Here is a 276,378-nt window from a genome sequence, read left to right on the forward strand (position 1 = left end):
TTGATGGGGACCCAGGGACCTAAGAGCTGTTGCGGCTGCATCATTCAATGGTTATGTCCCATGGTTCCTCCTGGTGACCATCCTTGGGCTCTGTGGGGTTCTCTACTAGGAGTCCTGCAACTGACCTAGTTCTAGTTTTTTCCAAGACCGGGTTGCTCAACTTTTCTTTCAGTTTCCTTCCAATAAATGTCTGTTTCTTACTTAAGGTGGGTCTTTGTTGCTTTCTGCCAAATGCTCTGATGCAGTAACTCAACATGCCTACTTTTCAGTGAACCATATCTTATTCATTTATTCACTCAATAAAATGACTGCCTGCCACATTTTGGTAAAGTTTTACATGTATTGGATTTTTCTTATCATAAAGGCAATATACATATATAAAATTTGAACAATAGAGCAATACACCAAGTAGAATGCACATGTGTCCAGGAAACCCACCTCCCATAAAGAGTAGTCACTGCATGATACAGGTTGATGTACATTTATCCAAAGTTTTCTTAAAATGAGGTCATACTATAAATACTGTTGTGATACTCATTGTTTCCTTTTAACAATATAATAATGATATCTTTCTACGTCAGTGTCCATAGATCTACATCAGCCTCTTTAATAGTTTCATATTATTTTATTTCATAGATTGTTTTAAGGTAGGGATGTGGGACGGCAGGAACTTTCGTTCATTGCTGGTGGGAATGCAAAAAGGCACAGCCACTTTGGAAGACAGTATGGTGGTTACTTATAGAACTAAACATATCCTTACCATACAGTCTAGAAGTTGTGCTCCTTGGCATTCATCCAAAGGAGCTGAAAACATATGTCCATACAAAAATCTTCACATAGACATTTATAGCAGGTTTATTCATAACTGCCAAAACTTGAGAGTAACCAACATGTTCTTCAGTAGGTAAATGGATAATAAACAGTATACATCCAGGCAATGGAATATTATCCAGTGCTAAAAAGAAATGAATTATCAAGCCATGAAGAGACATGGAGGAAACTTAAATATATATTACTAAGCAAAAGAAGCTAATTTGAGGGGTGTTTGGGTGGCACAATGGGTTGAGTGTCACTCTTGGTTTTGGTTCAGGTCATATCCCAGGGTCATGAGATTAAGCCCCACGTTGGGCTCCACACTCAGCAGGGAATCTGCTTGGGGTTCTCTCTCCCTCTGCCGGTCCCATTCCTCCTATTTCTCTATCTATCTATCTATCTATCTATCTATCTATCTATCTATCTATCTATCATCTATCTATCTCAAGTAAATAAAACCTTTAAAAAAGAAACTAATTTGGAATAGCTACATACTAAATGATTCCAGTTGTATGACTTCTGGAAAAAGTAAAACTATGGAAACAATAAAAAGATCCATGGTTGTCACAAGTTAGCAAGGACTGAAGAGGAATGAAGAGGCATAGTAGAGAGTTTTTAGGGCAGTGAAAATACTCTGTATGATACTATAATGGTGGGTACATATCATTACACATTTGTCAAAATTAATGGAATGTACAACACCAAGAATGACCCCTAATGTAAACCATGGGTATACAGTCCTGGTCATAATGATGTGTCCATGTAGGTTCATCAACAGTAGCAAATGTACCACTCTAGTAGGGGATGTTGATAGTAGGAGGAAGGAAAGAAGAGAGGAAGAGAGGGAGGGAAGGAAGGAGGGAGGAAAGAAAGATAGAAGGAAAGAAGGAAGGAAGGAAGGAAGGAGAAGGAAGGGGAAAAGCCAGACAACCAGGAGCCTGGTGGAGGTGGGAATGAGAGGGCAGATGGCATTAGGAAGGCTTTGGTCATGTGTGCTCCCAGCTGTGTGGGCCTGCTAGTCTTTTCACAACTGCTGGCCAGTGCCTTCCCTCAGCCTCATCTTGGGAATGTGATCCCTTTCATATGTACTCAGTGAGTGCACTAGATATGACCCCTTGATTGGATGTGCTGAGATCTCTGAAAACAACCTAGGGAAAGATCAGACACAGCCAGCCTTGGATAATGCTGTTTTCTAGCGCTTGCCATTAGCTCAGTCTAAACTGACTCCATGTGGAGGAGTTGGCTCCTGTGCTCTAGGGAAAGTGCCTCGAGTCCTGCTACTATTTGATATTTGGGCTCCAGAGTCTCTGGGTCTGGTCCTAACATTTGGTTTGTATTACATATGTGTGGCACAGATCTGTTTGAGGGAATTATACTCTTCCTTTTAGGGTGGGCTCACTGAGAAGGCAGAGAGGGGTCAAAAGACGAATCACTATTTGAACTCAAATATGGCCAATTGGTTGTTGACATAGCAGATAATACCTTAGAACCTGGTGACGTGGTCACCTTAGAGTGCATGAACCAAGGGAGGGGATGCTGGGAATAGTCTGGCATGGAAAGCAGAAGTCCGACCCTCAGACAAGACAGGTAAAATATCGTGGTCAGAAATTCTAAAGAGGAGCATGGTTCCAGAATAATTTAAATATAATTCTAATAATATAATCCCAAACTATCCTTGACGACTTTAGTGGGGCCAGGACAGATCATTTGTGTGTGGTTTACTTAGCTGACGTTTATTGAATTCTTAATGTATGCCAGGAAGCATGCAAAACCCATTATAAATATTTTATCACTCAATCCTTAGATGACTATATTTATTAGGTAAAGCTGTTATGCCCATTTCACAGATGAGAAAATCAAAGTTCACATGGTTATATAAATTGGCCAAGGTCATACAACCAGTAGGTTTCCCAAATCTGGATTTGAATCTAGAGAGTCTGACCCCAGAGCTCTGCTCTTAACCATTATCGACGCGAAAGACAGGCATAGACCTGAAAGGATACTACCAGGATGCATAAGGCCCAAATTAAGCCCAAATTAGGTTATGAAATTACTAACTTTTTAACAATTTATATTCAAAGCAGTTCGAAGAAGGCAAGAATAGGCCCACGTGGGGGAGGAAGCAAATTATGCAGCTCAGGTTTCCAATTCCAGATGACAGACTGAGATTACCTGGAATATGGTATCAAAAAGGTTTCTGAGGCAGTGTCCAGGCTGAGCTGGAAAGAGTGCTGACATTGATACCAATATTTGCCAAGGATGTGGGGATTGGGGAGGAGTAGCACATGTGCTACATATTCATCATTCCCAACAGAGCCCACAGGGTCAAAGGAGAGAGAGAGAGAGAGAGAGAGAGCAGAACTCCTTCAAGGAGATAGACAAAGGTTGAAATAGATTTGTGGCCCACATTAGAGAGATCTAACCATGAAAAAACACGTCTGTCCCAGGAGGCAGGCTGCACGGGGCACAAGGGTAACTGGTAAAGGTGGAATTCCTTTTCCAGAAGAACAAGATCTTGGAAGAAACTAGCAGTGACTCAGTGACTTGGGTTGTGGTCTCAAAGAGGAAAGCAAGAGCCAGAGGCATGGTCCCTAAACAAGTTGGAGCGAGGTTGGCAACCTGGCTGAGTAACACTGTTCTACAGATGGGTCGCTTGTCTGTAGGCGTCTCTCCATCCAGGGTCTGAAATTGTTCTAGAATATAAAGAGGGACAACTGGTTTATTAAGGGACCGTGTTTATTTGTAAAGCTTGAGAGAGGACAGGGCAAGAAAGCAGTACGCCCTTATACCCATTCGATGGAGAGAAACGGAGGCAAACTGGTTTGGCAACCAGTCAAGGAGAAAAGGCCTGGAGGCTTTCAGTTGACCACTTAATTAAACCGAAGCAACAACTAACATGACCTGTATTCGAAGCTAATGCCATCTGCACCAGCCCTCTTTTTGGAATTGCGGCATCCAGATTAAGGGGGGAATAATCTATATTTTGCATTTATAAAAGCACAGCTGGGGAACTGTGGCCAGGTCTGGACACTTCACACTCAGGAGGTCAGGGCTATAAGGTACAGTTGAAGTCACCAAAGCTGTGTACTGTTTTTGTTTTCTGGTCAAGGGCAGACCTTTGAGGAACATGGCAGCTTCTTCTAGACAAAGGGCTGGCCTTTGGAGGAAGGATTTGATTTATTCATAGTAATTCCTGAGGGAAGAATTGAAAACAGCAGCTGACAGTTACAGGGAGGCTGATTTCTCTTCAGTAAATGAAAAAAATTTCTAACCATTAGGACAGATTTCCCTCAGATTATTTCCCCACAGACGACTCTTCCATTGAATGTTATTAGCAGGCACCATGGGGGCAAATTCAGGAAACCCTGGGTTAGATGAAATTAAACGGGTTTCTTCGTGGCTGGACTCCTCAAATGCTTTACTGTATTAGAGTTAATATGCTTACAATTTCTCCAAGAAGAATATTTCCCAAACTGAATCGACCACCAAATCAAACTCAATCTTATTTATTAATTCACTTTTCAGGACTCATCTGTTACTATCTCCTGAAGCAAGTACTCTGTAAAATACTTTTGGGAATGCTGGATGAAAGCTATCAACAAGGAAATTGGTTGCTTAATGAAGAAAGTTAGCAGCCTGTCAGCATTCAAGCAGATATTCTTCAAATTCTGGGAAAAGGGTCGTAGAGGGAATTACTTCACAGAGAAGCAGTTGGGATTTGATGACTCTAGGGTATATGGTCCTATGATACCACTGCCTGCTTTAAAGACATTTGTCCCACAAACAAATGTTTTCAAAGATGGCTGAATTAATTGCAACCTTAACAGATCCCTAAAACAATATAGGGGTCGCCACAGGAAATACTCAGCCAGTGGTACCTCATGGGATTTTGTAGGTCTTGCAAGAGCATGCTGTTGGCAAATTCAGGTTTGTAAAACTTTATGAGGCTGATGCCACCCCCACAAAATGCCTTATTTTTTAATTTTAATTATTTTTTATTAGAGTTTGATTTGCCAACATATAACACCCAGTGCTCATCCCGTCAAGTGCCTCCCTCAGTGCCTGTCACCCAGTCACCTCATCCCCCTGCCCACCTCCCCTTCCACTACCCATTGTTCGTTTCCCAGAGTTAGGAGTCTCTCATGTTCTGTTACCCTCTCTGATATTTCCCACTCATTTTCTTTCCTTTCCCCTTTATTCGCTTTCACTATTTTTTATATTCCCTGTATGAGTGAAACCATATAATGATTGTCCTTCTCCGATTGACTTACTTCACTCAGCCTAATACCCTCCAGTTCTACCCATGTTGAAGCAAATGGTGAGTACTTGTCATTTCTAATGGCTGAGGAATATTCCAGTGTATACATAGACCACATCTTCTTTATCCATTCATCTTTCGATGGACACCGAGGCTCCTTCCACAGTTTGGCTATTTTGGACATTGCTGCTAGAAACATTGGGGTGCAGGTGTCCTGCCATTTCACTGCATCTCTATCTTTGGGGTAAATCCCCAGAAGTGCAATTGCTGGGTCATAGGGTAGCTCTATTTTTAAGCTGTGATCATCAAGACAGTGTGGTATTGGCACAAAAACAGACAGATAGATCAATGAACAGAATAGAGAACCCAGAAATGGGCCCTCAACTCTATGGTCAACTAATATTAAACAAAGCAGGAAAGACTATCCACTGGAAGAAGGACAGTCTCTTCAATAAATGGTGCTGGGAAAATTGGACAGTCACGTGCAGAAGAATGAAACTAGACCATTCTCTTACACCAGACACAAAGATAAACTCAAAATGGATGAAGGACCTAAATGTGAGGCAAAAATCCATCAAAATCCCAGAGCAGAACGCAGGCAACACCCTTTTTGAACTTGGCCACAGCAACTTCTTGCAAGATACATCCATGAAGGCAAGGGAAACAGAAGCAAAATGAACTATTGGGACTTAATCAAGATAAAAAGCTTCTGCACAGCAAAAGAAACAGTCCACAAAACTACAAGACAACCCACAGCATGGGAGAAGATATTTGCAAATGACATATCAGATAAAGAAAGGGCCAGTATCCAAGATCTGTAAAGAACTTATTAAACTCAACAGCAGGGATCCCTGGGTGGCTCAGCGGTTTAGCGCCTGCCTTTGGCCCAGGGCGTGATCCTGGAGACCCAGGATCGAATCCCACGTCAGGCTCCCTGCATGGAGCCGCTTCTCCCTCTCCCTCTGCCTGTGTCTCTGCCGCTTGCTCTCTCTCTCTGTCTCTCATGAATGAATAAATAAATAAAAATCTTTAAAAAAAAAAATAAACTCAACAGCAAAGAAACAAACAATCCAATCATGAAATGAGCGAAAGACATGAACAGAAATCTCACAGAGGAAGACATAGACATGGCCAACAAGCACGTGAGAAAATGCTCCACATCACTGGCCATCAGGGAAATACACATCAAAACCACAATGAGATCCCACCTCACACCAGTGAGAATGGGGAAAATTAACAAGACAGGAAACAACAAATGTTGGAGAGAATATGGAGAAAGGGGAACAACCCTCCTGCACTGTTGGTGGGAATGTGAACTGGAACAGCCCCTCTGGAAAACTGTGTGGAGGTTCCTCACAAAATGCCTTATTGAACTTGTGGAACATTCCAGCAGTCTTGTACTGTCATCTCAAGTTGAGCTCTGAAAGCTTTTTCCGGTTCTTGCTCAAATCTTGCAGAGTAGCTTTTTAATGATATACCCATGACATCCCCTAAAAGTGATTCTGCTCCTCAAACATTCATACCATCATTAAGTCCTTTTAGAATGAGAAGACGGTATATACACTTTAAATAATTTAGCTTAAGAGTGTGTGTCCTGTCATAAGCATAACACATGGTGGCATAACTAGTTTTTTTTTTTTAAAGGTGTTGGCAAATTGAACACCAATAAAAAATAAATTAAAAAAAAAAGGTGGGTCTGGGGGCACCTGGGTTGAGAGTCTGCCTTCCACTCAGGTCATGAACTTGTGAGTTGGAGCCCCACATCAGGCTCCCCGCAGGTTCAATGGGCGGTCTGTTTCTCTCTCTCTCTGTTTCTCTCTCTCTCTCTCTCTCTCTCTCTCTCTCCCTCTCTCTCCAAAATAAATAGATAAATCTTTACAGGAAAAAAAAAAAAAAGGTGGGCCTGGTATAAAATCTAACTTCCTTGGGTTGAACAAACAAGACCCCCACCATTTTCCTTTCAAGCAAGGGGTTTAATTACACAAGGTGAGGTTCTAGGGATTTCCATAAACATCCTGAACAACCAAGCCTATCATCTGTCCAGCTGGTTAGTAGCCAAGCCTGGCAAGAGGTCACTGCATTGGGTGCCCCCCTCTGAGGACATGGGTTGTTGCATACACAGCCCTAGCCTCAGCACCCCTGGAGGAGACACAGAAGTGGCTCTTACCTATTTTTCTCACTCCTGTGCATGGCCACCTGCTGGGAGGGGAGAAAGAACAATTCCTCATTGCACCCCGAGGCCTCTTGTGATCTGGTCCTTATCCACCCTTGTAACCTCACCTCCCAATCCTCTCACTTTGCTCACGTCCAAGCTAGTTCTTGCCTCCGGGCCTTTGCATGTGCCCTTCCCTCTACCTGAAATTCTCTTCCCCCAGCCTTTTGCTTATTTTACTCTCTCACTTATTTTGTCTCTGCTTAAATGTCACTTCCTCAGAGGATTCTTCCCAGATTACCCCCAAGTAGCCCCCGGTCCTTCACTGTGATCCCCTTACCCTGCTTGATGCTATAATAGCAATTGACTACCTAACGTTTTGTGGATTTGTTGCCTTTGTTTTCTTCAGGCAGGTCAAAAAGTCTAGTCCTCGAGGGAGATGACATGCCTGGAGAATGGACCCTGAGGAACTAGGCTTTGATCCCCTCAACTGCAGCAAGCTGTTCCAAACAGCTGAGGTGATTCTCTGTCACCTGTTTCTGGTTGACAGACAGGCATCAGTTACAGCCAGTTGTATGGGTGGTCCTAGAGGACAGAAAACCCTCATGAGAATGGCAAAAAAGACCCTTTCCTGGCACCTTTGTGTCTAATCAGTTCACATGGCGATCCTCAGCTGCTGGGGGTCCTCCCAGGGCCCAAAGCTCAGGAATACTGCCCCTCTGGCTTGAGTCCCACCATCTCTGCAGGGGTGTCTGCATGCGGTGCGTTGCATCTCTTACATGGAGAGAACCCAGATTTTGGCATCTTTCCATCTCTCACTGTCCCATTTGGACGAGTGAATAGAATGGAAACTTCCGTCTTGCTCTCAGCGCAAAAACAGTATACATAATAGGCCCTCAACGGTATACATAATAGGTCCTCAATACCTAATAGGCCCTCTTCATGAAGAAGAGCAATGGGAGACGCTCTAAGAGTGAGGGGAGAAAGGTGTAAGGTCAACAGGGAGGACGAGAGGTCAGCCTTTTCCTCTGGAGGAGAATGACTCCAGAGGTGTGCTTAATTTTGTGACAGTAGTCTCTGGCGCTGGCCAACAGCCTCTTACCTGGACATGCTACCCAGCCTTGAGGGGTCAATGGCCCAATTAGGGGGTTGCCCCGGTGACTCGGTTGAGATTCTTCCCTGATAATAAAATCCTCTGAAATTTACATGATTAGAAGACATGCCCTTGGGGCACGTGGGTGGCTCAGTGGTTAAGTGTCTGACTTTGGCTCAGGTCATGACCCTGGGGTTCTGGGATCAAGTCCTGCATTGGGCTCCCTATGGGAGCCTGCTTCTCCCTCTGCCTATGTCTCTGCTTCTCTCTCTGTGTCTCACGAATAAGTAAATAAAATCTTTAAAACAAGAAGAAGAAGACATCCTCTTGTTGTTCAGGAAAACGTTAAACCCCTCGCTCCAGATCTGAGCCCAATCTCCCTCTAATTGGGACCTTCAGGACTAGCCATCAACCTATGACCTTGAACTTGCCCCCACTGAATCTAAGCTATGACTTCCATCCTCTGCCAAGGCTCACACCCATTTCCTGGCCCAGCTCTGCTCCCGGGGCTTATCTCTGGCTACTCTTCTGGGCTCTTCCTTGTCGCCCATGAATGGGAACTGGGCATGCACCTCCACAGAGTGTAGACACCATGTTGGGAAACAAGACCATCTCCAGAAAGTCAGGAAGGGCTCCAGGGGAAGCAGGCTGATCATGGGGAACTGACCAGGTTAAAAACGAATACTTGAGAATCAGACGTAGAGGTAAGGAAGTTGAACTCCAAAAGCTGTAAGTTATAACCCTTCGATCAATACAGAAAACAGGAAAGACTTCTATTTGCCGCAAGTTAGCTTGTGTTTAAGAGACGCCATTTGAAACCACACTCCATTAAGGAGGGTTTGTGTAGGTGGGTTGCTCTGAGACAAATCCTGCCTCTCACTATGCTTTCAAGGAAGGATAATGAAGCAAACAGAATGGACAAGCTGACCTTCCCTAAACAGGTCAGCAGACAAGAGTTTTTTTAAGCCCAAGTGAATTTATTTTTTTAAATAGATTTTATTTATTTATTCATGAGAAACACAGAGAGAGAGAGGCAGAGACACAGGCAGAGGGAGAATCAGGCTCCCTGCGGGAAGCCCAATGTGGGACTCGATCCCAGGGCCACAGGATCACGCCCTGAGCCGAAGGCATTTACTCAACCACTAAGCCACCCAGGCGTCCCCCAAGTGAATTTAAACACAGATTGAAGAGATGCAAAAATGTCATAGAGCAAAGAAGGGCACTTCATGAGCTTCCCCACTGCCCTTGTACCTGGAGTCCCTCGGTGTCTGAGGGCACCTGGTGCCGGTCTGCCCTATTCTCCTCGGGGCTCTGGGTGTGTGTCCTTGATCTGGAGGGACATCGGGGTCACTTGGTTCTGATCTGCCCCATGGTGGCTCAAAGTCACCAGGCCTATACCGGAGTCCACCATCCAGGGATGGTGGCAGGGCATGTGTGCACACCCACATGTGCACACCACGAAGGGCAGCAAGATAGCGATTCCTTCAAGGGAGGGGAGACTCTTGACAAAAATCTCCAGAGGGGAGATGGTATCAGTATCTGGTTTTAAAAAGCTTGCTCAACGTGCTTCTGGTTTACTCATACAAATTGCGGGAAGTGAAGCTTCACAGCAATCTCTGCCCTGCTCTGCGTTAGCAGACAGCAGAGTGGGTGAGAAGCCTGTAGGAAACCACCAGGCTTTAAAAAAAAAATCATCAAGAACCACCCCTTGAGTTTGTGCCTGTCCTTGGTGAGGGTGTCAGAGATGGAGACAGCAAGGCAGGGGTGTCCCAGGGCCTTCTGTCCGCAAATAGCATGAAAGCCTCTGTGTTTGGAGGGAAAAAAACTCTGACCCCTTAGCAATGGAGGCCACAGGCAAATCTGCTTGCAGCCACCAGCTGGTACTAGAAAGGTTTGCCTCTGCCTCCGACAGATGATTGCACCCACAGATGTCTGATCTCCACCTAGAAGGGATTTCTGAGCAAACAGCAGATTTGCCTCAGACAGCAGCTTAGTGAGTCATCACTGATGTCAGGCCTCGCACCAGCTGAAAACGTCGGAGGAAATGGAGCTGGATGGGCGCCGGCTGTGGACTCTGGGAATGTGGCATCCGGACGGGGAGGCCGAGCACTGGAATCCGTGTGATCGGAATTTTAATACATTGAGATTTTCTGCAAGAATTGTAGGGTGTCGGGGCTCGTTAACTGCCAATCAGAGCATTGATTTCAGAGCTGAGAAAAATTCTTCCACTTAAAAAAAATAAAGGCACTGAGGGCCCAGACTGGCTTTACTTGGCAGGAGCATAAAGTTTTTTTGTGTGTGTTGGGTTTTTTTTTTTTGTTGTTGTTGTTGTTGTTGTTAAGTGAAACTGTCGAGAGGGAAAGGGACCTCAGAAATGATACAGTGTAGGCAATGGAGAGGTCAACTTCTACAGCCTCCAGAGAGACTGCATTTGAGTAAAAGAAGTTCAAGGGCTATTCTGTTTAAACACTGGGAAAAAGATGTATTGAATATATTCCAAACCATCCTAATACACACACACACACACACACACACACACACACGTGCTTACACACTTCCATACGTGGACCACATACTTGGACTCTTCGAATCTTTGTCTACAGCAGCCTTACTGCTGATTAACTTGATCTCGGCAACTTCTGAAAATCCTGACACTTAATCCCTGCTCCAGATCAATTAAGTTAAAAAGCTCTGGGAATGGGACCCAGACATCAGTATGTTTTAAAATCCCTCCTGGGAGATTCCAATGCGTAGTCAAGGCGATGAACTGCTGCTTTGGAGAGTAGATTCATTATTCATTCATTGAACAAACATTTACTTAACATTTAGTGTGTAGAAGGCACTGTACTAGATGCTGGCAATTCAGGCACTGTTGGTTTTTTTTTTTTTTTTTTTTTTTTTTTTGAGAGAGAGAGTTGAGAGAGACAGAGAGAGAGCATGAGCCAGGGTGGGGGAAGAGGGAAAGGGAGAAGCAGACTCCTCGCTGAGCAGGGAGCCCGATGCAGGCCTCGATCTCTGGACCCCAGGATGGTGACTGGAGCTGAAAGCAGACATTCAACCGACTGAGCCACCCAGACACTGTTTCATTCTACGAGGTTGTGGAGTTTCTCTATAGGCAATTCGACAAGGTCCTGCACTCAAGGAATTCCCAAGTCTAATTAAGGAGATAATGAAGAAGAAATGAGCCCAGAGCAGTGACTACTAGGACAACACCCCAGCAAAGGTTGCCACGGGGCTCTAGGCCCCTCACACAGGTGACCGTGTCCATTCTTTCACCAAACAGTTGTTCAGCATCTACCGTGTCTGTGTGCCAGGAACCTGGGGATCGGGGAGCATCAAGAAAGAACATGGCCCAGGCCCTCTGAGATCTCAGAGCCTGAAGATGCCAAGATCTGGGCCTCGATTTCATCTCTCTAGTAGCTGGATTTGGTATAACCTTATGGAGCCCCTGTTTGCCTGTCAGGTGGAAATAATAATAGTATCCACCGCTCACTTCATTATGGGAACTGAATAAGAAAGTGTATATGCTTGTTACCATTTTTGACACATAGTAGGTGCTCGAATCTTTCTTTCTTTCTTTTTTTTCATTGTCTTTATGTGTATGTGTAATTAAAACCAAGGATTTCTCTTCATCTGGGCCTTAGTACGTTGGCCTGAAATAAAATGGCGGAGTGGAAAGTTCTCGAGAGAGTGAGAATGGGACAAGATGTCTGGGTGTGACTCAGCTTTGGGCTCTAGGTCCTCAGCACCGTGAACATAATGTTCTGTCCCCACATGTGCATTTCCATTTGACTCACTGGGGAGATTTCTTTAGGGACACAATTTTTAAAATTATTTTTAGTCGTAGCCAGGAAAATATCAGAATCTAAATCTTAGTATCTGTTTAAAAAAAAAAAAAGTCCCAGCCACCCCAGAAAGCTAGAGGTGTTTTTCCACATAAGATGGATGTGGGGACCAGTTTTTTCAAGAGACAAATCAGGGCACATCTGATAGTGTGGCCGTACCACACCAAAAATCAAAACAATATGATAAATAATAATCATTACACACACATGATTACCAAATTAACATCAAAGGATGAAAACAGGCATTAATTTGAAATTCTGTATTATTCTATATTGTCTGCCTTTCTGTCATAGAAATGCTATTATTTTTTTAAAAAAATAGGACTAGTTAACAGTGTGAATTGCTAGCAACTGATAGTAGGACTAACTAAACAAAAAATACGTGTAGGAAAAAATAGAACAATATTCTCATAGTGTTTCTTCCAATACCGCAATTTAATTTTAACTCATCATTGGATACTTAAATTTTATGCTGCATTATTGCATATGCTTAAGCTATATAAATTTCTTATAAATAAAAAGAGCATAACCACAACAGGACTAACTAAACCATTATCAATATTAAAAAAAATAACAATGACGTGTTTCTTTCTGTCTCATGATGCAGTAGGGAATTTTACTCTGTGTTTCCATTTCCAATAATACTTCGCCGGCCTGCCTGCCACCTTTCTACCCTTCTTTTCTTTCTGTAGTGATAAACTGAATACAGTGGAATTCACTTTGACCTGCAGCTTTGCTCTTACCAGACTCACATTATACTGAGTCCTGGTGTCAGTCCAGTGTGCTAACCTCTAGCTCCATATCCCCACAACGAATGTCTTTGAACTTGGAACCCTTAGAATTTTATGTTTTAGTGACCACAGGGTTTGAGACTTCTAGGAACTCATTTCCAATTCTGCGAACACGTCCACCCACTTTGTATCTACAGGCTCATTTTGATAGACCAGCTTTAGTCTTTCCGGCCCTTTGCATCTATAAATTCATCCCACAGACTACCAATGTCTAAAATGTCCATCATTTGTAAATGCTACAAATCCCACTGTATGTCCTTGTAGGTCAAACATCTCCTTCTTGGGGAAGGTAGTTTTAAAGTGCAAGAGGTGGTTTGAGCTTGTAAAGGAGAGAGGCTAGATTCCAAATAAATTGTAGTTTTAGTAAAGATACTGAGAAAATCCTGTTGAACTTGGCTGTCCTTTGCTGGTAACATTTTTTTTTTTTTAAGTTTTAAAGCAAAATTCCAAAAACGGAATCATTTCTTAAAACTCTGAGTTTGGGGCATCTGGGTGGCTGAATCGGTTAAGTGCCTGAGTCTTGATTTTGGCTCAAGTGATGATCTCAGAGTCATGAGATGGGGCCCCGTGTCAGGCTCTGCACTCAGCGGGGAGTCTGCTTGAGGATTCTCTCTCTCTCTCTCCCTCTCCCTCTCTCTCTGCCCCATCTCCACTCGTGTTCTTTCTCTTTCTAAAATAAATAAAGAAACCTTAAGAAAAAACAACTATGAGTTTTTATCACCACCAACCCATAACATCAAGCACCTCAGATACAGTCAGTTTATCTTCTAGGCTCTTTGGATTCCTCAGAGACAAACTTGCTGTGGAGAAACAGTGTGTAGGTTTCTCTTTTATTGTACTCTTTGTCTCCACTCTTAGCCCTCATGCTTTTCCAAACTATAGAACATTCTTCCACCATACTTTGAAAATGTGATTTTATAGCAGGTCAACATTTTAATATCTTTTCAATGGCCAGCACCTGTGATAGCAAACCTGTAGGTACATATCTAAGGACATCTTTGATTTCTGTAAAGTCAAAAATCTCATTAAGTGCTTTGGTGCATTTTGCAGAAACTAAAAATCGACCAACAATTTTCATTATGAAAGTTTCAGTATCACAGATAAGCAAACCTTCCCCCTTTTTTGGAATTTTTTTCTTTAATTTTGAAGATGTAATTGGATTTATTAAACCATTCATATATTGGGTGACATCCCATCTTGCAGGTAAAGAAATGCTCTCTTTAGCAGTGTTGTATGCAAGGCATGCGGGATCTTTTCAGTATGTAAAACAGTTTGATTTTATTTGGTAAGAAGTTTATAGACTGAATGGAATTTGCCAAGACTCACATCTGCACTGTCTCCTGAATGCATGTGGAGGAACCAAGTCTAGTTTTTATTTGGATATCGAGAATCTTAGTGGTGCTTTCTGCAGTTTCATTAAAGTCTTCATAGAAATCAAGAACATGACTTGGAACTCCATTTTTCAAATCAAAGGACCTAAAAACTAGGGACAACACACTTGTTTGATGCTGTGATTTGATGCATCACTTGCTATACTATAGACAGCATGATGGGTGGTAGGATCTGACCAAATCAGCCGTACACTGCAAGATACCAACACATTTGTTATCAAGATGTCTTATTTTGCTCACCCAAAGGATATTTTCATCACAATCTCTGAATCAGAAAATATGTCTTTACAAAGTTTCATAGAACAACCAAGAGAATGCTGGATAATGCATGTTAGTGTGATGTGCAAGCTAATTTAGTGACCACTATTTTGGGCTGAAAATTGATGTCATTTGGGGATATGAAAAACTTCTGATTAAGTTAAAAGCTAAAGTTGTGAGTTTTGATATCTCTATGTGCTTTCAATTCTCCTTTTCTACCATTCTCAGCTACAAATTCTTTTCTGCACATTATGTAGATTGTTCTCTTTGAATCACTTACGTCCCTTGTCCAGTTTTATGTGTCCTTCCATCAATCAATCATAGGAAGAACACAGTCGGTCATATCTGGGTCATGCTGGTGTTGAATCACCATTGTTCTCATTTTTATCGTCTGAACATTCAGCAAATATGGTCACCATATTCACAGTGTGAAAACTTCAGCAGTTGATACAAAGCATGACAGTTAATCCACAAGCAAAGCCAAAGGTGAGCTGTTAACACTCACGACGACAATGTCCCTGAGCTGTACGCTTAAAGTGGCATGACTCAGGGATGCAACGAGGGGTGATCCTTTAGTGAGAACTGGAAATCATGCTTGTCAATACCACAGTCTGGGGGAAAAAAGAGAGTGACTTTGGACAGTGACTTAATCTTTTGACACCAGATCAGTATCGCTTTCAGATCCCATTTTTGGGGGCTACTATATAGCTTTTGTTCCTCCCACCCTCAACCTTTCACACCCATCACCAAACTTTAGGACTTTTCCCATCCTGAAAGTGGTTTCCTGGGAAGCAGGACTTTCAATGCTAAAACCAGGCCAGTGCTGGGCAAAGAAGGACTGTTGATCACCCTGTAAGATTGGTCCTGTCAGTGACTTAATGGTGATGCCAGAGCATGTCACCACAACACTGAACAGTAGGATATGTCTGGGTTCTAGACTCCAAGCTGGAAGTAACTCTTGTTTTACTTTGGTGACGTAAGATGTTAAATGTTTAAGAAACATTTTAGATTCCATTATCATTACAATGATTATTAAATTTAAAGATGAAAACAAAGTAAAAGTTTTTTTATTATCAGATATAATGAAATATAAAATTTATATTGGCACTACATTTCCTTGACAGATGAATCATGATCAAACATTCCCTATATAAGGGTGTGGCTACTAGCCCGTAATTTTATTTTTTGCTAATGAGTTAAAAATAATTTAAACAAAAGAAAAAAAATAAAAATAAAAATAAAAAATAAAAAATTTAAACATTTTATAAGATGAAAGGAGCATCGATTGTAACTGGAATAAATATTTAATAATACAATTTGATAACATAGATTTTAACTACTAATTTTGTAAAAGAAATCATATAAAAGTTTTATCTATGGGTTTTAGCTAATGTATCCTGAAAAAGCTTCCTGTTACCGTTAAAAGAATTAATGCCACTCCCTATATTGTTCTACAGAGTTGACTTGCCTCCCAGCTAGCTATAGACTGAGGAAGCAGGTATTCTTTTGAAAATGGCTGGGAAAAAAAATTGACATTTAAATGTCTTAAGAAATCTATGTTAAACATTTAGTATTTCTTACTGATGGTCTCTGCTTCACTTTGACAAATCAGGGAATGCAAGGGGCAAAACTATTAAGCAAATGGTCTCTTCTCCTGCCACTCCAGTCTACCACATATCTGCATCAGAATTCCTAGCACAGAGAATGCAACCCTCCACCTTCAGACAAAAACAGGAGTAAAGCCAGGAAAGAGGGCACCTGGGTGGCTCAGTGGTTGAGCGGCTGCCTTTGGCTCAGGTCCTGATCCCAGGGTCGTGGGATCAAGTCCTGCATGAGGCTCCCTTCAGGGAGCCTGCTTCTCTCTCTTGCTTATGTCTCTGCTTCGTGAATAAATAAATAAATAAATCTTTAAAATACATAAATAAAACCAAGAAAGACAGAAAAACGTGAGTAAAACCAGGAAATCCTAGGGTTCACAGTGACTTTTTATCATCAAAGGAAGCCCTCCTTTGGCTTGGCATCTAGAAGTTTTTATATCCCAGGGCAATGTGCCCATAGTGAGGTTTAAAATGGGTGAAGAATATGAAGAGCTTTTGTGAACACAGCTGTGTTCTCTAGGAAAGAATATCTCAGAGAGGAATTGAGTATCTGGAAATTGATTTCCTTAAAACTCTACACTGTATATCCTTAAAAAAAAAGGAAAGAAAGCTTTTTTTCAACACCAGAGATGCACATACCACAGTTTGAAGAGCAGAGTTTAGTTTTGCAGCAAATCATACCTAGATCCCAATCCGAGCAATGTCATTACTAGTTGTGTGATCTTAGGCAGGTTGTTTAGTCTCCCTGAGTCTGTTTTCTTACCAGTAAAATGGGCATAACGGATACATATCATAAAGTTACAGTGACAATTAGATAAGATGATGTATGTGAAGCTACTAATACACTACCTAGTTAATACAATGGGGCCTGGAATAAATAGTTTCTATTATCACTATCATCATTTTGATTTTGGTGCCAAAGTTACTCTTACTATCCCTCTGCAGGTGGTGTAGGATTAAAAGAATTAAATGGGCACCAAAAGAGATCTGTAACGAAGCTAGTCAATTTTCCTAAAGGCCATGATGACCTATTGTTTTATAGTTGACAGTGGACAGGAATTAGTGACTCGAATCAGAATCTGTTCTTTAGACATTTGGTATCATTTTTAGTGCAGAGAATTGTTTTGTCATTCACGATAATCCTATTAAAGTCATTGTAAAATCCCTTGTTTAAAAACCCCTTTAGGATTTTACTTCATTATTATAATCAAGGTGCTTGTGCTCATGGAGTGTACAATTGGGTAAGTAGAACACTTTACAAAAATTACTCCCTACTAAGATACAGACCAGAGACCATTCTTTTAGCCTATGAGTTTGGGAAGCAGATTCACCAGGGTCTAGGTCTCAGGACCATCCTGGTTGCCATTTTTACCAGCTAAGATGCTTGATTGATTCAACTTTTTCCTAATTTGTAAGGAGAGATAGTAAAACTTTACAGAGTTAATAAAGAAGAGATGTGTAAAGGGGCACCTGGGTGATGTAGCCAGTTAAGCACTGGACTCTTCATTTTGGCTCAGGTCATGATCTTAGGGTTGTGAGATCCAGACCCACGTAGGGCTCTGTGCTGAGCATAGAGCCTGCTTAAGATTCTCTCCCTCTCCCTGTGCCACACTCCTCCCCACCCCCCAGCTCACCCACATGCACACGCACTCTCTCTCTCTCTTAAACAAAAGAGAGACGGGGCAGCCCCGGTGGCTTAGCAGGTTAGCACCATCTTCAGCCTGGGGCGTGATCCTGGAGACCCGGGATCGAGTCCCCTGTCGGGCTCCCTGCATGGAGCCTGCTTCTCCCTCTGCCTGTGTCTCTGCCTCTCTCTCTCTCTCTCTCTCTTTCTGTCTCTAATAAATAAATAAAATCTTCAAAAAAAAAAAAGAGAGAGAGATGTGTAAAGCATGTAACAAAAAACCTGGTATGTGGTAGATGTTCAACAGATGTGAAAGTAGTGTTATTAAAGAAGACAAAAGAAAAACCTTGGCAAATTATCATACCAAGTAGAGAGTAAAGATTTTATTTTTTAAAGATTTTATTATTTTTAAAGATTTTATTATTTATTCATGAGAGACACACAGAGAGAGGCAGAGACAGGGGCAAAGGGAGAAGCAGCCTCCCCTTGGGAAGCCCGATGTGGAACTTGATCCCAGGACCCCAGGATCCCGACCTGAGCCAAAGGCAGACTCTTACCCAGTGAGCCACCCAGGTGCCTCAAGTAGAGAGTTAAATACCATGAAAAGCAGTCAAGGGGCTGGGATGGTTCCAAGAAGAGAGAAGGACAGTTTTTATTCTGGAAAGGGGAAATGGGGAGGCTGCCTGAAAGAGGTGGCATTCGAGATGGCCAACTCCAGATGCAGTTGGATGAGTGAGTTGAGCAGAAGAGACATCATGGTGAAGGGATAGGATGAGAAAAGGCAGAGATGGAAGATTCTATGGACAGATTCAAGAAATGAGTAATTTAATGTGTTTAGGTAGCTGATGAGAAGTGCAGTTAGTGCCTTGTCTATTTCCTTTCCCACCTCCAACCTCAGGTGGTAAACTGGAGCAGTGGTTTGGAGTCATATGTTGGAGAATCTGGAATGCTGGATCTAGGAGCTGTGGGAGGGAGAGCCGGAGTCAGAACTGGGGGAGATCTCGGGTTGGGTGAGTGCAGGCCCTTATCCACAACACGGAGGCTTTCTCTTCCTCAGCCATGCCTCACCTGAGTTGGATCATGTAGGGACAGATTTCAGAATACAGTTTGGAAATGTACTTTGGCCAGTATTTCTCAAACCATCTTTCAGGCACACAGAAAACTCCCAGAGTTAACACAGACACACCACAAAATAGTCCACTATAATCACACAAATTTAGGGAACTCAGATGTTGTGTCCCTCTTTGCAAGTTGCTCTGTGAATTAACGTAATAAAGATCCTAAGAGGTCCTGAAGCAAATGAAATGATGTCCTTAATTTAACTCAGCATTTTCCATATTGCTTACAGCAGAGCACACTGTCGGCTTCACAGCGGAGGTATTAAAAGCCCATGGAACAGGGTTCTGCAAGGACCTACTTTGGGAAATGTATCTCAGGCCAGACCTAATTAGGTGCCTGCTTGATAGTTTGGGTTGGGAGGAGCAGGGTGAGGGGGGTGGGAGCCCAGGAGGCTGCAGGGAGAGAATGACCCACCGTGTGTAAACCAGGCGGATTGACCCAAGGGTCACATAGATAAGCTACACTGTAGAAGATTAATGACCAGACAAAAGAATTTGATCATCCTGAAATTTGGCAATAGTGACTAACACTTTCTTCCTTAAACTCTAATTCTTGTACGTTTTGAAACTAACTCTTCAAATTCCGTTTGCCGGCTCTTTTAAGAGAACTCCAGACTGCTTTCTCCTGGTTTTGAAGGACAGTTCTGTAGCCTGTCCCAACTTGGGTGTGTAATGGTTAAATAGTAAAATCCAAGATCTCTGAAGTCAGAGGGATTTTTAATAACCTTGCTCCTGGCATTTCTGACTTCTTCCTGATTTTGAGGGCCTTTTCAGTTCAGATTGGAGCTACACACATTTCTTCCCACCAAAAATCCAGAGGCTATAAAACAAGTCTCCCCAGGTCCCATCACTTTGCCTTCCCCTTCTTCTACTTGGCAGCCTGTTAAAGGCATTTAAACAGGCAGCAGTTAAAAAGCATTTAGAGAGAAAGAAAATTGGCAAATGACAATAATACAGAGAGATGCCCCATTTGAGTAATATGTATCCAGGAACAGACACTTTTCCAACAGTATTAAAAGATAGGCAACTCCTCTAAACTGCCATTAATATGTCTTCAGTACTTAAAATCTGAACCTTGAGCCACTGCCAAAAATAGAAACTAAAAATTCTCTATTGATAAGATAGGGTCCTAAATATAAAAACAGTATAAGCCATAAACAAAAGCATCTGTAGAACCTGGCCCAGAAGGAGCAAACTATATCAGAACACAGACTACTCTCCTAGACACACCCAAACAAAGATTATTATAATTTCCACCATGGAGGATTTTGAGATTAATTATTTGAACCACAGTAGATGGTTTATATGGTTTGTTGTAGATAATTATGTTTGGTTGAGTTTATCATAAGGCAAACTATACACAGCTAATTCATATGCAAATTTAGTCATTCTGAATTAATGTTGTCTGCTGTGTTTATAAAGTCTATAGTTAAATAATCTCCTTAAAGAAGTACATTGATACACATATCTATAGTAAGTAGAATTTCATTGACAATTGCAGATAAGATTTTGGTTTTTAGAATGAAGAACAGATAAGCAACATGCCTTGCAATGGGCTAGCTTAGCCAGGCTTACTGTGATCTACTGTACCACATTTATTGGTGGTGTGGCTTTCTCCAAATGCCTATGACAGTATGCTAGCAACTCCAAAACTGAGCATTAGCTGGGCTTGGCTGAAATGAAACTCTAAAGGCAGCACCCTGAATCTCCTCCTAGATGCATTCATGCTCTGATCTGAAGGGCATTCAGGCCTTATTATTCTCCTTCTGCTGTTAAAAGTATATGTCACAAGACTGGTTTTGATTTTGAAAAGTAACACCGCCATGCGATGCCCACTCTCCCTCATAAAAGAGGAACTATTGATATACCTATTGATATACTCACCAATCCCCCAGAGCTGATGGCGGTTTCAAGAAAATATCAATAAGAGCCAGCAAGATGCTCTACAGCTATGAAGTATTAAGAGGATGTCCAAGTAGGAAACGGTACCACCAACCACTACTCAAGGTCTCAGCATGCTACAGACCCCACATGACACAAATTTCATCTCAGAGAAGACGGGTCAGAAGTAATGAGAGTTACCCAGAGGCTCATGACAATTCTGGGCCATGGGTGGCAAAAAGAAAGCTCTTTTCTCCCAACTCATTGTGCCATCCTTGCAGCCTCACACTTCTCACATAGTATTTTCTTTCCAGCTTGTTCATTTTGCTCAGAGAATGCAAGGAAAAGACATTCACCACAATTGAAAAGCATTTTCGAGGAGTGATTGCCCATTCTTGCTTTCAACAGCTTCTACTCATCAGGAGCAGAGAAGGGGGAAAAAGAATCCACAAAAATCCAAAACTGGGATCAAGGCACGCATACTTTGAATGACCTATGCTGAGGGGAGGAAAGTGTCTCCTAGAGCAGTGATTCCTCAAGGAGAAACTGGTGTTGGAAAGAAGGCTTACTGCCCTGGATGTACACCAGAAGCATCTGGCAAAGGAGGGGAACGTGTTTTACTGTAAGACTTTCCTCCCACTCTGGGAGAATTTGATATACCCTCATGGGGGCTTACTCGACATTCTCTATTCACTCGTGTTGAGATTCGTTGTACTGGGGAGACGCTATTACTGCTGATGTTGTGCAAAGCCTTCAGCTATGCTGAATCAACAAGAATGGACCGTGAACCACTGCGGTAGAGGCTCTTCACCTCAAATAAGTTGGACTTTTTGCTGAAGGAAAGAGCTAAAGCTTTGCTGGGAGAGCTGTGTCTAATAAAAACAGCTGAGTAGTGTCCAAGGTCAGGAGCATCTAAACCAGACCATGAAGGACACTGAAGGATCTGGTTGCCAGGTGGAGGGAGAGCTCAGAGAACACAGAGCAATAAATAGGCAACAAGGTCAGCAACGCAATGAGTGGTTAGGGTCCCGTCATGGAATTAAGCTCAGAACAATGGCCAGAGTCAGGGTAGGGAGCTGGAAGACAGTGGGTCGAGAGTCTGAGCTAGGGTAGAGCTCAGCCGAGCAGGACCAGGGGCCAAGGGCCAGCTGACAGGAGTATTAGATGGATATAAATCCATCTGGCCTGGCTGCCTCACTGGGGAGTCTCCCTCCTGAAGAGGGCCTTCTGCTTCTCTCACAATCTGCTGACCCAAACAGGTTCATGCTTTGGGGGGCAGATCTGCTGACGGGTATTACCTAATTAATTACCCATGGAAAAAAAAAATACCCATGGGCCCCAGGTGCCACTCAACATCCTTACAAATACCCTTTTACTTAAAGAAAGAAGGCACATTTTTCTTTTGTTTGGTTTTGGTCTTCATATGAAATCATGACAATATTTGTCTTGTTAAGGGCCAAATTTTACAGCAAAATATTCAGCCTTTCCCTGTGTAAGATTTAACCCCATGTTTAAAGAACTTTGGCTTGTTGATGTAGAAATTGTGTTCATATCCACAGCTCCTTATTAGCGTCTTCCTGTGAATCAAAAGTAGAAGATGGCTAAGCACCCATTTTCTTCCTGTTCCCTGACCCGGCAAATCTCATTCCTTTCCTGCTCTTTAGCTCTGCGTGGATGTAAATGATGGCAAGACGACATGCCTGTTTGACAAGCACTACCAGACACATGAGAGAGCTGACTGGACGTCTGACGGTCAGAGCTTAATTTTGTGATAAGCCTAAGGAGTGGCAAGATTCAAGAAGGGATGTTTGGCTCATGTTTTTGCAATGCTATATTGTAAGAACCACCACGGTGTTGTGCTATGTGTCTCAGTTCCCACTGATATCTCGCGCCACAAGGCACATTTAAGATAGAAACGCTTCTGACTCCAAGTCTCTTGGTGTTTTCTTGTTCAGCTACGTTGGATTTGGACCATTGCTTCTGAGACTCCATTTACGTATTTGAACACACTTCATCAAATGAACTAAATCTAAACTTCCAAAGTCTTCTAAAAGGAGGTGAGATCCATTTTACTTTTAAATCAGCAGGGGTCAAGCCTTTGATTGGAGAAAGCAGGAAAAAAATGTGTGTGATTAAATCAAGTGGTAATGGGTGTTCGAGCAAGATTTTTGCCATAGATTTGGCCTCCATCCTGAACTGCAGCAATAAACACCTTTAGCATCCTTAAGTATAACATATCTAAACTAGTAAATTCCTATAAACATGAGGAAATCAGCCCCCTTGCTTTCTTTACTGAACAAAACGTATTTTCTCATTAAATTATCAAGATATCACTGAAGCTCAGTGTTCATTGTAATAAATTTACTATGAAGTATCTTGGTAGATAAAATGATTCTTTCTTCTTACCACAATAATTATTATTAAAATAAAATGCAGTAAATGCATTATAACCTATCAACAGAAAGAAGTCACCAGTTTTATATTGGGATTATCAACTTCCAAATAACTGGACTATAATAAAATGTGTACAAAAATTGTGCTGACTATAATTTGGTCTTTTTGATTATGTAAAAGGTACTTTAGAATTGTCATTATAAACATTCATTGAGCTGGGGTTGGGTCAAAGTACCATTTAGAAAGTGCTCTTGAATTCAGTTTGTTCTAATACTACAATTTACTGCAATTGAAGAATAGAAGTTATATATCTAGAAATAAAATATATCAGCTTGGTCTCCAGTGCCACCTAAGTCACAGCCCCAACAATCTTTTCTCAAATACCTCTAAGATGCCTGATAATATATTTAAAAAGACAAAATCTCACATTACCACCTAAAACTGTAACTCTGTCATACTTTTGCAAATATCTTAGAGGTATTTTTATTAGTAAAACTGATGAAGAGCAATTTACAAAACAATCAGCCTCTCATATTTACTTTGCTGCTGAAAACATAGCAAACCTGTCAATCTGAAAAAAGGGAGGAAGATGATTTATGGCTTTTCTGACTGCTAACTCCAGTTTGAAGTGGCAAATTCTGGACTAACGAGAAAATTAGGTAGAAAAATCCAGGGGTAAAAGGTTAGGGTTTTAGAACATGGTGGGTCAAGCCATGGGGGCAGATTATCAGAGTAGTGGCTGATTAGACACAGTCCAGTCATTACATAATGCTCTTTAGAAACATAGTCAAAAAAAAAAAAAAAAGAAAGAAAAAAAAAAAGAAACATAGTCAAAATTTACCAGAATACCCAAGATTTTTATTTATTTATATATTTTTTAAAGATTTTATTTATTCATTCATAGCAGACACACACACAGAGAGGCAGAGACACAGGCAGAGGGAGAAGCAGGCTCCACGCAGGGAACCTGATGTGGAATTCGATCCTGGGACTCCAGGATCATGCCCTGGGCTGAAGGCAGGTGCTAAACTGCTGAGCCACCCAGAGATCCTTCCCTAAGATTTTTAGATTGTGACTACCAAAAAGCAGGGATTTTGTTTCTAGTTCACTATAACATCCTCAGCATCTGGCACACGGAACATGCTTAATATAAAATGAAAGACAAGAAAAAAGGAAGGAAAGAGGAAAAAAGAAAGAAAGAAAAGAGAAAGAGACAGAGAGAGAAAGGAAGGAATGAAGGAAGGAAGAAAGAAAGAAGAGGGAAAGAGCAAAAGAAAGAGAGAGAGAAAGGGGAGAGGGAGGAGGGAGGGAGGAGAGAGAGGAAAAGAGAAGGGAGGAAGAGAGGAAGAGCTGGTATAGACCTGCTTACATCCAAAGTCGGATCCTAACACCTCTTTGGAGACAAACTTCTATTATATCTACACAACAGCATACCTAACATGTGGTGTGGTGCTAGCTGCACACCCACACAACACACTATAAATTTATATTTGAAAAATATGTCCTTGTCCTATGCCATATTATCCTGCTGGGATTCTTGTATCTACTCAAAATATAATCAGTAGGCAAGGCCACTCCAAGCTGCTATCTCCTCTTTTCAGGGCTATCAGGAACAAAGTAAAAAAAAAAAAAAAAAAAACTCCCTGGCTCCTCCCTACTCCACTCCACCTGCAACCCAGTTTTAAGGGGAGAAATTCAAGAATGCAAGAGATATCATGTCAAGCATTGAGCCATTCATGCCAGAGAGACCAAATAGAGGCATTTGCTGCTCATGTGAAGACGTCTGTAAGGAAAAGGAAGTAAATGAACCTTTAGTATAATAAGGCCAGGACTATTATTTTATCAGAAGTAGTCAGAAGTAGGGTCAAAATCATGCAGAAGAAAGTCAGCAACTAAGTAAAATTAGTTCTCTCCATGGTGCAGTATGACTGTTCTTGGGTAATTTAAGAGAAATTGGCCATGGTTCTTGCTGCTGGAGAGAAACTGGGATGGTGTTGGCTCACCTAGGGAGCTGACCTAGCACTTCCCCACCCCAAGCCCACCCCCAGCCACATTTGGCTGAGAAGAAACCTGACTTCCATCACACACACCCCCCCTCCTCAGGGTCCACAGAAACCTGTGGGAAGATTTTACTGTCTCTGACTGAAGCCTGAGGCAGATGTATCTATGAGCCTCAGAGGGATTGGGGCTTGGATACTTAACTTGTGGGGAGGTATAGTGTACCCACAGGAAGAAAGGGGTCCTTACAGAGGACCTTCCTTCCTCACGGGGGAGGGACACATGGACGATCAGGGAGACAGAGTTGGGAGTGACAGACAACTCAATGAGGCCAGCACTGCCCTCTGTTCACCCTGCCTCATCCATCCCTGTACATGATAAGGCACCAAGTTAACTAAACAAACTCATTGCTCCTGAGCCTCTGTAATGCTTTGGGACACTCTGTTCAGCCCTTTGTTCATGTTTCAGTGTGTGAATTTGGTCTCAGGAGGATGAAAAAGGCAATGCCGAGGACTCCTATTCAGTCACCTCCAGAAGACTGCACACCCCTACCTTTCAGTTTGCCAGCCTCAGTGTCTCTCAGGAGGAGAGTCTATGGACTAGTGAGTGTGTCTAGTCAGGCATGAGGGTCAGACAGGGTCTGCTAGAAATCTTTTCCCATGGGAAAAAGGAAGGGGAGTTCCCCACAAGACAGAAAGGAAGCACCCCCAGAAACTCTTCAACACAGCTTCCTGTGCTGCTTTACTACACATAAGGGAGGGATGAAATGGGATAGCTTACCCTTCTTACATCTTAAGACGTAGTATGTTAACTCCTACTGTTCAAGGAAAGATGTTGGTATGGTCACCTGTGGGGAGTTACAACCAACAGCAAATCCTTCCAACTTCTTGTGTCAAAAGGTAGTACATTTTCCTACTCCCTAAATCTGGATTGGCCTGGTGACCAGCTTTGACTAATAGAATGTTGTAGAAATGACATTCCATGAATTTGAACATAGGCCTCCAGAGGCCTTACGGCTTCTACTCTTCACCTCCTGGAACGTGATGCTATGGGAACAAGCCTAAAGTAGCTTCCTTGATGATGAGGAACCATGTGGAGAGAGACGCTACAGGCATGAGGGAGCCAGCTCATATCATGTGGAGCAGAGATGACCCATATGGTTTTAAAGCAAGTCGGGAAATCCTTTGATACTTCTCTTGTAACATGGTGGAGTTTAATTCCCTCCCCCCTTGAAAATGGGTTGGCCTTAGTGACTCCCTTGTAATGAATATAATGTAATTCAAGTGGGACTGTGACGTCTGAGATTGGGTTAGAAGAAAACAACGCAATGCCCACTAGACTCCCTGTGTTCAGACACACACCATGGGTGTGTCGAGCCAACATTTAAGAGAAGTGGCTACCCTGGAGCCACCATGCTGGAGAGAATATATGTAAAAAATGCAAGGACTCCAAGCGCCCCAGCTGTTTTGAGCCTGCTCAGCATCAGCCACCAGACATGGGTGAGTGAGCAAAACTTCAGAGGATGCTCACTTCAGATGAACCCTGAACTTTGAGACATTCTATGCTGATGCCAGGTAAAGCAGAGATAAGCTGTTCCTGACAAGTTGAGCCTGAATTACACATTTGTGAGCAGAATAAATGTGGTTATTCTCAGCCACTCAGCCCTAGGATGATGTATTAACTAACAAGATATAATAAATACGATATTGCATTTTCTTCATCTGGTCTGTCATAATTTGGTGAGTTCTGGTTAGGGTATGCTTAAGTCTCTGCAGCATGAGTCAGTGAGGAAGAAAGTAGAACAAGAAGAGGGATGAAGGCTAGAGATACCTACCTTGGGTGCAGAGGTTGCTGAGGGGTCCAACATATGATGTTTAAAGGGCGGGGGTACTCAAGGGAAGCGGGGTGGAGAGGAAACAATCTAGCAAGTGTTAAGTACACATTTTCAGGTAGGCAAGCAGAGACCGCCTGGTAGTCATCCAATTCTTTATCCCAGGGGGACTTTCTTTTCTCTTTTATTACCCAATCAGAAAGACAAAAGTAGCACACTTGAAACTTTTAGAAGGATGAGTAAGCACTCAGTTACTTGGACTATGTGTTCAGAGAACAGAAAAGTTAGACATGAAAATTACCTTCACATAATACTATTCATATTCATTCACCTATCACTAGCTGATCTCACATTAGGTAGAAAGTACTGGACTAAAGATGAGTCACAGGTATATTCTATGGCCAGAAAATGGTACCAGCCTATTTCCTAGAAATGAATGAAAGGGATTTGTGAAAATAAAGCACTACTCTTCAGAAAGAGAAGGGTGTAGACAATGCCATAGTTAGAATATGACAGTGAAATCTCTAACAGCCCAAATCTCACATTCCCTCCCAGCAGTGGTTTTGAAAAATCCATTGTACACTCTTGTCTTCGTGGACTCGTCACTCAAGCAACAGCATCATATTTTTGTATAGGTTGTGCTGAACCTCTAACCATGAGAGAATCTTGTGTTCTGATCAGCAGGGATGGAAAGCAATAATGGAACTGAAGCCATATGTACTGAATATTTGTCAGAGACGGAAGGGTAATGTGTCGTGTGTCTGTGACTATCTGAAATAATCTCATATTCTCACTGTGGAATGTTACTACAGATTTTCTACCAATTTGCCAAGAAGAATATGGAGAAAGACAGTAGTGTCAGAGAACTGTGTTCAAAATAATCTGTTGCTGTTGGTTACTAAGACTTGGAATAAATTGAACTATAGGAATCTATGCTTCTTTTTGATTTTCAGATGGTTGAAACTTTCAGAAAAGGGACTTAGTTTATTTTTGGGTTTTATGGTTCAAATATTTCTCAGAAGGTCAGTAGGCCTTGGGAAGGTTTATATCCCATATTTAGATTACTAGAGCTACGTTTTAAATAAGAATGTTTGGGACTTATCAAAAAAACTGCACTTACAAAAAAGAACTCTGAGATAAATAGGACTTCAACTACCAAGCCAACCACTTACACATGTCCATTCAGGGGCATCATCACACATTATTTCACTTCATGGAAGCTATTGCTCACACTCCATAGAACTTTCCAGTATCCTCCTATAATTTGTTTGGGTTTTTTTCTCTCCATCCTCACTCTCTGCTTACCCTTTGGACTTGACAAAGGAATTTGGCTAACTCAGTGTATACATTGGGATTTTTGCAGTTGCAAGTAACAGACTATTAAACCAAACTGGCCTAAAACAAAAAGGGAATGTATTGGCTCATGTAACTGGAACTTTCAGAAGTTCAGGCACATCTTGTTGCAGGGGCTTAAATGACATCACTAGGACCCGTTTTTTTTTTTTTTGTTTTTTTTGTTTTTTTCTCTGTCCCATGACTCAACTTCTTCTGTATTGATTCCATTCTCTCCTTATAGTCCCCAGATGGCTGGCTGTCACCCACTCTGGGAACAACTTCCTTCTAGGTTCAAATGTGGTAGAAATAATCTGGTATAAAGCCAAGAGATCCACACCCATTAGACCAGTCTAGATCTCATCCCTACTCTTGTATCAAGAGAATAGGATGCACTAATTGGTTTGGGCCTCAATCTAGTTTCTACTAGATCTACTAGATGTACCTGTGCCGGATCCCCACCTAGACTACAACAAATAAAATGCAGAAGGAATGGATTCCAAAAAGAAAATAGGGGCTGTTGACAGAAACAGAAGGTGGGATACCGGGAAGACAACAAACACCCAGGACATAGGGTTTTGACCATTAACTCTGCCTACATTCAGGTCATACTCAGTAGTCCAGCTGTACTGTGCTCTTTACCTCCTGACTTGCTGTATTTTCTTTCTTTTTCTGCCTTCCTGCATGCTGGGGTCCATGGAATGGAGTCGGGCCACACCTGCCTATCATGAAAAAGTGTAAATGAACTGTAGGACACAGATACGTAGTTAAGGTCTTGGTCCCGGTCCAATGAAACAACCTAGTAACAATAGGTTTGCTACAGACCTATAGAAATGAGTATTAGTGCTCCCAAAGTGTATTGATCATGTAAGCTGAAGCCCATCTGATTTTAAACATCTATCCTAAGAAGAAAGACAACAAAACATCTGCAGCGGATATGTAGGACCCAGAAGCCCTTAACAAGCCCTCAAATCCTGGGAATGCTTTAATCTTTTTTGTCTTAAAAATATGGAAGACTTCTCCTCCAAGCAATAATCCCTTTAAAAGTACTAGGCACCTGATATGGTCATCCACCCTACAGAAAAGAAGTCCAACTTCTGATATATGAAAGACTGTGAGCTGAGTAATCAAGTAAAAGAAATAGACTTATTTAGGTTTTTGTTTTTAAGTATATGAAGAGAGCTGAAAAAAAAATAGCACATCTTATTCAACATGCCTGCGTTTATGAAAGTCTGCTAAGGGCCAGAGCTGGGTCTATAACATTGGAATGACATAAGTAAGATCCCTGCCCTCAAGGTTAATACACATTGACACACACATTCATACATGCATTAATAAATGCCCCCTAGGGCAACAATAACCCTGGTTGAGACCCACTGCACCCTTCCCCCCTCTCTCTCAACATTCCCACCTGGAAAGAAGGTGAACAGGCCTGGGCTTTGCAACATTCCAGGTCCTGCTTGGCATCTTCCAGCTGATGACTCCTCCTTCCCTATTTTTGTCCTTCCCATTAAATCCCTCTGTGTCGAGGCCATCATGGCACTTTTCTGCTGCTTTCCCTACTGTTGTGAAAGGGCTGTGAACTGGAGGAAGGCTCACTGAATAATTTAAAGACATCTTCTCACTTCCAGAAGCAGTGCTCCAGTTACCTAAGATAGCATCAGGCCACCCAGCTCTCTGCCTATGTCTGAGGCAGGTGTGCGCTGGTGATGGCTTCAGCTACGCCAGCCAGTGAATCAGCAGAGGTGACAACTACCCCCAAATGTTCATGAATTATCGACTTCACTCTAAATTGAGGGATGATGTTGTGTGTGGAAGAGGAGCTGGTTAGGTTAGTTGGTCAGCAGCAGGAGAGCAGGCAAAAAGGATCACCTCCCGGTGCTATGACAACAAGTCATGATTGTGTTAAAAAAACAAAATTCAAGTGAGTACATTTGAAGACCTTGTTGGCTTTATTAAATGATTCATGAATAGGGCAGCATCCCACCTAGCAAGTAGGGAGATGCAGAGGAGTCATACAAGATGGAAGGAGGGTGGAGCAAGTAAATTATAAGCAAAAGAAAAGAAAGGATTTGTGGGGCACCTGGGTGGTGTAGTCACTTGAGCATCCAACTCTTGGTTTTGGCTCAGGTCAATCTTGGGGCTGTAAGATCATCAAGCCCCATATGGGGCTCTGTGCTCAGCATGGAGTCTGCTTAAGATTCACTCTCCCTCTCCTTCTGCTCCTCCCACTTGTGTTCTCTCTCTCTGTCTCTCTCAAATAAATGAATAGATCTTTTAAAAAGTTTTTGGTAAAAGAAAGGATTGTTCCAGGGAAGATCACTTTCCCTTAGGGGCAAGGGCAAGGGGTCTCATTATGCAGATTACAGGACCTTCCTTTGGGGGATAGATTCCATCATTGGTGCTCACTGGAAAATTCTCTATTGGTAGGTTAGGACTTAGATTTCTAGGATGAGTTGAAGCTGCAGTTAGGTTAGGTACTAAGCCCCGGTTTGGTGATTTGGGCTGGCCCAACTAATACCTATTTTGAGCTGGCAGTTTTCTTTTTAACGATTGTTTACATTTTTAAAACCAAGTATGGAAGTTTTGCCTACTTCCTTCTTACTGCCACCAGGGTTCTCTGTCATTTCAGTAAGCTCATTCTACATTCACCAGGGAATCAGAGAATCACAAGCCACTAATGCATTTTGAGTCCTAAATGTGAAGTAAGACTCCTTCTGTGAAGAAGACAAAATGCAGGAATATTTATAACTCCCAAACTAGCCTTGTTAATTCAAATCTCTGACAAAAATTTGTTTTAAACTTTGCTTAAATTATGATTGCACTCGCAAGATTTCTAGGTGTGATGGTTGAAATGTAGTGATTCATTTTTTTAAGTTTTTAATTTTAATTCTAGTATAGTTAACATATACTGTTATCTTAGTTTGGGTGTACAATGTAGTGATTCAACAATTGTAGACATTGTTCCGTGCTCATCATGATAAGTATACTCTTAACCTCCCTCACCTATTTCACCCATCCATCCACCCACCTCCCCTCTGATAAGCATCAATTTGTTCTCTGTAGTTAAGAGTCTGTTTCTCGGCTTCTCTCTCTCTCTTTTGTCTTTTGCTTGTTTTGTTTCTTAAAGTCCACATATGAATGAGATCATATGGTATATGTCTTTGACTGACTTATTTTGTTAGTGTAATGCTAGCATTACACTCTCTAGCTCCATCCAAGTTGTCGCAAATGGCAAGGTGTCATTCTTTTTCATGGCTAAATAATATTCCATTGAATATACCATATCTTCTTTATCCATCCATCAGTCAATGGACACTTGGGCTGCTTCCACATCTTGGCTATTATAACTAATGATGCAATAAGCATAGAGGTTCATCCATATTTTTGAATGATTATTTTTGTGTTTGGAGGGTAAATACCCACTAGTGTGATTACTAGATTTTTTTTTAAAAAAAAGAAATGTAATGATTTAGTCAATACTGAATAGAAGCTAAGTTTTTTTTTAAGATTTTATGTATTTATTCATGAGAGACAGAGAGAGAGAGAGGCAGAGGGAGAAGCAGACTCCCTGCAGGAGTCTGCAGGAAGCCCAATGTGGAACTTGATACTGGGACTCCAGGATCATGCCCTGAGCCCCAAGGCAGATGCTTGACCACTGAGCCACCCAGGCATCCCAGAAGCTAAGATTGAAGGAAAAATGGAAACAAATCCAAAACACAAGGTCCTCTTTATATCCACCCTGTGAAGGTTGCTTTTATTAATTTAATTAAGTTCCTGGATTAATTTAGATAAGCCCCTCTTGACTCATTCCTAAATCATGCAGGGAGCCCAGCATAAGCCTAAGCTGGGTTCACTCTAAGACTCAGACAAGTCAGGGCATGTTGCAAGGATAGATGGACGTGGGAATGGGGCAGTGTTCAACAGTATTTACTTAGATGAGGGATAGAGGAAGCTTCTGGAAAAGATCTTTTTAAGAAGGAGATCTTTAAGACAAATATGTTCGATACAGGATAGAGGTCCAGAATGAGATGGGTAAAACAGCACAAGGAGTGAAGCAGGGGGCCTCTGAGAGGTTGAGGGTTGAGGGAGCTCCAGACGCATGGTTTTAAGACTCCCGAAATATTACAATGCTAAGAAATACCAATACTGGGTTATACAAGCAGGCACATTTTTTACAAATTCCCATTGACAATTTAAATTTACATTTGCATTTAATATGTCAAAAAATTTTAACACCAAACCAAAAGCACATAACAAATAATTGCGCCATTCTCAAGATAAAGAAAGGATTTATAAACATTCCTAATTCCGGGGATCCCTGGGTGGCGCAGCGGTTTAGCGCCTGCCTTTGGCCCAGGGCGCGATCCTGGGGCCCCGGGATCGAATCCCACGTCGGGCTCCCGGTGCATGGAGCCTGCTTCTCCCTCTGCCTATGTCTCTGCCTCTCTCTCTCTCTCTCTCTCTCTCTCTATCATAAATAAATAAAAAATTTTAAAAAATTAAAAAAAATAAACATTCCTAATTCCTAATTCTGTACAGGCAAGGGGACCAAGCACAGGAGCACCAGGGAAAGGCTGGCTGGTAAATGTTGTGTGGCTTCAGTTCTGACAGCATCTATGAGATAGTATGAACAACCTGGTTTGGAGTCACCCCCATGACTGGCCCACACGGGTGGCTGCATCAGTCCCTCAGAGGACTCGTCCATCTGTCCTCAGTGACCAGCCTAAAGCTTATGCCTCAGATGCTACAGGAAAAAGGCAAATGGAAACCACAGGAGCTCTTTGTCCATGAACTCTGAGAGATGCTGAGCTCACAAACCTCTGGCGCCGACAACCTCTTTGGCAACTTTGCTGACTTTGGCAGCCACAGGAGTCCTCAGACTTTATGGCCTCAGCCAGGCATCAGCAGCTTTGGCACAGGTGTGGCTGGGCCATCACAGCAGGGGGAGTGCCCACTACTGACACCAGCGGTGGCTCCCTCCTCCGGGCATAGTGACAACAGGGCTGTCACTTTCAGTATTGGTTATAAGAAGGATCACCAGTGAGAGCCAGTTCACCAGTGGCTGAAGCCCTGGGGTAACCAGAAGAATCTCTCTCCATCACTTAATCCTTCTGTGTCCTCTCCTGTTGGGTCAGCCTCCCCCAGAGAGCACACAGTCTGTTATCCCGTGGCTGATTTTCAAGGAGCAGACCATGTGGGGAATCACTGCCTATGACAGGGTGGTAAGTCTATTTAATTCGGGGATTTCCTCTTTAGAAACCTACTGGTCCACAGATAAAAGGTCCATTCTTCAATATAAGCTTTACTTAGACATTTTTTGGATGTTATAACTTTGATTCTACATGCTGGCTCTTTTGTCTTATTTCTAGATGGGTTCAGAACTTAGGAAAGAGGGGGGCCTGGGCGGTGCAGTCAGTTGAGCATTGAGCCTTGGTTTTGGCTCAGGTCATGATCTCAGGGTGGTGAGATCAAGCCCTGAGATGGACTCCTCACTCAGCTTGGAGTCTGCTTGGCTTCCTCTCTCCCTTTGCCCCTCTCTCCTGCTTGCTCGAGCTCTCTCACTCTCAAATAAATAAATAAATAAATAAATAAATAAATAAATAAATCTCTTTTTTTAAAAAAAAAGAACTCAGGAAAGGAAATGCTATTAATTGGGCCTCCCAAACACTCCCGAGAACCATCATCATCATTAGTGTATTCTCAGGGTTTGTGTATTATTTGGCCCTGGCAGACACATAAAAATATATTTGAGATAATGAATGAATGAGAACATATGTAAAATACTCACCCAGGGGCAAGAGCAGAAATATCTGGTTGGAATTTGAAGGGTGTGTCATGAGTGGGAAGAAGGCAGATCCAGAGAAAAATTGTTGTTTGCTGCAGTGACTCAATTTTTTTTTCCCTAAAGCTACTATACCCCAGGAAGCATAGCTTGGCTCATTTATTGATTTGTAATTTCAAGAAATATCTTTTAGCAATTGACATGCACCAGAGAAAGAGAATTCTCACCTTTAAGCGTTCATATTCTCATTGGGTACACAGACCTGGGTGCAAGTAACTGGGTTTCAGAATGATTTACCAACAAGGTAAACCAGTTACTACAGTGGCCTAGAGAAGGTGACGCTTCTGCCTGTCAAGAGAGTTAGGAAAGTCTTAAAAAGTTGAGGACCGGGGAGCTCCTGAGTGGCTCAATGGTTGAGTGTCTGCCTTCAGCTCAGGTTGTGATCCTGGGGTCCTGGGATCAAGTCCTTCATCAGGCTCCCTGCAGGGAGCCTGCTTCTCCCTTTGTCTTTGTCTCTGCCTCTCTCTCTGTGTCTCTCATGAATAAATAAATAAAACCTTAAAAAGAAAAATAAAAGCTGAGTACCAAAAAATATCAACTAAATTTATGGACTCACAATATGGAAAAGAAAGAAATGTTGAGCAAACCACCACGTAACCGGCAATTCTTTGTGAAGCAGCAAATGGCACATACCTCAGTTCGAATGAGCCAGGAGCTCATTCATTTCATGAGTATTAGTTGAGGGGCTACTATGTATAAAGAGCCACCCGGGCCTCTGGCAGATGCAAGTATGACAGACAAAAGACCAAGACGCTTGGAACTACACGTGAAAGGGGAATGGGGACCTTCTCTGGCTGTTGTCTCAGGACTGAGTTCTCAGTCCCAGGCTCTGCACAGGCCAGAAGCTTCCTTCCTACAGGGATTCCTACAACACGCATGGGTGGGTATCAAGTATTTGGGCTTTGATCCATACTCAAATCTATGACCCTGGACATCTTAATGAAGAGGTTCCAGTCAAGGAAAATCTCTTATCAAACTTCTGAGCAGTTTTCCGTGTTATAGGCAGTGGAAAAGATAATTACCTTCAGATAAGGATTCCTTTGCTCCAGAAACTTCAATTGTCATGGAAATGGCCACTTAGATTCTGATATCAATTCTGATGTGGTTTTTTTTTTTTTTCCCCACCACACCAGCAAGCAAGTCTCAGAGGCCAGCTGGGTGTTTTACGATTTCAGCTCAAGTCTGACACCACCTGAAGTGAGCATCAGATTCCATGGGTTAAGGGTCTAGTCCTATAAGACTCTCCCCCTTCCCTATCTGTCCCCCTTCAGAGGCCAATGGCCAGTTCATCTTATTATCTGTGCTTCTGATGGGCCAGCTATAGATAAGAAGTTCCAATAACCCCCTCCTTTGGCTTGATTAACTTACTAAAGCAGCTCCCAGAACTCTGAGAAGCATTTTACTTATAGGATAACTAGTTAATTATGAAAGGATATAACTCAGGAACAGCCAAATGGAAAAGATGCATGAGGCAACATATGGAACTTCCATACCCTCTCCTCTAATGGCGAATGCCTCTCTCCCCACATCTCCAGGTGTTTGCCAACCGGGAAGCTCTCCAAACGGTGTCCTTTTGGGTTTGGATGGAGGCTTCATTATATACGTATAATTGATTAAATTATTGGTTATTGGTGATTGATTCAATCCCCAGCTCCTCTCCCCTCCATGGAGGTCAGGGGGATGGGATTGAATGTTCCAATCCTATAATCCTGTGGTTGGTTCTTTGGGCAATTTGCCCCTATCGTTAGGTGCCATCCAAAAGTCACCTCATTAACAAAACAAAGGACAACTTTATTGCTCTTATTCACTTCGGAAATGCCAAGGGTTTTGGAAGCCCTGTGCTAGGAACAGTGGATGAAGACCAAATACCTGTTTTTTTACTATAACTCACAATATCCCACCACTCAACCCACAAGGTAGATAATGGCAGAGACTTTTATATCACATGGGCCCTGTCTCCCTGGCCCTGCCTAAGATGGTCCATCTTAGATTAGTAAGATAAAGGGTGACCATCTAAGATGGACCATCCTGTCTCTAAAACTAAAACTGGGGCAGGAGATAGTTGCAGACTGTATATGGCTACCTGAATTGGAATAATATGAACTTGGACACTGTGCTGAATTGAATAATACAAACTGAATTGAAATGCCATAATAACATTATAAACTTGGACACTGTATTTCCACTTGTGTATGCAGAAGCAGGGGCCAGTGTAAGAGAGGAGAGTGAGGCACAGTGAGGAAGAGCCAGGAGGAGCCTTGCTGCCTATAGCTTAAGTCCATTTTTGCATAAGTTAGTTTACTGGAATCTTCTTTGCTACCAAGAGTCTGAGGCAGAAAGAAAGAAAGAAAGAAAAAGAAAGAAAGAAAGAAAGAAAGAAAGAAAGAAAGAAAGAAAGAAAGAAAGAAAGAAAGAAAAGTAGAGCGGAGACCCTCTTCTGGGACATATGGTTTGTCATTGTAACTTACCAGCTGCAAAAGTTTCAGTTGAGTTACATGGTCCTATAAAGTGTATGCAAGTGTGTGGAGATTGCTAAATAGGACCTTGGACCCATCATCCTACAAAGTATTGCTTGCTTTGGGGACATGCAGTTGCTTGGGTAGACGGGCTGCAGAGCCCCCAACACACTGGCAAGGATGGCAGGCATGGATGTTACCTCCAACAGAAGGAAAAAAAAGGAAAACAAATTGGGCTGAGTTTAGCAACGTCGCTGTGACTGCGCTGATCATGCCCTTAGGTGGCGCTCTTCTAACCCAGCTGTGATAATAAACACGGGAGCTCTACTCAGCTGTGGGATTGGTGCAGGAGAAGGAAAGTGCATGGGACTGAGATGGTCCCTGGGTCATGTCGCTTGTTTTCAGGTTCTGGGATTGGTTTGTTGGTTTCCCTTTCATTAGAACCGGGAAAAATACCAAGTGCCCCAGCGCCCCAGCCACTTGTGGCAGCTGTGGGTCTGCTCCCTGAGCAGGCAAGGTCCTCTTTGGGGGTGTGGGGGGGTTCCTGGCCTCACTCCTTCTCTGTCCCCTTTCCAAAACTGACCACATCCCACTTCAGGTGGGGCCACCCCCATTGGTGGCTGGACTGGTGGGGAGGGTGCTGCACAGTGCTGGGGCCAGCCCCAAAATGCTCCACCAGTAGTCTCATTAGGTTCACAGCATCAATTATTTTTTTTAAAGATTTTATTTATTTATTCATAGAGACAGAGAGAGAGAGAGAGAGAGAGAGAGGCAGAGACACAGGCAGAGGGAGAAGCAGGCATCATACAAGAGAGCCTGACGTGGGACTCGATCCAGGGTCTCCAGGATCACGCCCTGGGCTGCAGGCGGCGCTAAATCTCTGCACCACCGGGGCTGCCCCACAGCATCAATTATTGCTGTGTTTTTAGAAAATTTAAGTGAACTGTTTCAAAGCAAAAAAAACCCAAAAAAACAAAAACCAAAAAACCAAAAAACAACCTAAATCATTATTTTCTAAAGAGACTGTGTTTCTGAGGATAGAGGCTACCTTCTAGGGCCTGGGGGTTGCACATTTTTCTAAAAGGAATGGTAATTTCTGGAACCTGTCACATGAGGATGGGATGACCCAGAGGCAGACAGAAAAGATGCAGAAGGCGGAGAACCTTTTACCTCTGAGGGATTGGGGGACAATGAGGCTTATGGCTCAACAGAGGGGGGCAGTGTGAGGCCTTTCCTTCGTGGGGTGGGCAGGAAGAAGGCTGTCCTCCACGCCAGTGAGGCAGGCCAGAGACATACCAGCTTCAGCAGGTGAGCTCTGACAACAGTTGTATCTCCACTCATTTTAGGTTTCTTTGCCTTGTCATTTCCCTCTGTGATATTAAAGCCTTCAGTAAAGTTTTGTTGTTACAGTCTGACCTTGGCCTAATTCGAATTAAGGGAAGGGTCTGTGTGGAGTAAGTAGTAAAAGGGAAAACAGACTCTCCTCATCTTGATGTCAGCTTCATGATAGCAGTATTGATGGAAGAGAGAAGGTTCTGGAACTGCAGGAAGTGGCCATCAGGAAAGTGAATGATGGCCCATGGTGGAGTGGAGTTCAATAGTCCAGAATAGTGCAAAGCAGAGACATGGGGGTGGCAGGATTGGCCGGAAACCGAGATGGAACAGCCTTCCCTCACCCACCTCCTCCCAACATGCTAGAGGGAAGCAACAATCATGGCAGAGACTGGCTAGGTAGTACACAGTAACATTTCCCCCTCTTGAGCACACCGGAGACTACATCTTCCAGGCCCCCTTGCAGTAGCTAAAGAACATGACCAGAAGTGACGTAAGCCACTTTCAGGCCTGGACCGTAAAATCTCCACGACACCCTCTACTCGGTCTCTCCATGCTCGCTGCTCAGCTCAATTCAGATGCCACACAGAGGACTCAGGAGGATGGGAGAGGACAGCAAACCCCAAAGATGGAAGGAGGACGAATCCCCGAGTCATCACTTGGAGAAGAGCTGCCAGACTTATTTTGAGTTGCAATGTGAGCAAAGAATAAACATTTACTTGGTTAAACCGCTGAGATTTTGAGGTTGTTTTGTTCCTACAGCCCACATTAATCACTCTAACTAATATAACAACATAAAGAGAAGTCCTGTTATTACTCAGACAAGGCCCTTTGAGCCATCAGAGATTTGGGTTGCAGAAACACAAATCAGACATAGATCCTTCCTCCAAAGAGCTAGCACTCCACTAAGAGGGTAAGACAAAAAGTGACAATAGAAGGATAAACAGAAGCCTAATAAATGACTTTGCGATGAGGCACAAAGCCATGAGGAAATGTTTAAGCAAATATTCTTATAGTACCATTCCCTTGTCAGAATTGCCAAGAGTTTCACAAGTGGTGAAGTCATGGAGATCCTACCCATTTTTCTCTCTGATGAGCTCATAGGTCTTTGTTTATAACCTTTATTTCTTCATTGCCATGGTTTTATCTTTTACTTCCCCATGGCTATTGAAAACAAAACAAATTAGAGAGATAGTCTACTAAGTCAGTTCTTACTGAACCAAGAAGGAAGCTTTACTCACACAATGCCCTGTAAGTGTGCAGAAATGCAAGCCAAAGTAAGACTAAAACTTTTTTTAAGACCTTTTTTGACCTGGTATCCCTAGAGGAAAAGCTGTTCACATGGGGTATATAGACTTTATTTCTTTTAATCCTTTCCCACTTCCCTTGGGACCTGAATAAGGCACCGAATCAGAGGTTTGCGATGGCAGTTCTTGCTCTCTTGGACTGTCAGGTGAAACTGGGTGAAAGAAGAAATCAGGCCAGGTAAGGTGGGTTGGTGACTTTGTCCCCTCAATTTTTTTTTAATCAAAAGTAACTAATGATACCTACTAAACACAGATGAACCTAGAAGACACGAAGCCAAATGAAAGAAGCCAGGCACACATAAAAATACATACTGTACAATTTCATTTATATGAAATATCCAGAATAGGCAAATCCAGAGAGATGGAAGCAGATTACTAGTTGCCAGGGATTTGGGGGTGGACAGGAGGGAGGAAGAGAGAGGGATAGAGGAGTCACTGTAGCTTAATGGGTATAGAGTTGCCTTTTGGGATGATAAAACTGTTCCAGGACTAGAATACGATGATGCTTGCACAACAGTGTGAACGTACAACACGCCAATGATTTACACACTTGAAAATGATGATAATGGTGACTCTTATGTTAAACGAATTTTACCTCAGTTAAAAATATTCTGGCTTTTTTTTTTTTAAGTAACTTCATATTATCTGTCGCCTTCCTTGCCCCACATCCTTCTACTCTGTCTCCTACTCATCCTTCCTGAAATTATGGTATTAATAATGGTAACATTAATAACGGTAGAAATTAAATGCAACTCACTGAGACCAGACTGGTAAAGGCACAAAACCCAACTTTAGGGGAATCGACTGTCCACCAAATCAATGGAAACTCTGAAAGGGGAAATCACATGCTCTCTAGTCAAGTCCCAGGGGAGACTGTGCTTCCCACTCGGAGCAGACGTACAGCTGTAGGTTCCTGGATGGGAGATTAATAAACAAAGAGTAAAGGAGCCTACCTGGGTCCTTTCTGATTCTCTCCCAAATGCATGTTAGTGTTATTTATGGTTCGATCATGTTTACAATCTTCTTCCCTTCCAGAATTGGTTTCTGTGGCAAACCAGACTTAGTCAGTGAAGTAGAACAGAGTGACTCAAGGACAGAAAAGGAGCTGAGGTTGGGTTGTGATTGTCACACTGATGTCTGGAGAGCCACCCTGTCCCTGTCACTGATGCTGTGCTCAGCTGGGTAGGAAGCCAGGAGGCTTGAAGAAAAGAGACTAGAGACACTTGATTTAACCTCCTGCCCTCCTCTCCCATCTCAGTCACACCTTCTCCTCAGTGAGAGGGCTTAGTGCCTCCGCTTGAGCTGGGAGATAAAGGGCAGGTTGGCAGGAGGCTGTGTCACTTCAGAGAGGGGCCCATCTCCTTCACAGAGGCCGTGGTCTGTTCTGTTAGATGGTTTCCAGGCATCTCAGAATATATAGCTAGCATGGTGTCAGCTGACTTTCTGTGGTCCAGCACAACAGAAAGTGGAAGCCGTGTGGTGATTTTGATTATTTAATTCTACACCCTAGCCCTGCTTTGAAGAAGGTAGGAAGGGAATAAAGCTAGGTCACTGCCAACCCCAAAGATAGAGGTGAATGGAGCTGGCTTGGCTCGGGAGAGCAATCATGACATTTGGGAGGAATTTTGCAAGCCAGTTCTTAAAACTATTATTTTAAAAATTATACTACAGCTGAGTGAAGTCAGTCAGTCGGAGAAGGACAAACATTATATGTTCTCATTCATGTGGGGAATATAAATAATAGTGAAAGGGAATATAAGGGAAGGGAGAAGAAACGTGTGGGAAATATCAGAAAGGGAGACAGAACGTAAAGACTGCTAACTCTGGGAAACGAACTAGGGGTGGTGGAAGGGGAGGAGGGCGGGGGGTGGGAGTGAATGGGTGACGGGCACTGGGGGTTATTCTGTATGTTGGTAAATTGAACACCAATAAAAAATAAATTAAAAAAAATTATACTACAAATATAACCAGAACTGAAAGAGCTCTCGTTTTAATGGTTATAATTCGTATAAAGGTGATAAACGCTAGACAAACTGTAGATGACATCGCAAATGAAATGACAAGAGGTGCCTGGGTGGCTCAGTTGGTTAAGCATCTGCCTTTAGCTCAGGTCATGTTCCCTGGGTCCTGGGATCCAGAGCCAGGTGGGGGCTCCCTCCTCAGCAGAGAGCCTGCTTCTCCCTCTCCCTCCAGCTTTTGTTCTCTCTCTCTCTCTCTCTCTCTCTGTCTCAAATGAGTAAATAAAATATTTTTTTTAAATGTGGGGCGGGATCCCTGGGTGGCGCAGCGGTTTAGCGCCTGCCTTTGGCCCAGGGCGCAATCCTGGAGACCCGGGATCGAATCCCACGTCAGGCTCCCGGTGCATGGAGCCTGTTTCTCTCTCTGCCTCTCTCTCTCTCTCTCTCTGTGTGTGACTATCATAAATAAATAAAAAAATTTTTTTTTAAATGTGGGGCACCTGGGTGGCTCAGGTCATGATCTTGGGGTCCTGGGATCTTGGGGTCCTTCTCCCTCTGCCTGCATTTCTGCCTCTGTGTGTCTCTCATGAATAAATAAATAAAATCTTTTTTTTTAATGTGTAATGACAATAAACGCTGGAAAAAGATTTAGCAGGTTGGGCTGCAACCCCATTTGTCACACAATAGTTAAACTGCAACTGTAGGTTGGCTATAGATACATGAATGCAGCAAAAATCAACAAAAGCATTTTGTAAAAGTCAATTGGCTATATGGGATTTACAGTAAAGCATGTTGCACACTGCATTATCATTGGTAAATCATATGCCACACTCCCTTTGTATCAGTGAAATTCATAATAAACTCATACACTCATTTTTTGGGAGCCAGTTGTTAAACATTATCAACACACCACTGTCTAAGGGCCTATAATCCTAGGAGACCTGAATCAGGTCGTGGAATGAAGTGAAAGAAAGAAAGAAAGAAAGAAAGAAAGAAAGAAAGAAAGAAAGAAAGAAAGAAAGAAAGAAAAAGGAAAAGGAAAAGGAAAAGGAAAAGGAAAAGGAAAAGGAAAAGGAAAAGGAAAAGGAAAAGGAAAGGAAGAAAAGGAATGGTGACAGGGAGGCAGGCAGGGAGAAGAAGGATCATCCTTCTCCTTGCATTGCAAATCTAAGGTAGGAAAAAGGACAGATAGGAAAAATACAGGGCTCTCTTTGCAAAAGTAGAATAGGTGTCCTCCTATCTGATATGATTTGAGAGGGACTCCAACACCTGCCAGCCCAGGGATATCTAGCCCTGCGGCTTGCTCGATCCTGCTTCTCGAAATTCACAGGATGTGAATGTCCTTTCCCTGGCTGAGTGTGGTCCCCTACAGCTTTCTCTTGCCTCTAATATCACTCATTAGCACCTTGCCCACATCTGTGTATAAATAACTAGATATGACCTTGAAAAGCACTGAACTTCTTCCCAGGGAGATGAGACATAATTAAAAGTTCTGATGTGGGGAAAGAGCTGGAAAAATCCCAGGGATTGCACTTGTCTCGGCAGTATGGGCCACAGAAAGGGGAATCACGGACAGCCTTGGGTGTGGACACTGAAGGCGCATGGGCCAGCATAAGGGCTTTGCAAAGGCGAATAGAGATGCTCTGGAGGCCACTTCACCTGCGGGCCAACTTGATGTGGACGCTGGTACTGAGCTTGCTCATGGGACCCCGCACGAAAAATTATAAGGTTAGAGTGACTCCTAATATAAACTATGGACTTTGGGTGATAAAAACATGTCCATGTAGGTTCATTGATGGCAGCCAGTGGACAGCTCTAGAAGGCCATGCTGAGAGTGGGGAGAGGCTGTGTGTGTATGGGAACAGGGATGTATGGAGAACTCTGTACTTTCCACTCAATTTGGCTGGGAACCTAAACCTGCTCTAAAAAATTAAGGTCTATTTAAAAAAATAACAGAGTTAGGATCCATAGTGGTTACCTTGTTTACTCTTCTAGTCTGTAGCTGCCCACCCAGAAGCGTTCTTTCCCTGCCCCTCACCATTTCACGATCCTAAAGTGTCCCATTCTGTGCTGGCAATGTTTCCAAGGATTACCTTGGAAAGACATAATCACAGCTTAATAAATAAGCAGGTATAAATGTGTGCATTTATACATGCAAAGTGGTGGGAAAGATGAGAGAAAGCATGTCCTCTGCAGCCCCAGCAATCACATAACAGGGCTAATAAATACTCTTCATGTTTTACTCTCTTAGAGCCATCACCTCTTTACCCTTCGGACCAAATATTGTGACTCCCCCAGTCTTTCAAATATATAGCTCCATCTCTTTGCAGATGTAAATTTTACTTTGTTTACTGTGAACACCCTGGTTTTCAAAATATACATGTGAATCTATTTTCAAAGGTTTTTTTTTTTTCTTTTATTTCTATTACTCCTCCTCTTTACAAAATGAATACTTGGCTTAGTCTTCAAAACTGTTATCAGACCTTCAAGGTTGTTTTACTTGTGACCCAAAGGGCTTCTTCCCTTGTATATTCCTGGAAGGCCAGAGGGTACAGAGGATATTAATTAGGTGTAAAATAGACCCTAAAACTGACGTCAGAATAGCCTGGCTGTTCTTCACTCCCTTTATCTCTTCCTGCATATATGGGAAGGATATGTGTTTTTAAAACGGGTTAGGGGGCACCTGGGTGGTTCAGTCAGTTAAGCATCTGCCTTTGGTTCAGGTCATGATCTCCAGGTCCTGGGATCAAGTCCCACATTGAGCTCCCTTGGTGTCCCTTGGTGTTAGGGATGAATCACCGAGGCCACACAGGGCAAGGTTAGCTTTTAGGGATGACCACAAATACCAGGGTCGCTGGTGCCAGGGTGAAGTTGCTTCAGGAGGGTGGTTCACACTCCCCCTATGCTGGGCCTCACCTGTCCTGCTTGCCACAGTGCCATCATAGTGAAGAGTCAACCTTCCTCTCTGGGTCTGCTCCAGCCCAAGACAGCTCCAGGATGGCTCCTGGCCATCCAGATCACTCTTCCACACCTGGATCTCAGTCAACAGCTGTTCCCTCACCCACCAACTTTGCAAAAATGCAACCAAGGAGTCTAAGGAAAATATATTTTAAAAGACATCCCTGTGTCTTTTCTCACATAGGCTATTGGCTCTCAAGCATTGGCATCCATGGGTACTTGCACTCCATATTCAAAGATGGGATCACGGGGCACGTTGCACGTGACTCCAGACTGCCTCTACTTCTCCACGATGTCACCTTTCAGAAGTCATTCCTCCACATTTCAGTCTAAGTGGGAGTCTTTGTCCTTAATGCCTTCAACTCTCGAACAGACCCACAGGATGGCTCTATCTTCCCAGGGTCAGCTCACAGATGAGTGATTTCTGTCTGTGTCACCAAATTATAGAGGAAGAAACAGACAATTGGGAAACTGAGTTCAACTTTTGACACATGTGAAGGCTGCCTACATAGCTACAGGCTAGCAGGGCCGATGACTTGGGCGAAGCGTTCTTAGTTAATGAAAAGAAGTCAAAACCACGATGACATAATGATTACCAGTGTATCTCCTGCTGTGTGTACGCACTCTGGTGTCTCTGGGAGGCTTCCTGGGAATAGCAGCCCTATAATTGCCAAATAGAAGAATTGCAGGGGGCAGGTGACCAGCTCCTTAACTGACTGGCTCCACTCCTCGTCTAGATGTGAAGAGAGTAGATGAGACCAGGCATGGGGTCATGTGCTTTCATGCCCTGTAGCTGTTTCTGTGCACAGGCTCATCTTTTGCTCAGCCCGTTGGCAAAGCTGATGCGATCTGTCAGGCAGCACACGTGGGAGCCCCAAACAGCAGGTGCATCTCCCTGGAGCAGAGCTCCCCACAGCAGGAGTGTTAGAGGGCCGTGGCCCACAATGATCCTTGCTGAGGTGTGGCTTCTGGGCTGTGGGGAGAGCCCAGCAGCAGAAGCTAACCCACCAGAGAGGAAACACAGAGGCTGGAGGCTACTTCGTGGTCCCATTAGTTCCCGTAATGCATTCTCTCTCCTGAGCCCTGCCCTCCCGGCAGAGCCTGCAGACGACTAAGAAATAAAAATAAAATAGAAAATGGCATGTGCCTGTTTGCCTCCGTGGTTTTTATCTCTGTTCCCGCAGAAAGGGCTGCGATCCCTCAGAGCTGCAAATAGCCGGGCTTGCCAAGGCCACACTGGGGCCACTCCAGGCCATCAAGCATCACTCCTGCCGGAGCACCTTCCAATGCGAGAAGTTCACCCACTAAGGAAGGCAGGAAGGAATATGGGCTCAGTCCCTACTTCCAAGGCTTCTTGTCTTTGACCTTGTTTTTCTAACCCAAACTCTGGACATGTGGTCTGAAAAGGGATTTTTGCGCTCCCAGGGGCATGAGTCAGTGGGGAGAAACGCGGTTTAGAAGTACAGATGTTGGAATTTCTGGTACATTTTAAGAGCAGCAAGAAACAACAGTAGTTCTCAAGTCAAAGGGATGTGATGAAAAATTATATCTGCACTACTTAAAACCTGCAACCTTGGACAAAGTATTTTACTGTGACACAGTTTTCTCTCCCGTAAAAGGGAGGAATAATACCCATCTGGTACAGCTGTCCTAAATGTTGAGATAATATATAACATAAGAGAGAGGAGAAAAAGCATCACTCTAAATTACCAGAGTTGCTTTCTAAGGAATAGGAATCCTACGGACGGTCCTTTGTTCTTCTGAGCGTCTTCATGGGTATGCTGGCTTTTCTTAGTAAAGAAACAAGAATTTGGACTTTGGGAATAGTCCAGGAGTGATTCCCTGAGGAAGGGGATGGAAGCAGGGAAAGAAATTAGAATCTGGTGAGATGGTGTGGGGTTGGGGGAGGAGGACCTAACCTTTAGAGACCTTAAGGCTTGATAGACCAGAGTTCAAATCCGGCATCTAATACTTAGTAACTGTGGAGCTTTGGGAAGTCATTGGCCTTTGCTTAGTTCCATTTTTCCCCACAGAGAAAATTGGGATCATAATTCTTCCCTTTGGGGCTCTCGTGAGGAGTTGATTAGGTAATTATTGTGAAGGATCTATTGTTGCTATTGTTGTGAATGGCACTGAGACTATATGGTCTGATCCCCACTGCTGGAGACAGCTTGGCAGAGGCACATTCCTTGCTCGTTCAGCTAAGAATGGGCACATTCCTGGACCACTTCTGCAGAGTCCAGTGTCACATGGGATACAGCTGGGAGAGCCCCAGGGAACACCTCCACATTCTGGCAGGAGCTGCCACAGCCAAACTCCACCTAAATCTCAGGCCCATCTCCTTCACATTCTCCCCTTAATTTTTTTTTTAATCCAGGAAAGCTACATTTGCCTTCTCGAATGGGATGACAAATGTAAAAGACCCAGATTTATGTAAATAAACTAATGTATGTGAAAGTATTTTACAAACAAACTCAGGAATGTTATGCAAAAGTAAGGCCTTGGAATTATTATTACCAGAAGTAAAAGGCTTAATGCATACAAGGCTGGATATTCCTTTCTTTATGTCAAGTATGGTTCTCTTCATCTAGGCATTAAGGAGTTAAAAATAAATCCTCTCTGGAGCTCCACATAGTTCTCCGGGGTAGCTGAAAATGAGCACCATTTCTATACATGGCACAGCTGTCTGGCTTGTGCCCTAGTGGACCCACCTGCTATAACCTGGAAGCTGTGTTTACTTCCTGTGCCCCCCAGAGAACCAGGAACCTCCAACCCAGTGGCAGAGCGTACCTGCTGGGCCCATGACACAATAGTGAATAAAAAAAACAACAAAACAGAAACAAAAACAAAACAGAACATACAAGTATATACAAATATCATTCAATTCAATGTCTAAACACATGTGTGCTGAAAAACAAGAGTTAAAAAATATATCAAAAGATGAGATTAGAGAAGATTTGCTTACAATGTGTGCTTACTATCTTTAGAATAGATAAAAAAAAAAAAACTAGAAGAGAAATCAAGCTGTCTCTGGCTTATTAATTAGTATCTGGTGACAAATATGATTTCTTTACCTGTTCTCTTCCTCCATCTAGATTTGAGTACCTTGAGACTAGAGATGCTCCCTGCTGTTTCTTTTTGTTTACTGCCTGATGGTACTGGGCTTTTTGCACACGAAAGCAGTTGACCACTAAGTCTAAGAAGAACAGCTGATATCACCATTTCTGTAAAGCCCTATGATTAATCTGTCAACAAAACGACTAGCAGCTCCCTAGGTGAAATCCTGCAGCATTGAAGGTGACAAAATTCCCAGCGCAGAGGAATAGCCAAAAAAAAAAAAAAAAAAAAAAGGGTCAAGCACACGTGAGTTCCAATCCCGACTTTGCCAGTTAATAGTCAAGCAAGCTGACTTGGCCAAACTTGATCAATAATAATACCACTCCTCGAGGTGATTATAAGAATTAAAGGAGGTACAGTGCCTGGCAAGTTGTTGGTAGTTTCTCTTCCCCTTCTTGAAAGCATGGATCATTTTACTATGAAAAAGATATTGTGAATAATTAAAATTGTCACCAGCTCCCACGGTTCATTAAATATCTTCTTTGGAGGAACTCAAAGGATTTAAAATTAAATTTTAAATGGTATCTGTGTGGACAGAATCCACCCACATCTGGAAAACTAGAGGTTGAGCCTTTGTTCTTGCTGCCAGCAATCAGGTTGTTCAGTGTTTCTCTGAAAACCTCTTGCTGTTTCATCAAATCTGATTGGGGAGGGACACTCGATTCCCCAGGGTCTGGGGTTAAGCGTTAGATATGAAAGTCACATAGAGACCAGAAGAGATGAATAATATGCCTCAGCTCATTTATTTTCAAAAGCTTTTTGAGGCAGCAGAAGAGGCGGAGGGGAGGAACTTTGAAAGAGTAACCAGTTTTATGAGGCGAAAGGATAGCATTTTCATAATTTAATACTGGAAAGCAGGATTATCTTTGAAGAAATAGATATTAGAACAGGAGTAAATGTCATTTCTTTTGTTTCTCTCTTACAGTACAAGGACATTGCAATGACTGTCTAGGGCCATATGAAAGTTTATTTTGTATCCCACCCCATCTCTCCCAATCATCCCTTGAGCTGTGACTCTTTGGTTAAGCAGTGATATTTTTTTTAAAGTATTTTTCTTAGTGATCTACTACATATTTTTTTCATATTATCAAAACAATTCTATATTCTTTCATTTTGACCTATGAAAACTGAACCTTTGCATTGCCCCTGTTTTGAAGGTGGTAGCAATAATTTATTTGGTCTATTGGTGCATTTAGCAAACCAGTCATATTGGCAAAGAAAAATTATAGCAATAATGATTGGATTTTGGTGTGCATTATTCAATGTTATTTAATGCTAATCTGCATAAATTCCACTTAAATGACGCCATTCCCCCACCACACTTTGGGAAACACTGCTTCTGTCCTTCTATCATCCATGTTCCAGGATCCTTGATCTTTATACTATCGAATCCTTAGATTATGGTTTTTGTACTCATAGTCTCAAGATGGCTCCTCTATGTCCACAAGATAAGACATCTTCATTCAAGAGGAGGGAAAGGTCAAGGACCAACAGAGTAAGTGTTCCAGCTAGTTTTTTATTTTTCATAAGGAAACAATAGTTTTCCTAGCATTTCTACCCAGTAGAATGCAACTTGTGTCTTACTGGCCAGAATGATGTTACAGGTTCATTCCCAACTACAAAGGAAGCCGGGGTGGGGGGGTCATCCTCATGAGATGTATTTCCTGTGTAAATGTATCAGGTATCCCCAGATCCATTTTCATCCTTGGTGACAGCCCTCCTGGTGTGCTCTTTTGCTTGCCTCCAACCTGCACAGGATATGTTCTAGGCTTGACGCTCAGCCAGAAACATAGGACACTTCCATTTCTTCCATCCTGGGAGTTTCATTCCTCTAATGCAAGATCCTTTGTTTCTTGGATGCTTAGTTCTTGGTTTGCCCTTTCTCTCTCTCTCTCTCTCTCTCACTCTCTCTCTCTCTTTCTCTCTTTTAAGGTCCACATCATTCAGTAGCTTTCTAAAAGGGAGAAGTAAATTTTGGAGAACTTACATGTCTGAAAATATCTTTTATCTAGTTCTAGTGTCGTATTTGAATGATAGCTTGGATGAGTAGAATTCCAGATTGAATATATAGATGTGTGTGTTTGTGTGTGTGTGTGTTGCTTTTGAAGTCTTTGCTTCATTGTCATCTAATTTTCAATGATGTGATTCAGAAGTCTGATTCCATTCTTATTCCAGAACTTGTTGGTATGTTCTACTTTTTCTCTCTGGGGGTTTTCAGCATGCTGTCTCACGGTGTTCTAAAAGTCGGCTTGGTTCCTTATTTATTGCGTTGGGTACTTGTGAGCCTTTTAGTCTGGAGGTGAATGTCCTTCAAGCCTAGGAACAGTTCTCATACTTTTTCTTTGATCATTTCCTTCTCTCCATTTTCTCTGTTCTCTTTTTCTGGAATGACTGTTAATGGCATATTGCATCTCCTGAATTGCTCATTTTATTTTCTCGCTTCTGTTGTCTCTCATGAACCATTGCTTTTACTTAGAAAAAAGATTTTATTTATTTATTCATGAGAGAGAGGCAGAGACATAGGCAGAGGGAGAAGCAGGCTCCCTGTGGGGAGCCCAATGTGGGACTCGATTCCCAGGACCTTGGGATCACACCCTGAGCCAGAGACAGATGCTCAACCACTGAGCCACCCAAGTGCCCTTGTTTTTACTTTTTATTCTTCTTTCTTATGATTAGTGTTTGCATAATACATCTTTTTTCATCACTTAACTTTTAACCTGTGTCTTTCTTCTCAGAGTACATCTCTTGTTGTGGGGAGAGGAGCACCTGGCTATCTCAGTCGGTGGAGTGTGTGACTCTTGATCTCAGGGTCATCACTTTGAGCTCCACATTCGGCAGAGAGCTTACATTTCTTTTTCAAAGTAAAAGAACAAAAATAAAGTATATCTTTTGTAAACAAATATAGTAGGATATTGCTTTTTATGCAGTCTGACAATTTTTTGCAGATTTGGAATTCTACTTTGACTGGCTGTCCAGAGACTTGAAATATAAGCTTGTAGAAAAATGATTCCCAAATTAGGAATAGAGAGCAGACTGCCAGAGTAGATATGCATAGAGGTGAGTATAATTCCAACACTTTGCTAAGTGAAATAATTTGTTGAACCCAGAAAGCTTCAACAGATCATGAAAAGCAATGTTTAAGATAAAAGGCAACCTACTCAAAGGCTAACATGGGCTGTGGATAGAAGCAGCAGCTGGGGCTCCTTTTCCAACAGCTGCAGAGCCTCGCGAGTTTGTACGTCTTTGATGCAGAAGATTATCACCATACTCCTCATACTCCCCCATATTCTGCCGCTGTCTTTCTCAGGTGTTGAGAAACCAGCCTAAACATCTCTTCCCCAAGGATCACTTCCCTGACCTAAACTAGGTTCAAATTCCCCTGCAGTAGGATCCCCTAAATACCTGTGCTCCCTCCCCATACAACATGCATCACAAATAAAATAATTTGTCTAATTAATCTGTGTTCTTTGGTAGATCAGGGAAACTTCCCGAGGGCAGGGATCATGTCCAGAGTTTCCAGGACCCAAACCTGATCTTAGCGAGATGCTCAATAAACCGCTGTTGACTTGAGTTGTTAATTTTAGTGGTGATGCACACACACGTATGTATGTTGGGAGCATGTTGGTATTTGAGGACTCAGTGTGGAGAAGTGAGATGGCTGGGTGGAAGCTTAGGTGGGGTCCAGCTGCAAGATATTCTTACGGCGTATCTTTTTACGAAAAACCAGGCACTGAGGGAGTCAGATGGAAGAGTAGAAACAGAAGGTTTCAGAGCTGAGCAGTGAGGTACTTGGTCTATGACATTCCTTATGTCACCCTTGTTGAATAGAAGACAGGACAGAAAAGTCAGTGTCACAGAGCAATCTCTGCTTGTCTGTGGTTGGTACAAAAAGATGGAAACTGAAAGTCTTTGAATCCTGGCCATCATACAGTCTAGCCAGGACCAAATAAGTCATTTTACATGCTCAGTGCTTCGCTTTCCTCTTGGTGAAAATGAAAAGGCAGAAAGTGTGTTTATGGCAGTGATAGCTGTTATCTTATTTTCCCCAGAGAGTGAAAGTTTATCGTTTATCTTTAGGTGTAAGAGAACCAAACCAAACACAAGAACACACTGTCTTGATTTAAAAAAAAAAAAAAAAAAAAAAAAAAAGGTTCTCAACATGGGGGGAGAGGACTACGCAGCAGTGACATTTGGTTTGAAAAATTTGGACAGTTTTTCAGAATTCTTCAAAAAATTAGATACACATGAAAGAGAGGGAGTTTGCTGATTTTTCTCTATGTACTCTGTGTGTGTCTAAAAAATACAAAAATGAAATGGGTATGGAAAATGTTCTTAATTGGTGAATTTAGGTGAAGGGTAGATGTGGGTGTTTCTTTTAGTATTCTCTGATTTTTCTCTATGTTTGAAATTTTGCAATTAAAAATATCATCATAATTAATAAAGGCAAAGCTGTGTATTTTTAAAATATTATATTTACTCCATCCAGGGAGCTTGTTAGAAACATTATTTGCCTAACTCCACATTCCTCTCCCCAAATTCTATCTCCCTACTCACCTAGAATACATAAGAATCTCTGCTGGTGTGACATGGCCAAACCCTCCCCCTAGACATCTAGTTAGTCAACTAAGAGCCACTGCTCCAAAGGCAGTGACATTGGAGCCACCTACCAAAGCAGGTTATGTGCCATCATTCTCCTGGAGTTTTACAGGCTTTGAAGTTTTAGCTATAATCTTCCTTAGAGGCAAATGGTTGAAGCAGATAAGCCTCTCAAGGTCCTTTGATTATAAATGTGTCTGAATGCTGAGGGGTAAGGCTTTAGAGTCTCTGGAGTAAGTATTACAACTCTCTTTCTTCTCCCTTGTGATTTGACCACTTGGATTTTTGAAGCTGGCACATACCTTTTGTTTTGCTCTGCTTTGTTTGCTTTTCTGCCTCCTGAAAGAGCTATGATCCGATCTGCCCCGCAAAGTTGCTAGTGGCAGCATTCCCAGAAGCTCCCACCTCCAGATGATGTCAGACTTCATGTGACCCAACCACCACACATCCAGAAACATTACATCATTCCAGGATGTGATTCCTTCTAATGCAGAGCTTGTCACCGTGCTGCTGTTGCTGCTGTGACCACTAGGAGCAATAAGCCATAACCTCAAGTGGAGTCAGCTGTGTCCAGGTCAGCAGTCAAGGCTAGAGCAACAATAGACTCACCTGAAGGTCATATTGCCCTCACCAAGACATGGTGACTTCTGGGGCAGACCACACAACACGTAAACATCTATAAGACATTCTACAATTGACAATCAAAAATGAGAGGAAGGTGGCGTTTTCCTGGCCAGATGTGGTAGCACATGGTTGATGTTCTGTGGAGTCAGGTATTTTGGTCTGTCAGGGATGGGCAAATTATGTGGGCAAATGTTAGAATGAATCATCACTGTTGACTGTCCAAAGGGGACTGACTCTGAGTCTAAAACTCACATATGGACAGGAACAGTACAAGAGGCCCTTAAAGGCTGGAGGGTATTATGCTGAGTGAAGTAAGTCAGTCGGAGAAGGACAAACATTATATGTTCTCATTCATGTGGGGAATATAAATAGTGAAAGGGAATATAAGGGAAGGGAGAAGAAATGTGTGGGAAATATCAGAAAGGGAGACAGAACGTAAAGACTGCTAACTCTGGGAAACGAACTAGGGGTGGTAGAAGGGGAGGAGGGCGGGGGGTGGGAATGAATGGGTGACGGGCACTGGGGGTTATTCTGTATGTTGGTAAATTGAACACCAATAAAAAAAAAAAAAAAGAGGCCCTTAAAGGGCATTAAAAGACAAGATCTACTTTAAAGATATTTGTCAGCCACAGTCACCTCAAAATAATTAGAGGCAAAGTCTGGGGATAGAGGGAGAAGATAGTCAATACCCATCTGTCAAGCTAAGTATAACCAGTACAATAGACCTTGAGCTTTTCCCATGTGCCAGGTGCTATGTCAAGCACATAACCAGGTAAGGAGGTCACCCTTTGCCTTACAGTGGTCTTAACCTTATGTCCTAGGGGGTTCCCATCAGAGTCCAATTTATCACTGCTCCCCACCTACTAACACTGAGCGCTACTGGCTCAGCTTCCTGCCATCTGGAGCAATTCAAATACATCTGCATTTGGATCAGCTCGAGTGCTTCCCAGAGGCAAGCTCAGGCCAAGGAAGGATGGCCTCAGTCACATGGATCCCAGGAACCTGCAAGCATTTGGCCGCCATGTCAGATCTGAGGAAAGCGGGGGACTATTAGTCCCACACCAGTTCACCAGGAACTGCAATCCAAATGTCTCCTTCTGCCATTATTTCCTCTGAGCAACAAGCCTTTGGTTTCTTTGCCATCTCTACAGCCTCGTGTAATTTCTCTCATGTGCTGCCTCATCTTGCATCTCTGCCTCTTATCTGATCTGGAGAACTGAGAAAGCTCTTCCCCAACCCACCCCCAGTTGTACTTTGACTCAGTTTCTAGAAACTAGATCAAGAGTCCAAGAGGGATTTGCCTCCCTACTTCCTCACGAGGCTGTGTTCCCTGGTCTAGCTTCCCCAGTGAGCTGAGGCCCCTTGATGGCTGCCTGCTGCCTCAGCTCTGGTCTCCTAGCAACCCTCAGCCTTCACAGTTTGGGACGCGGAGGTGTCACAGGGAGCCAGGGTGGCAGAGGTGAGAATATGACGAAAGCTCTGGCTCCCAGGCCCTGAAGTAAAGAACTGCTGCCTCACAATCATTGATATTACAGAAGGGATTGGCTTTCCCTGGCATATTTAAGAATCAGCCCTAAGGGTAGCAAATCATTCGCCAAGGAGTGCAGGGCTGTGCTTTGGTGCCAGAAGCAGAGACTTCTATTTGAAAGATGCTTAATGATTCCTTACTTAGTCTGCCCTAAGGACTGATGAAAAAACAGTAGGGCCGAACACGATATCCTTTTGGTACAAGGACAGTTAGACTGACTTGTCCTTCATCAAAGATGTACTTCACTTGTTCTTTGGGAATAATGCCATTTTAAAGCTAGACGATATCTTAGGACCATGTCACTCAAGTAGAGTATTTTTTATAATCTGGTAAAACGAAGCCCAAAAAAGTTAAATTACTCACTTGGGGGCTCTCCCAATAAGGAAAAGTTGGAGTTTAATAGAACGCTATCACCTGAGCAGCTGAAGGAGCAGCCCAGCGCTCCTTCTATGACCTCACGCTCCCTTCCAGAGACAGTGTAGATGTGCTCTGAGCCACACTGGTTCACAACATGGTCAAGGGCATGAGTTGCAAAACAGCTGGATGTTTTCAGGGGTAAGTCTTATGTTATAGACAAAACAGGACTAATTGAACCATGTGACCCATGTGCTTTGCCTCACTAACAACATGTGCTTCCTGGTTGAGCTAACCGGGACAGAAAACAGTGAGGGAGTATTTTAAAAATGTTAAGACTAGACTAATCACTATCCACCCATGAGTCTGGTTTTGAAAGATGGACCTCTGGCTTGATGTTGAGTTTGGAAGTCAGAGGAATGGTGTTATTACCGTACACCAAGTTTGAACTGTCTCTGTGCTAGTCAAAATTCTTCACTGTGACAAAAATGTAACCAAACTACCTTTAAATAACAAAAAAGCAGGAATAGGCTCATGTAGGTAGGGTAACTCAGGGAACCTGTGAATCTGTAGGAGCCAGGGCTGAAGGACTAAAACTGGGATTTGTTACTCCCTATGGCTTTCATCTCTGGGTCTATGCTTAACTCTCTTAATCTCCTCTGGTAGCAAGTCTTCTCTATTTGACTAGAGGGATGTCCACGGTCATCCAACTTTGTATTCTTCTGGCACCATGCCCCCTGAGACATGACAGTTATTCCTTTGATTTCAAACTCCTAAAGACATGGGTAGGACCCTAATAGACCCAGCTGGATTTCATATCCTCTCTTGAATCATCACTGCATCTGGGAGGAACATGAAGCTGTGATTAGCCAGACCTGGGTTATTGACCCACAACAGGCGAGGGATGGAAAGGGTAGTTATAAGCCTCATATGTAACAGAAAGCTTGCCCTCTTATGTAACAGAAAGACAATAGCTAGCACCAACCATCCACTACATCTTGTTTTTTCTAACTGCTGGCATTCAACACGGTTGCCATTATGTCATGCTACTCCTCCCTCCAGCCCACAAGCATAGATATGGACCATTAATAAACTTGGATAATGATGCTGGCAGTCCAAGGAATTCTTGGCGAGCTAATCAGCCTTGTCAAAATTGATCTATCTCAGTGGACCCTGCAAGAATCCTCCAAGGACGTATGGGCAGGAGACAGTGTGCTGCAATGAAGAATGCTAGAAGGGAAAACAAGGGATCTGGGTTTTGTCACTGACCAACTCTGTAATCTTAGGCAAGTCCCTTCTTCTCTCTATTTGCTTATAAAACTGGAAGAGTTGGCACAGGAGATCACCAAGACCTACCTAGCCCTCATACTCTACAGGTACATTTCCGGTGCCCCAACAGAGCAGGTCACTGCCCCCTCTAGTGGTTAAGTTAAAGTAGGAAAAGAGGTCAAGTGTATTGAAGAAAGGAACAACTTCCTCCACAGTTTGATGGGCACATTCCCTAGGAATAAGGTCAAAATGCAAACTTCTGGGTGCAGGAGGACATCATTGCTTTGTCAGATGAAGCCCTTGAGAAGTGCAAAAAGAGAGCCCTCTCTCCTGCCTGGCAACGTTGTAGCCACTCCACCATCCATTCATTCACCATGACACTATGTGTCCAACCAGTAGGTGTTGGGAAAAGGAAACTGATCATAGAGAGAAGAGTGAGGGGGAAAAAAACTGGGTTATAAGTAATAGCTTATTAAACTCAGTAAGAGTAAATATCTCTGTAGACAGAGAATGAGAGGGAGAGAGGTTAGCCTCACAAATGCTATTGATCAAAACTCATTTATTCCAGAAATGTTAATTGAACATTCACTGTGTTCTAGGCATTAATTGTTATTTATAGCACTGAAGATAAGAGGAGTCACAATTTCAGCCCTCCTGGAGTTTATATTCTAATATATAACACAAACATTATATAAATATTGATATAATAAGTTCCAGAAAGTAGAAACCTAGTGTGTTCTCTGTGCTCATATCAGAGGACACAGTCCTTGACTTTGGTATCAGAGGTCTTCCTGAGGAAGTGATCTTTAAGCTTAGTTTTGGGAGTACTACCCCTGTGATTTATAATAAGAAATATATACATTGGTTTCTTCCCCCAGTTCCTGACACAAGATTCCTGAAACTCTTGTAACATCCTGGGCGATAAAGGCATCTTTTTTTTCAAATAAACGACTCTGGCTGGGCTCCTAGATGGCTCTTGGATGAGGACTGGTCACTGGAAAGACCAAGTTATGATTGGAGGTTGGCATTTTCAGCCCTACCCCACACTCTGTTGAGATGGAAGAGGGGCTGAAAATAGAGTTAATAATCTATCACGCCTATGTGAGGATGCCTCCATAAAATCCCAATAGTATGGGGCTCAGAGAGCCATGTCTATTTTACCACAATTATTTTTTTAAAAAAATACTACTACTACTCTACTATTTATACAGCAGTGGCCAAAATTCTCAACTACCTTGGTGTGTATCTTGCCCAGAGTGTGAGAATATTTAGTAAGAAAAGATAAGTCAGAAAAATTATGGCACACAACCCACAACATAGAAGTCCTTGCTCTTGGGTGAGAAAAGGAAGGGGCTCTTTTTCCATTAAGCTAAGCAATTTATCTACTTCTGTATATGTCTATTCCTATTTCCTATAACTTCAGGAATTCTATTTTATTCTATCTAGGATCATAAGCCCGATCTAGGATATAGAGAATAAGATTTTCAACATAATTAATCATAGTATTCGGTGAAAAGTTAAATCCAGCTTTTGTCTTTATTAAAACAAAAAAAAAATTAGCAGGGTTTTCCTGGGTGGTTCAGTTGGTTGAGCGTCTGACATTTGGTTTCAGTTCAGGTCACCATCTCATGAATCATGAGATGGGAAACACTCGATGGCCTCCATGCTCAGTGAGGTCTGCTTGAGATTCTCTCTCTGCCCCTCCCTCCACTTGCTCTCTCTCTCTCTGTCTCTCTAAGGTATATGAATGAATTTGTAAAAAATTTTTAAAGATAAAAAGATTATATTAGCCAATGAGTTGGCCCAACCCATAATTCTCAGAAACATTTAACACAAGGAATAAAAGCAAATGTAATTCACTAGTACCACTTGAAAGTGCCTGGTAGTAACTGTAATTTGCAACATGCCCTACAGTCTACAAAAAGCTGTAACCTACTGCACATTATTTTATTTGACCCTCATAATAACCCTACAAGGGAGTTAAACAAGTATCATTGCTCCTATGTTAAAGGTGAAAATGAAGTCTCACTTAGGATAAATTACATATCCAGGGTTAAATAAAGAATAAAAGGAAGGGCAAAGACTCAAACCCAGAAGGCAAAAATCCATTTTCTTCAACTGTGTTATGAGGCGTCCCTTAGCACTTAGAGCAAACTGCTTAATACAAAAAGCAGGCCAAGGACTCTATCCCTTTTAAATATATGCACTGATTTCATTCGCATTCAGATTTTCATGCTTTGCACTTTCACTATATTTTTTTTCTTCAAAATGGAAAAAAAAACCTCGAAGCTTTATTCTGAATAAAAGTCAAATTTGAATCGTAAAAAAAGAAAGACTAAGAGAGTTCTGTTTCCTGCTGGAAGGAGGACTAAAAGTATCTAACAATCTTTCAGCTTTTCATCTCAAAATGCTGGGTAAAATATAACAAATCCTCTGTTAAGTCATAGTTGAGGGGGCATGAAAACAAAAGGAAAATTGCTTGGGCTGGGAATGAAAGGGAAGCTGACCACAGAGAAAGGAGCTTGCTGGCTCTGCGGGGACAGCAGGCAGTGTCAATCAGCCCCAGTTAATCAGGGGGATTTCAGCGTCCACCTGGAAAATGATTATGCCTTGGGCTTGTTCAGTAGGGGGCTTGGCTCAGAGATTGTCCTAAGATCTTAGGACACTAAGGAAACTAAGATTTTATTATCTATCTATCTATCTATCTATCTATCTATCTATCTATCTATCTATCTATATCTATCTATCTATCTATCTATCTATCTATCTATCTATCTATCTACCTATCATCTTAAAGATTTTATTTATTTGAGGGAGAGTGTGCAAGAGCCAAAGGAGAAGGGAGGAAGGGCAGAGAGAGAGGGAGAAGCAGGCTCCCCTCTGAGCAGGGAGCCCAACATGGAGCTGGATCCCAGGATCCTGACCTAAGCCAAAGGCAGACACTTAACCAACTGAGCCACCCAGGCACTCCTTCCCCCTTTTGAAAGATTTTATTTATTTATTTGAGAAAGAGAGAGAGAGTCTAAAACTAAGATTTTAAACGGAGTGCCCTCTTAGCAAGGAAGTAGTTTGAAAACAAATGCACCTTCCAGCATAGAGATTTAGCAAGAGAGCTTATCTGAGTAGACTTGGCTCTATGTGGAAGAAATCCTCCCCCCAAATTTACCACCACCCCGGGATCAAGGTTGGGAACTACTATTTATTGTGACCTACTGTGTGCCAGACACAGTGTCAGGACCTTTTTTCTTAAACCCTGTCACGTAAGCAGTTTGAACAACACTCAGTGGGCACTGAGGGACACTCAGAAGCAAGGCAGTGCAGTGACACAATTATCGAGAGTGGAAGAATGACACAAATTCATTTGTCTTCAGCCTTCCTTTCAATGCACAAAGTGGTAACATCTGGGAAATTACCGAATGCTAGAAATGTCAAACAGTAGGGGGTAGAACCACCTAAAGCTGAGGACCGTCTATATTTACTCCAAGCTTCACATTTTCTGAGGGCCCTCCAAAGAAGCTAACTGCCATGTACTCCTTTGTTTCCTTGGATAAATGCAATACCATTCCTGGAAAGTTTACCGACTAGTTAAGAAATACTGTAATTGGAGAGATCCCTGGGTGGCCCAGCGGTTTGGCGCCTGCCTTTGGCCCAGGGTGTGATCCTGGAGACCTGGGATCGAATCCCACATCAGGCTCCTGGTACATGGAGCCTGCTTCTCCCTCTGCCTGTGTCTCTGCCTCTCTCTCTCTCTGTGTCTCTCTCTGTGACTATCATAAATAAATAAAGAAATTAAAAAAAAAAAAAAAGAAATACTGTAATTGGAGGTGGCTGATTCTGGAGCCCAACCCAGGTAACTCTAGTAGCATTTCTACATACAGCATGTCCTTTGACAAATGGGATGGTATCTTAAAATACAAGATGCCCTGGGGTGGGAAATTCTAAAGAATAGCAAGAATTTTCTGCTTTTTCTCCATCATCATCAACATTATCATCATATCTTCACATTTTATATGTATATACATAAAATATATGTATATATAATACTATACTATATTATATACATAATATTATACTACAGAGATTATATCACTCCTCCCCACCGTCTTAATATCAGTTTATCGAGTTACCTAACATTGAGCCATAGACATATACATCTCTTCAAGAGAAGCAGCTCAGGGACACCTGGATGGCTCAGCGGTTGAGTGCCAGCCTTCGGCCCGGGTGTGATCCTGGAGTCCTGGGATCGAGTCCTGCATCAGGCTCCCTGCATGGAGCCTGCTTCTCTCTCTGCCTGTGTGTCTCTGCCTCCTTCTGTCTCTCACAAATAAATAAATTTTCAAAAAATCTAAAAAAAAAAAAAAAAAAAAGGAGAAACACCTCAGAACATTTGATAAAGTAAGTGTTGCTTTTTAGATTTTTGATTATTTACAATTACAGAATTGTTAGTAGTTGTGTTAAGGAATGAGTGGAGTTTTTTTATGTGTAACTACTATGATTTAGGATTATGCAAACTTTAAGAACCATTTATATGAAAATAGAATAAACCTGTGTTTAGGTGTTTGCTTTATAAAAATAATCTCAGAAGGACTTATTTCAAATAATGAGATCCTTTAAATGCAATCTTTATAGTGGTTCTGTCTCAGAAAGTCTGAGACCAGATAAAGTATTCACTGTATATATGTGTACATACATATATATACATATATATCCATACACACATATGACGAAGTGCTTGTATCCAGAATATAAAGAACTCTTCACAACTCAATAAGAAAGTAACCCAATTGGAAAATGTGTAAAAGCCTTAAGCAAACACTTCACAAAGGAAGATGCATGGATGGCTTATCAGCCCATAAAAATACACTCAACTTCATTAGTTATCAGGAAAAAAGCAAATTAAAATCATGACGAGATATCGCTACAGAATCATGAAAACAGCTAAAATTAAAATGACTGACAATACCAAGTGTTCATGATAATGTGTAACAACTGGAACTCTCAGGTGTTCTTGGTAAGAGTGTAAAATGGTATAACCATCTGTCTCTAAATGTAATAATACAACTATCTTCTGATATGGCAATGCCAGTTTTAGGTGTTTACCTAAAAGATATAAAAAATATATGTCTACACAAAGGCTTGTACATGAATGTTCAAAAAAAGTTTTGTTTGTGATAGACCCAAACTGAAAACAACCTCAAGTCCATTAACAGGTGAGTGAATAAACAGATTGGATATAACCAAATGGATATAAAAATGAACAAATTTCTGATATATACAACAATATTGATAAATCTCACAGAGATTTAGTTGAGTGAAAGAGGTCAGACACAAAAGAGTGTATACTTTTTTATTCCATTTATAGGAAGTTCTAGAACAGCCAAAACTACCTTATTACTATAGAAGTCAGTGCTGTTCTGGGCCAGGGCTTGGATTAGTGCAGGCCAGGATTGACAGCAAAGCAGCAAAATGAAACTCTCTAAGATGATGGAAATGTTCTCTCTATATATATTATACATTTTAAAGTAATCTCTATGCCCAATATGGGGCTCAAACTCACGACTGTGAGATCAAAACTCACAAGCTCCATGGACTGAGCCAGCCAGGCACCCTGGAAACATTCTGTATCTCGACTGGGCCAAGGCAACATGGATGTACATATTTGTTAAAACTCATCAAACTGTACAATTAAAATCTATGTAATATACATTTCAATAAAGTTGATTTTACAGGAATAATCATTATAGATTACTAGCCACTTTCTGTTATAGTAAAGGACTTTTGATACTTTATGTTATGATTCCTAACTTCCTTCCAGAAAACATATTACTGTAAAATCAGTGGTTCTCAACAAGGGATGATTTTGTTTCCTAGGGGTCATTTGGCAATATTTGGAGATATATTTAGTCATCACAATGTGGGACAGGAACAGGAACAGTTCCTGGCATGTAGCATACAAAAGTCAGGATATTTCCTCTTAACTATAGGGAGAAACTGAGAGTTGCTGGAGGGGAAGTGGGTGGGGAAATGGGATAACTGGGTGATGGGTATTAAGGAGGGCATGGGATGTGATGAGCACTGGGTATTATATGCAACTGATGAGTTACTGAACTCTACATTTGAAACTAATGATGTATTCTATGTTGGCCATTGAATTTAGAGAAAAAAAAAAAAAAGGCCAGGATATTTCTAAGTATCCTACAGTATACAGGACAGGGCAGTCTCCACAACAAGGAGTTATCAGGGCCAAAATGTCAAAAGTGCCCTGCCAGAAAACACTTTCTAAAATTATATTCTTCTGTGCACACAAAGGTTTGTGAGGTTAAGAGACTTAACTCGTTGAATGTGAGCATGTGTGCAGTATCACTAACGTGCAGTGCATTGATCAGAGGGACAGTTTGCAGTTGGCAGCCCTAATAAACTCTTCATCCTACAGGATAATGTCAAATTATTAAAAATGCACTGCTTAAGGCTGAAGTAGTAAAAATAAAATTCGTATTTTAAAAAATCCATCTGGAAAAAAAAATCCATCTGGGACACCTGGGTGGCTCAGCAGTTGAGCGTCTGCCTTCGGCCTAGGGCATGATCATGGAGTGCTGAGATCGAGTCCCACATCGGGCTCCCTGAATTGAGCCTGCCTCTCCTTCTGCCTGTGTCTCTGCCTCTCTGCGTCTCTCATGAATAAATAAATAAATAAAATCTTTTTAAAAAATTCTTTAAAAATCTCTGAAGACAACATTTCAGGGACAAAAATGTAATATAAAGAGAGGCTATAAGCTCATTGAAATAGCAATGAGCCTCTTAATATTTGTGTTCAGAATTCACCCCGACAATCTATTTTAAGTAAAAACAACAAAATCAGATTTAGAGGATGATAAATACATACCTTTGCCTTTGAATGTCTTATACTATTATGGAGTTCATTTATTAAAACACCTGTAAAGTGTCCTTTTCATATTCATTACTGACTTTTGTTAAATATTTTATCTACAGATCCATGACTAGTAATATTAAATAGTTTAAGTTGTAACATATAAAACATTCAAAGAATTTCACTTACTAAGATATTAACATGCATTAACCAGGACTCCATTCAGCACTGAAATATTTATTAATACATTAGTGAATTATTTATTCCCTTGTTTTATTCATTGCTTAACATCTCAGCACTTTCGAAATTTAATTTCTTTAGGAAAAAAAAATCTCAAAATGGATTTTGTCAGGTTTACAGAGCTTAATGTCATACCTTACAAAATATATTGTTCTCCAAAGGGTAAGTATTTTTTAGGAAATATAATTTAGCAAGAATGGCTGCATATACTACAGAGTCATGCACTCAGAGAGTACACAGTGTATGAAGATGCAGTGATGATGGAAGATGGAGAGAGAAACAGAATAGATAAAGGGAAATAGAATGACAGCAGATGCTCAAGGATTCATGGTACATGGCTAAATTAGTAAAATGCAAGATGAGATTACACCTGTTTTTAAAAAATAAAATGCAGGTGGCTCATTTCCACACATAAAATCTATATTCATTTCATAGCAACATAAATGATAGTAATTTTAATAATTGACACTTATGACACATACCACACAGAGTCTACTTTCGGATTAAACGAGGGTTGGCAAATAGTTTCCTTATCTTCATGGTGAAAGCACATATGATGTGTGAGACTCCTAGAGTTACACAAAGCATAAATTCCATAAGAAACACTCCTTGCTTTTACTCCTTTTCTATATAAATCATCACTCATCAAGTATTCGGTAGGAATAGCAAAACTGTTTTGTAGCTATGTTTTAAAAATTACTAGCTGCAAAGGAAATTACTGGACAATCTAAAAGTCATAGCGTTGATTTTTCAAATTCTATAACAACAAATGATTTATTTTCCTGCTCACAAGTGATTATCCAGCTCTTTGTCTTTTCAAACATAACATTTATTCAGAATAAGTGGTTTTCAAAATGGATTCAACACTGCAGTTTGCTTTGATGTTTGATCTTTTAAAAACCAGTGCTTGTTATCTCCTAGCATTTTTGCCATTTACATCGTCACCATAAATTATCTGCTGGCCATTTGTATTTTGAGTTTAGTGAATGAGTAATTTATACACTCCCTGATCATTGGTTTCCTACAATGTCACAATTAAGTTTCGCCCTGTTAAGTAGCAGGTAGATATATCAATACAATGGCTTTTTTCTGATAAGATATAAATAACCTAACTGGCAAGAGAGACAACCATATATGTAGTTCCATGTTACTGTTTTTCTGTTAAGAACAGAGAACTTATCATGGCTCACATAGAAAGTTTTAAAATGTGCTTCAGTTTCATTAACCTTTAAGTTCAGAAGCAACTCAGCAGGAGAGGAAGGGCATGATTATTAAGAAATAAATCATTAGTGGGGCCCCTGGGTGGTGCAATTGGTTGCGCGTCAGACTCTTGGTTTCAGCTCAGGTCTTGATCTCAGGGTCCTGAGATCAAGTCCCCTGTCGGGCTCTGAGCTCAGTGAGGAGTCTGCTAAAATTTCTCCCTCCCTCTTCCTCTACCCCTCCCTATGCACTCGTGCTCTCTCTCTCTCAAATAAATATACCTTTTAAAAAAAGAAATCAGTAATAAACATGTTATAATTTTTATATAAATTGACTAGCAGACTGAAGTATAGATGCAAGTGTTATTGTCAAGAAATTAATTCATTTAAAATACTATTGACAATATCATAGAAAAGTATGAGGCTAGCTGCATTTTTTTAAAAGAAAATGTGTGCATTATTCCAAAAGATTAGAAACAAACTAAGAGTGTAACAGTATTTAGGTAAGAAGGTAATCAAATAATTCCAAAAAGATCTCTTTTGTATTGATTCAGTCCAAAATCCCCCAGACTACGATTTCCACAATAGACAGAGCCTACTGAGGAAATTTCTTTGTCTCATGTTCTAATTGTAGAAAATATGTGAGACCTCATTGTCATATATCATTGATTCTAAGATATATTTTTCCACATTTTAATACCTTTGAAAGGGAAATACACTTTACCAAAAAAAAAAAAAAGGTTATGTTATAGTCTAACTGACAATGTTTCTTATTCTTTGTGATGTATAAAATAATTGTCCAGCTTTTAAGCAACAACATCTTAGATTCAGTGAAATATAGTCTAACAAGTGGTTTTGGTAGAGGTAGAAAAAGTAAATCCCAATTTGTAGGGTTTGCTGATTTCTCTGGTGTACAAATTCTCATTGTGGCAGATTTTAAGACACTAAGCTGAAAGCAATGGTTTACAAATTTCTTCCAAGTTTACTCTAATCAGCTCTGGCTCGCTAGTAGAAAGCAGCTTGAGTACAACACACCACTGTTAGTAAATGTTAACTAATGATTAAAAAAATTTGGGGGGCGGGCAGCCCGGGTGGCTCAGCGGTTTAGCGCCACCTTCAATCCAGGGCATGATCCTGGAGACCCGGGATCCAGTCCCGTATTGGGCTCCCTGCATGGAGCCTGCTTCTCCCTCTGCCTGTCTTTGACTCTCTCTCTCTCTGTGTCTCTCATGAATAAATAAATAAAAATCTTAAAAAAAATTTATCTCATGATCATATCTTATAAAATTTTATTTTCAGTATTAATTCAAATGGACTTGGGCAGGAGGATTTAAAACTGCTAAAATTATTATAAAGCAATATATAACAGTATGGCTAGCCTGCTTAAGAGAAGGATGTGCAGGGAAATAATAAATCTGGTCAGTATATTTGTCTACAAGTACATTTTGAAATTCTACAGTGAACTCACACTTTTAAGTCACAGTCTATAAATAAAAAGCATGAATGTGATGGGCAAAATTTAAGGATTTTCTGAGAGGAGGAGGAAAAATGCTCAATAAGAAAATTTAAGGATTATTCTAAATTTGGGAGTGTTGCAAACAATAGCAAAGACTGAAAAAGAATGCTGAAATTTTTTAAAGCTTAACAGAAAAGAAATGAGGAGAAAATAAGTTTTAATTTCATAACATATAAACCATTACATTGACAGAAAATTACTTCCTGCACTAAAATTGGGGAAAAAAATCAAAGATATCCAATTGTGATATGCAAGCTGTAACTGGAATGCGTTTATAAGACAACAGGCAAAAATGCCAGCACAGCTAATAGAAGACTTAGCCAGGATAGTAGAAGTTAAATTCCATTACACGGGCTCAAGAAACTATCCACAGACTTGTTGCTCTAGAATTTTCTTGGTTAATTATTGCTTCAAATTTGTAGGGTATTGGTTGCTTTTGTAAAGCAAAATTGATCCTTTTTGGAAAATGGTTTTATTTTAGTTGAACAATTAACACTGAACATATTTTGTATTTCTGTACTGTTTTTTTTTTTTTTTTTTTTTTCAGAACATACATCCATACTAAAGAGTATATTCACTTTGGGTCAAGTGTATGAACATGAGTCTCTTGGGCTCTGATTCCATGAACAGGTCTTTCTAGACAGAGTCTCGTGCTCTATGCAGTCAGATCTCTCTAGCAAACATGCTGATGTTCTCAAAACACCTCTTCATTAAACAGAAGTTGATAGGAAGAGGAACCAAGAATAGTTTAAAAGGGATTCTCTTCCTCCTTCACCTTACCTCTCACCTCCATGAAGTAAAATGTCAAAATCTGTTTTTTCATTTCTTCCTGCTTAAACCATACTTATCTTACAGATGTAGTTCAGACCTCATCCTCTTGATGCAGGCTTCCCTGACAAGTCCTGGTGACAGCAATCTCTCCAGAGTTAACCATGTTTGCCTGCATTGCTCTCTTTTGGTATTCAATCAAAGGGGCCCGTTTTTATTTACATATTTTGACAGATATGTCTTGTCTCTCAATAGCCCTGAGGGCAGACAGGATCTGCATTTCATGTCATTTATATACCACCCACTGGAGTGCTGAGCCATTCCTTCTTTCTCTCTTCCACAGATGTTTATTAGCCAGCTACTTATTAGTCAAGTACTTTGCGAGGCACTGGAGAAAGAAACAAATTTTAATAAACTGTAGTACCTATCTTTGAGTCTGTTATGATATTGCCTCCTTTACATCTCCAGCTTTGACATTTTCCTCTTAGCTCTAGACAGGCTACAGGATATTCAATCTCAGCATACACTATGTCTTCTCCTCTTGGGTTTTGAGCTATTTCCTGTGTGCCTCGGAATACTTTGCCCTCCTTGTTCCCATCCTATCCTCCATCCACTTTATATCTAACACCTACTCAATCTTTCTGACCTCAGTTTAGAGGATACTTCCTCCAGGAAGCCTTCTCTGATTCTTAAAGTGAGGTGCCCTTTTTATGTGCTCCTCTGTATGTTCAACATTGCATTTTCAAAACGGAGTTATAATTGCCTGTTTATTTACCTCTCATTGGAGTCTATTATCTACTAGCATAGACATGTCTCTGTTGTGTACTGAGTATGAGTTGTGTGTGTGTGTTTAGCTCCTGATACCTAGTAGGTACTTTTTTAAATGTATTGAATGAGTGAATAAATGAATGTCACAAAGGTAAACAGGTCATAATCCCTGTCCTTGAGGACATCACCATCTAGTGGGGGAGACAGAAATGCAAACAGTTAACCATATAATGCAATGTGCTACGCTTTATAATAGATAGGCAGATAAAAAGCTATGGGGTTCAAAGAGACTGATTTTTGCCTGAGGAAATCAGGTCTTTCACCAAGGAGGTGAGAACTGAGCTGAGTTTTAAAGGATTTCAAAGTGTACCGGGTAAAGGAGCAGCATATAGCAGGTGTTCAGTAATTAACTACTTTAGAATGTTCCAGCATACTTCTATGCAGGTCTATAGTCCTGAATGGCCTCAAATCTTCCAGGTGCCATTTCGTGTAAGCAAGAGAAGAATGGAGCATGGCTGAGATCAAAATACTCAACTAATTAGGATAGTGGTAAGGATTGGATTTGTAAAAAGATTTGAAAGATGCAAGTATCAATCAAATCAGTGGCTGCTGGAAGGATGCTTCTCACTGACAACACCTAATGGAACAAAACTACATCAAGAAGAATGAGACACTGGGTCTCCTAATGCCAGTAAATGTAAGGAGGAGAAATAGAAGGACCTGAAAGAGGGGAATGCTTCACTGAACACGTAAGGGGAAGTTCCTCAACCATGAACTCTAGTAGTTTGGGAAAGCTTTACCAACGAGGAACAGAAAGCCAACATACAACACAAATCTAGCTTCTAGTGGGAATCGTCAAGCAGGTCAGGTGGAGCTAGGCCGGATTAACACATTGTGATTCCCAACCTACAAAATCCTCTCCCCTCCCTGCAGCCCTTTAGACTGCAGACAAGATGTGAAAAGTGGTATTCATGAAGATAAACAAAAGGAGACCTTTCTCACCTTTAAGTGAACTAAGCAATATTGATTAGCCCTGAATTTCTGGAGGAAATGAAATCTGTGGACATTTAAGTTCACACAGTCCACCTCTCTGGATTTGCCTCTGACCATGGTGTCACACTTCACCTTCTAGAAACAGCTTCTTGTGTTTCTCTGTACACACACGTCATTGCTGCTCCCAAGCCTTTGGTGATGTTTCCTTTGCTCAGGTTACTTCCTCCCTTCTCCCTTTCCACCATCATCAGCCAGCTAAAACCTATTTTGCTCTTAAGACTCAGCTCAGATGTTACCTACAAATATACTTTTCCAAATCCCAAAGCTGTGGTATCATCTCCGGCTGTGCACCTTTGTCGCATTTTTACCTGTTTATGTCTTGGTAAGCCACCATCTCCACCAGCACTGGGTCTTCTTTATATTTATGTCCACAGGGCCTCCAGTTACTCCTAGTACCTAATGAGCACCTATAAGATGGCCCTTAAATGAACACATTAAACAAGTGACACTGTATCAAAGATTTACAGAAGTCACACTGTCAGGAAGATAATTCTGGCAGCAATGTGTAGAATGATTGGGGAGGGAAGGCACCAGAATCAGAAGGAAGAGGAATCAGAGGGCTATGAAAACAGTTCAGGCAAGTGGCCATGAAGGTCTGGATTCCGGAGATGGAGATGAGGATGGAAACAAGAGGGCTCAATCTGAGAGAAATTTTGGACCCTAAATCAGTAGAATTTGGTGACTGGCTGATGAACAAGGGGAGAAAAAATATTTTAATTTAATTTATTAATTAATTAGATAATTTGAGAGAGAACGTGTTGTGTAAGAGGGGAAGGGGCAGAGGAAGAGAGAAAGAGACTCTCCAGCAGACATGTTGCTGAGCAAGGAGCCCAATGTGGGGCTTGATCTAATGACCTTGAGATCATGACCTGAGCAAACCAAGAGTCGGACGCTTAACCCACTGAACCATCCAGGCGCTCTGATTTAATTTTTTAATTTTGAAAGCCTTTTATGTATTAAGTAATCTCTACCTCCCACGTCGGGCTTGAGCTCTACTGACTGAGCCAGCCAGGCGCCCCAAGGATATTTTTAGTCTTTTTGTTATTAAATGATCCACCAACAGAAGAAGAAATACTATTAACAGAAAGAAAGGGGCCTGGAATAACAGCAACTTTGAAGAAGGAACTGGAGCAGAGGAGAAAGCTAAGAAGAAGCTAGTAAAATATCTAGTTACAAAGTGATCAAAGGGGAGGGAAGGGGCCGGGAGGATGCTGCTTCATTGAACCTAAGATTTGGGAAACCTGTAAGGAAAGGGTGAGTCAGGGTTGGGAAAGTCCAGTGAAGAAAGATGTCAGTCTCAGCTGAGTTCATAAATCCCAATGTGATGGCTTTCTGGGTTTGGGGTCCCAGGTCCCTGGACTTAGGGTACCAGGTCCTTCCTACGATTTGTCCTTTTGTTGACCCGCTCTTGTTTTTCCCTTATGAAAATCACTGGTTGGAACTTTTAACTCAGCTACTCAATAACCCTGGGGATATTTCTTTATTTCATAGAACCTTTTAAGGAATTGTTTCAGTTGTGCCTAAAAAAAAAAAAAATACAAGAAATATTTGGTCATCTAAGATATATTTTTCATGCCCAAATGAAACCAAGAGTATTTAAACAACTCAAAATGTCCAGGTAGTCGGTCTAATGTCTTCTGAACTCTTCTAGAGAAAGAGTCTCAGAGAAATGAAAATGTTTTTATTTAAATAAGGCATATGGGACAGAACAAGCTTCCTTCATGAAGAGTTCCTCTTGGTTATTTAGGTCGTACTGTGTCAAAATTAGGTTCTGCTACAATAATAGAAAACCCAAAATAACGTAGCTGAAACACATAAAGATTTATTTTCTCATGTAAAAGAAATCCAGATGTGGCTGTTTAAGCATGACACAGCGGCTTCACAAAACAGAGACCCAAGATCCTATCCTCATGCTCAGCCATAGTTGAGGTCTCTTCATTTGTCTGAAATTGGTGCTGGAGTTACAGCCATAATGTCACATCCTATGAAAGAAACAGAAAAGGAGAAGGAAAGACCAAAAGGGGTTTTCTTAGCTGTTTGTTCCTCTTTCAGGTAAACTTTCTGGAATTTCCTTCCAACAATTTGTGCTCCATCTCATTGGCCAGAATTCAGTCATATGGATACATTCAGAGTCCAGAGAGATTGGGGAGTCTGAGGACCAGACTGAGGAACCAGAGAGATTTGTTTTTAAATCTCGGCACTTAGTTGCTCCAATAATAGTTCTCTCAGAAAAGAGAAAAAAGGAAATGGATAATCTTTTCCACAAATGCCCATTCTCATTGTTTTAAAGATGGTGGCAGGACGCCTGCATGGCTCAGCAGTTGAGCACCTGCCTTCAGCTCAGGGCGTGATCATGTAGTCCTGGGACTGACTGAGTCCCACATCGGTCTCCCCGCATGGAGCCTGCTTCTCTCTCTGCCTATGTCTCTGCCTCTCTCTCTGCGTCTCATGAATAAATAAATAAAACCTTAAAAAAAAATAAAGATGGTCGCTTATTTAGCAGGCAAGTCCTAAATGCATTAGGGTCAAGAAGATGGAAACTTATAGATGGAATTAAAACAAAAACAAAATCAAGCTCACAGAGAGATAACAGATTGGTGGCTGCCAGAGATGGGAGGTGTGTGGGGTGTGAGCGAAATGGGTGAAAAGGTCAAAAAGTAAAACTTCTGTTCATAAAATAAGTAAGTCAGGGGAATGTAATACACAGCATCATGACTATAGTTAATAATACTGTGTTGCTTATTTGAATGTTGATAAGGGAGTAGATCTTAAAAGTTCTTATCACAAGAAAAAAACTATGTATCATGACAGATATGAACTAGACTTGAAATGATCATTGTGAAAAAAATAAAAGAATAAAAAAAGAAATGATCATTGTGCAACATACACAAATATTGAGTCACCCTATTGTACACCTGAAACTAACATTATATGCCAATTTTATCTTTAAAAAGTTATGAATGATACACACACATGAAGAGCGAGATTTAAAAACATTATGGTACCTACATTTTTAAAAAAGACTTTATTTATTCATGAGAGACAGAGAGAGAGAGAGAGAAAGTGAGAGATAGAGAGTCAGAGACATAAGCAGAGGTAGAAGTAGGCTCCCTGCAGGGAGCCTGATGTGGGACTTGATCCCAGGACCCTGGGATCATGACCTGAGCAGAAGGCAGACGCTCAACCACTGAGCCACCCAGGTGCACCAGTACCTACCTTTTTTAGCTAACTATGTTAATATCTTCTCTTATGCCATTATAAGGTAGATTTTGGCCCAATGTAAATATTGGAAAATACTGAAAACAGAAGTATCTTTCCTTACATTCAAACAAGCAATAGAACACTTAAAGCTTAGTGAAGTTGGTTCTTCTTTCCATAATTGTTAAATCCCAGTAAAAAGAAAGCTGCTTTTTCTCTATAAAAAGTTTCTCCTTTAGCCAGAGTTAGAGACAAAGAGATGAAGTAACTAAGCCCCTGTGGCTGTTAGAAAAATAAGCTACCTCTGAAGTTGGTAATCTCTGCCAAGGAAACAGAGTTTGCTGTTCTATAAGCTGGATAATCACTGGTGACTTCCTACCCCCTAAATGCAATCACCTCTTCTTAGCTTTCACTCCCTTCAAATTCTTTATTGAACTCAACACAATAAAATCATCTGGTCACGAAATTTTCTTCTGCCTCCCTTAGCCTCTGTGACATAGTCCTACTATATATGGTTTACTTCTTTGTTTTTTCCAGTCTGCTTTACTAGAGCTCTTCCTCTATTGCCCTTTAAAAAGCAGCTCTTCTAGGTTGTTTCCTGGGCTACCAATCTTTCTCTCCCCGTGGAGTCCAGTGGCACTTTTAATCCCTGTCCTTCAGTTTAACTTCTGCAGATGGCTTCCATTGGTAGGTCTATCTCAGGACTCTCTAATCCTGTATTTCTAACTTCTGCTTATTTAAAAAAAACAAAACAAAACAAACAAAAAAAACCACACAAAAAAAAACACTTTTTTTTTTTTAAACATAGCTCTTCCATAGGCACTACAAATTTAACAATCCAATACTGCATTCATCCAATTCCTGTTGGCCCCCAAATCCATTCCTAGGAGGTTCTCCTTTGGTGGCTGACATGCCACTGCCATCTCCATAGTTCTTTACACAATGTACTTTAAAAAAAAAAAAAAGATTTTATTTATTTATAAGAGACACACACAGACACAGGCAGAGTGAGAAGCAGGCTCCATGCAGGGAACCTGATGTGGGATTCGATCCCAGGACTCCAGGATCACATCCTGAGCTGAAGGCAGACCCTTAAAGACTGAGCCACCCAGGCTGCCCAAACAATACGCTTGAACATCAGTCATTTTGCCTCTCATCTTCCCTCCCTACTCCCTGTATCTAATCATATACTAAAAATCCACTGATTTGGCCTCTAGAGCTGAATTGACTTTCCACTGTCACTATTTCTCATTTAGAATATTTTAATGCGATCTTGAGGTGGTTTCTCTCTTTAACCATGCCACATACTGCTACTCATCATGTCCTACCTCTTCTAAAAATATCTTCAATTGGCTACCCCTTGTATATAGAATAAAATTCAGATTGTAGTATGGGGACATTGAGATTCCCCATAATCTGGAACAATCTGTTTATCAGCTTTCATACCTCTTCCTCACCACTCCGTTTCCACAGGACAAGCCTACCAATCAAACTTGATTTCTCCTTTTTTCTGCCACAGCCCTTTAGGAGTACCAAAAGTCATCCACATCAGTCATCACACTCTGCTTTTTGTTAGAGTCATTTGTGGTTGTTTCCCGGTTAGGTAGGAAGTCTCTGGAGGCCTGGTGCTTATCACCTCACTATGCTCACATCACCTTCAGTATAATAAGATGTTTTCTGCTGCAGATGTTTATTGAGTAAAAACTAGTTTAGCCCTAGCTTCTGCTCACGCTTCAGTTCAAGAGTGGCCTTCTGCACAAGGAGGTAAGCTTTCAGTGTCCATTTATCATCATTCCCCGCTCTCCTTCATTCCACTTAAGAGATGCTCAGTGCTCTCACATTCACTCCTGTCCACCCATGCCTCTTATTGGGGCACCTACCTAAATTCCTCCTTCTAAGCAACTCCAACTCTGAGACCTTTTCCCTCTCAGTTTCTTATGAGAACCACGCATCCCTGAGACAGACTTTAGAGTCCATTCTCTTCATTTTGTCGATGAAAACACAAAGGCCCTGGAAGATGACATGCATTGCCCAAGTTCATGTGATTTATTTGTGGTCTCTCTGAGATAGACCCACGGTCTCCCGACTCCAGGACCACTACTCTTTCCTTTATGCTTTGCCTCCCATCCTGGATCCCAGCACCTGCAGATTCAGGCTGCTGTTAAAGATGGGCAAGGACCTGCTGCTGACCATGTTCAGGAAGCACCTCTGTCTTAACAACAGTTACCAGCGCTCTCACAATAATGGATTCTAGGGAGTTCATTTAGCACCCCCTGTGATTATTTTGGTCACAAAATTTGGATTATTTTGGTGCTTTTCCCAGCTTCTGAACTCATACCTCAGAGAGACAGGATCTATTCTGGGACGTGTAAAGCCTGCACATTTTCTGCAATGTGCTTCCTTGTGACTGTGTGGTTAGTGATGTTCACTGTCTAACACAACCCTCCCACACTCTCAGAAACCATGGCAGCAGAGCTCCAGAGGCATCTCCCTGCAGCTTTACAACTTCCTGGGGGAAGAGTTCAGTTCATGAAAGTGTTGTAATTTCTGTGAAGGGTATCTAAAGTCCTTCAAAACACTCATGAATGAGCCTTTTCAATACCACTTGGAAGGAAGTCAGGGACTTCGCCATTGAAACCCTGCAGTAATGAAATTCAATGGCCACAACACAGGAGATATATGAATGCCTCACGGCAGAACAAAGGCCAGCTGAATCAGCCGAGGGCAGTTTCTTCCACAAAATGCATTTACCTGAATAGGAACTTGAATGGTTTTCAGGGAACGACATAGTATCCTTCCAAAAAGTATCACGTGTTCTTTGTTCACCCTCTAAAGCTAGGAATATAAATTTAAACCTTATTCTAGTTTGGTACTGGTGCCATATTTTGGGGGTTTAATTACCAGGACGGGATGATCTGAGGAAGCATGCATTTTTTTTTTTTCTGGATAGGAAACAGAAGCATCGAAAGCTTGCCTTTTCTGCAAGCTTGCATCACAGAATTATAGGTCACTGACGCTTAAGGAACTTTATAGCACATTTAATCCAACCATGTATTTTACAGGTGATCCCTGTTAACCTGATAACAGAGATCATCTAATTTGTGAAAACCAGTCTACTCTAGAAAAAGGAATTAATGGAGTAGGAACCTGGGCACTAAATTATATTATTAGGACTCCGTGTGTACAGAGGCCTGACAGACATGAATGCTCTGGACTTCATCTATTTGCCCTCCACTAATTTTCCTCCCATTTTCTGTCATACAAAGTGGATGATGACTTTGGGAAGTGGTTTCGGGAAGCATGGGAGCGCCTACGGTGCTTTGCGCTAACATTAAAATCATTCCCTTTTGGTTTTAGAAAAAATAACGTAAATGTACTTCAAGTCTTCTCGGTGACACTTAGGTAAATCTATTTAAGAAACGAGAGGGGCACCTGGGTGGCTCAGTGGTTGAGCGTCTGCCTTTAGCCCAGGTCGTGATCCTGAGGTCCTGGGATGAGTACCCATCTGCTTCTCCTTCTGCCTCTCTCTCTCTCTCTCTCTCTCTCTGCGTGTCTCTCATGAATAAATTAAAATCTTAAAAAAAAATTAAAAAGTGAGATGAGACACAGTGTTTCAAGATGGCATTGTGACTACCCAACCAATGTACGGAGAAATACTTTATAGAATATAGAGTGCTAGGGACACCTGGGTGGTTCAGCGGTTGAGCACCTGCCTTCAGCCCAGGGTGTGATCCTGAAGACCGGGGATCGAGTCCCACGTGGGGCTCCCTGCATGGGGCCTGCTTCTCCCTCTGCCTGTGTCTCTGCCTCTCTCTCTCTCTATCTCTCATGAACAAATAAATAATCTTTTTTTTTTTTTTTAAATAAAGTGCCTTGTAAAAGAAGCGGGCCACTCTATTGACTTTAGGTAGACACTCCGTTCCATTTACTCCTTCGGTAACTATTTACGAAGCAGGACCTGCCAGGTCCTAAGGCTGGATAGTGGGGACGTAAAGAGGAGTTGAACGAGGTCCCAACCCCCAGGTGTCTACAGCAGAGCCCGTTCCTGATTCTGGCAGTGGCAGCCCTCCACCTGCACCCCAACAAAAAAAAACGCCACCAGGTAAGGGTCCCCTGTCTCGTCCGGTCTCAACACTCTGTACTTCTTCCCTTCCTGGCATTGTCAACGATTTCAGCTAAAAGAGAGGAGTAATTAGCCGCTTACTACCTGTCTGCTCCTGACATTCTGGCTCCGTGGGAACAAAGTATCTCGTCTCTTTTATTCTCTGCTTCGTACTCAGCGCCTCGCGCGGCGGGCGTAGGAAACACCAGCAACCAACAGTTGCTGAATGGAGGCAAGAACGTCGGCATGAATGAGAAGCCAACTGAACGTCGAAGACCTGAAGACACCGCAGCACACCGCGTACTACAGCGGGGCGTGCAGAGTACTACGGGGATTCACAGCGGGAGCAGGGAGGAGTCGGTCCGACCGGAGCTCATTTCCAGACGAGGACGTCACCGCTGCAAACTCCGATGCTTGCGCGACTCCGTAACCGGGCTCCGTCTCCCGAGCAGCAGGACGGCGCCAAACGACTCCAGGGCTGGCGTGCACGACGTCCCATGAGGTCACCCGCGGCTCAAAGCCAGAACGACGATCAGGGCTCGTTCCCGGGTGCAGGCGCGCAGCCTCCACGTCGACGCGGGCTCCCCGGGCGGCCGCCGCCGGTCACGTGACTCGGGCCCCGCCCGCCCCGCCCCGCCCCCCCGGGGGCGCCTGGGTCGGCCCGCGCGTGCGCAGCTCCTCGGGGCGGCGGGCCGGCGCGCGCTGACAGCTTCCGGTTTGGAGTCCCCGCCCCTGCGCGGCGAGAGGCAGTGCGGGCTCGGCTGTGGGAGCCGAGGGGCGGCGGGGGGGCAGCGGCAGGGCGCGGTGAGGTGAGGCGAGGTGGGCGCCCGGCCGGGGTTCCCGGAGCCATGGCTTGCTCCATTGTCCAGTTCTGCTACTTCCAGGACCTCCAGGCCGCCCGGGACTTCCTCTTCCCTCACCTGCGGGAGGAGACCCCCAGCGGCGCCGTGCGGAGGGACCCCAGTAAGTGCCCCCCGCCTGCCGCTCCCGTCCCCCGCCCCGCCCCGCCCCGCCGCGGCCACTGCTCGGCGGGCGCGGGGCCCCTCGTCCCCCCGCGCGGGGATCCCCGGCCCTCCTCGTCCTACGGCTCCGTCCGCCCTGGCGGCGTCCGTGTCGTCCTCCTGTCGCCCAGCCTTCTCCTCAGCCGCTCGCCCTCGGGTCAGAACCGCGCCGCGCTTCCGGTCGCCTCTGCCGACCCCGCTCCCCGCCCCTCCCCCCGCCCCGCTCCGGCCCGCCGGCCCCGCGGTCGCATCCTCGCTCCCGAGCCTTGCCAGCTGTCAGCGCTGCCCCCGGTGCAGCCTCCGCCTCCCCGCTCCGAGCCTGGGACTGGGGCCTTGTGTCGCCCTCCCTCCCGAGAAAGTGTTGCTCACCGCCCGGTCTCCCGTCTTCCAGCCCCTTCCCCTCCCCCCCCTCCCCCCACCCCATGCAGATGTACAGAATAAACGATTGACAATTGAGTGACTCCTGAGGTGGTGAGTAAGCGTCTCCCAAATAAGGAAAACCTGCCAGGAAGTGAGCGCGAATCTAGAGCAGGAACCAAAATTACGGTGCGAGGGCCCGGAAAAGTTGATTTCCTTTAGGGAGACGAGACGCCTGCCACCTGTGATTATCATCAAAAGCGTGTTAAACAAGCCCCAGCCCAGGTAGCATCAAACCCCCCAAGTCTGCTGTATGAGATATGGCTTAGTTTCTCAGAATCTTCCACATTTCCCCTGTGGAAGGGGTGTGCGTTGTGCAGTTTATTGGTTTCTTCTTCGCATCTCCCACCTGAAGGATACTCGGTTCTGTGGTACGGTGCTGTCGCTTTGTGCTGTAGCGGGATGGTGAGGAGAGGTCCACCGGATATGCTCCGTGCCCTGTGAGTAGAAGACCCCAAATCTGTGCCCATCAAGTAGGGCTGCAGATCAAATGAGGTTGGTGGTCTCTGCCCTCATGGAGCTAAAGTTTACTGGGACAAATTAACAGCGACCATTCCGTGTGATATATATACACACACATATATACACACATATATATGTATATATGCACACACATACACATGTATATGCATGCATACGTATATACACACATATGTATATACATACATATATATGTGTATATACACACCTGTACATATATGTATACGTATCTGGCATTAGCAGACACTCCTTGCAGTGGCAATACTCAAGCCCACCTTTGAAGTAGTGGTTGGTTAGATACACGGGGACACGTGATAGAATGTGCCGAGGAAGAGAGGCCTGAGATGACGTGACATTTAGAAAACTAAGAATTGCCGCTTGGCTGAAGAGGAGGATGTGGGAGAGCTGCGGCTATAAAGGTGTTTGATCACAAGAAGCCTGTGGAAGCAGTGGGATGTCTTAGAAAGGCTTCTCAGCAGAGAAAGGACATGGGCAGGTTTGTACTTCTATTCATCAAAGTGTTTGGATACCTGTTAGGTACTTTGGTCGCGGTGTGGTGAGATGGGAAGCAGGGAAATTGGAGGGGGGGAGGGTGTTGCAGTCCCTCAAAAAGCGACGTGAGCCAGAACTCAGGTAGCTTCAGCAGGACTTGAGAGGAAGAGATGGGTTGGAAAGCTATCAAGGAGATAGAATCTGTACAGGATCTCGTGAAGATCTGGTGATGGGTCCTAGCTGATGAGTGAGAGAGTTGAGAATGCCTTTGGCTTGGGCAAGGGTGTTTAATGAGAGAGGGTGAAGGAGATATTTGGACCCTTTTGCATGTGAGATGTTTGTGGTATGTCAAAGTGAGGGGTCCAGTCAAACACTAGACCTAGAGGTCTAAAACTTAGTAAGGATCCCCGGCCAGAGGTGTATGTTTGGGAGTTGCCAGCCAAAAGTGTCAGTTCAGTCTCAAAGATTATGCAGAGAAGTGAGTACTGGATATGCACCCTTAGAGAAGCCTGGTGTATAAGAGTCGTGTAGAGGTTATGGGAAGAAACCTGAGAAAGAGAGGAAAACCAGGTGAGAGCAATGCCCAGGAGTGGAGAGAGGAGAGGATTTGATGAAGGGGAAGAGCGGTCAGCAGCTGCAGATGCAGCTGAGGTCGGCTGAGGTAAGGGTGCAAAAGTGCCCACTGGTTTTAGGAAGGTGGAGGTGACTGGGGCCTTAGGACAGTCTCTGTGCATTGGTGGAGGCAGAAAGCATATTTACAGGCTATTGAGGAGATAAAAAAAAAAAGTTGACTTTTTCAAGGAGCCAGGTGTGAAGGATAATAGATATAGGACAGAGGATGTAGAGGAAACAACAGGTTTTCTCTATCCCCCTGCCACTCCCCTGCTCTTCGTTTACATGGGCAATGGCACCAGGCCTCTTATATAGATCTTCCAGCCTCCACTCTTGGTTTCTTGTAATTATTTCTCAAAAACGGAATGAACATTTAAAGGCAATTTAGGTCATAACATGGGATCCCGGGTGGCTAGCGGTTTGGTGCCTGCCTTTGGCCCAGGGCGCGATCCTGGAGACCCGGGATCGAATCCCACATCGGGCTCCCGGTGCATGGAGCCTGCTTCTCCCTCTGCCTGTGTCTCTGCCTCTCTCTCTTTCTCTCTGTGTGACTAGCATAAATAAATAAAAATTAAAAAAAAAAAATAAAGGCAATTTAGGTCATAACATGCCCCTTTATAACTCTCTGTATTGCACTTAATAGAAGTTCCAAAGTTCTTATATTGTTTTAAAGGCCCTTGAGGTCCTGCCTCCTGCCACTTCTTGCAACTCATACTACTCTCCCCTTATTTTTTGTGCTTCACACACAGTTGGTTGTTAAACCAGTCAGGCTTATTTGTGTTTGAGGCCTTTGCCCTTGCTCTTATCTCTGCTTTGGATGCTGTATGCAGATCTTTGCATTCTAGCTGCATCTTGTTAGTCGAGTCTCCCCTCAAATGCCAACATCTCATGGAGGCCTTTTCTGATCACCTAATCTAACATAGTTGTTCCTGCTCCCTTGATCACATTCGTTACTCCCAGCCATATTGTCTTATTTTTATTACTAGGTCTGTGCTATCCAGTATGGTAGCCTCTAGCCACATCTGGTTGTTGAGCCCTTGAAATGTAACAAGTGCTACTAAGGAACTGAATTTTTAATTTTACTTAATTTGAGCTTAAATTAATTAAAATCTGCCAAGTGTGTCAATAGCCGGATGTGGCCAGTGCATACCATAGTGTATGACGTAATTATAGATGCTAAAATTTAGGCACATACAGGTTGAATAATTGTTCAAGGTCACACAGTGAAGGCTAGTCTAACGATAGGAGCTCAATCCAGGCAGTTGGAGATACGTAGTCATACCACCAAGCATCTGGATTATTTGCAATATGCTTATAGGTGTACAAGTGTGATTTAATTTATCACCCTTTTAATTCAAATTCTGAGGTTTGTGTATGTTAGCGTTATTGGGGCTATCATCAATTCAAGTAGAAAATAAATGGAGAAAGAACATCTTAACCAGGGAGCCCCTTTGCCAAACTGATATTTTACAGCTAAAATAGTGCTTTGATTTACAAGTAAAGATAATCAAAATATGCCGTCCTACTGTTGATAATTTTGTTGGAATTCTTGGGATGACTAGGGCTATGGATTTCCATAATCGCTGCTGGTCTTTCTCCCTGCCCCCACCCCGCAAACAAAGCACCAGGTATTGTAAAGAGCTCTTCATTAAGACAACCTGAACTGAGCAGGTGGGACCTGCCTTAACACCATCCAACCTGAACTGAGCAGGTGGGACCTGCCTTAACACCATCCAACCTGAACTGAGCAGGTGGGACCTGCCTTAACCTGTTGATGGTGTTTGGCCTTGCTTGGCTTCACTTTATTTGTTATAAATGATTATTGGGAAACAATTCATGAGAACATTTTATATTCCTAGCTTATATAGTTTTAATTTCTTAGCTCATTTCTAGAGGATATATAAAACCAAAGCAACAATAATGATAATCTGGAAGGCTTATTAGTTTAATAATTCTTTTATTTTAATGTGGACAGCTGGCATAGACCTAATGATACCTGGTACCTGGGGACCCAGAACTCAATACTACTGTCTTCCACATTTGAATTGTCAGAGAATAACATTATGACTTTGTTACTTTGTATTCTCATTATGAAATGAATCTATTTTCTGTGGCTTTAAAAGAGATCTTGAACCCTACTATTTTCCAATGTTTACACTAGTGATAACTATTAATAATTGTTCCTACTCAACAGATGCTATTTCAGACAAAATATTTGGTCTCATATTTTGAAATTTCAGAGGTGGGTAGTATTAGGGGTCCGCACATAAACTACAGTGTCATAATCTCCAGCGAGACTGGAGTTTTAACCAGAACTTTCTGATATTTAAAATTGAGTTGGACAAAAAAAGAAATACATGTACGAGAGGGAGAATCAGAATATTTGGAGGTAATTTGGATATTACAATATTGTGGATCCTGTAATTTACCTGGTAATAAAATAATTTCCTAGTGACATACTAAACAAGTAAGACAACTTTCCTTCTTGCCTCTTTTACCAGAAAGACTGAAGATAAAGCATGCAGGGAATTACATTGGAGTCATCAATTAAAGTCATATTTTTATACAATCACTGAGCAAAGTGTGCTTTTTAGGGTAACCTAAAGTCATGGGGTCAACTTTACATGATGGGATAATACAAATGGCATAAAATACCCATTTTTAAAAAGGCTTCATGAAAAATCCTTTCTCTTGTTTGAGATCCTACTGGGAGAAAAGACATAATCTGAAAGTAGAACGTTTATAGGAATTTCCAGAAATTTATGGATTTAGTGGATTTTATTAGCAATTTAAGATTGGAAGAGGCTCTCACAGATAAAATTTGTCATGAGGAAATTGAGACATGAGTAGTCTTTAATTTTTTCATGGAGCTAATGTTTGATGAGTACTTCCTATGTACTAGGCACAAAGTAGTCTTAAAGGGTGAATAAAATAGGTCCCTATCCTCAAGGAACATTCAGTCAATAAAGGAAATAAGTATGTAAAAGGAGCATTAAAAGTGTTGTCCTATAATTTGGCACATGACAGAGATGGAAGGAATGTTTATTCTACATGGGGGACTCGGGGAGTTGTCTTAGAGAAAATGTCATCTTCACTAAGTCTTAATTGGGTTTTTTTTTGTCTTAATTGTTTAATAGATGCTTGTCAGGTGGAGAGAAAGTGGTCAGGCAAGGGATATGAACAGATGGGGTTTAGAAAACTGCAAGTAGAAAATTGTGAGAGTGGGGTACGATAAGGGGTGAAGCTGCAGGGATTGTCAGGAACTTAAATTTTATACAGTAGCAGGGTTGTCAGATGGAAATTAAGAGTATTTTGGAGTTGCATGGAAATTTGCCTAAGGGTTACTTGGGAACAGATAGTTTTAAGTAAGTTAATTTACAAATACTTTTATGAAAGTACCTACTTTTCTATCCTGCCCTCCTTGCACTTTACTAAATAAAGGCTCACCTTTCATACATTCTGAATATTATTATTCCAAGGTGTTTAAAAAAAACAAAAACTTCTCTTTTACTCAAGGGACTATGAACTCCCCAATCCATCTCATTGGGACATTTCCAAATAATTTTTGCTATTTATGTTTAATAGTCATCAAAATTTGTGATATATGTATGTTATTCTCAGTTATCAACTTCTAATAATAATTATAATAGCTCAAGAAAAAGCGTTTTTTTTTAAAGGTTTTATTTATTCATGAGAGACAGAGAGAGAGGAAGAGACATAGGCAGAGGGAAAAGCAGGCCCCATGCAGGAAGCCCAATGTGGGACTTGATCTTGGGACTCCAGGATCACACCCTGAGCCAAAGGCTCAACCGCTGAACTACCCAGGCGTCCCAAGAAGAAACATTTTAATATGTGGAGTTATTACAGGAAAACTTTTCTCATTTCATGTTTTTGCAGAGAAATTTTTGGATTAATCATAAAAATATATTAATATTACATTAGAGTAGCACTCTGGAGGAAATGGAATGGAAATAAGAATTTATGGAGAAAAGAGGATTTATTAAAATTACTTTTAGAGAACAATTTTTTAACATGGTGTCTATCATTCCGTTATATGTAAAATGTGAATAAATTTAAAAGGATGTATACATTTATATTAAATTGTCAATGTTTATTGTACATCAGAAATGACATTTGTGCAAGGGATACATACCATTGAAAACCTCTTGGGGTGTATATAAACAAAAAGTTTGAAGATAATATTCTATAAGTCTCAGTCATTCCCAACCTTTTTTTTTTTTTTTTTGTCATAACACACATGAAAAATGAGACTTGGTATCTGAATAGTGAAAGCAATTTTGAAAAAAAAAAAAAGTTGGAGGACTCATACGTCTTGATTTCAAACATTACAAAAACTGCAGTAATCCATCAAATCCAAGTAATCGAACTGGTACTGGCATAAAGACAAATAGACCAGTAGGCTAGAGTCTGGAAATAAACCTTTGCATATATGGTTAAATGATCTTTGACAAGAGTACCAAGACCACTCAGTGGGGAAAAAGGGCAGTTTCTTCAGCAAATGGTTTTGGGAAAACTACATATCCATAAACAAAAGAATGAATTTGGACCTTCGTCTTATATACAAAAATTAACTCAAAATGGATTAAAGACTTAAACGTAACACCTAAAATTGTAAATGCTTAGAAGAAAACATAGGGGGAAGCTTCATGACATTGGACTTCATAACTAGTTCTTGGCTATAACACAAAGTATAGGCAATGAAAGCAAAAACAGGCAAATGGGAGTATATCAAACTTTAAAATTTCTGTGAATCAAAGGATAGGATCAACAGTAAAAAGGCAACCTACAGAATGGGAGAAAATGTTTGTAAATCATGTATCTGATAAAGGACTAGTATCCACGATATATAAAGTGCTGAACTGAGCTACAGCTCAATAGTAAAATAAACTGATTTAAATCTGGGCAAAGGACTTGAATAGACATTTTCCAAAGATGTCATAGAAATGATCATAAACCGTGAATAGATGGTCAATATCAGTTATCATAAGAGAAATGCAAATCAAAACCATAATGAGAGATCACTTCATATCCATTATGATGGCTATTATTAAAAAAATAACAACTGGTGGCAAGGATGTGAAGAAATTGGAACTCTATACTGTTGGTAGAATTGTAAAATGGTGTAACTGCTATGCAAAACAGTATGGAATTTCCTAAAAAAAAAAGAATTACTGTATAATCCAGCAACCTCATTTCTGGGTATATATCCAAAAGAGCTGAAAGCAATGTCTCAGGGATATTTGCACACCTATGTTCATAGAGGAAATAAATTCAGTTCTTTAGTCATACTAGCTACTTTTCAAGTGCTCAATGACTACATATGCCTAATGGATACCTTACTGGACAGCACAGATATAGAACAGTTCCATCACCAAAGAAAGTTCTTTCTGTTGTGCTGCTGTGGTGAGAATCTTCTGAGACTTTCTGCTTAGACAATAAACATACAGACCTGCTGCTTGGGTATTTATTTTTAATTTTATAATGTCCCATTTTGTAAAATATATATTCTGGAACTTTTTTTTGGTATACTTAATTATATAATGTCAACATCTTTCCAAGTTTGTATATGCAACTCTATAGCAATTTTTTCTAATGGCTGCACAGTGTTCCAGTGAAGACTCCACCAGGCTATATTTAACTGTTCTATCAACGAACATTTAGATTATTTCCAAAATTTTTGCTATAAGAAAATGCTGCAGTAAGCATCCTTATGCATGTCTTTATGTAGGATGTTGGTGTTTCTATATGTACTTTTCTAGAATTAGAATTGCTGAATAATAGAAATTCACATTTTATTTATTTTTTTTTAAAGAGATTTTTTTTTAATTTTTATTTTTTTATTTATTTATGATAATCACAGAGAGAGAGAGGCAGAGACCTAGGCAGAGGGAGAAGCAGGCTCCATGCACCGAGAGCCCGATGTGGGATTCGATCCCGGGTCTCCAGGATCGCGCCCTGGGCCAAAGGCAGGCGCCAAACCGCTGTGCCACCCAGGGATCCCGAAATTCACATTTTAAATGCTGGTTACAGTTGCCAGATAAATCTAAAAATTGGTCAGGTTCATTCCTATCTATGGTAAACAGAAATGCCTCTTTACACATGTATTTGTTGACACTCTGTGTTACTAGTTTGAGTGTTGCTTTTCTGATATGTGAACAGCAGTTCTCCTGTTTTAAGATTATTGTCAGGCTTTATCTGTATTTTTTTTTTTTTTTGAAGCAGCAGGTAATAGCAAAGTTAAGCTGGTATTGGAAGAATTTATAAAGTTTTCTCACAGAGACTAGTTGAATATTAGAATGGGTTAAATAATAGTCTTGAATTGTCTTCTTTAGACTATGCGAAATTAGCAATAGCTAGCATTATTTACATGCCTTCACCCATATTTTGTAATGGCACACCCTCACCTTATGTGCTTATCCTTTTCTGCTGCTCTGGTTATGATAAACCAGTAACACATAAGGAAACAATTGTAAAAGATGCAGAAAAAAAAAAAAGAGAAAAGAGAGGAAAAAAAGATTTAAAAAAAGGAAGAAAAGATGCAGAAGTTTTTTTCTGATATACATAAGGTATTATTGACTTTAGTGGTTTCCTTTGAAAAACAAAATGAATAGAAAATGGAATAGGGCAATTAAATTTCATTGTCTATATGTACTGTTTTTGTTAAGGTGGGTCTAAAGATTTCTTAGGTTTTTGGGCAAAGGGAGCATGTTTGTTTTGATAAACTTAGAGCAGAAGGATATAGCATTTCTGCTTAAAGATATTTTCAGTTCTGTCATTTTGTCAGTTGTCTATTAGGGCATACTTTCTTATGTGATATGAGAGGTCACTTCTTGACAACAGGGGTCATTAGAATTCTAGAACTGAAAGAGCCCTTAAAGATCTAGTTTGACTTAATTGATTTGAAAGAAAGAGACTCTGCTTGTTGAAATGGGATGCCCTCATTTTAGATTGCTACATATTTTTATGTGCTGAAAAGAATATGCTAATACAAAATTTATTTTCCCATTTCCCTAGAAATATAAAAAGATGAATAATTCTGAGCCATAGGAAATTAAGCAGCTTCTCTATTCTTGTTATTTTTTTTACTTTTATTGGTATATGATGGGTTCTTTGCATTGGCCAAGAAGAGCCAGCTAAAATTTGTTGAAGTTTTTTTTTTCTTAATATTTTATTTATTTATTCATGAGAGACACAGAGAGAGAGAGAGAGGGAGAGACAGAGACACAGGGAGAGGGAGAAGCAGGCCCCATGCAGGGAGCCCGATGTGGGACTCAATCCCAAGACTCCAGGATCACGCCCTGGGCCAAAGGCAGGTGCCAAACTGCTGAGCCTCTCAGGGATCCCGGAAGTTTTCAATTATTTACAAATCATAGGTTCTAGAGGTTCTTGCTCTTCACAGGAACGAGTATATTTTTTGTCGTGTCTCAGAAGAATGGAAATGAATGTGTTTCTGTGCTAATAAGATCTTTTATTAGACCATGGAGATTAAATTAAGTTTTTCTTTTCCAAACATTTAGTGATTTCAGTTTCTCATTTAGTTTTTGATCTTGACATACTCATATTGGAAAAACCAAATACTGCCAAATTAATTGCCCACTTCAGGATTCAATTTCCTTTCTAGCTTCCGGTTCTTGTTATATGAGAAACACTGAGTTTATGAGGACAGACTGTTCAGAAGCAAATCAGAATAAGGTATTTTTGGAATTAAAAAGAGCTATGGAAAGCAGAAGTTGAATTTCTTATTTGAGCCTTTGTTGGTAGAATAATTTATTCACTGGAAATACTCCTAAAAAGACATCTCTAATTTTTGATGACTGAATTAAAATGTGTTTTCCCTATGTTTCAATGACTATAACATTTATCAAGTGAGAGACTGAGTAGCTTTTTTATACCAGTATAATCTCCTCAGGGGAAAAAATTCTCTCCAGAAGGAGAGATAGTTACATTTTACATGTTGAAGTTAAGTCACTGTTTTTTTTGTTTTGTTTTGTTTTGTTTTGTTTTTTTCATTCAGGCAAAACGTTGAACTTGATAAGGATAAAAACAACACTTTTTGCTTATGTTATCAATTCCTCTGGGCATTTCACAATAGTCCTCTTCAGGAACAGATATAAAGTTCAGGATTGAAAAGTCAAGTGGCTAATCTGTGGGGAAGTAGTTGCTTTTTGTTACTATTACGTATTACTTCAGTTTGCTTGTTTTTTATTTCTCTCACATCATATAAGTTGGTTAGAGATCCGCTTATGATTTTTTTTTTATGTAAAGAGCAAGAATGATTGAAGATGTGGTATGAAACAAGAATGAAGGGTAATTTCATCAAATGAGGTGAACTAACAAAAATTTTAAGCTGGCTAGCTTCTGTAAAGACTCAGAATCCTAATGTAATCCTTGATTTTCTGTGAATTATTTTTTTTAAGATTATTTATTTATTTATTAATGAGAGATAACAGAGGGACAGAGACACAGGCAGAGGGAGAAGCAGGCTCCATGCAGGGACCTGACGGATTCCCAGTCTCCAGGATCAGGCCCTGGGTTGAAGGTGGCGCTAAACCACTGAGCCACCAGAACTGCCCAATTTTCTGTGAATTTTAAGGGAAGTTGGCTAAGAGTGTGAAAATGGATTTTAAAGGAAGCTTCACTCTTCAAGAAAGGCTTGTCCCCTTTATCCCCCCCCCCCCATTAAAAGATTCAAAACTAAGCAGAAGTATCTCATGTACTCAGAAATGCCAGTTTTTTCAGTAGGTTGTGCAGGAAATGCGGTGGGAAACCCCAGTTAAAACATGAGCCTTTGAGGGATGCCTGGGTGGCTCCGTCAGTTAAGCATCTGCATTCAGCTCTGGTCCTGATTCCAGGGTCCTGGGATTGAGCCCTGCATCAGGCTCCCTCCCTGCAAAGTGCGGTGTGTGCTTCTCCCTTTCCCTCTGCTCCTCCCCCTACTCCTGCTCCCTCGCTCTCTGTGTTTCTCTCAAATAAATAAAATCTTAAAACAAAACAAAACATGAGCCTTTGAAATATTTAGCTTATACCCAGATGCTATCCTGATGTAATATAGTTGTAAAATAACTGCTTTAGGAGCAACATCCGGCACATGAATCATAGCATGAACGTAGCAAGACTAGGGAAGCATTCTTATAATCTATTTTTAGGCTTCTCCAATAAGCAATATTTGCCATTTTTTAAAAGCTTTTTTTTACAGATAAGTTTATTTTTACTTTTTAAATTGTAATTCCAGTATAATTAACATAGTGTTATATTAGCTTCAAGTGTACCAAATCAGGTGTTCAACAATTCCATTTATCACCCAGTGCTCATCACAAGTGTGTTCCTTAATCCCCATCTCCTATTTCACCCATCCCCCTACCCACTTACCCTCTGTTAATCATAAGTTCTCTATAGTTAATAGTTTCTTTTTTTTTTTTTTTTAGTTAATAGTTTCTTAGTTTCTGTTTTTTCTTCCCCTTTGCTTGTTTTGTTTCTTACATGACACATATAATTGAAATCATGGTATTTATCTTTCCCTGGCTTATTTCATTTAAATGTCACAGTCTTCGAATCCATCCATGTTGTTGTAAATGGCAAGATTTCATGGGTTTTATGGCTGATATTCCACTGTTTATGTATACCACTTCTTTATCCATTCATCTATTGATGGATGCTTGGGCTGTTTCAGTAATTTGGCTATTATAAATAAGGCTGAAATAAACACATGAATGCATGTATCCTTTTGGGTTAGTATTTTCATATTCTTTGGGTGGACTTACTGGATCATATGGTAATTCTATTTTTCATTGTTTGAGGAACCTCCATACTGTTCCACAGTGGCTGCACCCTTTTGTATTCCCACCAGTCATGCATAAGGGTTCCTTTTCACCACATCCTCATCAACACTTGTTGTTTCTTGTATTTTTGATTTTAGCTATTTGGGCAAGTGTGAAGTGCTATCTTGTTGTGGTTTCGATTGGCATTTCCCTGATGAGGAATGATGTTGAGCATCTTTTTATGTGTCTGTTGGTCATCTGTAGATCTTCTTTGGAGAAATGTCTATTTGCGTCTTTTGCCCATTTTTAATTGGATTATTTTGTGTTGAGTTATATAAATTCTTTATATATTTTGGATACTAACTCTTTATTAGATATGTCTTTTGCAAATATCTTTTACCATTCAGGAGGTTGTCTTTTAGTTTTGTTAACTGTTTTTCTTTGCTGTGCAGCTCTTTGTTTTGATGTAGTTCCAACAGTTTATTTTTGTGTGTGTGTGTTCCTTGCCTCAGGAGACATATCTAGAAAAATGTTGCTTTGGCTGATGTCAGAGAAATTACTGCCTGTGTTCTCTGCTAGGAATTTTTATGGTTTCAGGTTTCACATTTAGGTATTTTATCTGTTTTGGTGTATTTTAGTGTATGGTCTGAGAAAGTGGTCCAGTTTCATGCTTTTCATATAGCTGTCCACTTTTCCCAATACCACTTGTTGAAGAGATTGTCTCCCATTGTATATTCTTGCCTTCTTTATTGAAGATTAATTGTATAATCGTGGGTTTATTCCTGGGCTATCTGTTCCATTGATCTATATATATATGTCTATTTTTGTGCTAGTATCCTACTCTTGATTACTACGGCTTTGTAGTATGTCCTGAAATCTAGAATTCTTATACCTCACTTTTTATTTATTTTTTTCCCAACATTGCTCTATTTGAGGTCTTTTGTGGTGCCATTACAAATTTTAAGATTGTTCTAATTCTGTGAAAAATGCTGTTGCTATTTTGATAGGGATTGCATTAAATGTGTAGGCTGCTTTGTCTAGACATTTTAACAATATTCTTCTAATTTATGAGCGTGGATTATCTTTCCATTTGTGTTGTCTTCAATATCCTTCATCAGTGTATTATAGATTTTAGAGTACATGTCTTTCACCTCTTTGGTTAAGTTTAGTCCTAACTATCTTATTATTTTTGGTGCAATTGTAGGTAGGATTGTTTTCTTAATTGCTGTTTTTGCTGCTTCATTATTAGTGTATAGAAATACCATAGATTTCTATATGTTGTTTTTTTGCATCCTGTGACCTTACTGGATTAATTTATCAGTTGTAGTTTTTGGTGGAGTCTTTCAGGTTTTCCATATATGGTATCAGGTCAATTGCAAATAGAGTTTTACTATTTCTTACAAATTTGGATGCCTTTTACTTCTTTATGCTGTTTAATTGCTGTAGCTAGGACTTCCAGTGCTATAGTGAATAAAGGTGATAAGAATGGACATCCTTGGGGCGCCTGGGTGGCTGAGTGCTTGAGCGTCTACTTTTGGCTCCAGTCATGATCCTGAGGTCTTGGAATCAAGTCCTGTTTTGGGCTCCCCTCAGGAAGCCTGCTTCTCCCTCTGCCTGTGTCTCTGCCTCTCTCTCTGTCTATCATAAATAAATAAAATCTTAAAAAAAAATGAATGGACATTTTTTTCTTGTTCCTCCTCTTAGGGGAAAAACTCTGTTTTTCCCACATTTTTCGCTGTGGGTTTTCCATTTGGCCTTTATTATGTTGAAGTATGGTCCCTCTAAACTTATTTTGTAGAGGAATTTTTTTTTATCATAAATGGATGTTGTCATTTGTCAAATGCTTTTTCTGCATCTATTGAAATGATCATATGGTTTTTAACCCTTTATCTTACTGATTTGATGTATTACCTTAATTGATTTGTGAATATTGAGCTATCCCTGCATCCTAGGGATAAACTCCACTTGACAGAGAATGATAATTTTAACAGTTGTTAGGAGGTTCTATATGCTGAGCACTGTTCCTAGTGCTTTGGATATAGTAACTCTAACAACTATATGAAGTAAATACAGTTTTTTAAATATATATTTTATTTATTTATTCATGAGAGAGAGAGGCAGAAGGAGAGGGAGAAGCAGGCTCCATGCAGGGAGCACGATGTGGGACTCTATCCAGGATTCGGGGATCACATCCTGAGTCAAAGACAAACGCTCAACCGCTGAGCCACCCAGGAATCCTGAAGTAATACAGTTATCAACTCCATTTTGCTAAAGAGGAAGCTGAGGCAGGAAGAAATTAAATAAGTTGCCTAAGGTTATATAACTCTTTAGGGGTAAAACTGGGTATCCAACCCGAACAACCTGACACTAGAGACCTAATAATTAGGACCTGTGTTGTCTTATACTTGTAGCCATTAGCCGCATATACTTTTGAGCACTTGAAATGTGGCTAGTCCAAACAGATGTGCTCTAAGAATAAAATACACATCAGATTTTGAAGACTTAGTATGGGGTAAAAAGTAAAGTATCTTATGAATAATTTAACAAGATATCATTTCAATATTTAACATTGACTACATATTGAAATGATATCTTGGCTGTATTAAATAACATCTGTTATTAAAGTTATACCTGATGTTTTCTACTTTTAAAATGTGGCTATGAGTAAATTTAAAATGAAATGTGTGGCTTGCATTATATTTTTATTGGACAGTGCTGCTAAGGACAACTTACCAATGAGCCGAGTCTAACTGGGAAGAAGAAATAGAAGGGTGGTGCCAGGCAAAGGGAAAAAAGATATTTAGGATCAGATTAGACTGGCGTTTGTCTTTGAGGGTAGTGTTCACAGAGTGATCCATGGACAGTCTACATCAGATCTGCAGGGTGAGGCCAACCCTGAAACTTTAGTCATCTTTAATTCATTATTTGCACCTCTTGCAGAGTTTTTAGGGCTGCCTAGAGAGAGGAATCTGCAGAAGAGACAGTAACTCTGGTTTTATAAAGGCAGTGAATATGAAACCCAAACTCTTTAATTTTCTGGTCAATTTTGTTGAATTGGACTTCAGCAAAATTAAAGACAGAAAAAAAAAGACAGAAAATTGATGACAGTTAAAGATTTGCTTTTCAGAGATTGGGTGTTTGCTACTTGCTTATTTAATAAATAAGGGAAACACTTAAAATTACCTTATAATTTAGCCTTTGACTGAAATGAGTGCCATTTAGCTCAGTAAGCAAACTGGGTAAGTGCCATTAGCTCTATGTTTTAGTGATTTGTTTGGAGTGTTTGGAATGTTTACATTGGATCCTGACCACCCTAAATAAGTCGTAAGTTCTGTTCCCCTTATTCTATAGTACACTTTGGTAAACTGACTTACCTCTTAAGTTGTACCACAGCTTGGTGTTAAAATTCAAAATATCCTATGGGCCAGGGTAATTTTAATCTTTTCTAAGAGATACATGGTGAACTATTAGCTTTTCTTTATAGTAACTAATAATAAAAAGTTAGTGTGATTTTGTCATGAGTACATAGAATTTATAGATCTTAAGGTCTTAAAGTAATGGTTCATATTGACATTAAACAGTGCACAGTTCTTAAATATATGTTAAATATATTGCTTTTATTATCCACAGTCTTCATTAAGGATAAATTAAAAAATGCTGATAATGGGAGCAACTGAAGAATGTCAACCTTCATAGAAAAGTTACCAGAGGGAAAGACTGCCTGAATAAAATTGTTTACCTGAATGGCAACTTGATAAGACATTCATCAGCTTTTTTTTTTTTTTTTTTATATACACCATCCTTTTTTTTTTTTTTTAATAATGTGCTTGGCCTGCTTGCATAGGCATAGGAATAACCTAACCTCGGTAAAGTGCTAAGATGCCAACACTTTTTAACAGCAGACAATAGCTATCAAATAGCAGCCTGCAAAATAGTATCAAGTGATTTTCAACAGACCTTAGGAGGCTACAAAATTTATATTACTAGCACAGAGTAGAAATAGCCATAAGGGTAGTGCCCAGTTTGCAAATGTTTCCCTTTAAAATAAAATGTTTTCTATTTTTATGTTGACTAGAATCTAGAATGCATTTTATAGTATTATAAATAGATTCAGGATTCCAGACCAACCTTCAAACACATCTTTAATCTTCCTAATAGTTCTGTTTTACCTTTTAAACTCTGTGCCATGACTTCTTTAGAAAATGTATTCCCATCATTGGAGGAGATACCTGGTTAAGTCCCCTTTCTCTTTTGTTAATAGGAACTTTTCAGTCAAAGGCCTTGAGAAATAGAAATCTCCATAAACACAAATATCTTGTATAAAGAAAGTATTTCTCAAGATCTTTCTCTTCCTGGATGTTTGGAATAACCACATAAAGAGATACTGGGTCTCTGCAGGGGCAGGAAATCCAAATTGGTGCTATCTTTTGATTGTATGAGTCATTTGTGAATTGACTCAGGTACTTTGTATTCCAGTACAGAGGAGAAATAACACATTTTTCATAGTATTGTAGAGCATTCAGCAGAGGTTATGTGCACCAACTAAGCTCTTTGAAGGCTTATTTGCTTTTGTCTCTACACTTACCACAGTGGCCAACACATAAAAGATGCTGTGTTTGTTGAATGGATGATTGAATGAATGGAGTGAATCATTACCTGACCCCATGCTTTCTCTGAGATTGTGGTATTTCGATAGATTCTTTCTATAGCAATATTAAAATGGAATCACAGATTTTAGAGTGATAAGCTTTTTAAGGTTGCTTTCTCAAACAAGAAAAACAGCATTTTCTAAAATTCTGTAGATGGAATGGTTTAGTTGCCATGAGCCCACAATACAGCAGTTGTTTTTGGTGTAGTGGAAAAATTAGCAGAAAAAAGAAATTGCCTAAGTGAATTAGATTGCCAAAGAACAAACTAATTTTCCAAGTTATCAAAAAAATTTCCAAATCTGATAACAGAATGCTTCTATTTAAAAATAATACATAATAATCTTGCTTTGGCCTTGACTATAAGTCTCATGTTTCCTAATTTTTATGCTTCTTCATAAGCCACAGAAGAAGTAGGTAGAGCAGAATACTTGTGAGCTTGGGCTTTGGAACTCTGGAAGCCCTTTTTCAAACCCCACTCTGCCACTTAATTCTCTGTGATCTCGGTCAAGCTATATAAACTAAGTAATCTGGTTGTCTCATTGTAGAAAGGGGATGATAATTCTTGTCATGCTTAAGTGAGTTTATGTCTATAAAGCACTTAGACACACAGAAATGCCGAATACATGTTAGTTGTTACACGAAAACCCCTGTATGTAAGTTGCCCCTTTTTGCCTTTGCTCATGCTGACCTTTCTTTCAAATATATTTGAAAAGTTCCTTGCTGCTTTTTAAAGGCTTAGGTTAAGGTGACTCCTCCCTGTATATTGTCATCCCTCTCATTCTCTCATCCTTTTTGTGGTAGTTGTTATAGTACTCACCGTGTACTATAGTTATGTGTTTGTCTGCTAGTAGACATTAGATCATAAGATCTTTAAAGACAAGGAATGTTTTTGAATTTTTCTTAGTTCCTACCAGAGGGCATGGCACATGGTATTTAACAGAGTATTTGTTAAATTGTTTAATTGACGTGTATATGGAAATCTTCTATAAGTTGTGCGGTGCTAATCGGATGATAGCACTGTTTTAGGACTTAATATATGGCTAGCAATGTGCTTGGCATATTAGGAAGTAGTTTCCTGGTATTTTAGTACCGAAGATGAGAATATTATCACAAAGCTAATTGAGCAGATTCCAAGTGCCAAACTGTTAACTTTCTTATCATCTGTATGTAAATCATTTTAGCAACTTTTAAACCTTATATGTGCTTGAAAGTTTTGTATCCTTCTTACTGTAAGCATCCTAGATACCAGGTTCAGTCCCATCTTTTGTTTTTTTTAAAAGATTATTTATTTGACACAGGGAGAGAGGGAGAGCGTGCACAAACAGGGGGAGTGGCAGGCAGAGGGAGAGGGAGAAGCAGGCTCCCCCACTGAGCAGGGAGCCCATGTGGGGATCATGACCTGAGCTGAAAGCAGATGCTTGACAGACTGAGCCACCCAGGCATCCCCCAGTCCCACCTTTTAAAATGATTCTTCCTTAGAAATTTGAAGCTGATTGGTTTAAATTCAGTATTTTATTTATATCTTGTATTTTAATGGCTAAGTCTTTAGAACTGAAAACTTATGGGTTAGGCACTGAGGCCTTTGGTATGCTTTTTAATTTAAGTCCTTGAAACAGGGCAGCCTGGGTGGCTCAGCGGTTTAGCGCCACCTTTGGTCCAGGGCGTGATCCTGGAAACCCAGTATCTAGTCCCACATCAGACTCCCTGCATGGAGCCTGCTTCTCCCTCTGCCTGTGTCTCTGCGTCTCTCTCTGTGTCTCTCTCATGAATGAATAAATAAAATCTTAAAAAATTTAAAAAAACAAATCCTTGTAACAGCCCTACTAGATGTAAACACTTTTATTTTCTATGCTTTTATGGAGATAAGTAAAGCTTATAGATGTGGGGTAACTTGATGGTAAGGGCTAGTTCCAGGATACGAACCTAGGCAATTTGATTCTGGGGGCTAAATTTATGGTTTTTCAAGTGCCTGCCCTTTTTATATTTTCTTTGAACTTTATCTGTTTTTTAATTTATTTTGAGTTAATAGATATAAAATGTCTAATATTTGTCTTAGAGTAGTTGCTCAAAAAGTGATAGCTTTATTCCTCTTCTGATATGATATATCATGAGATAAATTCAAAGATAATTATAGAAAAGTAATAGGAGCAGTGTGAGGGATCATAATCATAGCTATGAGATTTTTAATTCCTTATTGCAGTGTTTGTTGAACATCCTCTTTTAATCTGAGAAAGTGTTCTTGTGTAAGACATCACAGAGTATCAGAAAATAAAAATCATGAACCTCTTCAAAATTCAGGGTCTTTTTCATTGTCTTATGAAAAACCAGTTACATGAGGACATCTGTATGGAATTTTAGGTGTGTTTTTTTGTCATTGTGTTTAATTTGTCATGTCTGAGCAACAAATGTTTGTCATTTTAAGGATTTTTAAAATTCACTTTTGTGGTTTGGTTTAAATGTGGATAAACCTAACATCCAATATCTTGAGATCAAATGGCTTGCAGTTTTACTATTACATAGGTTGGGAAATTCAGGACAAATGTTTCTTAGTTATTATTACATATAGAAAAATCCTGCTATTATATAGTTTACTTTTTTTCTCCCTTAATACCAGAATAATATTTATATATCAGGTGTTGGTTCTATTACATTTAGAGAAAATGTTTTATAAAATGTGTCAAGCTCTGTATTTCATGTAAGCACTTTTCATCTTTTTTAATAATAGGTAAATCAACAAACTGGGAAGATGATGGTTGGGGAGCATGGGAAGAAACAGAACCCCAAGAACCTGTAAGTCATAAATGTATGCATGTTTGTTGAAAGTGGCATTTTCCATTTGTAATGATGGTGACATATTCCTGTGTTTGGTTGTCATTTTAAAACCTTCATCAAGAAAATCTTTGTGCTTACTTAATAATACCTATGTAGATACCTTTCTTAAGGACTTAACTTTATAGTTAAGCAGGCTAAATGAAAAATAACTGCTTTGGGATTCTTTCTCCTTCATTAGTTATTATTTTAGACTCCTCCACTTATTTTTTCAATATATATTTGTCCAGTGTCCACCATATTCTAGGCAATTTTCTGGTTGCTGCAAGTATAGTAATGAGTAAGGTACATGAAGTCCCTGTGTGTATTTTCACCTATGACTAATAGAAAAAGCTAACCTAAACTGACTTAATAACAAGGACATTCATTAGCTCATATAGAAGGATGTCAGGGTAGTATGGACTCATAGATGATTTGATCAGGAGATTCAACTCTGTCATCAAGGACTTAAGTTCTTTCCTTCTGTCCACCTCTGCATATATGGTGTTGACTTCATCCTAAAGATTGTTCCTCTCATAGATGGCATGTGCCGCCATGTTTCTTCATTCATGACCAGAGGGAGAAAACGACTAGGGCTTTCTGTGATTCTTGTAGGAGCAGGGAACAACTTTCTCAGAAGCCTCTAGTGAACCTGGCCTATATCTCTTTGGCTGGAATAGGCCAGAAACTCATTTCTGAACTAGTCACTGGCAAGGGATATGAGATTTTTCATCAGTCAGTTCTACCATTCTCTGGAGGTGGAGGATTAAAGTGTCTGCTTCTCCTGAAGCCCATGACTGGATAGGAGTGGAGTTAATACCCGAACAATACCAGGATTTTTTATGAAGAAAGAAGAATAAACATATATATTGAATAGGTCTTCTTATCATCTCTGTTCCCAGCAGCTTACACTCAAATGGGGAGAGAAACTTTTTCAAAAAGATAGATAAAAGTATCAAATAGTGGTAATCAAAATTACATAGAGGATTCAAATGGTGATGTGGTGGCAAGTGATCAAAGGACTATGGTAGTTTGGGTGGAAGGTTTTTCAGAGGATGAGATATTGAAGCTGAGATCTGAAAGACAACAGGGAGCCAGCCAGGTGAAGGTCTGGCAGTGAGCATTGCAGGCAGGGCAACAGCTCATGCAGAGGCCCCATGGAAGGACTGGGCTTGGAGTTCGGCAGACATGGATAAGGCCAGTGTGGCTTGGCAGGACTCAGGCTATGATATGGGGTCAGAGAAGTAAGCAGGCCTGATGTAAGGCTTTGTGAATTTGGAGTTTATTCTAAATGTGATAGGAAACCACACATAGCTGATTTCTTTTATTTTTCTTTAAAGGTTTTTTATTATTCATGAGAGACACACAGAGGCAGAGACATAGGCAGAGGGAGAAGCAGGCTCCCTGTGGGGAGCCCGATGCGGGACTTGATCCCTGGACCCTGGGATCATGCCCTGAGCCAAAGGCAGACACACAACCGCTGAGTCACCCAGGCATGCCTAATTTCTCATTTTTAAAGGTCATCTTGGCTGCTTTTTGGAATAGGTTGAAGTGGAGAGCAAAAGCTGAAGCAGGGAGACCAATTAGGAGGCTCTCATGGTAATGTAGTTGAGAAATGATGGCTTACCTTAAGGTGGTATCAATGAAGATGAGAAAGTGAGAGATTCACAGATAAGTTTTAGAAATAATGATAAGACTTTCATGTAAATTGGTTGTGAGGGCTGAAGGGGAAAAAAAACAACAGGGATTAACTTCTTTGATGTGGTGTGGAGAAGGTAAAACATACTTGATAAGATGTTGTTACTCCCTAAGGCTGGGTAATAGATACCATTTTCTTTATCTTTGTCAGTGTTTGAAAATGTCCATAATAAATTATTTTGTTTGTTTTTAAAAATACCCCTCCCAGATATTTGGCTTTTGAGCAGCTGGCTAGATGGTATGTCACTTCTAGAGTTGGGGAAAACTAAAGGAATAGGTCTGGGGGAGAAATGAAGGAGCATTGTGTTGCAGGAAGCAGAGCATGCAAAGGTCATACCAATCTATGGAAAAACTCCAAGGGGAGATTAAGAACAGGAAACCATTTCAGAAGGCCTCCTGAATTGAGATGTATTGAATAGGAAGTAATGCAGCTCAAGGAACTTGGTTATACCATCACTTAAGCAAACACACACCTTGTTCCTTGCCTCTCTAGTGCTGTGTTAACAAGGAGACTCAGCAGTACTCTGTCTCTGTTTTTACTATGATCGACTGTCTTCTGCTTACTCAAGAGTTAGACTATTTCATGACTGTTGTTTATATCTTTGACTTGTCTTAGATTCTTTCTCTGCTTTGTTTCACACCTAGAGCTCATATGAGGATTTGATGGGGTCAGTTCATCAGTATTCAGTATAGGATATTTGCAGAGGGTGGGGCATAGTGTTTATGCTGGGCTACTGCATGGGATGTCAGCCCACCTACCACTGTTGCCCTGTGGCCCGACATCCACCAGCAGTCTGGTTAGCTATGGCAAGAATGGGAGGCAGAAGGAAGGAAGAGGAGAGGTATGTGTAAAGAAGTTTGGATGCTCTACATGGCTTTATGTGAGCAAACCTCTCAGAAGGAGATGACTGTGCTTTGAGAATTTCTCAGAAAACGGTAGTGTAACTAGCAGCTGCTTTGCATGTGGTGTTGGATACATTTACTTTTAGTATTTGTTCTCTAGAATCCTATAACTAAGTGACAACAAGCTCCTGAGTAAGTTTGAAGTTTTCTGGAATAAACCTCACAGACATTGGTTGCTAAAGTGGACACATGTATTTATAATCTCAGAGGAGATTCCACTGGGACAGTTATTGTTAAATACGTAAGATGGTGCTGGTGCTGAGTTATGGCACTTACTTACAGACCCAGAGGTCCACATTTTAAGTGTCTGTTGATACATAGTTGGTTCTTTCTGGAATGGATTTTTACTTGTGAGTGACATAGTTGAGGAATTGTGTGTGAGGCTAGTTTTCCTCACAAACATCTAGATTTTCTCTGATAATTTTAAGGGAGTTAGATGACAGTGTGTCAGACCTGCTTTCTGGCTCATCTAGCAGTGTGCCTTCCCTAAGCATACACTTCTTTATGGCATTATAACCTAACATAGTAGAAAATTATTGCAACTACAATTTGGGGTCAGAGAAGCAATAGGCCTGGGGTAAGGCTTTATGCATTTGGAGTTTATTTTAAATGTGATCAGAAACCACACTATTTCTGTTTTGGAAAGCTCACCTTTGCTGCTCTGTGGAATAGGTAGTAGTGGGTCTTTTTATTAGTTGTGCCTCTCATACTCATTAAGGTCATGGGCCAAGAGTTTATAGTATTTCATTTCGATGTGCCACTTTTCCAGCTGATTCTGGGTGATGTGGCCAATGATTCCTAGTTAGAGTGTGTATGTTTAAACAGACTTCCTTTAAATCTGTTAAAGTGTGCCATTTTCTTTTTATTGGCAAGAAAATCCAAAATCCAAGAGTAACATTTTTTAACTATTTCAGTGAAAGGCTGAAATATGCTTCTACTCATTCCAGAGCACATTAATTTTTATGTAATGTAGCACATTTCTTCATTTGGATAAGATTTGAATGTTTACAAATGGCCCATGTGGATGAGGGTAGCTTGTTGTTCTCTTTGTCTTAATTGATTTGCTCACCTAGCCAATTTGACAGATACAGCAAGTGAGAGTTGACAATAATTCTGGGTGTAGCAATCATTCCTAACTGTTCTTATTATCCTCCTATGAACCCTTGTACCTTGTCATGATCTTATGTATGTGGTGAAGGAGAAGGTATTTGAATGACAACAAAAGTGGGCCAGGACAGTGATATTGAGATGTTACCTGGATGTTAAAATGATCCTGCTGTATTTAACTGTGTGTCTTGAATTTGGATCCTGTCCTCCAAATAAGACAGCATCTTTGTTCAGGGAGACTGTTTGGTGAATGAGAACAAAAATGGCAGTGTGGCCAGGAAAAAGGATATGACTTCTGTCTTCTTGCACTGCAGCAGCATCTAGAACTGTCACACATAACATCAGTATGACGTTTTGCCAAGTGAAATATTTTATTCCAGGGCAATTAGAAATGTTAACTCAGCTGAGGTAAGAGATTTCTGTTATTTCTATTGCTGTCTAGGATTATGAACAATTCCAAAGGCATAGCCAGCTCTAGAGGTGTAACAAGAATCAGTAAATTTTGACAGATGTATGAACTGCATGCTCTGGTCAAGGTAAGAGATGTAGCCACCTCATCAGAATGGAGAGGGAACGTTGCACTGTTTCTTGTTAGGAACAGATCGTGGACTTAAAACCTGCCCACCCTGAGAGTCTCACTGGCAGGTCTTGTCCACATTAAAGTTGAGGCCAGTGTTGGAACAAGAGAAAGGTCTCAAATTAATTTATGGCTGTGTCAGGGTGCTGTATGTAACTGCAAAAATAGTATAGGGTTCTCTACCATGGGCCTGTGGTTATCATGACCAGCATAGGAGAGTAGTATGACATGAGAGCAGTGGTGTGTTTTGGTAATAAGTGCTAAGGGAAGAAAGCATGTTCTGATGTTCTTTATCAGCAGAAAGTATACATCCATGACACGGGCAGGCTTCGAGCTTTAAGGATGGCTTCAGTTAGACAAGAGGACGGTTGTCTTTCTCCTGTAGATATTTCATGCCTGTATGAGTCCACTCAGCTGCCATAACAGAATGTCACAGACTGGGTGGCTTAACAGAAATTTATTGTTTCACAATTCTGGAAGCTAGAGGTTCAAGATCAAGGTGCTGTCAGAATTGGTTTCTGGTGAGACCCCTCTTCCTGGCTTGTAGATGGACACCTCACTGTGTCCTCACGTGAACTGTCCTCTGTATGCAAAGAGAGACAGCAGTGAGTCCTGGTGTCCTTTCTTCTTACAGGGATAACCAGTCTGTCAGATTAAGATTCTGCCCTTATGACCTCATTTAACCTAGTTACCCTCTTACCTCCAAATAACAGTTACACTGGGGGATTAGGTGTTCAACACATGAATTTTGAGAGGATACAATTCAATCTGTAGAAATGCCCCAAATAATGGATCCATGTCAAGCATAATTCTTATGTGTGCAAGTGCAAAGAATAAGGTTAAGGAATTCCTACTTGCCCATAAGTAAATATACTAAAGAATTAAAAATGCAAACAGAACAGACTTTCAAGATGGGAAAAAGAAGGCAAAAGGATATTCTGTACTAAATTTTAAGTGAGCATAATGAAGGGGTAGTGTCTTGCTTGGAGAAATTAGAAAAGAAGAGAGTTTCACTATAACACCTACCAATTAATGATCCTATAATAAATAGTAAATAGCTTCCTTGGTTTTTTTTTTTTTAAACAGTGTTACAAGGGCTGTTAGTTTAGATTATATTTTGTTTGCTTTGGGAAAGAAGTGATTAGAGAGGAAGATTTTTACCTAGCTTAATGCTATAATGGAAATTGAGGCAGTTAAGGAAGAAGCTTGACAAGGTTTAATTTAATTTTAGTTGTAAGGCAGATTAATGAGCTTTCCTTCATTGGTGTATTGAGTCCCAACTGTAGGAAGTATAGAGTCAAGGATTTGTTTGGCAGTGGTTTCTGAAACAGGAAGCACAGAAGGTTCTGCGTTAAGGCCCTCAGTTAAGGTAGAAAGTGGGGAAATTTTCCATTCAAAAGACACTTTAGAATATGTTCCATCTGTTTGCAGAAAGTGATATATTACAGTTTATAGAGGCAATTTGATTTAGCAGATTAACAAGGAATAAAAGCCAGATAGAGGGCCCTAGAGGAATGTTTGTTTACAGACTGAGAAGTAGGATATGGTGTGACCTGATTAGAGATTCTTAGAACATTAATAATCTGGGATAATACTGGAAAATATTTTGCCTTATTTTAGTGTCATTAGACTCTGGCGTCCTCTACCACACAAGAGACATAGCACCAGATTGGCCAGAGGCAGAGGAGAACACTCAAGTGATACTAAAGTTATGTTTAGGTTCTTGTACAAAGGGGGAGATGGCTACAGAGGTTCTCCTTACTAAGGTGGGCTCTCATTAGGACTTTGACATTAGACCCTTAGAAATACCACTTTTGTGGGGTGCCTGGGTGGCTCAGTCGGTTAAGCATCTGATTTAGTTTCCACTTAGGTCATGATCTCAGGGTTCTGAGGGTGAGTGAGTCTTAGGTGGAGCTTTGTGCTGAGCACGGAGTCTGCTTGTTTTTCTCCCTCTGCTCCTCCCCCAGCTGTGTGCTCGCTCATTCTCTCTCTCCTCTCTCTCAAGTATATAAAATCTTTAAAAAAAATTAAAAGTACTCCTTTTGCCAATGACCTTCCTGTTGACATTAATACAAGCTGGATCTAGCCTAGTGATTCTCAGTTGGGAGGTGATTTTGTCCCCTTAGGAGACAGTTTACAATGTCTAAACACATTTTTGGTTGTCACAGCCTGGGGGAGGTGTATCTAAGTGGATAGAGGCCAGGGATGCTGTTAAGCAACTTATAATGCACAGGGTAGCCCTCCAGAATAAACAGTTGTCCAGCACAAAATGTCAGTTGTCCCAAAGTTCAGAAATCTTGGTCTAGCATATTGCTTTCAGTATAACTCTCGATCCTTCTTTCTGCCATTCATCCTTTCTGCTTCTAAATTCCCTTGGCCTTGGGGCACCTTCGTAGTGTAGTCCATTATGTGTCCAGCCCTTGGTTTCAGCTCAGGGTCCTGAGATTGAGCCCTGCTTTGGGCTCTGCAGTGAGTGCAGAATCTGCTTGAGACTCTCTCTCCCTCTGCCCCTCCCGCTCATGCTCTCTCTCTTTCTCTAAAATAAATATTAAAAAAAAAAATAAACAAAATCCCTTGGCCTCTCTTAGGGGCTTCAGAAATTTTGATCTATGTGGCTATTAATTTGTTTTTAGTAGATTCTAGTCAATTGGTTTGCTGGCTTGAAAAGTGCAATCAAAAGATTATTTGCCAACAAAGAAAGGTGACTGTTAGTATTTCTTCAGTGTTTGGCCACAGATCAACCAGTAGTCCAGGCTCAGTCTTGGTGGCATTATTTATGCCTAAATGTTTGAGGGAGACTTCTCTCTGGTCTTCCTGTTGTAGCCAGCCATCACTGTTTGATGCTCTTGCATGCTCTTCTTTTGATTTCACATCTGCACTCCTCAGGCCCTCTTACAGGGTAACTTGTTTGTGTTGGCTTAGTGCTGGGCCCCTGGTCCTCTGCCAGGGAGGGAGGGACAGCGATCTGACTGTGCAGTAGGGCAAGGGGTCTGGAGACCTGACTGCTGCTCAAACATACTTCAACCAGGTGTCCAGATTTTAGCTGCATTTTTGCCCTTCCTTCCCCAGTGCCCTGGTACTGTTCTTAAGCCTGTGGACAGTTCTGTGGTGCAGCTGGGCTTGTTGCTGCTCTTTCTTCCCTTCAGATTTTAGGAAGTAGTTTTCTAGGGACTGGGAAATCAGTTGGCACCTGCCCTTCTGCTTTCTAGCTCTAAGAATTTTGTGGCTTGTCCCCTAACCCCACCCTCTGGCCTCATTCTTCTTCCCTTACTGACTTTTGCCTTTAAACTCTGCTACTGCTGTTTTTAGTGGGGTTTTCCCATCACTGGGAAGAGTGAGGATAAAATTCAGGTGTTTCTTTTTTTCTTTACCAGAAAATTCTGTGGGCTTTGTGTTCTACTCCTTCCTTTTTCCAGTTAATATAATTGGGAGATTTTTCCCTGTGTCGGCAATATTGAAGTTTTGTATAACATTTTGTTTGGGAATGAAAAGTCTGCTACCTTAAAAAACATTTGAGAAACCTGAGCATTATGTATGTTAATAATAGACCAGAAAAATGAGAAAAACCCATTTGTATAGTTGTTTACCGTTTGTTTCAGAATTGCTGCAGCACGTAGGTCTCTTGGTTTAAAAAGCGTAGATGACCATTTTACATCTACAATTTAGGTAATAAACAACTGAGAATTACATTGAATGGTCTGACTGTTCCGTGATTTCACCTATGAAAGCACAATGACAGTGACAGTATAAATTGCAGATGATAGACTTACAATGCTAAAATCGAAACCTTTGAGAAACGATTCTGGCTACATCAATGGCCATCTAGTCACCACAGTAGCTGATAACACCAAAAAACATTTGCTACTATGTTTACAGAGTAGTAATTTACCAGCTCTGTGGCGGCTAGACATAATTGAAAGGCTTGTTAAATTACTGCAGTTTTTTACCATCTGCTGCATTGTGAAAGAATAATCACTTGACAAATTTGTGGGCTTAAAAATCAAAAGAAATATATTTTTAAAAATATATGTTTTGGCTCTAGTTGTTTAGACTGAATTCCTTTTTATAATCTTCATTGGTGGTTGCTTCAATAGTTGTGCAGATTAAGAAACATTCTTACTGGTCTCAATTCAAAGAAAAATCCTTGAAGTTTGGGCCATATTTAAATAAAATAATATATTCTCTCCTTCTGTTCCCCAAACAGGGATAATGTTTTATAGCTAATAGATAAATTTAATGTTATTTATGTTATAATGTAATGATATAATAACCAGGTAGGTACTAGTTTTTTGTAGAAAGCTAAGGTAAGATAGTCCTTGGTAGGTAGTGCTGTTTTTGTTTGTGGGTTGTTTTTTTTTACTTTTTATATGTCCTTGGGAAATTATCTTTTCAAATGATGCTGTTAGTTTAGAATCAGTAGCTTCAAGGGGGCAGTATTAGTGATTACAGGCCCCATTATTGTGGGGAAGGTTCTCAGAAAACCTAGGCAGATGCCCTTATGGTAGAAAGCAAAATGATTAGCTTGCATCTTGTTAGTCACTGAATGTATGCTGATGCTCTGTGTGACTTTATATTCTTATAGCTCCTTTCCTACCTGAGCTCTCTTGATGAATTGGAAATTTTGTGTGAGTAAAATTCTTGTAAAAACCAGTGCTAGTTCATGGGATCCAGCCTGGAAGAGATTTCCTCATCTCTGCTGTACCAATACTTTCATCCAGGTACTTTTGCTTGGACTTGAGGTTCCCCTCAAAGATCTGACCCAAGAATTCCTTCAAGAAGACCCACATTCTGTTTGTATTTCTGATATAAATATTTGTCTGTTTTCCTTCCTGGGGTTCCTTTATCAACTATCTAATTTAGGGCTCCCTAGCCTATCCTCCAGCCTTGCTTCTACCCTCTATTGCCTAGAGCTGTGGTTCTCTGCCCAGGGGCAGTTTTGCCCCCCAAGGCATATTTGGCAATGTCTGGAGACACTGTTGGTTATTGCACTTGAGGGTACTACACTACCATGAAGAATTATCCTATGCAAAATGTCAAAAGTACTGAGAAACCTTTGCTTAGAGCAATGTATTTCAAACTGTTTCTTGACTTTGATAAAATCACTGTGTTGTGTCTTGACCAGCACTTTTGAAATAATGAAATAAAATAGAATTTTAAAAATTTGGAGTACATCTCAGGTTGTAAGCGTAGATATTATTTTGGGCATCTTTTGTCTATTTTGTTATGGTGCAGTGAGGAAGGGGAGAGAGGGTGAGACCAGGAGGGATGGGGGGTTGGGGAAGAAGAAATTGAAATCCGTTGGGATGGGAAATCATTTTTATTGCTACTTGTGGAAGTTTCTTTTCTTTTTTTTTTTTTTTTTTTTTTGTGCATACACAAAGAGAGAAGATTTGACCAGATAGCTTCATTGCTCAAAAAATGCTTCAGCGAGTGCCGGTATCCTCAAGATCAAGTGTGAGCATTTCAGCATGGTAGATGAAAGCTCTTCGTCACCTACCTGCTGCCGCTGTGTCCCCCTTTACCTTACACTTTTGGACTCTGCTTTGACAGCAGCTCCTTGCTGGCTCCTTTGCCTCTAGGCCTTCAGATATGTTGAGTTCATGGTTTTCTAGAGAAATACGACACAGGGGACTAGTCTGGGAATGCCTGCCTCCTCTTCCTCTCTGCTGCTGCCCCCAGTCTGGCTACTTTCTACTCTCCCAGCAGGATTTAGCTTAGGAGTTACATCCAATAGGAGGTTTTGTTGTTATTGTTGACATCCTACCCCCCTCCCCCAACCCAGTCTGGTTTGGTGAAAATTCTCTTCTCTCTTCTTTCTGCCCTAACACAGGGCTGGCACACAGAAGTGTGTAGCCCTACTGGAGTATATTGTGGAGGATAGATTAAAGCTGGGAGAAGGATGTGAGACCACTGAAGATCTGGTCATCCTCAGGGATTTTGACCCACAAACAGTTGCTTCATTCCTCCTCTTATTTGGATTATTTGTCCAGACCCCTGATTTTAGAGGTTAGGAACCAGAGTTGCTAGGGAAAGTGTCCAAGGACTATATGAATGTGTATTACTTAAATTTATTACCTATGGCATTTGTGTGGTTAGCGACAGTCCACTTACTCTATCCAAGCCTTGGTTTCCTTTCTTGGACAATGAAGATTTTGAATCAAATGATCTCTGTGGTTCCTTCTGTTTCTTTATACGACTTTGCAATCTCACCAGCTGGCTGACAGAGGTTATGACACATATGTGAGGGGGAGATTGTTGATCCCAGACAGACGGTTTTGGGGTCTTTGATCATACTGTCTTGTACCTACTACTACAATTTCTTAATTTGGTGATGAAAAAAATTTTTTTTACAGGGGACTCTGGGTGACTCAGCTGGTTAAGCATCTGATTCTTGATTTCAGCTCAGGTCATGATCTCAAGGTCCTGAGGTTGAGCCCCTGTTTAAGTCTCTCTCCTTCCCCCTTGGCCCCTCCTCTCCCTCTCTAAAAATAAAATAAATAAATTTTTACAGTATGTTTCTTTGGCTAGATCAGTAGTTCTCAACTTCGGGGCATTTTGCTCTGCAGAGTACATTTGGCAACATCTAGAGACATTGGTGGTTGTCCCAACTGGGAAAGTGCTGTGGGTATTTGGTGTGTAGAGGCTAGTGATGCTGCTGAGTGTCCAGCAATGCATGGTCCAGCCCCAAATGTCAGTGGTGTTGAGGCTGAGAAACCCTGAGGAACTATTAATCATCTGTTAAGGTTTTAGTGCTTTCAAGGCAGAGCTTGACTTCATATTTCTTAACATTTATTACAGTATTCATGACTTTTTAAATTTAATAAATACTCCATGTACACTTATTCTGTGTTTAATTATATTAAAAGGGAAAAAGCTATTTAATGGCTCTCTTTAAAGAGAAACTAGTTGAACAAGAATATTAAATATGTGATAAGCCTTTGCAGAAAAGGTTCCCGCAGTCAACCATGTGGCTGAATTGGATTAGGTTAGACCTCACTTGATCCACATCACTTCTTTACTTCTTCAGTCTCTGAGGGGCACTTGCCTTTTGGTCTACAAGTGGGGGAGCTTCTCATCATCTCTTTAGTTCTGGATGCATAGCAGCAGGCACTACACCTGGTTACTTCAGGTGACAACAGCAAGGAGAGCAGCAGGTAAGATCCAAAGGTGCTGTGACTGGTGTGCTTAGAGGGACCAGCTTCCCTTGGCAGTGCAGTGTGGGAAGCAGCACAGAGGGTTGGCACTTCAGGGGAACTCCAAAGCTTGAGTGCACATTCCTACCCCATCTGTGTAACCCGGGGGAGGCTATCTTGATAAGTATCTGTTTCTCCATCTCAAAACTGGGAGACTAACATAACCTTTTGGGAGTTACCATAAGAATTAAGATTTACGTGTAAAGCACTTACCACAGATTCTAGCACATAGTAGATATTTGCAAATGTTGCAGGGAACATCTTCCAAATCACTGATACGATGCCTGTGCATTTGCCTTGAGTTAGGTTACCAAACCCAAAGTCACATCAGTGCCAAATGCTTTGTCGATAGATAGGCTCACAGACCTCTACTCAAGATGGTGTGGAAAGATTTCCTTATTGTGAGAAGAGATGTCTGTCACCTTACTGTGGCCTGGTTTCTGCACACCAAATTGCTTGGGTCCAAAGTAGCAGACTCTGTAGAACAATTTAGGACACGTACTTTTCCATCCTTTTGTTCTTTATTTGCCTTCATACATAACATGTTCATTGTTGATGTGCCATCCTGATATACATAGGGATTTTTTTTCTCTTTTTGAGGTTAAAGATTTATTGAAAGAAATTCGATTTATAAAAGGCTTCTTCTCCCACTCTCCCGGTGATTTTCAGTTTTACTTCCTAATACTCTGGCATAATTGACACTCTTTGGCAAAATAGCTAATAAAGGTTATGGAGAAACAACTAGTTATGGTGAAACAACACATTTTTACTTCTGTGTATAAGTTTAAGGATATTATTCGTTTGGTTACTGTCCGTAGGGGCTTTTAATCTTATTCAATCTGATACATTGAATAGTGTGTCTTACACACAAAGAATGGTGTCTTTGAATCACATGTGACCAGGAGCTTTTGGCTGTGTAGGTGTCTCGCTGCCCCCATGCCCTGCTCCGTATGACTGGGCATCACAGAACTATCGAGCTTTTGTTAAGAGCTCACCACCATTGCATTTCATGATAAGCTGGCATCATACCCAAGCAGCAGGACTTAAATCTAGAAATTTATGGTGTATCAAACCCTATTGGTGATAACGTAATGTAATAAAACCATATGGTAGTATATTCTAACCTATTTTTAGAATGTGTACCTCCTGCTTGGATGTGCCCCACTTTACCATGGCAAACAGGGCAGAGTGGCTTTTTGTCCCTCTGTCGTGAGGAAAGATGGAGAGATAGAGAGGTCATAGAAAAGAAAATGCAGTGAAGAGTGACAGAGTTTGGTTTTCTCCCTCTTTCAGTAAAACCTGAAAATGGTTGAATTGCCAGAAACTAGATTGCTAATTCATGTGAAGTTTCTTTTTTCTGGCTTCATATTCCTAGAAAGGTACATTTATGAGGTGGCTAAGCAGGGTTAGGCATGGAACCAATGATTGGGGTGTAGTTTATCTGAATTTGCTTCCAAGTGGTATTCGTTTCTCGTGCTTTCATCTTGATTAGTTCTTACAGGGTAAAATTAAAATTCATGCTTGCTTCTGGGATCACTTGTAGTCCATCTGCTAGGATGGTAGCAGACAGAGCTGAGTTCTAGGCCCTCTTACATCTCTCTAACTTGTATTTTCCATGGTTATGTCAACTGGAATCTTGAACTGCTAAATCTTAGTATTACTTAAGGGAAAATGTTCCAGAGGATACTATTACTTAAAGATACTAGCTTTGAATCGGTTGCTCACTGGCATACAGGGTCGTGAAAGAGTGATTGTAGGCTATTCCACTATCTTTGTGAATACAAGAGACGTGGGAATGCTGTTTCCACTCATCTGTGTGTCAGTGGGCTATGTGATGTGTGGACTTGAGTCCAATCAAGCATGGGCATGGCCAATTAAAAGGCCCGGAGTCTAGTGTGGGAGAAATAAAACCACAGTAAGTAGGTAGAGAGTACTAAGACTTTTGATTGCGATGAGTTTGAAAGAAGGTTAAAAAGTCAGCAGGATGGAGGGATAAGAACTGGGACTTGGGACAGAAAGGAAGAAGAGGGAAAGTACTTTTGAAGGATGCCAGGAGAAATGTCTCAAGGACACACTGGCTCACATGTTCAAGCAGTGTCTGTGGGAAGGTTAGCCTGGGATAGAGTGATCGGTAATAGTAATCCTTTGAGAAAAGTCTTTCATTGACTGTGAGACTAGAGTCAAATCACAGGCTAAGACAGGCTTCTTTTAGAGCTGTTACAGCTCTATACCAGGATGAACAAGCAGGGTGATGGGATGGAAAGACCACCTGAATTAAATGTCAGGAGGCTTGGATTCTAATTTGGGTTCTGATACTGATTTTGTGGCAGGAAGCATATCCTTAACCTCCCCGAGACTTTTTTCTTCATTATAAAATGAGGTTTTGAACCAGTTAGCCTTTAAATGCCTTGGATCTTATTCTATTCTTTTACTCTGTGTCTTTTCCAGCAAATATAAACATGTAGATCTAATCCTTGTTAGTGGCATTATTTTGAAAATGTAGGAGAGAAACAGAAATAATGTGCTTTCATGAAAAGTAACTTTTAGATAATTTTCAGGATCTATTGTTTGAATATCATTTGGGAAATGTGATAAAAGGAGAAAACCTGATTGTATAGAATTTGCTAAAATTTAAGCTGTATCCTTTTTTCGGAGCAGTGTGTTGATTCTTTCATATTGCACTGAGATGGAAATTTTAAAGTCTGAGAGTAATCAGAGTTTTAGGCACCTCTGATTTCTTCCTACAATACTTAAATATCCTGGTGTGACTTGCCCTGCTTCTAGCCAAGCTGAAGATGAGCTACTCTAATCACTTGAAAAGTCCTGAACCTCAGAGTAGGTGCAACTGGAATCTCTGTTATTAGGGAACACAGGGCAGCGTTGCCTTCAGCTCACAGCTGAGCCACTAGGAGTCGTTTTGGGGTGTGGGGGCCTAAACAGAAATTATAGGCCCAGGGTAAAATGAACTACAACTAACCTTTACTTTATTACTTTTATCTTTAGAGGACGAATTTTCTCCCTTATTTATATATAGAAAATTACACAGTAAGAACAGAAAGCTGGATAGTAAAATTCCTTAAAAAAATGGAGTAATAAAAAAAAATGGAGTAATAAATAAAACAAGGAATTTTTCCAATATTCCCCTTCTCCCTATCTTTCAGGAGAGGATGCAGCTTCCTTACTTTGCTCACTTTGCATAAGAAGAAGGTTCAAGGTTTATTTGATTCCTATTTACTAAGTTTTAAAAAGCATAAGTGTATAAATTAAAGAAAGAAAGAAAAGTAAGAGGGAGGGAGGGAGAGGAAGAAAGGAAGGGGGGAGGGAGTGAGGGAAGAAAGAAAAGAAAAAAGAAAAGAAAAAGAAAAGGAAAAGAAAAGAAAAGAAAGAAAAGCAAAGGAGGGAGGGAGGGAGACTGCCTACATCCTCCTCTCTCCCCATCTCTCCCTGATTAATTCAGTCTAAGAGCCACTGGGTAGGGCTGAGGGTAGGAGTCCCTATGACAGAAAGCTTAGAAGCCATAAGAGAATAGATCAATAATTTACCTACTTGACATTAAAAAAATTCTACATGGAGCAAATTCAGCTGCCACATGGACTGGCAAGTCTTAATGTTCACAAGGCTAATTTTCTGTATATGTAAAGAATATATATACACAAATATACAAATAAATAAGAAGAATAGCAACCCAACAGGAAATCTGCAAAGGAAAGGAACAGACTGGTGGTCCTGTTCTCAATAAGAAGGCAGTATATTGAGATACCATTTTCCATCTGTTACACTAACAAAGATCCAGAAATCATCTTTTGAAAAGTCTGTGGGGAAGCAGACACTTTCAAAGCTTGCTGGTTGGAGTATAAATTAATACTACCTCCATGGAATGCAATTTGGAAGTACCTAGCAAATTCACTAATACGTATTACCTTTGACCTGGCAATTTCACTTATAGGTATTTATCCTACTAATAAACTCCTGCACAAACTGGCAGGAGTATAAGGTTTATTCACCATGTCATGATTTGTAGCAGCAGCAGAGTGTAGACATCACAGATGTCTACAAATAGGAGACGGGTTGAATTATGGTGTGTCTATACAGTGGAATACTATGCAACTTAAAAATAAACTTCATGGGAAATGAAGTCTGAGATATATGTTAAGAGAAAAACGGTATAGAGAAGTGTATAATGTGCTACCATTTATGTAAGAAAAGCGGGAAAAGAGGAGTAATCTATTTGCACAAACTGTCACTAGAAAAACATACTGATCACACTGGTTGTCTCTAGAATGAACAACTAGGAGGCTAGAGTATTAAGAGTATGAGAGAGACTTTTCAAAGACCTTTTTAGATCTCTTGAATTCTTAACCATGAAGATTTTCCTCTAATTATTTTATAAATCGTTTTTCAATTAAAAATGAAAACACCTTTCAGTTCAAATGAAAAACTTTCAGGAGAAAGTATCACATTTATCACATATTTTTATTGATTCTACAGCCATAAGCATTAGATAATTTTTGCTGTGTAGCTGCAGATAATTTAGCTGTCTCTCTGAATTTAGATTATTCACTGAATTTAATGTCTTACTAGTCAATATGTGCTCGTGTTAAAATTTCTTGCATTAATATTTAAAACTGAGATTAGTTTGTAGTGGCTATTTTCTTTCTTGGTCATCTGTGACATGTTTTGATAAGGAATCTTACTGAGACTTTTAAGAAGAAATGGGAAGATGTTGTTCCCCCTCGTCCCTCAAGGCAGATAGACTGAGATGCAATACTCTGGATATATTTGAATACACTCAAATATATTTGAGTGTAATATTTTGAATATAATATTCAATTATTATTGAATAATTGAAGTTTTACCCGCAGGAAGAAGAAGGAAATAGTTGCAAAACACAAAAAACTTCCTGGCTGCAAGATTGTGTTTTATCCCTATCTCCAACCAATGATCTTATGGTTATAGCTCGAGGGCAAAAAGCAGTCTTTCTAGTGCGTAAGTACTCTTATTCTTTTCAGTGTACTTTATTTTAATGCATAGAGTAGGACAGAAATGGATTAAGTAGAAAGAAATCATGTTACTTATGTTGTATGGATTGTATGGTGACATTCTATAGTGTGATTCCTGTTTTGTAAAGCACTTTTTATTTGTGTGTGTTTCTCACTTTCTTTTCTTCTTTTGGTTGATTGTTCCTCTCTTTTTCTTTCTTGGCTCAGATACTTTAGCTGTGGGTCTGTTGCACTTCAGAGACCTAAGCAAGCATTGCCCAGTTCTTGCAAGGGGCAGTCAGAGCTGAAAAGGCTGCTGACCCCTTTTTAGTACTAATATGAATGAAGTGATTTTCAACCATGACTTGAAAACTCATAGGACTCTAGTTTCTTTTTTGAGGCATACATTTTCAGTTCATAATTTCCATTGAAGATTAAAATTAAGATTTACATATGAGATGAAAAACCTCATCAAAATCAGATCATCTAGTAAATGGCTGTGGAACGGTCTTAAAACCAAATTTATCCTCCTATAGCATAAATCTAATAAAAAAGTAAAGATGAAAGTCATTTTATAAGTACAACAGATGGGGTGCTACGTAAGAATTAATAACTCTGTTCTGCAAGAACTAGGACATTAGATGAATTTAATTGGAGGAAGGAGAGAGTAAAGGAGAGTAGCCTGGGTTGAGTTTTATAAAAATCTTTTAAAATCTCTTCAATGTTGGTCTATAAAGAGACCCAAGCCCATTAATATAGAACAATTACATTCTATACTCATTCTAAAGTGAAACCATGAAATTCATAAATCACTGTTTTAGTATACTGTAAAGTGATTTTATGTGATAATTTTTTCAGCAAAATGGAAGTACAGTGATAAAGGAAAGGAAGAAATGCAATTTGCTGTTGGCTGGAGTGGTTCTTTAAATGTCGAAGAAGGGTAGGTACTAGTTAATTTTTTGTTTCCCTGTGCTTTAAACGTGTATGTGAAATTGTTTGATCTCTAAGAAGTTTTACCACTGGGATATGTAGTGAATGTATATTCAACCCAAACTAGAGGTTGTAGAGCATGATTTGGTCAGCAAATTTAAGTTATGTGATTACTTTTTTTTTTTTAACTCCTATTTGCAGGGGAGATTTAAAGAAGAATTCAGAATCCCTTACTTTCTACATTTTGCCATTTCCTGTGTTCATCACTAATTTTATTTCGCCAAAAAGTCAAAGGCAGTCATTATTTTCTCTGCTTTGGTGGCATTGGCCTTGTACTTAAAGGGGACAGTACTCCATTAATTCTTAAAACTCATAAATACTTGAGAAAGGCAAGATAGTCAATTCAGGTTTCTTAAGGACCTAGGAAGGCAGTTCTCTGGTGTGATTATATGGTGGAGCTGCTACCCTGGATCCTGGAGCCAAAAACTGTTTTCACTTTAAGGTGTATGGCTGAAAGCTGCCTGATGAGAATGAGTAAGATCTTTTAGACTTTGGGTTTAGATAAAAGACAACCACGGGGAAGCCCACGGGGAAGCCCAAACCAATAATGCTTGGCACATTGTAGATATTCATTGGAATGTTTTCTACTCTTATCAAAACAAATGATAGTATTTCTCCTTAAGTCATTTAGTCTAGCATTTTGATGACATTTATGTCAGAGATGCAAAGCAAACATAATGGTTCAATTACTTTAAAGACAACAAACAAAAGATAAATTTTCTTCAGTGGTTGCCTAACATAATGTATGGGGCAGGAGTGTTTATAGTTTCTTGAATAAGCTGGTGATGGGTCCTGAGGGTTGACAGGTTAAATTAAAGTCAGTCAGTAGGAGTCATTTTAATTTTGAGGCTTAGTCTCTGAGCTCCTGACAGATTTTTCAAGTCCACATGTCACAAAGAGAATCTTTTATGTAACATCCAGTGGAGCATGTGCTGAGAAATGGGTTGTCTGGGGGCAATTTCTGCAAAATATCAAGGAAGAAGCCAACTAGTTAAAATGCAGTTCATCCTTAGAATAATGTACTTATAGGAATATGGTTTGCCTGTAATGTGACTGACATACCTCCCACGCTCTGCCAGTGCTTTGCTGATGGAGAGGAGAGGGGGGTAGGAAATGACTGCTCGTGATGATTTGCTGTTTCTCAGTTTTGTATATAATCAGTTGTGTACGGTAAAGTTTTGCTTTCTTTTATGCTTTTTATGACAATACAGAGTGAAAAATACTGTTTTTTATTGCCCTCAGGAGAATGTGACTTTACCTTTTATGTGAATGATATTTTTTCTTTTTAAGAAAGAGAGAGAGCACACACCATGAGCGAGGGGGGAAGAGGGGCAGAGGGAGAAAGAGAATCTTAGGCAGGCTCCACGCTCACTGCAGAGCCCAATATGGGGCTCAGTCTCATGACCTTGAGATTATGACCTGAGCCGAAATCAAAAGTTGGATGCTGAACCAACCCAGCCATTCAGGCACCTTTTTTTTTTTTTTTTTTGAGATTGTATTTATTTATTCATGAGAGACACACAGAGAGAGGCAGACACAGGCAGAGGGAGAAGCAGGCTCCCTGTGGGGAGTCTGATGCAGCACTCGATCCCAGGACCCTGGGATCATGCCCTGAGCCCAAGGCAGACACTCAGCCACTGAACCACCCAGGCATCTCTTATGTAAATGATTTTCATGATTCTACTTACAGTAGAGTTTCACCATATTTTTACTTATGCACTGAATAAAACTGGTCCACAGAGCTCATGTTCCACTGGTTGCCCTTTAACATTAAATTATAGGGAAATAAAAGTAATTGATAAATTCATTAAATAAGCATATAATTCTGCTTTTCTTTTTAGAGAATGTGTAACCAGTGCTCTATGTATCCCACTAGCAAGCCAAAAGAGGTAAGGATAAATAAGTTATTTGTTTGCTTTGCTTTGATTTATGAGCTATTAAAATCATAAATTTTGTTTGTAACAGGAGTTCCACAGGGCGTCCTGACTGGACCTGCATTGTGGTGGGCTTTACTTCAGGTTATGTACGCTTCTACACTGAGGTGAGTGTTGTACAGTAGAGAACACCACTTGACTGGAATATCTAGTTATGCATCCCTATTATACTTGTTCCTGACTCATTACATTACCTGGTGCTTGGGAATGTGTAGTTGCTGCTTCATGGGGGTGGAAGCAGGGACGGGGAAAGGTTGTGGTGGAAAGTTCTGGTAGAAGCTCTAGAGAAAAGGAGCTGTATTCTTCTGAGAGAGAGTACCTAATATCCATGGAAAACTGTTGGGAAATGACAGTCTTTACCTGGCCATGCTTGTTCCGGTCTTTTGGTAAGAAATAAGAAAACAAGCAAGGCTCTTCTCTGTGCTCCCTCCCTAGAATGGTGTGCTCTTGCTTGCACAACTTTTGAATGAAGAGCTGGTGCTACAGTTGAAGTGCAGAACCTATGAAATCCCACGACATCCTGGCGTGACCGAACAGGTAGTGTAAAAGATTGTGTTCCGAGTAATAGTGGCTTTACTTTGAGGTAGTGTTTTCTCTCTTTATTGGGAAACTTAAAGCTGTCTTTGTCTTGGGGCATAGTTAGTTAGCTGTGTTGTCATATTCCAGAGATATAACCTGTTTATAACTGAGTAAAGAATCCCAGGCTTGCTTTTACTTATTTAATGAAATATCATACATTTTGTTCTATAGTACAATAAAACACTTTAGTCAGAAGCCCAAAAGAGTTTCTTATTTTTGGAATTTGATAGTAACTTAAGGCACAAATGTGGTATATGTTTTTTTATTTGGATTTAGGTGTCAGAATTATACACAAAAAAGAAAAAAATTCTGACTCTATTTTTAATACTACTACTACATTGTATTTATCTGTTTCTCAGAAAGGGGGTGAAGTTTTTGTTGATAGTGGAAAATTGATTCACTGAAGATTTGGGTGGAAGATGATACATACAGTTTTGTATCTAAGGCTCTCCAAATGTATGGCTTTCACTTTGCAAGTGCTCTGTGAGAGTTTCATAGTCTCACAGTCAAAAAATAATAATAATAATTGTGGAGCCATGTAAACTAATATGCTCTTCTTTGGCTCACAGTATATACCATCAAATCTATGTAAATATATGCCTTCTTTCTTTTTGCTGTCCTGTTTCCAAAAGGTTTCAGGTAAACAGATGCATGTGTTGAGTACCTATGTGGACTTAAATTGTATGAGAGATGGCCTGGAGCTATGGGGACTGGAGCTGTAGAAGAAACTTAATCTAGTAAGAGAGACTAGACTAATTCCTATTAATACCTTTGAGTGCATTAATCAGTAATACAGAGCAATACCTAGTAAATTGCTATTTTACATGGCCTGAAATAGATTCTGAGTAAGTTTGGAGAAAGAAGAGCTCAATTAGAATGAGGACAGTAAAAGAAACTTTCATTGAGGAGGTGAGATTTAAATTAAGCTGCCAATAATGGTTATAGAATCTAATTAGTTGATAGGAAAAGAGGCGAAAGTATTTTAGGTAACTAGGGGAAATATAAAAGGGGATTCAAATGTAGGACTGTGTATGAAACAACAGAGAAACTTAGGTCAGTAAGTAGTGAGAAACTGTTGAATAGGCAGAGTGGCTACATTTCCATAAATTTAAAAACTGAGTAAAAAATCAGAATTGATTCAGGAGATGAGCTGAGCAACTAAAGATTTATGAGAAGGAAGTGATGTATCAAAGGGATATTGAAGGACTCTTTCTTCAGGAGAAATTGGAGTTTTGAGAGTCTGGAATCAAGGAGGCTAATTATCTGATTTTTTGAAGTTATCTATATCAGACATGCAGTGTTGGGACCAGACTCTATAATGGCTGTGTGAAGAAAGAGAGAGGGCCAGTCCAAAAATCATTTTACAGGAACAGTTGACAGGATTGGTTATTGTATAGAGATGTGGAATAGTGATGAGGAAGGTGAGTTGACTCTTAAGATACCCATGCCAAGGAGTGCCACTGACACTTCCGAAGTTGGAAGAGAGAACTGCTTTGGCAGTGAATTAGGGTTGTTAAATTTGGTTTTGGACATGTTGAATTTGAGGTGATGGTAGGAAATAAAAAGAAAGTACCAGTATGGCTGTAATGATACAGAATTCCTACACAGGCACAAAGACTAGATTGAGGAAGATGGTTGAAGTCCTAGATAATGAATAAGTTCTCCCAAGTAAAGGATATAGGAAAATAAAACTTGAAGACTGAAAACTTAAATCTTAATAATAATCACCATCAGAAGATAGGAGAAATAAAACCACTGAAGGAAATGAAGAAGGAGCTCTTGGAAATCTAAGAAGATAATCTGTTCATTGAAGATACTTCTCAAGAGCTGTTTTCTATTAATTCTCTGGATAGTGAAGGTTCTTTAAACCCTATAAGCTTAGTTATGTCTATACTATTTTTTTTTCTTTTTTTAAAGCTAGTGGGAAAAGATCATTTAAATACTCGCTGTTCATGAGTCAAGAAAATGTATTAGTTGAAAAATAATTTTTACTGAACATGAAGACAGAAGTCTTTGTTTTTACTCTGTATTCTACATATGCCTCTTTTGATCTGATTCATAAGTTTATATATCAAAAGTATATATTTGCATCTTCTTCATTATACTTCCAAATCTGAAAGAACACAGAGCAGATTTCTTCTGATTCAATTCTGGGGGCATTGAGTATAGTAGAAGTGACAGCAGGGCATTGCACGAGAAGATTCCAAATGGAATGTGTCTGGAATGTCAGAGAAACTCCTGTGTCTTCTGCACAAACATCTCCATCATCTAGCATAATTTTTACAGCTTTTGGACCATTGGTGTCTGTATTAGTATCTTCATTCTTCAGGAGGACTCTCTGGTTTTGGAGATAATTGACTTGCTGGTGATTAGCTCCTCCAAACCAATAAGGAGGCTCTCTCCTTGCTGTCACGGTCACTGGGCCATACAAGCTTAGCTTTGTGACCCTGTTATGTCAGCACCCATGCCAGCTCCTTTCCCCTGGCTCCTATTCCTTCTGGCCCACAAATCTCTTTTAAAAACGGAAACAGCCTATTGGTCTAGTAGGAAAAAGGGTAAGGCAGTTCTTACAAGAAGATATATAATTGGTCAAAAAGAATATGAAAAAATTTTGAACGTAAATAATAACCTAAGAACTAGCAGCAACTACATTTGGATAGTTTTTCACCTTTCATATTGACAATGAAACTGTTAATGACAATATGGAGAAGCAAGCACTCTTGTATATTGTTGGTGGAAGTGTAAACTGGCAGGTACTTTCTTGAGGGCAGTTAATAATATGGGTGAAAATTGAGAACATTCTGACCCAGAGACCCAGTTGAAGAAATTTACAGCAGTGTGAGAAGATATGCACAGGAAAATGTTTATTGCAGTGATATTTATAATAATGAAAATGTATTAATTCATTCATAAATATTTAGTTACTGCCTATTATGTGCCCAGCCCAGTTCCAACCACAGAGAATTCCTTGGGGAACCAGACACCCAGGGATTTCTCCTTTCATGGGGGGTGGGGGGTGGAAACCAGAAATAGACAACTAGAGATACTAAGATGGTTCCAGTGTCTAATAGATAATAGGAAGGAAGTAATCGTGTGGATGAGATAGTAATGAGGCAGAAGGATGGAAGTGCTGTCTGAGTTAGAGGCTTGCGAGCAGCCTCTGTATAGAACTATATTTGAGCTGAGAACTGAATAATCAGAAGAGTTAGGCTGGTGATGATCTGGGAGGTAAGGTCTAGGCACGTTCAGAGCTCTGAGGTGATGATGGCCTTTGTTCATTCAAGGGGCAAGGGAGGGAGAGGTGAGATGGCGTTAGAGATGGGTGCCCCATCTTGCAGGCCTGGATAAAGAGGCCAGACTTTATTGTAAGTGCAGTTAGAAGCTATGGGAGGGGCTTAGGAGAGTGGTTTGATCTGCTTTGTCTCCCAAACTAAATGTCTATCACTGGTTCACTGTGTTTTGGAATATATGATGCAGTGCTGCATAGCCACAACAAAAAATGATTGCTCACTTAAATGGAAAAATATCATTGACACATTGAGTAATAACACATTCTACTATATACTTTAATATATTGTTTGTATTTGCACAATGAGTATATTTAATTTTTATGAAACTTGTACTTTTTTGTTAATCTCACCACCTGTCCTGAAAGCATTATATGTCATGTGTAAGAAGGCTCATGTTTGGGATGCCTGTGTGGCTCAGCGGTTAGTGTCTGCCTCTGGATCAGAACGTGATCCCGGAGTTCCGGGATCGAGTCCCATATCGGGCTTCCTGCATTGGAGCCTGCTTCTCCCTCTGCCTATGTCTCTGCTTCTATCTCTCTGTGTGTGTGTGTGTCTCATGAATAAATAAATCTTTAAAAAAAAAAAAAAAGAAGGTTCATGTTTGAGAAGAATTTTAAGTGCTTAGCCAAAAGGCATCCTGAAATTAGTTTTGCATTTATTTTTACTTTTTCTCTGTTTGGTAATGTTTTATATGCTGAGTGATTGACAGTTATTTCTATTTTTCATTAATATTTTCACAACATCTTCTATTTTTCATTAATCTTGACATTCACCTCTAATACAAAAGTAGGTAAGGTTATTTGGGAATGATGAAAACGTAATAGTTTCTTCTTTCTTATTTCTTGAATAGAATGAAGAGTTGAGTATCTTATATCCGGCTGCCATTGTGACTATTGATGGATTTAGCCTTTTTCAATCTCTTCGTGCTTGTCGAAATCAGGTAGCAAAAGGTAATTGTTTGATGAGATGTATCTAACTTCTAACATCTTACTTAATTTAACCTACTTAGAGAATTAAACATGTGCTCTACATTAAAAAAGACCTCTGTACTAGATTTATGGAAAAAACTTCCTGCTACTGTAGAAATGGGAGTGTACTGTTGGATAGATTGATGAGTAAGTAAAGGCAAGGACTGAAAATCTACACTTTCTACGTATTGGGGTGAGGGATTGCATTGCGTCTACCCATGGAATCAAATTTCTCACTAGATCAGCAGCTCTCGGGCTGGTCTACTAGAATCCTGTGATTCTGCATTGCTTTCATCCTTATGAAGTTGAAGGGTACCACTTTGTGCAGGGGAAGGTTTTCTTTCTGGTAGGCAGGACTCAACAGGGAGTCAACACCAGCTTTGTTTGCTAACCTGGAATGCTTCTGAATGGACTAGTTAGAGGCCTGAACAATGTGTGTGTGGGCAACTACATTATTTCTAGACTGAGGGGTAAAAAGTACAGAGATAATGAAGAGTTCTCACTCTTACTACTCAGAGTTTACATTCTTTGAAAGAAGACACAGAATGGAGTTGTATTTCTTCAAATTCAAGATGCCATTATTTGGAGACACACTAGTATTTTATTTACCACAAAGAAGCAAAAATGCTGCCAGAGAAGAACACACTATCAAGATCCCGATTTTAGAAAAGCCTTAATTAAACCCAGTGAAAATAGCAGTGCTAGTGCAGACTTCCTCCTTTTCTTCTGGGTTTGGTAGAGGGGCCTTAATGGCCCTAAGACAGAATTTGTTTAGTTTGCAGATTGATGTGATTGGTAAAATCCTGAAGTTTGGGTTATGTGGGTTTTTAATAGTATATGCTTTTCTACTAGGTCAGAACTTGTTTGAATTTTTATACTAACTTTCATAATCTTTTAAATTATTTAAATTTAGCCGCAATAAGCATCATTATCTTGAGGTCATTTAAAGTAGTTACTGCTAATATATTGCCTAAAGAGACTGATAGTTTTCTGCAAGTAAGAATTCAGTCAATGGAATAAACTAGAAATAGATGATTATTATTGGTATTGTCAGCCATTTAATTTTTATTATTTTTGAATTCCTGTTTACTTTTATGTTTAAGACCATAAAGCCATTTTGTCTCCTTGGAAGTAAGTAAGCCATTTAGTGCCCTCTTATCATAAGTTGCTCTAAAAAGAATTCTGATTGCATAGCCAAGAAGTTGTTGTGTGCAAATAAACAGTAAATTTGCTGATAAATAGGATCTTGTGCCTGAATCTTTGGCAAGAGGTGTAATATTGCTTTTTCTTTCATTACTCACTAGGAAGAAATACTGGACAGTGAGGGGCCTTTTATTAATTCTTTCTGGTGATACTTTTGCTGTTAACATACCTTTCTATCAAGGCTGGCCTTGGTTACTTGCCTTAGAGACCTTGCTATATATATGCACTCCTGCCATGCATATCATCAGGTTTTTAGTTTTTCCCAAGTTAAGGCACTGGTAGCTATTCCCAGATTTTATCCACTGTCTTTCTCAAGGGGAAGAAATTGCTTATTTGTCACCAATTTCAGTTTGAATTCACCTTAAATTTTAGTAATAGTCTAGGGTTTTTAACAGCCTTCTCTAATTACACGAATGTTCCAAAATCTTTGTGGCGGTCAACTCACCCTTAATATTTGCATTTTTCAAAAAATTAAAAAAAAAAAAATTTGCATTTTTCATGTATTGTCTTGGCATGAATAAAGTTCACTTTAGCCTTGTTTATATTGTCTTGCCTCACTATTATCATTTAAATTTTATTTATTTTTTCATTTAAATTTTAGAGTGAAAAATGAAGTTATTACAGTTGTAATGGCTTTTTATAAAACTTCATTATAGTTAAGTTTGATTTTTTTTTTCTTTAACAGCTGCAGCATCGGGCAATGAGAATATTCAACCCCCACCATTAGCTTATAAGAAATGGGGTCTCCAAGATATTGACACTATTATTGATCATGCTAGCATAGGTAAGCATTACTAGTTCACATTTTTATGGAATTTACTACTTCTACTTTTTAATCAGTGTGTCTCATTTGTTAGAAATGTACATTTATTCTTATGTGAAAAGAAAAATGCATCACTTGTAGTGAGATACTTGGAAGTTACTCCAGACTTACGGATTATCATAGGTGTATGTGTTTAAGAAGTGGTAACAGTTTTAATAATTATGTCTTCAGCAATATTGAACAGTTTTAAGTCTTTCATTATTTGACTTAATTTTTTTTTGCAGATATGTTTAATCCATGTAATTAATTACCATATAGCTCAATCTTCTAAAAATATAACCTTTTAGGATGCCTGGGTGGCTCAGTCAGTTAAGCTTCTGCCTTCTGCTCAGGTCATGATCCTGGGGTCCTGGGATAGAACCCCACATCAGGCACCCTGCTTAGTGGGGAGCCTGCTTCTCCCTCTTTCTGTGCTTTCCCTGCTTGTGTGCTCTCTCTCTCTGTCAAATAAATAAAATCTTTAAAAAAAATGTAACTTTTAGACCAGCAGAATATAGATAAAAATGTATCTCTCCTTGTAAGCATCTTTGAAGACTCACTCTGTTGGGGATTGGGAATGTAGAAAGGAAAAGACATGGTCTCATCAAGGAAGTGCGAGTTTAGTTGGAAGACATATGTGAAAATAATTGCAGTACTATAGCAGTAGTCAACAAGTGGACTAGCTGGAGTGAGAGCAGAGGAGAAGCCCCTAACACTGAGCGATGTAGGGAACCAGGAGGCTGACTTCAGTCTGAAATCGGAAGAAAGAGTAGAACTTGATCAGGAGGCAGAGCGGACACCCAGGACTCCAAGATGGCATCGCCCATACCAGTGAAGGAAAAGAAGCTCATGGAGGTGAAACTAGGAGAGCTGCCAGGCTGGATACTGATGCGGGATTTCACCCCTAAGGGCATTGCTGGAGCATTTCAAAGAGGTTACTACCGGTATTACAACAAGTATATCAATGTGAAGAAAGGGGGCGTTGCTGGGATTTCTATGGTGCTGGCTGCTTATGTGCTTTTCACCCACTGTGGTTCTTACAAGGAGCTCAAACATGAACGGCTACACAAGTACCACTGAAGAGGGCCCAGTGTGGAGGCACATTTGGCATTCCTGACCATGACTTTTGCCTGGCATCCTTGAATCCTTCCATTGCTTAATTCACAATTAATATCCAATAAAAGTTGACTGGTTAAAAAAAAAAAAAAAAGAACTTGATCAGGAGAACGAGCACAGAGGTGGCATTTGAGCCAACATGTGTCCATGGGCTTGGGGGTGGAAGTGCATCACCTGCTGTAAAACTAATGGGTACTAAGGACAACCAGCTAGCACACATGTAAATAGGAATCAGAGTTTGAAGGGCCTATATACTATGTGGAGGAATTTAGATTTTTCTTCTAGCAACATTGAGAGCCATTGAAGAATTCTGAACAAGAGGATGGTATTATCACTTAGCCTGTTAGAAAAATCACTTTTGTGGAAGTTTTTTAGAGGTTATACTGTAGAGGTCAAGACTAGAAACTAGGCACAGTAAGGAAGTTGTAATTATCTTGGTAAGAAGCAATCAGTTTCTGAATTAAGGTAGTAGAAATGGGGGGTAGAGAAGGAAATATTTTTTAAAAATTGTTTTTTCTGTTTATCAATATATGCTTGTTAAAAAAATTCAAATACACATAAATATATAAAGAGAAAAAGAAACAATATCCCCTTAACCCTACCATTCAGAAATACCATTGGCATTTTGGTATTTGGTAAACATCTTACAGACTTGTGTGTGAAATGCATGTATAATATAGATATGGTTATATGGTAATGGGTTTTCACAAATAGGATAATATCATACCAGCTATATTATAGCCCTTTTCTAATTAATCGGAAAGAGCCTTTCAATCAGTTTTGCTAAATACACATTTTTATCAGGATCCTAATAGAAGACAGATGGCACCCTTGAAATAGGACAATTGAAACACATTTTATTTATAGAGAAACTATTTAGAAAGATGTGGTGTGGGAGAACCATAAAGGATAGTACAGCATGTCAGGGCTTCTTAGCAGCCCACTGTTAACCACTCCTTGCCAGACGAGGTGAGGGCCTGGTGTGGTTCCAGAACTTGGAGATGATGAGTAGAATCAGCATCTTAAGAGCAGGTTGGCTTTTGCTCAAATGTCACAGAAAATAGGTATCCTGCCTTCAATTTCCCTTCTGTCTTTGATCTTCTGATGAGGCTTCCCATTGTCGGAATCCAGGTGGAGGTCAACATAATCTTCAACACTGGCCCCTAGGAGTGGGTGGGGAGAAAAGGAAAGAGTACAAATCTGCAGGGTTGGACAGAACATACCTGATACCCAGATCTCTTTGTTTATTGTTGCATAGTTCTCCTGTGGAATACTCTACAGTAAGTGCTTTACTGGTAGACAGTTCATCTTTACTTTTTTTGCACAAAATTCCAAAGTGTTGAGTTCAGTTCAGGGTAGCTTCCCTGTTCTGTTAATTGAACTTTGGAACATTGAAATGGGCTAGGAAAAATGATTGGATAAAAAATATTATTCTATTCATTTATCTCCCAGCCTACAAAATGATTTTTTTTAAAAAGATACAATGGACTTTATTATGCATGTACATCTTTATGTAAAGTTTTAATGAATTCATTCAACAAAGCAGTGAATACTTATTATGTCTTTGGTGCTAATTAATATTGGAGCTAGAAATAAAAGGCAGAGAGGACCCTGCCCTGATGGAGCTTACATTCTGGTGATAGGGAGACACACAATAAATAATTAAACCAAATGAATAATTTGGTAATATCCAAATGTTGGTATGTGTCACGAAGAAAATAAGCAGAGGGTTTTGATGGAGAGTAAAGAGAGAGGGCACATCAGGTAGACTGGTGAGGAAAGGTTTCTCCAGGGAAGTAACATGTGATGGGTGAGAAGGAGCCAGCTATTTGAAGAGGTGTAGGAAGAGCATTCTGGTCAGGGGAAACAGCAAAGACCAAGGCCTGTGGGGCCTCAAAGTCCAGAGAAACAGGAAGAAGGTCCATATGACTTGATTGTAAAGAGTAAGGGTCAGTGGAACAAGGTTAGAGATGTAGACTGGGGTCAGATCATGTAAGGCAAGGAGTTTGGATTCTATTTTAAATACAGTAGATGTCATTGATGAGTCTGGGTATGGGATATTTAAAATTATCCTGCTGACCTGCTGCTTAGAGAGAGGCTTGTAAAATTTTTATTTTACTTTTTACTTTTTAGTAAAGGCAGGGAGACAAGGAGCTTGTTGTACTAGGGGAAAATGACAACTTTGCCTATGGTGGACGCCAGTAGAGTAGGAGTAGACAGAATTAAGATACATTTTGCAATTGGAAAAGGATGGTTATGAGAAATGACAGAAAAGAAAGATTCAAGGATTTCTTGGTTTTTTTATTTTATTTTAAGGATTTCTTAGTTTTTAAATCTAAGCAAATGAGTGCATGATCAGACTTTACAAAAATAAGAATAAGGAGAAGGAAGAGGCTTGAGAGGGACAGATCAGAGTTATGTTTTTTTAACAGGTTAACTTGTGACACAATTACACATTCAAATGGAGGTGTCAAGTAGGCAGACATATGTGTTTGAAGTTTAGAGAAGTAGTCTAGATTATTGATGAAAATTTGGAATGCTTTATAGAATTCAGGAAAAGGAGAAGGTCCTTTGAATTTGACAACACAGAGCACTGCATTGAATCTGATATGAGCACTTTAGGTGGACCAGAATAAATTAGACTAAACACACTTAAAATTTTTGATACCAGTGAGGATGAAGGCTAGATTGGAGTAGGTCAAAGGAGAAATATTTCCACTCCTACTTTCAAAAATTAGAAACACAAGAACAGGAAACTGAATCACAGCATCTCCATTTTTATATCCAGTCTTCACCTCTTCCTTAAAATTCATGCTCCTTTTCTAGCTCCTACGAAATTTGTCCACCTTGCTATCTAAACTTAACATATCCAAAAAGAATTCTCCATTTCCTCCCCCAAATTTGTTCCTCCTTTTTTCTTCCGTATCATCTCTTCTTTTGCTCACACCAAAAGACTCTCAGTCATCCTTGACCTCTCTTTTTTCTCATGTTTTTCATCCAAACTCCCATTTGTCTCTTTCTGCGCAGTAGACACTATGTGGCCACTGCTCATCTCCATCATTGTTAGTGTGGTGGTCTTAGCTACCATTGTGTCTTGTCTGAACTGTTGAGGAAAAAAACGTTCTAACTGGTCTTTCTGCTTCCTTTCTTCCCTCCCTAAAATCTGTTCACCAGTTAGCAGCTAATATTCTTTTTGAAATGTAGGTCATGTTTTTGTCACTCTTCTGCACAAAATATTATTTATAACGCCTTCCTGTCTTATTCCTGATAAAATCCAAAGGTTTTACAGAGGCATCCAGGCTTGACATTGCCTGCTTTATAGTACATCTTTCACCTTTATCTTCTTTGGTATCCCCTCCGTGTGTTCCACCATGTTAACTCTTTGTTTTCCCTTAGACACATCAAGCATTCTTCCACTTGAGAACATTTTAATTGTTGCTCCTTCTGCCTGGAAAATTTTACCCAGCTAGCCACATGGCTTTCTCACTTCATTCAAGCCTCTGCTCAAATATTATTTTGTCAAAGATGTCTTCTGGAGCCACTATAATAGACCTAGAAAATTATCCAATGAGTTTGACTTTATGGAAATTTATTTAAGATTTAAATTAGTATTCATATTATAATAATGGTAATATTTAATTCTTAATTTTAATAGTGGTTTAATGTTTAATAAATTATATTTAAAATTATAATTTATAAATATTATATTTTAATATGTATTTTTAACTATAAATTATAATTTATAATATAAATTATATTAATATTTATACTAAGGTGTTTCAAAGTGTGGAAAGACCTCAGATGTTCAGGATATACAAAAAAAACTCACATCTAAGGAAATGTTATTACAGTAGGCAGCATGTCTCAGCAGTGAGTAATATTTACATCATTCTTAATGAAAACAGTAAATGCGAATTTAATAAAAAATTGAAATATGTGTATATTGGAAAAATATGAAGGGAGAAAGAGGGGCTTTCAATAAACTGTATCTTCATTTACCTTAAATCAGTGATATATAATGCTAAGATTAGTTACTCAGGCCCTCTAGATTCCACCCCTTATGCCGCAGTATAGACAGCAGGACAGCTCTCTATACCACAGGGATGTCGTCAGTAAGATGTAGACTGTGGGAAATGAGTGGCATGGAGGCGTCGGGGTAAGGGTCGAGGAGGACAGTAGGATTTGGGGCTGGTCTTGGATGTCCATTTGTCTGTGAGCCTTACTTTGAAACCCAGGTGTATTGTTTTTTTCTGGCAATGGTCAGCTGTTCTGCTGTAAAAAGTGGAGGATGCAGAAAGTTTAGTTCATCCAGATTAGGATTTCGCCAGTTGAGTGTGTGAGAGAGAGACACACAGAGCAATTGTAGGTGTCTGCAAGAGAATGATTATGATGCAACACAAATCTAAGCCAGATAAGGGGAATGAATGCAGAAGTTACTCAGTAGTGAAAAAATAGTAGAGTTAGTGAATTAAAACTCTTGATGATATGGTGAAATTATTATAGGGCTTACTAAGTAGGATGGAAAGCCACGAGTTGGTTGTCAAAAGGTGCTATGCTTGAAATCAAGGTTTCAGAGGCTGTACAGTTGACAACAGGATCTAGATGTGCCTGGCACTGAAAGTAGATGACTGGAATTGTGGGAAGGGGAAGATTGTAATGGTGAGGATGGAAAGAACTGATCAGCCATCACCTCTTCAGAATAAATTAGACTAAACTCACTTAAAATTTTTGATATGTATCAGGAAATTGTCCTCTGGGTAGCTTAAAGCGATTTATACTCCCACCTGTAGTGTGTAGGAACATGAGGAAGTTATTTTAAAACTTAAATTTCGGCAGCAGAACCTGCGCCGGAACCATGTTTCGCAACCAGTATGACAATGATGTCACTGTTTGGAGCCCTCAGGGCAGGATTCATCAAATTGAATATGCAATGGAAGCTGTCAAACAAGGTTCAGCCACAGTTGGTCTGAAATCAAAAACCCATGCAGTGTTGGTTGCATTGAAGAGAGCACAGTCAGAGCTTGCAACTCATCAAAAGAAAATTCTTCATGTTGATAACCATATTGGTATCTCAATTGTGGGACTTTCTGCTGATGCTAGACTGTTATGTAATTTTATGCGCCAGGAGTGTTTGGATTCCAGATTTGTATTTGAAAGACCTCTTCCTGTGTCTCGTCTGTATCTCTAATTAGAAGCAAGACCCAGATACCAACACAACGGTATGGCCGGAGACCATATGGTGTTGGACTGCTTATTGCTGGTTATGATGATATGGGCCCTCACATTTTCCAAACCTGTCCATCTGCCAACTATTTTGACTGTAGAGCCATGTCCATTGGAGCCCGTTCTCAATCAGCTCGTACTTACTTGGAGAGACATATGTCTGGGTTTATGGAGTGCAATTTGAATGAACTGGTTAAACATGGTCTGCGTGCCTTACGAGAGACACTTTCTGCAGAACAGGACCTAACTACAAAGAATGTTTCCATTGGAATTGTTGGTAAAGACTTGGAGTTTACGATTTATGATGATGATGATGATGTATCTCCGTTCCTGGAAGATCTTGAAGGAAGACCACAGAGAAAGGCACAGCCTGCTCAACCTGCTGATGAACCTCTAGAAAAGGCTGATGCAATGGAGCATTAAGTCATTAACCAGTCTATATGTGTATTATCAAATATGTAAGAATGCAGGAGCCCTTACTGAGGACAGTAATCTATACTTTGAACCAAAAGATGCAGCGTGGTCTTCTGGTATGTTTTAGGAATCAGTCCAGATGTGTTTTTCCCAAGTAACTTGTCTGAACCATATAATGGTGTGCATTTTTCTTTGAGAGGGTCTATATAATCATTTTCTAGAAAGTATAGTTATCTGTACTAATGTTTTTATATGAAGAACATAATGTCTTTGTGGTTTTATTTTTATTTTTATTTTTTTTTAAATATGGAACGCTTCACGAATTTGTGTGTCATCCTTGCGCAGGGGCCATGCTAATCTTCTCTGTATCGTTCCAATTTTAGTATATGTGCTGCCGAAGCAAGCACGTCTTTGTGGTTTTAAAGACAACTGTGAAATAAAATTGTTTCACCTGCCAAAAAAATAAATAAATAAAACTTAAATTTCAATTTATGTGCCACACAATTCACCCTTTGATTTCATTCTGGTAGACTCAGACCAAACTTGTACAGATTTTTATCATGTAGTGAAAATATTTTTTATGTTGAATCATGAATTCATTTATGAGCGTGAGCCACGCACTCTGATCTTTCAGAATAGTCCAACTTCTACAAGTTACTTGATCACTTTAATTCCTAAATCCAGCTAATAGTTTGCTCATGAATTCCTTGACAGTATTTCCTTTCCCAGGACTCTTCTTCAGGTACAATGTGTTTTTTGACCATTTGCAAGCAAAGTAGAGGCAACACCTGTATATGGAAATTAGAATAACTCATGTTCCATTCTATGGTGTATTTGAGTTTAGCACTTCCCAACTGGGTATCTTCACATCCCAGATGAGTACTCGGTTATGGTATGTGTGCCTGAGTCCACATAGGTTGGAATCTTAGCAGTACATCTTTACTCCCTAGATCTCTAAGCTTATTTCCCCCTGTCTTTTTCTCCCTACCACCCTCCCTGGTGAGTTTACATGACCTTGGTTTTTCCTCTGCTGCTCCACACAGGCATGTGATCGGTGTCTACTTTGCTCTTAGAGTCTTGGGGAAATGAAAAGTTAACTCTCCCTTAGAAAAGGTTGGGGATTTCTGGACTACAAAGTTAACGTTTGAAAGTGTTTGTGTTTGCTGTGTTAATAGGGGTATGGGAGCACAGATGCTCTCTGACCTTTTTGGTGGAAACCAAAATTTGGTAAATTAGCAATACTTTTATGGAATCCAGTATAACAGAATTTGATAAAGTTTTTAAAAATGTGATCCCCTTTGAGCCCACACTTCTGTCTATAAGAGTTTTCCACACAGACATGTAGGTGTGCAGAGACATATCAAAGATATATATTGCAGTATCGTTTGTAGTGACAAAAGATGGGAAACAACCTAAATATCCATCAGTAGGTCAAATCAATTATGGTATGGTCATATAGTAGAATATTCTGAGTGATTGAGAAGAATGAGGCATGTTTCTTTGATATTTTATTAAATAAAAAAATAAGGCACACATCTGCTTACTTGGTATGTTGTCATTTATGTATGTAAAATATCTCTGGAGAGCAGCATTAGAGCTTGTTTCAGTTGTTGCCTCTCAGAACCAATTAATACCTGGAGATCTACAGACGGTATACTTTTTGTACTGTTTGAGTTTTGTATCATTAAAAAATTAATATTTAAATTTTGTTTTGTATTTTATGGCTTAGAAAAATAGATAGCACTTTAATATCTTATGAATATTTTATGACATTGATTTTGTAGATTTTAAAAGTGACTTTTATTTGTTAAACTAAGCAGTTTGCATCTTCGAATGGAATTGATATAAAAATTTAATGACCTAAAATGACAATGCCATCTCAGTGCGTTCAGTTCATGTGTTGTTGCTGTTGTTGTTTTAAAACAGGTATTATGACTCTCTCCCCTTTTGACCAAATGAAGACTGCCTCCAACATAGGTGGATTTAATGCAGCAATTAAAAACAGTCTACCTGCCATGTCTCAGTACATCACCGTTGGGTCCAATCCATTTACTGGCTTCTTCTATGCTTTGGAGGTAAGAGTTTCATCACTGATCATGAGTAAGACCTCTCTTGGTTTCTCAACTTGTCTGCAAATTGGATATTACAAGTTAGCTTTAAAGATTAAGTAATTTACATTTCTATGTTTCAACTGAAGCTAAAATTAGTCTATGCTGACTTCCTTCTAAATTTTTTAGGTGAACTGAGAAAGTACTAAAGTCAGTGTAAAATAGATTCTTCTGTTTCTGATGCCCCTGGTTCTTGGATAGTTGATTTGTCTTTAAATATTGATGTGATAATTGGCCACTCAGGGTTATGAATGTCGGCCCACCAGGGATTTGAGTAATCAGGAATTGTAAAGCGGCCAAGTATAGTTGATGTAAGTGGTGGAAATTGTTTCCTAAAATAGGGGACAGTTAGGTGCTGGACTTGCTTGTCTTTTATTTCTTGCTTAAAAAGCCCACCTTCTCAGAATTGTCTAAGCTTTCTCTTTACTTTAATTAAAAGACATATTAAAAAAAAAAAAAAGAAGGGCAAGAGCCAGTTGTGTGTAGATAGGAAGTCTATGGCTTTGACAGAATAACGCCATCTTAACATCCTAGTTTAAACTTTTTCAATTAAATTACAATTAAAGGAGGGAAATCCTGAAGACAAAATAGCTTACTAGTGATTTTATTTCCTACTGTAGAGTTAAAACGTTTGATTGTATCTCTGCCTCCTAAAAAAGATTTTATTGTATGGTCTGAAAGATGCTGAATATTTTTACTAGTCCAGACTTTACAGCTCTTCAAAACTTTTAAAAGTAAGCCCTGTTTAGAAAATATGTTTTATGTCTTTGTCAGCCATTCAGTTTTCTCTTTCACGTGTCCTATGTTCCAGGGGAGCACACAACCATTGCTGTCTCATGTGGCACTGGCGGTCGCAAGTAAACTCACTTCTGCTTTATTTAATGCTGCCAGGTAATCCTACCACAGTTCCCTGTAAAATTATCTGTATCTTGCCCGGTTTTAACATCTGTGTTGGTAATTTGCACAGTAAAATGCTGAAAGCATCGGTTTTATTCTAAATTTTCTTTCTGTTCAGTGGTTGGCTTGGTTGGAAGAGCAAGCACGAAGAGGAAGCAGTGCAGAAGCAAAAACCAAAGGTGGAGCCAGCCACCCCATTAGCTGTAAGGCAAGTCTGTCGTGTTCTTCTCAGATTTTCATATTTTAAAAAATGTACTGTTAAATTTATAGTCTTTCAGTGTGCTTAGTTGACTGTTGATCTAATGAGGTTTAGGAGCTTCTATCACAATATAAAGTCCATGAGGAGAGTGAGTCTTCCCCAGTTTGGTCACAGCTATCTCCCTGTCCTATAGTGGGTGCTCAAGATGTATGTGCTGAGTGTGCTTTTTTTTTTTTTTTTAACAAACACCTATAACTTTAGCTTAGGTTGCAAGAAAATTAGTTTTGTGACAGCTGATTTTTTCTTTAAGTTTCGTTTTTCAGTAAGCTATATAAACTTTAAAAATGCTTAGTGATTTCTTTAAAAAACATAAAAACAAGGATTCCCATGCCTTCAAGCAGTCTTTAGAATGCAGGGTTGTGCTTTTTTGTTTACTTCAGTAGTGCTGTAGGATAGTGTATTTGTCGGGCTTTGGGGCAAGAAGGCATGATTCTTGCTTGATTTTGTTTTTAAATTATTTTTATTACCTAATAGAGAATACTATCATGAAGGGAAACAATTCTCTCCCCATTGTAGATGTTTGTCAAAGAGATCTATTAAAATTTATTGAAGATTATCCTCTAAGATTTTTTCATCTTTTTTAAAATATTGGAACACCTCACATTTTCTAAATTCACTGAAGAATCAAGAAGTAGTCCAGATGGCTCTGTGCCTCCAAATAGATGTAATAACATCAGGGCACTTTGTCTCAGGGACTTGCTCTAAGTGAGCACACCTGCTTGTTTTGCCGTACCTCTACTTTTATCTTACAGTTCTAGTAAGATTGGTTATAGACCAAGAATAGTTGAGAGAAAATTATTTAGAAGAGGGGGAGTTCTTTAGGCAGGTACATTGGTGTCAGAAGAATATGATATCTAGCAGAAAGAAGAGATTAGAAAATCGAACTTAGACAAAAGATGCCTTTGTGGCAGCAGAGTATTCCAAAATTTAATTGGTTGTGAGGGCACTATTTCCTATGACATGACAATCAAGAAAAGATAGTTATACTTGATATTCTCTAAAAATAAAAGATGGATATCTATATAGAAAATCTTTGAAATAAAATTTAGGTATTTTTATTTTATAATGGAAGAAACTTCTTATGCATTTCGTGTTGCAAAATGTCTGGTGTGATTAGTTAATAAACAGTAATCAGTGCAGGGCTTACAATTTTTTATTAAAAATAAATTTGGTCTATTTTGTTAATGCATTTCATGATTCTGTCAGTTTTTTCGAGATTGGAATTTGATTTGAGCTTTTTATTTTCTTTTAAATATCAGATTTGGACTTCCAGATTCTAGACGCCATGGTGAAAGTATATGTCTGTCTCCATGTAACACACTGGCAGCAGTAACAGATGATTTTGGCAGAGTGATTTTATTGGATGTAGCTAGAGGAATTGCAATACGCATGTGGAAAGGTACTTTCTTATAAAAATCCAGAAAAAAAAAGTTTTTTTTTTACCCCAGTAGTTGAGCAGTATTATCATCCTTCAGCTTCTAGTGGACAGCATTGCTTAATCCATTATGTTTATGCTGTCTTTTTTTTTTCCTTTTAGCATGAACTCATGTTAGTAACACTTGATCTAGTAGTCTAATTGATCTGTCCTTTAAGTCTGATCAAATTATATAGGTACTTTTAGTCTCTTCCTTGTTTACTTTTCAGTTCTTACTGTCATTGTCAAATTCCCATTGTCAAATTTCTTGCCCCTGTTAAATTCATTCCACTTCACAAGGTCATGCTTAAGTCACACGTTCTCTTCAAATCTAGAATGCTAAGTCTTTCAAACTAAAGATGTCAAAACCCATCTTTGCTGACTTGACTTCCATATCTGTATGCTTGGGTTAGTTTACTTAAATTTCTTGGTAATATGTCAGTTAGGAGTTGTAGTTAGCTGCTAATAAAAAACCCAAGTTCAGGATTAATATGATATGCCCATGATATCCTCAGGAACCCAGTTTCACTTCTTGAACCTCCCCACCCACTCAAGGTTATTTTATGGTTCAGATGGCTGCTGGAGCTCCAGCCTTCTTATCTGCATTCCAGGAAGGAAGAAAGGAAGAAGAAGAACTACCAACTGAGCCAGTCCACTTTGAAGATGATTTTTTGCCAAGCTTTTTCTGCAGTGCATTAGCTGAGACTTAGTCATATAAGTCATACCCAGCTATGAGGGAGACTTGAAAATGTCTAGGCATACTGTCAACCTGAAAAAGATAAAATCTCTTTTGACCAAGGAAGAAGGGAGAATGCATTTTTTTGAATCATCTGGAATAGTAACGTTCAGCACAGATTACTAATTAGAAATTACAGTTGTGATGCAGTCTAGTCTGTGTTCAGCAATGTGAAGAATAATGGATTGGAGGACATTAAGATACTCTGGACAGGTTGAGACCCTTATCACCTTCTTGCCAGAGAATTCTTGCAGTGGTTGCCTGTTATGTGTTTAGGTGTCTGTAGATCTAGATTTCAGCACTGCAGATACATCATTTCTCCTTGGTGTTTGTCTTCTGAGATTACATCAAGGGTGGGTCTCAGCAAGACTTTTCCAGAATATAGAAGACATAGGTATATCAGCTGGTCCAGATCCAGTGTAGCGATCCTGTTGCTGGCATTGTTGCTTTTTCCTTTGGCAGCTAGTGCTGTTTTCCCCACACCTGGAAGAGAGTGGGGTCAGTTGCCTGTGGAAGGGACTGAGTTGGAAGACTGTGTTAGCTGCATCTGTCTCTCATAGGCTGGGGCTTCCTGCCACCACCTTGTACCATATTCTCCCCATCTGCATAGCACCAAGGGATTTGAAAAGCAGGAAGTCAAGTTGATCTCTTTCTCTTATATTTTAATTGGACTTTTATTTAAAATCCAAACCTGATAACCTCTCCCAGGTTTTTTAAAGGGAGAGGGTTTTTTTCTTTTTTTAGATTTTTTTTTTTAAGAGAAGGAGGGGAGAGAATGGGATAGAGGAAGGGTACTCAAAAAGCCATAATGATTTTTTTTTTTTTTAAGGAAAAAAGTGATCGGAAGCAAATATAACAATGTACTAAGATTTAATAAGGCTTTGGGATTGAGTCAGTATTTATTATAATTATTGCTTCGTATTTAAGATATTTCATAATAAAAAGATAATGTACTTTTATAGCTTTTCTCAAACCCCTTGCTGAAATATCCCACAGTGCTTCAGAAGGCTGCATTTGAACCTAGATTAACTAATTAGCTTCCCTTTTCCTCGGTCTCCAAGGATATAGAGATGCACAGATCGGTTGGATCCAAATCGTGGAGGACCTCCATGAAAGAGTACCAGAAAAGGCGGATTTTTCCCCCTTTGGAAATACTCAGGGTCCAAGTCGAGTGGCTCAGTTCCTCGTGATCTATGCACCAAGAAGGGGAATCTTAGAAGTGTGGAGCACACAGCAGGGGCCTAGAGTAGGTGCTTTCAACGTGGGAAAGCACTGCAGGTAAGCTGTAAACCCTGGCATTTTCCTAGTGACAAAAAGGAATGCTTTGATTGAAGTTTTTATTAAAGCTCCTTATTAGATTGCAGGTTGTTTGAGAATTGCAGTGTTCTTTATTATGGTTTTCCCTGCGAGTGCCTGCTATCTAATTAAGGATTAAGGATTTAATAACAAAGCCTTACTGAAAAGGCCATGATATGCTACTGAATTTAATAAAGTTACCTGGAGTGCTGCCATTTGTCCCCATCCCTTCCTCAGGCTGTCTCCATGGCTCAAAAGGAGAGATTCCTTCAGATTCCTGTGGTGACGATGTTAAGTGAGGGTGAAGGCTGTGTTTGCCATTGCTACACAGGCCTGACTCATTTCATTTCCTCGCACATTTTACCAAGGCAGAACTTTACCAGTCAGGATCTATTTTTATTATTCTTTGGTATCAGGTCGTGTTTATTTTTCTTATTAGTGCTCCTGAATTGATAATAACTCAGGGGTCCCTACCTATCGTAAAAGCACTTGTGGCATTTCCCCTTTTTCTCTAATATTCTTACCATATTGGTTTGCAATTTCCTCAGGCTTCTGTATCCTGGCTATAAAATAATGGGCTTAAATAACGTTACCAGTCAGAGTTGGCAGCCACAGACTTACCAGATCTGTCTTGTTGATCCAGTGTCTGGAAGTGTGAAAACAGTAAATGTTCCTTTCCATTTAGCCCTGAGGTAAGATTCATGAAGTGTCCCTCCACTGACTTTTCCATCTCTTATTTTGCTGTTTGCTTTGTAGTTACTGTTCCTTGTTTTCTCAGTAGACAGATATCTTTGAAGTTAAGTAGGAAGAATATAAAACAAGAGAGTTGGAGTGTGTCAGACGTAGAAGGAAAGCGATTTCACATTCTATAAGAATTTGTTGTATTTTCTGTTTTAGTGACAAGAAGTGCGAACGAGCCAAGGACATGCACCTCGTGAAGAAACTGGCAGCCCTGCTGAAAACTAGATCTCCAAATCTCGGTGTGTGTCCTTTGTAAAAATAACACATGCTCCTATGTCATTTTCTAAATTTGTAGTGTATTCTACACGCAGCAATCAAAATATTTCAGTTCATTTGCTAGCTGTTTTAATTCCTGGAGATAAGGTGAGGTGCAGATTATCATGTATACTTTTTATTGGAATTGCTCTATAAACATGAGGCATACCCTCTGGGAGATATTAAAATTTGTAACAATAAAACAATAATGTGAGAGCAACCAGGAGTCTTTTAGGCTGATGGTTACAAATATGTGCATTATTCTTTCAGAATACAGTTTACTTTATAATAAAAGTGAAAATTTTAATTTTTTCTTTGTAGATTTGGTTGAAACACAAATAAAGGAATTAATTCTTGATATTAAGTATCCTGCAACAAAGAAACAAGTATGTATGATATGTGAATGTTCCTGCTGAGTAGCTGTGACATATTTCTCTTAAGAAAGTCTTTATTTTCCTTTTTTCCTCCAAACATGATAGAATAACCTCCTCTTTTCCTGTTTTTATTCATGCATCCTTTTTATATTCACATATAGAAGTTCCCATTGTCTTTCCTTTCCTTCTTTCTTTTTTTTAAAATGAAGTAACATTACCATACACATGTGTCCATGTTTTAAACATACACACACATCTATACATGACATGTATTCTGACTAAAGAATAATAACGAACACATGTATGACCACCCATCTTAAGAAATAGAATGTTACCAAGAACTCTGAAGAGCTCTACGTACACCTTTTCAAGCCCCTTCTCTCATTCCTAAGGTAACAAGTGTTGAGAATTTTGTGTTTCTCTCTCTTTTGCTTTTTATAGTTATATTTCTGTATAGCTTCTTTCAGACACTGATGCATTTTCTGCCTTTTAAAACTTTATATAAATGGAGTCATGCTCCATGTCTTCTATGACTTCATTCCTTCGACATTATGTTTCTTTGAGACCTCTATGCTGATGCGTGTAGCTGCAGTGGATGTGCACTGAGTCTACCACTATACTTTATTCACTCCTCCTGTCAGTGGACATTTAAGTTATTTCCAGTTTTTTCCTATTACAATGATACTGTGATTGTCCTTGTACATCAGATGTCATGTATCTTTATTTCCCCGGGTGCACATATGCAAGAACTTCTCTTGAGTTTGTGCCTAAGAGGGGAATTGTAGGGGAAGAGCTTCTCTGGCTGTACTCGTTGATGAAAAGATTGCTTCTCAAAATACTTGCACTAATTTATGTTTCCACTCATACTGTGTAAGAGGGCCTATTGCTCCACAGCCTCAGAGTCCCATGGTATTGTCAGACTTGTTGCCTTTTGCCAGGTGGGTGGTTCTAATATGATAACTCACTGTGATTTCTTTCATTCTCACCTTCTTCTCCAAACTCCTCATAATGCTGCTCAGGTTTTAACTCTATCAATTCTTACATAACCCTTCAATCCCCATGGATACCTCTCAACTCCTACCCTACTTCTAATCAGAACTGGAGAGCTAATGGCTACTTGTTCTCTAATTCATGTATATGAATCACAGCTCACCATTTTTTTCCTTTTTACCTCTTTTGAGCTCCTTCAAGTAGGGACCTCCCCAAATATGTCCATTTCATAATCCACAACGACTAGAATAATGATAGATATGTGGGAGAACTTAGCAAATACTGATTTTTTTATCCCCTTTTATTTTCATATTGCAGTGATTTTTCTTAAGTGCTTTTTTATTTTATTATAGAACAGGCAAGTCCCTGTGACTTTTTTTTTTTTTTTTTAAAGAGACGGGTGGTGGTGAGGGAGTGGGGGTAGAGGGAGACGGAAAGGATCTTAAGCAGGCTATATGCCCAGTGCATAATCCGATGAAGGGCTTGATCTCACAACCTTGAGATCATGACCTGAGCTGAAATCAATAGACTTTTTTTTTTTAAGATTTTATTTCTTTATTCATGAGAGGCACAGAGAGGCAGAGACGTAGGTAGAGGTAGAAGCAGGTTCCCCATGGGGAGCCTGATGTGGGACTTGATTCCACAACCCCAGGATCACAACCTCAGCCAAAGGCAGACAGACGCTCAATGACTGAGCCACCTAGGTACCCCTAATAGACATTTAAATGACCAAGCCATTCAAGTCTCTGTGACTTTAATTAAGTTTTCCATTCTACTGACAGGGCTAATGGGTTCTCATTTTTTCTCAGGGCAAAGTCTTAGTTATGAAAGATGACATTCCTATGATAGATAGGTGGGCATCCAAGAGAGGTAGTTTAGAGAACCTGTAGTAAAAAAAGGAGGGTTATAACTCAAACAAGCCTTCTCATTTTGGTGCCATTTTTTTTCTTATCTTACATCATGGGATAAAAAATTGGGAAAGGTTAGCATACTACAAACTGTTGTGACTTTTTAAAAAACTATACTAAATTGTGTGTGAAACTCTGAATTTTATAAAAAATGCTGAAAGTGAAAGTTGTGTATTGTTTTCAGCACTAAAAGAAAAAAAAATATTTGAGGCTTCGGAAGAGTGAATAATAGGCAAGCCAGCTGCTAGATAGATCAGAGATAATTACATTTTGCTGAGTATTTGCCTTTTTCAGTCACTTTCTTTATATCCACCATGTAGTTGCCTCATCATGGGTTTGATCACCCTCTTGAAACACCCTCTGAGCCCATTTCTTACCTAGACACACATACGCACACACACAGGTGCTTGTGTTACAATCTTTGCGTCATGCTACATTCTCAGCCTACTTTTGAAATTATTTACTCGCATCAATAAAAAAAAAAGTTTAATGAGCTAATATGAGAGGATAAGTATGAACTTTAACTGCTGTGTCTACCCATTGGTTATTCTGATGGTTGCTTCTTTAGGCATAAAGAGAGATTTTGGAACTGGTGGTGAAGTCTCTTAAGTATCTACTGAGGGAGGGGCAGGAAGGGGAAGGTGGGGTGAGGTAGGGAGCATGTATATGGCCCAGATTCAGCTGGCCATGGTCAGATGCAGTCATTAACCAGGAATTAAGTTGTCATCAGCTTTTATCATTGACACAACAGTAACAGCCTCTGCTTTTCATTTATGCCTGTGGAGTATAGACTTACACTCTTCTTATCAGTGAATAGCTTTGTCATGGTCCCTGTTTCATCTTACCATTCTGTTAAATACAAGTTGCCTTCTAGTTGTTTCATTCTGAGTGTGGACTTTTTGTCATTCCCCCATAATGGGCATGAGATGAAATTGGTTGTATAATATATAAGATGCAACTCTCCTCAGGTATGTACAGGCAAACATCTTAACTATGGAACTTCCCTTGAAAATTTGGGGTAGTAAAGGTGTTGGTATAAATATAAAATTTAACAAACAAAACCATTGCCTTCTAATTGTTAGAATTGCTCAATATCTTTCTCCTAGGCTTTGGAAAGCATTTTGGCAAGTGAACGTTTACCATTTTCCTGCCTTAGAAACATCACTCAGACTTTAATGGACACTTTAAAAAATCAAGGTAATAAGCTTTATACTGATTGGAGGTTCTGGGCTTCAAATTTTGTAATTGATTACAAAAAGCTATTACTGCTTATGATATCATGTTACTTCAATGTGGAAATAATACATATAAGAAATAAGAACACTTATTTCATACCTTTAGTATTTGGAGACTTTTTTATTCCCTATTTGCTGATCTTCATCTCAGCTTTCTCTGAATATATACTGTTTCTTTCTGTTACTATTTCTTTTAAAATATTTCTACTGTGAGGAGAGACACCAGTATAGGATGGTGAGAAGTCATTATTCTGATACAGTTGTACACATGTGAAAGCCATCAGCATGAGAGAAAGTTAGCTGGTGGTATGCAAAAAATAGACAGGCTTTCTTGCTGTCACTAGTCTTTTATTTAACTTTGTGGGAGGAGAGCAAGTTCTGTAGATGAAGCATTCTTTAAATTTTGTTTTGATTGAATAATGATTTTTAAAAAGTAGGCTTTGAATTAATGTTCTGTTTAGTGTGTGGAATCCACATTTTCTCCTCCACTTCCTCTTCCTCAACCTTAAGGACTTCCAAAATCAGACTATGAGTAAATTATTAGTTCTGAGTTTGCTGGTTGTTTCTTACAGCTCAAAATTTGTTTGAAAAAAAAAATTACATCCTCTAATTGTGGGATTTTTAACTCCATACTCTATCCAGCTGACCCGGCAAAATTCAGTTTATCCTGAATTCCTAACATCAATTAAATTATAGTGTGTAATGTGTAGACTTCATCTAGCTGTGACTTTTTGCTTGTCATGTTAATTGTATAAAGCCAACTTTATATTTACATACAAGCCAATTAAAGTGGTTTAATAAACAGATCATAGTATCCCCTTTCATGACTTTAAACATCGTAGTGTTGAGATTTTTTTCAACACATGTTTAAAGCTGACTTTTGGAAAATAGTGAATTTCTTTAGTGCATACGATTTGTTAGAAATATCTCTTTTAAAAAGCAGTGTGCTTGTAAAGCTTGATGCTTATAAAGCCATACCTCAAGGCTTTACCAGAGTCTCAAAATTTATTAAATCAGTTTGTCTTGCAAACCAGATACCACTGATGGAATTCTGTAAAATCACTAGTTTCAAGTTCTACCCATAATTGAGATGCTAAAAAATTTTGCCTATTTAATTTGCTATGTTGTATTGTAGCTATACCAGCTCTTGGAGGTAAAGTGTCTGCCTTTTAAAAGAATAATTGTTTTATATTAGATGATAAATATTTAAATTATCATGCAGAAATATAGAGTATTTCTCTAGCATTAATCTTTTTTTAAAAAGCCTGATTGACAGAGAATTTTTTTTTTTAATTTTTATTTATTTATGATAGTCACAGAGAGAGAGAGAGAGAGGCAGAGACACAGGCAGAGGGAGAAGCAGGCTCCATGCACTGGGAGCCCGATGTGGGATTCGATCCCGGGTCTCCAGGATCACACCCTGGGCCAAAGGCAGGCGCCAAACCGCTGTGCCACCTAGGGATCCCTGACAGAGAATGTTAAGTAGAATTGTACTTTGGTTTCTTTACCAGCCTTGAGAATAGATCTGTCACAGTCCAGAGTTTGTGCTTGAATCCAAGTATCTTTAACCACCACAATGGTAAAAACCAGGCAGCTTTCTATTCATCTGTCCTCTGTCTATTGGCATAATAGGCAACATATAAGTTATGGGGTAGTGAAGAGTATTTTCAAAGCTGTTTTCAGATCATTTTTTAAAAATTTGAGTATTAGACTAAGATAGCTCTTTTTTTCCTTTCCTCTCTCTCTGCCTCCCCCACCCCCATCCCCCACCACCCCAATACTAGTATGCCTTATGTCTTTTTAAAAAAATATGGAGGGCAGCCCTGGTGGCCCAGCGGTTTAGCGCAGCCTTCAGCCCGGGGTGTGATCCTGGAGACCCAGGATCGAGTCCCATGTTGGGCTCCCTGCATGGAGCCTGCTTCTCCCTCTGCCTGTGTCTCTGCCTCTCTTTCTCTCTCTCTCTCTGTCTCTCATGAATAAATAAATAAAATCTTAAAAAAAAAAAGTGGACATTTTTCCATGATGGAAAAATTAATCTTTGTCTTAGTAATGTTATATCTTAAACATCTCAGTATTTAATAAAATAGAATATCAGAGAAGTATATAATACTATGACTATTAATGAAAGAAAAACCTTTTTGTGAGTCTTTTAAACATGTCTCTTTAATGTATTTTTTCTTCCACCTTTTAGATCTTGAGTCTGTTGATGAAGGATTGCTACAGTTTTGTGCCAATAAACTGAAATTACTCCATCTTTATGAGTCTGTCAGTCAGTTAAATTCCCTTGATTTTCATCCAAACACACCATTCTCAGATAATGTAAGTCCATTCCTCATTATACAGAATATTCTGATTATTTTTAATTTTTTAACTGATAGTAAAGAAGTAGAAAATTAAAGATTTTTATGAAGTGGAAAGGTGTATTTTCTTTACAAGACCTGCTGGTTCTCTGTGCCTTAGTATTTATATTAATTTTGCTATTATTGTTAATCCATCTTCACTATCCAAGAAACATTTGATTTCTTTGAACTCACTTTTTAAGGTTGCTTCTTACAACATAATGACAAGATTTGCCAATTAAAGTATATTCAGCTTGCTGAAGTAGCAAAACTAATTTCTTTTAAAGAAAATTAAAAAGATTTTGCCAGACAGAAGAGACTGATTTTTCTGTGGTGGTGTTGTGAACAAACTCATATAGCTTGTTTTGTTGTCTACTACATAATGACATATTTTTTTAAAAAATTCTGTCTTGGGGCACTTGGGTAGCTCAGTGGTTGAGTGTCTGCCTTTGGCTCAGGTCATGATCCCAGTGTCCTGGAATTGAGTTCTGCATCAGACTGAGCCTGCTTCTCCCTCTGCCTATGTCTCTGCCTTTCTCTGTGTTTCTCATGAATAAAATATATTTTTAAAAAAATTTTGTCTTACATCAAAGTGTTTAATTATAGTAATGTTCTGTGTTTTCATTCTGCAAAACACAAAAAAATGGCAGCACCTTATAATCTTCATTATAGTGCAGTATCACTCATTTTGGGGGCATGTGTACAAAATTCTTACTTTTCATACAAAGAAATAAAGTTTCCTTAATAGAGAATAAAGAGAAATGTAGTCCTCTCTTTCCCTCAGATAACTGTGTGACTATGGATGGGTTGCTTGCCCTTAGGGCCCATATCTTCCACTTATCTAAAGGAAAATCATTATTTCAGTGATTTTAGTGATTTGTCAAATCACTGATATTACTTATGAAAAGATATCTTGTGTATCTGAAATTTAATGGAAGTTTAAAGTGGAAACCTTTTATTTTAAATATATGTGAATACAAATTTTTAAACAGAGAAATGAAAGTTTTTCTCTCTGTATTGGAAACCACTTTATACATTCTAACATCTTTTTTATCCTTGGGATTATAGATGGATTTCATAAAGCATTTTAACAGTCTTCATATTATTCTGCAGTTGTCTTTAAACAAAGCCATTTTTCAGGATCTTTTTATTTTTCTTTCTACTTCAGCATTAGTAAAAAATCATTTCAAACAACAAGAAGGTTCAAGTTGACTGAATTATGTCTATAGGATTGCCTAGACATTTCATAGATTCTTTCATGCTAAATGTTTCATAAGATCCAAACTTTCCTACTTTGCCAAAGAAGGTTAAGTATATGCCATTAATAATCCCCTACAGAATTCATTTCAACTTGATATCCCCAACACAGCATGCAAAGATAAAAGAAAAATTAGAAAATTTAAAATATCAGTTGCCTGATTGTTCTTTTTTAAAACACTTTTTAAGATTAAAATTATATTTGCTGTGAATTAATTTAGATCCTTCAAAAAATGTACAGTCAGCTTCTAAGCTGAATGGCTAATCTTGTGCATATAAAACTAAAATTCAAGTCTGGAATTTTTGTTACTGTGGGGTTCATATAAGTTCATATAAGCTCCTATAAATTCAGTATAGCATTGAACTACTGGTGTGTGTTCATAGCAGTCTGCAGTTCACTACTTGTTTTTAAAAACAACAGCCTTGAGTAAATAAGTAAATGAAAGTTGCATTCTTAAGAGCAGGTTTATCGTGCAGCATGGGGGGAAGAAAGTTTTGCTTGCTATGGTGAATTTATGGTCTTTTAAGCGTGTTTGTGTGTGTGTGTGTGTGTGTGTGTGTTTATCCCTAATTTAGAAAAATAATAGTAATATCAGGAGACGTTTTTGCACATGTGGTCTGTAAAAATAGTTTGAAAGGCTGGCAGGATGTATCTGTGACTTTTCAATCTCTGTATCCCTGAGAGCCATATAGAGGATATATGTCTAAGATACAATGAGGCTTGATTTCCAGTATTTTTTATTGTATTGTGTTTATGCTGCTTAATAAATAAACATTGAATTTCAGATAGGCCTTTACTTAGTCACAAGAGTTGCAGTTGATACTCTTGCAGTTTTTTTCCTCATTGTAAATTTAATACAATTTTAGTAAAATCCAAACATTTTAGAAGAATATAGAGTATTCTCAATAAATTGTATAAAAATGGTACTCTTAGTAATATGTAGTGTTTCAAGGTTAGTTCAAGTTATTTAGCATTGAACTCATGAATTTGTGAGTAAAATTTTAAGCAGAGTACATTATACCTATCACGTAAATTAACAAGTCATCATTTGCTTATGTGCTTGCATTTCACTTGAGATGATGGGGTTGACTCCTATGGCAGAGTCATGGGAAGAGATATGATGTACTCAAAACTTTTTTTTTCCTATTTTTTTAAGGACTTGGCTGTGTTACTGAGGCTTGACGAAAAAGAACTGCTTAAACTCCAGGCATTACTAGAGAAGTACAAAGAGGAAAAAACCAGAACTACTACCGTCCGATTTTCTGATGATAAAGATGGTGTGTTGCCTGTAAAAACATTCCTGGAATATTTAGAATATGAGAAAGACACGATCAACATAAAGAAGATAAGTGAAGAAGAGTATGTGGCTTTAGGTAGGTGGAATGATAAACTGCTCTTTGAATCCTGCGTCTTCCAGAGGAAAGCCTGGGAAGAGTTTACAGCATCTCAAAGATTTAGTTTGTTTTAAAATTAACCTAAGAATTTAATGTATACTGAAAAGTTAATAAAAGATACTCTGGATATGTAGGCACTATGTCCTAAGTTTTATTGGCTGATACATATACTAAAGAGACAGTGTTAGATATGTAATGATTTGCTTTCTGCTTTAAAGTCAAGCAAAATTGAGACATTAATTTCTTTTTCTCTCATGCTGTTTTGCTTCTCTAGAGATCCTGATTCAGTTCAGGAAGAATGTTAGTCCAAATGATAAGTAATCATTGGTTAATGCATTTTGCTTTTGTTTTACTACTAGGCAGTTTCTTTTTTTGGAAGTGTTTGCATGGAGAAAGCTCTACCGAGGATATGTGTCACACTCTGGAGTCAGCTGGACTTAGCCCTCAGCTGTTGTTGGTAAGCTTTCTTGTTTTTGCACGTTCTTCATCCCTGCTCATGTCATCCAGAAGCGTCAGTCCTTTTTTTTTTTTTTTTAAAACCATTGTTTAAACCATATCATAGAACATATATGAAAACTTTCCAAAAGTGACCGAGGAAATTTATAATCACTATATTTAATTGAGTAATACTATTTTATTTTTCTGATTCCCTGTAAATTATAGCAGGCATATTCCATGGTCGGCCTAAAATTAATTTAAAATCTGACATGTATAGCAGATTATGATCATCAGTGAAAATGATCACATTAGAAGTAAAAAAGATCTTTAGGGAACAAAATCACCTTCCCCTTAGAGCAATATGGAATTGTTACCAAACATTCCCAATTTTGAATATAGGTTAGGTTTTAGTCTCTGTGCTATAATAAATGTAAAACAAAAGAATCACTCAGTAGAAAATGACAACACTAAATGTTTGCCCTTCTGCACAAGACAGGGGAGGTGAGCTTGCCGTCCTCCCTTCTCTTTAACCTAACCTCTCACATACTCACATACATATTCCATGTCCCCACTAACACCTTACATTTTGTTCAGGATCTGGGCAGTCTCCTCTGTGAGCTTGATGACTATGTTCATGTATTGTTTTAACTGAACATTTACATCCTTTAAAAACAAATTCCAAAAAATAAATAAATAAATAAACAAACAAATAAATAAAAACAAATTCCATTTTTTGTTACTTTATAGTATGTATGTCAGGAAGTAAGGCACTTAAAGATATACATAGGTTTTACATGGGTATTCATAACCAATTTATTTGTAATAGCCCCAAACTGCAAACTATACAAATATCCTTTGGTGAGTGAATGGCTAAACTGTGGTACACCTTTACCATGGAATACTCCTCAACAATAAAGAAGATTAACTATTGATTCACACAAACCTTGTGAATGAACCACAAGGAAAATACACTGATTAGAAAAATGCCCATCTTAGAAAGACATGTACTTGCATGATGCCATTTTTGTAACAGTCATGAAATAGCACTGTTCTAGAGATAGAGAAGAGGTTAGTGGTTGCCAACAGTGAGGGATGAGCAAGGGGAGTGATGGATTGGCTGTAAAGGGTTGACACAAGGGAGTCTTATGCTGCTGTACATAGTTGAGTGCTTGATCGTGGTGATCAAAAGCTACACATTTGATAGAATTGCATGCACACACACATGGGTGCATGTGTTACTGGTGAAATTTGAGTAAGCTCTGTGGATTTTACCAATGTTAATTTCTTGATTTTGGTATTGTGTAGGATGTCAGCATTAGGGGAGGCTGTCGAAAGGATGCGTGGGACTTTGTTGTGCATTTTTTTGTACCACTAGTGAATCTGTATTATAAAATAAAAAAAAGAGGCATATCTTATTCAGAGTTGAGTACAGAATACTTATTTTTACTTTGTGTTCAATAGCATCAATAAAATGCATTAGATCTGGGGTTCAAGAAACCTTGGGAAAAAATGAACCTCACATCTTACCTCAAGCCATACGTAAAGATTAACTCAAAATGGAACATAAATATAAGAGCTAAAACTATAGAACTTACAGAAGAAAACATAGGAGAAAGCTTGATTTGGGCAGAGATTTCAAGGGATGCAAAAAAGCATGAACATGAAAAAAATATTGATCAATTACACTTCATCAAAATTTAAAACTTCTCTGTTTTAGAATTGTTAAGAAACTGAAAGGCAAACTCTTCCTTTAAAACTTACTTAACTTATTTAAATGAATTGAATATACATTAAGAAAGAATTTGTACCATTCAATAATAATACAGTAAGGAAAGCAAATGATTTGAACAGTCACATCACCAAAAAATATACATACAAATGGCAAATGGTCACCTGAAAGGTGATCAGCATCACTCGCTATTAGGAAAATACCACATAAAACCATAGTAATCTCTATCTCACGAAGGTGACTAAAATGAAGACTACTTATTAGTAGCATTAAGTGTTGAAGACGTGGAAATCAACTGTCACCACCGCTAATGGGAATGCCAACTAATGCAACTTTGGAAAATAGTTAAAAAGTTTCCGGGACACCTGGGTGGCTCAGTTGGTTAGGCATCTGCCTTTTGTTCAGGTCATGATCCCAGGGATTGAGTTCCATGTTGGGCTCCTTGCTCAGCAGGAAGTCTGCTTCTCCCTCTCCCTGCTCATGCTTTCTATCACTTGCTCTTGCTCTTTCTCTCTCAAATAAATAAATAAATAAATAAATAAATAAATAAATAAATAAATAAATAAATAACCTTTTAAAAAGTTTCTTATAACGCTGAACAGAGATTTACCATAAAATACAGTAATCTCAGTCCTAGGTATTTATCTATGAGGAATGAAAATATGTTCACAAAGATTTGGAATAAAATGTTAATAGCAGTTTTGTTCATTATAGCTCAAAGTGCAAACAGTCCATATACCTACCAACTGATAAGTGGATAAGTTGTGGTATATCCATACAGTGGAATGAACTGATATGCAAAGTAACTGTGTAATAAATAAATGAATGAATCTCAAAAACATCACACTAAGTGAAAAGATCCAGAAACAAGACTATCTACTGTATGATTTTAGTTGTATGAAATACTAGAATAAGCAAAAATATAGTGACAGAGCAGATGGGCTTTTGCTGGAAGATGAGGGTGGGACTGGCCTCAGGGAACTTCAGAAGGTGAAGATATGCTTTACTGTGTTTTTGGTGTTGGCTACCCAACTTAAAATGAGTGAACTTTATTGTAAACATGTATGTGTTGTAATAATGTGATATGTAGGAAATGTCACTATTTTAAATCTATAAAGCTGTGATCTTTATATATATTATTGTGCTATAGAATTTATAAAATGAGTTCTAATTTTAAATTCTTTTTAAAATTCTCTGACTCTGAGAGATTGTATTTCATGCATTCCAAATGAGTGGTCGCTTTTTCCTTTGCTTTTCTCAAATACTTTGTGGTTAGGTGTTTTTTTTTTTTTTCTCTTAAGTATTCTATCAATAGCTGAATGCTTTTAAGCAGTTGTGTAAGTTTTTAAAATCCTATTGAGTACAGAGAAATGCATTTTCACTGAAAGCATGTAATTAATAGCAATGAATCAGAAGGAAAGGGGAAACCCCTTCAAAAAAAAAAAAAAAAAGCTCAAGAATTAAAGTAAGGAATTGCATACAGGAGTGCCTGCGAGGGTCAGTGAGTTAAGTGACTGCCTTGAGCTCAGGTCATGATCCTGTGGTCCTGGGATTGAGCTCTGAGTTGGGCTCTCTGCTTAGTGGAGAGCCTGCTTCTCCCTCTCCCTCTGCCTGTCCCCCCCCCCCCCCCCCCCGCTCCTGCTCTTGCTCTCTTTCTCTTTTGCTCGCTATCTCAAATAAAATATTTTTTAAAAAAAGAAAAATTGAATGTACAATAAGACAAGCTTTTTAAACAAGCCTGCTTGTTCATTTTGGTCATATTGATCAGAGAAAACAGCAGCTAGCACATTCAGGCTGTGACTAAGCTGCCTGGCCTTGGACAAATCAAGTGCAGGGGTTCCGTGTGCCCACTTAGTATGCATCTTGCTTACATCTTGCTGATTCCCAAAGCCGTTAGTGCCAGTGCCAAAATATTAACTGATGACATTTTTAAATTTAAGAATTTAAATTTAAATTTTAAATTTCAAATAGTTTTTTTTTTAAAGAATAAATGTCGGGATCCCTGGGTGGCGCAGCCGTTTGGCGCCTGCCTTTGGCCCAGGGCACGATCCTGGAGACCCGGGATCGAATCCCACGTCGGGCTCCTGGTGCATGGGGCCTGCTTCTCCCTCTGCCTATGTCTCTGCCTCTCTCTCTCTCTCTGTGTGACTATCATAAATAAAAATTAAAAAAAAATAAATAAAATAAATAAAGAATAAATGTCTATTGTATTACATTAAAAGAGTAGTAGATTTTTTTAGGAATTAGGCATGTAAAAGTCATAAATAAAAGGTGTTAGGTCTTTCAGCAAAATATATTATTGGTGTTATAAAGACATTTGAAATGCTAATAATGTTCCTATTTTCTGAAATATTTAAATGGGGGTTTTATTGGAATTATGTTCATGAAGAAACTTGCTATCTATTATCTAGTTTGTGTGTATATATATTTTTTAGGTTGTGTATATTGACAAATTTGGAGATAGTTCTAGATGTATTATGCCCACCGATTTTTCTGTAAAACTTACATTTGATTGTCAGTATTTTATTATATTGCAATTCACAGACAATAGCATGATAGTTTTTAAAATGTTTAAAACTATAATTACCTTCAGTGGAATTTTATCAAGTTTTAATTCTGTGTACAAAATAGACCTAATTTTCAGGAAAGACTAGAAAATAAGGCTCATTCAGAAAACTGACAAAATAAGTTTAAGTAGAGACAGGGCTAACAGATGTCTTCTTCATGTTCTGTCAGCATTTCTGCTGAATGGGGAGGATTAAAACATCTGGGATGTTAATATCACAGGAAGAGGAGGATACTTAGCAAAAAGTAAAGTTCATTAGAGATTAGAAATATCTACCAAGAACCTGAGGGATTTTCTGTTTCATTCTTACATATAGTTTTTACCAAGTCTTAGATACTGCTTGACTTAGAAAAGAGAAATTAACTAAATTTCCTCTCAAAGTTTCTCTTAATAAAAATCTAATACTCACATATCACCTGGTAATATGTCAATTTGTGACATTTATATGTAAAATAACATAGTATACATTTATAATATGAATATCCACACTAAATAATATGATGTGACATTCTTTGCTATTCTTTGAAAGGATATTTTATATTTACTACTTCTAGAGATTGCTATCTTCTGTATATTGTCTTTTTATGTTATGTATGTCTATATGTTTTTATGTGGTATCTTATCTCTGTATTCTCTTTGATTATTTTTCTCTTTTTACCTTAAATTTTCCGGAAGCTTAAAAAACAATCTATTGCTTTTAAGTGATACTAAAATTATATCATTGTGTTCTGATGGCTCTCGTGGCATCCTCTGTTTCACACTGACTTTTTAGATGCTAACTGAAGCATAACTAATTAGATTTTTAAAGTTAATGAAAAACAAGGGGAACATCCACTAGGTTAAAAGCAAAGATTACCTTGCATCAGAGTTAGAAACAGGGCTGACAGAGAGAGATAGAAGGAGAGTTAAATAGAACAGGGTTTTTTGTTTCAGGATTTACTAAATAAAGGTGATGGTAGATAGGGGGAGTGGTTAGTTGGAGAGAAAAATAGAAGAGTTTATAGTATGAAGAGAGATTCAGGTCGTGGCATTTAATTTGTCTAAGTATGATTTAGTCTGCAGTAACCCTTTGGGTTGCCCATGTTTTGAGCATTTTGAGACTTTGTTGCTGGTGTAGAGATGAATCAAGCTTTGCAAGACATAAACCCATAGATGTGTTTAGAAACCTGGTGTGCTCTTAAAATATTCCTGGTCATATATTTTGTGCCTAAAATTAATCAGAATGAACCCAAAAGATAAATTCTACCTTCCCCCCTCATTTCCTTTTGATTTGTTTTCATAGCCCATGTGTGTTCAAAATACCAAGACAGGCTATTTTCCAATTGGTTTTGGAGTGTCTTTGTTGCCTGCCTATACAGGCAACTCATTTTTTAGCTTGCCTAGTAGTTACAAGTAGCAGTGTTGTGTGAGGTAAGGAGAAGGTCAAGAAGAGAAGAGGGAAATCACCTTGATAAGTAGATAAAGTCAGTCAAAATTTTGTGGACCACACAGGGTGTGTTGTGTGGCAAGTGGAATGAACGTGGTATAATATGACCCCATTTTTATCAAGCGGTGACCACCTCTCCCCCATGCCAGCCCCATAATGCTCTGTGTATAGCTGTACTTAGAAATACACAGACAAATATGAAAGCACGTCTTACACATATATTGTCTTACAAATCTACAAATTATGAAAGCACATGTTTGGTTTTAAAAAAACAGGTTTCTGGATAGGATGAGATAGAAAGGAGGCTGACATAGGGACATAGAGGGTTAAACTGAAAAAGGATAATAGACTCCTTTTGAAAGTATATTTTTTACTTGTACATATTATACATACATGCCTATATATACAGGTACAGTTTTTTAAAGAGAAAAAAAACATGCATGTGAGAGTCAGGCACATCTTGGTTCAGACTTCAGTCCTGACTCATTAGCTATATGGTGCTGGGTAAGTTACTTTTCCTTTTCATCATTTGTAAAATCCGGGAGACCATCCCTGCCACAAGGTTGTTGGGATTGACCAGGGTGATGCAAGTACTTCCATCTTCTGGCCTTTGGGTTGTTCTCCTAAGTTAATTTCCTTCACACACTACTTCAACTTCTACTTTTCTGAATTTTTGAAAACTATTTGTACTAATATATTTAAACTGGTAGTCAACCTTTTATTTTCAAGGTTTTTTTTTTTCTTACATGAATGTCCTGCAGAATTAAAGTAACCACGCCTTTCATAAACACCTGTACTGACAGGTGTGATGCCATGCCATTCAACTTCTCATAATCCCAGAATTATCTATGTACACATTTTGTACATCTTAAAATATTTAAGAAGATATGTTTGTTCATAGGCATCTTAAAAGTCACTTATATTGACTTCGGTGTTTTTGCTTAAAATCTGTTTCTCATGACTTATTAGTGAGTTAAAAACTAGAATCTGATAGTTTACATATCTGTTCACCATTGCCAAGTCCACAGCACCTTGTGGCCAATGTCGAATAAGGTCCACAGCTCCAGATCCTTCCTTTCCTCCAATCAGCCGAGTGGCTTCTTGCCAATCTACAGCTAATTTAGGCTAACTTGGTAGTAATCTTTCTGGCAATATGCTCCCTAATCAAAGCTTAACCTGGAAGGCAGTACTTATCCCAAAGAAGAAATGGAAATGGTGGAATTTACATATCTGACAGATGATAAAGAATCTCTTAAGTAGACAGAGTACCTTGTTCTACCCCTCATGTTATGTGACGTAATAAGCAGCCCCTTATTTTTCACCCTGAAGGACGAAATCACTCATAAACACGTGTTCTCTTGAAAATTACAACATTTTGTTTTTCTTATTACTGAGAATGACTTAAATTTAATTTCAGTCTCTGCTCCTGAGTGTTTGGCTTTCTAAGGAAAAGGATATTTTGGATAAACCACAATCTGTGTGCTGTCTTCATACAATGCTGTCCCTCCTAAGCAAGATGAAAGGTAACATGCTGGTGGATGTTGCAGTTCCGTGGGCCCTGAGATGCAGGCTGCTGCTCTTAGAGATGTAGATTATTATATGAAAAACCACAGAAATGGGAGGGGAGGATACTTTCTGTTAGTAAAAGGAGTGTACACTACAGTGTCCAGAACATTTTTCTAGGGATCTTTTTAAAAATATTTAAAAATATTTCTATTAATATTTCTATTAATAAGTAGAAAGCTCTCAATGCATTCAAAGTATGCTTTATAAAAATTAAATTCATATTTCATCATCAAAAATAATGTGATACAGGCAGCCTGGGTGGCTTAGTGATTTAGCGCCGCCTTCAGCCCAGGGTGTGATCCTGGAGACCCGGGATCAAGTCCCATGTTGGGCTCCTTGTATGGAGCCTGCTTCTCCCTCTGCCTGTGTCTCTGCCTTTCTCTCTCTCTTTTTCTGTCTCTCATGAATAAATAAATAAAATCTTTAAAAAAATGTGATATGAACAATGCATTATTATTTTTTATTTTTTTTAAAGATGTATTTATTCATGAGAGATGCAGAGAGAGAGAGAGAGAGAGAGGCAGAGGGAGAAGCAGGCTCCATGCAAGGAGCCTGACATGGGATTCGATTCCGGGTCTCCAGGATCAATCACATCCTGGACTGAAGGTGGCGCTAAACCGCTGAGCCACGGGGGCTGCCCTTTATTTATTTTTTTAGTAAGATTTTATTTATTTATTCATGAGAGAGACACAGAGAGAAAGAGTCAGAGACACAGGCAGAGAGAGAAGCAGGCTCCATGCAGGGAGCCCAATGCGGGACTTGATCCTGGGTCTCCAGGATCAGGCCCTGGGGTGAAGGCGGTGCTAAACCGCTGAGCCACCCGGGCTGCCTGAACAATGCATTTTTAATTCATTGAGGTAAATCATATGATCTTTGGTAGAGGTAATTTTTAAGATTCTTTTTGACCTCATTAGAATAATCTATTTTATATTATATATAATATATATAGTCTGTTTTATTAGAACATTATTTAACATTTTATTAAAACATTCAATAGTAGTTTTCAGCAATGATGAAAATATTCCAGAGATTTAAAGTTGATTCAGAAGCAAGACAACTAACACAACCTAAATAAATGGAATATAAATATTCTGATAAAAGAAGTTGTGGAAGGTGCTTGGGTGACTCGGTTAAGCGTCTGTCTGCCTTCTGCTCAGGTCATGATCCTGGAGTCGTAGGATCAAGCCCCATGTCAGGCTCCATGCTCAGCAGGGAGCCTGCTTCTCCCTCTCCCTCTGCCTCTTGTGCTTATGCTCTCTCTCTCTCTCTCTGTCAAATAAATAAAATCTTTTAAAAAGTTGTGAATTTCTTTTCTAATTCAGAAATATACAAGTATATCACTGAGATATTTAGTTTCAGTGTATGTTTAATGTTAAAGATTGAACAGAAAGAATTGACAAGTTGAGTTTCTTTAACTTTCTCTTTTTGCCTTTAGTGGCCATCGACGAGACCTGGGATTCCCAGTCTGTGTCCCCTTGGTGGCAGCAGATGCGCACAGCTTGTATTCAGTCTGAGAACAATGGCGCTGCCCTGTTGTCTGCACACGTTGGGCATTCCGTTGCCGCACAGATCTCAAACAGTATGACTGAGAAAAAAGTAAGTGAGAAAGGGGCGTACTTGTCCTTGGATAAGCTGGATTTGTACCTGCCCAGCCTGCTGAGGGGCTGCTTTGCCTTGCCTGGGGCTGCAGTGTCTTTGGTGTTATGGAACATCTCGAGTTTGAAATATGTGTCCAGCAGGTTCTCATTTGTCTTTTGCGGAGTGAGGGGTGCAGCCCTTAACTTGTTTATTCAGATGACATGCATATTTGAACTTTTCCATTACCTCGTACTTTTCATCTCGAGGGGAAAAGTACTGTAGTTGGAGGGCAGAGATGTGACTCTGCCAATGGCAGGTGATTTGTGGTAAGTCCCTTAAACATGAGCTTCCTGCTTCAGGTTCCTCATCTGAAGGAGGTCAGGGTTCCTCATCTGAAGGAGGCAGGTTAGACTGTATTATTTCTGAGGTACTCTGAAGTTCTGTATAGTTGTATTTATAGCCCTCCCCTTTTATAAACAAAAGTTGTTTTGGGCAAGTAGCGTTGAAGGATTCAAATAAAAGTTTCCTTTTGACCTTTTGCTTTGTGGTTTTCCCTCATCTCTTGAAGACTCAAATTTATTAAAAAAACAAACAAACAAAACAGACATCTCTTGTATCTCATGGTAGATCAAATAATTTTTTTCTAGAGGGATGTTGCATTTAATCAGATGAGTCACTGAAATAGGCCTGTAGAGATTCACTTAACATTGTGAATCTCAGTAGTATGTATGCTAAATTTAATATTACTGGCCTAAGATGTTTATGATAATGGAGAGAAAAGAAATTTGAGGCACATTTTGTATATCGGTGGGTGCGTTCTCAAAAGTACACTACCAGCACTATCCCGGTACTGACAGAAAAAAACGTGGCCCTTGTCAAGGATGGCTCTGCACACTTGTCGAAGTACACACTGGGTGAATCAGGCGTTGCTGCAGGTCTTTCTGTAAATGTCCAGACTCTGTCACTGTTGCCCCCAAGTCAGTCATGTTCCATCCAGCTACGTAGTAATATTCGGGAATCTGCATCTGTGTGCTGCTGTGATGTATCCTTACTGTCCGTCAGCTTTCAAGTTAAAAGCTCATTTAAGTGAATGCTGATCCAGAATCTTTGCCAGAGTATCACCGGTACATCTTGTGTTAGTTTTCCCAGACAGTTTTGGGTGCTGATTCTGAGGCCCTCACTGATTCCTGGGAGGCCCTTTCTCTTGACACTGAGTATTGGAAGCTTCTGCTGAAACAGCTGGAGGATTGTCTCATACTTCAGACCCTACTTCACAGCAAAGCAAACACATCAACCTGCAAAGTGTCGTCGCTGCAGGCTGAGCCACTCCCAAGGCTTTCTGTCAAAAAGTTATTAGAAGGAGGAAAGGGTAAGCTGATGTTTATTTATTTGAGCATTGTGCCTATGTATCTGTATGTTATGGTGTGGGCATTTCTGGTAGTTTTTATAGAAATGATGCAAAAATAAGGAAAGAGAAATATATTCAGATTTAAAAAATTAACCCACCACATATTTCTTCTCAGTCAACCTTCTCAGAGTCTTATCTTGTTGGTCCCCTGCTCAGGAATCCCCACTACTTCCTCTGCCTTAGAAAATTAGCCATTCTCAAAGAGTGGTCAAGAGGACCTCAAGAGCCCTCCCTTTCCCGACTTCATGTCTGTGGGAGGCTAGATTTTCCCCCTGTGCTGCAACCAGAACAGATCACAGTAGATGGAATGCAGAAGTTGATTGGAGAGGGGGGCTCGTGGGTGGCTCAGGCCATTAAACTTCTGACTCTTGATTTTGACTCAGGTCATGACTCAAGTTGTGAGCCCTGCGTCTGGTTCCACACTCAATGGAGAGTCTGCTTGGGATTCTGTCTCCCTCTTCCTCTGCCCCTCCCCTCCACCCTGCAAGCTCTCGCACTCTCTCTTTCTCTCTCAAATACATAAATCTTAAAAAAATAATAATCTGATTGGAGAATCCAGTTATAAGGGAAACAAAGAGGTTTGCAAAGATGTAGTGTTATTCCTCTCACTATATGTCTTTTCTTGCTTTGGGATATAGAGTTATTTTCATAAAATGTTACTACCATGTAATAGGTTTATCATTTGTATTTAAAATGAATTAATAAAAATATTTTAAATTTTCTGTTTTGATTTCTAATACCATAAATATCAAAAATATCCATAAGCTAAAGTTCTTCATCAGTAATTTTTAAGAGTTTAAGGAGATCGCGAGACTAGAGAACTTCTGGAACAAATATAAACACCTTCTGTAAGAACTTTTCGCTTTGAGTCCAACCCATTTTTCCATTTCTTGCTTGTTGCTTGATTGTGGTTTGAATGAAGCATCTGTGATTTCCCGTGTCTGGATCTGAGCCTTCCCCCCCAACCCACCTGTCTCATGCTGGATTTTAAATTGTACTTACTCCCCATTCAAGGCCTAGCTCAAAAGCTACCTCCTCCAAGAAACTGCTCATGATCCATTAGCTGCAAATTTTCTCTTCTTCCTAATTTCCACAGAACTTTATACTTCTGTGATTTATTACTGTTTACTGTCCTGGAATCATTGTGTTTCTGTGCTTATATCCTGCACAACTGTAAGCATCTTAAATTTTTAGTTGTCCTTATGTTACTTTCTTTTTACCAGCAGCTCTGTCAGTCATTTGATACTGGAATGTCTGTGTTCCTGGATTTATAAATACCCATATATTTATAGATTTTTATATAGTTAACTTGTTTTCTCATTCTTTATAAGATTTGTAAGCTTTGGCCTGAGAGGCAAGCTTTAGGAGCTGCTCTCAAGGAACATAGGCTGTGGATGCCATCTTGGCCTTGTCTCAGTTTGCCAGTATAACCAGAAAGAACTTAGACACTTGTATGGAACCCTGATTTTGGTGACTGCCACCCAGGGGACACCTCCAGATCACCCGGCTCTGGTGACCAGTGGGGCTTATGCTTGCGGTCTCACAGGACTATATAGATTTACATACTTTTTAAAAGCTGATGCCTGATAGGGCACCTGGGTGGTATAGTCAGTTCAGCATCTGACTCTTGGTTTTGGCTCAGGTCTTGATCTCAGGGTTGTGAAATCAAGCCCCATATTGAGCTCTGTGCTCAGCCTGGAGTTTGCTTGAGATTCTCTCTCTCTCTGCCCCTCTCACTTGTGTTCTCTCTGTCTCTCTTTCAAATAAATAAATCTTTTTAAAAAACAACAACTGGTGCTTGAGGGTTCTGGCTTTCTGGCAGCCTGAATCAGGTTGTTAAGATCCTCCCTTATAGGACACTGGCAGGTCTTGGCATATCCTCAGCTCCTGGGAACTATTAAAAATATACTGGGTAGCTTGGATAAGCCCAGAGGTTTGAGAGACAACCAAGAGCCAAGGCAGGATTGAATGACAAGTTGCATCTCCTACACAAAGCCACTCCTTCGAGACTGGGGGAGGTGGGTTCCATCTGCTGTGTAGAAACCAACATAGAGCTTCAAGAAAAAGAAAGAAATAGAGAAATAGGTTGCAGTGAAAGAACAAAATAAAATTTGAGAAGAGGGGTGGAAAAAAACAAACCTTAATCAAATGGAGATGAGTCATTTACCTGATAAAAAGTTCCATGTTATGGTCATAAAAATGCTCACCAAACTGGAGAGAAAAATGGATGAAAACAGTGATAACTTCAAGGAGATGGAAAATAAAGGAAAGGACCAAGTAGACATCACAGAGCTGAAGAATACAATCCCTAAACTCAGTATCCCCCAGAGGGTTTTAGCAGCAGACTTGGTGAAGCAGAAGAAAGGACCAGTGAACTCAAAGATGGGGGTGTAGAACTCACCCAGTCAGACTGTTACAGAGGTAAGTTGTTATATCTAAGCTCATGGTAACCACACAGCAACAACCTTTAGTAAATGTGCAAAAGGGAGGGAGGACTATAAGCACACCACCAAAGAAAGTTATCAAACCACAGAGGAAGAGAGCAAGAAGAATAAAGGAAGAAAGGAACTGTGAAAACAGAAAACAATTAGCATGGCAACAAGCAGACACCAATCAGTAATTAATTATAAATGTGCTAAATTCTCCAGTCAAAAGACAGAATGTGGCTGAATGGGTAAAAAAAAAAACCTACATACATGCTGCCTTGAGACTCACTTTAGATGAGTCAACACACACAGACTGAAATTGAAAGGATGGGAAAAGATACTCCATGTGAATGAGAACCTTTTTCTTTTTTTTTAAGTTTAAATAAGTTTTTTTTTTAAAGGCCTGTGAAAAATTCTGAATTGTAAATCCTACACTCCATGGTGCCACCTGCTGATAGGGTAGGACTGTCACTGTGACATTAAACCTAAGTAACAGAATTGAGGGCTTGATTCTGGAATGGAAACAACCAAATGATTTGCGAGTCAAACCTAAGAAATTGGAGTACCCAGCTCACTGCTGTCATTTATTATCACTGATAATTGTGATTTCACTGTGAAGTGTTCTTTTTGTAGAAAGGTTTATATTGAGTCAAAATAGGAAGAAAGACTAGGTTTTGGTAAATTACAGAAGAATGTATAATTTATTTTAGGTAATAAACAGAACTCTTTGTCTTGAGTGTTTTTCAGTTTACATTTATAATTTTTTGACAAACACGAGGTAGCACCATGGTTCTTAGACATGGCTAAATTTTGCCCTTAAGTATTCCATGTAGGCAAATTAGTTGACTATTAAAAGTAATATGTTGCCCTAAAAACCCTAGAAAGGTCATGCTAATCAGTCTATTTCAATTATATTTAAATGAAAGTGTTTTAGGGGTGCCTGGGTGGCTCAGTCCATTAAGCATCTGCCTTCAGCATGGTTCTGGGATCTAGACCCAATGTCTGAGTTCCCTGCTCAGTGGGGAGTCTGCTTCTCCCTCTCCCTATCCCCCTTCCCATGCTTATGCACTCACTCTTGCTTGCTCACTCTTGCTCACTCTCTTAAATAAAATCTTAAAAAAAAAAAATGAAAGTGTTTTGAAGATGTATTATTCATCCTTTCATCTGTGTCTGGTACAATACGTTTTGGATTTGTGGACAATGATACTATGTGGTGAACAGACAAATCTATACACTTGTATTTATCTAATAATTTATAGGAGTATAGAGATGCTTTTAGGTATCAGGTATCTCACTTGCCCTCACTGTCTTTGGTAAACACTGTAAATTTTCATTTTCTTTCTTGTCTCCAAACTGTAGGTGGCATTGCAGACAGTGTAGCCAAGTGGATATTTAAACAGGACTTCAGCCCTGCAATATTAAAACTGGCTAATAAGGAAAGAGATGCAGAAAACCCAGATGAACCCAAAGAAGGTATTAACAGAGGTTTATTTGAGGTGTCAGAGGTGGAGATGAACCTAGGAGCTATACCAGGTAATACATAAACATGGAGAAATATGGAATCAGAGCAGAGGAGAGGTGGCTGAGTCTTTGTTAAAGAAAGAATAACAAATATATTGCTCTCTTGTGGCTTTCAGACTTGCTGCATTTAGCCTATAAGCAGTTTCCTTGTAGCCTTGAGCTAGACGTGCTACATGCACATTGCTGTTGGGAGTATGTTGTTCAGTGGAATAAAGATCCAGAGGTAAGATTCTTGCTCTTTCTTTCATTTTAATTCTGTGGTTGTGCTCATGCTGTGCATATGTGGGACTGTTTGATTCAGGAACTTACTGTAAACACTGGACTTTCCCCCTTTGGGATACCTCTGTTCTAGGAGATGTGCTAGGCCTTTTTCTTGCATTCTCTCTCATGATCCTCACAGAGAACATGTGAGGTGTGGATATTGTTACGAGGAGAACACTAGGCTCAGAAAAGTTCAGTTCTATGCCCAAAGGCACATTGCTAAGTCAGGGTTTGGACCAGGATTTAAGTGTAGGTTTCTCTGTGGTTAAAGACACTGTGTTTTGTCCTACTCCTGGTTAGGTTATGGTAAGTATATTTTTTATTTACTTTTGAATTCCTACATGAGATGGCATATACTAGAAGGTTTTTAATATGATAGTTATCATGATAAAAGGGTAAAGATCCCAATGTAAACTTAGTGTCTGCTTCTTTAGATATAGATCCCTGTGTGTGTTCATCACTTCTCTTAGGTTTGCCTCAGAAAAATCAAGAAAGCCACGTTGTGTACAAGGCTGACTCTAGTCCAGGATTAGCCTAACTGCCCTTCCAGCTCTGTGCTGGGGCATGATTTTCTGCTGCTTTTCTCTCCAGGACATTCATAGTCTGCAGCAGAATAGGGAGAAGGGCCCTGGAATTTGTGACAGGAGACCTGAAATTTGTGACAAGTGTCTGCGTTTGGGCCAGTCACTGAATCTCTGAACCTGTTTGTTTCTCCCTCAACCTATTTAAAATGAAGGTGTCAATCCTTCAGGATTGATGCCAGGATCAAGTAAAATGTAAAAACAGGATTATAGTCCTCTTTGCCAATAAGTCCTTCACTTAGGTCTCCCTGGTCAGTGCTCTGGTGAATTATCCCTCTCAAAGCAAAATACTTTATCGTCCTTATGTCAAGTTACATGTCTCACTAATGAACTAATTCACACTAATACAATAATGATACTTTTCCTCCAAAAAGAATGTCTTTAATATGTAATCACTTACATATTAAAGGAAAATATTTTTTAATATAAAATGCTTTAAACAAAGGAATGGTTTTTGATCAATTAAATGTTAACCAAAAAGTGATGTTAGGACAGGGGACCCTCTTGATGCCCCTTGAGTCACCCTCTTCAGTAGCCCACTCTGCAGCCAGATGGTAATTATGTTGGGGCTCTCTACTTAAATGGAAAATTTTTCCTACATGAGAAAACAATGTTAGGGCTATAATAAGGACAAAATAATTTCTAAAATCTGGATAAATTAATTCCAGATTCAGGTCTAACAAAGTGCTATGTAAGAGGAAAACTCGGTTTTACATCATTTGTTTTTAACCAAAGGCAGCCTACAGACACAGAGAGCCACATCGCCTCTCCTCACTAGCTGTATGACCTCTGGGACACTTCTGAATCCTTTGTTCTTGATTTTCTACTAAAAGTAAATCAGGACTCTAGCTGTCTTATAAAGTTGTAGCAGTTTATAGAGAAAATGCATGTATCGTGCCTGACATTTTGATTAATGTTATCATTGTCAATTGAAATTGTTTACATTTTAAATAAGTGGTCATTTTTCTTTCTTTTCTTGTTAATTCTCCTTGCTCCATCCAACCCCTACCCCGGTTCCACCATTTTTCACACACAGCTTCATTAGGATCAAAACACTTGAAATCGCCTTTGGAAAATTGCTAACACCAGGATATATTAGCAGAGGTGACATGTTTGATGTTTGTACAGCCTATAAAATTATTTAGGAACTCTCTGGGTAATCTCATCAGTTTTACATGCTATATTTGAGTGTTAATATGTAAGCAACTACCTTGATTAGAAGGAGTTGAATTTCTGACATCCTCTCTGATCATGTTTCCCATCATTGCTTTAGTTTTTTTCCTTGGCACCTATCACTAATCTACTATATATTTAGCTCCCTTGGTAGAATGTAACCTTAGTAAGGGCTAGGATTTGGGTCTCTGTTCATTACAGTATCTCTGGTGCCTCAAATAGCCTGGTGCATAGTAGTTGCTCAATAACTATTTGTTGAATAATGAATGAATGATATTTGTGAAGAAGTAAACTCACCATTTTCACATCTGTGTGAAATTCAAGTATTTATTAGACAAAATATTGCTGTTATGTACAAGCCACAGTAAATTTTGATTCTAGATGTCAGCATATATGACCTGGGGGTTTCTAGGTATCAGTCATCATATAGGTAATGTGAATTTAAGAGAGACCATTGATACTATCCTATGAAAAATCATCTCTTACCTAATACTTCCATGGTCTTATCACCACATTCTTCGACAGCTTCATGCAGAAATTTATGTAAAAAGTCCCCATTTGTATTGGAAACATCTGTTAAATGATACCTCTTCTTTTCTCTCTCTCTTTTTTTCTCCCTCTATGTAAGGAAGCACGTTTTTTCGTTAGGTCGATAGAACACTTGAAGCACATTCTTAACGCACATGTTCAGAATGGTAAGTAAATAGATGCTAAAACATAGCTGGTGGGGACCAAAGAAGCAGGAATCTTTAAGTTCACATTCTGTTCAGTTTTTATTTGATGGTCCTACCATCCAACACATAACTGTGTATGTGTATTGTGACATGCAAAGCACTGGCTCTTTTAATCACTTGGAAAAATGCTATGCAGAAGGGGATGAGAGGGGAGAAGTAAGGAGAATATTAGACATAAACCACTGATTTTCTGTTTTGGTCACAGGTAGATAAGGAAAAGAGGCTATGGGCTTCTCAGGACTGAAGTTGCTGATGAAAAAGTTTGGTAGCCAAGAGCCTAACAAACTACCTAGTACTTCTTTTAAGTCCCTGTAACATGGGGACTACTGATGTCTCCTTGACAAAATGTCACAAATTGTTATGGAAAAATTGTAAACAGGCTCCTGGGTCCATTAAATAGATAGATGGGTTTCCCTGGAAGAATGAATGGAGGAGCTTGGCACGAGCCTAGTTATTTTACTAAGTGGTGAAACTAGATGTTGAGCGACATAAGACAGAGGTATCAAGTTGGTGTCTGCGTGATGAATTTTGGGGAAGCTACTCATTTATTCTTTACCAGTACTAGTACTACCTTCTCACAGGTGGTATGATTCAAATTGGAGAAATTCTAAAATATTTCTCTCATTTTATGTGACAAGAACTTGAAAATTTTATTTATTCATCTCTTAGATCTTACCTTCTTCTTAGGAGGAAAAAAGAAGATTTAAAGTGACTCATTTGGAAAATATGGTCTAGAGAATTCTATCCTTAGTTGATAATTTAAAATTAAGCCACTACTAACTTCAGGCTAGTATTTCTTTAAGTAAGAACTTACCTGTTTGTACAGTGAGTCAGCCTCCTGGCCTCCCCACAGCCTCTGAGGCCCTCACCCCTAGATACAGAAGCAGCCACCTGGGTAGTACTGACCACATGGGAAATGTCATGTTTAAGCTGCCTAACTGACAGCACTTTCAGAAATGTTGATGCCATGGTTTATTGAGTATAGAAGTATATAGCATATATTTCTTGTTTGGTTTTTATATTTTTAGTGTTTTAATACTTCCTTATATGTCACTTTAGTTGGTGATTACATAGGTAAAAATTGATTTTGGGCATTGGGTTGTTTCTCTTGTTTGGCTATTTTGAATAAAGCTGTTCTCAACACTCATCTTTGTGTTCCTTTAGACAGTAGAATTGCTGGGTCATATGGTAGACATGTAGTTAGCTTTAGAAGATAAGTCCAAACAGGTGGTTTACCAAGTGGTTTCCAAGTGGTTTACCGCTTTCTGATGCCCCCAGCAATCTATGAGCATTCCAGTGGTTTCCTTATCTTCTCCAACACTTGGTGCCATCTATTAAAAAAAAAAATTTTTTTTTTAGTCTTTGTGTTGGTTGTGTATTGAAATTTCTTTGTGATTTTAATTTGTATTTCTCCCATAACTAATTATATAATTATCTTTACACTTACTGGCCATTTAGATATCATCTTACGCAGCTCAGTTCTAATTATCATTGAAGATAAAGGTTTTTATTACTTTATAAATATTACATAAGATGTAAGAAACGATATCTACATAAATAGCCCATATAGTTTTATAAGTTTAAGGAAGACAGTAATTTGTTAAGAATGATAAAATCTGAAACAGACAAGCCTTCTATTTACTACTTTTACTTGCCATCTAGGCATTGCTCTGATGATGTGGAATACGTTCTTGGTTAAAAGGTTTTCTGCTGCTACATACTTGATGGATAAGGTAATTTTAAATTTCATGTACGTGTTTATTTTGTTTCCTTGATTATTGATACTAGAGTATTTACAGTGGGCCTTGTTAGACTATTTTTTATTTGATATTACATTTTACTAATGCTCAGTTAAATGTCGTGCCTAGTGCTGGCATTTTGATGACCTGGAGAAGAACCTTCCAGATCCTTGAGAGTACTGTACTTTAAAAGCCTCTAAGCAAAGAGAGTAGGACTCATGGTTGCTTGAGGGAAGGAGTTGCACCTTATTTTTAATTAAAGTGTACAGATGTACAATTTACTCTTCAATCTTTGGATGTAGGATCAAGGTATTTTCTTTGAATGGGGTCAGCTGCCATCCTAACTTTAAGTTTTCCTATGTAAAGCTCACCCCAAAGGCCTTGCATATGATTTCTAGATCCCAGTTCTTTAAAGTTGTGATGCAGTCTGAGTGCAAAATCTTTAGATTTTAAAATTTATGCTCTCATCTTTGTAGTTGCTTCCTCTGCATCTAATCCAGTAGAGCTAGGAGTCAGCTACTCTGTATGTCTTTAAAGCATGCAACCTAGTATAACAACTCCCTTTTTTCCTCACATTTTATCAGTTACTTAAGTTACATAATTAGAATATTACATATTAAAACCAGCCTAAATAGCTTTAGGGACAAACATAGCATGTGGGCATAGAACTCAGCTGATGGGAGCGGCAGCTGCGAGCTTGCTGGGTGCCCTGGGCCCCATCAGTGTGTTCCCAGGCCAGTCAAGAATGTAGGTTTATCTGGCATCAGTTACGTGGATGTCAGGAGAGTTATCACTACAATTACAACACGTTCTTTCAAATGTACAGTGACAGACATTCCTAAACCCTGAGCCACACTACATTCAGACCCCTTGGGCCACAGCTCCACTGAAAATGCTTTCTTTGCTGTTATTGGTAACAGGTTTTATAGTGAAACCTGATTTTTCTTGTGTGCTCACCTTCCTTGCCCGCTTAAATGTTTCTTTTTTTCCAACTTGCTCCTTGGGGCCTTTCTGATACTGCTCTGTCCTCCTTTACGTCTGACTGTCGCTCTTTTGGGAGAACAATAGTGCGAAGCCTTTTGCATGTATGTTACCATTGAGTTTTATAGTATTCTCACATCAGCGGTCACATTTGAGCCCCACAACTTGGATTTGAATTTAAACTGTCCTGAATAGGAGGCAGAGAGTTTTGATGATCCATTCGATAAATATTTATTGTAAGGATCTCTTATGTGCCAAGGACTGTGCTAAGTCCTGTGGTTACAGAGCTAAAAGTCTCAGCCCCTGCCCTCCAAGAACTCCCAGTCCAAAAGATAAATAGGGTGCTTCAGGGACTGAGAAGAGGAGGTAAATAAATAACAAGTCAAAGGGAAGGCTTCTGAGCTGAATCTTGGAGGACAGGTATATATGAAGCAGTGGGTGAGAAGAAATCATATTCCAGCCGAATACATGTTTGATGCAGAGCTGCGGGTAGGTTGGTGTGCTGGAGGACGGGCTGTAGGAAGGAGCTCCGGGGAGCAGAGCGTGAAGCATTTCCCATTCGGGCTGTGGATTTGGGGTTTTCTAACAATCTGTGTAAACTGCTTAGCCTAGGGTCTGGCACATCTGGTGAGGGCTCAGTAAGTGGTAGCTATTCTTTTATCTGGAAGACACTGGGGCAGTTTTAAGCAGAAGACTGATATGTTCAGATTTGCATTTTAAAAGATTATTCTTTTAAAATGGTGAAATATGTGGGGGTTGGGATGGGCTGAGTTTGGTTGTTTGAAGGCCACTGCAGTGACCTCAGGGAGGAAATGAGGCAGGGGCCTGGGTACTGGAGCCCCGTCTCCCCTGATTTATCACTGCCTCCTGGGAATTCTTATCAAGTGACGTACCTTCCATCTCCCACTTACTACCCTCTCTAAAGTATACAGTAGAACTTACTAAGTACTTACTGAATCGAGAAAATCAGCCAGTTTTCTGAGTCAGGAATATAACTTCTGTCTGCATTAGATTGTTTTTCCCCTCCTTGTGACCATTTAGAATTATTGTGTATCTTTATCAACAAGCAAAATTCTTAGCTCCTCTTTATTCAGAACCTTGAGTTTGGTTCTGGGTTTTAAGGCAACAAGTCGTTTGATTGTACAAAGTGAGGACCAAATTTTTAGAGGGTTTCTTAAAATTTAATTCAAAAATAAGTTTTGCAAAAGGATTACTTGTGAGCCCAGTGACATATTTTTCATAATATAGTTTTAAGCTCCACTACAAAGTTAATTGCATTTTGTTATAAATGAGTAGAACCAACATTTATTTATAGGTGAGTTTGTATTTTTTGTTTGCTTACTTTTTACTTTCTGTGCCATAGTACCATAGTAATACCTTTTTATTTAAACTGTTAAATAAATATAGTATTTTATATTCTGTTTTCTTAGGTTGGAAAATCACCAAAGGATAGGTTATGCCGAAGGGTAAGTGAATCTCCCATAACTAGAGGTACAGCTGTTCATCTTGCACTTTGCATAGAAAACCTTGTCTCGGGCATGCGCTAATTGTGTTCCTTTGTAAAAACAGGATGTGGGGATGAGTGACACAGCAATGACATCTTTCCTTGGCTCCTGCTTGGATCTTCTTCAAACTTTAATGGAGGTAAAAGAGGTATATTTTCATTCTGAACTGCCTCTGAGGTATTAAATGTTTTTAAAATCTTTGGACTTAGGAAAGGAGTATAGAAAGAAGTTTTTTTCATTTATTCATTTCTAAGTTTTGACTTAGGCTCCCCAAATAGTGTTTTCTTACAAAAAAGTTAGATTTGATTTTTTTGTTGTTGTAATTTGGGAGAGAAAAGGACTTTGCACTTCCCTGCTTGTAAGCTGTTAAGGTATTTATTTTGCAAGCTGTCGTTTCTCCGATTCTGAACACGATTCTCTGTTCTCCACACGTGTAGGCCGATGTGAGCAGGGATGAAATGCAAGTGCCTGTCCTGGACACGGAGGATGCGTGGCTCTCTGTCGAAGGACCGATCTCCATAGTGGAACTGGCCCTCGAACAGAAACACATCCACTACCCTCTGGTGGAGCACCATTCTGTCCTGTGCTCCATCCTGTATGCGGTTATGAGGTTTTCTCTGAAGACTGTGAAGCCACTTTCACTCTTTGATAGTAAGGTAAGTGCCCGAAGGACTTCCGAGCCATCTCGCTGCTGAGGGATTAGCAGGCGCAGGCAGGACAATAAGCAGGACTGTCTTGTTCAATAGAAGTTGCTCAGTACTTCTGTGACGTGTCGGGGGTCACCCGCTGTGGGGCACTCTGCTCGCTGTCCCTGGCCTGTAGCTCTGGCTCACCTTCACTGTTCTGGTTCCGTCATTTTGCCCTAGCAGCTGTCTGCCATTCTCCTTCTGCATCTTCTTGGACAGACTCATTTACTCCCTCTTGTGTATCTGCAGGCCTCACCTGTTAACTAAATTCGAACCGTATATATATTTTTTAAGATTTGTTTATTAGAGAGAGAGCGTGTGCACATGAGCACAAGCAGGAAGGACAGAGGGAGAGAGAGAATCTCAAGCAGACTGTTCTGAGCACAGAGCCCAGTGCAGGCTCCGACTCACAGTCATGAGATCATGACGTGAGCCAACATCGAGAGTCAGACGTTTAACCTGCTGCCCCACCCAGGCGCCCCTGCGGCGCCTATTTCTACTGAATGCCTCTTAGGATGTGCTCTGCGGCTTCAGACACCCCTTACCTGGCATACACCTCCACCCCTCGCCCCCACCTGCCCTTGACCTAAACTGCGGTTCCTCCTGAACCCCTAGGGGGCTGGTGCTCACTGTGGGCCCCAGCCTCAGGTGCAAAGCCGTGAGGTACCCTAACTCACTTCCCTTCGGGCCCCCCATCGGCTGTCAGTCATTCTTGTCACCTCTTCCTTACATCCTATCTGTCCCTCCCTCTCCATCACTAGGGCTCTAGTCTGTTTAAGGAAAAACCAAAATGAAGTGCCTGGCTCAGTACTCCCCTCAACAAGGGGGTTTGTGAAGCCAGAACACAGCCAGAATTGGACAAGCCTGTGGTGCCACCAGCCTCAGTGCCTCTCACGCTGAGGGGCCTGAGACCATTGGCGACTCCCACGCACACAGAGGCAGTGCACTTGGGCTAGTGAGGCGAACCCCAGCTCTGCCGTCTACCAGCCTCAGCTTTCTTATTCAGAGGCGCTCATTCCAGGGCCTATCTTAGGGTTGTTGTGAGGGTAAGTGACATATGCACATGAAGTGCTTGGCACCGTGTGCAGTGTAGTAAATGATAAATGGTGCTTCACATGTGCATGCATCTCCCCCACCCCAAAGGCCGTGTAGAGCTAGACCCTTAGAATAACTTAGACCGCTGCATGGGAACTATAGAGTCACAGACTGTGTGTGGGTCAGTATGTGCAAAAAAAATTTTTTTTTAATTTTTATTTATTTATGATAGTCACACAGAGAGAGAGAGAGAGAGAGGCAGAGACGTAGGCAGAGGGAGAAGCAGGCTCCATGCACCGGGAGCCCGACATGGGATTCGATCCCGAGTCTCCAGGATCGTGCCCTGGGCCAAAGGCAGGCGCCAAACTGCTGCGCCACCCAGGGATCCCCCAAAACTTTTTTTTAAAAGATTTTATTTATTTATTTGATGAGGGAAGAGAAGGAGCCAAGTCGGGGCAGAGAGGGGCAGAAGGACAAGCAGACTCCCTGCTGAGCACAGAGCCCAACGTGGGGCTCAGTCCCAGGACCCTGAGATCATGACCTGACCTGAAGACAGACGCATAACTGAGCCACCGGGTGCCCCTGTGGAAAAACTGTACACCAGTGATGTCCAAAATGCAGTGGGTTGCCCTAGGATGCCTGCTGTTCCTCATCGCTAAAGGATGAGTAGCTTCATCCTAACTGGCAGTCACACTAGATGACCTGTAGTCGGAGATTATTTCATCTAGAAAGTCCAATAGAAGACACTTGGGATGACCTCAGGTGGAAACACAGTAGTCCGGGACGATGGCGTTGCTTGTTAACCCAGGTAACCTGGTGGGAAGCGGTAGGCCTGGCACGAGGGCCCGAGCCTTTCTGACCTCCGGAGGCCAGCACTCTTTGCTCTGTATCACATTTCCTCCCAAGGATTTTCTGAAACCCAGCTTTCTGATGTTCTGCTTTGGCTTTTCAACAGGGTGTCTTCAAACAGTTGAACAAGTGTTAATAAAAGGATGCAGAGACACACTGTGTCTTACTTACCTATTACTGCAAAACAAAGTACCTCAAAATTTAGTGGATGAAAACAACAGACATTTACTGCCATTTTTGTGGGTCGGGAATCTGGGTCCCCCCCCCCCCCCCCCGCCCATTGAGTTGTCTGTAGCTCAGTGTCTCACGCGTCTGCAGTTGGGGTTTCAGCCCATCTCAAGCCCCCACTGGGTGGAGACGGGATCCCCTGGCAATCCTACACGACTGTGGGCAAGACTATTCTTGCCACGTGCACCTCTCCAGAATAAGGCAGGTCACACCATGGCAGTCGGCTCCCTCCGAGCAAGTGAGAGTGAAGAGGAGCACCCAGGGCAGAAGCTCCAGCCCTTTTGTAATGTGATCGTGAACACGGCACGCTACTATCTGCCTCACTCTGCCGGCCAGGCATGCGGACCAGGAGAAGGGGATCGTACGTCAGGGGCCACCCACCACATACTGGATAATTGCTCTAAGGGGTAACTGAATACAGTCCTAAAATGTTACTGTTCGAGAAGACAGATCAACCATGAGTCACTGATGAAATGACTTCAGTTTTTAAATCTTTTGTCCTGCCCTTAATAATAATCCATACTCATCTGTTTTCTTGGTATTTTCTCTCTTTAGGGGAAAAATGCATTCTTCAAAGACCTAACTTCAATTCAGTTATTACCTAGTGGGGAGATGGATCCAAATTTTATTTCTATACGACAACAGGTAAATTACATTGATTTTATTTTTGTTTCTCAGAAGAAAACAGTAAATCAAAAATTTAGCTGACCTTAAAGGATGACCACTTTCAAGGTATTCTTGAAAGCTAATTTCCCTTTCAGTGGTATGTTTCTTTTTGGTAATCTTTTTAGTTTCCATGGAAAAGCCAACCTCATTGACAGGAAAGCCAGTTACTTGGCTTAGACATTTTTTTACTGATGCACACTGACCGTGCTCTGTCCTCCTCCGTTTGCAAGTTCTTACTGAAAGTCGTCAGTGCGGCTGTCCAGGCCCAGCATTTAGCTGTGAAGGACGGAGAGTCCTCAGAAGAGGCACCGACCACTCCTTTTGGGAAAGACCAAGATTGGCCAGTTCTAGCTGTGGATTTGGCTCATCACCTGCAAGTCAGTGAAGATGCTGTTCGAAGGCATTACGTGAGCGAACTCTACAACTATGGTGTGGACCACTTAGGAGAGGAGGTGAGCTCACCCTGTGAGCGGGGGCTCAAATGACCAAAATTAGAGTTGGAGTGACAAATCAGTAAAGGCTCCAATAAAGGTTTTTGCTTTTCCTTTTGTTAGGACTTCTGAACACAAAAACAATAGAATATTAAAATCTAAAACTGTAGGGCACTTGGGTGGCTCAGTCGGTTAAGCATCTGCCTTTAGTTCAGATCGTGATCTCAAGGTCCTGGGATCAAGCCCCACATCGGGCTCCCTGCTCAGCAGGCAGTCTGCTTCTCCCTCTGCCTCTCCCCCTGCTCGTAATCTCTCACTCTCACACGCTCTTTCTCTCTCAAATAAATAAATAAAATCTTAAATATAAAACTGTAGTCAAACTCCTGTTTCTGGTCTGTGTTTAATAAACCCCTGCAGTGTGCCAGGCCTGTACTGTGCAGAGGCATAGCAGCACACAAAACAGACAAGGCTCCTTCCTCATGGAATTGATGGTCTATTTAGAAGCCAGAAAACATGTTGGATTTTTTTTTTTTTTTGAGCCAGCATGCAAGCATGGGTAGGGTCGGGGTGAGAAACTTAAGCAGGCCTCACGCCCAGCAGGGAGCCCAGTGCAGGGCTTGATCTCATGACCCTGAGATCATGATCTGAGCCAAAATCAAGAGTCGGACACCCGACTGAGCCCCGCAGGCACTGCAAGCGTGCTAAATTTTGTACTGAGTGATAAACGTTGTGAAGAAAAATAGGATCATGTGAATAAACAGGAGCTACTACATATGGTGGTCAGAGGTGACCTCTGAACTGAGTCCCAAGGATAAGATGCAGCCAGTCACCCAGGAAACTGGGGCAACAATGCCTGAGGCAGAAGTGATGAGAAGGTCCAAGGGCCTGGGGCGAGACTAGCTTGGCAGGGCCCGAGACCAGAGGGCCAAGTGGGGGACCACGCATGGCAGGCCAGGATACAGAAGTGGGAGGACTGGGCAGGTGGGCAGGTGGAGATCACATACTTCATAGTGCATGGTTTTTCACAGTATTTTCAGAAGCCGTTAGGTTTTAAGTAGTCATGTGATTTAATTCCCTTTTTTTGCCATAAACTTAAAAAAATGATTCTTACAGTCATACTAAATTAAAAAATTAGGGTGATAGGCACTAAGGAGGGCACCTAATGGAATAAGCACTGGGTGTTGGCAAACTGAATTTAAATAAAATATTTTTTAAAAATTAGAGGAGATAAGAATGAGGCAGTGAGCAGAAATTTGAATTTTGAACACGAAATTTGATTTGGACTTTCTTTTGGGTGTACACATGGCCACAGCTGAAAGATGAACTAGAAGCTCTTGACTGGCAAAGCCTTTCCTAGAGTAAGCCATGTGCTGGAGTAAGCCAGCCGTGTGCCAGGGTCAGCCAGCCGTGTGCCAGGGTCAGCCAGCTGTGTCCAGGGTCAGCCAGCCGTGTGCCAGGGCCAGCCAGCTGTGTCCAGGGTCAGCCAGCCGTGTGCCAGGGTCAGCCAGCCGTGTGCCAGGGTCAGCCAGCTGTGTCCAGGGTCAGCCAGCCGTGTGCCAGGGTCAGCCAGCCGTGTGCCAGGGTCAGCCAGCCGTGTGCCAGGGTCAGCCAGCCGTGTGCCAGGGTCAGCCGGCCGCGTGGCCGCTCTTACTGTGCCCCCGTCCATGCGCCCCCCGCAGGCCATTCTCCAGGTCCAGGACAAGGAGGTCCTGGCCTCGCAGCTGCTGGTGTTAACGGGGCAGAGACTGGCTCACGCGCTCCTCCACACGCAGACGAAGGAAGGGATGGAGCTGCTCGCCAGACTTCCACCCACTCTCTGTACTTGGCTCAAGGCCATGGTAAGTACAGGAGGCTGAGTGACCGGGTCACTGGGTGCTCTCCTAGATGCACGTTTACTAACAGTTGGGGAGAAACTCTAAGCGGCAGGCCTAAGTGGGTTCCAGAGCACTTACTGGGCAATCTCTATCCTGACCCCTCTTAAGGGAGGAAGCGTTACTGCTGTGCGGCGCTGATGGGTTATTCTTGTGTCCCGTTTGCAGAATCCCCAAGATCTTCAAAACACGGACGTGCCAATCGCAACAACGGCTAAATTAGTAACTAAAGTAATCGAGCTTTTACCAGAAAACCACGGGCAGTATGGTTTAGCCTTACACCTCATTGAGGCTGTGGAAGCCATCTCTCTCCCTTCCTTATGACCCTTCCGTACTGAAAACGGTCTAAAACCGTGTGACTCTCTTAGTGCATGGTAATTTTACATAGTAAGATCTGGAATTTTATGGAGGAAGTGTATGTCTTTCTTCTTTTGTAAAATAAAAATACATACTACTTTTTAAAAGTGCAGTCCTGGCTAAATTCCACTCCTTTGGTTAACATTGGAGATAAAATACAAACAAATATCAATTATACCATTAATTACTAACACAGATGTTTTACTGTTTATTTCTAATTTAAGCACTTAAGTAGCTTAATGGGTAAACTTTGCTATTTCAAATGGGTTATAATTTACAGATTATGTTCTTATTATCAGATTCTATATTTCGTACTCGAAATGTTATTGTAATTAAATTTAAATGTGTTCATGTATAGTCCCCATCAGTAAAATTAGAGCACCATCCCACTCGCTTTTGTTGGCATGCTTAAATCCAACATACTGGGCTGCCGCCTGGAGTTCTGGATGCGGACAGGTTCTTTCCCAGAGGTTATGCTGCCGCCACCGGAGGAGGATGACCTTGCTTTGGAGGAGGAATGGGTTCGAGATCATCATATTCATCAGAAGGGACACTGAACAGAACCCTTAACCTGTTGTACTTGCCAAAGTTGAGAATCTGAGATGCAAGCAACAAAGCAAAATTAATTACAGTGTAAGTTAAGATTTACTTTTTGCCAAGATTCAAAGTTGTATCCACATCAGGTAATTGTAAAAATGTATTATCTTGTAAAATTTATGTTTAAAAAAAAGGGCAAAGATGCTAAAAATTTAAGTCCAATTTATTTTTCCTACGAGTGTTTAGAAATGTCTGCTTCTGGGATACGGTAACGTTATCTGTTCTTGGGAATAATACAGAAAAGGTCTAGTGATATTACAGCTTTGCAAACCTACCTCACAGCTGGGTTGAGAGAATAAAATACAACTAATTTTGTACCCTAGAGTGCCTAGAGCAGTCCAAGTGCTGAATAATTATTTGTCGATTAAAACCAGATTAACCAAAACTCTATAAAAAGTGCTTTGAGCTCTACAAATACCGAGTATTTATTACGGTGTATCTTTGGAATGTAGCCATACGGTGCAATTATCGATCTCTGTCATGGATCACGATTGTTATTCATAGTAACTCATTGTGATAAAGATGTTGCTTCACGTATTTGTAAGAAGCCAACTTTAGCAACTTGTGGAGTTGAGGAGTATGCCCCTCAAGAATATAAAGAAAAGTCTCAAAAAAAAAAAAAAAAGTCTCATGTTTGAGAATATCCCAGTGTAAATTCTTTTTAACTGAAGGATCACACCCAAATAAGAATAATTGTATAAAACTTAATGATTACCATTTACTTTAAAAATCTTGAAAGAAAAAAAAAATCTTGAAAGATAAAGCTTTAAGATGTCTTGAATATTTGGGTGAGGGCCTGGAAGTCTGATGGAGATACACGCTCCGTCCAGTAGCAGCACGGAACAGGTCCTTTACGCTGGTCCAGCCTCTCAGCCTCTGCTTGGATCTCCGCCGGCCCGTCCAGACGCAGTCATAGATTTCTTGTAAACCGGCCTAGCTTTATGTAGTCATGTTACATGCATTCTAAAAGATTCGTTCTTCCTGTGATTTTTCTAAATACTCAGAAAGTAGTTACGAATTTTGGAGGCTGGCCAAAGAAACTTTAAATCCTCACTTTGATTCTATTATCACTTTTGGGGGGAGAGGGAGTACCTAATAAACATGTTAGATGATAAAGCTGGTTAGACTCATTCTGGTAGGAAACATAAACTTTGGGGATTGTTGAGATTATTAATAAGCTGAAATATGGCTCATAGGATCATAACAAATCATTGAATTACAAACCTGTAGTTACATTTGTAATCCTAAGATTTACCATTCAAGGAATTTTAAGGCAATTCTGAGTTATAAGGTTAATAAGAAAAGCAGTTAAATGTCTTACTGTTTCATCAAGGGCTTTTTAAAAATAAATCTGAGAGAAAAAATACCTATGTACACATTCTGTAACAATGAAGAGCCACAAATAAAAATTAGATTTCATGAAGAATGGGTGATTTCTGAAACAAAGGTGGGTCGCACTTCCTGCTGGGAAGCCAGTAACTAGTAGTGTCTCTCCAGAGAGAAGTCCCACCCACGCCCCACGCCCCACACACCTTTCTTCACCTAGGCATCAACAGTAACCTAGGCATCTGTACCTTGTTAAATTCCACTGCATAATGCTGAAGGAAACAGAAGTGTTTTCAAATAATCATAACTTCTACGTTACAGGTTGTGTTTAGATGTAGAACTTAGAAGAGCCACGTAAACATAGGTGAAGAGGAACATAGCACTGACCTTCTAAATGCTTCATACTTTTGCAAAAAGAAAATAAGAAATGGAGAGTTTCACCTTTGGTAGAAAAATTCATCTAAGGTCAAAGTAAGCACTATTACATTTAAATTGCCTTTTTTTTTTTTAATGGTTGGTTACAACTTAAAATCAAAACAGATTTAATAATATTAAGCTTTCATGGAATATAATGTTCACTTAAGAGTTGCTGTGGTTCATTCATTTAGAAGAGACAGATATTTTTAAAGTACTCCATAGCAACAGTGAAAACCCTCCGTCACCCTGACAGGAATGAATTTGTTGGGCTTCTAAAAGTTAGGTGTCTGCTGAATAGAATTAGTCGTCCCTGTAAAGGTTTTAATCCAATCCTGAACTGTTTATAACATGCTGTTACCTACTGTAATGTACTGTAAGTAGTGACATTCTGTACATACTTCTATTTTCTGTGTCTGTTCATTGTTGTGAACTTATGTATATTAGTGAAATAAATTTTCAGCTTTCATGTTTCAACATTCATAAATATAAGTATTTATATTGTGTTTCCTCCTCTTGTGCAAGAATAACAAGTTCGGTGATGTTTTCTTTCTAATGCAAACAAAAAAACCTAGCTGTTGCGCAAAGGATAATGTTCACTAGTGAGGCCGAATGAAATCTTTTTTCTAAGGGAAACACACCTCTGCCATTCTCCTCGGAGACCATATTTTTTTACTTGATTTTTGCAACTTCAGAATCCGTCAATTTCCAGATGCCTTTATTTTTAGACATTATAGAACTTAAATACTGAGTCAAGAAGCTTTATAAAATATAAAACTTTTCTGGTCAGCCACATTTAAAGTCACACATTCTTCAGTGTATCTGTTCTCGATAAATCCATTATGGATATGTGTAGGTCCATCTGCATATTTAGATTTTTCTGCATATATATATATATATATATATATATATATATATATATATATTATCTAATACAGGAAAAGCTTGTAATTCTGAAATTGCCCCTTACGCTACTACTCCTCCACTCATGACCTAAATCTAGGCTTGCTCTCCCCGGTGTTGTGAAGAGTCCATCAGCACTCTCAACGCCTTCTTGCTCACAGAGCTGCCGCCAGCACGCTGAGCTCTTACTTTCCGTTGACGACTTCTGCGCACCGGGGGCAGAGTGTATCTGAAGACTCAGCTGTGTACTTCCAACAACGAGGGCATTTTTCTTTGGTAGTTGGCATGACAATTACTTTATATGAAGACTCTTCGCGAATATCACCACCTGTGAGAAAGATTCAGGAAGACACTGAGGGGCGTTCACCTGGTCTCCCTATTTCCTATCGACTGACTGGTTTTGCCAGTGTTCCTTTTTCAAAGCTTTCTCCCTCCCCTGGGTAAAGCCAGTCCGTATGACTTCGTTTCCCACGTTCTGTCACCAGCTGTGACATGGACTCGCACCCCGACCACTGAAGACCGCTGAGGAAGCAGAAACCCCGAGTGAGAGGTTAACGGATTCTCCCCGGGTCTCGGAGTTCGGATCTCCTCGGGCAGCGCCGGCCTCTAGCTCTTCATCCGGGCACCGTTCTGATAAGTGACCCTCCCGCTACAGCTACACAAGAGTTGTAGAAAGAGCCAAACCACGGTGACAACTGCAGTGTCCCCACATAAACCTTGGTGTAGGGGCGTCTGGGGTCGGGCTCCAAGCAGGATGTGGAGCCCGCCTAGGACTCTCTAGCTGTCCCTCTGCCCCTCCCTCCACATCTCACCCCTACCTCAAAAAAGAAAAAAAAAATTCTTGGTTTAGACAAAAGGAGACAAAAATTTCTCCACTGTCAATACTCCCAGACTTCAGAGTGAATTAGTTACAGTAAGGAAAGTTACTTTCTAGCCGTCATACGAAGAATGTACGTTCACACTTTCAAAAGCTGGTGAGCATCTTTACTACCTGGTCAGTGCTTCCAGGCCTCACATGTTGACTGAGGCCCATAACGGGGCCTCCCGCCTCCTGAAGGCACCTAAACACCTCGAGGAACACAGGCAGGTCACCGTTCCCACAGGGTCATGTTCCCGTGCGCACCGCCGCGGGGAATGAACGAGGCCGACAAAAATCCTCTCTCAAATGCCCGCGAGCCGTCTGCTCACGAGGTGCCACAGTGGGAAGGGCTCCGTCCAACTTCTTAGCCCTGCGTTAAGAACGGCTAGCTCTTCATGTACGGTGTGCAAGGGAGAAATTTCAGAGTCCACACCGGGGAGGGGGCGACCTAGGCAGTCCTGGGATCCTGGGTGCCAAGGAAGCAGGACACGAAAGAGGGAGGCCGCCCCGCGTCACCTACCATGACCCTTAGCCAAGGGAAGGGAAGCCCTCGCCTGGCTCTGGCCCTGTTCCCAAGTTCATCAAGCAGGACACTTCGGAGAGTGGGTTTACAAACTTGGCCAGGTGCCATAAAAAGATGTTCCAAGAACATATTTGCCTTTAGGATCAGGTCTGATCCACCGCAAAGCTGGAGGTGACTGGGATTATCCCTGTTGTCTGGGTCCCACCGGTTCCTCTCGTCTCCTCCTTACCTTCTAGGTTGATCAGGAACGTCCCTTGGCGCTCGATTACATCCGTGGTTACGAGCGGTGGATCCTGAGAGAGTAGAGTTGTCTGGGAAGCCATCATTAGCTCGTTCAGCTGAGAGGTGCTGGAAGTCTCCTCCGCTTGCAGCATCTGGGAATAGGATGTCAGAGTGACCGTCTATGGGTTCACTGCAAATTCTGGCGTCCAATGCGTGACCCTTTGGACCATGATCTCCTAAGTTGATCTTATTAAATCAATTCTTACAGGAAGGAAAGGGATTTTTGTTGTGTTTTGTTTTTAGTTTTAGAGAACAGGGGGATGGGGGAGGCAGAGAATCTCATGCAGACTCCCTGATGAGTGGTGGCCTCCATCCCACCACCCTGAGCTGAAGTCAAGACTCGGCCACTTAACCTACTGAGCCACCCAGGCGTCCCTAGAATGAGAGGTTTTAACTAAAATATTTTCAGGCAACAGCCCATCCGTACTCTGTACTCTACTAACTAATACTAATACTACTGTACTCTACTCTACATACCAATATACTCTACGCCAGGCGCTTCACTGTGCTGGGTGCTAAATGTCCGCCGTCTCTAATCACCACCGTGTTTCTTATCCCCATTTTCCAAACAAGGAAACCTGCTCAGAGCAGCTACTTCCTCATGGTTCTCAAGCAGTAGGTGGCGGAGCTGCCCGTCTAGCCCAGGTCCGTTACCTCGGAGCCCAGGCTTTCCCTGTGTCCTGCCTCCCACCCTAGGAGAGGTGTAAGGAAACTAAACGGACCTGCTTTTGGCAACACAGACCAATGGTGGCAACTGAATAACACAGAGACTATGTACTGTATTCTGAAGTGAATAAAGTTAGATATTTGATAAGCATTTTTACATTTTTCCTTGTAATTCTCTTCAAAATGAGTTTATAAGCCAATACAAACATTCCTTTAAAAAAAAAATAAGGGGCACCTGAGTGGCTTAGTTAAGTGGCAGACTCCTGAGTTCAGCTCAGGTCACGATCCCAGGGTCATGGGCTTGAGGCCCGTGTCAGGCTCTGTGTGAGTGTGGAGCCTCCTTGAAACTCTCCCCTGCCCCCCCTCCCCCTTGGCTTGTGTACTCTCTCAAAAATTTTTTAAAAACTCAAGAAAAAACAGGCAATTCTGAGAGCTTAATTTGGTCTTAACAAGTTCATGCAGTTAGTAATTCATAGATGCAGGATTCCAAGTAACAGATACTTAGTGTAATCCCTAAGAAAAATACATTATTTTTTAAAATCCCAAACTACTTTTTCCAATATAAATGATCCAAACAACCCGTATTTTTTTTAACTTAAGAACTCATGGAGTCAAAAGACACACAACATGTAGGAGGAAAACCCAAAACTAGGCTATGTAGCCTTGGCTAGGCCACAGTTTCAATGGTCTTCAGTTCCCTTGCTTATAAAATAAAGGAGTCAGAGCCTCCCAGCACATACACTTTATTTTTTTAAACATTTATTTATTGGGGCACCTGGGTGGCTCAGTGGTTTAGCGCCACCTTCAGCCCAGGGCGTGATCCTGGAGTCCCGGGATCAAGTCCCACATCGGGCATGGAGCCTGCTTCTCCCTCTGCCTGTGTCTCTGCCTCTCTCTGTGTCTCTTGTGAATAAGTAAATAAAATCTTAAAAAAAAAATTATTTTAGAGCACACATGTGCAGGGGGTTAGACAAAGGGAAAAAAAGAGACAGAATCTCTAACAGACTCTGTGCTGAGCGTGAGCCCAGCACGGGGCTCAATCCCATGACCTAGAGATCATGACCTGAGCAGAACCGACTCAATCCCATGACCCAGAGATCATGACCTGAGCTGGACACTGAACCGACTGAGCCATCCAGGTGCCTCCCAACTTACAAATTTTAAAATGTGAATGAATATCTTACTGAAATAATCTACTGTCTGATCAACAATCTCCTACAGACTGTAAACCTCAAATCTAAAATTACATTACTAAAATTTTAAACTGAGCTTACTGACCAAATGAGTTGGTCATTTTTAGCAAACTATGATAGCAGTAAAACTTCAAAGAAAATATTAAGAATCCCGGGCAGCCCTGGTGGCCCAAGGGTTTAGTGCCGCCTTCAGCCCAGGGCGTGATCCTGGAGACCCAGGATCGAGTCCCACGTCGCGTTCCCTGCATGGGGCCTGCTTCTCCCTCTGCCTGTGTCTCTGCCTCTCTCTCTCTCTCTCTCTCTCTGTGAGTCTGTCATGAATAAATAAATAAAATCTTAAAAAAAAAGAAAGAAAATATTAAGAATCCCAAGAAGAAAATCCTAATGGTCTCTTTGGAAATAAAAATAGGATGAATGCTTTGAGATGGCATGGTAACTTGCTGGAGCAAATGAATTTTCTTCAAATCTCCTGAGAAGGACAGTCCGGGTGGCTCAGCAGTTTAGTGCCTGCCTTCGGCCCAGGCTGTGATCCTGGAGACCCGGGATCGAGTCCCACGTCGCGCTCCCTGCATGGAGCCTGCTTCTCCCTCTGCCTGTGTCTCTGCCTCTCTCTGTCTCTCATGAATAAATAAAAAACAAAAAAATAAATTTTTTGTTTTTGTTTTAAAAAATATCTCCTGAGAAAAAGAGGGAAATATTTTTTGAGATTTGCTTTGAACCTGGTCCAGATGGACAAAATTCACAGAAAACTAGGCCCTTAACACAAAATCCTCAAGTTTTGTGTAGTGTAATAATGTCGTTAGTTTCTATCACTTACCTAAATAGCCCTGAGAATCTGCATTTCAGATAGGACTTGTTGCAACTTCCCTGGCCCCACTAATGAAGGACGTAGCAAGAGAGTACATGTTTTGTAAGAGAAGGGAGAGGAAGTATTGAAAAGGGGGAAACAAAGAATCCATGATAGTATTCAGGATTACAAGATTACTAACCTAAAAAATCTTACTTATATAGAGATTTTTAAAAGCCAAATGTCAGGTGAAACTTTAGGACACTAACCTCACTTCCAAAGGGACAAACCGCCACTCACCTCTATTATCTCAAAAAGCAGCCCGGGCTCGATCACAATGATAACCTCGTACTCGGCTGCGTTTTTACCAGGGATGCTTCCAAGGAACGAATCTCGCATGGCACACGTGCTCTCTATCGCCTCCTCTAATCCAGGCTTCTTCCAGATAGAACTAGTTCTAATCCACCCAGTACGAAATACACTCTTGGGTTCTTTGAAACAAAAGAATAATAAATAAACAAAAGTAAAATAATTTATATATATTCTAAACTGTAGAGAACGCACTAACCATTAAATATTTTACTGTTCATGGGAAATAAGAATTGGTATTTATGGCAAATATTATGGAGCCATTCTAAATGCTTACCAAACATTTATATTCACCTTTGGAAATCTAAACAAAGGAAAATACATATAATAAGATCCCAAAGGGAAAAAAGGATACCTCAAAGAAAGTAAAACAGAAAAAAAGATCCCAATATTAACAATAGTTGTCTCTGGAGAGTAAGATTATGAGTGGCTTTTCCTCCTCTTCTGGATTTTTGTAGTTACTGATTCTCTGAAAGCTTAATACAGAGGGAAAAAACTATTATAAAATCATTCATTAAAAGGCACTACACTTGGTTTTTAAAAGACCTAAAATATATTTCAGACATTTAGATATTGAGGAAAAACCGATTTTGCAGCATAGTCAAGCTGCTCACACACTGCAGAAGGCACCCTGTCAAGGTGGCCTGACGGCCACCCGGAAATCCATGCTGCTCCGCGACAATCAAGTGCAGAAAAGTCTAAAGGCCCGAGACATGTTCTCTACAAAGTGCTCACCGTGGGCGAGAAAGTGCCCCTTCCACGAAGTGGATGAAATCAGAAGTCACGACCCTCATCAAGGGTCCTTCTCATTTCGAGGACCAAGCGAGTATTCCTTACCTTTAGCATAAGGTACGTGCTGGAACACTTCTTCAGCCAAGTGAGGAAGAATGGGAGCAAAAGAACGAACCATGACATCCAGAATTTCGGCCAATGCGGTCTGGCAGGAGCGCCGTTTGGGGTCGCCTGCCTTCTCACAGTAGAGCCTGGACAAGACCAACGTGCTCAGCAGGGGACAGGAGAGTGCCGAGCCAGGAGGACGCAGGACGCGCCTTGGGCGGTTCACTCCTACAGCAGCTAACCCTACGTCTAATTTAAGAATAAGATGCTGTCATAGGACTTTATCTGTAAGTCCTCTATTCCACTTTCCTCCGTCCGGGTGTGCTCACCTCCTCCAAAACCTCTCTTAGCGGCTGTGCTGCATCCAGTTCTGTCTTTGAGAGAGCTAACTGCGCGCTGGAGGACGACTAACATGTTAGTTGATGGTACGTACCTTACAATCTTATCAGCGCGTGCAGAGGACTGGGAGTTACAACCCTTGAGGTGCTAGGGGTCGGGGCTGACCCTCACGTCGGCTTGGTTGCTATCAGCGAAGTCCAAGCACCAAGCCTTCCCCTAAAAGGGTCTGATCTTAACGTGATGCTATTGTGGTAACAGGTGCCTGTATGTTGGTCTCTCCTCCTTAAAATTTACAAACTCCTGAGAAGAGGTACTATATTCGTCACCTCATATTAGTACCCGCTCCCTCGATCAACATGGCACAAAGCACATTCCTTGTATGATCTCTTTACATCATCACACTATGAGGTGTGTATGCTCACTTGACTCAAGAACTCAACTTATTAACTGCACAGCGCTGCCCTTCTTGCTCACCCCTGTACACCCAACACTTGCCAAGTAGACACTCAAGAAAGATCTGAATGTTTTATTTATTTTTTTTGAATGTTTTAATATTCAGTCATACATACCTGTCTTTGATTATGCTGAAATAAAAGTTAGAGAGCTCTCTGGTATAAAATGCTTGTAACAGCCGAACAACTTTTCCAAAATCATACTGTTTATATGAATCGGTAATCTAGGGAACAAAAGTCAAAATCAATTGGAAGTTGGGGTAAGCAAACAAAAATGCAAGCCGTCATGGGCAAAATGTGTACCTTTTCAAACGATGTTTCAAAGGCAGATGGATACAAAACAGGAGACATGCAAGAGTGACTGAGGATCCTTAAGACATTTTGGGGTATCAAATTCAACAATCAGAAAATGATGAACATTCTATTCTGGAAACTATATAAGAACACTCCTCAAAAGAAGGGATCAGGTTTTAAATGATCTGAGAAAGGGGAACCCTCCTGCACTGTTGGTGGGAACGTGTACTGGAGCAGCCACCCTGGAAAACTGTGTGGAGGTTCCTCAAAGAGTTAAAAACAGATCTGCCCTACGACCCAGCAATTGCACTGCTGGGGATTTACCCCAAAGATACAGATGCAGTGAAACGCCGGGACACCTGCACCCCGATGTTTCTAGCAGCAATGTCCACAATAGCCAAACTGTGGAAGGAGCCTCGGTGTCCGTCGAAAGATGAATGGATAAAGAAGATGTCGTTTATGTATACAATGGAATATTCCTCAGCCATTAGAAACGACAAATACCCACCATTTGCTTCAACGTGGATGGACCTGGAGGGTATTATGCTGAGTGAAGTCAGTCGGAGAAGGACAAACATTATATGTTCTCATTCATTTGGGGGAATATAAATAATAGTGAAAGGGAATATAAGGGAAGGGAGAAGAAATGAGTGGGAAATATCAGAAAGGGAGACAGAACGTAAAGACTGCTAACTCTGGGAAACGAACTAGGCGTGGTAGAAGGGGAGGAGGGTGGGGGGTGGGGGTGACTGGGTGACGGGCACTGAGGGGAGCACTTGACAGGATGAGCACTGGCTGTTATTCTGTATGTTGGCAAATTGAACACCAATAAAAAATAAATTTATAAAAAAAAAACCCACACCATATGAAAACAGCAAAGTGCAAGTTGCCAGTGTTCCCTCATTTATGCCTGAAAAGTAAAATTGGGCAAAAGCCCGCAGGTGTGTGTCTCTGACGTACGGGTACATGGGAGCAGCCACACGTCTAACTTTTGAGAAAACACACATTATCTGGGTTTATTTATAATGAGAAAACATCTTACGAAACACACAGAATAGTCATTTCAGGTATTTCTATACTTTGAGGGATAACTGCAGATAAAATAGAGGCCTACTTTATTCCTTCCTGTTGGGAGAAATATCTAAACCTAATCTTGGGAGGGAAATGGGGTCTGAGGGGCAGCCTGGGCCTACTGTTTACACCAGGTGCTGCTAGTTTTTTGAAAAACCAGGAAAGGGGCAGCCTGGGTGGCTCAGTGGTTTAGCGCTGCCTTCAGCCTGGGGCCTGATCCTGGAGACCTGGGATCGAGTCCCACGTCAGGCTCACTGCATGGAGCCTGCTTCTCCCTCTGCCTGTCTCTGTCTCTCATGAATAAATAAATAAAATCTTAAAAAAAAAGAAAAACCAGGAAAGAACTGAAACTTCACATACCTAAAGTCAACCTGGCAATGTTGGGAAGGTGCAGAACTGGTCAAGTGTAACTCTGCTTAGTGCTACAGCCACTACTTCTAATAATGTCTGTTCTGCTTGCACACAACTCACAATCTCAACGCTCGGCAGTGCTCATATTTCTGTTTTCCAGAAGCTTATTAATTTGTACTTACCTTGTTTGCTAAATCCTGCAGCAAGTGCAGCATGTACTGGTCTATGACATGCATATTGTTAACAGGAATGGAATCTGTTTCTGGGTTGAAACCAGCGACATTTCCCAAGAGAAAGCGGAGTGTATTCCTGAGCTATTAATATCGAGAAAAAATATGCAGTCAAAAAATATAGGCCTTCAATTCTTACTGAAAAGTTATTTTATTTTTCTATGATTTTTATACAACTCATGTTACTTTCTTAATGGGACATTTTATAAAGATCATTCCTGAGACTACAAATGCAAAAAAAAGAGACTCTCATTTCAGTAGCTGAGTTGTAGAAACCACCACTGGACTTTACACGTGGACTGACATTTCATTATATTTCTTCCTAACCTTTTACAGGCAAATCAGCTATTAGTGGCCCAATTTGTTCATCTATATAGGTAAGAGTGTTATTTTCACCTGCTTCACAGGCAAAAATAAAAATAACTGGAATAAAAGGTGAAAGGTCATTGAGCACATGAAAGTATATAAAATTAATTTTGTATTAGGCTGTATTTTATAAAATACCAAGTACAGTACATAAAACTTTAGGGTTACACTATTAATATTTTTAAACACAAGATATCTTTAAATGCTCACAACGTGTGGAAACTCATTTTCACTTTTTTGTGATACCAAACAAAATGTTCCTCATTTTTTTTTTAAGTTATTTCGCTAACTTCGTATTCAGAAATAGGAAGAAGAGGGACTCTGACCTTGCTAATATCATCTCTGGCAGCATTAAGTACAGACGGGCTGATGGTCACTTCAGTGAAGACGTTGGACTCGGCCACCCACCAGCGCAGGACATCAGCACCGTAGGGAGGCTCTGCGCTCTGATCCTTTCAGTGGACAAAAAAGACATAAACGTTTAAATGGCTTTCAATTCATTAGGTGAACAAATGTTTTAGGTATTCCTCTTGAGCACTATTTGAGCACGACATGTGGATAAGATATACCTGCACTGTCATGAAATAAGGGCTAACAACCGCAGGAGTCAGCTGCCTGTGAAAAACAACACTGGGCCGAAGAGTGCACGCTGCAGTCTGGTTGTGTGTGCGGATGCGGGCGAGCCTGACACATCCATGGACTAGAGCTGGTGGCGGGAGCGGGGCCCTGATGCCTCAGCGATGGTGGAGGGGGTCTTGGAAGGGCTGCACTCCCTTCCAGGACTCGCCTTACACACAGCAAGGATTACTGGACATTAGGATGGCAGTAAAACGCCAGAGGAGTAAAATAACAGACAAGTAATTTCTGAAACTAACTCCAAAATAAATTATCAGCAACCCCAGATTTGATGTTCATTAATGACTTGCTTTAAAGTGTATAATTTCCAAGAATAGTGAAACATGAAGTTGCAATCTAAATTTTTTTCTTACACTGTTTCCATGTAACCGTAAATTTTTGTTTTAAGTAAATTTTAACAAATTTTTGAAGTTTAATTTTAAAAAAGGGAGGTCGCGTGCCTGGGTGGCTCAGTCAGTTAAGCGTCTAACTCTTGATTGTGGCTCAGGTCATGATCTCAGGGTAATGAGATGGAGCCCCGTGTGGGCTCCATGCTCAGTGAGGAGTCTGCTTCTCTCTCTCTCTCCCTCCTTCCCTCTGCCCCCTCCCCATGCTCGCACACACGTGCAGTCTCTAAAATAAATAAATCAATCTTAAAAAAAAATAGGGGAGGGATAGCATGGCTCAGGACCTCAGGACCTATAATATAGATTCAAACTTGAAATTAGTCAACTGGGCCACAATCCCAGCACTTCCCTTTTTCATTAAAATCATGTATTATTTAAGAGTTTACATTTACACTAAATTCTACTCCTGAAGCCAGTATTACACTACATATTAACTAACTAGAATTTAAATAAAAATTTGGGAGGAAAAAAAAGAATTTAGATTTAAAACATGATAAGTCATCTGCTATTAGCCTAAAAGATAGTTTTGTTGTTATTGTCATTTTACATTGAAATAACTACATTAAGGTTTTGGCTGCCAATTTAAAAGTCTTAAAACAAAAGTTTTAGGGCCACCTGGGTGGCTCAGTGGTTGAATGTCTCCCTTTGGTTCAGGGTGTGATCCTGGGGTCCTGGGATCAAGTCCGGCATCGGACTCCCTGCAGGGAGCCTGCTTCTCCCTCTGCCTATGTCTCTGCCTTTCTGTGTCTCTCATGAATAAATAAATAAAAATCTTTAAAAAATAATAAAAAATATTTTAATTAAAAAAAAAATAAAAACAAAAACAGGGACACCTGGGTGGCTCAGCAGTTAAGTGTCTGCCTTCAGCTCAGGGCATGATCCCAGGTCCCGAGATCAAGTCCCACATCGGGCTCCCCGCAGGAAGCCTGCTTCTCCCTCGGCCTGTGTCTCTGCCTCTCTGTCTCTGTCTTTCATGAGTAAATGGATAAAATCTTAAAAAAAAAAAAAAAAAAAAAAAAGTTTTAGAGAACCACCTACTTGTCCTCCATTGATGACCACATCAGGATCGATGACATTCCCAAGAGACTTGGACATCTTTTCTCCCTTTTCTCCAAGGGTAAATCCATGAACGACCACTGTCCTAAGAAGACAAATCAGCCATTTTGATAATAAACACAATTATAATGACCTCATTGAAGATCACTTATAGCTTAAAAAGAGTATCTTAGCTTGACAAAAAAAACAGGATTTTTCTTGACAGATTATGGATGAAAGCTTTTCTTAAAGTCTAAATCTCAGCCGCTTATGTATCAAGACTGATAGGAACTCTCTACTTATACACAGAAAAAAAAATTTTTTTTAAAGATTTTATTTATTTGAGAGCGAGAGAAAGAGAGAGAGGCAGAGACACAGGCAGAGAGAGAAGCAGGCTCCATGCAGGGAGCCTGACGTGGGACTTGAACCTAGGCCCCCAGGACCACACCCTGGGCCAAAGGCGGCGCTAAACCGCAGAGCCACCCAGGTTGCCCACACAGAAAAATTTTTGATGTTTACATTCAATACATAAATATTTCCTGAGGTCAGCCCAGGTGGCTCAGCAGTTTAGCACCGCCTTCAGCCTAGGGTGTGATCCTGGAGACCCGGGATCGAATCCCATGTCGGGCCCCCTGCATGGAGCCTGCTTCTCCCTCTTCCAGCGTCTGTTCCTCTCTCTCTGTCTCTCATGAATAAATAAATAAAATATTTAAATAAATTCCTGAGCATTTATTTTGTATTGATTTTGATCATTAAAACTAACCAGGAAAAAGTATGTCTTAAAAAGAACAGATTATCATTTCAAAATTACTTTCAAAAAGACAATTTGAGGCAAATATATATCTGTTGTTCTACTCGCTTTTAAAAGCATGTTATAGGGATGCCTGGGTGGCTCAGTGGTTGAGCATCTGCCTTTGGCTCAGGGCGTGATCCCAGGGTCCGGGATTGAGTCCCATATTGGGCTCCCTGCATGGAGCCTGCTTCTCCCTCTGCTGGTGTCTCTGCCCCTCTCTCTCTCTCTCTGATGAATAAATAAATAAAATCTTTAAAAAAAAATAAAAGCATGTTATATTAGAAACAAATATGTAAATTGTTCTGGGATGCATTTTCATTGTGAGGCAGCAAAAATCTTAAGCTATTTAAGAATTGTTCTGATTCTCTATCCACTCACTTAAATAAGGAAAATCAATGATCTATAGCTTATTAAGAATATCTAATCTAATACAATTCACAACAGGAATGTTCATTAATCATTTGTGTATAAGAATATTTGACCTCAAGCTGTCTTCAGTCAACGTAGAATACCATTCTCTACACCCCTGTGTAACAAGTCTTCCCATATATTTTTTTTTAATTTTTATTTATTTATGATAGTCACACAGAGAGAGAGAGAGGCAGAGACACAAGCAGAGGGAGAAGCAGGCTCCATGCACCGGGAGCCCGACGTGGGACTCGATCCCGGGTCTCCAGGATCGCGCCCTGGGCCAAAGGCAGGCGCCAAACCGCTGCGCCACCCAGGGATCCCAGTCTTCCCATATTTCAAGATCTAGCTGTTCGCAGATGTCGCCACTGTTCCAGTCAATGCTGCTGTTACTACCTCTTGTGGGAACGACAGTGTGTACCAGCGACAAGACTTCTCTGTATTGTCTTTGTCTCTCTTTTTTACTTCAAATTCATTTCTCTCATAAAACAAAAGACTAAGCTAATAAAGGAGGTGTTCTCCTTGGAGATAGGCAGGTCTGGCTCCAGATTATGCAATAAAGCGAGTCAAGGGAATTTTTTGCTTTCCACTACATTACACTGTACTATATTAAGTGTGCAATAGCGTTATGTCTAAAAAAACAATGTACAAACCTTAATTTAGAAATACTTTATCACTACAAAATGTTAACTATCCCCTGATATTTCAACAAATTGTGATCTTTTTGCTGGAGGAGACTGATGGCTGCTTACTGATCAGGGTGGAGGCAGCTGCCGGCAGGGGTGGCTGGGACAATTTCTTAAAATAAGACAACGAAGCCTGCCACACTGACTCGGCCTTTCATGAACAACTCTGTACCATGTGAAGTTTGATAGCGTTTGACCCAGGACAGAATTACTATCAAAACTGGAGCCAATCCTCTCAAACTCTGCTGCTGCTTCATAAGCTAAATTGATGTAATATTCTATCTAAATCCTTTATGGTCACTTCGACAATCTTCACAGCCTCTTCACCAGGAGCCGATTCCATTTCAAGATACCACTTTCTTTGTCCATCCGTAAGAAGCTTTCCTCCTCTGTGAAAGTTGTATCATGAGATTGCACAATTCAGTTCTATCTTCAGACTCCACTTCTGATTCTGGTTCTACAGTTTCCACCACATCTGCAGGTACTTCCTCCATGGAAGTACTGAACTTTCAATTTGTAAAAAAAAAAATGCAGTATCTGAGAAGCGTAATAAAGTGAAGTATGCCTGTATGTACTGCTCGGGGCAGAGCTTTGCACACTGGCAAGTACCCAGCAGAAGTACTCAGAGTGCGAGGACTTGTTTGGCTTAGGTATAACACTTACTTAAAAGGTGCTTTTTTCCTTGTTGCCACACTTGTTAGTAAAGAAGACTGAAACCAACCACCAAGTTGGTCTTTTCCTTCCAAGTACAAATCTGCTCTTTGGTCGGTACCTCAAAAATTAATATTAAAAAACAGAGAAGGTAAAGTTAATTACAACTGGAAAATGAAAATAAATATGTATCAAAGTATAAAATAATAAAAAGCAATCGTGTTATTTACTTCTTGTGTCGGGCTATACCTGCACTAGCTAGATTGCATTCACTTGAGCTATTACCCTCACTGCCTGTTTATTAATCAAGATAAAGAGAATAAATGTTGGGAGTATGATCTCCTAACCATAAGCAACTTAAAACACTACCTAAATTAGGGACTGATTAATAATAATTACCAATATCAATATTTCCAGCTAAATCTTTTATGAAAATGAGCACCTAATAACTTATACGTGAAAATACTCTACGTGATACCGTAATGATGGATTCATGTCCCATTATCCACCTGTCCAAACCCATACCATGTACACCACCAACACTGAACCGTAATGTGGACTATGGACTTTGGGTGGTTACGATTTGTGGCTGTAGGTTTATCCTTGTAACAAGTGTGCCACTCTGGTAGGGGATATGGATGATGAGAGGGGCTGTGTGTATTTGGAGGCTAGAAGGATATGGAAAATCTCTAGCTTCCTTTTAGTTTTGCTATAAACCTCAAATTGCTCTAGAAAAATGGTCTTTTAAAAAAGATATCGCAAAAGAAAAAAATATAAGTCAAATTTGCTGGGACATATGTATAAGCAAGCTTGAGAGCTGTGGTCTGCAGTCAATAATAAGCCACAGTTAATTCAAGAGTTAATAATCTGAGATAAAAGACCATTTGGCAAACATCGTAACAATCATTTCAGTCAAGAATCATCTAGGGTGCTTAACCAGTAGGTAAAAATTTGGTGAGAAATGAGGATATTTCTAGTCTTACGTATCTCCCTATGAGATCCTTACTAATGTAACAATTCCTATAGGGAGATGGGGGTGGGAAGTGAGAGAAAACAGGCTGATACCACCTCCAAGTGATCACAGTGCAACATCACCAGCAAGTTCCTGTGTGACCTCTGTTAGGACGCACTGAAAAGGACACAGGATCTCTCCTGTGATATTCCTACCCAAAATGCATAGTCTAAATGTCACCATGAGGGACAAATGCAAAGTGAGGGACCATGTACAAAATAATCTGTACATTCATGAATGTCAAGGACATGAAGGACAAGAATAAAATGAGACTAAAGTGACAGGACAACTAAATGCCACAAATGACTCCAGGCTGACTCTAGGACTCTTTCGATTTTTTTTCTTTCCCTAAAAAGGAGATTACTGGGTGAAATCTGAATAAGATCTGTAGGTAGGAAGGAATCAGTGTCAACTTCCTGATTTTGATATTCATATTGGTTATATAAGAGACTGCTGTGTTTTTAGGAAATATACACCAAAATATTTAGGGATAAAAGAGCATCAGGTTTGCAGCTTACTCTTAAAAGGTACAGAAAAGTGCTTATACATATAGAGAAAAGACATATAAAGTAAACATAGTAAAAACCTAACTTTGGAAAATCTGGATGAAGCATATGTGCTACTTCTTTACTCTGTCACTTTTCAGAGTAAAATGTTTGGTTTTTTTAAAAAGATTTTATTTAGGGACCCTGGGTGTCTCAGCAGTTGAGCGTCTGCCTTCAGTTCAGGGCATGATGCTGGGGTCCTGGGATCAAGTCCCTCATCAGGCTCCCTGTAAGGAGCCTGCCTGCCTCTCTCTGTCTCTCATGAATAAGTAAATAAAATCTTAAAAAAGAAAAAAAAAAGATTTTATTTATGTATTTAGAGAAAGAGAAAGTGTGCATGAGTGGGGGAAGGGGCAGAGAGAGAACACCACATAGCTCGATCTTACAACCCTGAGATCATGATCTGTGCCAAAACCAAGAGTTGGACACTTAACCAAATGAGACACCCAGGCACCCCCATGTTTTTATTTTTGTTTTTAAAATAAAATCTTTAAAAAAATAAAAATAAAAATAAAATAAAATAACATGAGGTCTTTGGGAAAGATTACTTCCATATTCAAACCTACACTCACAACTCTGAGAAGCCCCCATAACCCCTTTTAGTTGTGAAATGTAGATTTGTTCTTCTGTCCTCATATTGAGGATTCAGTGTTATAATCCTTATGTGACAATGGGTATCTGGGTAGAGGCAGGAGGCAAGATTAAAATAATTAAATGAGGCCAGCTCAATTCATTCAACATTTCTGAAAACTTACTACCTGACAGGCACTGTACCAGACACTGGGAGAGGGGGAATATAAAGAAATCTGGTAACTGCCTTCTTGGAGCTGATAGTTAGTGAGATGGATTTTACGTTAAGTAAGAAATAACTGTGTTAGATGTTAGAAAGGCAAAACTACAGTTCAGTCAGTCTGTGCAGCCAGGAAAGTCTAAGAGGATATAAAAAGGCAAATGCATACACGCAATAAGAACAAAATGTTTTGGCCTCAACATCTAGAGTGCTAATACTATTCACTACTCTTCTTCCTCTCCTGATCTGTAACCATCTGTGACCTGAAACTTCTATAACACCAGGACTCAAACCCCATCCCACCCAGAACGTTCACTTCCTGCTGGTGGCCACATTTTGGATATGGCAATAATCAATGAGATGATCAATAACAGAATGTCAGTGGAAATCTGGCGTGTGGCGTGTACAGGGGTGGGGTCTTGGCTTAACCTTCCACGGTTCCCATTTCTTCTTCACCAAAATGAGGACACTAAAATCTATTTACCTTATACGGTTGTTAGAGATGAGAGAGTAACAGGACATGCTTTGGACACAGTAAACGATCAGTAAATGTTAATTATTACAAAGATTTAAAGAGTACTCGTATTTCCTGAGGGCACATTTAGAAAGGAGTTTTTTTAAACTGCTATAATATGAAACAGTACTTGTGAAAATATGATTAGTTATCCTAAACTATTTTAAAAATATATAGTTCTGATCCTGAACTAGAAATATATGTTCTAACATTCTAATAAAACAAGAGGACATCAGCCAATGAAGAGCACAACAGAACAGCTAATACTTATCAAGGGTGAAGTCTCAATGCCTTTTCCAGGTGGAACTGGGTAAGAAGCAAAAAGTGTCATCCTAGAAAAGGAGGTGCACTCCCAGAAAATTTCTGCAAGCCAGAGCCTTTCAAGGTAGTTGGTGAAACCAGTGGAAAAAGATGATGTGGGTCAGGGGTGGGGGAGGAGTTTGGGCGTAGCAAAGCTCTGGACAAATGAAAAAAAAATGAAGCTTGTGGAAACTTTCAAAACGACGGGAAATTTAGTCTTGGATGAGAAGAAATAGGAAGAAAAGTGAAACTCAAGTGCTGGAATATTCTGGAATTACTGTACAACCTCATATAATGAATTATTGGGACTATTTCCTATTTTTGCAAGTTTATTTTTAGTAGTGATTTTTTTCTAGGAACTGTACATTCTCACTTCAAGAAATCTGTAAAACACTGAAAAGTCCAAAAAATATAAAATCACATATATCCCACTACCTAGAGATCATCACTTTATTGCATATTTCCTTACAGTACTATCTGTGCTCATCAACATTGCCAGGAGTTTGTTAGCAAATCAAGACATCTGCCTACATCCTGCTTTTGTGTTCGGCACTTTTAAAATGTAACATGCTCTTAGATGAAACCATACCCACAATTATTTTTCAAAAACATGACTGAATGGCTGCATATCATTCTGTCACATGAATGTGCATCTTATTGCTTTAGTCACTTATTGACACAAGGACAATGAGTTACTGTGTCAAATCATGTACTGTTAGAAATAACACTGTAATGAACATCCTCACACAAATTCTTCATCCAGATCTGATTACCTGTACAGGAGAGATACCTATAAATAGAATTTCTTGGGCAAAAGATAGAAAACCACTCAAAAGCTTTTGATGCATAATGTGAAATCCTTTCCAGGAGTTTGCACCAAATTAATTCCAAAAGCAGTGTACAAAAGGGAGGAATGGTGCCAATTTTTTTTCTATTTTTTTATCTTTTATCCTCTTTTTTCCCCCTGAATAGACCTTTTCTTTAAAAGCTTTATTTACTTAAGTAATCTCTACCCCCAATATGGGGCTGAAACTCATGACCCCAAGATCAGGAATCACATGCTTAGGACACCTGGGTGGCTCAGGGATTGAGCATCTGCCTTTGGCTTGGGGGCATGATCCCTGAGTTCCAGGATCAAGTCCCACATCGGAATCCCTGCATGGAGCCTGCTTCTCCCTCTGCCTGTGTCTCTGCCTCTCTCCCTCTGTGTCTCTTATGAATAAATAAATAAATAAAATCTTTAAAAAAAAAGTCACATGCTCCTCTGAGTGAGCCAGACAGGCACCCCAGAGCTTTTAGTAAAATAAAAAATCAGAACTTTCTTATCGAGGTAGAAATAAACTTGGGAGTTGTAAAATTCCAGGAAAACTGGCAGTTAACCACGTGGGAAAAAGTTAGTATTTCTGTAACAGTAACTATCTCTCTTGGGAAAATTATATAAATTCATATTTAGAGGGAATAATAAAGTGTTCCAAACAACAAACCTCTAAAATTATGATTGAGGGATGGCAGTAAATAAAGAATTAGCAATTAGAATTAGAATTATTTACAAAAAAATATCCAAGCAAATCAGCCCAAAAAGGGGGAGTAATCTATAATTTTCATTACTAAATTCGTTTAACTTATTAGCTTAATTGATATTTAGCAAAATTACTGTATTTAAGAAGGCCAAGTTGTAGAACCAGCACAAAACCATATTTGTCAAAACCACTGCTTTACCAATGTAACATGCGAAAATAATTTAAACCAAAAATAATTTGTAAAAAATGTTAAAATATAATTATTAATTTTTAAAATCAGGCTTTTTAAAAGTATTATATATGTTCTTAAAATGGTGACCTTTTAAAAAAAAAGTCATCTATAAATCTAAATTATAAATCTTAGTTTCTCTTTCAAAACATGATCTTTTTTCTATTTACTTCAAGTTATTTCTTTTTATTTGTTAAAAATACAGAGAGGCCCCTGGATGGCTCAGTCAGTTGAGCATCCAACTCTTGGTTTGGCTCAGGTCTTGATCTGAGAGGTCCTGGGATGGAGCCCTGCACTCACCAGGCTGCATGCTCAGCGGGGAGTCTGCTTGGGATTCTTTCCCTCTCCCTCCCCTTCTGCCCCTCCCCTCTTCTTTACAGTATGCTCTCTCTCAAATAAATACGTATATAAAATCTTAGAAAAAAACAGAAATGCAGTAGGATAAGTATTTTAAAACTCGCAACACCTCACCAGGTGAATGGATAAATAAGCTATGGCACATCCAGACAATGGAATATTACTCAGCGCTACGAAGAAATGACCCATCAAGCCAGGAAAAGATCTTAAAGAACCACTGATGCATGTTATTAAGTAAAAGAAGTCAATCTGAAAACTACAAACTGTATGACTTCAACTATATAACATTCTGGAAAAGGCACAACTATGGATATTAAAAAGATCAGTGGTTCCCAGGAAAAGAAGGGATGAACAGGTGGAGCAAATTTTTAGTGCAGTGAAACTATTCTGTGAGATACTATAATGGCAGATCTATGTCATCATACGTTTGTCAAAACCCTCAGAACATATGACACAAAGAGAAAACTCTAATGTAGACTGTGGACTCTGGATGATAATTTGTCAGTGGAGGCCCATCAACAGTAAAATGTCCCACTGTAGTGTGGGTTCATAGTGGAGGAGACGGGGGGGGGGGGGCACAGTGTATGGGATCTCTGTACTTTCTCTAAAACTGTTCTAAAAAAATAAGATCTACTTAAACTTTTCAAAAACATTATTTATTTATAAGTCACTAATAATTAATGCCTTTAGTAAATGTTTAATGAACGATCCACTTAAAAATGCCATTCCCTTTCAGAAAGTGTTCCAGTTTCAGTTTCTGAAGTACTATTGGCCTTGAACTCACAATGCAACAGGTACTTGACCGGGTGTTAAAATTCATAAGCCAAATCTTTCACTGCTATAAAACCCATCAGCGAAAAATAAAACCAGTTCATATGCTGTAATCACCAAATTCGTCTTGTTAAACATCAGTCGGTACTGATGAAGACTGGTAGCTAAATTAAGCTCGAAATAAAGCTGATTGTATTTTGCAATAATATATTCTTAGGGAAATATGCAGACACTGTATCATTATTAGAATTAATACAAGCATTTGAGAATGAAAAGTACAATAACCCTTCTCAGGAAAGCCTTTCTCTCTCTCTCTCTCTCTCTCCACCTCCTCTCTTTTCCTTTAACAGAAAATCACCTTTGCTTATGGCTTTTCAAACTATGAATTTACTTAGTACCTTGGCTCTTTCCCACTTCATTCTATCTTCTGCAATTTTTTATTGCAAAAAATAAAAGCTCAGGAAAATGGGATAAAATATAAGTTAATTAATCTAATTCTTATTGACTAACCTCATAAGATTTTTGACTGATTGATTTAGGGGAAGAAGAGGAGGAATAGGAGATCTTAGGAGAAAAAATAAAGACTACAGTTTAAAATTGGGCTTATGTATTATCTTTATTATTTTTTAAATGTATTATCTTTAAAAGTAGTTTATGTTCTTCTATGCAGGCAACACACATGTTTAAATGATAAATCAGTTTTCCTTCTTTGAATTAATTACCTAAATACGACAAAAAAAAATGATATGGTGCTTAGGTGCATTTTACCATTAATTTCATTCAATGAACTATTTCCATCACAAATAATTGGTTAAGAACCTGACACCCTAGAAAGAGTATGACTAAGCTCTATCGGTACCACTGACAGCAGCCAGCGAGGTTTTAATGAGCCTTCATGTAGGCTACCCAGTCAATGGCTCGAAGTATAAAGCATACGTGCTGCGTGGAGTAATGTGAAACCACTTCAGAAATTAAAATACAACAATATCTGTAGCAGCAACTCTCACCAAGGCCAAAAAAGTTAATGCACTCTGATCTATGTAAACACTGTTTTGCATATGGTATACTTTTTTTTGAAATTCAGGATGCTGCCCCAGCGTAGCAGTAGATAGTAGCGTAGCAGTAGATAATTCTTCCTCCTTTTTACAGCACTGCTTAACCTATCTACTTATGTAGTATTATTTGCCTGTATTTTCAATGTAATTTAGGAACAAAGTACTTAAACTTGCAGTTTTTTTCTCTTAGATATGGTAGGAGAGACTTAAGAAATAATAAATTCTAAAAATTATTAAATAAAAACTCCAAGAGATGTTCCTAACAGGTAACTTACTTGTGGCCATTATGAATTACTATATATATTTTAGCTGTAATATGGAAGAAATGTGAATTTACATGGATTTTGCTTTTCAAATTCCCCAAGTTATTAAAAAGACCCAAAGGAACTTATTTACCTACTAGGAGTCATATGTACATCCTCTCAATAGTGAGGTCCAATACCAGAAGTATACCTCAAGTAAAACTTGGGGACAATCCCCTTCAATCTCCTAAGAATGGCCAGCTGCACAGACCAGCTCCACATTCTCCTGCTCCAGAAAGCAAGCCAGATCTCTTGGGCCAAAGTTGCCCCTTGGCAGCAGAGTGAGAAAGTGTCTGATCCACCCTCACTTCCTTGCCACCTACCTTCCTGTCTTTAATCTCACTGTGACTTCAAGCTTTACTTTTTTAAATGTTTTATTTGGGAGAGAATACAAGAGTGTGAGAGAGCAAGAGATAGCGTGAGAACACATAAGAGACAAGTGAGAATGTGTATGAGTGGAGGAGGGGCAGGGGAGATCCCGCTGAGCAGGGAGCCAAACATGAGACTCCATCCTCACACTCTGGGATCATGACCTGAGCCGACTGAGCCACCCAGGCACCCCATGACTTCAAGCTTTATTCTGTTTTAGCTCTGGTGTTCACTCGGTATCCTTAAGGTCATCTTCTTAACCATCTAAACACAACCTTGGATGTACGTCTTCTCCTACCTACCAGGTCTCTCTTTTCTCTTTATTCAGTGAGTTACGAGTGTGCCCAAACTCTGAGTAAGTATAAAATCAGTCAGCTGTCTGTACAGAGGGGGGAAGACCCGTGAAAAGGCAAGGTCGTATAAGAAAAACGAAATCCAAAAATCAGGGTTCCTGAGTTCCAGTCTGATACTACTAAACTATGTGACCATCACCTAACTTGGCTGTAATTTAATCTCATTTCCTGTTCTGAAAAATGACAGGGGTCAGACTTTCAGTGATTTCTCAACTTTACAGAACTAGTGCCTTGAGGCTGCCAAGTGAGTCAAGTAGAATGAGCTGGTACTAAGGAGAAAGAAAATCCCTGTTTTTAATCGAGCTTCTGTACTGTGGTTCTATATGAAATTTCATTTGGAAAAACAGAAAAAGTTTAAAAATCATTGGCTTAAATGATCTCCAAGAGCCCTTCCAGATCTGAAATTATACCATAGCAGAAAATTTTCAATTTTCTTCCCTGCCTCCCCAAAAAAGGTTTTCTTCCAAATAAAGAAAAAAAAATATTCCTAGATTATAGATTTCCTCTGAGTCACTATTATGTATTTTCAAAACTGCTTGACTGGTTTATAATCTGTTATTTAAAATTACCTGGAAGAACGTAAGACCATGAAGTTCCACTATCAAACCAGATGTCCAAAATATCCTGACCAGGCACATATTCCAAGGCATCAGCACCACCAACCTAATAAGATAATGTGAAAACGCTTTAATCATGCAAAGTCTTAAAAAAATCAAATGCTTGTACAAGCATTAAACTCACATTTTAAAATGAAACTTAAAACAGTTCTAAGTAATTTGCAATTCAGTACAACTGTTTTATTTGCATGTAAAATGATTGTGACCACCTAATTACACATTTACTAACATAAACTGTTCTCATTTCATGAAATGATATTCTAATTAGGATTTTTCCACATGTGATGCAATCAGTTAACTCTTAATTCAGACCCTACAAATTCCTGACGCCATCAACGTGAGGCACTGCTCTCATACAACTGTGTCTGCTTAGTCAACTAAATCAGCTAAAATCAATCTTGGCCCTCAAAGAGATAACAAATAACCCTCGTACTCTACTGCTAGATTAAATACCAAACTTCTTCGGTTAAATAGAACCATCTACTCTCAAACTGCACTGACTTCTAAATTACAGTGGAGTTAATTTACACTTTACTCCACTGTAAATTAACTTAACTCATTAACTTAACATGATGATATAACCACTTTTTATCTCCCAGGAACCCGCATGTTGTAATGAAGTCATGCAGGGCACACAAAGGCTATTGAATATACATGGAAATTCACCTGAGATAAGACTTCTTTAGGAAGAAGTTGCTCAGGAGGAAGAGTCCACCAGACATCACTGCCGTGTTGTTCCACTAGTTTAATAATATGCTCAGTGGTCTGGCTGTTTTAGGGGGAAAAGGCAGAAATGCTCAATGAAATACAGTGATTAATACCAAACGTTTTAAATTTAAGAAACAACTAAAATTAAAAAAGAAAAAATATTTTCCCCTCGCTGCAGAATATTTTTTTGTCTTTTTCTCCAAACTTTTTTTTTTTAAGACTTTATTTATTCATGAGACACAGAGAGAGAGGCAGAGACACAGGCAGAGGGAGAAGCAGGCTCCATGCAGGGGGCCCAATGTGGGACTCGATTCCAGATTCTGAGATCATGCCTTGAGCCAAAGGCAGACGCTCAATCACTGAGCCACCCAGGCAAGGCCACACTAAAGCATGGACTTAGCAAGTATCCAGGCTTATATCCTGACTGCCACTTTTTACATGTATGATCATGCCCAAGGACTAAAACTTCATGGAGGACCACACCTAAGGACTAAAACTTCATAGAGGACCACACCCAAGGACTAAAACTTCATGGAGGACCAGGCCCAAGGACTAAAACTTCATGGAGGACCAGGCCCAAGGACTAAAACTTCATGGAGGACCAGGCCCAAGGACTAAAACTTCATAGAGGACTATGCCCAAGGACTAAAACATCATGTAGGACCATGCACAAGGACTAAGACTTCATGTAGGTCCTGGTCCAAAGACTAAGACTTCATGTAGGACCAAGCCCACGGACTAAAACTTCATAGAGGACCACACCCAAGGACTAAAACTTCATAGAGGACTAGGCCCAAGGACTAAGACTATGAGCATGCCCAAGACTAACACTTCACGTAGGACCATACACAAGCCCTAAGACTTGATGGATGACCATGCCCAAGTACTAAAACTTCATGTAGGACCATGGCAAGGACTAAAATGTTTCTAAGTCTTGGTTGTTCCCTCTATTAAGAAGAATACAATTCATTCCTTCAAAAATATTTACTGAGAAATTCCAGTACCACAGAATTATTCTAGAGGTGGAAATATAGCACTTGACAAGGCAGATAAGATTCCTGCACTAATGGAACTTAAACTGTAGTGATCCTAGACGCTTCCCTCAGAATGCCTCTAAACTAAATGCAATGATCCACGAAAAACCTAGCATGGTGCTCGACATACAGTAAACAGCCAATAAATACACATCAAATGAATACTGAAATTGACCATATCTTTGGAAAGATAAACAATTATAAATTATTTGAGGGCAGGCTGGGTGGCTCGGCGGTTTAGCATCGCCTTCAGCCCAGGGCATGATCCCGGGGATCAGGGATGGAGTCCCGCGTCGGACTCCCTGCATGGAGCCTCCTTCTCCCTCTGCCTGTTTCTCTGCCTTTCTCGCTCTGTGTGTCGCTCATAAACAAACAAATAAATAATAAATATCTTTTAAAAAATAAATAAAATTATTTGAAAACTAAAATCAGGGGAAAATTTATACTACATTTTTTCACAGGAATAATTTATTATCATAGCTTTATTGACATTACAACTTCCTCTAGTTGCTTTCCACTGAGTCAGGGGACATACAATGGTCAAGAGTGTGGACCCTGGAACCAGACAGCTTTGGTTTAATTTCCTGACTCTACCATTTACTAGTTATGTGACCCTGGACACAACACTTAACATTTCTGTATCTGTTTGTAAAATGCAAATAATAATAGCATCATCAAGATGGCTATTGGATATTAATTAAGTTTATATATAAAATGCCTAGAACAATGTCTGGCACATATTAATAAGTATTTACATAAGCATTAGCTATTATTCAAACTGTTTCTTTGAAGTTAGGTAAAATTAGAAAGTAATTTTGTTAACCCATTACCAAAACACAGGCCCATGTTAAAATTTACAGATTAAAATACACATACTAAAGCTAACTTTTGAATTATCTTCCTTTCTACCACATTCCATTAATGTAAGTAAGAATTAAATGCAAGCCCATGAGAGTCAATGGACATGGAAAGAGTAGTGCATAGGAGAAGCTTTACATTCTTAATCTAGATCTGCTTCTCATTATCATGACTATGCAGGGCAAATCATTTAACCTCTTTGGGTCTGACAATTCACAAATAAAATGTTTATGAAAAAAAACTGTCTTAGGAAGCAAAATTCTAATGGGTATTACAAATTAGGCTCTCAAAATGGAAATTCGAAATACCTAAATTGGTATACTAGGAAGGATGGTTTGAAAAAGTATAATGTTATCAGTATCTATTTTAAAGAAATTAAAAATGATAATAATGTTAAAATGGGCACAAGTCCATATTTCTTGTAGTCAACACATTTTGAATGGACTTTAACAGTAAAGATAAATTTTTGTGATAGAAGACCATAAAAACTTTGTGCAATAGCTAGTTATATGACAATATTTAGTTACATATTACTATTTTATATAGTTTGCACAGAACATTGTAACAGTTAAGAAAATAGGAAAATACTGGAAAAGAAAATCTGAATAACAAAACGCTATTTTTTTAAAGGAATCCCCTCTACAGAGATACTAGCAAAGTACATTTACACATACACAATTACAATAGATACAATGCTCATACCAATTCTGAAATTATCATAGAAAAGAATGATTTTATTTATTTATTTTTTTTTGAAAAGAATGTCAATATGAGTGTCATATTGACAATTTATTTTCACAATGTAATCATTAGACTGTAGCTTTAGGTAAACAGTAAAATAAAACAGTGTTTAAAACAGTTTTAGATGTGCTGGAAATAAACAGGTTAAGAACACAAAACTAAAAGCAAATAGTCTGAATTTCATACTAATTTATGAAATAAAGTAGAGATATTAGGATTAATGTTATTAATTAAAATAAAAGCATTTATGTGTACACTACACATTGTACTTTTCAAAATACTTTATTAACAAGCACTATCTAATTAGATTCACAGAAAAAAATCTTTAACAGCTCCTGACAGATACACTGTTCTGTCCCTTGGGGATCCTTTAGTCATGAGCCTAAGTAACAAACACAGCGCTGGCCTTAAAACTGTGTGCCCTAAATCATGGTTCAATTCTGTTTTTACTTCTCCATTCAGCTTCTCTAACTCCTCTATAAAGACAACCACGGTAGTTGTAAATGCACACTCCTGTTCTCTGGGGTTTGCTAAGCAAAGGTAATAAGATTCTATTACCCACGCATAATGAAACCCTGAGCCAGAGATGAAGTTAGGGAAGCAGTCGGTCTCCAGAGATTAGAGTGTTGACAGAACAAGCACCAAGTCCAAAGACCAGATTCTATCAGTCAATTATTACATACTGACAGGAATATCTATTATTTTTCTGAGCTTCAATTTTCGGGAACACTGGGAAAAGCTGTTAGAAAGAACGCTAGAAAGGTTAGAAAAATTTTATTCTTAAAAAAGGAAAAAGTCCTAGTATCTTACTCTGTAACCTTAAGATTATAGATGTTGCCCATCCATCCATTTTAAAAGACAAAATTCACTTCGAGACCAAGTTCTTTTTTTATATCCCTAAATAGCAGATAATTCAATGAAGTTTTAGAACTATAACAAAAATACCAAACAATAAAGATCCCAATTTTGCAGCTGACAAGTTATTATGGCAACTGTAAAATCCTACCAAGTCCAAACCATCTCTAATCTAACTAAACTTGAAGTTTTGTTGTATTTTCTTATAAAGATATTAGTAATCCACTCATATATATAATTTTTCAATGTAAGAAGTATTTTATAAACACCTTATTTGCAAATATACTTTTTTAAAAATCTCATAAGCCTCTTATTTAAGTGAGGAGTAAAGTTTAATTTTGTTTTTCCTTTTAGTTTACCTAAAGATACTTCTAAAAATGACATAACCACACAATGTTATCTATACCAATTATCTACAATAATCCTACAGTAGTTATTTTTTTTCATCTTCAAAAAAAATGTCATAAGTAAAACCACGCACTTTATGTGGTGTAAATGACCCAATATTTTCCCTTATGACATATGCATGTGAATCTGGACAGAAGAATACTTTCTTTCAGTGTCTCCAACAAAAGTACAAAACACTTTAGAAAAGGGAGAGAACCAGTTCTGCTTCATTAACAGAGCAAGTCTCACTAATATTTTAGAGCAAGATTTGCTTCCTTACTTTATATCACAAAATATAAAAATATCACGCACTAAATGTACTTTAAAGAGCATTATGTTTCTGCAACTCAGTTCTGTTTTAAGATCTTAGGACACTATATTACTTGTATTTTTGAAAACAGGAAAAGGAAGCTAAAGATAATTTTGGAGTTTGAGGATAAAAACAACAAAATTTATTATAAGTAAGAATGCAGAGTTCAAAAGATAACACCCTCACAATCCAAACAAATCAAAATTTAAGTGCACAGATTTGGTATCACAAAGTGAGAACTTTTTCTTGACTTGTACGGATGGTCTGAATGACCCTAAAAAATTGTGCCAGAGAATTTTTAAAACAAAATTTTCAATAAAAATAAACATATACTGACGACCTATAAACTTGAGGTAACTATCCTCGATTGTAAAAGAAAAATTTAACATTAGTTCAAACAAAATCTAAAATGATAATTTGTAAAACAAATGCAAGTAAATGCTACACAAGTGGTTAAAATACAGTCATTATAATACTGTAGCAAAGTCCAGAAACAGCCAAATGTTAGGATGGGTTACATTTATTTGATTTTCATACACTGGGAAGTAGGCAATTATTAAGAGCTAAGCTAGCATTTTAATGGCTGTACGTTCATTCTTCCAAAACTGACTTAGGATTATTTCTTTACATCATCATGGCCCTTTATAATCAACTGTATGAGACATATCTATCTTCATACAAGAGACATTAGTTTTATTTCCTTAAGGATAAATATTTTACAGGCATCACTACTGTTCATAATGAAACTGAGATTATGCTTTAAAAAGTTTTTAAAACAATTTTAAATAATATTTGTTTTAAAAACAATACGTATTTCTTAGTGATACTGAATATTCTTCAGAAAAACATAAAAGGAAAAAATCAAAATTTATCTTTGGAAATTTAAGAATTCTTGCCTCTTGTTAATAATATCCTGTACTTAACACAGACAGTTAACTTATAACCTACAGATCAGTCTAAATTACTGTTGATAAAAATGGGTGAAACCACTTATCACCACATAATCTATATACTTCAATTTTAATGTTGTATTTCATAAAGCAATAAATCCGTCATAAAACTTTGTACTTTACGTGACGGCCTTATCTAAACACATGCATTACATGTCCCTCCTTAGGTTTCAACCAGTGAAAATCCACTAGGTAATATGAGCAACCATAACACCATCCAATCATTCTAGACTTTGATATCAACTGAGCTGAAGGCTTATTTAGTGGGTTATCAGAAATTAAGCAGCATTAAGATCACGAAGCAAAAAGAAACTGTTGCTGTCATTCTGTTTCCTGTGTTTTGTCTTTATTAAAGGAAAAATATTAAGGATTGTAAGACAACTTTTCTTCTGCAAGTTACTGGAATAAGAATGAGGTAAGAGGCTAAATTACTTCCAATATATTTACTAAATTTATACATTTAAGTGTAGAGTACACGAAATTTGAAGGGGAGGATTCTATTTTTAACTTAATCCCATACTTATATGTTAAAGATGGCAGGAAATAATTTTGGAGAAATATTTTATTTACTGATTATAATATTTTTTTCACCAAAAGATCATTATTATTAACATGAACAAAAGGTAGTTAAAGGTAGCACTCAGGGGCCCCTGGATGAGGCAGCTGACTGCGCGTCCAACTTGTGATTTCGGGTTAGGTTATGATCCCAGGGTCTTGGAATCAAGAACACACACTCCCCCCACCAACTCCCTCCCACCCCACCCCCGACTCTGAGGGCTCTGCCCTCAGCAGAAAATCTGCCTGCAGTTCTCTCTCCCTCCTCCCCATGTGCTCTCTCTCGAAAATTAATAAATCATTAAAAAAAAAAACCAAAAACAGCATTCAGACTGAACTGGAAATTACTTGATTGCTTCTAGTAAATTTCTCATAATTCCCAGAAATCAGGGGCTAAATTTCCTAAATGCATAGATTATTGCATTAATACTGTCGAATTGATATAATCACCCAAAATAAAGAAAATTTAACAACTTCTTTTCTAGGTGGTGAATGTTTCTAAATTTTGCCTTTTTTAATGCTAAAAAGTATTTTTTATTAACTAGGAATAAATTTCTACCTAAATTGTAATGGCAGATTTAGAAAAATCAATAATATTAAAGTCAGAAATGGAATTCTATCTTGAGCAAATACAAATGTGAATATAAAGTATAGATAACATTTACTTCAAATTGAAATTAAACATCAGAGTTTCAAATCTACCAGTCTCTAAGCCTATTTAGAATGTGAATAAATCAATATTTTCTGTCGTGCAACACGTATAATTAAGGCTTTAACTTACAGACTTTCATCCAGAAAACCAAAAGGAATCCTCTGGTTTGCTTAATGGAGTCATCAAGTGTAACAGCAACTCCATGTGGATTGTGTGCTAATTTCCAGTGGAGATGCTGTTACTTTTGATGGTTACCAACTCACTACAATAGAAAGATCTGAGAAAGACAGAAAATCATAGTCACTTGATTCTAACTTGCTTGCAAAGAAAGAAGATAACCTTTTGTGCTATCTTTAAAAACTGACAAATAATTAATAATTAATATCTATCTTCTTAAATCAAGTGTCATGTCACATGAAGGACCCAATAATGGAAGAAGATTAGAGTCATCACTAAAAAATGGTGTACAGGAAAATGACCTACGAATTGATAGACAATTTGGCTAAGTTTGTCTGTCATTTTTGTAGGCCAATATTCTGTATATCTCTTCTGCTTCAAAATCAGGATTCAACTACTATTGTGCAAGCAAGACAATAGGAGATGCACGGAAAACAATCTGCAATGTAAATGTATGAATGTATCACCTATAAACAAAATATAAATAATACCAGATGAAAAACGTGTTTGTGTTTTTCTGACAAAGCTCACATTTATTTCACCTAGCTCAGTGACCACCAATCGACCTATGTACCATTTTATTGTCATGATTAAACAATAGTCCAATAAACCAATTTGCTCTTCTTACTAGTATATGCGTATGTCCACCTCAATCACTCTGAGGCATTTCCCTAAATATCCTGTCCTTAAATACCAAAAAAAAATAAAAAATGAGAAACGATGACAATACCTTAAAACATTCCTTAAAAGAAAACTCTAGTGTGGAATTTTAAACAATACTTGTGTAAATTTACCTAAACTTTAAGGTACTAAGGTAGCAGTAGTTCACATTTGACCACGCTCTCAATTATAAGAACAACGTAAGCAACGATATTTAGGACAAAGAGCCTTAGCTCCAAATTGAAGTAATAATACTGAAGTAACCTGACAGTGATTTCTTGGCCTCCAACCTCTAGATTCTTTTCCTAAAATATACTCTCACTCCTCATGCCTATTTTAAAGTTTGAAATACTTAACCTACTATTCAAGCCTCACTATAATTTGCCCCAACCAATCTTTCCTGGTGTTTATCTTTCTAAAACCCTCAACACCCTACAGTCCTATTATGGTTCCTATACATGTGTGATGCTTCCCCCTCTCCAAGCCTTCAGCTCCTGCTGATCCCTCTACTTGCAAAATACTTTGCCCAGTTTCCTACCTAATCCTCAAGGCCCTACTCAAATGCCATATTCTCTGAATAAAGCAAATGAGTTGCTTTATGATTCACTATTTGCCCGAGGCGGGGCCTCTAGTTCTTCCCTGAGCCATGTTGCCCTCAGATGTCAGATCACCCATGAAGCAGCGATAAAATGTATATTTAAATTGAAAAGGAACTGGGGCGGCTGGGTGGCTCAGTTGGTCCAACTCTTAATTTTGGCTCAGGTTGTGATCTCAGGGTCAAGGGATCTAGTTCCACATTGAGCTCTGTGCTCAGTGGGGAGTCCACTTCAGATTCTCTCTCTCCCTCTCCCTCCCCTGCCCTGCTCATAAGCACACATGCACATGCTCTCAAATAAATAAGTAAATCTTTAAAAATAAACAGTTAAATTGAAAAGGAGGGATCCCTGGGTGGCGCAGCGGTTTGGCGCCTGCCTTTGGCCCAGGGCGCGATCCTGGAGACCCGGGATCGAATCCCACATCAGGCTCCCGGTGCATGGAGCCTGCTTCTCCCTCTGCCTGTGTCTCTGCCTCTCTCTCTCTCTCTCTCTGTGACTATCATAAATAAATAAAAAAATTTAAAAAAAAATCAATAACCATAAGAGAAAAATCATTTAAAAAAAAAAAAAAAGAAAAGGAACCTTTACACAAAAAACACTAAGAACTACCTATTATGTGGCGATAGATGATTAAAACAAAAATCCCACCCCACTTTAACCAACATTTTAAAACCCCTAAGGTACATGCATTCATAAAACGACCACCTAAAAAAATATGGACAATGCTGACAGTGAAAAGCAGAACATTTTTACATAAATTCTGATGAACCCCAAAGGAGGGACATTCAACCCTATGTCTACAATCTCTTGAACTCCCCGTTCTTTACTTACTGGCCTTCATGCCCTCAAAAACCTCCCTGGATCCTCAAGTGATAAAATGTGAAAATATTTACCAAATGGGTTCAAACATTTTACTCACGTTAAAACATAGTTTAGCAAAAATTCCATTAACCAAATTAATATAAAATTACTCAAAGAAAATGAAAACCTAGGATGTATTCCTAAAAGGAATGATTAAAACTCCCCTTTCCATATCTGATAGTAACAGCAATACCAAAACTTCCCTAATTTCCCAGAAGATAAACTAGCTAGACTATGATCTCACTATGATCTCAAAGCTGGGACCATGTCGGTCTTATTCACTGCCTCAAGGAATGTCTAGTGTCTAGATTAGGAAATACATTTTCTTTCTGCAGTAGAAGCTTTTCTACCCTGCACTGTTGACGATGTTCATGTACTATCTTTTCAAAAAAAAAAAAAAAAAAGAAACTTAAGGAAAAGAACAAATAGTTCGGAAGGTAATCATCACTAGAATAAATGTAATTTTGTGCCTTTAACTATATTACAGTTTCTTAAATTTTAAAGTCTATAATTACATAATGTTATTTCTACTGAAAGAGACAGTAGCCCAAAGTAAGAGAGGGACTCTAATTCCTAAAGAAAAATTGCATACCAGGATCCCCTCCTGATGCCTGATTCTGGCACAATGCTACAGGCACACAGAAACAATGAATTCCCATTGAAAAAGGATCAGAGCCTCTGCTTTTAATTATCCAAACTGAAAAAATGCAGTTGTTAAAATTTCAACCATATCAAAGGATCTTTTTGAATTATATTTTACTCCCCCGAAAAGACTGTGATTTTAGAATATGTGATTTAACATATCTCAGTTCTCTCAATAGTCTAATAGACATTTTTTTACTTTTGAACAAAACATAGCTCACTTTAAAATGCTGAAAAAACGTAGAAAAAGTTCTACCTGTTGATCAAGAATTCATCTTTTGTCTTGTGATGAAATACAGGGATTGGAACACCCCAAACTCTTTGCCTTGATATACACCAATATGGCCGTCTGTCCATCGTTTCGACCATTGCATTCAGTGCTGATCCAGGAATAAATTTCACTTTTTTTAACAATTCCTGCAATTGATTCACAAATCAAGTCCAGTAAGTGTAAACAGAACAATTTTTCCAGAATTGCCACCATTTAGCCTAGAAGTTATTTATTTTCAGTGTTTATAGTTATTTACATGTCTCCCCAATGCCCAAAAAACTACAGTAAAAAGCTACAGATTTCAGAGCAAATGAAGCAAAGTTAAAACACGGCCAGAAAGGATCTAATTAATAACATCAAGAGCAGACTTCACCATTAGAGAATGTGACCAGAGATTTTATACTAACTTTCAAGCACCCTAGGTCAAAACTGGCAATAACAGGGTTAGCAGAAGCATTAAACTTCATTAAACTATAGTCAAAATCCATTGAAACTTGATTTCGATGATAATTTTTCAGTACTTAAGAAGTGCGCAATTGTTGTAGATTAAGAAACAAGGATTGTAATAGAACCTAATTTCACATAGTGTAGTTTACAACATAGAAAACACTTTCTCAGAGTCCCACTTCTTATTTACTTACTCTCTCAAGAACTCTCCCTACCTGCAGCCCCACAAAATTGTTTTTTATTTCATTTAATTTGTCAATTACCAAAAGATGAACTGTATAGGAAAATGTTTGGTAATAATCTCCAAAAAGGCCAAAATATGTTAATTAAATTTTTGAGAAATTCTCCATGCGTTAATTAAAGCATTTTCTACTTCCAGAGCAATTTAAACATTTTCCTCACTTAACCTGAACTACAAGAAATCCTCTCCCTGGGGGGCACCTGGGTAGCAAAGTCAGTTAAACTTGCTTGGGCTCTTGGTTTCAGCTGAGGTCATAATCTCAGAGTTTTGAGATCAAGCCCCAAGTCTGGCTCTGTGTTCAGCGGGGAATCTGCTCAAAATTCTCTCTCCCTCTGCTGCTCCCCACTGCTTGCTCCCTCTCCCTCTCCCTCAAATAAATAAATCTTAAAAAAAAAAATCCTCTCCCAAGAAACCCTTTGTAGCACCACCTACTGGCAGAATGGCAACATCTGCAATTCAATTTGATTACTGCTTGGTTTAAAAATCCAAGAAATATGAATACACACTGGATATTTGATTCTGTTAAGCAATAACCATTACTTTTATAAGACGGTAACAATGGCATTCACATTATTTTTACATAATCTTTATCTTTCCGATACACATACTGAAATATTTATTGAAGATATAAGGCCTGAAATTTGCTTCAAAATAATCCAATGGGTAAGGAGTAATAGGCAGGGGTGGTAGGAACGGCAAAAATAAAAATAAAACTGGCCAAAAGTTGATTAATGTTGAATTTGGGTGGTAGAAACAATAGGGTATGTTATTTTATTTCCATAAGAGGAATTGAAAATGGTCTATAAAGGACAATTAAAAAAGACAACAAAACCACTTGGCTCTAGCGTATTATATCACACTTAGATGTTCTTCCATAAAAAAATCTGTGCAGAGCTAGAAGTTACTAATCTTAACATCTACAACTCAGGAAAACAGATTTCACAGGAATGTAAAAAAAACAAAACACAAAAAAGTCCATATTACAGTTCCCCATTCTATGCAAATGTAGAAAATGTAGATTGCGTGCATAGCTTCAAATTGCCAGGCCAACAAATAAACCAAGTCACTACAGTTATATGTTAAGATGAAAACAGTAAAGCAAAATATCTTCATTATCAGCCTGATTAATAAATATGAATTTGAGCTTTTTCACTCAATTAAGTTGTTCATGACACACACAGAGATACATAATTATAGTCAATAAAAGAGCTCAAATATATATTAATATTTAGAATCCCCATTGTAAAGTATTTGTTAACTCAAGGCAAGAATTTCTTAAATGGACTATAATTTCAATCATAAGGAAGAACGGGGGTTTTTAGAATGTTTTACTGAATGTTTACTGTGTGCCACTGTTCTGGAGCTTTTATTCACTTACCTCATGAGGCAGGCATCATATTATCAGCTCCATCCCGATGAGGACACTGAGGTTCTAAGAGGTTAAACCATCTCCTGAACTCAGTTCTGTCCTAATTTATAATATGCAGGGCAGGAAATTTAGACAAGTCCCTTAACCTCTTTAAGCCACACGTGTGTAAGGAAGGTAGAGAAATCCAAGATCCTTCTAAAATCATAATTTTATGAAATCAAATCACCGAATCATTATAGCAGTAATCCTTTCTTTTCCCCAAACCTTACCCTCAACCTCTTTTGCAACCCTTTCACACTGAGGGGATGAAAACCCAACATTCACAGTAGAATGTCTCTTATACCTTGGCTGTAGCCTTGATATCCGTGATATTTACAAACCACTGCTTGCTGGCACGAATAACCACTGGTTTCTTAGTCCTCCAGTCATAGGGATAGCTGTGTACCAATCTCTCCTCTTTCAACAAATGCTTTGCAGCCTGAAGCATCTTTATAACTTGAAAAATAATCAGTAACAATTTATATTAGACATAATTAAAAAGTTACTATGAAAATCCTAATAACTCTCTAATTCCCAGGGAGTATTAAATCTGAACTAGTAAGTACCAGTCTGTAAGAGTAGCCACTTACCAGCTGTCAAAGGCATAATCTAGGAATCTCCCGGAAAAAAAAAAAAAAAAGAGACTATAAAACCTTAATTAGACTACAAATTAAGCCACTCCCATGGCTTTTCACTCCAAAGATAAATAGGATATATCAAAAATTCTACATTTGAAATTCATAGTCATAGTGTTTCATACCATGAATCTTAAAATGGTTTCCAAAAAATCCAGAAGAAACCAGCTACAGTGGATTGAATTTTAACTTCCCAAAAGATAACCCTTGGTACCTGTGAATGTGACCATATTTGGAAATAGGATCTTTGCAGACATAATCCAGTTAGATTCACACTAGATTCAAGTGCACCCTAAGTCCAATGACTAGTGTTCTAATAAGAGAAGAGGACACATAGACACACGGGAGCAACAACGGGGTAAAGATTAAAGTAATACAGCTATAAACCAAAGAATGCTAAGGGTAACCAGAAGCCACCGGAGCACTGCCCTGCTAACACGCTGATTTCAGACTCCTAGCCTCCAGAACTGTGAGAATAAATTTTTATTGTTTTAAGCTATTAAATTTACGGTACTTTGTTAGCATAGTCTCACGCAAGCAATACACCCTTTAGTTAGCCTTAGTGTAAGTCTGGCCAAAGAAAAGTCTTCAGGGCAGCCTGGGTGGCTCAGCAGTTTAGCGCCGCCTTCAGCCCAGGGCGGGATCCTGGAGACCCAGGATCGAGTCCCACGTCAGGCTCCCTGCATGGAGCCTGCCTGACCCTCTGCCTGTGTCTCTGCCTCTCTCTCTCTGTGTCTCTCACGGATAAAGAAATAAAATCTTTAAAAAAAAAGAAAGAAGAAAAGAAAAGAAGAGAAGAGAAGAGAAGAGAAGAGAAGAGAAGAGAAGAGAAGAGAAGAGAAGAGGAAAGGAAAGGAAAGGAAAGGAAAGGAAAGGAAAGGAAAGGAAAGGAAAGGAAAGGAAAGGAAAGGAAAGGAAAGGAAAGGAAAGGAAAGAAAAGAAAAGAAAAGAAAAGAAAAGAAAAGAAAAGAAAAGAAAAGTCTTCAGAGTACCTGGTCCTTGGATCCAAAATTATAAAAAGTCAGAAAGCCAAATCAAGGCTGGAGGATACCTAAGATCATAACACATCAACAGTGCTTTACATGTGCTCAATCAATTATAAGGGTTATAAAAAGAATAGTGTCTGATACACAATCAACAACTAGCCTCAAGCTTGATTTTATTCTTCCACTAAACTAATACTGTTGTGGCCCTAAAATAACATCACTTGCTAATGATTCTCCTGCTTTACTTAACTAAATAGAGCAACTTTAAAGCAAAAGAAATCTCAACCTCCATTTTAAACCACGGGGTAAAATAAACTACAATTTTAGATCTTTGTTTCTAATGAAAGTGTAAGATGGGAGAACAGCCAGCAAAGGTTGCTGCTGTTTTTCAGAAAATATATATTTATGATAACAACATACACAACACTCACCCACATCTGTTCCCTCTTCAAGGACAGCCTTGTTTTGAAGTTTAGGACCTGCAACATCTGTGAAAACTCCATCTTCATCCACTAAACAGTCCTACAAAGGGTTATTTTCAACAATTAAAGTACCAAAACATTTAATCTTATGACAATTGCTGACAAAACAATATATATAAAACATCTCAGTATAGTCTTTCACTGTATTGAAAATCTGGGTACAAATACCATATCTCACTCGTATGTGAAATTTGAGAAACAAACAAAAGAAAAAGAAGAGAGAAAAAAAAGAGAGAAAGAAACTAAGAAACAGACTCTTAACTATTGAGAGCAAACTGATGGTTACTAGAGGGGAGGTGGTGGGGGGCAGGGGGCAATGGGGTATTAAACAGTACACTCATCATGATGAAAAATAAAATAATATTCAAAAAAGTAAGATATATTAAAAGCACCTTTAACTTAGTCTCTCTTAATTTCTAGATCTATGGCAATGTACATATATTGTGCTGACTTTGGGATGCATCTGAAGTAAATGGAAAAACTTCCTAATTGGCATGTAAAACATAAATTTAGAAAGGACTGTTTACTTAAAAAACAAAACAAAACAAAACCTGTTCTTTTCAACTAGTAAAACCTGCTTGCCATTTTTCACAACTAAAAGCAATCTGTCAGGATCCCTGGGTGGCGCAGCGGTTTGGCGCCTGCCTTTGGCCCAGGGCGCGATCCTGGAGACCCGGGATCGAATCCCACGTCGGGCTCCCGGTGCATGGAGCCTGCTTCTCCCTCTGCCTATGTCTCTGCCTCTCTCTCTCTCTCTGTGACTATCATAAATAAATAAAATTAAAAAAAAAAAAAAAACTAAAAAAAATAAAAGCAATCTGTCTATATGAATTAATACTTTGAAAGAAAAAAATTGTCCCTACTTAATATTTTTCAATTCTAATTTTGTGGTGATTTTGTGTTAATTCTAGGAAATCTTTCTCAATTAGTATGAATTAATGAGGCATTAGGGTACTGAACATTAGGGTACTAAGCATTTCACAACTAAGTTATGACAAAAATGATTGCTTATCACCAAAAAATAAAGATGCTAGTTAGGATTTATCACTTTAATTTTGCAAAAGCAATAATTAAGAAGGAAAAAAAGAGGAAAAGTACCGTGGGCAGGTTGTGCTGAGAAGCTACGCTGTAATCCTCCATACCATGAGCTGGGGCTGTGTGCACCAATCCTGTTCCCTTTGTCATGGTCACATGACTTGCAGGTAAAAGAGGGGAGGCTTTATCAGGAATTAAAGGATGAGCACAAGTACCACCTTCCAAATCTGCACCTGTAGGGAAAGAAAGCCATAATTTAGAATTATTTTACATGACAACGCTTCTACAGTAGCCACAGACTATCAACGGTAGCCACAGACTATCAGGTGAAAGGTGCAGGATCTGCAACGAGGCTGGGCTCAAATCTCCGCTTCCCCTTTGACTTGCCCTGTGACCTTTAGCAATCTACAATAGGTGGATAATTACAGTCCTACCTCAGAGAGTTGCCATGAAGACAAGCTGAGGTAATGCATTTTAAGTATTTGGGACCCTCAGCCTAATACCTGCCACACAGTAAATGATTAAAATATTAGCAATTATTGGGGCACCTGGGTGGCTCAGTTGGTTTGGCATCTGTCTTTGGCTCAGGTTGTGGTCCTGGGGTCCTGGATGGAGACCTGTATTGGGGCTCCTTGCTCAGCAGGGCACCTGCTTCTCCCTCTGCCCTGCTCCTGCACTCGCTCGCTCACTCTCTCTCTCTATTTCGAATGGATAAATAACATCTTTAAATAAAATAAATTAAATATTAGCAATTATTATAAGATACGACTCAAACGGACCCTAGAAGATTTCTTTATGTGCAGCTATGCACCTTTTGGAACATGAAGACAAACAGTAGTAGATCACCAAATCAATGACCAGTAGGTTCTTTTTTTAATATTTTATTTATTAATGAGAGCCGCAAAGAGAGAGGCAGAGACACAGGCAGAGGGAGAAGCAGGCTCCCCACAGGGAGCCTAATGCAGGACTCAATCCCAGGACCCCTGGGATCATGACCCGAGCCAAACAGACAATCACTGAGCCACTCAGGTGCCCCCACCATTTCTTATCCTTTTTTGAAAAGAAACAATAGTGAGTTCCCCAGAGATAGTATTAGAATCTACTGGTTGGGAGCCTGCTTCTCCCTCTGCCTGTATCTCTCCCTATGTGCCTCTCATGAATAAATTAAATCTTTAAAAAAAAAATCTCTGATCAGTAAGAAACAATTTATATTTTTCTGGAAAGAAAAGCTATCCTACATAAATTTTTCCACTTTAGCTGTTCAACATTCCTACTACTTTAATAAGTAATAAGCTGTCTATAATTTATTTTGCCACAGAAGAGAGAAGTATATCTATTCTGAAATGTGGTGGCTCAAAATGGTAACCCAATGATTCTCTTACACTAATAATTTGAAACAATTACCCAATCTAGAAAGGTGATCTTAAGTTTAACCTGAGCACTTTCAAAAACCTTATGAGAATGCCATTCAGCTTTTATAACAATATCTAATTTGTTAATGAAGTCTGTAATATCTTCTGTGCTTAAAAATGATATAGGAGGGTAGGATACAAAGAATATACTGAATCCTCTTATTTATTGTACCAAGAAGGACCAAATGGTATTAAATGTCAAACATTCTGTAGCTTCTTTCCTGGTTTTGACATAAAACACTTTTTTTGTTACGGTTATGGTTATTTAAACTTAAACTATTTAACTGGCTTGTATCTAAAATGATGCATTTGGAAGGCTTCTCTATTGAGCTAGGCAATCTTTCTATTTTGGGGTGTCTCATTCTACTCATGTGATTTTTTAAAAATTTGTTTATTTATTTTAGAGAGTGAGAGAGCACAAGTGGGAAGGGCAGAGGTAAAGGAAGAAAGAATCTCAAGCAGATTCTGAACTGAGTGCAGACCCTGCACAGGGCTCAATCTCGCAACCCTGAGATCATGATCTGAGCCAAAACCAAGAGTTGGACATTTAACCAACTGAGCCACCAGGTAACCTGTGATTTTTTTTTTTTTTTTTTTTTTTATTTATGATAGTCACACAGAGAGAGAGAGAGAGACAGGCAGAGACACAGACAGAGGGAGAAGCAGGCTCCATGCACCGGGAGCCCGACGTGGGATTCGATCCCGGGTCTCCAGGATCGCGCCCTGGGCCAAAGGCAGGCGCCAAACCGCTGCGCCACCCAGGGATCCCTGATTTTTTTTTTAAGTAAGAAACACAAAGATGTAGTATCCCTAAAGATCAGAGGTGATTTTAAACTTCCCTAGATTTTAATAATTATATTTCAAAACCAATCAGTACTTTAGAACTCCCAAATTACAGCTTACTAAGGATTCTTCTGATAGAAGTATAGTCTTTGGAATAATTTTCAGAATTCACTAAATTTCCTCATTAAAATCATATACCAAAAAAAAAAAATTATTTCCTTCCTTACACCTTTGATTAAATCAGATAAAGGTTAATCTTTAGTGAAATAATTTTGAATAAAATTTTAAAAGGATATTTGTTTATTTCTACATTGTACAAAAGACATTTTTCTAATTTTACGTTGGATATTTGCCAGAAATACTGTTGCGCTTTTATCAATGTTCATATTTTCTATACTCCTATCATGTTTAATATATTTTCCTTTAGTATAATCAATGTAAAATATATTCTAGAAAGGTAAAGACCATATCTGTTTCAATTCACAATGCAAAACAGTCAGCAAGTACTAAACTCAAAACAAATGGTACTCTGATGACTGTGATCATTAGAGTATCTATAAATCTTCACCTGAAAATGTTGAGATAACCTCAAATGTTGTTTCCAAAGCAGAAGCAACGGATGTTACTTTATCTGCAGCAAGTACGTACAGATCTCCAGATGTGGAACATTTCACAATAGCATATCTAAAATAAAATTTTAAGAGAAAATTAATAATAATGAAAAAAGAAAAGTCACAGATAATATTTTAATGGTTTACATCATTTTAGGAAAACTAACTTCATAATTGAAAAAACAATACTTTCAAGAACTTTATCCCTTACATTTGTTTCGTCTTTCAAAAAAGGTGAAAATGAGATCTTAAATGGAATTATTTAAATCTTTTTTTTTTTAATTTTTATTTATTTATGATAGTCACACAGAGAGAGAGAGAGAGAGAGAGAGGCAGAGACATAGGCAGAGGGAGAAGCAGGCTCCATGCACTGGGAGCCCGACGTGGGATTCGATCCCGGGTCTCCAGGATCGCGCCCTAGGCCAAAGGCAGGCGCTAAACCGCTGCGCCACCCAGGGATCCCTGAATTATTTAAATCTTAATAAAATCTATACGAACATAACAACTAATCTACATATCATTCATTAAATTTTAAGTGAACAATGAGATGAAATAAATCCAAAATACTGCTATTGATGGAATCAATCCTATTTGTGGATAAAATGAAAAATATAGTAATATACTTACTTTGAGTCTGGCATATAACAAACAGCTTGATTGGCTGGAATTGTCCAAGCCTGGGTGGTCCAAACTAAAAAACTAACAGGAGATGACCCATCTGTGAAAATAAAATTTCAAATACACTAGCAAATGTTACAATTCTGTAACTTTAATAAACTCAAACAGTGAATAAATCTTACCTATGAGAGATACCAACTTGGGAGAAGGTTTCAGGAGAGGGAATTTTACATATATTGAGCGACTGACATGTTCAGGATTATACTCAAGTTCTGCTTCAGCCAATGCAGTCCTACGATTTAAGAATATTAGATGTAAGTATTTGAGGGACTCACAAAATTCTCCACTTTAACTACCAAAAACACATACATACCTTGATGAGGGAGACCAAAACACCGGTTTGTAAGATCGATAAACCAAGCCCTATAAAGACAAATATATTACATGAAAGCTGGAATTTTATAACACATAACATACTCAAAGGAAAAAAAAATACTTCATCACCTTCTCATACATTTGGTAGAAAATTCTCAACTGTTTGGCCTCATATTTTCCATCAAATGTATAGTAGCAATTATTCCAATCTGCCATTACTCCCCAACGAATAAAAGCTGATCTCTGTTTCTTAATTGCTGCTTCAGCAAATGATCTAGCTAAAAAAAATTAAGAAAGAAAAGCATTTGAAAAACAATAAATTGAAACTCTTAAACATGGTTTAGAACGTAGGCCTCTAAACGGAGGTATTATACACAATGTATACTATAAAATGTACTTAATAGAAAAATTATTCTAAAGGTTAAAAGTGTTCAGAAGATAACTAAAACAAATTCTAAAATTAATCAGAATTTCAAAAATATTTTCCAGACTTAATAACCTTACATTTAGAAAAAAATTAACTGGAAAAATTATTCTTCATACTTCTTAATCTGAGAAAAGATAAAAGAATGATTCTTATTTCATTACACACAGAAAAAGTAATCAGTACATCTAGGTTAAGCCAAAAATAAGATGTTTTACAGTGAAGTAAAAAATCTTCACAATCATATCTAAATATACAGTAGTTTAAGAACAGAAGATTCTTCTCTGTCCCAATCTAATAAAGGATCAAATGGGATTAATTTTAAAAATATATCTGTATTCTAGAACTGATTTAGTCTAGCACTTGAAATAGGTCAACAAGCTCCAGCCAGAAAAGTAAATAAAAACATTGAGCACGGTAATAATTTCACAAAATATGAAGATCAAAGAACTGAAAAATGGACTCGCAAATGCTCACAAATCTTTCCTTCAGTCTCTGAACGTAAATTCTCAAAAGTCAATTGAACAAGATCTGCATTTTCCGTGACAAAAATGGGTTTCTAACAGATCCCATTATAGCCAAAAAAAACCAAAAACAAAAAACAGAAAGTCTCTTTGAGTAAGCCCTGACTTTTCTAAGGAACCAGCATTTAAAAATAATCATTCTCAAACAGAAACAGATTATTTACCTTTCTTTCTAATTTCCACAGCTGACAGATTCTGAGCTTTTCCACCAAGTTCTGATAATACTTTTATTTCAATGGGTAATCCATGACAATCCCAGCCTGGCACAAAATGTATTTTGGAACCTCTCATCATATGGTACCGATTGGCTATATCCTTCAAAATCTGTGAAGATGATAATTATCATTTATATACAAAATGTGTAACCTAGTTATATTCCTTTTTAAAACATTTTTTTTAATTTAAATTCAATGTAGTTAACATACAGTGTATATTATTAGTTTCAGGGGTAGAATTTAGTGATTCATGAGTTGCATATAACACCCAGTGTTCATTACATCGCATGCCCTCCTTAATGCCCATCACCCAGTTATCCTGTTATCCTATTCCCCCCAACAACCTCCCTCCAGCAATCCTGTTTCTTATAGTTAAGAGTCTCTTATGGTTTGCACCAGTTATATTCATCATTGCAAAACACTGAGAAAGCTCAATTTTAAAAGGATTTATATAAACAAAATAACCTATTCAATTTATTAACTCATGTTCTACAGAAACACAAAAGTAACACATATTTGAAGTTTTAAAATGCCATTAACTCCAGAAAACAAATCAAATAAAAGATTTCAAAGTGAAAAATACTATGTCTAGAATTACCAATTTGTTTGTAAAGTTGGGATATGCAGAAGAGTAGTCTATACTGCTTTTTTAAGAAAAAATTTTGACCTCTTAAAAACTAGACAGTAGGGCAGCCCTGGTAGGTGGCTCAGCAGTTTAGCACTGCCTTCAGCCCAGGGTGTGATGATCCTGGAGACCTGGGATCGAGTCCTACATCGGGCTCCCTGCATGGAGCCTGCTTCTCCTTCTGCCTGGGTCTCTGCCTCTCTCTCTCTCTCTGTCTCTCGTGAATAAATAAAAATCTTAAAAAAAAAAAAAAAAGAAAAAAACTAGACAGTAAAAATAAGTCATTTATAAATTTGCTTTACTCTAATTAAAAATATTATTAACATGAAATAACTCAATATTATTTATTTTCAACTAAGAAATAGAATATAATCAACGCAAAACTCATAATGTCCTTAGAGTATGGAAACTTTCCCTTCCTAGTTCATTTTAGATACTAGAGGGGAGCAGAGCCTTTTAAAAATATATTACCATTATAAAATGGAAGATCAAAGGCAAAGGATCAATTTGGCTCCAAGCTCAATTTCCTTCTTCCCAAAATGAAACAATGCCCGGAAAATTATTTCCTCCTTTCCATATCCATCAAAATTAGAAAAGATATTATATATTCTTCCCACAGCTTCCCCCAATTAAAATTCTAACTTTTGAACTTACCAAACAGCAGGAGGAAGCCCTGTGGCCTGGGTAGTAATCACAAGACATAAAAAATGTATCTAATTATACATACTCAAGATATGTACCCTTTCAGTAGGTATATTATTGAAATCAATCAATACACAAATAACCTCCATCCCATTTATTCTTATTTGAAATTATTCTCTCTGGTTATTATTTATCCCTTCCCAGTAAAATAGAAACTCCTTGAAATCTCATCTGTCTTCTTCACCAGTAAATCCCCTGCATTTAGAATGGTATCTGGCACTGTCTAAAAATATCTGTGGAAGAAATGAATGTCTACATATATGCTCTAGACTGTAACACTTTATATAGTAGCCACTAGCTATCAGTTGGCTACTGAGCAACTGAAAACATGGCTAGTCCAAATTGAAATGCACCATAAATGTAAAATATATACCAGATTTCAAATACTGTGTACAAAAAAAATAGAATGTGAAATATCTCAAAAAAAATTTCACAGTGGCTATAAATTAAAATGGTAGCTTAGATATGCTGAGTTAAATATAGTGTTAAAAATAAGGCTCATCTGTTTCTTCTTTTTTTATGCAGCTAATAAAAAAAATTTAACTTACGTGGCTTACATTTGTAGCCTGCATTGTTTCTACTGAACAGTGTTGCTTTTGGCCGTATTAGCAGAATGAAATCATTTCAGCTAATAATGAATGTCCCTATAGGGAAGGTTATATGTGAAGCCCATGTAAAAGGAACAGCAGGGATGCAAACACAATGTTTTACCAGTCCTCTCCAAACAAGTTCCTCCATATGTTTAAGAACCACTGGTCTCTTTTATTCATGATAATCCTCTGTCCTCATTTCTTTTTCCTATCACAATACTCATGTATTCCTTTGTTTCAAGACGTATTTCTGAATGCCTACTATATGCCAAAAACTACTGTAAGAACTTAGAGTATGGCAGTAAACAGGAGAGACAAGGTCTTTCAAATGAAGACAGAAAATAAACATATTCATTCACTACGAAGAAAAAAGAAAGGCTGAAAGTTTGAAAATAGCATGTGAGCTGGTTGTGGTGGCAGTGCTATTGTAGAGGAAGATCAGTAAAGCCTGATGAGATGAAGTCTGAACAGAGACATGAAGGAAATGAGAAAATGTACCATTTAAATGAATACGTGGGAAATGCATTCCAAAAAAAAAAAAAAAGGAAATGCATTCCAAGGGAGGTAAGCAAGCATGACTACCTATGGTATGTCTGAGGAAAAACAAAAACTGTTCCTCCTCTAGTTCCAAAGAGCCCAAAATCTTCAACAGAACCTCCAACTATACACATGAGAGGCAGATTTGTATAGTGCCTCAGTTTTTTAGAGAGAACTCCTCTCTCCTCAATCCATATGGAGCTCACTCCCCTCCACTCTAGCTACAAGGGTGGACACATGATCCACTGTGGCCTTCAGCATATTCTATTCCCAAGTCCAAAATGATTGATTCAGGGACAGACCTGTGACTCAAATCAGGACAAAGAGATTCAATCCAGGACTTTTGGAAAAACTGCTGGAAAAGAGAAGATAGAAGAATATAAGCCTGTAAATGTTAAGAAATGTGCAGGGTGGGAATGAGGGTATGGGAAGCATCAAAAGAGGAACCATGTTTAAGAGTGAAAAATGGAGAAAAACTAACTCTAATAATATCTGAGTCCCTGGATCCAGCCATGAAAGGAGCTGAAACTATCTCTAGACTTTAATAGTTAATATTGGGACACCTGGGTGGCTCAGCAATTGAGCACCTGCCTTTGGCCCAGAGTGTGATCCCAGAGTCCCGGGATCGAATCCTACATCAGGCTTCCTACATGGAGCCTGCTTCTTTCTCTGCGTCTCTCTCTCTCTCTCTGCCTCTCTCTCTGTCCCTCTGTGTGTGTCTCTCATGAATAAATAAATAAAATCTTAAAAAAAGAACAGTTAATATTAAAGCCAATAAATTTCCATTTTTGCTTAATTTATTCAAGAGTTGCCTTTCTATCCCTAGCAACCAAAAGAATCTGGAACAATAGAGTTTTCTTTTTTATTTTTGTTATAATAAATTATTTTATTGGGTATATTAAAAACAAGAAACTAGATTTTTTCCAATTAAAATGTCTTAATTCAAAAAAAATAAAAATAAAATGTCTTAATTCTTTGAACACATGCAGCAGAAAGTTCCAAAAAACAAATGGATAAGTCAGACTTAAATAATATAAAATGGAGAAAACAATCTAAAAGGAGTAATTTTAAAGCAAAGATAATACCTCTTGAAGGTTCTCTATGATAAGTAACAAGAATGTATTAAAACAGACAAGACTGGGCAGCCTGGGTGGCTCAGCGGCTCAGCTGCCTTCAGCCCAGGTTGGGATCCTGGAGACCCAGGATCAAGTCCCACGTCAGGCTCCCTGCATGGGAGCCTGCTTCTCCCTCTGCCTGTGTCTCTGCCTCTCTCTCTCTCTCTCTCTCTCTCTGTCTCTCTCGGTCTCTCTCCCTCTCTCTCTCTCTCTGGTCTCTCATGAATAAATAAATAAAATCTTTAAAAAAATAAAAAAAATAAAAATAAAACAGATAAGACTGGTCCAGACACCTATTTTGTTTTATTCATCAGAATAGATAATGCTGCATTATATTCCTATCTGGTAGAGCAATGTGTTCCTTGTCTTTCTTTAAATTTTGACTATTCAAACACATTTACTTTCCAGATTTACTGTTTAACCATTAAGTACATTAAATTTTTTTTTAATTTTCTTTGTTGTTTGTGACTATAAGAGTAAGTTCTTCCCCCCCCCCCAAAAAAAAGAGTAACACAGGATCTTTGCTTTAAAAAAAAATACAAATATTAGTAATAACAAATATTGGGTTTAAATTTTTTTCCAAAGTTAGATCCTAATATAACACTCTTAAAATTTGTTTTTCTTCCTTCAGTTAATAATATTTGGACATCTTTCATGTCAGTACAGATATATCTACCTAATTCCTTTTAAGATTCCGTAGTACTTCATCACCAAAATTTATTTAATCAAGTCCCATTAAGGACATCCAGTATACACTACCAGTGTAAATTACGCCTAACTGCTCTACTCCAGTTAAGCAGCCAGCCCTTCAAGCAAAAGCTAAAGAGCCTAGATTTCCACCTTTGTAAATCTGTCACAGGCATCTTTAAGCCCTCTTCCCCAGCCAAGATGTTGTTAAAGAAAATCAAGTAGCAAGTGGGGACTACATCCCTGTAGCTGGCAATGAGACCCCATCTACAGTGTCAGTGGAGACCATGTAAGGAGCCTGGACCCCCCACCCAGCAGCGATGAGGCACCCCTTCCCATTTCCACTGGGGTACTCAGAGGAGGCTTAATGCAGAGTTGGAATGTTCACCACTGCTCGGTGGTAACAAGGCTACCTCTTCCTGCCCTGGTATCACTAGAGGCCATGCAGAAAGCAGTTACATGGCACACTAGCACTTTATAGTTGGGCAGTGACCGTGGAGGCTTAGGGAGAAGTAGAATTCCTATCCTGCTGAGAAGTAAAAAAGGAGCTCCTCTTCTTAGTCTTAAAAGAGGTTGAGTAGAGAATCTGGATTTCTGACCCCACCTGGCAGTAGCCAGACAGTGCTCACATTCCTCTGCTGGAAAGGTGTCAGTGAATAAAAGCTGCTAAAAGTGTTTAAAATTCAGACTCTCAGAAAATACAAAATGTCAAGATTTCAATAAAAGTTCACTTACCATACCAACAGTAAATATCTAAAACTGAATAAAAAGATAGTAGATAACCAACACTAAGATAAGAGAGACGTTAGAATAATCTGAAAAAGATTTTAAAGCAACCATGATAAAAATGGTTAAACAGTTGTGAACATAATTGAAAAATATGAAAAAATAAAAAGCCTCAAAGAATTTGTTGAAAGAGAAAAAATAAATGGTATTTTTTAAACTGAGGTTTAGGGATCCCTGGGTGGTGCAGCGGTTTGGCGCCTGCCTTTGACCCAGGGCGCGATCCTGGAGACCCGGGATCGAATCCCACATCGGGCTCCCGGTGCATGGAGCCTGCTTCTCCCTCTGCCTGTGTCTCTGCCTCTCTCTCTCTCACTGTGTGCCTATCATAAATAAATTAAAAAAATAAAAAAAATAAAAATAAAAAAAATAAATAAACTGAGGTTTAACTGGAACATCAACTGTAAATTTTATACGTGAAAATAACTTTAAAAGTGAAGCAATAACTGAAATAGAAACTCAATGGATGGGACACCTGGGTGGCTCAGTGGTTGAGCGTCTGCCTTCAGCTCAGTGCGTGATCCTGCAGTCCCAGAATCGGGTCCCACATTGGGCCCCTTGCATGAAGCCTGCTTCTCCCTCTGTCTCTGCTTCTCTTTCTCTGTGTCTCTCGTGAATAAATAAATAAAATCTTAAAAAAAAATAAAAAAGAAAAGAAAAAAGAAACTCAATGGATAGGCTTGCATATTGAATGGAGGAGACAAAGATAAAAACCACTAAACTAAAAAAAAAAAAAAAAAACCACTAAACTTCACAACTGAATGATAAGTTAATCTAAAAAGCAAAGAGGAGAAAAGACGGGGGGAAAAAATGAAAATCAAGGAGTTGTGGGACTATCACAAAAGATCAAACACTGGTGTCACTGCTGTCCTGAAAGGAGACTTTAGTTAGAAATGAAACAGTAACGGCCAGAAACAACACAAACTGGTTGAAGATACATGCCTTCAAATTCAAGAAGCTGAATGATGTCCAACATGACAAATCTAAAGAAATCCACACCAAGAGACACTATCATTAAACTTTCGAAAATGAAAACATCTTAAGAGACATTAGAGAGTGGGGCACCTGGCTGGCTCAGCTAGAAAAGCATGGGATTCTTGATCTTAGGGGTGTGAGTTCCAAGTCCCTGTGTGGTGTAGAGATTACTTTAAGTGAATAAGACTTTAAAAAAGAGAGAGAGAGAGAGAGAGAAATGACACCTTGCTTACACTTGAAAAATAATCTGAATTACAGTAGAGTTTTCATCAGAAAATATGGAGGCCAGAAGCAAGTAGTACAATATTTTTCAAGTGCTGGAAAAAAAAAAAAAAAAAAACACGGTCAATCCAAAATCCTAAGTGTAGCAAAAATATACTTGAAGGATAAAAGGAAAATCAAGGCATTATCAGATGCAGGAAAACAAAGATGATCTTTGACCAGCAGACCTGCCCTAAGGAAAAACTACAGGAAACTCTCTAACTAGAAGGAAAACAATAAAGGAATGCGGAAACACAAAGAAGCAAGAAAGGATATGATAGAAATACGAGTAAATATTATAATCTGTTTACTCAAATCTTCAACTTATGTTTCACAGTTGAAAAAATAACTATCAAACACTACCTTATGGAGACAGAAACATATGTATAGAAATACACATAAGACATGTTATAAATATGGGAGGGTAAAGGGATGGAAAGGCAAATACACTTCTAAATAACTCATGGACCAAAAAAGAATTCTCAAGAGAAATCGCAAAATACAATGAACTGAATAAAAATATTAACTAAATACATGTCAAAATTTGTGGAACACAATCTACAGAAGTGCTGACAAAAATTTATAGCAATAAAATGCATATGCTAGAAAAGACAGAAAATCTGATCAAAAATGTAAAATCTCACCTCAAGAAACTACAAAAAGAACAAATGAACCCAAAGCAAGCAGAAACAAAGAAATAATAATTTTAAAAAAATAGTGTCAATGTAATTAAAAACAATAAAAGAGAAAATTCAATGAGACAGAGTTTGACCTTAAGAATGACAGTGCAAGGAACTATATGGACAAACTTCCTAGTAAAACTGGGGAAATAAATTTAAATTTTTTTTTTAAAGATGCTCAACCACTGAGCCATTTAGGTGCCCTTCAGCTAGTTTATCTTTTTTTTTTTTTAGATTTTATTTATTCATGAGAGACACAAAGAGAGAGACAGAGACACAGGCAGAGGGAAAGGTAGGCTCCCTACAGGAAGCCTGATACGGGAATCAATGCCGGGACTCTGAGATCATGCCTGGAGTCAAAGGCAGATGCTCAACCACTGAGCCACCCAGGCATTCCTGGAGAAATTATTTATTTTTATTTTTATTTTTTTTGGAGAAATAATTTTAAAACCCAATCTTTAAAGCTCTTGGATATATGGCCCATCATCCAGATGAAGAAACATCTATATAACAAAAATTCTACAAAAATTTGTCAGAGAAGTGAGAGTCCTTGGCATTTGACTCAAGGCCATTCTTTCTCTCCAGCCTGCCAGTTCCGTGAGGCAGAGAATCAACTTCAGACTGGTGCTGCCAAGAACCCAGGGCTCCTCTTGCTCCAGCTCTCAGCTGGAGGGCTATTTTCCCTAGGAAGGGCAAGCATTTATGTCTGCATTTATGTCTCTGCCCCAGCCACCTGCTGCTGCTGAGGCTAACTTCCAGGCAAGTGCAGTTAAGAGGTAAGGGACTCCCTCCACTTGGCTCCCACTCATGGAACAGAAACTCTACTTTGGGTACAAGTCTGCTGGGAACACCGGGGCTCCGATCCTACTTATTCAGGCTCATAAAATGGTGGTTCCACAACAGGAAAGGCAGTTCAAGATCACAGACTGCTGACTCTCCCACAAGTGCTGAACTCTAAAGTAGGGGTATCTCTCACAGAGAAGTATACAGTTGTCCCCACTCTCAGCTCCAGAGCCTTGGCTGGGTGATTTTCTCTGAGGAGAGGAATAGGCAGTAAAACTAATAGCTTTTAATCTCTTCCCAGCAACAGAACATAGAGAAATTCAAGCCTAAGGGGCTGTCAAAAAGAGTGGAGGCTGTGGGGAAACACAGCTGGAAGGTTTATAGATTCAAGATGACACAGGTTAAAATCTAAGTCAGCTAGTTTGCAGAAGAAAACCAGAAGAGACAGCTGGGAGGAGCCCTCCTGGGATCCGAACAAATGTCAAACACTAACACCCCAGGACCTAATATTTTAAAGGATCCCAAATTTGATGGATTAGTCTACAGGACAGTTTATGCCCTGAGGTGTCGTTGAAAACAACAGAGAAAACAGTTGGTAATTTTCAGACAAAACCCATCTATCTTACTCTGAAAATTTCTAACTGTTTTATTAATTTCAATTAAAAGCTGGGAGGGGGAATGGAGTCCAAGAGACTGTTATTCAGATTTATCACAACTTATGATCTAAAATGCCCAGTTTCTAACAAAAAAGTCTACAACACACGTAAAGAAGTATTTCTCGGGATCCCTGGGTGGCGCAGCGGTTTGGCTCCTGCCTTTGGCCCAGGGCACGATCCCGGAGACACGGATCGAATCCCACGTCGGGCTCCCAGTGCATGGAGCCTGCTTCTCCCTGTGCCTGTGTCTCTGCCTCTCTCTCTCTCTCTCTGTGTGTGTGACTATCATAAATAAATAAAAAAATTAAAAAAAAAAAAAGAAGTATTTCTCATTACCAGCATCCACTGCTGTGCACATACAGGAGGCTAATGTCTGCAGTTACACAACAACATGCCAACAACCGAGGCTCCCGCAGCTGCTTCCCCCGCAGGCCCAGCTCCAACCTGACTACCATCCCTGGCCTGCATTGCTGTGGGTGCCTGTAACTAGCCCCTGCAGTCACATAAATGCATGCTGACAGCCAAGCTCCCCACTGTTTATAGGTCTGGATCTGGCCCTGATTCCTTTCACTGACTTGTGTGCCAGCAGCCTCAATTTTCCATGACCAACCTCCTTGACCTTGCATAGGCATGTGGCTAGCCAGAGCAGTCACAGTTGTACACACTAACAGCCAGCGCCCCTGAGCTATTTACCTGAAGGTGATCCTGGACACTGTTCCTGCTTCTGACCATCACCACTGCCTATGTCTGCAGCTGGCCCTTACCACCACATTGGTACCTACAGCCAGCCCCCCACCACAACCAAGTGTGGGCAGATCACTGGCTTAGGCCACCATTACCACCTGCCTTGGTCCCCGGCCAATGGACCTGGAAGCATTGCTGAGGACTCCAAAAGCCCATATATTCATGGTGAACCATCTACAGATCTTACTGATGGTCACACTATTGCTGATGAGGACCCCAGCTGCCTGAGCAAACATGATACTACGCCCCCATCCCTAAGCTAGGATGGCCACACACATTCAAACACTGTACCCCACACCACAGCACACTCCAGCATGCTCCCATCTATATGTCTTTCCAGAGCCTGGAAGAAGTGATTGCTTCTTCAAATGCATAGTCAACTACACAAGGCTACAGGAATCACAAAGAACCAAGGAAACATGACCCTGTCAGAGGAACTAAGTAATCTTCTAGTAAAACACACATAAACACATACAGAAATGAAAAGCCACAAACTGCCTGACAAACAATTAAAGCAACTGTCCCATAGATGCTCCAAGAGCAATAAGAGATCAGACATACACAATTTAACAAAATCAGAAAAACAATATAAGAACATAATAAAAAGTTCAATCCAGAGATAGAAAAGAATAAAGAACCAACAATACATTTTGGAGCTGGAGAAGTGTCGAATTCAATGGAGAGCTTCAACAGCCCACAGGAACCATCAGAAGAAAGAATCAGTGAAATCAAAGCTAGATCATTTGAAAATATCCAGCTGAAGGTACAAAAGATACAAGAGTGAAAAGGAATAAAGAAATAACTTTATTTCTTCAGAAATAATTTGAAACCACTTAAAAAAGAAAATCTATGCTTTATGAAAATCCCAGAAGGAAAAGAGAGGGGAAAAAAGAATCAGAAAGTTTATTTAAAGATAAACTAGGGGCACCTGGGTGGTTCAGTGGCTGAGCATCTGCCTTTAGCTCAGGTCATGATCCCAGGGTCCTGAGATCGAGTCCCACATTGGGCTCTCCACAGAGAGCTGGCTTCTCCCTCTGCCTATGTCTCTGCCTTTTTGTGTCTCTCAAGAATAAATAAATAAATCTGAAAGAAAGAAAGAAAGAAAGAAAGAAAGAAAGAAAGAAAGAAAGAAAGAAAGAAAGAAAGAAAGGAGGGAGGGAGGGAGGGAGGGAGGGAGGGAGGAGGAACTAGCTGAGAACTTCCTAAAACTGGGAAACTGGGGAGATACTTGGATATCCAAGTTCACTAAGCTCATACATTCCCAAATAAATGCAACCCAGAGATATTCTAAAAGACACACTATAATTAAACTGTCAAAAATCAAAGACAAAGTAGGTACCTTGAAAGCTACAAAAGAAAAAAGCTTGTCAATTACCAGAGACTCCCCCCATAAGGCTATCAGATTTCTCCGCAGAACCCCAGAACCCCTGCAGGTCAGGACAGAGTGGAATGACATATTAAAATGCTGCAAATAAATTTCCAACTAAGAATACTTTACCTGGCAAAGCTGTCCTTGAGAAATGAAGGAGATGTAAAGACTTTCCTAGACAAACAAATGCTGAGGGAGTTCATCACCCCTAGACCTACCACATAAGAAATTCTGAAAGGAGCTCTTCAAGCTGCAACGAAGGGATGCTATTTACTACCAGGAAAACACAAAAATAACAAAGGTGAGTATATAGTCAAATTCAAAATACCCCAACAGTATATTATGTTGGTGCATTTATGCCATACTCTAACATAAAGACCAAAAGACAGGGGCACCTTAGTGGCTCAGCCTTAACGGTTAAGCATCCAGCTCTTCCTTTCGACTCAAATCATGATCTCAGGGTCATGGGATTGAGCACCGCATCAGGCTCGGCACTGGGTGTGGAGTCGGCTTAGGATTCTCTCTCTCCCTCTCCCTCACCACTGATCACATGCTTTTTCTCTCTCCAAAAAAAATAAATAAGTAAAGCCCTAAGGACAGAAGTATTAAATGTAACTAATGTACATTTAATGTAGCTACAATAACTTGTTAGTAAACACACAATATAAAAAGATGTAAATTATGACATCAAAACATAAAACAAGGGGATCCCTGGGTGGTGCAGCGGTTTAGTGCCTGCCTTTGGCCCAGGGCGCGATCCTGGAGACACGGGATCGAATCCCACGTTGGGCTCCCGGTGCATGGAGCCTGCTTCTCCCTCTGCCTATGTCTCTGCCTCTCTCTCTCTCTCTGTGACTATCATAAAAAAAAAAAAAAAAAAAAATGTGTTGGAAGTAGTAAAAGGATAGAAGTTTTGTATATAATTGAAGTTAAGTTGCTGCAAGCTTAGAAGACTATTAGGTTTTATGTAAGATTCATAGTAATTGATGAGGGAAACAAAGGCAAGAGAAATGAAGCTTAACTTAAATCTCCTGGAACACATGGGTGTCTCAGTCCTTAAATCTGACTTTTTCTCAGGGTCCTGGGATCAAGCCCTGCACTGGGTTCTGCACTACTTTTCCCTCTGCCCCTCTCCCAACTCATGCTTTTTCTCTCCCCTCTTAACTAAATAAAATCTTTAAATAAGTAAATAAATCTGCCTACAGTTTGCAGCCTACTGATAGACCCCTGTATCATGCAGAGAATGACCTTCTTCAAGGAACTCACGGCTGCCTTAGTGTCTTAATGTTTATGTTTTACTAAAAACTAAAAGTAACCTTACCTTAACAGCAGCTAGCCCCTCAAGGTCCTGAAAGCCTTGCTTCCAAATTCCTTAGAGACTTACACTATCCCTAACCCCCACTAATTAAAAAGTATATAATCAGTTGCTTCTCACAACCCCAGTGCAGCTCTTTCTGCCCACGAGTTCTGTCCCCACACTATAATAAAGTCACCTTTCTGTACCAAAAATGTCTCAAGAATTTTCTAAAAAAAAAAAAAAAAAAAAAAAAAATTTCTCTTAGTCATTCTCTCATGAACTCCAAAATTTCTAAATTTTATCAATAATAACAAAGTAAAAGCCTTCAGTAAATGTATAAAAGATATAGATAAGGTAACCAAAACATACCACTATGAAAAAAGAATCAATTTACAAAGGAGATAGAAAGGAACAAACAAAAAACAGTAAGTTGGCATTAGTAAGTCCTTGCCTACTAATAATTACTGTAAATATAAATGGGATTACATCACCAATCAATAGATGTACAGTGACTGAATGGATGAAAAAACAAGACCCAACTGTGCTGCCTATAAGAGACTCCTGTAAGATTTAAGGACACAGATAGGGATCAGGTGAAGGGACAGAAAAAGATTCCATACAAATAGAAACCCAAAGAGAACAATATAGCTACACTTATCTTAGAACAGACTTTAAATCAGACTTTAAATGAGGGGTGCCTGGGTGGCTCAAGCAGTTAAGCATCTGTCTTCGGTTCAGGTCATGATCCTAGGTCCTGGGATGAAGCCCCACATCGGGCTCCCTGCTCGGGGGAGGAGGGGGGAGTCTGCTTCTTCTCCTGCCCATCCCCCCTCATGTGTGCACACCCTCTCTTTTTCACTCAAAGAAATAAAATCTTAAAAAAAAACTATAACAAGAGACAAAATTATCATAATGATAAAGGAGTCAATTCATCAGAAGAATATAAGTCTTAAAAATATGTGCATCAAACATCAGAGCACCTGATATATTAAGTAACTACTAACAGATCTGAAAAGACAAGAATACATTAACAGTAAAGGACTTCAATATCCCATTTGTCAACAATGAATAGGTCAGTCATACAGACAGAAAATCAGTAGAGACACATTGGACTTGAACTGTACTTTAGACTAAATGGACCTAACATATATACAGAACACTCCATCTACCAGCAGCAGAATATACATTCTTCTCAAGCACACACAGAACAATGGCCAGGATGGATCATATATTAGGCTACAAAACAAGTCCTTATAATGTGGAAGGATTAGGAACACATCAAGTATCTTTTCATACCACATGGTATAAAACTAGAAATCAGTAATATGAAGAAAACTAGAAAATTCACAAATATGTGGAAAATAATATATTTCTGAAAAACCAATGGGTCATATAAGAATATCAAAACAAACAAATATGGAAACATAATGTACTAGACCTTATGAAATGGAACAAAAGCAGTTCTGGGAGAGAAGTTTTTCTTTTTAAGATTTTATTTATTTATTCATGAAAGACACACACAGAGAGAGAGAAGCAGAGATACAGGCAGAGGGAGAAGCAAGCTTCCTGCAAGGAGCCTGATGAGGGACTCGATTCTGGCCCTGAGATCATGCTCCGAGTTGAAGGCAGACGACCAACCGCTGAGCCACCCAGGCGTCCCATGGTAGGGGCGTTTATAGCAGTTAGTGCCTACGTTAAAAAGGAAGAAAGATCCCAGACTAACTTTACATCCCCATGGAACTAGAAAAGAACAAACTAAGCCCAAAGTTTGTAGAAAGAAGAAATAACAAACATTAGAAGAGAAATAAATGAAACAGAAAACAGGAAAACAACAAAACTTAGTATGGATTTTTTGAAAAGATAAACAAAATGACAAACTTTTAGCTAGACTTATCAAGAAGATCTCAAATAAATAAAATAAAATTATAAACCAAAGAGGAGATACTCCAACCCATATTTGAAAAATAAAAGAACCATAAGAGACTATTATGAACAATTAGGTGCCAAGAAATTGGATAACCCTGGTAGGCTGGCCTCCCAGGACTGAATTAAGAAAAAACAGAAAATTGGGCAGCCTGGGTAGCTTAGCGATTTAGCGCCGCCTTCAGCCCAGCGCGGGATCCTGGAAACCGGGGATTGTGTCCCATGTCGGGTTCCATGCATGGAGCCTGCTTCTCCCTCTGCCTCTCTGTCTCTCACGAATAAATAAATAAAATCTTTAAAAAGAAAAAACAAAATCTGAATAGATCAGTAACAAGTAAGGAGACTGAATCAGTAATTAAAAACCTCTCAACAAAGAAAAGTCCAAGACCATATGGCTTCACTCATTCTAACAAATATTTATAAAAGAATGAATGACAAACCTTTAACTCATCCAAAAAACTGAGGAGGTGAGAACACTCCCAAACTCATTATATAAGGTCAACATTTACCATGATACCGAAGTCAGATAAGGACATGACAAGAAAACTATAGTCCAAAATCCTTGATGAATAAACATGCAGAAGTTCTCAACAAAATGCTATCAAACGGAATTCAACAGTACTTTAAAAGGATGATACAGGGGATCCCTGGGTGGCTCAGCAGCTGAGCGCCTGCCTTCAGCCCAGGGCGTGATCCTGGAGACCCGGGATCGAGTCCCATATTGGGCTTCTGCATGGAGCCTGCTTCTTTCTCTGCCTGTGTCTCTGCACCACCCCCCTCTCTGTGTCTCTCGTGAATAAATAAAATCTTTAAAAATAAATAAATAATAAAAGGATGATACAGCAAAAGCAAATGGGATTTATCCCTGGTATTCAAGGATAGATCAACATACACAAAAAAACTGGTAACACTAAGTTGACAGAAATCCTACCATCGTCTCAATAGAAGCAGAAAAAGCATCTGACAAAATATAACAGCCTTCCATGATAAAAACTCTCAACAGAGTGGATTTAAAAGGAATGTACCTCAACATAATAAAGACCACATATGATAAGCCCACAGACAGATACCATCATACTCAACAGTGAAAAGTTGAAGGACACCTGAGTGGCTCAGTGGTTGAGTGTCTGCCTTTGACTCAGGTCATGATCCCGGGGTCCTGAGGTCGAGTCCTGCATCTGGCTCCCTGCAGGGAGCCCACTTCTCCCTCTGCCTATGTCTCTGCCTCTCTCTCTGAGTCTCTCATGAATAAATAAATAAAATATTATTTTTTAAAAAGTGAAAAGTTGAAAGCTTTTCCTCTAAGATTATGAATAATAATACACTCTCATCACTCCTATTCAACATAGTATTGGAGGTCCTGCCAGAGAAATAGGCAAGTAAAAGGAATAAAAGCATCCAAAATAAAAGAAGCAGTAAAATGATGTTAACTAATTGTGGTATTCATTAAATGATATATACATATATTATTACATTGTACACCTTAGACTAATACAATGTTATACGTCACTTAGGTCTCAATAAATGGGAGGGGGCTAAAATTAGTTCTCTCAAAAAATTGCATACTGGTGCTATTTATTATCCACCTCACATAATTGACCTAGTACCTGCTAGTACTCTCAAAACGGTGCTTAAAAATCACTTCCTCAGGGAGAATTTCTCTGATACTGAAGTAAAAAAAAAAATAGGTGGCTCAGGAGGTTGAGCGTCTGCTTTTGGCTCAGGGTGTGATCCCAGGGTCTCAGGATCGAGTCCCGCATGGGGCTTCCTACAAGGAGCCTGCTTCTCCCTCTGCCTGTGTCTCTGCCTCTCTCTCTGTGTCTCGAATATATAAATATTCTTTTAAAAATTATCCTAAAATGTATATAGAAAAGCAAAGAAACTGACACTGCTAAAGCAATTTTGAATATAAAATGGAAGAAAGAGACTACCCAATTTCAAGATTTATTCTGTAGCTACGGTCACCAACACTGTGGTATTAGCAGGACAGACAAATAGATTAATAGAACAGAACAGAGAATCCAGAAATAGAGCCACACATATTTGCCCAACTGATTTTTGACAGTAGTACAAAGGTAACTCATTTGGGAAATAGCCTTGTCAATAAATGGTGCTAGACATCCACAGGAAAAAAAAATAACCCTCACTGTAAGACTCACACCTCATAAAAAAGTTAACTCAAAATGTATCATGGATTTAAATGTAAAAGTCGTAGAAAAAATACAGGAGAAAATCTTTAGGTTTGAAGGCTTGACAGAGTTCTTAGACATGACACTACATGCATGATTCATAAAAGGAAAAACTGATAAGCTGGACTTCATCAAAATTAACTTTTAGGAACACCTGGCTTGGCTCAGTCAGAAGAGCATGCGGCTCTTCGGAGTTTGAGGTCATGAGTTTGAGCCCCACACTAGGGGTAGAGATTATTTAAAAAAAAAGAAAAATTTGAGGCGCCTGGGTGGCTAAGTTGGTTAAGTTTCTGGGTTCAGGTCAGGTCATGATCCCACGGTCCTGGGATCCAGCCCCGAGTCCGAGCTCCCTGCTCAGCAAGGAGTCTGCTTCTCCCTCTCCCTCCCTCTGCCAGCTACTCTCCCTGCTTGGGTACTCTCTCACTCTGTCAAATAAATAAATAAAATCTTAAAAAAAAAAAAAAAAAAAGAAGTTAAGGACTTTACTCTTCAACATACTCTGTTAAGAGGATGAAAAGATAAGTTACAGACTGGAAGAAATAGTTGCAAACCACATATGTGACAAAGGTTTCATACCTAGGCTGTATATATAAAGAACTCTCAAAACAGAACAATAAAAAAAAAAAACCCTCCAATTAGAAAATGGACAAGATCAAGGTGCTGGCTGATTCAGCCCAGCAGCTTCTCGCTCTAACCTCAAGGGGCATGTGGGAGACAGGGAAGTTCTCTGGGGTCTCTCCTGTAAGGGTGCGAATCTCCTGCTAAGGGCTCTGCCCTCCTGACTTAATCACCCCCCAAAGGCGCCCCATTCCAAGGACCATTACATTAGAGATTATTAGGCTTATACATATAAATTTAGGGGGCAAATATTCAGTCTACAGCAACTATCTAACATTTATAGATTCAGTCTACAGCAACTATCTAACATTTTTACTTATTTGTGTTATTACGTCTTTCCTGATCAGAGATAAGCTCCATAAAGACAAAAACACATCGCTGTTTTGTTCAATGCAATTCCGAGTCTAGAAAAATGCCTGGCACATAGTAGGTGCTTGATAATTATTTACTGACTAAAATATTAACTGGCATAAAATAATAATAAGCCCAAAGCAAATACCAGTGATGTTATTTTTCACAAAGCATTAAGTGCAGCCCAGGTGGCTCAGCGGTGTAGCACCCTCAGCCCAAGGCATGATCCTGGAGTCCCAGGATGGAATCCCACGTTGGGCTCCCTGCAGGAAGCCTCCTTTCCCTCTGCCTATGTCTCTGCCTCTCTCTCTGTGTGTGTCTCTCATGAATAAATAAATAAAATCTTTAAAAAAAAATCCAACTGTTTATTGCTGCTTTCTATTAAGATATTTTAGTTTTGGGGCGCCTGGGGCGGCTCAGTTGGTTGAGCATCGGACTCTTGACCTCAGCTTAGGTCTTATCTCAGGGCTGTGAGTTCAAGCCCCTCACTGGGCTCCACATTGGGCATGGAGCCTACTCAAAGACATCTAGTTTTACCTAGCAATGCAAATTAACGTAACTGTCATAAAATCAGGATATACATTTTTTGTAACATATACTTAAACAAAGGTTTTCCCCTCAAGCCTTGTAAGTACAATTTACCTTATTTAAAGCATGTCCAACGTGGGGGTCACCGTTTGCATAAGGAGGTCCATCATGAAGACAAAATTCTGTTTTTACTTTTCTTTCTCTTTGCCACGAATAAAGTTCTGAAAATCCACATTTCTGTGTAAAAAGAACCACAATGTCTGAACGACAACCAAATACATACCCCCCTGAATCTTACCATAAATAACAGCCAGCGTTTGCTTATTATCTCATAACAACGTATTCAACTCTAAAGCCCAATACACATCTGAGTCCTCATTATTCAAAACTTTTTGATAGTTTCCCCACAGGCTCCACATTGAAGTGTAAGCTCTTTACATGGTAAACAGAACCCCACAGAGGTCAGTACCACCAAATCTTGGCCCGTCTCTCAGCGCTCCCCACCCTCCACTCCTTGGTGGACACAAGTGGACCGGCCTGTAGACTGCACCCCAGTCCCCTCTCCCCGACTCTTATTCTTGCTTTCCTGTGGCCTCGGCACTTGCTACCCTCCAAATCCCAACACCCCTCACTGGCAGCCCTACCCCCCTTCTCTCACCTACTGTGTACCCCTGGCCCCGTCACTTTGCCCTTTATGGGCTTGTTCCTTTACTTGAGAAAAAAAATGTTAATGATGAATGTTCATGATTCGCAGAGCTGGTGTGAAAATTACATGAGAAAACATCTGAAATTATTACCGTTTCTGGCATATCCGTGGTACTGAGTAAAACCCTTTTTAAAAGTAGATGGCCAAAACAGGTTTATGAGTCTAGAACTCTGATAAATGCCTTAAGACCATCCAGGCTAAGCAAAGTTGCTTAACCAACATAAGCCGAATTATCGGGGAATATCGGGAATCCTAAAGACTCCAGAATCAGAGAAAGTAACATGTGAGTCTACCCTCAGGAAGTTGTCTAGGTACAGGAGGCAGATGCACATCTCAGGAAGGGGCCTCTGAGGACGTGAAGTTCAGCTACTCTCTTCTGCAAAAAAAAGTCAGAATTCCCACTAGGCGCCCGGTGACACCACAAAAATCACTTTCAACTTGCCCACGGGACCGAATTTTTATTTGTATGTGTCCAATGTTAATTTGCTTTCCACAAGCCACTTGGAAAAGTGTCCAAATTCAACTCGGTTTTTTGCCTTTAAAAAGGTGAGGTTTTACAAATGGTGTAATCTGCAAAAACAAATTACAAAAAGAATTATGCGTGCACCTTATGCAAGCATTTGTCATATCCAAGGTCCAAAACTATAATTAATGTGCTCTGAAGATTAAAAAAATAAAAATAAATAAAAAGGTGGGGGGTACTTCCATTCAGTGCGGTGCTGCTATGGGAGCATCCCCCCCCCCCCGCCCCCTTAATAACAAATACTCTGCTCTGGGACCCGCCACCTCGGACAGGGACTGCCCCGAGGTTTTCAAGTAAGAGAGCCCGAGGGCCCCCTGCTCGCACCGGTCGCGTCACCGAGCCCGCGGCCCCGTCCCACCCCCCGGGGTGCCGCCCGCCTCCCTCCGCGCGGCCGGGCCGGCCTCCCTGCCCACCTGCTGGATCTCCAGCTCCGTGTCGGGCTGCTGGCGGCCCAGCAGCTTCATGGGGAAGCTGGTCTGCGGCAGCAGCACCGTGTCCCGATACCGGCCATTACTCGAGCTCTGCGGCTGGTTGCTGGCGCCGCTGACCGACCGCGCCGTCCCTCGCCCCCGCGGGTGGCAGCGAAGGCGGGGCCGCGCCCAAAAATTCCGGGCCGCGGCCAGAGCCGCTGCCCCCGGGCCGCGCGGGTACAGCCCCCAACGCATGGCGGGCCAACCCCGGCCGCCCGGTGAGCGCCAGGTCCTCCGCCGAGGGGATGGGGGGGTCAGACCGGCCGAGGCTCCGGGGAACCGGGACCCCAAAGCACCTGCACGAGCTCTGCCGGAGTGCGCACGCGCGCGGGGCACGGAAGGGGCGGGAAGCAGGCCTTTCCCAGAGACCGCGGGAACGCGGCCACCGCGGGGCTTGGCTGCAACCAGGGCGGGGCGGGGCTGACTCGAGGGGCGGGGCTGACTTCAAGGGGCGGGGCTGACGCCGAGGGGCGGGGCTGACGCCGGGGGGCGGGGCTGACTCCGGGGGCGGGGCTGACTCGGGGGGCGGGGCAAAGTGCGGCTGGCCTGCCCGGGCTCAGATTTAAATCCCGGAGCCCCGACTGGATTTTTTTTTTTTTTTAAGGTTTTATTGGATACAAAAAAGAAAAAAAAGATTTTATTGGATACAGATGCAGTGAAACGCCGGGACACCTGCGCCCCGATGGTTCTAGCAGCAATGTCCACAATAGCCAAGCTGTGGAAGGAGCCTCGGTGTCCATCGAAAGATGAATGGATAAAGAAGATGTGGTCTATGTATGCAATGGAATATTCCTCAGCCATTAGAAACGACAAATACCCACCATGTGCTTCCACGTGGATGGAACTGGAGGGTATTATGCTGAGTGAAGTAAGTCAATCGGAGAAGGACAAACATTACATGGTCTCATTCATTTGGGGAATATAAAAAATAGTGAAAGGAAATGAAGGGGAAAGGAGAAAAAAGAGTGGGAAATATCAGAAAGGGAGACAGAACATGAGAGACTCCTAACTCTGGGAAACGAACTAGGGGTGGTGGAAAGGGAGGTGGGTGGGGGGGTGGGGGTGACTGGGTGGCGGGCACTGAGGGGGGCACTTGATGGGATGAGCACTGGGTGTTATGCTATATGTTGGCAAATTGAACTCCAATAAAAAAATTGTAAAAAAAAGATTTTATTCATTTATGCATGAGAGACAGAGAGAGAGAGAGAGAGAGAGAGAGAGGCAGAGACACAGGCAGAGGGAGAAGCAGGCTCCATGCAGGGAGCCCAACATGGGATTCGATTCCAGGTCCCCAGGATCACACCCTGGGCCGAAGGCGGCACTAAACTGCTGAGCCACCCAGGCTGCCCCCAATTTTTTTTTTAATATACTTTGGTATATTCAGCGTATATAGTATATAGGAAATATTTAATATATATTTTAGTAGATCCAAGATATTATCCCTTCAACATGTAATTAATACAAAATTATAAAAAAGATACTGCATTCTTTGTCTTCACACCGAATCTCTGAAATTCGGCATGCATCTTACACACTAGCATATCTCAGTTCGGGCTAGTAGTTTACGCAGGGCTCAACCACAACATGGGCCAATGGCCACCTCAGGGGGCAGCACCTCTTTGGCTGAGCGCAGAGTTCAGAACCAGTATTATAAACCAACCTAATGATGTAATTTTCAGATTCCTTATATATTTGTTACATCTCACTCCTACAGAATAGTAAATAAGGTGTAGGACCTGAACTCTGGTTTCTGACAGAAACCCACTTTTCTTTTTTTTTTTTTTAAAGATTTTGTTGATTTATTCATAGACACACAGAGAGAGGCAGAGACACAGGCAGAGGGAGAGGGAGAAGCAGGCTCCATGCAGGGAGCCTGATGTGGGACTCGATCCTGGGTCTCCAGGATCACACCCCAGGCTGCAGGCGGCGCCAAACCGCTGCGCCACCCGGGCTGCCCAGAAACCCACTTTTCTATTCCACTTTTTGAGAAAGTTTGTGTTAGGCCACTTATCCAAAAAAAAAAAAGTGAGAATAGCACTCAGTAAAATGAAAGAGGATTTTCACTTTTATGGGGAAAAAAGTGAAAATTGCCTTATGCATTTGTTTTGCAGCAAGCCTTTATAGAGGCAGCAGGCATCCCATACAACTAAAGTGGACCTGCCAACCTCCTGCCCTGGCAACTACTCTCAGCATTGCAATATCAGCTATGAGCCCTTTGAACTGTGAGCATCTGCGCTCTACTTCGATTTTTTTTGTGCATCCATTAGCAAGATGTGTCCTAAGATATCAGGAAAGCTTAAGAAAGGTTATTTTTGGGCATCTGGGAAGGCTAAATAAGTTTCCATGTAAATTGATGGTAATTGCTTCCTTGCTTTACTCCATTTAGGCTTATGAAAGGTTTCATAGGCACACTCTACTTTCAGATAGTGGAGGAAATCTGTATTGGGGTGGCCAGGTCATAGTGGTTCACAATTGTTACCATTTCATTGTAAAGTGTACCTCTTTCTAGTTATAAGACACAACATCTAGAAGATTCAGCTTTCATAAATAAAAAAACTGACCACCTTTCTACAAAAAGAAAAAGAAAAATTTATATGGAAAAATATACCACAAAGTAAGAAAGCAAGTGGCAAACAGTAAGCATTCAGGATCAGCCTTTCACCAGGCATTGTTCCCAGCTCTTTAGTTCATTTAACCATTAAGCCTCATAAAGTGAGGATATAACATGCCAAAACAATCCTACGTGATGAGGTAAGTATTGTGGTTGATGCCATTTTACAGATACGGAAACCAAAGCACATAGTGTTAAGTACCTTGCCCATGATCACACAACTAAGAAGTGGCAAAGTTGGGATTCAAATCCAGGCAGTTGGGTTCCAGTACCCATATGGATAATCAGCATCCTATCTTGCCTCCCCTCACTATACTGTAGAAGAAAACATTTGCAAACACATTTAAAAAATTAATATCCATGGGCGCCTGGGTGGCTCACTTGGTTAAGCATCCAACTCTTGATCTCAGTTCAGGTTTTGATCCAGGATCATTAGTTCAAGCCATGTGTTGGGCTCCATCCTGGGTGTGGAGTCTACTTAAAAAAAAAAGTTAATATCCAAAATGTATAAGGAGCTGCTACAAATCAAGAAAATATAAACAACCCAATGGAAAGAAAGTCATAGGCGGGTGCCAGGGTGGCTCAGTGGTTGAGCGGCTGCCTTCAGCTCAGGTCTTGATCCATGGGGTCCTGGGACTGAATCCCACATCAGGCTCCCTGCAGAGTCTGCTTCTCCCTCTGCCTATGTCTCTGCCCCTCTCATGAATAAGTGAATAAAATCTTTAAAAAAAAGTCATAAGAACAGACAATTCAGAGAACAATGGAAAAGGCCAATAAACATACTCAAATATACTCAGTCACCTGTAGGAGTCATTAAGGACAGTTAAAACAAGATACCATTTCTATTCAACAGAGTAAAGCAAAAATTGAGAAGCTGATAACAAGGACTAGGAGGGTGTATGAAAGTGGCTTCTCTCACCCTGCTGGTGATAATGGAAAATTTGTATTCCTTTTTTGGATGGCAGTTTGGCAAGACCTGTCACCATTTCAAAGGCATTAAGTTTTGACCTGCAGTTCTGCATCTGTGAATCTACTCTGTGAACTTTAGTCTCACAGGAGCACAATGATGAATGAATGCTTAGAGAAGCTCTTCTAACCAAGCCTTTCATTAACAACTGCAGAATTCAGCAGTGCTCTGTCTCCCCATAAAACCTGGACTGAGGGTACACTGAGTTCTCAGAACACAAGGCTACTCTCTATGACACCTGCACACTTTTCTCCTGTTGAATTTACAGTCAGTTATGTTTATCCTTAAACTTCTCACATAATTACTGAATTTAATTATAAAAACTAATGTATGCTTAAAATGGCAAATTTTGTTACATAATTTTTTACCACAATAAATGGCCTGCCTTAAGTCTCAGTTATTATGAAAATCAAATGAGATTGTATAGGTAAAAGCCTTCCCAAGAACTCAACATAACGGTAGGCATTTGTTGATATTGCTCTCTGATGAGTTTTTTTTTTTATTTTCATAGAAAGTATTGTTTGTTTCTAATTATAAATGTTTGGGAGTTACAGAAGAGCACGCAAAAACAAAAATGGTTCATTGACTATTCTCTTCTCAAAACCAATGTTTTGGGATCCCTGGGTGGTGCAGCCGTTTAGCGCCTGCCTTTGGCCCAGGGCGCGATCCTGGAGACCCGGGATCAAATCCCACATCGGGCTCCCGGTGCATGGAGCCTGCTTCTCCCTCTGCCTGTGTCTCTGCCTCTCTCTCTCTCTGTGTGTGACTATCATAATAAATAAAAATTTAAAGAAATCTTTAAAAAAATGTTTTTTTCCTTTTTAATGCAAAGATAACTGATTTTATGAAAATTAGGGGGAATTCTCTAAAGAGTCCAGCTAAAGACAAGTCTCCAAAACACAAAACAAACTGCTGCCAAATTAAGTGAAGCTAAAACAAGTGTACAGTAGTATGAGAAATTCCATAAGTAGTCTGCAGTTAGAATGTGTCTGAACTAGATGGTGCATTATGGCTCTGCATTATCAGGAGAGATAAAGCAAAATTCCGATCCAGGACGCATGCTCTAAGAAAAGGCCTGGGCAGATAGGAACATTTGCATTTTTTGTTTCTTTTACACAATGCTGATGTGGTCATGAGCTACTTCTCTAATTGAAAAATAAAGTAGTATCTTTATTAATATATTAATATAAATGATACTGTTAACAATACAAAATGACTATTCCTTTTGGTAGTTTTTCTTACCCTGAATTCTACTGTCTAATAATATAATGGGTTTCCTTTCCTAATGAATTGAAGAATTTGTTTTTAAATGGATGAGTTTAAGCAATTTATTATTGTAACTGATACATTTGCTACTAATTCTGCCCTTATTTGTTATATTATAACCCCCGTATCCTGCTTTTTAGTATTGAAAAAGAAAATCGTTGTCTATTCCCTCTGCTGGTCTCATTGTCTATCTACTTCCACACGTGAACATAAACATAGGGAGGCGCAAAAAGCGTGCTCCTTAAATATATGGTGAAACCTAATATACAGGCAAATATTGGTTTTGCCTCTTTGTTTTTACTTTTGTCAGTGCAACAACAATCTCACTTTGAACAGTGAAATAATAAGTAGGTTTTCTTCTGTGCTACAAAACAGCAAAAACCAAACAGGGAGCGAAAAGGGAGGTGTGTGTGTGTGCAGGCCTCTTCAGCCCAGGGCCAGACAGGGTGATGTGGCTGGGGCTTCACCGGCCTCACTATGTCTGCCATTGTGCCATTTTCAATTTTCAGTCTGTTGACTGTAATCTTGCTGCTTATATGTACCCGTGCTTATATCCGATCCTTGGTACCCAGCCTCCTGGACGGAAGTAAAACTGGATTGTTTGGTGTATTTTGGAAGTGCGCCAGAATTGGTGAACGGGAGTCCTTATGCCGCAGTGCGCTGCATAGTGATGGCTTTCAGCATCCTCTTCATGCAGTAGCTTGGAAAAGTATCAGAATTTAATTGCCATCGGATTTCAGTATGAAAAAAGGACTTACCTACAGAAAATAATGGAATGCATGGTTAACCCTTTTATCTCTGAACATTGAATGAGATAAATTTCCAGCTGCTCTTCTCCAGTTTTGTTACTGGACCAATGTTCTATATAAATAGGACGTTACCATTTAATACTCAGAGTTTAATACGTCTGTAGCAATCAACCTCAGTACTGTAACTACAATATTACATTCTGCAATGTTATTGTTTTATGTCAGAGACCAGTTCTTTTCTTTTCTTTTTACTTATTTAAGATTTTTATTTATTTATTCATGAGAGACAAAGAGAGAGGCAGAGACACAGACAGAGGGAGAAGCAGGCTCTTCGCAGGGAGCCCGATGTGGGACTGGGATCACGCCCTGCGCCAAAGGCAGGCAGACACTCAACCGCTGAGCCACCCAGGTGTGTCCCCCCCCCCCCCCGCCTTTTTTTTTAGATACCAGTTCTTAGTGCGGTATCTCCAAGGCGCATAATAGAAAACAAAATTAGCACATTGCCCAAGTTTCTTTCACTGTGATTTGGGAATGATAAATCCTTATAGAATGAGGAAAAACAAAAACCAAAAAAACCCCCAAAAAACCAAACAGCAATCTCCAAATCATTAACATGGAACATCTGGTCCGGAAAAGAGAGTATCTCCCAGGATTTACTGGCAAGCGCATGAAAGGGTCACACAGACTCTTGAGAATGTCATAAGTACTTAAAAAAAAAAAAAAAAAAAAAAAAAAAAAAAAAAAAAGGCACTAGTGACAGTTTCGCATAAAGCCACGCTGCTGCGGGGAGCGCAGGTGGAGGAGACGTCGTGGGCCTCCTGCCGCCGGCCCACGGACACCTGCGGGTGGAGGCTCGGCGGTCGCGGGCCTCCGCAATCCCGGGAGCACAAGAGCGACTGGAAAACCCGCGAAGCCAGAAGGAAAGTTTCAAAGTGGACACCCCTCTTCCCGCGAGATTAGGCGGCACGCGCCGCTGGAGAGTTCAGGGGAAAACGCGGAGACGCGGACCTTTCCGGCGGGCGGGAGTCTCCGGCGGCCGTGGGAGTAGCCGTTCTGCGCCTGCGCCCAATTTCCCGCATGCGCAGTAGCTGCGGTAGGTTTGTCCTCCATCCACCGCCGTGCGACCTGCAGCCGGGAAGGCGGCCAGGTGCTGGACACCGCGAGGACCTGTTGCCTCATAGCCTTCCGTTGTTAGCCTTCAGGTGTCTTTCGTCTAGCTTTGTTCCAGGCTTATCACTGTAAGTCTCTCCCCCGCGAGTCCGGCCAGGGGCCTTGGGCAGATCTGAATCGTTCATTGGTTCCCCTCAACTCCACCCCTTTGCACGGATACAAGATTGCAGGGATTTAAAAAAAGAATGAAAAGTTTGCATGAATCAGATTGCTCCTCCAGATGTTGCCATTTCGGACTTAGATTCTTGGGCGTCAGCAATTTAATTGTTCGTCGGTGCGTTTATTTTCGCGCTCCGGGGTCCTTTCGTGGCGATGGATCGTAGAATTAACAGGGGAAACCTGGATCCTGGGCTCCTTAGTGCACTCGGGTTTAGAGACCTCCTTACGCTGAAATTAAAATTTCGTTCAAAGAGCACACTTTCTTCCTACTGTCCGTCTTACGTGCTTGTAGGCTTGCTTGATGTATTCAGGTTTCCCCGAAAATCTAATTGGTAGCTCAAAAGATGTGTACGTTTTGCTTTTAGTTATCTTTGCAAAATCGTCCTGAGAGGTTTGAACCACTTTGCATCCTTCCGAACAGGTCAGGAGGATGCTCCCTCGCCGTCACGAGCTAGCCAACCCCGCGCATATTTATCTATGCCAGTCTTAGACACGAACAGTCATCTTTCACTGTTCTGATTTGCATTTCTTTCATAATGAAGTTAAGCATTTCGTGGAAACAAATGGCCTTTGTTTTTCTAGCAACAGCCTATTTGTATCCTTTGCTCATTTTTCTACTGGAGTATTTCGTTTTTAACATATTGATGTAAAAGCTCTTTCTTAAAGATTTTTATTTATTTGAGAGAGACAGAAAGCACCAGCAGGGCCGGGGGAGGGGGTTGGGGGGGGTGCAGAGGAAGAGGGAGAAGTAAGACTCCCGGCTGAGCAGGGAGCGGGATTCCAGACTGCATCCCAGTACCCTGAGATCCTGACTTGAGCCAGAGTCAGAAGCTTATGGGGCTGAGCCACCCAGGCTCCCCTAAAAGCCCTTTACGTAACCAAAATTAACTCAGATGTCTAGTATGTGATACAAATTATTTTTCATTTTGTCAATCTGCTTTCTTTGCAGTAGTTTGGTTACACTGTTATCTTAATTTTTATGCAAATTTGTGAATATATTCTTTATTTTTTTAAGATTTATTTATTTATTTATGAGAGACACAGAGAAAGGCAGAGACACAGGCAGAGGGAGAAGCAGGCTCCATTCAGGGAGCCTGCTTTGGGACTCAATCCCAGGACTCAGGGATCATGCCCTGAGCCAAAGGCAGACGTTCAACCACTGAGCCACCCAGGCATCCTGAATATATTCTTTAATATAGATTTTTAGTTCTTCTCATGCTTAAAAAAGTCCTTTACCAAATTTACAAAATATTTCATGCAGCTTTATTCTTATGCTTTCATTCTTTACTTCTAAAATCATGCATTGGGGATGCCTGGGTGGCTCAGCGGTTGAGCGTCTGCCTCTGACTCAGGTCTTGATCCCGCGGTCCTGGGATCAAGTCCCGCATCCGGCTCCCTGCATGGAGCCTGCTCCTCCCTCTGCCTATGTCTTTGCCTCTCTCTCTGTGTTTCTTATGAATAAATAAATGAAATCTTAAAAAAAAAAAGATAAAATCATGCATTGATCTGGAAAGTATATTGATACAAAGCATGCAAAAAGGATCCAACATTTTGTTAAAAAGATTAGCATTTGTTTCCACCATTTTTGCATGATTAACTTTCCCTTGTGATTTGAAATACCCCCTTTAGTGTGTCTGGATCTACTTCTGGAATTTAATTCTGCCCAGGACTAAACTGTTCAGTTACTATAGTTTTACATCATATTTTGGTAGCCAGTAAAGAGAAAATCTTGGTTCATTGTTCTTTTTTCAGAGTTTGCTCTGTTTTGCTCATATTTTTATTTTTCCACATGACCTTGAACCTTAGCATCACTTGATCAGGTTTCAAAAGATAGTCTTTGTATTCTGATTGAGAACTCATCATTCATTTTTAGATCCTAATCCTCAAGTGTTCCGCACCTTTATATTCAACTCAAGATTGATTTCCCAGGCTATCAAAGGAAGTGGATCACTTGATTCCTGCTTTAATCCTTCAGAATTAGCCCTATTGGCAACTCTAAGGGTTTTTTAAAGGATGGGATGTTAGGTTGATAGCCTTTAGTGGCATACAACTTTTTATCATACATACTTTTAGCCTGAATGTTATGGAAAAGAATCTGTACTTTGATTCAGGGTTGTGTTGGTTATCATACTACATATATACTCAAGGTCAAAATAGTGTTGCAGAAGCTATGGGAATTTTTTTGTCTTTAAAACTACCCTGATGTCTCTGCAGGATAGCCAGTAATGAGGACAATTATCTCAATAATGGTTAGCCAGTATGATTTAGTGCTTACCTTGTGCTAGGGACTGTTACAGGTGCTTTACCTGCTTTACTCATTTAATAATTACAACAACCCTATATTATAGATACTATTATTAACTCCATTTTGCAGATTGAGGCACAGAGAATTTATGTGGCTTTCCCAAGATCACACAGCTAAAATATGCCAGAGCCCGGATTTGAACACTGGCAGTTAACTCCAGTGCCTGAGCCTTTAGCTGCTTTACGCTGTTTTTGAGTGAGCTGTCAGAAAGATGTGTTCACAAAGGGTAGTGTTTTAGGACCCAGGAGGCATAAAGCTGGTAGGGAAGGAAGTACAGTATTTATAATCTGAACTGCCTAAGGAAGTTAGCAACTTGCAGGCAGCTTTTCCACAGCGGTGACAGTGGTGGCAGCAGTGGTACAGGTGCTCGGTGCTCAGTGCTTGGTCCTCGGGCTCCAATACTATCAACAGGTGATTCTCATTTGGGTTTTAGGAGGGGGCAAAATGAAAAAGGCTAACAGGAACCTCTTTTATAGCTAAGTTTTGATAATATAATCAGGCTCATTTTCTTTAATAAGGGCCAAAATTGTATCCATTTGTTTAAACAATATGTAAGAAAAATAGTAGACAAGGGGTAATAATATTTCATTACTAATTATATTTGGACTGAGGAAGTATTTCAGAGAAATTGGTAGGAATATTCTATTTGTCAACTAAAAGTGATCTGCAGGATCTCTTTAAAAATCACTGTTATGCTTTACATCAAACCTGTTACGTTCTTATGAAACTGGTGTTAGCTTTAATTGGCAGTTCATATAGTGGGCATTTTGTGAGGGATGTAGTAGATAAAGCCTAAGTTTTTATTTATAAGAAAATACTGTGGACGTGACAAACATAAAAGTGATTTAGTCATACATGAAGCCTGACAAGGCTAGAATGATTTCTTAACTGGCTTAAAGGTAAGTGATATCTTACCTAAGTGGAAAGTTATAGCACTACCGTGCAGTGAGGGAAAATGATCTACTTTTCACTAATGGGCTTTTATATAACATGGGCACTAAACGAGCAGACCAGCACATATTAAAATATCCTCAGTAAAGACATTTGGGTAGTACATGATTATTTGCCTGAAGACTACCTTTTCCAGTGTAGAATAAGTCAGATATGTAGCAGGTCATGCATGGGTAATAAGGAAGTAGAGATAAGGTCAACGAAGTGCTGGATTATTTCTCCTGTTTTCTATTTGTTCTGAATTAGTCATTTTCATAAGCAGTTTTTTTCACCTAGCATACCTATAAAATAAATCTAGCCTGATTATGTTGTAATAAGATAAGCAGAATTTAAATGCATTGGAATTCATTTTCTTTTCTTTTTTTTTAAAGATTTTATTTATTTATTCATGATAGTCACACAGAGAGAGAGAGAGGCAGAGACACAGGCAGAGGGAGAAGCAGGCTCCATGCAGGGAGCCTGACGTGGGATTCGATCCCGGGTCTCCAGGATCGCGCCCTGGGCCAAAGGCAGGCGCCAAACCGCTGCACCACCCAGGGATCCCTCATTTTATTTTCATCTTAACTCCAGACAGCTCCTGGTCACAGGATGGGATGCATTACCTTACGTCAGATTCAATTCTGTTCTCCTGAAGGGTTTCATACACTTCACTTGTTTATTGCCTCAATTAATGTTCCTAATTCCCGTGAATGGAATGAGGATGAGAGAAAAAAGACACAAAGAGCTTAAAAGGCACATCAAATCAAACACGCAGTCAGAAATTGGTGGTAGAAAAATGACTCTTGCTGAATTGAGGTTCATAATGTCCCTTGTGTTCTGTATTGTGTTCCTTTGTTGTATTGAAACAACGTTGACCCAATTCAGTTAGAGTGGTGAGAGTTTTTGTCATTGGTTGGTTCCCTGTGAGCACTCTGAGACAGAGATAAAGGCCAAGAGGTTTGCTAAGGAGTGTTCTTGGGGTCACTTGGGAAGTGTGGACAAAGTAGTGATGCCCTGGGGAGTAGAGAGTTGGGCCGTGATGCAGTCTCAGTGAAGGCCTCCCTCACTGCTGGGCATTCCAGAAGCTAGGATGACCCAGGAGAGTTGGGGTGGCAGTCCAGTTGGAGTGTGGAGTGACCTTTAAGTCCATCCCCTTTGTTAACTGGTATCAGGTGTAATGACTCTTCTTAGTAGATAAATTTCCAAAGAAAAGTGGCAGCTAAAGGCCATCTGTTGATGGTACTCTTAATAGCTGGGGGAATGCCCTTCAGCCCTGAAGGGAGTTTGAGTGGTACATCCTAGCCTGAAAACAGTAACTAAAAATGCAGGTTTTGAATTTGTATTTTCAAAGAGGAATATACTCTTTTTCCCGTATATTCCATTGGGCCAGGGGCTATTCCGACACTTACTGCTTTTCCAGGTGATTGGTCTTATTTTTTTTATTTTTTTTATTTTTTATTTTTTCAGGTGATTGGTCTTTAGCCCAGTTAGCTATGTTGCACGTTCTCTTTATTTGGCAACTGATGATGATGGTAGTAAATAGCCAGCATATTACATTTTATTTAGTCTCTAATGGAACATTCATTGGTTTTTAGACTCTAACTGTAATAATATGCAAGCCGTCCTCTTTTTCATTACTCTGTACCTACACCCATATGCCTTATGCTACTTGTACCTCTCTGGCTCTTAACCAGTTTTACTTTACAGAGTTTAGGTTACAATATTTTACTCCCAACCCACCAAAATATTAGCTTGCTTGTGGCAGATATTGGATCTTTTATTTTTAGCCCCTGACGCACTTTCCACGGCCTTTGCCTGTACATAGATACACCTCATACATAAAACTTTTTTACATGCTCATAGACTGAGGCCTGTTTTTCCCCCTGCTTCAAAATGCTTCATCTGCAGAGAGAAAGGATTGTATTGTATAGTATATACTATATACATATACTGTATATAGTATATACTATACATTGTATAGTAATACAATGTATTGAGAGAGCCAATGCTAAAATGGAGGTTTTTTCCAAGTCTCTTAGTAAATATTTAATAAAAAGGTCTACACAGTTAAATACTCAGTAACTATATGTTGAATTGAATTCAAGTGACTGAAACCAGGAGTTGGCCTTGAAAGTAACGCAACATTTCTCTTAATTTCTCCTTAGGCTTATCATGGCTTCCAGTCACACTGTGTTGATGCGGCTGGTTGCCTCAGCATATTCTATTGCTCAGAAGGCAGGAACCATAGTCAGACGTGTTATTGCTGAAGGAGATCTGGGTATCGTGCAGAAGGTACTGAAAGTCTCATCTCATTTCATACTGACTTTATTTTTGTCTTAGCTAAAGGATATAATCATCTGGCCACTTCAATGGTTGAAATAGTTAATGTCTCCCCTACAGAGATTGCAAGACCCTTAGTTCAAATAGTCTCTGTTTCTGCTTTGAAAATGACTCCAGGCTTCCTGCATCCAAAACTCTTATTTGTATGATTAAGCCTTCTGACTGCTGTCCAGCCCCAGAGCACCGTAACCAATTTCGTATACTAAAGTAATCTCTTACAAGACGTTCAGTGCTTAGCAAACTTGGCATGTTGGTAAAACCTGGCATATAAATTAGTATTCCTTATATTCAGAGCTTTAAATTTTTTCCTTCTTCGTGGAAAAGAAACACAGAACAAGGTGGTTTTATTTTCCCCCTAGTATGGTAATTAAAAACTTAGATAAATTTTTAAAAAGTAGGTAAATTATCATAAAGATAGTTTATGGTGATAGTTGATTCTTTTTGGTTGGTTTTGTTTTTTAGGTAAGCTCTACACCCAGCATGGAGCTTGAGCTCACAACCCTGAGATCAAGAGTTGCAGGTTCTACTGACTGAGCCAGCCAGTTGCCCCTAGTGATACTTGATTATTTTTTTTATTTGATTTATTTATTAGAGAGAGAGAGTGTGCACACAAGTGGGGGGAGGGCCGGAGGGAGAAGCTGACTCCTTGCTGAGCAGAAAGCCCCATGTGGGGCTCAGTCTTAGGACCCTGGAATCATGGCTCCAGCCAAAGGCAGACACTCAACTGACTGAGCCACCCAGGTGCCCTTTTATAGTTTGTTTGTTTATTTATTTATTTATTATTTTTTTGATAGTTGATTGTTAAAAGAAAATCCTACCATGCTTGTGTTCTAGTTTAAAATATAATTTCTTCTATAAGATTTGGTTATCATTTCACACTATAATTTTTAAATGTAAGTTTCCATAAATATATGGAAACTTTTTACTATAACTTTTAAAGGAGGTCATAGTGTAATTTTGACCAAGCGAGAAAATTATAGGATATGATTAACCATTAACATTAAAATGATTTATAGAAAGAATTATAGTTAAGTCACTCCTTTATGATAAGTCAGGCATAAGGCTGACTTATCAGAGGCTATTAGCAGAAAAAAAATGGCCAAAAATATGAGTAAAAAACAACTTAGTAATAAGTTCAGATGAGCCAATTATATGACATTCAATATAAGTGCTTTTAAAAATTAAGAATGGGGTGTCTGGGTGACTTGGTCAGTTAAATGTCCAACTCTTCATTTCAGCTCAGGTCATGATCTCACGGTTGTGAGATCTCGCCCTGCATTAGGCTCTGGGCTCTGTGCTGGGTGTGGAGTCGGCTTGGGATTCTCTTTCCCTCTGTCCCTCTCCCTCCCCATCTCCTCTGACTAGAAGAAAAATTAAGAATAAAAATGGAGGGTGGTGCCTCGCCGACTCAGTCAGAAGAGCACCCAACTCTTGATCTCAGGGTTGTGAGTTCAAGCATGATGTTGGGTATAGAGATTATTTAAATAAATAAAACTTAAAAAAAGAAAAAAAAGAATGAAAATCATAAGTTAAATAAATCTCATTTTTAATTTTGATAGACTATGGGCTTAATAGCCCATATATAGATGTAATATATAAGATATCTTGATTTCAGAAAAAAAATTTTCATGCTCCATTAACAAAAAAGATTTAAGTGATTGGTAAACATGGAGATGACATCTCCCATCCCCCATCTTGAACCACTGTTAGGTGTGTCCATAAGTGGGTGAACAATGTTACTCATACATTTCATTTTAATTCATGACTCACATCAATCTAGAAAAGATCATTGGTGACAGATCATAGGACTCTGCTTCTGACTCCTTCCTATTCTCTTTAACCATTAGCTTAAGTACAGTTTTAAAAATTCATTGAATGTGTCTTCTCAAAAGTGTCATAGAACAGGAGGATAAAAAAAAAAAAAAAAAAAAAGAACAGGAGGATATAGAGACATATTTACCAATATTATTAATAAAATTAACCTGGGAAGAGTAGTTAATATATTGGATCACAGAATAAGTATTGAAAAAGTTTCAAACACTGGGAAAAGAGGTCCAAATCTAACAGGATATTGTATCAAGAATAATTATAAGTTCCCAAAATATTCATGTTCAAGTAATAAGAAGTAAATATGATTTAGATTTGTTTAAGAAAGAGGTTTTGAGTTGACAACATACATGCTCAATGATAAACCAACAATGTAATCTAGTGACTTTCAAAAGGGTACTAATGTTACTCTCTTTTTTGTTAAGTTTTTTTTTCTATTATGAAAAACAGGAAATGGAGAAAAATAGCAAAAATAAACAAAAACTATCCATCATGCCACCACTGCCAATATCTTTGACCATTTCTTTTCAGAGTGTTTCCTTGGCATCACTTATTTTTTTTAATTTTTTTTTTGGCATCACTTATTTTTAAATTGATTTTATGCTGTGATTATATTAGGTACCACATTGCAGTCTATTGCTAAGGAGTAATGGAAAAACAGTAATAATTTCCCTGTCCTCCGTACTGGTAATAATTTCCCTGTCCTTTGCACTGGTAATGATCTCCCTGTCCTCTGAACTGGTCAGGGACTTCCAGGTAATAGGTGATAAAGATAATAATTGGCCTTTCCTCTGTACTGGTCAGGCATTTTAGTACTTTATATCCATTTATTGAGGCAGCAGAATTAAAAGAGGCAGAGCAGAATTAAATTTGTCACACAAAGTATTTCAGAATGATGAGATCTGGCACTATGTCAGTAGAAAAATCAGGGAATATTATCCTGGACAAGAAAAGAATTGGAGTAGCTTTCCTCATATACTTAATGGTTGTCCATGTGTCTTCTTTACTTTATAGAGAGTAGTCTCTAGACTTGATTGATCTATGTCATCTGCAAATTTAACAGTTCTTTTAAGAAGTTTCAACAGATATTTCTAGAGTACCTATGGTGTACCAGACACAGTTCTTTAGGAAGTAAAACAAAGATCTCTGTCTTTGTGGCCGTCCATTCCAGCAGACTCGTTCTTTGCATTAAGGTAACCGGCAGACTTCAGCGTGGCATAAAAGTCTTTGATTTTCTTAATCATTCCTTGTTTCACTAAAAAGTATTATAAAACTTTTACTATTTAAAATAATACAATCTATAATTCTACCTAACAAGGCATATATAAATTGCAACATGTCATAATTCTGTGAAAACAGACTAACAGAGAGGTTGTGGCTGTCAATTGCAAGATTTTGCATTGTCTTTCACTAGAATAACTGTCTGACATAGTGATTGAGAATTCTGGGGGTAAGCTATGTATATCAGATGTTATTGCTGTTCATTTTCACATTTTTTTATATTTTAGAAATAGGAATTCTTTCTATCATCCAGAGGACCTCTTGAATTATTAAGAAAGTAGATGCGTAGTAGATTAGCAGATTAGTGAGTAAAAGTTATAGAAGGATCCATATTGGGGATACCTTTCAAACAGCTAAAGATAGTTTTCAGCTTTGACTGCCTTGAAAAGTTATGAATTTCCTATCTCTTCATCTTTTGAAGCAAAAGATTGACCTAGAGATCTTATGAAGGGGATTTCTCAATAAGTTTAGACTATAATAGTCTAAAAGCTCCTTTCCAAACTTTAACCACTTAAAAATCCCTTGAGAAAATCCGAACCAGGAAACTAGTTGACCCTTTGGTGTCAAGTTCCATGAACCTAAAAACAGACAGTGCAATTTAAATGACATAAACACTCATGCATTAGGAATCGGAGAACAACTTATTTCGTGTTAGTTCTGCTAAAATATTCATTCTTTGTTGCAGACCTGTGCAACAGACCTGCAGACCAAAGCCGACCGATTGGCACAAATGAGCATATGCTCTTCACTGGCACGGAAATTCCCCAAACTAACAATTATAGGGGAAGAGGTAAGACTTGCCAGGAATACAGTGTTTTTTTAATGACTGTTTACCGTGTGGATTTATAATTGCTACTTTAATGATATATATACCAATGTTACTACTTCCAGCGTTCTATCTGGTGTTGTAACACCAAAATACTCATCCTGTTCCTTGGACTTGAAGGAAATGTCTGATTTTAAATTTTTTTTTGATTATAAAATATTTTAATCCATTTCTAGGCTGATGTCTCAATTCTTGACTATAGAAGATATGGTTCCTGTTGTAATATTCAGCATGCAAACTATAAGATGGGCAGAGTTCTAGAACTTTGGAATAAAATGGATTTTGTGGTTTCTGGTGTTTTGTTTTTGTTAGAGTCATTTGCATGCTTATCTAAAACTATAACATGGTTAAAGTGAAGGAATTAATATCTCATGTAATTGAGAGAGAAGTATCTGATGTCAGAGCCATTTATTTAAGTGTTTGTAATACTTAGATTTTTTTTTTAAACTGTGCAAGATAATAAAGGTGGGATTTTTTTTGTAGTCAACCTTGATGAGCCATATATGGTCATTTTTACAATTTTATTCTGTTTGCTTTATTTTTTGACTCATGAAAGCCCTAGCCATAACTGGGAAACAAGAAGGCCTAGTGAATGATGATGCTGCATTTCTCCTGTTACTAAGACAAAGAAACGGTGCTCTGTGAATACCAAACAGCTTCAGTAACCACCAATGTTATCTGTTTTAGGATCTGCCTTTTGAAGAAGTGGATCAGGAGCTCATCGAAGATGGTCAGTGGGAGGAGATACTGCAGCAGCCATGCCCATCCCAGTACAGTGCTATTAAAGAAGAAGACGTATGATCCATATGATTACTTCATTCTTTGTTAACCTTCCTGTTTTTTGCTCTAGGAAATAAAACTTGCCTGTAATGTTGAAAAGCTGGTAGAGATAGAGGGCAACCAGGAATATTGAAATCTTTCATGGCTGGCACAGAAGTGTCAGGCAACCATATGGAATGTGTGACCTGTTAATTTAGGGTTCGGTTTCTCATCCCGTCAGTTTCTTCTCTGCTCTAAAAATACTTATAGGGAGAACATCTAATTTGTTAGTAGATTTGGTAGTAAAGCATTTCATTGGTAATTGGGGCTGGAAGGAGATGAAACAGGTCATTCTGTATTATATGTTTGGAAGGCCATAAAACTTACCTTACTTTTAAAGCTGCTTAAGTTAAATCTGTGGCTTCAGATAACTATCATAAATCTTTAGTTGTTGGATTTTGATTTATTTAACATGCATTTATCAAATACCTTCTGTGAGTAAGGCACTTTGCTCTGTGGTAGGGAGGATACAAGGAAAATGAGACATGGTATCTTCCATAAGAAGTATGTCTCATTCACAGATTCACATTAAGCATCGTAATTCTGGTGGGTAATGCATCTCCTGAATCATGTTGAAGTCCTAAGAAGAAGGGATTTCTTTTTTAGTCTACTGTCAGTTTATAAATCATTTGTTTTTCTTTGCTGTGTATAAATGGTGTCCTTTAGTTAAAGTGTCATTCCTTTTTTTTTTAATCAGAATTTATATGTCAAAGTGAGTAGCAGCTGCATATTGTTTAAAACATTTTTGGTGCCACTTTAAAGTTTTCTCTGCACCACCAGAGACCACCTAGATCTCAGTGTGTTCATAGCATTGCATTTATTGTTCAGGTGACAGTAAATTTACCAGTTAAGCATTTCATATTTAAAATTCTTAAATTAGACTTTTCTCTAGTTTAAATGGACTTTTTCCATGATCACAAAACAATAAGGTTTTTCAGTCACAAAACTGATGACATTAGCTTAAGCAACTCATAACATAACTTTAAAAATGAAAAAAAGGTATTTTTAATCTACTTACTCCTATTTTTAAAATAGTATATGCTTAATTTGGATATTTCCTCTTTTTTAGCTTGTGGTCTGGGTTGATCCTCTGGATGGTACCAAGGAATATACTGAAGGTCAGTATCTCTTTGGTGTTTGTTTTCAATGGCAATAGGTCTAGTATATGATATTTAGTTGGAAACACTTAATATTTCATCTGCTGCATAACAACCCAGTATCATATTTTATGTTTATGCCCTAAAGCTGTACTTGTACTCATCCTCGCTGTTATTGTGTATCAGTGATTGTCATGACAGAGAGAGAAAATTCATTCTTTTTAAATCCCACCCTCCGACCCTCTACCAGTGCCACAATTCTAATGTCCCCCAGGTAAGAATAACTAACATGAAGCTGGGGTTAACAGAGGGACTACTGAACCCACAGCCCTGTTGGGGCAGAAAACAAGGAAAGGCCAAGCTGTTCTCTGCCACCACCGCCCTCCCCTCGCCTGTGAGCTGCTTTCTCACTCATAGCTTCACCTTTAAAGATGAGTTTGGGAACACAGTACAGTATTTCTCCTTTCTGAAATTGTCTAAGATGAGAAAAATTAGAAAACAGTAAATTAAAAAAAAAAAAATTGGCAGCATTAAAGTAAAAAGACCAGGCTCAGAGCCAGAGTTTTAGGTTTTAGGAGCAGAGTCTATATAAGCTTAGAGTTTTATTTTTGAAACAGAGATCTACACACAGGTTTTCTTATATCGGTTCTCACCTTCATGACTTAAATAAAAAAATTTCTCATAGTCATTATAAAAAACTTTCTCTGTTCTTGGGTAAGGCATATTTATAATGAGTCAGTCATACAGTATGTATGCACGTGTATGGATGTGTGTGCAGTAAAACATCGCTATAATCCATTGAGAAATAGGGAAGCTCTAACCAGCTTAGTAGATATAAGAGCAACCAGGTAGCTTGTTGAGATCTGGAACCCCACCTCCAGAGATTTTGATTCACTGGCTCTGGGAAGGACCCTGAGAATCCGTATTAAAACTTATGCCATTTGAGGGGTGCCTAGCTGGCTCAGTCGGTAGAGCACGTGGCTCTTGAACTCAAGGTTGTGAGTTTGAGCCCCATGTTGGGCATGAGGCCTACTTTTAAAAATAAATTAAGCCAGTTAATTCTTTAAAAAAAAAAAAAAAAAAAGATTATTCATGAGAGACACAGAGACAGAAGCAGAGACATAGGCAGAGAGGCAGGCTCCCCAGAGGGAGCCTGATGTAGGACTTGATCCCAACACTCCAGGATCACGCCCTGAGCCAAAGGCAGACACTCAACCACTGAGTTATCCAGGTACCCCTGGGCCAGGTAATTCTGATGCCACTTGATAATCTGCAGACTCCACTTGGAGAAACTTTACCTTAGAGACTTGAAATGCAGAGCTAGACAGTGATCCTGGAGTAGAGTGATCCAGCGATCTCATCCTGGTGGGAGTGCCATGGATGGTGGCAGAGGGGCACAGGAATCTAGCGGTAAAGGCTGCGGAGTTATGGCTGCATTATTCCAGTGGCTTACAAACTGTACTAATGAGACCATGTCTATCGATTCAGTTAAGTGGCTATACATCCTATTTCTGTCTCAGGCCAGCTGTCTCTTGTAATTTGTGCATTTTGCGAGCAGTAGGATTGATCGTAGATGAATCATTACAGATTTCTTACCTTTATTCCAAAAATAACTTAGAGCCATTAATGTTCTGATGGTGAGTCATGATATGAGAAAGTTATATAATTGATGTTCTTGATATTCATTTCTTCTTCACAGGTCTTCTTGACAATGTGACAGTTCTTATTGGAATTGCTTATGAGGGAAAAGCCATAGCAGGAGTTATTAACCAGCCATATTACAACTACCAGGTATTACTATAGACAATACAAAAATATTTTATTAGATAAATAATTATAGTTATATGGTTTCCTTATGTGATCTAATCCAGTGGTTTCTAGCTTCCTTGCCTGTACAGTTTTTGGGGAGGTCTACAAAAACAGCTTTCCAGATCCTCCCCCAGACCTGTTGAATCAGAACCTCTTGGGGCATTGATACCAGGAATATAAACGTACTTGTGTGTACCCAGATAAACTGTGTAATTTACGTAGATTTTTTTTTTTTTTTAACATATGCCTCCTGATTCAAATGCAAAAGTTTGGGAATTATTGACATGGTTCTTGATTAGTTTGGTCATTGAGACACCTGATTTTCAGGTGGTTCTTGAAGCATGTTGAAGAAATGAACCATTTCAGCCAAGGAAAGATGCTAGCCATGTTGTTTTCCAGGTAATAATACATAGCACCTAAATTGCAGTTAGCATTGTTAACAGAACTAGATATGCTCTTGCACTCATTTCTCTTATTTTGTCTCTCTGATCTGCTTTGACTTTCTATTATACTCTAAAGAAACTGTCTTCCTAAAAAAAAAAAAAAAAGAAAAAAGAAACTTCTTTCCTTAGAAGCAAGAGACAGCTGTCATTCCAAAGCAGAACTGTACCATAGAAATCACCTTAAGTGTTAAAGGAAATCATCGCAGTAAGATATTTGAGGTATTTAGATTAGTGTGACCTTGATAGGACTTTGGAGAATCAAAGTAACCAGAGTGGGGACTATTACTTCTGAATCTCTACTCTAATCCGAGTTAAGAGCAGGAGGATTAACCTCTGCTCCTAAGATCAACTTGTTTTTTCATGTGCATGATTATAACTTTTTATTTATGATCATGTGCTTAAGATTATTTAGCAAAAATAGTACATTACTGGGAAAGTCGCCCATACTGAGTTGCTTAAGTGTTTGTTAATTTTTTTTACTGGGATTTTAATGTTCATGCAGCATTATATGCAGACACAACTTTGCGGTTTTTATGTAAACTTTTAAGTAAGTTAATACCATTACTTAAAAGAGGGGCATTTAGTTCATAGATAATGTTGCAATGCATGGCACTTTTCACCAGAAGATGATCACAGTGCTTAGGGGTTATTAATACTTTCCATCACTTCTTCCTGAGATTAGAACAATTGTATTCGTTTTCCACAGAACAATGAAAAGCAGAAGTTAAGGGAACACAGGAATGAAGCCAAGGTGAGAAACATAGTTAGGGTTCTGTCCCCACTAGGAGGTAGAAAAGAGGCAGGTGACTTGTGCCAGTTCACTTCCTTCCCTTCTGCTTCTCCCACTGCTGCCTCACCCTTCACCACAGTTCCTCTGCACTCTCTATCTCCTCCTTCACTCTTGCTTATTATGCCTTGAGATTTGTTGCAACAAGTGGAAAAGTGGCTCAGCTTTTTTGATGGTGTTCAAGGCTGGATGTTCAATTTTAAATAGTCATCCGTATAATAATAATAATAGCTAAAATTTGTCTAGAGCTTACTGTGTGCTGCCAGGCTCAAGGGATTCACATGCATTATCTCATTTAATACACACCACAGTCCTTTGAGGAAGCCTTAATGCCTGATTGATTGATTCCCTGTTTTAAAGAAGAGGAAACTAAAAAAAAAAAATAAAAATAAAAAAAAAATAAAAAAAAAAAAAAAAAAAAAAAAAAAAAAAAAAATAAAGAAGAGGAAACTGAGGCAAGTAACTTCCCCAGACCACCTGGTTTGTCATTGACACATCTGGAGATTGAAACCCAGGTCCAGGGTCACTTGGGTGGCTCAGTGGGTTAAGTCTTGACTCTTGATTTCAGTTCAGGTCATGATCTTGGGGTTGTGAGATTGAACTCCAAGTTGGGATCTGCCCTCTGCGTGGAGCCTGCTTGGGATGCTCCCTTTGCCTTTCCCTGTGCCCCTCCTCTGCACTTGTTCTCTCTTGGTCTTTCTAAATAAATGAATAAATAAAATCTTTAAAAAAAAAAAAAAAAAAGAAAGAAAGAAAGAAAGAAACCCAGGTCCAGACTCTTAGTCATTACTCTAAAGTGCTTCCTTGAGCCAGATAAGAGTTCAAACTTTAGTATTCTAACAGGTACTGGAGCTGGTAGGCACTTAAAGAAAAACAGCATGGCTTAGTCCAAAGAAACCTAATCTGTCTTTATGTCAGAGTTTCTTAACCATTATAAATCATAATTAACCATTATGAAGTAAGATGACACAGCCTTTATTATCTCCCAGAACGTTGGTGTGGTGCTTTGAATGAGAGAGACAGATCTGGAGCACAGAGGAGGGCTGGCTGGCTACCTTGTGGGGTTGCACTTACCTCACTGTGGTGCTGATTCCTTTGTCACACATCCTCTTTGCCTACATATTCACTTATGGAGGGAATAGGACATTTTTGGAACCAGAATACCCATGTCCACTCTTTAGGATGCTTTCCTTTCTTTTTCAGAATAACTGGAGAGCTGCATTAATAAACTAGTTTCCTTGAAAGCATGAAATTTGTCTCAGCAATCAAGCTAAAGCCCAGTGGGCACCAGAGCCCATCTGGACTTTTCAGGTTCTAAGACTCTCCTATATTACAGACTTGAGAGTGAACACGGGAAGCACACGAACATATGTTGAGCACCCAGTGTTGTACTTTGGTTCCTTTGTTGCCCTATTTGTGGGGCAGACAGCCTTCAGCCAGCAGCCTCTTCAAGGATTGCCACCTGTAACGAGCCTCGTGGCCCCATGATGTGCCCTTTCTTGAGGCAGTCCATTTCTAGTGACTGATTACTATATAAGTGCCTGGTACTTCCTTCCAATTTTTATAATCCTGAAGGGCCATTCTAGTTTCAGAGCTCCCTGTAGGGCCAGCCGAGACTGTTGCTGGGTCTGCATCACAGCTCTGTGTCTCCCTCTGTCCACTCATGCTGCCTCCTTCCCTTCCATGGGGGTTAATCTCAAGGATGGCCCATAATAAACACCCTACTTGTCTCAGAGTCTGCTTCCCAGGGAATGCTACCTACAACGTAAGCATATTTCACTGTAACAGTAGCCAGAGTACCACTAGTGGGCAAATAAGATGATGTGTCTGAAAGCATTTTAACAAGGAAAATGAGGCAGTATAGTTTAGTGATGAAGAATACTGCCTATTAGCCTGAATTTGGTTATGATCTTCCTGGAGTCCTTGGTCAGGTTACTTAATGATTCCAAATCTCATTTTTTTCATCTGGAAAACAAGGATGATTATACTTGCTTCAACAAGGAATTGTTTGGGGATTAAATGAGATAATACATGTAAGGCATTTAGTACAGTGCCTGGTACTTGCGTAGTATTCGGTAAAATATATGTCTGTATGTCTACAATATAGGTTTACTGTATTAACAAGATGGTGTTACAATGACTCTGTGTTAATCATTTTATGCATCAGTTTTACTTTCCATGAAATCCAGGTCATGTTTTTCCGTATGAAGTGTGTAGTTGTAACGGTATGTTTGAAAATTCTTTGACCTCTGCAGAGGAAAATACAGATGCTAAGATTGCATTGTCATTGCCGTTATTTTACCACCACAATTGTCAATAAAATCTTTAACTTTGGCCCCATCTTCCATGGCTACTCTTCAGTACCAGCCTATTCAGTTGCCCTGTCTCCATAGCAGCAGAATACATTATTGCCATTACGTATTCCCATAGTAACAAGATCCTGGCTGTTCCTTGGATAATGAAAAGTGGTAATCAATATATGGTGTTTCATTTCCTGGGGACTTCAGGTCCTCTTGCAAACAGCTATATTCAAATACAATAATAAGATCACTGGCTGATTCAGAGAGAGACGGGAATCACTGTATGATGTTTCCTTTCCTGAGGACTAAGGAATGACCATAAGTTCCCCTCAGTAGCTCTCAAACCTCACTTGTTACCCAAACAGCAAGAGAATAATCAGTTGGTTATCTCAGGAAAATTTCATTGTGGATAATATTGTTCTTGTTTATTACATTATTATTTTTTTAAATCATGATGCTAATTCAAATCAGTATTCTATGTATGGCTGACATTTTTCTCCAGATGATTACAAGATTTGCTGTTGTTTCACTCATTTATATAGGCAGGACCAGATGCTGTGTTGGGGAGGACAATCTGGGGAGTTTTAGGTTTGGGTGCCTTTGGATTTCAGCTGAAAGAGGTGCCTGCTGGGAAACACATCATCACAACGACCCGGTCCCATAATAGCAAGTTGGTGACTGACTGTGTCACTGCCATGAACCCTGATGATGTACTGCGAGTGGGAGGAGCAGGAAATAAGGTATGAAAATGTCTGCCCTTCCGCTGGAATGCAATTAAATCATGGAAAGAAATCTTGAGCTTTTGAAAAATGTGAAATAAGAGCTGGGAAAAGGAATTAGAAGTTGTAATTGACCATTGAAAGCACATTTCAGCAACAACATTTGAGTTTTTAAAAAAATACGATGGTTCAAGTCTTTTTATCTAAGAGTTCAGTGCTAACAGAAGCCATTAGGATAGAATCCTATGCCTCTTGGCAGCCTTTGTTTTCTCGAGGACCCACTGGGGTTACTTCCTACACCTTTCTTCTGGGGACCCTAAGGATAGGCCTGCCTGCCCCTTCCTAGATACTTTCCCCATTCTTTCACCAAGCCTTCCATCCTCCTGAGAGAATTGTGAAATCGAATCTGTATCCCTAGCCCCAATCTCTTCTCATCTGATTGCTCCCTGGATATCATCATGATGACATACTTCAGATATCTCAAATTCAACAGACCCAATTGTATCTCTTCCTTTTTCTTCCTGCCCTCATGTGCATTCCTCCTATTTCCTGTCTGCTTAATGGCACCACTATTTTCCTAATTGCTCCAGCTGAACACCTGAAAGTCATTCTAGACTCCTCCCATCCTATCTCTGTATCTTCTTAATTCCTCCTGAATATCTCCTCTTGTCCATCTCAGCTGCCCCCATCCTAGTTGCACCCATCATCATCCCCCAGACTTTCCAGTAGCTTCCACATGGTCTGTGTGTTCAGTCCCAGTCTCACAATACCACAGAACAGTTTAAAATGCAAAACTTACTGGATGTCACTCCCTTGCCCAAAATCCTTGGATTACTCCCTGCACAACAATTTAAGATCCAAGCCTGTGAGAATGGAATGTAAATTCCTCTATATTTTTTGGCCCTTGAACACACCCAGCCTTATCTCGTGACATCCCCCAACTCAGATACTCATGATACTGGACTGGCTATAGTTCCCAACGCATGTGCATCTCACACTTGTATGCCTGGCATGGGGAGGGCAAATAGTAAATGCTTACTGAACTGAGTGGGATTCATTTTTCTTCACCTACCCTTTGGAAGCAATAATCAACTATTTTTAGATTTTCCAAAGGGATTTACTTTTAAGAGGATGAAAATGGGAGGTTAAAAATAGCAGTACTTTGGGGGGGGAATCTAAAACATTTCAAAGTAAAAATGTATTCTTGGTCATCACTAATTCTAAGTAGTGACAGGTGTGATTTCTCTTTGCCCTTAATTTTATAGCTACAAAAATCCCATTCTGTCTTTTTTTCCCAAGGGGCACCATTCTCCTTAGGAACAAAGGCCCCATCCTCCACATCCTCCACCCTTTCTTCTATAAAAAGACTTTATTGAACAGTTAATAACTTTTTTTTATATCAAGGACTCTTTAAGAGTCTAATGAAGGCTACAGCCCTTCTTCCCTCAAGAAAATATACCTGAAATAGTTCTTGGCACATAATAAGACTCAACACGTATTTGTTAGGTGAAGGAAAAACCTTTTACATAAAAGTCTACAGCAAGGTTTAATGATGGTGTCTTGAATAATACTAAGAAGGGCAATTTGTTACATTGTGTTTAGTGAGATTTTCTTCCTTCTTTCAGTCTGGTCTCTTCATCAGAATATTTGATGTCTGAATTTTATAGTACTGATTATTTTACAGTATAATCAAAAAAATAAGTAACTAATGAAAGCCTGATAGCAGATTACTCTTTTAGAGTCATACAGTTTCTATTAGTGACCTCAGTTTTGCTTGAGTTATTAAGATGACAATTTAAGAATTCATATTTTGGTAGTAGAACACCAATACCTAGGATTCCAGAGACTACAGAAACCACTTGTTAGCCTAGTCAGCATTGTGTATCTGTTGGGACTTACTGTAGTTGATAAATTAATTTACTACTTGATGTTCCTCTGTCCTTTATGTAATAATGATCACTTGTCTACAAGATTAAAAATCTTAAATTTTTCTATAATATACAGTATATTGCTTTTACAATAAGAAAAAAGCCAACATAATAAAAAGAAAACTATCTAAGTAGGACTATGAAGACTGTTCCAGTATCCTCCTTGTAGCTTATTTAGCCACCTTTTCCCCCTTCGGGTCACTATATTATTCTATATCCTATAGTACTCTGTATGTTTCTCTGTACTACTCATGTTCTTTAAATTGGCTGAAAGCTTTAACCTGAGTCTGACAGAGGAATTGATGAACTATACTGGAAAGAAATAAGCAATTTCTCTTATCCTTCAATCACTTCATGATCTAGGGATAATTATTACCTCTAACCCTACAGATTATTCAGCTGATTGAAGGCAAAGCCTCTGCCTATGTATTTGCAAGTCCTGGATGTAAGAAATGGGATACTTGTGCTCCAGAAGTTATTTTACATGCTGTGGGAGGTCAGTCCTTTTATTTTGGGGAATTAAAGTCTTTATAGTTTTTATATTATGCTAAGACAAATTATTTCAGTATATTACTTTAGACTGAGGATATAAAAGCTCGAATAAATCCTAGAGATTAGTCAAATCCGACCCTGCATTTCAGAAGTGAGAAAGTAAATTTTTTAGCAAATTAATTTTTCTTTAGTTATTATTTGCCTTTTGGACTTTAATTTGCATACAGTTGATTTAATTAAACCCTGGATTTGTGGCTTTAATGCTTCTAGGGTTTCTTTTTTTTTTTTTTTTTTCCTTTGGAAAGTATAATGTTCATCATCGTCTTTACCTCACTTAGTTTCATGTAAGCCAATATTGGTAAATATTGCAATCCTAGTGCTTAAGAACATGGAGTTAGATTTTTTTTTAGAATCTGAAAATATATTATAAATATATGCATACTAAGATGATTTTTCAGTTTATATTAGACATCAGTTTACTTTTAGTCTTAAACAAAACACTTGATTTTTATTCTATCCTTTCTCCTAATATATTATTCATATTATCCCACCAGCATATTATATGACAAGGGAGTTTTTTTTTTTTAAGATTTATTTATTTATTCATGAAAGACATAGAGAGAGAAAGGCAGAGACGTAAGCAGAGGGAGAAGCAGGCTCCAGGCAGTGAGCCTGATGCAGGACCCGATCCTGAGACCACGGATCACGCCCTGAGCCAGGGGCAGGTGCTCAACTGCTGAGCCACCCAGGCATCCCATGACAAGGGAGTTAAATTTATCACAATCCCATCTCATTAGGATGCTAAATGAAACTAATGTAACACAATTATATTTGATGAACATACTTCACTTAAACTCTTATTAAATAAAGTGTTAATATTCAGTGGTAGAATGAAGAAAACCCTTTTGAAAATGGGAATAGTAGTGATGGAGCAGAACCAACAGGAAAAGTAATCACCTCAGGAAAAGAGAAATTAATTGATACCAAGAAATATGAATTAAAAATGCTAAATGAAATTAATCAGGGGGAAAAATATTTTTTAATCAAAATTGTTCTATAGTTTTAAATTCAAGTGAATTAAGCTTAACCTTTATAGTCACTCATTATTTTTCCTATCTTATCCAGAATTAATTGATATTATTACATAGGGAAGTAAGAGGCACTTAAAAATAACTAGGAACATAATGATCTGGCCAGCTGCTAATGTTGTATTGATGTTTCTTCTGTAGGCAAGTTAACTGATATCCATGGAAATGCCCTTCAGTACAACAAGGAGGTGAAGCACATGAACTCTGCAGGCGTCCTGGCCACGCTGCGCAACTACGACTACTATGCAAGCCGAGTTCCAGAATCTGTTAAAAATGCACTCGTTCCTTAAAGGAAAACCTCATGTACTTAGCTAGGAGAAGAACTTGATTCTCAGAGTAATATACCTTAAAACTAATTGAGTGGAATTAGAGTTCCACTTTTACCTTATTCATTGTTGATTGGTGATTTATGTTTAGTTACTTTGGAGTAGGGAGAGAAATGAAAGAATTTCTTGATTAATTAATCACCCAGACCAATTGTGAGATCGGAAGGATTCATAAAGTAAGCATTTTACAGTTCTTTTCCTCCTTGTATTTGGAGGAATGAAAGGAGGGTTTCCTTTCAGCGCACCAATCTCGTCGGTTTTTTAAACAACATTCCTGTTATTGTGAACAAGATTCCTTTAGGGCACAGAATCACAAATGGTTACCTGAATCTCATTCTTGTTTTTCACAGTAGTATTAAGTTTTCCTTACTCCAATTATGAATATACTGAAATGTCATGTATGTTGATGAAACAGATTTATGGGAAAAGCTTCTTTGTAATAAATTATTTAATTCTAGCTCTTTATGTTCTTTTCCATCTTTTAAAATTTTTAAGTAGTATTTGAAAATGACATTTTGTCTACCGTGGGCATTACTTTATTCTTGTTGCGTCGGTGCAATACCTTACTGTGGCAAGTTAGGTACTTACCTTGGTTCTTTCCAAGGGGAGATTATAACATAAGCTATCAAAATTATTCTGACATTCTGTGCAGGTTTTTTCTTTTTTTTAGGTCTCTCTCTCTCTCTCTCTCTTTTTTTAGGTCTCTTTCCAGGGCTTTTAAATAAATTTCTCTGTTACTGGACTGGGCAAGTAGTTTAAATTAATGGTTCTCAAACCCAACTACATACCAGAATCACCCAGGAGGCTTTTCAGAGGTATAGAGTCATACGCTCCATTGCAGCAATTATGATTTTGTGTGCATATATATATATATAGTTTTTTTTTTTAAGTTTTATTTATTCATGAGAGACACAGAGCAAGGGAGAGACGCAGGCAGAGGGAGAAGCAGGCTCCATGCCGAGAGCCCAACGTGGGACTCGACCCTGGGCTGCCCAATGATTCTGTATATTTTAAGAAGGCTACTCTAGGGATTTTGATAATCATTAAAGTTTAGATAATATCTTCAGAACATCCATAACCTAGCCTGAAGAGGTCTTTGTGGCTTTGATACCTTTGACAATCCCAGTCTCTTGCAACTCTCTTCTCAGGGATTTTCTTCTTCCCTCTTCTAGCTGTTCGTACTTGGTCTCCTTTCTTAGTTTCATTTTGTCTTCCTTCCCTTAAATGCCAAGATTCTGCTCTAGGTTCTCTCTACTTTTTTAGTAGATGATCTAATCTACACATATGGCTTCATTTGGGCTGTTTGCCCCTATTTCCAAAATCTTTATCTAGTTTAGAATTCTCAGGGGCACCTGGCTGGCTCATTCAGTAAAGTGTGTGACTCTTCATCTTGGAGTTTTGAGTTCAAGCCCCACCTTGGGTGTACAGCTTACTTTAAACAAAACAAGACAAAACAAAACACTTCTCAAATTCTAGATTGTCATGCCCAAGAGCTTGCTTTGATGTTGGGTATCTGTGAGTTGTTATGGCTCCAAAGCTCTTCATTCTTTCCCATCCCTCCTTAAATTATTTTACAAATCCTCAAGGTGATTCTAATAACTGGCCAAATTTGGAAATCACTTCCTAAATCCATTTACTTCTCTCTAAGAACAGAGTTCTCTATCTATAAGGAGGAGACTAAATCTAATTTTAAAATACCCAAGTGCAATGTGAGAATAACTTTGAAGGCATTTTCTATAGGCTATTTAAAAATGAGTTACCCAAGAGACATATTTGGAAGTCTTCATTCTCTCTTCATTCACGTTGCCTGTACATTAATTTACACCCTCATACCTCTTTATTTTTTTCCATAGATCACTGTGATACCTTCCTGACTAGTCTGCCTTCTTGCACTGTAACTCCTCTCCACTCCACTTATCATATCCTCCAGGGTGATTTTTCACAAAATTGAATCTAGTGGTGCCATTCTTTTACTTAAAATATTTCAGGGCTTCCTATTGCTTTCAGGATAAAATAACAAGTTTCTTGTCATAGCATGTTTACCTCAATGTCATGGCTTCTTCCTTCCCCAGCATCACCTCATCTCTAACTTATATCCAGCTAGCCATATTCAACTATTTAAAGTTCCCCCCAAATACCATGCTTTCTCTCACCTTGGCTTCCATTCATTCATTCAACAAGTAATGTTTTGATCATGTGCTATGATCATTATGTTAGTCATTGTTCTAGGTACTAAACATTAAACAGTGGACGTAACACTGACGTAAGTGTTCTGTTGAGCTCATATTCTTGCAAAGCAAATCAGAAAATGAACAATTAAATGAAATTATTTAAATTGTGGTAAATGCTGCAGAGGAAATCAATTAGGAAGATTAACTAGAAAGCAACGAGGGTAGGAATGGGGGGCTGGAGGAGGATCTCCTTTACATAAAGCAAATATTTTCTCTGGCAGGTGATGTCTGTACTGAAAACTGGATGAGAAGACATCACTCATGTCAAGAGCTGGGATTTCTAGTAAGAATGTCTCTGAGAAGAGAAAGGAAAAAAAAACAAAACAAAACAAAAAAAAAAACAGGAAGGGAGCCAGAATAGATTGAAATAAAGTGAACAAGGAGAGAGGAATGTTTATAAGATGAAGTTGGGAAGGCAGGAGCCAGGTCATGTACAGCCTTACAGATTTTTTTGTTTAATTGTAAGGATTTAGGGGAAATAAAAATGACTATTAAAAGGTAAAGGGGTTGGGGATCCCTGGGTGGCTCAGTGGTTTGGCTCCTGCCTTCAGCTCAGGGCGTGATCCTGGAGTCTCAGGATTGAGTCCCACATCGGACTCCCTGTGTGGAGCCTGCTTCTCCCTCTGCCTGTGTCTCTGCCTCTCTCTCACTCTCTGTGTCTCTCATGAATAGATAAAATCTTAAAAAAAAAAAAAAAAGGTACAGGCTTTTCGTTTTTTTTTTTTTTTTTTGAATGATGGTTCAAAATTGTGTTAACGATTGGACAACTTTGAATACACTAAAAACCATTGAATTGCACACTTTAAGTTGGCAAGTTGTATGGTATTTGAATACATTTTAATGAAACTGTTAGAAAAAAATTAAATAGCACCATGTGGCTAGTTCCCATCTTATTATATATAGCACAGCTCCATATCCTCTTCCTGGTTTATCACAACAATTTCTTTTTTTTTTTTTTAGGATTTATTTATTTGAGAGAGAGAGAGAGTGCGCAAGCATACAAAGGGAGAGGGAGGAGGAGATTTCCCATTGAGCAGAGAGCCCGATGTGGGACTAGATCCCAGGACCCTGGGATCATGACCTGAGCTAAAGGCAGATGCTTAACTGACTGAGCCACCCAGGTGCTCCTTCCTAACAATTTCACCAACCACTCTACTCCAGCAAGGCATTTCAACTAAGCCTCAGAATTGTAATATGCACTTGCTAAGGGATATTTTCATCTAGATATTTTACAGGCATCTCAAAAAGTCAGTCTGGGGCCAGATACTTTGCCAAACCTGTTTTCCTTTCTGTCTTCTCTTCATAGAAGATGACATAACCATCTACCCAGTCATTCACCCTGAAGTCTGGCAATAAACCAAGACACACCTGCTTCCCTCCCACCATTCCTTTCCCCAGCACCTCATCAGTCAGCATCGGGGATACCTCTTAAACATGTTGGAACTTGCCCCCTCTTGTCAATCCTGATTTTCACTGCCTTACTTTAGTTCTTCATCTTTCATCTTCTCTCCTACAGACTGTCGTAATCACATCTTAGCTGGGTCTCTCTGCCACCATTTCTGCACATCCCAATCCACCTGTCACACTGTTGTTGAAGCAGTCCTTGTAAAATGCAGTCCTAATCTTATCTCTCAGTGTACTTAAAATTCTTCACTGACTTCCTATCACAGGATAAAATCTAGCTCTTCAGAACTGTCTATAATTGAGTGTCTGCCTACGTTCCAGCCTTGTAATTTCTCGCTGCAAAATATTTTATGTTTTGGCAGTAACAAATTGGCCAGTTTTCTAAATACACACAGCTTCATGACTCCAGGCTTTAGCTCATGTTCTTCATTTGACCTCTTTTTTCCATCCTCTAGACCTCCCATCTCTTAGTGGAAGCTTTCCTTTACTCTTCTCTCCTCCCTCCCCAACTCACTATGGATAATTATTTTCCATCCTCTGAGCTACCTTTGTATTTTATGCAAACTTTCATTTATTCATTTGTTGATTTTTTCATTTGCTGTGCAGAAACTTATTTCGATGTAGTCCCAATAGTTTACTTTTGCTTTTATTTCCCTTGCCTCGGGAGACATACTTAGAAAAATATTGCTGTGGCTGATGTCAGAGAAATTATTGCCTGTGTTAGCTTTTAGGATTTTTATTGTTTCAGGTCTTACGTTTAGGCATAATACACTTTGAGGATTTTTTTAAAGATTTTATTTATCCATGAGAGACACACAGAGAGAGGCAGACACACAGGCAGAGGGAGAAGCAGGCTTCCTGCAGGGAGTCCAATGTAGGACTCGATCCCAGGACTCCAGGATCACACCCTGGGCTGAAGGCAGGCGCTAAACTGCTGAGCCACCCAGGCGTCCCTTGAGTTTATTTTTGTATATGGTATGAGAAAGTGGTCCAATTTCATTCTTTTACATGTAGCTGTCCAATTTTCCCAACACCAGTTATTGAAAAGACTTGTATATTCTCGTGTATATAAGAATTGTATATTCTTGCCTTCTTTCTCATAGATCAATTGACCTTATAAGTATGGGTTTATTTCTGGGCTATCTTGGAATTATTTACAATCTGAATATGAATCAACAGTTTAACGTGACTGTAAAGAGTTAATGTGGTATAACTTAAATAGCGATGTAATGGGCAAAATAAACAGACAGTGCTTCTCCCTGCACCCTGCCCTGATCACGCCACACTCAGAACATATTGTTCAGTTCTGAGGATCACATTTTAAAAGGCACATTGAGTAACTGGAGCATGTTTGGAAGAAGGCAGCTGGGATAGGTTAAAACTATCATTTGAAGGATTATTGAAAAGACTGGAAGACATCTGGCTTAGAGAATAAAGACATGGGAGATATTCTGACAGCCTCTAATGTATGAAAAGTTGTCATTAGAGGATCCCAGACTTGTTCCTGCATAGTCTCTGAAGATAGTGGACAGCTGAACAGAAAAGCAAACTTAGGTGGATCTAACAGTAATAGGTGCTTACAAACGGAGGGGGCTGTCTTGAACAGTATTCCTCATCACTGAAGGTGCTAAAAAATAGGTTATTTGGTTATTCATTTATTTATTTTTATTTTTTTTAGTTATTCATTTTTTTTAAAGATCTATTTATTCATGAGAGAGAGAGAGAGAGAATGGGAGGGGCAGGCTTCCCACAAGGAGCCCAATATGGGACTCGATCCCAGATCCCGGGATCACACCCTGAGCCGAAGGCAGACTCTCATACGCTGAGCCACTCAGGCATCCCTCTTCATTTTTTTAAAAAAGTTATTTATTTATTTATTTTAGCAGAGGAGGGGCAGAAGGAGAGAGAGAATCTCAAGCAGACTCTCCACCAAGTATGAGCAAGACACAGGGCTTGATCCCGTGATTCTGAGATCATGACCTGAGCCAAAATCAAGGGACAGACGCTTAATCTGAGCCATCTAGGTACCCCTTGTTTGTTGAATAAATGATTTCAGTATTCTTTATGCATTTTATAATGCATCATATGGTAAAAGACACTCAATATGAAAAGAATTTTGAAGAGAGACCCAAGGCTTTCTGAGCCAATAAACAATGATCTCTTCCTTATACATCATATAGGATTCAATCACTCTGTAATATTTGGGAAGTGTACATCTGCGATGTTTCTGGAAACTCTGTTGGATTCTTTGTGAAACTCAGTAACATCAAAGAAATCCTAAAAGTCACATTGACCAAGAGGAATATATTTGGAAGAAGGCAACTTTAAGATACCATATAATGTATCATAGTACTAGCACCGTGTGAACACATAGCTTACTACCTAGATGGAAGCTGTGACCAATTCTGGAACATGAAGTATAGGTTGATGAAGTGGAAGGGCCCATACCCAGGGAGGAATGTGATTTTCATCTTGGAGTTCTTAATAGTAATAAAATAAATGCTGAGCATGATGATACAAGTTTCCTCATCTTAATGGCATAAAATAGCACTTTATAATTCTCTTTTCCCTACCTCCTCTAACCATTACCTCATTTAGCTTTATTAAAGTGTTTCCACACATTTAGAAAAAGATAGTATTATCTCTTGGCCATTTATGATATACTGTGACCAGGGAAAATAAAAGGCTCTTTCATTGTTTTATGTGTGAATGAAATTATGAGTCTATAATCATAAATAAATCAGGTATGTAATAAAAGGGCCAAAACATAGAAGCTGAAATGGCAGCAGCATAAGGAGCTCTCTGCTAAATGATTTTAAAGGGATAAATTTTATGCAGAAAAAATAACAAAAGATGATCCAAGACTGCTCTGATTTCAAGTAGAACATTTTGTCTAATTTACTAGTGTAGATAGACCATCAATGGAGAATATGAGATTAAACAGGCTACAGGACCATCTTACAAGGCTAAACAAGTAACAGTTCCATTTCTCACTTTTGTGTTGTGTTTAAAAAACACTAATCTGTAAATATTATGTCTGAAAGGCTATAGATAAGAAATGCAAGATTAGCAAAAATTAAAAGCTTTTTAAAGACAGCAAAAGGGATATGGGAAAGTATATTCAAGTCTGAAACTTGAATAAGTTATCGGTCACATGAAAATCTGAGGGAAAGTGAGACACCTGGGTGGCTCAGCGGTTGGGCATCTGCCTTCAGCTTAGGGTGTGATCCTGGGATCCGGGATCGAGTCCCACATCAGGCTCCTTGCAGGAAGCCTGCTCCCTCTGCCTATGTCTCTGCCTCTCTCTCTGTGGCTCTCATGAATAAATAAATAAAGTCTTGAAAAAAAAAATCTGGGGAAAGGTAATTACAGGCAAAAGGAAGGTGGTGCAAACAGCCGTGCTAGTATTCTTTTTATTTATTTTTTAAATTTATGATAGTCACACAGAGAGAGACAGAGACAGAGACAGGCAGAGGGAGAAGCAGGTTCCATGCACCGGGAGCCCGACGTGGGATTCGATCCCGGGTCTCCAGGATCGCGCCCTGGGCCAAAGGCAGGCGCCAAACCGCTGCGCCATCCAGGGAGGGATCCCCTAGTATTATTCTTTTTTTAATATGAGTAAGTCATTGGCTTACTGACAATATATTTTATAAAATAAAAGAAAATAGATGTTAGGGTCTCAAATATTACCCAAATTCGAAGAAATGGAGAAGTCTGGGTTAATAAGTTTGAAAAGCAGGTATAATTGGTTTGATTTATGTAAAACAGTTCACGAATGATATTTTAACTTCAGAAGATGCAGTGTTGAAATAGCTCTTTGTCCAGTCTGGGAGCTGCATATTTTGTCCAAGGGGAATTTATTTATTTATTTATTTATTTATTTATTTATTTATTTATTTAATAGGGAGGAGAGAAAGGGAAAGGGGGGGAGCAGGGGAGAGGGAGAGAGAATCTTACCTAGGCTCTAGGGCCAGCAAGGAGCCTGATGAGGGGACTCGATCCATGATCCTGATCATGACCTGAGCCAAAATTAAGAATCTGATGCTTAACCAACTGAAACACCCAGGCACCCTTGCAGGGATTCTTTTAAAGGGAATTTTAATGGGAAAAAAATGTAGTTTTACATGTGGAAAGAGAAATAGGGACACATGGTATTTCAAATATTAAATTCTTGATTATGACTGATACTAGGAAAACAAATCGAATAGAACCTGTTTATTTCTAGCAATCAATTTACTGGAACAACTCTGTGAGCTTTTACCAAAAGTAGTGACCGCTGATAGCATCTCGGGAGAAGAGGCTCTGCCAAAGAAAAATGCTGTTGGTTTGAATGTGCTTGAAGAACAGAAAGGGGTGATCACAATGGAAATTTTCATAAATTGACAATGATGTTGGAAGTTTCCATGCCAGTGGCAGCTGCAGATTCTGTGCCCTACTCAGTCACCTCAACAACGGACTTGGCGTAGGACTTTAGATATCTAGCCCCCCTGGTTCCTGGCCAGGCCCTGTTGATTGAGGTGTCCATTATTCCCATGGCTCCCAGCATGGCCTTGACATCAGAGCTCTCTCTTCCACTTTGAAGTTAAGTATAGATCTACATCTCTCTTGCTCACATTCTCAGTTGCCTAGGTTATCAATTTTTTAGTGGCGTGTTTATCTTCAGACCACTTACTTCCTTTGGCAGCAGCAAATCCTGCTTAGATCTGCATGATCAATCAGATCAGCAAAGTCATGCTTGCCTTTTTATGGTATTCCAGGATCTTGGCTTGCACATCCTTCAGGAAGGCAAAGCTAAAGACCTTGCTTTGCTTCATCATCTGCTTGGATTGGCTCATATTCAGCCAAAAATCTCCTTCTTCAGTATGTTCTTTACCAAATTCCTGGTCCCACTGCCCTTTGAAATAGACTCTGTTCCATCAGGCCAGTACAACGGAGCTGCTAAGGGAGCCACTGACAAGTAATTCTTGATGTTCTTCATTTGTTTGGCTTTCCACCCAGGAATCAACCTTTTTTACTTTCTTCAGCGTTTACATAATCAACAGATCCCACACTGGCTAGGTTAAGTTTGTTATCATTCAAGTCCTGAAGAAACTGATGCATCATTTTTCCTGCATCGTTAGAGCTGGTTGGTTGTGATGTTCAGTTCATATACATCAGAGGGCTTTTTTTTTAAGATTTTATTTATTTATTAGAAAGAACACATGGAAAAAAAAAAAAAAAAAAGAAAGAACACATGGTGGGGGAGGGGCAGAGAAAGAGAGAGAGGAGCCATTCCCTGCACAGCAGGAAGCTTGCCTGATGCAGGGCTTGATCCCAGGACTCTGACTGAGATCATTACCTGAGCAGAAGGTAGACACTTAATCAACTGATCCATCCAGGCGCCCGGGTTCTTTGATTCAGTTAAAAAAAACAAAAAACAAAAAAACCCGAAAGACTTTTGAAATCCTGACTTTCAACTTGATCTGTTGTAGCCCTTCCTTCTGTCTCTGTGATTTGCGTCAAACTTCCCTCTCATTCTAGAATGATGTAATCTCAAGATCCCTTCATCGCATATGCCAAAACTCTGCTTCTGAATAGTCCAATTTACAGGGTCTGGGGGCCTAGGATTCAGATAGATCTTTCCTTGGGAGACACACTTTAGTCTACTGTCTGCCCTGTGGGCCGTACCTCCTGGTGTCAGGCCTTTGCACAGCCCCCTCTTTTGTACCTGGACGGGATCTGTGGGACTCACTGGTCACCAGTCAAGTGGTGCAAAAGTGACGCCCTGTGATTTCCAAAGCCAGACCAGAAGGGACGCTGCAGTTTACACCTTGGTCTTTTGGAGCCTTCCCTCTCGGTACCCAGGCGCCCCACAAGTCCTACCACCCGCTGGGGGCCTCCCAGGGAGGGGGCCCGAGAAACTAGGGCGTGGGGGTGGCTGCGGCTGAGGCCTGGCGGCCGCACTCCCCACACCAGGGTCGGCCCGCCGCCAACCTGCCTAGCCTCCCGTCAGAGGGCACCGAGGGACCCCACTGAATGCCAGTGGGGCATCGCCGCTGGCGGCCGCGCAATGACGTTGACACGGTTTTATATCATGGGTCCTTGGCTCCTTACACACACACACCCTCCGTCTTCCACACACCCTCACACACCCTCCCTCCTCACACACCCTCCACACACCCCCTCACACACAGCCTCCCTCCTCCACACACACACCCTCCCTCCTCACACACCCCCTCACACCCTCCACACACCCACACACACACCCTCCTTTCTCCACACACCCACACCCTCCACACCCCCTTACACACACCCTCCCTCCTTCACACACACCCTCACACACACCCTCCCTCCTCCACACACCCTCACACACACCCTCCCTCCTCCACACCCACACCCTCCACACACCCTCCCTCCTCCACACACCCTCACACACACCCTCCCTCCTCCACACCCACACCCTCCACACACACCCACACCCTCCACACACCCCCACACACACCCTCCCTCCTCCACACCCCCTCACCCTCCCTCCATCACACACACCCACACCCTCCTCCACACACACCCACACCCTCCACACACCCCCACACACACCCTCCCTCCTCCACACACCCTCACACCCTCCACACCCCCTTACACACACCCTCCCTCCTTCACACACCCTCCACACAGCCTCCCTCCTCCACACACACACCCTCACACACACCCTCCCTCCTCACACACCCCCTCACACCCTCCACACACCCACCCTCCTTTCTCCACACACCCACACCCTCCACACCCTCCACACCCCCTTACACACACCCTCCCTCCTTCACACACACCCTCACACACACCCTCCCTCCTCCACACACCCTCACACACACCCTCCCTCCTCCACACCCACACCCTCCACACACCCTCCCTCCTCCACACACCCTCACACACACCCTCCCTCCTCCACACCCACACCCTCCACACACCCCCACACACACCCTCCCTCCTCCACACCCCCTCACCCTCCCTCCATCACACACACCCACACCCTCCTCCACACACACCCACACCCTCCACACACCCCCTCACACACACCCTCCCTCCTCCACACACCCTCACACCCTCCACACCCCCTTACACACACCCTCCCTCCTTCACACACGCACCCTCACATCCTCCCTCCACAC

The 276,378-nt window shown here is 39.7% G+C and overlaps 3 protein-coding genes, 2 long non-coding RNA genes, 2 other non-coding genes and 3 pseudogenes across 13 annotated transcripts; 6 read left to right on the forward strand and 4 right to left on the reverse strand.

Annotated features, from left to right (window-relative positions):
- Positions 1–58,464: 58,464 nt before the first annotated feature.
- Positions 58,465–69,663, reverse strand: LOC144307389 (uncharacterized). 2 transcript variants are annotated; one of them, XR_013374273.1, is made up of 3 exons: positions 68,442–69,663; positions 63,312–63,398; positions 58,465–60,066 (listed from the first exon to the last, which is right to left on the reverse strand). It is a non-coding gene; the product is annotated as an uncharacterized LOC144307389 (long non-coding RNA). The 2 variants fall into 2 exon arrangements; XR_013374274.1 differs by lacking the exon at positions 68,442–69,663 and adding an exon at positions 67,088–67,177.
- A 276-nt stretch (positions 69,664–69,939) lies between these two features.
- LOC144307388 (uncharacterized) lies at positions 69,940–76,431 on the reverse strand. Its single transcript, XR_013374272.1, has 2 exons — positions 75,539–76,431; positions 69,940–70,115 (listed from the first exon to the last, which is right to left on the reverse strand). It is a non-coding gene; the product is annotated as an uncharacterized LOC144307388 (long non-coding RNA).
- RAB3GAP2 (RAB3 GTPase activating non-catalytic protein subunit 2) lies at positions 76,149–175,420 on the forward strand. 3 transcript variants are annotated; one of them, XR_013374271.1, is made up of 36 exons: positions 76,150–76,396; positions 95,589–95,653; positions 112,012–112,135; positions 112,987–113,068; positions 114,960–115,007; positions 115,084–115,159; positions 115,488–115,589; positions 119,772–119,871; positions 121,778–121,876; positions 130,574–130,722; positions 131,567–131,646; positions 131,771–131,860; positions 133,171–133,310; positions 135,123–135,339; positions 135,906–136,049; positions 136,255–136,337; positions 136,675–136,739; positions 139,732–139,822; positions 142,052–142,179; positions 144,614–144,830; positions 145,211–145,308; positions 152,428–152,533; positions 154,012–154,172; positions 155,295–155,523; positions 159,348–159,521; positions 159,626–159,732; positions 162,153–162,219; positions 163,921–163,991; positions 166,409–166,444; positions 166,548–166,631; positions 166,921–167,139; positions 169,837–169,926; positions 170,178–170,399; positions 172,058–172,216; positions 172,418–173,239; positions 174,851–175,420. XR_013374271.1 is itself a non-coding variant. In XM_077887192.1 (35 exons), the coding sequence occupies exons 1-35, from the start codon at positions 76,282–76,284 to the stop codon at positions 172,571–172,573; spliced, it is 4,134 nt and encodes a 1,377-aa protein (XP_077743318.1). In that variant the 5' UTR covers positions 76,149–76,281; the 3' UTR covers positions 172,574–172,713. The 3 variants fall into 3 exon arrangements, 2 of the variants coding, with proteins under 2 accessions (XP_077743318.1, XP_077743317.1); XM_077887192.1 differs by lacking the exon at positions 174,851–175,420 and having other exon boundaries at positions 76,149–76,396; positions 159,348–159,461; positions 172,418–172,713; XM_077887191.1 differs by lacking the exon at positions 174,851–175,420 and having other exon boundaries at positions 166,548–166,622; positions 172,418–172,713.
- Positions 121,884–123,590, forward strand: LOC144307387 (ATP synthase F(0) complex subunit f, mitochondrial pseudogene; annotated as a pseudogene).
- Positions 124,340–124,471, forward strand: LOC144307476 (small nucleolar RNA SNORA36 family). The gene has a single exon (XR_013374352.1). It is a non-coding gene; the product is annotated as a small nucleolar RNA SNORA36 family (small nucleolar RNA).
- Positions 126,930–130,302, forward strand: LOC144307163 (proteasome subunit alpha type-1 pseudogene; annotated as a pseudogene).
- Positions 128,948–129,054, reverse strand: LOC144307479 (U6 spliceosomal RNA). The gene has a single exon (XR_013374355.1). It is a non-coding gene; the product is annotated as a U6 spliceosomal RNA (small nuclear RNA).
- Positions 175,421–175,644: 224 nt separating the features above from the next.
- Positions 175,645–237,670, reverse strand: IARS2 (isoleucyl-tRNA synthetase 2, mitochondrial). The gene is made up of 23 exons (XM_077887193.1): positions 237,303–237,670; positions 235,775–235,897; positions 218,197–218,356; positions 217,214–217,362; positions 217,083–217,132; positions 216,892–217,001; positions 216,719–216,809; positions 216,049–216,164; positions 213,349–213,518; positions 212,200–212,290; positions 210,452–210,603; positions 208,037–208,197; positions 198,461–198,563; positions 197,747–197,840; positions 189,073–189,181; positions 186,526–186,628; positions 184,792–184,917; positions 184,052–184,183; positions 182,271–182,377; positions 181,363–181,508; positions 180,457–180,647; positions 177,458–177,602; positions 175,645–176,174 (listed from the first exon to the last, which is right to left on the reverse strand). The coding sequence occupies exons 1-23, from the start codon at positions 237,552–237,554 to the stop codon at positions 176,032–176,034; spliced, it is 3,024 nt and encodes a 1,007-aa protein (XP_077743319.1). The 5' UTR covers positions 237,555–237,670; the 3' UTR covers positions 175,645–176,031.
- Positions 237,671–242,680: 5,010 nt separating this feature from the next.
- Positions 242,681–243,183, forward strand: LOC144307234 (protein kish-A pseudogene; annotated as a pseudogene).
- An 836-nt stretch (positions 243,184–244,019) lies between these two features.
- BPNT1 (3'(2'), 5'-bisphosphate nucleotidase 1) lies at positions 244,020–266,055 on the forward strand. 4 transcript variants are annotated; one of them, XM_077887186.1, is made up of 10 exons: positions 244,022–244,190; positions 249,682–249,808; positions 253,650–253,754; positions 254,478–254,585; positions 255,679–255,727; positions 257,406–257,497; positions 258,665–258,709; positions 261,588–261,785; positions 264,083–264,188; positions 265,414–266,055. In XM_077887186.1, the coding sequence occupies exons 1-10, from the start codon at positions 244,030–244,032 to the stop codon at positions 265,560–265,562; spliced, it is 1,140 nt and encodes a 379-aa protein (XP_077743312.1). In that variant the 5' UTR covers positions 244,022–244,029; the 3' UTR covers positions 265,563–266,055. The 4 variants fall into 4 exon arrangements, with proteins under 4 accessions (XP_077743316.1, XP_077743312.1, XP_077743313.1 ...); XM_077887188.1 differs by lacking the exon at positions 244,022–244,190 and adding an exon at positions 246,870–246,997; XM_077887190.1 differs by lacking the exon at positions 264,083–264,188 and having other exon boundaries at positions 244,020–244,190; positions 265,414–265,556.
- The last annotated feature ends 10,323 nt before the right edge of the window (positions 266,056–276,378 follow it).

This window comes from Canis aureus, chromosome 38, assembly GCF_053574225.1.
Source record: "Canis aureus isolate CA01 chromosome 38, VMU_Caureus_v.1.0, whole genome shotgun sequence".
In the NCBI taxonomy this organism is placed as follows: Eukaryota; Metazoa; Chordata; class Mammalia; order Carnivora; family Canidae; genus Canis; species Canis aureus.

Excerpts from the sequence above, each read along its gene's own strand:
- RAB3GAP2 (XM_077887191.1), top strand. The coding sequence starts at position 76,282 with ATGGCTTGCTCCATTGTCCAGTTCTGCTACTTCCAGGACCTCCAGGCC. Across the intron at positions 112,136-112,986 it reads AAAAGCAGTCTTTCTAGTGC|CAAAATGGAAGTACAGTGAT; the intron begins GTAAGTACTCTT and ends TAATTTTTTCAG. Across the intron at positions 135,340-135,905 it reads AACGTGGGAAAGCACTGCAG|GCTTCTGTATCCTGGCTATA; the intron begins GTAAGCTGTAAA and ends CAATTTCCTCAG.
- IARS2 (XM_077887193.1), bottom strand. The coding sequence starts at position 237,554 with ATGCGTTGGGGGCTGTACCCGCGCGGCCCGGGGGCAGCGGCTCTGGCC. Across the intron at positions 217,002-217,082 it reads TTTTGGTCTCCCTCATCAAG|GACTGCATTGGCTGAAGCAG; the intron begins GTATGTATGTGT and ends CTTAAATCGTAG. Across the intron at positions 177,603-180,456 it reads TGCTTTTTGAGATAATAGAG|ATGCTGCAAGCGGAGGAGAC; the intron begins GTGAGTGGCGGT and ends TCCTATTCCCAG.
- BPNT1 (XM_077887186.1), top strand. The coding sequence starts at position 244,030 with ATGCGCAGTAGCTGCGGTAGGTTTGTCCTCCATCCACCGCCGTGCGAC. Across the intron at positions 244,191-249,681 it reads TTTGTTCCAGGCTTATCACT|GCTTATCATGGCTTCCAGTC; the intron begins GTAAGTCTCTCC and ends ATTTCTCCTTAG. Across the intron at positions 258,710-261,587 it reads AACACAGGAATGAAGCCAAG|GCAGGACCAGATGCTGTGTT; the intron begins GTGAGAAACATA and ends TCATTTATATAG.